We start from the raw sequence: 240,216 nt of genomic DNA, 5'->3' as shown, positions 1-240,216 counted from the left end.
GCCAAAGAGTATTATTCAGCCGCCTCCACAGGCAGTGCTTGGGGAGAACCTGTAGTAGTCAGTGCTTGTTGAGATGTGCTAGTGAAGAGTGCTTGGCGAGAGGTCGTGGTGGAGAGTTCTTGTTGAGATGTGGTAGTAGAGAGTCGGTGTGGAGATATATTGTAATGATTAGAGTGATTTTCGTCAATACATGAAGGTAAAAGAAAAAAAAATTTTCCTTTTCTTTTTATTATATCAATGTCTTAAATAATGCGTCAGTACAGGTTCAGTCAACAAAGCATCTGGCTTGTGTTCTTGTATTAGAGTGTAATTCTGCTTTCCTTACGCAATTATAGTATTTCTATTTTTTAATTACTTCAGTATAAATGATATTTAAAATTTCTTTCCTTATTGAAGAAGAACCGTGCCAGATGTGTACGTTGAGTCACACTCCGACACACAGAACAATTACACTTGTGCTTTGGTTTCGTAGGTTTTGTAGTTGCTGGGGACTTAATTAATTAATTGTGTTAACAGGAAATTTTCATTTCATTCTTTGTTGTTGTTCTATGCAGTCAGATTGCGTACTAAAACTAGTCAGGGCCACCGTTTACGAGACACAGCGTAATCGGACATACAGCTACCGAAAAATTAAAAATTATTTTCATATTTAATAATTAAGCCCCCATGCAATTTTTGTGGGGAGGTTACACACTATAATTCCAGAGGGCATCAAAATTACTTTGTTCTTGCTAGATCGATCCAGGCTGTTTTTGCGTGTTATGCACTGAATAGTTTTGCTGAAAAGTTTTAGGCGTGGAAGGACGTTTTACAGCCGTGAAACACTGCAGCATCTATTTCCTCCATAACTGCTCTGTCGCCGGCGCTTCAGTCTGGAACCGTGTGACCGCTGCGGTCGCAGGTTCCAATCCTCCCTCGGGCATGGATGTGTGTGATGTCCTTACGTTAGTTAGGTTTAAGTAGTTCTAAGTTCTAGGGGACTGATGAGCACAGATGTTAAGTCCCATAGTGGTCAGAGCCATTTGAACCATTTTGACTACTCTGTCACAAACATACACATCATCATTATTATTTTAAAAAAATGATTTGAGTGACATTTATGAAATTAATAAATCTTTTGGTTAAAAATAGACAGGACACAGAATAACGACAGATTATTTTCCTGAGACGTTTGTAACAGCATATAGGACACTAATCACACAGAAACACCCACGATTCTTTATAACCTCGTTCATAATGCACAGGTATGGCATTGGAAGAATTTACAAATTAAAATTCACCCATTACCCAAGCAAATACTAACGAAATATGTCATATAAGCAAATATCTACTGCTTTGATTAGGCATATCTACTTTATGGCATTCATATATTGTTTAATTTTCATGAGCTGCTATGAAGGCCTACACAAACAAAACGACTTTCACTTATTTCCATATAACGTTGACTTTAGACAACAGAGTTAGTCGACTGCATCCGTGGCTTTACTACCGACATGACAGGTTCAAGACCTTTGTTTCCGCATTGTGTGTTTGCTCTGTCGTTTCCCTTAAATAAACGTATTATAGTAAGTGAATTAGTTATGAAAATTTGTCCTTATTGCCCTTTAAAAAACATCACTTTATTTATTGTTTTCTATTGCTGGCGATGCTTTCAATTCTCTATAAATATTTTTATTTCTTTAATAATGCAAATTCATATTATATTACTATCCAGAAAAACTTAAATTTCTTATTATTACTGAATTTCATCGCAGTGTAACATGTGTTGGACTGTGACGACAGTCCGCAGCTCGTGGTCGTGCGGTAGCGTTCTCGCTTCCTACGCCCGGGTTCCCGGGTTCGATTCCCGGCGGGGTCAGGGATTTTCTCTGCCTCGTGATGACTGGGTGTTGTGTTATGTCCTTAGGTTAGTTAGGTTTAAGTAGTTCTAAGTTCTAGTGAACTGATGACCATAGATTTTAAGTCCCATAGTGCTCAGAGCCATTTGAACCATTTTTTTTGTGACGATAACAACTTTGATGTAGCTTCCAGTTTGCGGAACTGGTGGCTGTTTAGGAGAGGGCCTGACACTATGTATAGGCGTGGAGGCGGGCGAATGGGCGGGACTTGTTCCGGGTGAAATCCTAGCGCTAAGGGCACGTCGCAGTTTGGCGGCAGCAAGATCGGGAGATTCGGGACTCTGGTGTCGGCGGTGGTGCTTAGGCGGACGCTGAGGGTCTGCTCCGGAAGAGCTCTCACAGGGGAGAGGCGGCGTCACGCTGGTGCCTGGCACCACTGCCGTAATGTTGTTTACATTGTTCATATTATTTTAAAAAAGCGTTAACAACTGTATACCAATAAGACTGTAACAATGAGAAGTCTTTGCTATTAGATTCAGAAGCATCCGACCCACCTCACATTTCAAGGCGGTGGGTTACTCTGTACTGTTAATGACATAAATAAATAAATGAATGTCGTAATCTACTTGCTGAATTATGGTGATATTAGAGCAAACAGCTGGGAAGGTAGGGCACTGAAACTGAAATTGCGTACGCGTTCCCATATCTCTTTGCTTGAGCTGGCTGGCTCTGAACACTATGGGACTTAACATCTATGGTCATCAGTCCCCTTTGCTTGAGCTCTCAGATTCTGTATCCCTCTAGGTGGAACTTCAGTAAAACCACTTGCGTGGCCAGTATTAACCTACGTAAGTTAGGGAAAGGGACGATTAGGGATAGAGTCTCCATTGTGCCAATGGTAGGATAGTTACTTTAGGGAATTAATTTGATTGTAATGTTTTAGGTTAGGAATATTGCTCATCCTGTCTTTAATGAATAAATCTAAGATTTAATAACAAATTCTGTGTCGATCTATTGTGATTTCGAGAATGACAAATACGTTCCTGAGACCATAAAGCTCCCTGCTCTAGCCTGGACCCTTCTCACGATTGTTGCAGGGTGTTTGCTTTCAGACGCTCCACGCTTTACACACCAACGGCCAACTGTCCGTTGGAACATAAAACGTGACTCACGTGGAAGGGATACGTGTCGCCACACAGTGGATGTCCAGTTGCGGTTCTGGAGTGCAAATTGCAGGCTTCGTCGCCGATGAAAAGCAGTCAGCATGGGTGCATGAACCAGGAGCCTGCTGCGGAGGACCGTAAGCACCAACGTTCGCTGAACTGTCGTTGAGGAGACACAGTTGGTGGCCCATTAGTCCACATGGGCGGTTGGATGCACGTCTATGCGCCCGTAAACATCTCTGCAACAGTATTTCACCCCTGTCATCTATAACCTGTCATGCACTACAGGTCAGTGCCGGTTTTAGATAGCGCTGTTTTGCCATGCACGGTATGCTATAACCGTTTCGGAAATGCTTCCACCCTGCCAGTGGTCATGCCCTTTTGGACGTCAGCTAAATCTCCTCTGTTTCCGCATTACGACTGCGACTGCACTGTTTCCCGCGTCCCTCCGACGCGCTTTGTATACCATCCACTGCTAGTGCTGCCACCTTCCGTCTGTGAGTGATTATTGCACGTTAACGTCGAACATGGACCATTGTCGCATTGAAGCGAATGGACCGTGTACGTGCCGCTGAAATAGGTACATATAATGAAAACTAAATTTTAACGTTTCATCCAAGAGCATAAGAGATATGTCGATTACAAAGGTGTAGTTGTGAAAGAACGCTGCGATGTGGCTATCGCTGAGGCAGAGTACGTGTAACAAAGAGCTTAAGTTAGCTTGCGCAGTGGTAGGCAGTTGTTGCTTAGGAGTACTAGGATAGCACGCCAGAGGCTGGCAGTGACAGTTGCGGTGCTCCGGAGTGGCCAGTTGCCTAGTATTAAATATTCAGTGTAGTAATTTCAGTGTTGTGTATTAATGGGTTATGTAAGAAAGTAGATTTGAAGTAAAAATCTTTCTTTCTTTTGCTTACGCCATAGCCCCGCAGCGATCGCAGGGTCGGCGGGGTTAGAACGCATTTGGCTGGATGCCCTTCCTACCGCCACTCCTTACCCCCAGGGATGGAATCAGTGTACCCCGGCTGTCTGCATCTAGTGTAAATCGTGAAAGAGTGCGAACGTGTTTCAAATATCTGTGATGCGTGTAACTGAGGTGGAACGTAGGAACCCGCCCGGTATTCACCTAGCGGGATGTGGAAAACCGCCTAAAAACCACATCCAGGCTGGCCGGCACACCGGCCAGCGTCGTTAAACCGCCGGGCGGATTCGATGAGGGGCCAGTGCGCCTACCCGAGTCCAGGAAGCAGCGCGTTAGCGCTCTCGGCTACCCTGGCGGGTATAAGATTTGAAGTAAAAATATTACAATGAAATTCTGATGAGTCTTTCTACATATTGTTAAATCGATCTACAATAAGGTAATGATTATTCATGTATATACGCGCTTTTGCTGTAGAACGAATTTGAATGAGACCAGCTTTGTATGTAACCCCAATTTTTTTATTGTATTTTTTTGTAAAGATCATTCGTTTGGGTAAATGTTATTTTCATGATATGGCTTAAAAATTGCAAGTCAGTTTCACAATACAGTAAGATTTTCAACGAAAAAAAAAAAAAACAAGGAATAGGTGTATCGTTCATGTCTAAAGTAAGGCGTAATGTTTATGTCTAACAAACAACAGTTATGGAAAGTGATGTTCTGACTGCGTATCTGTCACGTGTATCTGTATATTTACCTGACCCTGTTGTAAACACTCTGTGCCGCGCAGGGTAGCCGATCGGTCACGCGCCTTGTCACGCTTCGCGCGGCTTCCCCCGTCGGAGGTTCGAGTCCTCTCTCGGGCATGGGTGTGTGTTGTCATTAGTGTAAATTGGATTAAGAAGTGTGTAAGCTTAAGGAGCGATGACCTTAGCAGTTTAGTCCCATAAGACATTACCACAAAATTCCAAAAATTTTTCCAAACAGTCTGTCTACTAGCAAGAAAGCAATACCAGTAAACCCAAACTAATTAAAACCTGTGCGCGATAATGAAAAATTAGAGGTGAATACATTCAGATCTACTAGATCTTACTAAGGCCCTGTAAATCTGAATTACTACGAAAGTGGTCCCTGTGCGAAAATCCATAAACTGTGTGAAATTGAAGCTTTCCTGGCAGATTAAAACTGTGTACCGGACCGAGACTCGAACTCGGGACCTTTGCCTTTCGCGGGCAAGTGCTCTAGGGCACTTGCCCGCGAAAGGCAAAGGTCCCGAGTTCGAGTCTCAGTCCGGCACACAGTTTTAATCTGCCAGGAAAGTTTCATATCAGCGCACACTCCGCTGTAGAGTGAAAATTTCATTCTAGTTGTGTGAAATTAATTTCTTATCTCGTATTGCTGTCGCCTTGATAAGGCGTTGTTCTGCTCTCAGCGCTACTAAACTAACAACAGTTACAAAAGCCAAAATGCAAGATATTTGACTGAGACACATTAAGAATTTTTTAAATAAAAACGACTCGAATTGGGAGGCGGAACGTGACTGAGGAGAGTGACTGTGAAATCTTACTTTAAAATCTGTCTATATTGTGAAACTGACTTGCAATTGTTAAGCCATACCATAAAAATTACATTTACGCAAACAAATGATCCTTACAAAGAAAAAAAAAAGAAAAAACCTGGGATTACATACAAAGGTGGTCTCATTCAGATTCGTTATACATCAAAAGCGCAACAAATACATGAATATTCATTACTTTACTGTAAATCGATATAACAATACGAGGGGTGTTTGAAAAGTCCGTGCAAAGTCCGAGAGATGGCACCACAGGCGTGTATCGAGGTCATGTTTAGTTAGTAGCATCATTGGAAAGAACGCACACCAAGTTTCAGCCATATAGGTCTATTTCTTTGTGTTTGGCTTTCGTGTGAATCAAGGAAGTCGAGTGATTGTCAAAATATGGACGAAGAAGAATTTCCTGTGGTGATTGAACATTACTTTATGAAAGGCAAAACGCCTCAAGAGACTATAGAGAAGCTTGATAAACATTACGGTGACTCTGCACCTCCGATTAGAACAGTATATAAGTGGTTCCAAAATTTTCAAAGTGACCATATAGGCACAAGTGATGCTGAAAGTTCTGGACGCCCTTTGGAGGTTATGACTCCAGAAATCATTGATAAAATCTATGATATGGTGATGGATGAGAGAAGAGATAAGCTGCGTGAGATTGCTAATGCTGTGAGCATCTCGAATGAACGTATACATAATATTTTGCACAAACATTTGGACATGAGAAAGCTATCCGCAAGATGGGTTCCGCGATTGCTCACGCTTGACCAAAACGGAATCGTGTGAAGTGTTGCAAGGATGGTTTGCAGATGTTCAGGGAGAATCCGCAGGACTTCAAGCGTCGTTTCGTTACTGTGGATGAAAGATGGGTACATTACTATACTCCTGAGACCAAACAACAATCTAAACAATGTGTTACCAAGGGAGGATCTGCACCCCAAAAGGCGAAGACCAGTACTTCGGCCGGAAAGGTTATGGCGACTGTCTTTTGGGATTCGCAAGGGATAATCCTCATCGACTATCTGGAAAACGGTAAAACTATTACATGTGAATATTATTCATCGTTACTGGAACGTTTGAAAACCGAGCAGCAAGAAAAACGCCGGCGATTGGACCGCAGAAAAGTCCTTTTCCATCACGACACTGCACCAGCACACACCTCAGCAGTTGTGGTCGCAAAATTAATCGAAGTAGGATTCCAACGGGTTTCACATCCCCCCTATTCTCCAGACTTGGCTTCCTCGGACTACTATTTGTTCCCTAATAGCTATTTTGCAGACTTGGACAATTCCTGTTATTCGGAAGGGATCAACAAATTACAAAAGCGTTGGACGAAGTGTATAAGTCTAAAAGGAGGCTATGTCCAAAAATATCAGAGGTTTACCCCAAACCCGGCAGTAGTTTTTATTTTTGCACGGACTTTTCAAATGTCCCTCGTATGTAGAAAGATTCTTCATCAAAATTTCATAACAATATATGCAGCATTTTAGTAATCGATTTTACTTCAAATCTTATTTCTTCCGTAAATCATTAATACATAACACTGAAATTATTACACTGAATATTTAATAATATAGTCCGTGAGACGAGTGATTGGTACTGACAGTTCCGGCGGGCAGACGGCGCTGTTGCCGAACGTGGCTCACAGCACGCGGCGCCCTGTCTGCTACACGCATTCTCTAGCAGCAGGAATAAAAGCGAGACAAAATACAAGTCGTATTGGTACGCGTGAATTTATTTAAAGTTGATGCTTGAAATATATTAACTCGAAAACTGAAAAGAGCTATTTAGTACAAGTATCTAAGATGCTGAAACATAATAAAGTTATTTGTTAAACTTCACAACTGAAATGAAAACTATTTTCGCAAGTTGTTGAACATTAACAGTTTTGGTTTCGATTGTTAAGTATTAGCATTATTAATTTGTTCTACTACAAGCTACAGAATAATTGGTCAGTGTATTAAGAGTTATAATCTGAAGAAAGTACTCACAATATGATGATCTGGTTGTAGATCGATAGCAAACTCCCTCCTTACATTCCTGAATACGTTGTAGTTACTGTAACGGAAAAACACCACTCACATCACTGTCAGAATCTGATTTGACATTGTATTCCTCAGCACTACTCGAACTATCACTGCTCTCTCCCAGATGTATAATTAAATTTTCGATGCATTCTTCCACAACCCCTTCGGTTTTGGCCGCCTCTCTGATGGCACTTGCAGTGCTGTTTACAATTTTAGCCCACTTCTCGCTTGTCACTTTATTGATAGCTGCTGGAAGGAGAGTTTCCACTTCAGAGATCGTGAATTTTTTATTGTTTGCTGCAATGTAATTTTTTATCTGCTCCCACACTCCTTCAATTGCATTGAAGTGACAGTGGTATGGAGGAAGCCGAACGATTTTATGCCCGTGCCTTTTAGCAATCTCGTCAATTACATATGTTGGCAATTGGGGTTTCTTTTGTGCCACAATTTCGAGCAGTTCCGCCTTCCTTAAATCTTCTCTGAAATCTACTTTTCGCCGTTTCAACCACTGAATGATATCGTCTTTTTTTGTTGCCAAGGTTGGTGCCTTATCGTGAACAACGGAATGATAAGGCGCATTGTCCATAACAATCACTGATGGACTTGTCAGATTCGTCGTAAGCGATGTCTCGAACCATTCTTGAAATACTACACTGTTCATTTCTTCATGGTAATCTCCCGTCTTTTTTGACCGAAACATTTTCAAGCAGTTTGGCACAAAACCTTTCGATGTTCCTGCATGTAAGACAATAATACGCCCTCCTTTGCCAACAGGCACTGCCATTGTCCCCTCGGGCGTTCCATCATTCCAGCCTCTACGTAAAGAATGGCTGGCATTGACCCAAGTTTCATCTAACCACACTATACTTTCGAATTCCACACCCATGATCCTGCGCAGAAATCAGTAATACTTAGGGCGACTTGCTTAATGAGAAAGTAAATGGCTAGTCTTAAATTTGCTACCTGTTGGTTCCACCAAAGTTCGACTCATGAGCCACCCAGTACGAATAAAAAGTTACATAAAGCAAGAAAAACACTGTTCTTAGGGCTCCCCAATGCGTGTTTGGATTTTAAATATTGCCTTCGTCCCTGTCCAGGGGCCAACCAACGCATCCATCGCATTTATTCGTAAATGAATGCAGCCACAAGTTTATTAAAACTGCATGCAGAAATTTACGGTGAAATGTAAGTAGGCTGTTTAGGTTTTTTTATTGGTAACGCCACCTCTGTATGAAAATCACTGGCTGTGCTGTGTGCAGTCCGTGGCTGCTTTGCATTGTTGTAATACTCGCCATTGTAGTGTTAGGCAGCTGGATGTGAACAGCGCGTAGCGTTGCACAGTTGGAGGTGAGCCGCCAGCAGTGGTGGATGTGGGGAGAGAGATGACGGAGTTTTGTAATTTGTCATGAACTGCTATATTTATATATGATGATATCAAGGTAAATACATTGTTTGTTCTCTATTAATATCTTTCATTTGCTAACTATTCCTATCAGTAGTTAGTGCCTTCCATAGTATGAATCTTTTATTTAGCTGGCAGTAGTGGCGCTCGCTGTATTGCAGTAGCTTGAGCAGCGAAGATTTTTGTGAGGTAAGTGATTTGTGAAAGGTATAGTTTAATGTTAGTCAGGGCCATTCTTTTGTAGGGAATTTTGAAAGTCAGATTGCGTTGCGCTAACAAAATATTGTGTGTCAGTTTAAGCACAGTCCTGTATAATTGTTTAAAAGGGGACGTTTCAGAAATAATAATCGCTTCTCACTTTTCACAAATTTAATCTATTCTAGAGAAAAACAAACGAAATATCCTTACACATTATTCACAACAGTTTACTGTTAAATTAATACTTCTCAGTGCGAGAAGCTAAGTAGTCGACCGGCATCACGTATTTGCTTAACCTTTAGCAAAGCCACTAAAATTACTCATGTTCTTCAGCATAACTCTAAGTTGAGGTTCTGTAATAGCGAACTAAGGGTATTTTTCATTGCTGATTATCATTAAAGTCAACTGCAGAGCAGTTCATAGTTCTTTAGACAAAGTCGCTTAACCCAGTTTATTCAGAGTCCAAACATCGAGCAATGTTCGAAACTCTTTTCGATCGACACTAGTGAAATATTTATGAGTCCCAAAGATCCGTCCACGCGGCGTGAATTTCTTCTGAGTACGAAAAAGCTAAAATTACTTCAGAGTTCCTTGCGAATGTCTCAGGTGAAACTCTTACAAGACCCGACCGAAAACTTATAAAATATTTCTGTTATGTAGACGAGGCGCCTTCGAGCCGCGCACAGAACTGTGTATTCCCGAGCTCCGCTCCAGCTGAGCGCGCTAATCTAAGTGTCGTGCGAAGATGGCCGCCTATACTTATAGGCTCGTATTGAACGTGAGTCAAACTCAGGTACTTCTGACTTTCGAAAACATACATAAACTGTAAATTTACTGTTGTATAGATATATTACACACGAATTTAGACTAAGATTGCAGCCACTTTTCTATGATGCTCTTAATTTTTGTATCCTATCACCGATAATTATTAAACAATTAAACTGATGACTCATACAATCCTAATTACCTATGTTTATTAATGCTGCCGCTGCTTTTACTGTTACATGTTTTATTTGCCAGAAAATTAATTTTTCATGCGTGGAAAATACATTCCGGTCTATACTGTGAATTAATAAATATTCACAGGAAATATATTAAAACAGCTCGATAGGGCTGTCTGAATGGCCAAGGGTGTTTGCGAGTTATTAATTTTTAAAAATCATTTTATATCCAAAAGTTTAACAGTTAATACCTTTTCAAATCCAGTCTCGTAGCGGGGGCGCGTCTTCACTCACGTATTCGTCTAATTTCTGTCTTTAAAATCATTTTATTGGCTTATCTGTCACTGATTCCGTTAAGTTTATATTTAGAGTTTCCCTTATTTCGTATTTTCTTTTTTCAGTTAGTTTTGCCTTGACGACTACCTTCGCTGAACATCTCAAACGGTCGCGAATACCCATTGCATGTTCACAGCCTCATGACGTCTGACCTGAAGTCAGGCTTTCTCATACTTCTAGTTCCGACACTCATCGCTTGTCAGAGGTGCTGCCATGTACTGACCACGCCGCAAAGCTCGTCCGGCCTAGCATGGACCACAGCTGTCAATCCACTAGAGATGGGTCGAACTCGTTCATTCCCGTGAACTACTTCATTCATTTCACTCTTTGCCGTGAAACGTTCAAATGAAGTAGTTCATTCATGAAGTACGGAAGCCTGGCGAAGTTGCCCAGTTCGCCGCTAAGCCGCGGCTGCGCTCGCTTCGCCTCGCTCGTACAATAAAGCTTCGTAATACTTCATGATTTTACCAACAGATGACAGAACTATGCAGTAACGTGCACGCAACCTTTCTACGCTCTTACAGCGTCTGGGTTAACTTAAATAGAGCATGGTCGAAGGGGACAAAGGAAAGATAAACAGAGAAGCCTGTCACATATAAAGAAGGTATTACATTTAATCTTGCTAGACATTTTCTCATGAAGCGCCCAAAAAAGACTTTCTCTGCCAAATGAAACATTATTTGTTGTATTCATGGACTGAAAACTAGGGCTACCAACGAAATGCAGTCCAATTTTATGTTCCTTTTAAAATTTAATTCAAAATAGAATGAGTATGTTTACCACTGTCACAAAGTCTATAAACCTATGTTAAGTAATTATTCAGAAGTTTTCCTGTAGATTTTATTTTTGTTGAGGATAATAACCCTCCAGATTCAAAACATAAACTGTCACCTGTAGTCATTGGTACGATTTCAGATAAAATCCCTCTTTCAGTGTTATTAACAAACCTTTTATTTTCATGTTGGCTGTGCATGCTCACTCAGCCAGCCTCTTCGTTTGCATCTTTTAATATTCATTTGTCTGCAAGCGGTGCCAACGGTAGGCTACCCGTAGACGCGAAGTTTAACTGCACAAATAGTCACGGGTAATGTCGGCACTGAAGGAAGCAGCTGACGCTGCATTCCCCTCGCCCTTCACCTCCCCAACCCCCCTTAAACCTATCGTTACCTACAAACACCGCGCGATTCGTCGACAGGCAGTAGAGGGAGGACTGAAGTGAAGGGAGGATGAGTGACGTAGCGCCGATGTAATGGGAGAGGGAGAGGGGAAGAGAGTGAGTGAACTAGAAAAAAGTGTGGAGTGTGCTATCTGTGAAGAGTTTGAAGTACCAGTTCGTTGAAACTGAGTGGTTAGTTCACACTTCACTGGAGTGAAGCGTTCATTTGAACGACTCATTCACGAGCTCCCCATCACTACAATCCACGCACTTCTACCCGTCACAACGCCTGCCCAAGCGGCTGCAAGTGTTTTGACACAGCGCGCGCGCACGGAGGCGCCTGTTGTCAGTTTTTCATAGACATTTTCGGTATGTTCCGTCTCAGATACGTGTTCTGAGACATAATTTGTGGCCGTGATATATTTATATGCAAAGAAATTGTACGTTTTACCCCCTACAGGAAGAGCACGAGCTATTTCAAAAGATAGAATTTAAACAATGCAATGCAGCAAAATAACTCATTAGAACATCATAGACCTATTACAAAGAACTTTAAAGAAAAAAAAATCGTCATCGAGGAGATTCGATCCTACGTTAATTTGAACGAGAGACCGATGAGTTATTTCATCGCTACACATAGACGGTGGAAGTAACTGTTCTATAAATGTGTACCGGCATTGTCGAAACAATTACAACCAACGTCGCGATGGATACGCGTGGAGAAGTGGATATCAGCGATATGTGGGTAGAAAGGGCGAAGAAGAAAGCTGCCGGGAATAGATTCAGGACGAATTTGCGTACTTAAATAGTTTGTACGAGGAAACCGAACGTTATAGAATGTACAGTTACTGGATTACGGGAACCGAGATAAGGAGCGAAGTTTGTTGGCTGAAATGGCCACAATTTTTAACACCTACAGAGAAGAAATTTACCAGAATATCCACAACTAGCTGAGTGCTTACTGCTCCGCTCGCGCAGATTGTATGCTGTGTACAGAATTTTGTTTTTTTGTCTTTAATCGAATTTTTGTGTTGTTCACAAATTGCAACACTTTCTAAATTTTTCACGCTAATTAACGCCATAGAAGCATGGTCCTTTCCGAATAAATTCTGACCAAAAAGCGGTTCTGGTAGCTGGAATTCAAGGTTTTTGTTAATCATGCCTTTTGCGTTCTTGTGATATTTCCATAGAAACTTTATTCTCCCTAATACATATTTCTTCATATTTAACAGAGAACTGAAATACCAGTTATCATAGATTTAGCTGTAAAAACTTTTTTCCTTAAAATTCTCATCCCCTTCAGGGTTGAATTTCCAGAAACAATGAAAAACGTAGTTTTTTATTTCCAACCGACAATCCAATTATAAATTTTTATAGATTTAGCTTTGTAAATGCTTTCATAATGAAATAATTTCATAATACTTTTCATGCCCTATTTCACTCCACTATGGCGCTGAAGTTCCAAAAACACTCAAACTTATGTTTTTCTATTTCTGGGAAGTCAAATGCCGATTTTCATAGATGGAGCTTTAAAAATGCCTTATTAAAAGAAATAGCCACCATTTTTAGCCATCTTAAATACTGAATTTCCAAAAATGCCGAAATACGTATTTCTTTCTGACTGAGTGACCAAATACCAATTTCAGTAGTTCAAAATTGCCCTAATGGCGACATATTTCCCAATAGCCTCTTACTAAGCGATGCCTACAGTATAAGATCAATACCTTCACCAATTTCGAAGTTTCTATCCTTGGCGGTTTGGGCGGGCGATGATGAGTCAGTGAAGGGGTTGAATTTCTAGAAATCATGAAACACGTATTTTTTTTTAAACTTATGACCAGGAAGTCAAATATCAGTTTTCATATATGTAGCTTTAAAAATACTTCAATTATTCTTTAGTAATGATTTATTTTCAAAGAAACTTTCACCCACTATTTCACTCCCATAGGAGCCAAATTTCCGAAAATACTGAAACACGTTTTTGTTTATTTATGACCAAGAAACTAAACACCACTTTTCACCGCTCCAGCTTCAAAATCTCCTTAATAGCGACCTATTTTCAAAAGACCTTTCATCCCCTATTTCACCACCTTAGGGGTGGAATTCCGAAAACTCCCTTCTTAAACGACGCCCACAGTATAAGATCGAACACCTTCTCCAAATTTCAGATTTCTATCCTTAATGGCTTGGACCAGGCGTTGATGAGTCAGCCAGTCAAGGCTTTGCTTTGCCTTGTATACACATAGATTTAAGGAATCAGGCAAAGTAGTTTTATGACACGGATTAATTAATATAGAGAAACAATTGAGTTTACGTTTGAAATAATCAGTCTTTTGGATCTCGTAAAATTGTCATTTAACTACAAGTAATGCAATTACATGTATAATTTTTATGACGTGGTGTTTATTGATTATATTATTATATTAGGTGCCGAGAAAAAGACCTTGAGAAATTTACGAGTGGTTCCGTAAGTCAATACAAGTAAAAACGTTCACATAATGTATGTCCGGAAATGCTTCGTTAATTAGATATCCACCCTATTTCGCTGTTGTATCAAGATGAAGTGAGGTGTTACGTTATTTTATCGTAACTGTTATTTTACAAAATATTTCTTCCATCTCTATCCGTGGTGGCCGAGCGGTTCTAGGCGCTACAGTCTGGAACCGCGCGACCGCTAAGGTCGTAGGTTCGAATCCTGCCTCGGGCATGGATGTGTGTGACGTCCTTAGGTTAGTTAGGTTTAAGTAGTTCTAAGTTCTAGGGGACTGATGACCTCAGCAGTTGTCCCATAGTGCTCAGAGCCATTTGAACCATCTCTATCCCTGTCATTCTCATAAAATTTCGATATTCTTACGGATCTTCTGCTACAATCACTGCAGTGAGTTTCTTACATGCTCCAAAACCATCCGGCCGCCTAATCTACTCTCTTATCCAACACGACTGAGGTCGTTCATGCTTTTTCTTTTGTCACTAAAGCTATTAAAAGTACAGCTGCAGACCGACGCTCTCCCGTCGCAAACTCTTCCTTCACGTACAGAACTACGACTGATAGTCTGCTCTAATGGACACTCTCGTCCCGCTGTGTGTAAACGCTTCCGACATCTGCTCCAGCAAGACTCACAAGCACTTACAGAAGGTACTCGCAAGTAACTTCTGTTTTCAGTCATCAGTCTTCTGACTGGTTTGATGCGGTCGCCACTAATTCCTTTCCTGTACCAACCTCTTCACCTCAAAGTAACTCTTGCAACCTACGCTCTCAATTATTTGCTGGATGTATTCCAATCTCTGTCTTCTTCTACTGTTTTAGCCCCCTACTGCTCCCTCTACCACCAAGGAAGTTATTGCCTGTTGTCTTAACAGATGTCCTATCATCCTTCCGTTCTTGTTTTCAGTGTTTCCACAAATTCCTCTCCTCTCCTCATTCCTTACCTTATCAGTCCACCTAATTTGCGACATTCTTCCGTAGCACCACGTCCCAAATTCGTCGATTCTCTTAAGCACTGGTTTTCCCACAGTCTATGCCTTACAGCCATACAATGCTGTGCTCCAACCGTACATTCTCAGAAATTTATTCCTCAAATTAAGACTTATGTTTGATGCTAGTAGACTTCTCTTGGCCTGGAATGCCCTTTTTGCCGGCGCCAGTCTCCTTTTGATGTCCTCCTTGCTCCGTGCCTCATTGTTTATTTTACACTACTGACCATTAAAATTGCTACACCAAGAAGAAATGCAGATGATAAACGGGTATTCATTGGACAAATATAATATGCTAGAACTGACATGTGATTACATTTTCACGCAATTAGGGTGCATAGATCCTGAGAAATCAGTACCCAGAACAACCACCTCTGGCCGTAATAAAGGCCTTAATATGCCTGGGCATTGAGTCAACCAGAGGTTGGATGGTGTGTACAGGTACAGCTGCCCATGTAGCTTCAACACGATACCACAGCACGTATTGTGACGAGCGAGATGCTCGGCCACCATTGACCACGCGTTTTCAGTTGGTGAGAGATCTGTAGAATGTGCTGGCCAGGGCAGCAGTCGAACATTTCTGTATCCAGAAAGGCCCGTACAGAACCTGCAACATGCGGTCGTGCATTATCCTACTGAAATGTAGGGTTTCGCAGGGGTAGAATGAAGGGTAGAGCCACGGGTCGTAACACATCTGAAATGTAACGTCCACTGTGTAAAGTGCCGTCAATGCGAACAAGAGGTGACCGAGACGTGTAACCAATGGCACCCCATACCAACACGCCAGGTGACACGCCAGTATGGCGATGACGAATACACGCTTCCAATGTGCGTTCACCGCGAGTCGCCAAACACGGATGCGACCATCATGATGCTGTAAACAGAACCTGGATTCATCAGAAAAAATGACGTTTTGCCATTCGTGCACCCAGGTTCGTCGTTGAGTACACCATTGCAGGCGCTCCTGTCTGTGATGCAGCATCAAGGATAACCGCAGCCACGGTCTCCTAGCTGAAAGTCCATGCTGCTGCAAACGTCGTCGAACTGTTCGTGCAGATGGTTGTTGTCTTGCAAACGTCCCCATCTGTTGACTCAGGGATCGAGACGTGGCTGCACGATCCGTTACAGCCATGCGGATAAGATGCCTGTCATCTCGACTGCTGGTGATACGAGGCCGTTGGGATCCAGCACGGCGTTCTGTATTACCCTCCTGAACCCACCGTTTCCATATTCTGCTAACAGTCCTTGAATCTCGACCAACGCGAGCAGCAATGTCGCGATACGATAAACCGCAATCGCGATAGGCTACAGTCCGACCTTTATCAAAGTCGGAAACGTGATGGTATGCATTTCTCCTCCTTACACGAGGCATGACAACAACGTTTCACCAGGCAACGCCGGTCAACTGGTGTTTGTGTATGAGAAATCGGCTGGAAACTTTCCTCATGTCAGCACGTTGTAGGTGTCGCCACCGACGCCAACCTTGTGTGAATGCTGTGAAAAGCTAATCGTTTGCATATCACAGCATCTTCTTCCTGTCGGTTAAATTTTGCGTCTGTAGCACGTCATCTTCGTGGTGTAGTAATTTTAATGGCCAGTAGTGTACTTCCTAGGTGGCAGAATTCCTTAACTTCATCTACTTTGTGACTGTCAATTCTGATGTTAAAGTTAGCGCTGGTCTTATTCCTACTACTTCTCGTTACCTTCGTCTTTCTTCAAAAAAAAAAAAAAAAAAAAAAAAAATGGTTCAAATGGCTCTGAGCACTATGGGACTCAACTGCTGTGGTCATAAGTCCACTAGAACTTAGAACTACTTAAACCTAACTAATCTAAGGACATCACACACATCCATGCCCGAGGCAGGATTCGAACCTGCGACGGTAGCAGTCCCGTGGTTCCGGACTGCAGCACCTAGAACCGCACGGCCACCGCGGCCGGCCGTCTATCTTCGATTTACTCTTAATCCATATTCTGTACTCATTAGACTGTCCATTCTGTTCAGCAGGTCATGTAATTCTTCTTCCCTTTCATTCAGGGTAGCCATGTCATCAAAAAAATGGTTCAAATGGCTCTGAGCACTATGGGACTTAACATCTATGGTCATCAGTCCCCTAGAACTTAGAACTACTTAAACCTAACTAACCTAAGGACAGCCCACAACACCCAGCCATCACGAGGCAGAGAAAATCCCTGACCCCGCCGGGAATCGAACCCGGGAACCCGGGCGTGGGAAGCGAGAACGCTACCGCACGACCACGAGATGCGGGCGGCCATGTCATCAGCGAATCGGATCATTGATATCCTTTCACCTTGGATTCTAATTCAACGCCTGAACCTTCCTTTTATTTGCATCATCGCTGCTTCGATGTACAGATTAAACTGTTGCAATGAAACACTACGTTCCTGTCTGACACTCTTTTTAATCCGAACACTTCGTTCTTAGTCATCCACTCTTATTTTTCCCTCTTGGATCATGTACATGTTTTATATTACCCGACTCTCCCTTTAGTTTACCCTTATTTTTCTCAGAATTTCGAACATCTTGTACCATTTTACGTTGTTGAACACACTTTCCAGGTCGAGAAATCCTATGAAAGTGCCTTGATTTTTCTTTAGCCTTGCTTCCGTTATCAGCAGCAACGTCAGAATAGCCTCTCTGGTGCCTTTACCTTTCCTAAAACCTAACTGATCGTCATATAACACCCCATCAATTTCCTTTTCCATTCTTCTTTATATTATTCTTTTCAGCAACTTGGATACATGAGCTGTTAAGCTGACTGTGCGATGATTCTCGCACTTCTCAGCTCTTGTAGTCTTCGGAATTGCGTGGATGATATTTTTTTTGGAAGTCAGAAGGTACAGTGCCTTATACATTCTACACACTAACGTGAATAGTCGTTTTTGTTGCCACTTCACCCAATGATTTTAGAAATTCTGATGGAATGTTATCTATCCCTTCTGCCTTATCTGATCTCAAGTGCTCCAAAACTCTCTTAAATTCTATACTGGAATCCCTATCTCTTCTAAACGACTCCTGTTTCTTCTTCTGTCACATCAGACAAATCTTCCACCTCACAGAGGCCTTCAATGTACTTTTCCCACCTACCCGCTCTCTCCTTTGCATTTAATAGTGGAATTCCCGTTAATGTTACCATCCTTGCTTTTAATTTCACCGACGGTTGTTTTGACTCTCCAGTACGCTGAGTCAGTCCTTCCAACAATCATTTCTTTTTCGATTTCTTCATATTTTTCATGCAGCCATTTCGTCTTAGCTTCCCTCCAAGTAACTATTAGCAAAAAATTCGCCCCGAATGTAAACGATTCTGCGAGTGCTATGTCTCTATCTTTCTGAGCCTTGTCCCGCAGTTATGCAGGGTCGGCCACGGTTAATCGGATGTGGCATGCTAAGTTTAAGGGGTGGCCTGATACCCTTGCTGTCGCCACCCTGTACCCCCCGGGAAGGTAGTAGTGTACCCCAGCTGTCTGCAACTAGTGTCCATGGAATAGAGTGAACATGTAGCAAATGTCTGCGAGGCGTGTAACTGAGACGGAACGTGGGGACCAGCCCAGTATTCACCTTGGGGGATGTGGAAAACCGCTTAAAAACCACATCCAGGCTGGCCAGCACACGGGCCCTTCGTCGTTAAGCCGCCGGGCGGATTCGATCCGGGGCCAGCGCGCCTACCCGACTCCAGGAAGCAGCGCGTAAGCGCTCTCTGCTATCCTGGCGGTTTTTTCTGCAAGTACTATATGACAGTTCAAAAATGTCTGAGAATAAAAAGATCTCACGTGTGTCCCAGCCATAGAGTATAGATAACATAGACTGCACATTACGTCATTTTACTGAAACCAACATCTTAGTCACGTGACTCGAGGCACGAAGCCGAGCATGTAATTACGCATTGAAAGTGGATAATTTACGGCATTTTTGTTGCAGAGCAAATGTTGTGCTTTCTACTAGATGCAGAAGACCCTCACATGTGCTCGTGTTGGTATTGTTTTGTATCCTACAGATTAGGAAAAGTGCGGAAAATCTCAGATGTGTAAGCGAATTACTTTAAAATACTTGCAGAGGTATTTCCACAAGTTGAAAGTTTGGATAGCTGTTGGTCCTTGGACATAAAACTTAGTGAATGACTAAGATTTTGAGACGACGTATCGTTAATATCTAGCTCACTACATCAATGTAGTCAACGGTTTGTAATATATTACGCTTCCTATCTTGATGTCGTTTCGATATCTGTAGTGGATTAAGCAAAATTCAGAAAACATACGTGCTTACCTCGCACTATGCACATGAATGGATTTCCTTTCTTACAAAAGCTTACTAAAATATTTCACACATATTCTTGTGGAGTCGTTAGTAAACTAATGCTACGGTCGAAATTGTTATTTTGTCTTACACCTCTCTGGAAGCGGTGAACTACAAGAATTCGAAGTGAAAAAAAAAAAAAACAGCAAGTATTCGCTAAAGATCTGTCGCTTGTTAAAAGAGCTGTTAATACGTTTCAACTTGATCACATGTAAAAATGATAACCACTGTTTTGTTATCAGGAATTTCGGAGAAACTAGGTTAACTGCACGACTACATGTGTAAGAGTAGAATTACATTTCGTTGAATTCTTAAAATCAGTGCCTGATTTCAGCTATAAATGAGAGAAACTGTAACTGTCAGCTCCATTCAGTTGACCGGCGTTGTCTGGTGAAACGTTGTTGTGATGCCTCGTGTAAGGAGGAGAAATGCGTACCATTTCGTTTCCAACTTTGATAAAGATCGGATTGTAGCCTATCGCGATTGCGGTTTATCGTATCGCGACATTGCTGCCCGCGTTGGTCGAGATCCAATGACTTTTAGCAGAATATGGAATCGGTGGGTTCAGGAGGGTAATAAGGAACGTCGTGCTGGATCCCAACGGCCTAGTATCACTAGCAGTCGAGATGACAGGCATCTTATCCGCATGGCTGTAACGGATCTTGCAGCTACGTCTCGATCCCTGAGTCAACAGATGGGGACGTTTGCAAGACAACAACCATCTTCACGAACAGTTCGACGACGTTTGCAGCAGCATGGACTATTTGCTCGTAGACCATGGCTGCGGTCACGCTTGACGCTGCATCACACACACCAGCGCCTGCGATGGTGTACTCAACGACGAACCTGGGTGCACGAATGGCAAAACGTCATTTTTTCGGATGAATCCAGGTTCTGTTTACAGCATCATGAGGGTCGCATCCGTGTTTGGCGACATCGCGGTGGACGCACATTGGAACCTGTATTCGTCATCGCCATACTGGCGTATCACCCAGCGTGATGGTATGGGGTATCATTGGTTACACGTCTCGGTCACCTCTTGTTCGCATTGACGGCACTTTGAACAGTGGACGTTACATTTCAGAGATCTTACGACCCGCGGCTCTACCCTTCATTCTATCCCTCCGAAACCCCACATTTCAGCAGGATAATGCACGACCGCGTGTTTCAGGTCCTGTACGGGCCTCTCTGGATACAGAAAATGTTCGACTGCTGCCCTGGCCAGCACATTCTGCAGATCTCTCACCAACTGAAAACGTGTGGTCAATGGTGGCCGAGCAACTGGCTCGTCGCAATACGCCAGTGACTACTCTTGATGAACTGTGGTATCGTGTTGAAGCTGCATAGGCAGCTGTACCTGTACACGCCATCCGAGCTCTGTTTGAGTCAATGCCCAGGCGTATCAAGGCCGTTATTACGGCCAGAGGTGGTTGTTCTTTTCTCAGGATCTATGCAACCAAATTGCGTGAAAATGTGATCACATGTCAGTTCTAGTATAATATATTTGTCCAATGAATACCCGTCCATCATCTGCATTTCTTCTTGGTGTAGCAGTTTTAATGGCCAGTAGTGTATATCGTCTATGGTCCCAGCCGTAGACCACTGTCGTTTTGTCTCCCTGTGTAGATCAGATGAAATAAAACGGCACAAACTCAACATTTCGTGATGCTCCGTCCGTTTCCTCACGTTCCGGGAAGAACAGGAGATCGCCATCGAGGACGTGCCAGAAGGCCGTCGCCGTGTCGTTCGCCGAAGGCGGCCGCCGCTAATTCGGAGACGGCTCGCATGTGAGTCAGCGGGGACGGGACAGGTTGTGTGTGACCGCCGCTGAATGAAGGACCGCCTTTGTCTCTGGCTGCAGCCGGCGAGATGTGACTCAGCGCGCGGAGGGTCTTGACCCCGCCGAGCCGGCAGGAGAATGCCTAACGGGAGATGGTCTCGGCGCAAAAGCGTTCCCCTTCCTCTATAATCAACGTCGGCCGCATGCGGCGGCTGCGCTCTGCATATAGCGCGGAACGCTGCTTCGCAAAGATGAGCGCGCCTTGCGTACAGAGGCGGCAACCTATCCAACAGGAGCCCGCGGCGTGAGTGTTCACCTCAACACGGGCGGTCTCTGCAGCTACGTGACAAGCAGCAACAGAAGCGAGAAGCACTTAAGGGGGGTAGGACGCCGAACGGGGCGACTCGGAGCAGGAGAGGCGCAACAGGACATTTTAATTTACACTGTCTACAGTTTTACAGATAAATTCATCACGGCCTTATCACTTTAGGACACGGTGTAGAAAAGATCTGAGAATGGTCGTTACTGACTGAAACCGCTCATCGTCAAAAGAATTGATATTGTCATCAAAGACTGGAATAAAAAACGTTTGACAGTATTGGCTGTTCAAATACGCGACTAGGTCGCAGCTGGTGAACTTCGTAAAACTTTGTCAGCATGACCAGGAAGGATTCAGGATTCGCACTCATAGCAGTGGACGTTAAAAAGAAACAACAAAATAATTTTTTTACATTTGTAATTTCACCTTTTTTTCACTTACTATTGGCTGGGTTTGCTGCTATAGGTACACTTCTCTTCATAAGTAAGAGAGTGTAATATTTTGTATTCTACTAATTATCCCTGCAGAATTCTACGAGTGAAGTACGTTTCCTACTTGACCATTTACAAACTCGCAGAATCGATGCGCAAAGTACTGCAGTACTATTACTATTCCATGAGCGCATAATTACTCTTTGTAATATTCTCTCTGGTGTGTTGAGAGGACTTCTAGGATCTTCTCCGTGCCGAATAGCCACATTGAATAATTGTAATTTTGCTATCGAGAGTACTGGAAGAAAGAAATTGAAAATATATTGTATGCTACTCAAGAAAATATATACTGAGCATTTACATCAAAGGTGTGTAAGGAATTTCATTATATATGTATTCTCTAACTGGAAATTTGCACGGAGGTGGCGTTTCGTTGGTAATCAGAAGGGAACTTCTGATGAATTGGAAACGAACCTGCAATTATTAGATCCAAGAGCTCCATTATTTCATCGGGTGATTAAACTCTATCAAAGCAAACTTTCCGCTTGATCGGAGTTTTGCCGACTGACTACGCAACGCAAGAAAACCAAGACATTTTATTTACACAGGACTGCAGACCGCTTCGAATCATCGAGACTGCGGACAAGGAGAGTCATCGTCCGATTCTGATTAAACAAGTAAAGCTTAATTATAACTTTCCTGAGCGACTGTGATACGGCTGCTTATGAATGAGATCATTAATAAAATACTAATAACTAACTTTCCTCCTCACCAGCAACCAGTATAAACACAATATTAATTAAAATTATATTGGCGCCAGTGTGACAGGACTCTCTTGGATTGTTCTATAATACATGTATTTTCTGTTTCATGATAAACTACGAGAACGAGCTGGAACTAAACTGTAGAGATATCCTGTGCTGACAGTAAAGGTTGCCGACAGGAAAGGTTTCATCTACTAGACAAGAACAGCACTCCAGATAAAGGCCAGAACAAACCAATTTTTAATTTTGTAGTTAAAATAGAATTTGAAGTATCTTGGAAAGAAGTTTTTCAGAGAGTAGTTAGCTTGTAGAATTTTAATGTTGTGTGGTTATTATTTCGTGTGTGAGCATTTAACTTGACTACCTCAGTGAATTAATCTGAACGTTAAACTTGGTTAAGACATTAATTTTGAAACAATATCCAGTGATTTATAAACTGTGATAGATAATTATTTCATGGTATTAACTAGAGCTGCATATCAAATGTCCATGCATCAGCAACAAGACGTGCAACAGCCTTCAGCTGTTTGCGCCCAAGCAGAGGCCACAGAGAGCAATTCTGAGACTGTTGTGGATAGCGGTAGCGATATAGAAACCCCCGCTGGTTCAGACAATGTTCGCACGACACCAGATCAAAATGTTGTGGACCCGTTAATTGTGATTATGCAGCAGCTATCCTTCTTAGCAGAAAATGTGACCAATCTTGCTAAGGCACAAACAGAAGTCAAACGAGACTTATCAGCTGTACAGGCTGACCTGCATAATAAGTTAAGTGAAAATCGAACCGAATTACAGAATAAATTACGAGAAAGCTTTAATGAACTAGATCACAGCTTAAATACCAAGACACAGGAAATAAAAGAACAGGCAGAAAGAACCGAACAAAATCTCATTGCTCAAATTGAGCAGGTCCGTCAGCAACGTCAAGAAACTACGAGTAAATTAAAGGCAGAACTAACCGGATATGTATCTGTCAAGATAGACACGATACAAAAACTAGTCGAACTTGTTCCACAATTAATACAACGACAGATCGCAGCGATTCGTCGCATGCGATATTGATGCAATCGGACGTTCGCCTCGATTCCGCCACAGAAGTTAAGCGGACGTTATTGAAACGTCCCCTTATAAAAATTATACACGACTGTCCTTAAACTGATACACAATATTTTTTTAGCGCAACGCAATCTGACTTTCAAAAATCCCTACAAAAGAATGGCCCTGACTAACATTAACCTATAAGTTTCACAAATCACTTACCTCACAAAAATCTTCGCTACTCAAGCTACTGCAATACAGCGAGCGCCACTACTGTCAGCTAAATAAAAGATTCAAAGTACTGAAGGCACTAACTACTGATAGGCATAGTTAGCAAATGAAAGATTTTGATAGAGAACAACCAATGTATTTACCTCAATAGTCATAATATATATAGCAGTTAATGACAAATTTCAAAACTCCGCCATCTCTCTCCCCACATCCACCACTGCTGGCGGCTCACCTCCAACTGCGCAACACTACGCGCTGTTCACAGCCAGCTGCCTAACACTACAATGGCGAGTATTACAACAATGTAAAGCAGCCACAGACTGCACACAGCACAGCCAGTGATTTTCATACAGAGGTGGCGTTACCAATAAAAAAACCTAAACAGCCTACTTACAGTATATATTAGGAAGGCGGGAGAAGAGCGGTGCGGGGGAATGAGCTCCGCCTTCCTCTCCAAGAGCTGCCATCTTACGTCCGCCTTCTGTGCTTCCACGAAAGCAGTCTTGAAATAACGGTCATAGCGATTGCAGATTCTTTTTGTTGCGTTGAGAGTCTCATTCGAATCCCTTTAGACACCAAGATTAGTCTCCCTACTCATTTCAAAATTAAAAATAAAGCAATGTACAACGCGTAGCAAATTGTAGTTCACAAGGCATTTGTTAGTGGCTACAGCGCAGTTGTTTGCTGCGGTAGGCAGTGGTAGTTCGGGCCCGGCCCCTACCGATATCTTACGCAACCATAGTTCAAAACACTCCTCACTTAAAACTGGCACTATAGCGGGTTCAGCAGGTGCTGGCCCGCCAAGCACAAGCACTAGAACTTTTCAGAACATGTTACACTTTTCACTTACATCAAGTGCGTTGTGTACATCGTTCTAGTGTGCTAATACAATTCTTTTTTCGTTTACTGATCCTCAATTTCTTTTTATTCATTATTCTTATTGTGTAATTTGAAGTAGCCACACTACTTTTACACAATTTGATTTGCAATCTCGATGTGTCCATCGAAATGTTGTAAATAACAGCATTAGTGATTATCAGAACTCTTATTATAAATTAATAGGCTGAGAGTTTATCCTACAAAGTGACACAGGACTTGAGTATAACTGTAGATTTCCCCTGAACATTTAAATTAAAATGTCCACATGATATTACGGAACCTGCACGCAGTTCTTTAAGTGTTTCATAAATTATTTAATACCATGAGATGAAGGCCGCTGTATCGTGACTACTACTAACTACTACTACTATAAACTTCCCATCAATTCTGTCTGAAAGAACAGACACCACTGATGACCTCCAGCCGTCTAGAATGAAATTAGATTTATATAGTAATACCTTCAGCTGCTGACGGGCGTTGATGTGTATCAACGGGGACAGGTGAAAATGTGTGCCCCGACCGTGACTCGATCCCGGGATATCATGCTTACATGGCAGACGCTCTATCCATCTGAGCAACCGAGGGCACAGAGGGTAGTGCGACTGCAGGGACTATCTCGCGCACGCCTCCCGCGAGACCCACATCCTCACCTTATATGTCCACATACTACTTTCGTAGTGTCCCTACCGAACACACTCATTACTCGTGGAAGACATTCTTACCAAGTCCCGTAAGAGTTCGGGTAATATGCGTGCATCCGCACAGAAGAAGAAGGTCATGGCCGGTATTGCCAGAACTATATACTTAAATGGATATGGTGTCTGTTCTTTCGGACACGAGTAATGAGTGTGTTGGTTAGGGACACTTCGAAAGTAGTGTGTGGACATATAAGGTGAGAATGTGGGTCTTGCGGGAGGCGTGCGCGAGATAGTCCCTGCAGTCGCACTATCCTCTGTGCCCTCGGTGACTCAGATGGATAGAGCGTCTGCCATGTAAGCAGGAGATCCCGGGTTCGAGTCCCAGTCGGGGCACACATTTTCACCTGCCCCCCTTGATATATATCAACGCCCGTCAGCAGCTGAAGGTATTTATATATAATTATAACTTCTCAGAGTAGTTCGTGGCCCCTGAATTACTACTAATTCTAACGGAAAGGTGTCACTCAACGTGGGTAAACCGAAAAGGAACTGCACAACCAGACTTAATGACAAGAGAAACAAGTCACCATCGTATTGTCACACACCTCTGCTAACAAGCCAGGCAGCCGTATTAGGTTTCCTGGGATCTGAGGTTTCTATGCGATCAGCAACCTATCGTTGCAGTTTGCCCACAAACGTGCGATGTAGGAGGCGGTCGGTCGCTCGTGTGTAAAGTAACTATCGTCCAACCGATCACGAAGAAAGTTCAACACATATTTGAAACTCACGGGGAAATGGCAACAAAAGATCTTTAAAAACTCTTAAGAAATGTTATTAAAAATCCGTGCACATCGTTCGCCTATGTTCCGTTGCGACCTGATGTTGGTAACGATTCACGTGATGAATGATGGTAAAGGAACAGTGCAGATCATGAACTGGATTTGGATAACCAATCTCATTGCTGGTTCGCAATTAGCTACGCTTCTTAACTAAGTTAACTTTTTGCTGTTGGTTAGCAAGTTAATCACATCCTCGGAAACTGCAGCAAATTCAGAAATAAAACGCACAAGTAGGTGACTGCAACGACGACGGAAACATTGAGCTTCGCTGTGCATCAGTATGTTACCACAACCATTTTTTATTGTTCACATTAGTGGACTTCGACAACTCACAACCAGTTTATCACATTACAACGTAGCCTATACCTCTAACTACGCTGGTCATAGGCCTGTTACCGCCATCATTTTCTGATGTTCACATTCGTTGGCTTCACCAACTCAAAAAAAGGTTACCAAATTCCTATTTAACCTAGACCTCGGGCTGCGCTACCAGTGACTGCGTTATCACAATTATTGTTTGATATTCACATTTGTTGGCTTCGCCAATTCACAACAGCTAGTCACATTCAAACCAAACGAAGATCTCGAGCTACGTTACTGCGCAATCTGCCACCATAACCAAATGATACGAAAATCAGAAACCAACTTCGAAATCTGTAATTGACAGATCAATAACAGTTAATCTCGCGCTCTTCATACCGAAAACAAAAGCAATTCGTATCGTCCGCCAAAAGAAATCATGGGATTCAGCAATTCTTATTACACTACTGGCCAATAAAATTGCTACACCAAGAAGAAATGCAGATGATAAACGGGTATTAAATGGATAAATATATTATACTACAACTGACATGTGATTACATTTTCACACAATTTGGGTGCATAGATCCTGAGAAATCAGTACCCAGAACAACCACCTCTGGCCGTAATAATGGCCTTGATATGCTTGGGCATTGAGTCAAACAGAGCTTGGATGGCGTGTACAGGTACAGCTGCCCATGCAGCTTCAATACGATACCACAGTTCATCAAGAGTAGTGACTGGCGTATTGTGACGAGCCAGTTGCTCGGCCACCATTGACCACACGTTTTCAATTGGTGAGAGATCTGGAGAATGTGCTGGCCAGGGCAGCAGTCGAACATTTTCTGTATCCAGAAAGGCCCATACAGAACCTGCAACATGCGGTCGTGCATTATCCTGCTGCCCGCATCTCGTGGTCGTGCGGTAGCGTTCTCGCTTCCCACGCCCGGGTTTCCGGGTTCGATTCCCGGCGGGGTCAGAGATTTTCTCTGCCTCGTGATGGCTGGGTGTTGTGTGCTGTCCTTAGGTTAGTTAGGTTTAACTAGTTCTAAGTTCTAGGGGACTTATGACCACAGCAGTTGAGTCCCATAGTGCTCAGAGCCATTTGAACCATTATCCTGCTGAAATGTAGGGTTTCGCAGGGGTAGAATGAAGGGTAGAGCCACGGGTCGTAACACATCTAAAATGTAACGTCCACTGTGCAAAGTGCCGTCAATGCGAACAAGAGGTGACAGAGACGTGTAACCAATGGCACCCCATACCAACACGCCGGGTGACACGCCTGTATGGCGATGACGAATACACGCTTCTAATGTGCATTTACCGCGATGTCGCCAAACACGGATGCGACCATCATGATGCTGTAAACAGAACCTGGATTCATCAGAAAAAATGACGTTTTGCCATTCGTGCACCCAGGTTCGTCGTTGAGTACACCATCGCAGGCGCTCCTGTCTGTGATGCAGGATCAAGGATAACCGCAGCCTCGGTCTCCTAGCTGAAAGTCCATGCTGCTGCAAACGTCGTCGAACTGTTCGTGAAGATGGTTCTTGTCTTGCAAACGTCCCCATCTGTTGACTCAGGGATCGAGACGTGGCTCCACGATCTGTTACAGCCATACGGATAAGATGCCTGCCATCTCGACTGCTAGTGATACGAGGCCGTTGGGATCTAGCACGGCGTTCCGTATTACCCTCCTGAACCCACCGATTCCATATTCTGCTAACAGTCATTGGATCTCGACCAACGCGAGCAGCAATGTCGCGATATGATAAGCCACAATCGCGATAGGCTACAATCCGACCTTTATCAAAGTCGGAAATGTGATGGTATGCATTTATCCTCCTTACACGAGGCATCGCAACAACGTTTCACCAGGCAACGCCGGTCAGCTGCTGTTTGTGTATGAGAAATCGGTTAGAAACTTTCCTCATGTCAGCACGTTGTAGATGTCGCCACCGTCGGCAACCTTGTATGAATGCTCTGTAAAGCTAATCAATAGCATATCACAGCATCTTCTTCCTGTCGGTTAAATTTCGCGTCTGTAGCACGTCATCTTCGTGATGTATGAATTTTAATGGCCAGTAGTGTAGCTACCATACACAGGGTGTCCGCGCAGGATACGGTGGCCAATGTGCAGGGACCAATTTTCACCCAAAGGGCCGGCGAGTTCATTCGTTTGCCCAGAAGGGGTGGCCGACGGTGTGTGTCTGCCACCTTCCGGCTGGTTGGCGATGACAGAACAAAGGTGCACGCCCTGGAATATAGCCCTAAAGCCGTCGGCACACGGACCGTGCTGTCAAAGTTAACGTTGAGCGTGCCAAGTTCAACGTGTTGCTGAACGCTCAGGAACGATGCGACTTGTGCATACGGTACGTGGGCCTCAACGTGGTATACGCGATCGCAACGCACTCCAGCGGCATTTGAAGGATGTTTCTAGTTCGTAAATCACACTGTTTACTCAACGGGCGCGCGTAAAATTCCCACGTTAGCTCTATTAAAACGCACATTTCCTCCATCGTCCACGAAAAGGAAAGTACCTTGTCCAATTGAAACGTCCCCTTTGAACAATTATACATGAATGTGCTTAAACTGACATACAATATTTTTAGCGCAACGCAATCTGACTTTCAAAAATCCCTACAAATGAATGGCCCTGACTAACATTTACCTATATGTTTCACAAATCACTTACCTCACAAAAATCTTGGTTACTCGAACTACTGCAATACAGCGAGCACCACTACTGCCAGCTAAATAAAAGATTCAAACTACGGAAGGCACTAACTACTGATAGGGATAGTTTGCAAATGAAAGATATTAATAGAGAACAAACAATGTATTTACCTTAATATCATCAAAAGTCATAATATATGTAGGAGTTCATAACATCCATTCTTACAAATATCAAAACTCCGCCATTTCTCTCTCCACATCCACCACTGCTGGCGGCTCACCTCCAACTGCGCAACGCTATGCGCTGTTCACATCCTGCTGCCGCTGCCCAACACTACAATGGCAGACAACAATGCAAACTAGACACAGACTGCACACAGCACAGCCAGTGATTTTTATACAGAGGTGGCGTTACCAATAAAAAAACCTAAACAGCCTACTTACACAATCAATAAGGACACAGGCTTATAAAATTTCCATTACAAACAGTGTGGTACAAATTTAGAATACTTCTCCGCCCAAGATAAACATTATTTCATCATTCCCACATTTTAGTAAAACCCCAAGGTCAGTCTTTCTTGATCACTGTTCCTACCCAGTAGCAGAATCTTTGCAACATGTGAATTACGAAGTGTAAAGGAAAAAGGAGCAAAATATCTTTATACAAGTATCGCAAGCTGTCCTGTAGATTAAGCCAATCGAACACAAGCACCCCTCAAAAAAAGGTAAACTTTTATTTACATAACATCAAATATTATAGTATATACTAATATTAAACTAATGAAAAAGTATCAGAACCTAATAAAAACGCGAATGTTAGGAAAAAAAAAAATTGGAAGTGCCAAGACGCGAACCACCACCCAAACAAACAACTCAACAGCGACCAGTCACGCTAGTTTTTTTTTTTTTTTTTTAATCTTATTATGTTCGGTATTGTTCATTGCGTTTGTTCGGGGCGGATGTCCCATAACTCCCACTGAAGTTCATCGTTGATCCATTTACTCAGTTTTTTTATTACAGAGGGCAGCTAACCCTGACCGAACACGCTGAGCTACCGTGCCAGCTTTGTTCGTTTTTCGTTCGTTGCTTCTGCTCGGGGCAGCCCTCGTAAGACATCCGTTTTAAGTTCGTCGTTGATCCATTAACTCAGTTTTTTTATTACAGAGCGCAGCTAACCTTCTGACCGAACACAATTTTCATGGTTCGTTTCGTTTGGTGTGGGCGGACGTCACATGACATCTGTTCAAGTTGATCGTTGATTCCTTCACTCATTTTTTTTATTACAGAAGACAATCGGCCCTCTGACCAAACACGCTGAGCTACCGTGCCGGCCGCTAGTCAGTACGCTACACTACCAATGTACCAGCTTAATCTAATCATAGTGTCTTAGCCATTGCTAAAAACCTTAATCGTAGATATGTTACTAATTGAAATTTAATTATAACAAACGGTACCAAGAGGAATGCGTTTTGGGTGGATCTTCAGTGTGTCTCTGCTTTCAAATAGCCTACTCTCATAATACGCAAGTTACAATAATTCTTTCGCCACGAATATGATGTTTCTCATTATTTACTGGAACGAATCACACAGTCAACACCGGGTTTTCCAGTGATTCTCAATTTGCTGGTGCTCAGAAACGGCATATATACATATAGGCTTGAAATGAATGTCAATATGGCGCTTCACAACTCTGTACTCAAGGGAGACGGCGTGCGTGTGACGTAGGTGGCGTTGTGCCATCTCATTGGTCAACGCTCAGACGCACGCTCTGACATGCCGGATATTGCTCTGCACATTCGGAAAGACTACCGAACGTGCTATTCCACGCTATGACGTCAGAAACTCGGCACACAAAACGCTCAACGTTCGGATGCACGGTCAGTGTTCCGACTGCTTTCGATTTTACAGGAACTATTTGGTAGAAAAATTTCATATTTTCGTTACTTGTGGCTTTATATGACAGGTTCATGTTGATGTGCCTGTCGTTTCGTTAATTCTCATAGTTATTGTGATATTTACATGGAAATAACACACTGCGCGAAATTCGAAAAAGATTGCAATGAAAAATAGGGGTTGCTATGATTTTGTGTTTGTTGCATATTCCATAATATGTACTGCGTATAAAATTTTGTTAACGTAACAAATTTTTCTTGAGACTTGGGTGGAGGCCTCTATGTCACTAATCGCGAGAAGATTCATCTGATGTTGCACGTTCATATGCGATCGAGCCGCGCCAGTGATAAAGCCAGAGTGAAATACCCAAAATATTGCTGATATTTCGTAAACAGTTTTAGATATCGAAATGAGATTTTGGTAAATGATAGCACACAAAGAGGAGAGTATTTTAGCATACTATTATTATGTAAAACTTCATTATCTACCGTGTTATTCCAATAACTACAGACTTTTTCGGTGAAAGAATGTAGTTTTTAGTGCCATCGATTGCTGGTGTAACGACAAATGATGTGGGTTTTGGAACAGTGTAAGTGAAGACACTACACGTTTATTTTGTACCGTGAATATGCTTTTTCAGAAGCTGCTGGCCCTACTTTTCGTCAGTTCCTCACTTAATAAACTTAACAAACCACAGTTCCGGAATTTTGTAGAGTTGGCGTGCGCATCATGCAGAGACTGAGATCAACTGTTACAATTTTATGTTGACAAGAGCCTCTACCTGTAGGCATTTGCTAGTGAGCATTCATTCTGAAGTACTATACATGTAATCTGGCTGTTAGCTAAAGCCATGGCTTGAGATAATTCTTGTTTTGTCAATTTTATATATGACAAGAGCCGCTCGGCTTCATCTAATCTAACGAACCATCATGTGATGTAACAAGAAGGCCCACTCCTTCTGAAGAGGATTTTTTAGTAATATCTAAACATAGGTCAAGAGCTAATAAACCTTTGTTTTGCAACTGGTTGGCTGATTTTTCAACCTCTTCACTTTTAATGAACATATCGGTATTCCGATTTCATCGACAAACTGGCCATAGTATAAGGAGGGACGATTCTGCCCATCCTAAGAGTCAACAAGGTACGAAAACGCCTCCTTTTTATTTTTTCAAAGTACAGTCGCAAAAATTGGTCCAGAAACTGGTGATAGGTTTCTTTTGTGAGCTTTCTACTGTAGATATTGTGGCAGCTGCGTGCACATTCTGATGTCGTTCCATACTTACTTTACGTCTTGACCGACTCGAGGACTAAATTCGTTACGAATTTCTTATCAAGAAACGAAAACTTGTGTTAGAAAATTTTCTGGAAGCTGTTACTCTGTGTCAGCCGTGATGGTAAAACTGTTTTTCGTAGGATTTGAAATCCTTATTTCTTTTGCCATTAATTCTATTTGTATCACGATGTCATAAAAAAATATTGATGTCACATACTTCCGCGATAAAAAAAAGGCAACATAAGATTGTACTTTAACACGGGGCGTAAAATTTTGATATTATGGTCTTAACCACTGCGCTACCAACCCACTTGATTTTCTGACGAGCAAGGAGTCTGATGAAATCGCGTTGAAACTTTGACCGCCATTTTCTTGGATGCTATTGCATGCTGGAACCTAAGCCGAAATAGGTGTCCCTTTATTTTCACCTTTCTTTCACCCTGCCAAGTTTCGACTGCGTCAGAGTGTGACTTATGACGAGTTTCTCCTTGTCGAATTTATCACGGGAAAAGTGAATTACTTGATTATCTTAGATTTTGTGCACAATGAGCCTAGCAGAAAATTTCCTTTCTGTTTCCTATTATTTTTCGTCTAATGTTTTCTTTTTGCTCAATGTAGGTGTAAAATTGTACTAGCACTGCTCCTTGCTCTTTTTCGTGCAAGTTCACATTTTTTTTCCTACGGTTGGTCGTAAAAGCAATCTCTGTTTACGTATGGAGAAGTTGTTGGTATTGTGTGCGCTAATAAGCGCTCGTAATAGACGTGACCGCAGTGCACTTTAAACATTAAACGGAGAATGATATCGAGACTAGCCAGACGTGAGGGCAACAAAAACTTGTGACCTAACCCGATAAGCGAACTGCGCGTTCCTGGGACGAAAGGGAGTCTCCCATTTGGGAGTCTACCAGCGCTTATTTGAACGGCCACATTTGGTCAGGGTCACTGACACTACAGGTCACAGCGTTGGACAACGATGCTCTTTCCCTATTAATCGTGCACACGGCTTTTCTGGCAGGTACGGGCCCGGATATGTGATTATGCTTTTACCAGACTGCGCTCGATGTACAGTTAGATCCTGTCACTGGGTGCAATATGATCTCCCATAGACATGGATTTGACAAGTTACACCAAAGGAGTTTTTTTAATGCGTTAACTAGTAACAGGTTAAACCAAGTGCTAGTACTATGTGGCTATGTACCCTGGAGCGCCAAAGAAACTGGTGTAGGCAAGCGTCGGCAACGGCTATATAAGACAAGTGTCTCGCACAGTTGTTAGATCGGTTACTGCTGCTACAGTGACCGGTTATCAAGATTTAAGTGAGTTTGAACGTGGTGTTATAGTCGGCGTTTGGGCGATGGACACACCGAGGTAGCGATGAAGTGGGTACTTTCCCGTACGAGCATTTCACAAGCGTACAGCGAATATCGGGAATCCGGCAAAACATCAAATCTCCGACATCGCTGCGGAATAGGATCCTGCAAGAACGGGACCAACGACAACTAAAGAGAATCGTTTGACGTGACACAAGTGCAAACCTTCCGCAGATTGCCGCAGACTTCAACGCTGGGCCATCAACAAGTGTCAGCGTGCGAACCATTCAATGAAACATCATCGATATGGAGTATTGGAGCCGGCCGGAGTGGCCAAGCGGTTCTAGGCGCTACAGTCTGGCCCGCCGACCGCTACGGTCGCAGGTTCGAATCCTGCCTCGGGCATGGATGTGTGTGATGTCCTTAGGTTAATTAGGTTTAATTAGTTCTAAGTCTAGGGGACTAATGACCTCAGCTGTTAAGTCCCATAGTGCTTAGCGCCATTTGAACCATATGAACAGGTTAAAAAAATTCTGTGATGTACTGTAAAACATTGCGTTCGTCTCATTAAGGCCATACTGTGCTGCTTGTTTGCATTGTTTCAGGGTAGAGAAACTGTTTTACTTGTTTCCATGGCAGAAATTCCTCCTACTTTAATGAACCACAGTGTGGTCTTTGCACTTATGAGATACGTCACGATAATAAATGGATGTGACAAAAAAAGGAACTGGGATTAGTTGTTAAATATATTCAAGTCCCATTTTTGCCTATTTTTAAACCGAGCGAGGTGGCGCAGTGGTAGCACACTGGACTCGCATTCGGGAGGACGACTGTTCAATCCCGCGTCCGACCATCCTGATTTAGGTTTTCCGTGATTTCCCTAAATCGCTCCAGGCAAATGCTGGGATGGTTCCTTTGAAAGGGCACGGCCGACTTCCTTCCCCATTTTCCCTAATCCGATGAGACCGATGACGTCGCTGTTTGGTCTCTTCCTCCAAACAACCCAACCCAGCCCCTTATTTTTAAGTAGAAAGATAGATTAAGATCACTAATTTACCGTCAAACCACTTGATACTACTACGCATTAAAACACAGCCGACGCCTCATAATGTCTTTTCCTTCCAGTTTTTATTTCCATTCTATACACCAATTTTTATTGTTATTACTTCTCTGTTGTTATTACTAGTTTGTTTTGTAATTTTAGGGACAAGGTACTTATTGTGGGACGTTTTAATAGGTAAGTTGGTGATAACTTATACCTAGTCGTTAGAAGAAATACGTGGGAAGCAAATCTAACTGGCAGAAGGGAACTAGGTAATAACTGTATACTAGGCACGTCGAGAAATCGCAATAAATATATTTTACTGCAGCTTTGTTGTACAAATTGGTTCAAAAACGTAATATAAAAGGACCTGATCCATTTAGTTAGCTCGGTGATGTACCATCAATAAAAATAAATAACTGTGAAAAAAATGTTCGTACATGACGTAGTTGTGTACATCGAGGTTACAGAGTTAGAAAAATCTTACGAAATATAGAGAGACTTGCGGACAATGTGCGTAAAGATTGACAGCTGATGCTGAAGATAAACGAATGTGTTGTGAATTGCGTAAACAAACGAAATGATTTAATACTGTCTGAATACGCTATGGGCCACTACAACCACATAAGTTCGCCATGTATCTAGGAGTATGAGTGGAGATTTAACGTGCAACGAGCACATAAATCTGTCACTAGGAGGAAGAAGACTTCAGGCCCATTTTTATTAGAAGAACCCCAAGAGGTATGGTTCACAGACCCAAGCACTCACGTTCGTGAAATTCTTGAGATTTGCTTGTAAGTCTCGGACGATTACTGTCTTGGATTGACGGAACAGATAGAAAATTTTCGATGAGAAGCTATGCGACTGGTCACAATTTGTTCAGTCGACGTGTGAGTGGAATGACACGGGAATGTTCAACAAACTGCAATGGGAGACGTCACAAGAAAGGCTTTTTGCATGTTGGAGATCCTCACACATTCCAAAACTGGCGGGTACACGACGACAACAACACTGGCCTCGACTCCTCGCTGTCTCATTCTGCCTGTTTGAGAGTTCAGCTAATGTTTTGAGCATCAGGTAATGAAATTAGTGCCAGCCGGAGTGGCCGAGCGGTTCTAGGTGCTACAGTCGCAGGTTCGAATCCTGCCTCGGGCATGGATGTGTGTGATGACCTTAAGTTAGTTAGGTTTAAGTAGTTCTAAGTTCTAGGGGACTGTGACCTCAGAAGTTGAGTCCCATAGTGCTCAGAGGCAATGAATTTAGTGGACTACGATATAAGGACGGAGACAGTGTGACATACGGAAGTTTAAGTCGACCCATTGAGCGTGCACGGATAGCCGAAGTAGTTGAGGTGAGAAATCCGTGTTCGAGTCCCGGTCCCACACCAATTTTCATATGTTACTGTTCGTTAGTATATCTATACATAATACAGAGAACATTCTGAGCACCGACCTACTATCGATCACGTAACTAATGAGGAGGTGCTGAATAGAACTGGGGAGAAGAGGAATTTGTGGCAGAACATGACTAGGAGAAGGGATCGGTTGAAAGGACACTTTTTGAGCCATCAAGAGATCACCAATTTGGTACTGGAAGGACCAGTCCAGGCGACAGCAGCATCACCTGGCGAGGAATGACTGCTAGTCAGACACTCACGCGGTGCATGTAGTATCAGTGAGCGCGACGTACGCGTGCTGAAAGGGGAAGGCGCGCCATCTATCTGAATTGGGCCGAGGGCAGATTGTGATGGAGCAGAGAATGCACGAGCATTTCGGAGACTGCACAACTTGTCGAGTGTTCGAAGAGTGCTGTGGTGAGTGCCCTCAGCACGTGGCGAAGCCAAGGTGAAACCACGCCCAGACGTCGTGGGGTTGGGCGGCCACTCCTCATAACAGATGGACGTCGTAGGCTGGGCAGACTGGTAAAGCAGGACAGGCGGTGAACTGTGGCGGAACTAACATCAGAGTTTAATGCTGGGCACAGTACAAGTGTGTCTGAACACATAGAGCACCGAACGCAGCCAAAACCTCTCAGACAAACAGAAGCTAAACGATGTCAAACTTAGCGTAAGGAAGGCTATGCGTGAAGCGTTCAGTGAATTCGAAAGTAAAATTCTACGTACTGACTTGACAGAAAATCCTAGGAAGTTCTGCTGTTACGTTAAATCAGTAAGTGGCTCGAAACAGCATATCCAGACACTCCGGGATGATGATGACATTGAAACAGAGGATGACACGCGTATAGCTGAAATACTAAACACCTTTTTCCAAAGCTGTTTCACAGAGGAAGACCGCACTGCAGTTCCTTCTCTAAATCCTCGCACAAACTAAAAAATGGCTGATATCGAAATAAGTGTCCAAGGAATAGAAAAAAAAATGGTTCAAATGGCTCTGAGCACTATGGGACTCAACTGCTGAGGTCATTAGTCCCCTAGAACTTAGAACTAGTTAAACCTTACTAACCTAAGGACATCACACACATCCATGCCCGAGGCAGGATTCGAACCTGCGACCGTAGCGGTCTCGCGGTTCCAGACTGCAGCGCCAGAACCGCGCGGCCACTTCGGCCGGCAAGGAATAGAAAAGCAACTGGAATCACTCAACAGAGGAAAGTCTACTGGACGGGACGGGATACCAATTCGATTCTACACAGAGTACGCGAAAGAACTTGCCCCCCTTCTAACAGCCGTGTACCGCAAGTCTCTAGAGGAACGGAAGGTTCCAAATGATTGGAAAAGAGCACAGGTAGTCCCAGTCTTCAAGAAGGGTCGTCGAGCAGATGCGCAAAACTATAGACCTATATCTCTGACATCGATCTGTTGTAGAATTTTGGAACATGTTTTTTGCTCGAGTATCATGTCGTTTTTGGAAACCCAGAATCTACTCTGTAGGAATCAACATGGATTCCGAAAACAGCGATCGTGTGAGACCCAACTCGCTTTATTTGTTCATGAGACCCAGAAAATATTAGATACAGGCTCCCAGGTAGATGCTATTTTCCTTGACTTCCGGAAGGCGTCGATACAGTTCCGCACTGTCGCCTGATAAATAAAGTAAGAGCATACGGAATATCAGACCAGCTGTGTGGCTGGATTGAAGAATTTTTAGCAAACAGAACACAGCATGTTGTTATCAGTGGAGAGACGTCTACAGACGTTAAAGTAACCTCTGGCGTGCCACAGTGGAGTGTTATGGGACCATTACTTTTCACAATGTACATAAATGACCTAGTAGATAGTGTCGGAAGTTCCATGCGGCTTTTCGCGGATGATGCTGTAGTATACAGAGGAATTGTAGCATTAGAAAATTGTAGCGAAATGCAGGAAGATCTGCAGCGGATAGGCACTTGGTGCAGGGAGTGGCAACTGACCCTTAACATAGACAAATGTAATGTATTGCGAATACATAGAAAGAAGGATCCTTTATTGTATGATTATATGATAGCGGAACAAACACTGGTAGCAGTTACTTCTGTAAAATATCTGGGAGTATGCGTGCGGAACGATTTGAAGTGGAATGATCATATAAAATTAATTGTCGGTAAGGCGGGTGCCAGGTTGAGATTCATTGGGAGAGTCCTTAGAAAATGTAGTCCATCAACAAAGCAGGTGGCTTACAAAACACTCGTTCGACCTATACTTGAATATTGCTCATGAGTGTGGGATCCGTACCAGATCGGGTTGACAGAGGAGATAGAGAAGATCCAAAGAAGAGCGGTGCGTTTCGTCACAGGGTTATTTGGTAACCGTGATAGTGTTACGGAGATGTTTAACAAACTCAAGTGGCAGACTCTGCAAGAGAGGCGCTCTGCATCGCGGTGTAGCTTGCTCGCCAGGTTTGGAGAGGGTGCGTTTCTGGATGAGGTATCGAATATATTGCTTCCCCCTACTTATACCTCCCGAGGAGATCACGAATGTAAAATTAGAGAGATTAGAGCGCGCACGGAGGCTTTTAGACAGTCGTTCTTCCCGCGAACCATACACGACTGGAACAGAAAAGGGAGGTAATGACAGAGGCACGTAAAGTGTCCTCCGCCACACACCGTTGGGTGGCTTGCGGAGTATAAATGTAGATGTAGATGTAGAACATTCCTAATGATGGGCCTCTCTAGCCGACGACCCAGGCATGTGACAATGTTGACACCGCGATTTCGGCAGCTACGACTGAAATAGGCACTTGACCATCGGCACTGGAAGTTGGCGCAGTGGCAAAGTGTTGCACGGTCTGATGAATCCCGATACGTTCATGATCGTGCCTATGGGAGGGCACGAGTTCATCGGAGGTGAGGGTATCATCTGGAGTGCGCCAGGGAAGTGTGGTAGGTCCGCTGTTGTTTTCTATCTACATAAGTGATCTTTTGGATAGGATGGATAGCAATGTGCGACTGTTTGCTGATGATTCTGTGGTGTACGGGAAGGTGTCGTAGTCGAGTGACTGTAGGAGGATGCAAGATGACTTTGACATGATTTGTGATTTGTGTAAAGAATGGCAACTCTAAATATAGATAAATGTAAATTAATGCAGATGAATATGAAAAAGAATCCTGTAATGTTTGAATACTCCATTAGTAGTGTAGTGCTTGACGCAGTCACGTCGATTAAATATTTGGGCGTAACGTCGCAGAGCGATATGAAGTCGGACAAGAAGGTAATGGCAGTTGTGGGGAAGGCGGATAGTCGTCTTCGGTTCATTGGTAGAATTTTGGGAAGATGTGGTTCATCTGTAAAGGATACCGCTTATAAAACACTAGTACGACCTATTCATGAGTACTGCTCGAGCGTTTGGGATCCCTATCAGGTCGGATTGAGGGAGGACATAGAAGCAATTCAGAGGCGGGCTGCTAGATTTGTTACTGGTAGGTTTGATCATCACGCGAGTGTTACGGAAATGCGTCAGGAACTCGGGTGGGAGTCTCTGGAGGAAAGGAGGCGTTCTTTTCGTGAATCGCTACTGAGGAAATTTAGAGAACCAGCATTTGAGGCTGACTGCAGTACAATTTTACTGCCGCCAACTTATATTTCGCGGAAAGACCACAAAGATAAGATAAGAGAGATTAGGGCTCGTACAGAGGCATATAGGCAGTCATTTTTCCCTCGTTCTGTTTGGGAGTGGAACAGGGAGAGAAGATGCTAGTTGTGGTACGAGTTACCCTCCGCCACGCACCGTATGGTGGATTGCGGAGTATGTATGTAGATGTAGATGTAGATGTCTTTCTGCGGAAGAGCTCCTTGACACCTTTACTGCGCGACGGAGACAAGCTGGCGGCGGCTTCACTATGCTCTGGAGAACATTCACATGGGCATCCGTGGGTTCAGTGGAGCCCATACGAGGCAGCATGACAGCCAGGGAGTATCGTACACTGGTTTCAGGCCACGTACACCCCTTCACGACTATCATGTTTCCCGATAGCAGTAGCATTTTTCGACAAGATAATGCACGCGTCACAAGACCAGATGTGTGATGGTGTGGTTCGAGGAACACAGTGGCGAGTTCCAATTGACGTGCTGGCCTGACAATTCGCCAGATCCAAACCCGATCGAACACATCTGGGATGTGATTGGACGTGGCGTCAGAGCTCATCGCTCCCCTTCCCGGAATTTATGGCAATCAGGTGACTTATGTGTGCAGATGTGGTGCCAACTCCCTCCAGCAACCTACTAAAGTATCGTTGGTTCCATGCTACGACGCGTCGCCGCTGTTATCCGTGCCAAATGTGGACATACTGGCTATTAAGTAGTGGTCATAACGTTCTGGCTGATCAATGTAAGTACACTACAACTATAATCAATAAGTTGCGGATAACAGAAATTTGGAATATTGATGACATTGTAGGTTCACTACATCTGAACGGTTTCAAATGATTCAAACGACTCTGAGCACTATGCGACATCTGAGGTCATCAGTCCCCAAGAACTTAAAACTGCTTAAACCTAACTAACGTGAGGACATCACACACATCCATGCCCGAGGCAGGATTCGAACCCGCGACCGTAGCGGTTCCGGAATGAAGCGCCTAGAACCGCTTGGGCACACCGGCCGGCTCTGAACCGTTTGTACTGATAGCTTCTCACATCGCTGCATGTTCATCCCCATCTTTATTCCCATAGATCCATTGATCTCACTTTCTGGAAGAGAATGGGCATGTACTGAAGGGGTGTTGATATTCTTCCAAAGAACCGTGTGCGAATGGACAGCAAGGGGGTGGGGCAGACGAAATGATTCATGGTTCTCACATGTTATGCACTCTCCAGCACACAATTTAAAGTGAGTTGTGGAGTACACATATGGATGTCGTCAACAGAGTGCAAGCATTTTTAAACGTCTCCATGGACATGAAAGGGAAGCTGCAGTTAAGAAGGGAGTGAGATAAAATTGTAAACTATCCTTGATGTTATTCAAGCTGTGCCTTGAGCAAGCAGTAAAGGAAACAAGGAGAAATTTGGATAAAGAATTAAAATTTATGAAGAAATAATAAAAAATTAAAGTTTACCTATGTCGTTGTAAAGCTGTCAGAGACGTCAAAGGAGTTGGAAGAACATTTGAAATGTACTCTCTTGAAAAGCGATTATACGATGAATAGCAACAAAAGCAAAACGAGGATAATGGACCGTAGTAGAATCAAATCAGATGATTCTGAGGGAATTGGATTAGGAACTGAGGCACTTAAAGTAGTAGATGTTTTGCCATTTGGGAAGCCAGATAACTGATGATGGTCGAAGTAGGGAGGATATAAAATGTAGACTAGCAATGGAAAGAAAAGCGGTTCTGAAGAAGAGAAATTTGTTAACATCGAGTATAGATTTAAGTGTCAGGAACTTCTTTCTGAAAGTATTTGTGTGGATTGTAGCCATGTATGGAAGTGAAACATGGACGATAAGCAGAAGAGCACAGAAGCTTTTGAGATGCGGTTTGACAGAAGAATGCTGAAGATTAGGTGAGTGCATCACGTAACTAATAAAGAGGTACTGATTAGAATTGGGGAGAAGAGAAATTTGTGGCACAACATGACTAGAAGAAGGGATCGGTTGTTAGGACGCATCCTGAGGGAGACCAGGAGATGAATACAGTGAGCAGATTCAGAGGGATTTAGGTTTCAGTAGTTACTCGGAGATGAAGAGGTTTGCACGAGATAGATTAACATGGAGAGTTACATCAGACCCGTCTTCGAACTGAAGGCCATAACAACTTACTCTACTGTACGTGCTGTCGCCAAGTGTTGTTATTTGCTTCGCCACGCCCCATGACCAGACTATTGTTTCATGCACTCTCCTGTACGTTCTTCCACGACTTCTGATCGATATTGTGTGATCTGGAAAGTTCCGGACACCAAGTCTTACGTGAACTGCTTATGAAGGGGCGCTGAGTATAAACAGCCGAAGATGGTTACGAAAAGCTGTCACGACCTTGAAAGGGTACAGTACCGCCCGACATTGAAAATAGGTACAACATACTTCATTATTTTTGTCAGAACAACACATTTTTTTGTAAAATAACTCAGTTTCAATTAATACAGCGAAGCCGGATAACAGTGTGGGAAAGAATGACAATTTATTTATTTAATTGATCACATGTGCACTCCCTCAAAATAAATCCCTACATCCAGTTTTGTGAGATCTGTGAAATGAATGAATGTATGGTCGTCTGCTAACCGCAGATAGTGAATGTGAATATATGATCATCTTTGAGACGATCCTTTGGCCACCTTTGGTGGAACCAAAGAGATGAAATTTACCTGAGCTTTGAGCGCCTGAAATGTGGCTGACCAATACGGTAGCAAGGTGCTCCCCCACTTCAACAGAGGTGCAAGAGAACCTGAAGAACGGCCATGTTTCAGCACTCTGCCGCTGGATCTTGTGCTGTTAAGACCTGTCTTGGGTGTGCTCCGTAAAGACAAAAGAGTGGAGACATGGTATGCATGTGGAATATTTAAGAGTAGTTTGAAATAATAATTTCTCTATTTCAGGAACTTTTGTGGGGAGAATTAAATATCAGGCAGGTAATATTAATGGGATCGTAGTAATCTTCGGAAGTGACCAACGGTCACAATGAAACCACGTGTAGCAATAAGTTGAAATACTTCTGTGTGCTTAAGTTAAGCTGAATTACTAGCGTGTGTACAATAAGTTGAAATATTTAAGAAATAGCGTGTGTACTATAAGTTGAAATATTTAAGAAATAGTGTGTGCAGGACTTGAAATTAGAGGCGAGTACTTCCACGTGGTGAGTACTGTGTGTCTCAATCTGTGTATGAGACAAAGGATAAAGAGAAGTACTCGTCCATGGTATCAGTTGAGGACTCGTGTGTGTGATGAATATGTTCTTAATATTACTTTGCGAGATATGTTTCCGTGTGACACTTGATTCAAACTATAATACTCTGAGAGAGAAGCAAGGTGAGTCAGCCGTCTATCCAGCAACGCCACATGGCTTGCATTGCACAGGAAGACGTGCTTATATCTCCAGAGTTCATAGTAGGAAATTAGAATTACGAAGTGGGGCAGTGTCGTGTGAATCTGGGATAGATACTAATTGAAGTAGGAAAGCTGAAAGTGATAGTGTTGTGACTATTTATTGTATTGTATTCCATGTTGTAGTGTGGTGTATGTCATGTAATTTGGGTATGTGTGGTTTGCATGGGAGAGTAGCAAGGTAGTTTCAAAAGATTAGTGGGTTATGCTTGTTCCTTCTGTACCGCTCGATCTGGAGGAAAGTTTCGTGATGATGATTGTGAGAGTCGAAGTGTGAGATATAATAAAAGATCCACCATCCTATCCAGAAAGTGCACTGTAGCGTTAAACAATTACGAGACCATAAGGTAGAGAATCACCAATGTAAAGCCATGCCCACTGGGGCGGAATTTCTCATGTGTTATTGTTGTAGGTTATAGAATTTGTGTGTTTAGGTTTAGAATTTATCGGAATAAATAAGATAGTGAAAAGAAAAAGATTGGTGGACTTTTCCTTCGAATTGTATGTTGTCATGATGTCCCGAATTTATAATGTGTGCGCCATTCATATTCAGAGCGGTGGCCACGTGTTGATAAAAGCCGTTAAATAAAAGTCAAAAAGAAAATGTGGTATTGCCAGTGCGTAGTGAACAGTCAGGGTTCTGTAAATTACTGATAGTCAGGTATGCGTTTCCGTTGCGTATTATTCATACAGGAGGATAATTTGTAACTTAATTGAGAGTACGAGAGTTCATGTTACTCGATAAATAAGAATGAATCCAGCTGGCCGGTGTGGCCGAGCGGTTCTAGGCGCGTCAGTCTGGAACCGCGCGGCCGCTACGGTCGCAGGTTCGAATCCTGCCTCGGGCATGGATGTTTGTGATGTCCTTAGGTTAGTTAGGCTTAACTAGTTCTAAGTTATAGGGGACTAATGACCTCAGCAGTTGAGTCCCATAGTGCTCAGAGCCATTTGAACCATTTAAGAATGAATCCACTAGCTTGGCAGATCACTCATCTTGCAGGCCTGACTGTTTGATGCCACAGTATGAGCAAGGCACGTGGGTGCCTCTCAACCTTACTACTGAAAACAGCGGATAAGTGGCCCCTTGTTTACTACGAGCGGTACAGTGACCCTGCGAAGCGAGCGGAATCGGTCAAGTCGGCATATTTCGTATCAGCGCGGGACGGGTGGCGTTTTCTCAATGCGCCGATAAATGTGACAACGCGGACCGCTTGAGTCGGCAGTTCCACTGAATGGCTATGACGCTAACATGCGATATTTGTGACGGACAGCCGACCGAAATGTTAAACATCTGACTCACGCGTAACGTGTTGAAAGTTTCTTGCTGCGCACTGATAAAAATTTACAACGGCTACAGCATACTACACTCCCTCTTCCGCGCTTACTGACCGCCAGTCCATGTCAGATCATTCTGACATAGGCTTTCCTTCATGGTTCGGGCACTAGAGAGCCTCAGGCGATTATATCTGCCATCAGTGTCTCTCGATACGTCCTAATGTCCTCGGTGTTGAAGGGGCGTTTCGTCTTTAACTTTTTTGTAAAAAAAAAAAAGAAATGTGCAACCGTTCGCTCGACGAAAGATCCGTACACAAAGACTGGAAAGTTGCACAGGTCACACCAATATTCAAGAAAGGTAGCAGGAGTAATCCACTAAATTACAGGCCCATATCGTTAACGTCGATATGCAGCAGGATTTTAGAACATTATTGTGTTCGAACATTATGAATTACCTCAAAGGAAACGGTCTATTGACACACAGTCAACATGGGTTTAGAAAACATCGTTTCTGTGAAACACAACTAGCTATTTATTCACATGAAGTGCTGAGTGCTATTGACAAGGGATTTCAGATCGATTCCGTAGTCCTGGATTTCAAGAAGGCTTTTGACACTGCACCACACAAGCGGCTCGTAGTAAAATTGCGTGCTTATGGAATATCGTCTCAGTTTTGTGACTGGATTTGCGATTTCCTGTCAGAGAGGCCACAGTTCGTAGTAACTGACGGAAAGTCATCCAGTAAAACAGAAATGATTTCTGGCGTTCCCCAAGGTAGTGTTATAGGCCCTTTCCTGCTCCTTATCTATATAAACGATTGGGGAGACAATCTGAGCAGCCGTCTTCGGTTGTTTGCAGATGACACTGTCGTTTATTGACTAATAAAGCCATCAAAAGATAAAAAAACTGCAAAACGATTAATAAAAATATGTGAATGGTGCGAAAAGTGGCAGTTGACCCTAAATAACGAAAAGTGTCAGGTCATCCACATGAGTGCTAAAAGGAAATCGTTAAACTTCAGTTACACGATAAATCAGTCTAATCAAAAAGCCGTTATTTCAACTAAATACCTAGGTATTACAGTTACGAACAACTTAAATTGGAAAGAACACATAGAAAATGTTGAGGGGAAGACTAACCAAAGGCTGCGTTTTATTGGCAGGACACTTAGAAAATGTAACAGGTCTACTAAGGTCGGCCGGAGTGGCCCAGCGGTTCTAGGCGCTACAGTCTGGGACCGCGAGACCGCTAAGGTCGCAGGTTCGAATCCTGCCTCGGACATGGATGTGTGTGATGTCCTTAGGTTAGTTAGGTTTAAGTAGTTCTAAATCCTAGGGGACTGATGACCACAGCAGTTAAGTCCCATAGTACTCAGAGCCATTTGAACCATTTTTAGACCTACTAAAGAGACTGCCTACACTAGGCTTGTCCGTCCTCTTTTGGAATACTGCTGCGCGGTGTGGGATCCTTACCAGGTAGGACTGACGGAGTACATCGAAAAAGTTCAAAGACAGGTAGCACGTTTTGTATTATCGCGAAATATGGGAAAGGGCGTCACAGAAATGATACAGGATTTAGGCTGGAAATCATTAAAAGAAAGGCGTTTTTAGTTGCGACGGAATCTTCTCACGAAATTCCAATCACCAACTTTCTCCTCCAAATGCGAAAACATTTTGTTGACACCGACCTACATAGGGCGGAACGATCACCACGATAAAATAAGGGAAATAAGAGTTCGTACGGAAAGATATAGGTGTTCAGTCTTTCCGCACGCTATACGAGATTGGAATAATAGAGAATTGTGAAGGTGGTTCGATGAACCCTCTGCCAGGCACTTAAATGTGATTTGCAGAGTATCGATGTAGATGTAGATGAAAAAGACTGCTACTGCATTGAGCACCTTTCTTAAACCGATTTCGAAGCCATGCACACTTCACCAAAGAATAGCCTTTTTCCATATTACAGCCACCGTTTCTGCCTACCTACATCTACTTACGCACTCCGCAATCCACCTAGAGCGCGAGGTGGAGGGTACTTCATGCGCTTTTTCATTCACGTTCCGAAGGATTTAAATGACTCCCTCAATGCCTTCGTACGCGCCCTAAGCTCTGTTATCTTATTCTCATAATCCCTACGATAGGTGCGCGGTGGTGACAGCTTAAATGTTGTACAGTTACCGAATAGTTATTTGCGAAAATGACATCGCCCTTCCTCCAAAGATTCCCAAAGAGCTTACACCGAGCATTTTTGTTACACTTTCGTATGGGATATACCGCCATGTTACGACTCTTGCAACGCGTTTCTATTCTTCAATGTGGGCTATCATGCGTTCTTCATAAGGGTTACAAACACTGGAGAAATATTTACTGGTCGCACTCACGTCCGCTATGTTTTTCCTTTTTCCTTCGCAGATGTACCACACTCTCCCAGAATCCTTACAACAAATCTGCGTCTTCCATTAACCTTCACCATCATCGATTTTACGTACTCGTGTCATTTCATATCGTTTCATATCGCTACTTACAAGGGAACCTCCCCATCGCACCCCCTTCAGATTTAGTTATAAGTTGGCACAGTGGATAGGCCTTGAAAAACTGAACATAGATCAATCGAGAAAACAGGGAGAAGTTGTGTGGAACTATGAAAAAAATTAGTAAAATATACAAACTGAGTAGTCCATTCAAAGATAGGCAACATCAAGGAGACTGGGAGTCAAGGAGCGCCGTGGTCTGTGGTTAGCGAGAGCAGCTACGGAACGAGAGGTCCTAGGTTCAAGTCTTCCCTCGAGTGAAAAGTTGAATTTTGATTTTCAGTTTATGTGGCAAACTCTTATGTTTTCATCACTTTTTTTGGGAGTGATTATCACATCCACAAGAAAACCTAAATCGGGCAAGGTAGAAGAATCTTTTTACCCATTCGCTAAGTGTACAAGTTAGGTGGGCCGACAACATATTCCTGTCATGTGACGCACATGCCGTCACCAGTGTCGTATAGAATATATCAGACGTGTTTTCCTGTGGAGGAATCGGTTGACCTATGACCTTGCGATCAAATGTTTTCGGTTCCCATTGGAGAGGCACGTCCCTTCGTCTACTAATCGCACGGTTTTGCGGTGCGGTCGCAAAACACAGACACTAAACTTATTACAGTGAACAGAGACGTCAATGAACGAACGGACAGATCATAACTTTGCGAAAATAAAGAAAGTAAAAGGTTCAGTCAGGGGAAGACTTGAACCAAGGACCTCTCGCTCCGCAGCTACTTACGCTAACCACGGGACCAGGACGCTGCTGAGCTCAGATTCTCCTGAATGTTGCCTATGTTGCGCATGGACTACTCAGTTTGTATATTTTATTAATTTTTTTCATCGTTCCATAAAACTTCTTCCTGTTTTCTCGATTGATCTGTGTTCAGTTTTTCAAGGCCTATCCACTGTGCCAACTTATAACTAAGTCTGAAGGGTGTGCGATGGGGAGGTTCCCTTGTTAGTATAAACCCCTAAATATTTAAACGATACGATGTGCTTCACCTATATGCCACTAACGTTTTTAATCACATTCTGTCGCTTTCTATCTCTTTGTTAAGTAATTAATTGACTTCTTTACCGTGCCCATATTAGGACAATCAGGCCCTCTCTTACATCGAGCCTGGCATTCTGTAGTGTGTACACCACGGAAACGTAAGTCAAGTCGAGACGAATAATTTTATACAGGACACTAGCGGTCTATCAAGCCGGGAAACAGACACAAATTTGCCTAAAAAAGACTCGCAAGCTACAGTGCATGCCCGCCGCGCAATTGCATTTCTTTTTCTCGCCAAAAACGTCCTCGAATATCACTTGTCTTCTTGCTGTTGTGGTCTTCAGTCCAAAGACTGGTTCGATGCAGCTCTCCGTGCTATACTGTGCAAGCCTCTTCATCTCCGAGTAACTACTGCAACCTACATCCTTCTGAATCTGCTTACTGTATCCATCTCTTGGTCTACCTCTACGACTTTTGCCCCACACGCTTCCTTCCAGTACCACATTGGTGATCTCTTGATGCCTCAAAAAGTGTCCTTACAACCGATCCCTTCTCCTAGTCATGTTGTGCCACAAATTCCTCTTCTCCCCAGTTCTATTCAGCACCTCTTCATTAGTTACGTGATCTACCCATCTAATCTTCAGCATTCTTCTGTAGCACCACATTTCGAAAGCTTCTATTCTCTTATTGTCTAAACTATTTACCGTCGATGTTTCACATCCATATAGGACTACACTCGATACAAATACTTTCAAAAAGACTTGCTGACAATTGAGTGTATACTCGATGTTAACAAATTTCTCTTCTTCAGAAACGCTTTCCTTGCCATTGCCAATCTACATTTTACGTCCTCTCTACTTCGAACATCATCAGTTATTTTGCTCCCTAAATAGCAAAACTCATTTACTACTGTAAGTGTCTCATTTCCTGGTGTAATTCCCTCAGCATCACCTGATTTAGTTTAACTACATTCCATTTTTCTTGTTTTGCTTTTGTTGATGTTCATATTATATTCTCCTTTCATGACACTGTCCATTTCGTTCAGCTGCTCTTCCCGGTCCTTTGCTCTCTCTGACGGAATATAATGTCGTCGCAAACCTGAAAGTTTTTATTTCTTATCCATGGACTTTAATTCTTACTCCACATTTTTCTTTTGTTTCCTTTCCTGCTCGCTCAATATAGACATTGAATAACATCGGGGATAGGCTAAACCTTGTCTCACTCCCTTCCCAACCACTGCTTTCCTTTCATGCCCCTCGAATTTTATAACTCCTATCTGGTTTCTGTACAAATTGTAAATAGTCTTTCGTTCCCTGTATATGACCTCTGCCACCTTCAGAATTTGAAAGAGAGTATTCCAGTCAACATCATCAAAAGCTTTCTCTAAATCTACAAATGCTAGAATCGTAGTTTTGCTTTTCCTTAATCTATCTTCTAACATAAGTCATAGGGCCAGTATTGCCTCGCGTGTTCCAACATTTCTACGGAATCCAAACTGATCCTCCTCGAGATTAGCTTCTACCAGTTTTTCCATTCGTCTTAAAAGAAGTCGTCTCAGTATTTTGCAGCCATGGCTTATTAAACTGACAGTTTTGTAATTTTCACACCTGTCTACTCCTGCTTTCTTTGGGATTGGAATTATTATATTCTTCTTGAAGTCTTAGGGAATTTCGCCTGACTCACACATCTTGCTCACCAGATGGCAGTGTTGTCGTGGCTGCCTCTCCCAAGGCTATCAGCAGTTCTAATGGAATGTTGTCTACTTCTGGCGCCTTGTTTCGACTTAGATCTTTCAATGCCCTGTCAAATTCTTGACGCAGTATAATATCCCCCATTTCCTCTTCATCTAGGTCCTCTTCCATTACCATAATATTGCCCTTACGTACATCGCCCTTGTCTAGATCCTCTATATACTCCTTCCATCTTTCTGCTTTCTCCTCTTTGCTTAGGACTGGCTTTCCTACTGAGCTCTTGATATTCATGCAGGTTGTTCTCTTTTCTCCAAAGGTCTCTTTAATTTTCCTGTAGGCAGTATCTATCTTAGCCCTAGTGATATATGCCTCTTCCTCCTTACATTTGTCCTCTAGCAGTCCTTGCTTAGCAATTTTGTCGATCTCATTTTTGAGACGTTTGTATTCCTTCTCGCCTGCTTCACTTACTGCATTTTTATATTTTCTCCTTTATCAATTAAGTTCAATTCTGTTCTGTTACCCAATGACTTCTACTAGACCTCGTCTTTTTACCTACTTGATCCTCTGCGGCCTTCACCATTTCATCTCTCAAAGCTACCCATCTTCTTCTACTCTATTTCTTTCACCCGTATTTGTAAATCGTTCCCTAATGCTGTCTCTGAAACTCTCTACAACCTCTGGTTCTTTCAGTTTATTCAGGTCCCATCTCCTTAAATTACTACGTTTCAGCAGTTTCTTCAGTTTTAATCTACAGTTCATAGCCAATACATTGTGATCAGAGTTCACATCTGCCCCTGGAAATGTGTTAAAATTTAAAACCTGGTTCCTAAATATTTGCCTCACAATTACATAATCTATCTGAAGTCTTCCAGTGTCTCCAGGCCTCTTCGACGTATATAACCTTCTTTCATGATTCTTAAGCCAAGTGTTAGCTATTATTATGTTATGCTCTGCTCAGAATTCTACCAGGCGGTTTCCTCTTTCATTCTTTACCCCCAGTCCATATTCTACTATTACTTTTCCTTCTCTTCTTTTCACTACTGCCGGCCGGAGTGGCCGAGCGGTTCTAGGTGCTGCAGTCTGGAGCCGCGCGACCGCTACGGTCGCAGGTTCCAAACCTGCCTCGAGCATGGATGTGTGTGATGTCCTTAGGTTAGGTTTAAGTAGTTCTAAGTTCTAGAGGACTGATGACCTCAGACGTTAAGTCCCAAAGTGCTCAGAGCCATTTGAACCTTTTGAACCTTTCACTACTATCGAATTCCAGTCCCTCATGACCATTACATTTTCGTCTCCCTTAATTATCTGAATAATTTCTTTTATCGCATCATACGTTTCTTCAGTCTCTTCGTCATCTGCTGAGCTAGTTGGCATATAAGCTTGTACTACTTTGTTAGGCGTGCGGTTCGTGTCTATTTTGGTTACAATACTGCGTTCACTATGCTGTTCGTAGTAGCTTTTTTGCGCTCCTATTTTTTTATTCATTATTAAACCTACTTCTGCATTACCCCTATTCGATTTTGTATTTATAACCCTGTATTCATCTGAGTAGAAGTCTTGTTCCTCCTGACACCGAACTACACTAATTCCCAGTATATCTAACTTTAACCTATCTATTTCCCTTTTCAAGTTTCCTAACCTACCTGCCCGATTAAGCGATCTGATATTCCACGCTCCGATCCGTAGAACGCGAGTTTTGTGTCTCCTGATAACGACGTCCTCCTGAGTAGTCCCCGCCTCGAGAGCGGAATGGGGGACTATTTTACCTCCGGAATATTTTACCCAAGAGGACGCCATCATCATTTAACCATACGGTAAAGCTGCAAGCCCCCCGGAAAAATTACGGCCATAGTTTCCCCTTGCTTTTAGCAGTTCGCAGTACCAGCACAGCAAGGTCATTTTGGTTAATGTTACAAGGCCAGATCAGTCAATCATCCAGACTGTTGCCCCTGCCACTACTGAAAAGGCTGCTGCCCCTCTTCAGGAACCACACGTCTGTTTGTCCTCTCAACAGATACCCCTCCGTTGTGGTTGCACCTACGGTACAGGTATTTCTATTATTTAGGCACGCAGGCCTCTCCACCAACGGCGAGGTCCATGGTTCATGGGGGGGCTATTACTGTAACATAAATAGCGGAAAGGTGTAGTAACTATAGGAAAAAAAACAGAGTTTATGGCGCTGTGTTGCGTTTAGTGATATTCACCATTCAGTACATCAAATGGAAATTTTATCGCAGTATTTCTGTATTTCCTGCTTATCTTTCAACGGTGATACTTCCCTGCAGTCGGCAGTAGCCTCAACGAAAAAACTGATAGTAATATCGATCTTACCTGATAAATCGATGACGGGGTATGAGAGAATTAGAAGTCCTGTCATGCTATTAATTTTTAATGTCATTGGGAAACGACAGCCATCGTATTTGACAGTATCATATAGTCAGTCTAGACAGCAACAATTATTTATTTGTGTAGTCAATATTTACCTATCATTTAATAAATAAGTAAATAATTGTAGCTATCTAGACTGACTGTTTCTGTTATCCTTTTACTCTTCGCTGGAGCACAACCGATTTTCCTTTAGTTACTGTTGAAGATTCCCCGTCCAGTATAGCGTATTGCCTTTTATCAGACAACCAATCTCAGATCCGTGAAGTACCTAGTATGATGGAATTTTGGTTGCTAGCCGACCAAGAGGAAATCTAGGAAACGGGATTATCCCCGTTTTCCTGGATCTACTGTGCGCGCGACATGGTGCATGAGCAAAGCGAGCTACGTTTCACAGGAGTCTTGACACGGAATTTTCGTGAGAAGCTGGAACTATGACTTTTGTGTAGTACTACATAGTAATATGGAGCATTCTGCTTGGAAGAAAAATGATTTCAAACAACGTACATTCTGCTTAATATTCTTAATTTCTTCATTTTTTACTTGTGAGTGAGTACCTTGTCCGTAGACTTATCAGTTCTGTAGGGTAATAAGCACAGGGCATCTGGTTATCTTATCGTGGCCAGTCTATAAAGTGTTCTACTTTGCGCATACGCTTTACGCTGACGTCCTAGTTCTGTTATTGCGTCAGCAGTGATTCTTATTAGCCGACCGCAGTATTATTGTATCTGGAAGTGAGGGCGCTTTGGTCAGCTTGCCGAGAATTTTTGTCACAATATTTCACGAGGACACCCTGAACGTCTTCATAGTTCTGAAGAGCCAAAGAAACTGGTACAACTGCCTAATATCATGTAGGCCCCCCCTAACATGCAGAAGCACCGCAACACGACGTGTCATGGACTGGACTAATGTCTGAAGTAGTGCTGGAGGGAATTCAGACCAGGAATCCAGCAGGGCTGTCCATAAATCAGCAAGAGTATGAGGGAGTGGAGATCTCTTCTGAACAGCACGTTGAAAGGCATCCCAGAAATGCTCAGTAATGTTCATGTCTGGGGAATTTGGTGGCCAGCGGAACTATTTAAACTCAGAAGAGTGTTCCTGGAGCCCTTGTGTAGCAATTCTGTTCGTGTGGTTGGTTGGTTTGTTTAAAGATGAAAGGGACCAAACTGCAAACGTCATCGGTCCCCTGTACGTGTGGTGTGTCGCATTGTCCTGCTGGAAGTCCTCAACTTCGTCGGAATGCACAATGGATATGAATGGATGCAGTTGACCAGACAGGATGCTTACGTACGTGTCTGCTGTCACAGTCGAATGTAGACGTATCAGGCGTCACGTACCACTTCAAGTGCACACGCCCCACACCATTACGGAGTCTCCACCAGCTTGAACACCCCCCTGCTGACATGCAGGGTCCATGGATTCATCAGGTTGTCTCCATACCTGTACACGTCTATCCACTCGATACAATTTGAAACGAGATTCGTCAAGCCGGCAACTTGATACCAGTCGTCAACATCAGAATGTCAGTGTTGACGGCCCAGGCGAGGCCTAAAGCTTTCTGTCGTGTATTGATCAAGGGTACACGAGTGGGCCTTCGGCCCCGAAATCCCATATCAATGATATTTCGTTGAATGGCCCGCACCCTGACACTTGTTGATGTCGCAGCATTGAAATCTGCAACAATTTCTGGAAGTGTTGTACTTCCGTCACATTAAACGATTCTTTTCAGTCGTTAGTCCCGTCCTTGCAGGATCTTTTTCCAGCAGCAGGTATGTCGGATATTTGATGTTTTAACCGGATTTCTGATATTCACGGTACACTCGTGAAAGGGTCGTACGGGAAAATCCACACCACTTCGCTACCTCGGAGATGCCATGTCCCATCGCCCATGCGCAACTGTAGCACCACATTCAAACTCACTTAAACCTTGATAACCTGCCATTGTAGCAGCAGTAACCGATCTAACAACTGCGCCAGACACTTGTTGTCATATATAGGAATCGCCGACTGCAGCGCCGTATTCTGCCTGTTTACATATCTCTCTATTTGAATACGCATGCCTGCACAAGGTTATTTGGCGCTGCAGTATAAATGCACGACTGTCTTGAAAGCATTCACGATGTGATGTGTTTTCCTTAGTCACCGCTGCCGCTGTACTTTTCTACTGCAACGTCACTCTGTATTTCTGATAGCGACCACGGGAGGCCAAGTGCAGTTATGTCGTGGTCACGTAGTATTCATGTGTGAAAATTTCTTTCCATAAAAAGGGGAGCGCAGATCAGCGCTGAGCAATATATGGTAAATGAAGTACGGTCCACACAGAATAGAAACTTGTAATACATTCAGCCGAAATTCAGACTGTGCTCGAAGCATATAGTGACCGTGTACCGGATCATAACAGGCAATTGTATCGATTGTGCATGATGGGTACCATTGTATACAATCAGCAAGTGGGCATGCTTGCATCCATTCGTTCAACTGTTTCTAGTCAGTAATGTTCTGGTCAGTAGAGTCTTCTACTTTTGGTAGGTTGCATCTGAGCAACCAATGAGATGCTCCTAGACACCGAAAACGGGGAGAATGTTTAACAAGCCAATGTGTGCTTCTTCGACTGGCATTGTAATTAATAGCGCTCGTCAGCCAGAGCAATATTCAAATATGGTTCAAATGGCTCTGAGCATTATGGGACTTAACTTCTGAGGTCATCAGTCCCCTAGAATATAGTACTTAAACCTAACTAACCTAAGGACATCACACACATCCATGCCCGAGGCAGGATTCGAACCTACGATCGTAGCGGTCGCGCAGTTCCAGACTGAAGCGCCTAGAACCGCGTGGCCACACTGGCCGGCGAGCAATATTCCTCTCTCGGTGCGACACAGTTTCATTCTGATGTGTTCGCTTCGTATTTTCGAGCCCCATTCACTTGCGCCGAAGCTGGCTGTAGCTGTCAACATTGCATCGTGACATAATTCAGTTGCAAACTTCGGTAGGCAATGTTCGTTTGTAAATGTTGTCAGAATTTTCTGTAGAACTTTTGTAGTCCTCTGTTAAGTTTCCGTGATATTGGCTAAGGACTTCCATTTACTTGCTGAAGAATGACACTGAAATATCTACATGTCTTAGTTCTTCAGATAAAGACACCGTCCAGCTTTAAACGAAGATTTCTCACCAGTTTGCCTGTGGAGACAGCAGCGGTAACTTTATCGAATGAAGGTCAAGGTGTTCTTCTGACGAAGTTGGGGAAACCATCTAGTGACCAGAAAGGAAATAGAAGTTGGCCGCTCCCATGTTCCCAGGTGCAACTGATTTAGAACAGAGGAAGGCTTAATATTACTGACTTTTAGATTATGAATTATGGTTTACATGCTATTTTGTTACAATTACTGAGCAGTTTCTAGGAAGGTATGAACATATTTATGGAATTTAGTATTGCTATTGTATACACAGGAGACATGTGAAAAAAGTAACTGATTCACAGTCTAGTTTCTCATTGAGAATTTTTTCCCCTTATTTTCTGTCACGTACAGAAATTAGAGTATTAAAAAAAAATGGCCGCGCGGGATTAGCCGAGCGGTCTAGCCGCTGCAGTCATGGACTGTGTGGCTGGTCCCGGCGGAGGTTCGAGTCCTCCCTCGGGCATGGGTATTTGTGTTTGTCCTTAGAATAATTTAGGTTAAGTAGTGTGTAAGCTTAGGGACTGATGACCGTAGCAGTTAAGTCCCATAAGATTTCACACAAATTTGAAATTTGAAAAAAAAAAAAAAATGTTCAAATGGCTCTGAGCACTACGGGACTTAACATCTGAGGTCATCAGTCCCATAGACTTAGAACTACTTAAACCTAACTAACCTAAGGACATCAGACACATCCATGCCCGAGACAGGAATCGAACCTGTGACCGTAGCAGCAGCGCGGTTCCAGACTGAAGCGCCTAGAACCGCTCGGATACAACGGCCGGCTAGAGTATTTTAAGATCTTCTTCTGTGTTTCTGAATGAGTGTCCAGTGCTGTTCATGTTTGTTGCTATTGCTGATTTCGTGAAGTGATTATGTTGTAACAGCTGTTGTGTTCACTGTATACTGTACTAACGTTTCTGCCAGTCTGTCCTTACTTGAGTAAATTTTTCATGTGATTTTCTATATTCCCGAGTCTGAGAATTTTTGTTGTTGTTGTTTAAAATGGGCACCAATTTCTGTTGTAGTTTGTTGTTTGTGGGCAAAGCTACATTTACTTTATGTTACCTAATCACTTTCGTAAACAAGATTGCAACTGTCATTATCTTATAAAATTTCAGTCTTGTTTCTTTCGTCGTTTTGTTTTTTCAAAAATATGTTTATTCTTCGCACGTGTTCTCTAACTTTGCCAGCTTCTTCCCTATGTCTTCTTCATACTCATATGTGACCTCGAAACCTAAATAGCTAACATGTTTGACCTGTTCTATTCAAATGTTATAAATGGCTCTGAGCACTATGGGACTTAATTGCTAAGGTCATCAGTCCCCTAGAACTTAGAACTAATTAGACCTAACTAACATAAGGGCATCACACACATCCATGCCCGAAGCAGGATTCGAACCTGCGACCGTAGCGGTCGCGCGGTTCCAGACTGTAGCGCCTAGAACCGCTCGGCCACCCCGGCCGGCACCTATTCTATTAGCTTGTTGCATAAGTTCGGAACATTTCTGTTTTGATTTGATCTTGCACTCTGTGATTATTACCTTTTCCGCTTTGGGTCGAACAATCTTCAAGGAACTTCCTTTCCGGATGAAAATGCTCTCCCAACATGGCTCGAAGATATCCTCGCCTCATAGTCAAATGATTTTTGCAGTCACTGAATCGAAAAGTTACCACGGAGCTCGCAGACTGTTGTAAAAAGCGAAGTAGAATATATTATTAATGAGTATAGACATTGTTATGTGTATCTGTTCCGTTTATTAAAATTATGGAAATACGCTACCAACTTATGTACCAATCATATATTATTCCATTGCTAATCGTAATTTTTTTCGGGCAGGGTTTTTGTAAGCCATTGATTTTGTCTTCTTTTCTGCTATCGTCCTTATGAAAATGAAAAGGGGCCAGCTGGTGACCATAATGTGCACGTAAATACACTCCTGGAAATGGAAAAAAGAACACATTGACACCGGTGTGTCAGACCCACCATACTTGCTCCGGACACTGCGAGAGGGCTGTACAAGCAATGATCACACGCACGGCACAGCGGACACACCAGGAACCGCGGTGTTGGCCGTCGAATGGCGCTAGCTGCGCAGCATTTGTGCACCGCCGCCGTCAGTGTCAGCCAGTTTGCCGTGGCATACGGAGCTCCATCGAAGTCTTTAACACTGGTAGCATGCCGCGACAGCGTGGACGTGAACCGTATGTGCAGTTGACGGACTTTGAGCGAGGGCGTATAGTGGGCATGCGGGAGGCCGGGTGGACGTACCGCCGAATTGCTCAACACGTGGGGCGTGAGGTCTCCACAGTACATCGATGTTGTCGCCAGTGGTCGGCGGAAGGTGCACGTGCCCGTCGACCTGGGACCGGACCGCAGCGACGCACGGATGCACGCCAAGACCGTAGGATCCTACGCAGTGCCGTAGGGGACCGCACCGCCACTTCCCAGCAAATTAGGGACACTGTTGCTCCTGGGGTATCGGCGAGGACCATTCGCAACCGTCTCCATGAAGCTGGGCTACGGTCCCGCACACCGTTAGGCCGTCTTCCGCTCACGCCCCAACATCGTGCAGCCCGCCTCCAGTGGTGTCGCGACAGGCGTGAATGGAGGGACGAATGGAGACTTGTCGTCTTCAGCGATGAGAGTCGCTTCTGCCTTGGTGCCAATGATGGTCGTATGCGTGTTTGGCGCCGTGCAGGTGAGCGCCACAATCAGGACTGCATACGACCGAGGCACACAGGGCCAACACCCGGCATCGTGGTGTGGGGAGCGATCTCCTACACTGGCCGTACACCACTGGTGATCGTCGAGGGGACACTGAATAGTGCACGGTACATCCAAACCGTCATCGAACCCATCGTTCAACCATTCCTAGACCGGCAAGGGAACTTGCTGTTCCAACAGGACAATGCACGTCCGCATGTATCCCGTGCCACCCAACGTGCTCTAGAAGGTGTAAGTCAACTACCCTGGCCAGCAAGATCTCCGGATCTGTCCCCCATTGAGCATGTTTGGGACTGGATGAAGCGTCGTCTCACGCGGTCTGCACGTCCAGCACGAACGCTGGTCCAACTGAGGCGCCAGGTGGAAATGGCATGGCAAGCCGTTCCACAGGACTACATCCAGCATCTCTACGATCGTCTCCATGGGAGAATAGCAGCCTGCATTGCTGCGAAAGGTGGATATACACTGTACTAGCGCCGACATTGTGCATGCTCTGTTGCCTGTGTCTATGTGCCTGTGGTTCTGTCAGTGTGATCATGTGATGTATCTGACCCCAGGAATGTGTCAATAAAGGTTCCCCTTCCTGGGACAATGAATTCACGGTGTTCTTATTTCAATTTCCAGGAGTGTATAAAGAAGACTGAGGTGATGGTTGGGTACCAGGTGAAAGTACTCAAAAATGTGTGTGAAATCTTATGGGACTTAACTGCTAAGGTCATCAGTCCCTAAGCTTACACACTACTTAACCTAAATTATCCTAATGACAAACACACTCACCCATGCCCGAGGGAGGGCTCGAACCTCCGCCGGGACCAGCCGCACAGTCCATGACTGCAGTGCCTTAGACCGTTCGGCTAACCCCGCACGGCATGTGAAAGTGCTGTATAGAAAAATGTTGTAAGAGAGATCTGCTATTTTTTGCAAAATGTTGCTTACATAAGGTACGCTAACCAAACCTGCCGCCGGCTGGAATGGCCGTGCGGTTGTAGGCGCTTCAGTCTGGAGCCGAGCGACCGCTACGATCGCAGGTTCGAATCCTGCCTCGGGCATGGATGTGTGTGATGTCCTTAGGTTAGTTAGGTTTAATTAGTTCTAAGTTCTAGGCGACTGATGACCTCAGAAGTCAAGTCACATAGTGCTCAGAGCCAGTTGAACCATTTTGAAGCAAACATGCCAATGGTGAGACAAGAATACTAATTCTAACATTAGCGTGAAAAAAACCCAAGATTTATTTCGCTCGGTTTTCCGACTGCAGTATAACCTCAAAAAGAAGACTAGAGTACAAGAGAGACAGGATGATACACTTGGGAACGTCGCACAAAGCAGTCACATAAATATTTTCACTTGACAGTGAAAATAAAGTCTCGAAACGCGTCGTGCTAAGCATGAAGACTAGTTAAAAGGTGCAGTAGTTGAGTATTTGAATGATTCATGCATAGTGCTGGCTCGGAGCTGAAGCGGATGGGGCCGATTGTGGACCTGTCGTGTCGACAGGTGGATGCCTGCTATCGCGGGATCTGGTGGACTCATACACGCTAAGGCGTCTACTTCCATTCCACACCCGCATCTACCTCCACATATGCGTTTAGCAGGGAGTGTTTTTAATTACGTCACACTTTAGGGTTCCTTTCCGTTCCACAAACGGTTGCAGCTTGGGACAAATGTTTTCGTGTAAGCCTTTCAGTTAGCTGATATTTGCCTAATTTGACCTGCGCTGTTTAAGGGGCACGTACTTCGGAGGAACTTCTGGCCTGAAATTCCCTAAACAGGTTCTCACAACATTTATGGTGCCTTCTTTCGAATATCTTCCAGTTAAGATTTTCGTGCCCCTCTATTAGACTCTCTCACAAGTCGGACGAGCATCGCGAGCATTCGCTCTGCCATTATTTGTATACGCTCGTAGTGTCCTGTTAGACGGAGACGAAATAATGTATATCCCATACACACTCACAGCATTCGATTATGGCTGCGTAACTAGTCTTGCATGCAATCTCTTGTTCAATAAAATTGCGGTCTTCCTCAGACCTTTACCTCCCAGAATAAAATTTTCACTATGCAGCGGAGTGTGCGCTGATATGTAACTTCCTAGCAGATTAAAACTTTGTGCCGGCCCCAGACTCGAACTCGGGACCTTTGCTTTTCGCGGGCAAGTACTCTAACATCTTTTTTTTTTGCGTTTTGTTCGTTGTTGATCGTAGTGTTTGGTCGTTGCGGACGTCACATGATATCCATTCAAGTTCTTTTTTGATCTTTCACTCAGTTTTTTATTACAGAGGCCAACCAGCTCTCTGACCAAACACACTGAGCTACCGTGCCGGCACCATCTGAACTACCCAAGCACGACTCACGACACCTTCTCACCCCTTCACTTCCGCCAGTACCTCGTCTCCTACCTTCCAAACTTCTGCAGTTTTAATCTGCCAGCAAGTTTCAATGTACCTCCGATTGAGTCTTCGCGGCCCTTCTACTTTAAATCTTCTTCTTCATTGCCTTGCCCCGTTTCCCCACAGGGTCGGCACTGTTATAGGCGTTTTGGCAGTATCAGTGGCAGGTGGTGGCCTAATGCCGTACCTGAGGTCACCATTTCCCTGGGGAAGGAACTTTATGTAGCCCTTCTGCCCGCATCTACAATAAGCCTCGTGTTCAGGTGTGAGCACGTTTTTCAAAATGTCTGCGTAGCTTGCATCTAACAAGAGGTACCACGCGGTATTTACCTAGTCGCATGTGGGAAACCACCTGAAAACCACATCCAGGCTGCCTATCTCACGAGCCCACGTCATCAGTTTGCGAGGTGGGTTCGGTCCTAGGCTGGCTCGCCTCCCGGCATCCCAGAAGCTCGTGTTAACGCGCACAGCTATCTGGGGAGTGGGGGACGATCGTTCCACTTCACGCCTGTAGACATTATTACTGCCATGTATTTCAATGAGATGACTAAATGTGGTTGTTCCATTTTCAAGTTTTATAGTCCTGTCGTCCTTAGTTGCGTATATTTACGGTATGTCGATATTTTTATTTTAGGACTGTCTAATTACAACTGAATGAGACACAACTTTTGTGCCATACGCGTTTCGCTTTCATTGTTTGCAGCGTATCTTTAGTGGCAGATCTTGTGGATTTTGACCTACATATTATGCTTTTTTTCCCTTTTTTATCTCTGTTCCGATTCTTATAACTGCTATTTGAAATTTTTTTTTCGGAGTTCACAAGACTAGGAACTGAACACTCGTTTTGATGTTTTCTTTTTAGTTCTTCATTGTCGACATTCTGTAGATGTAGTTGTTATTCATTACTCCTGTAGTCAGAGTATCCAACGCCTTTACATTAACGGAAGTGTAGAACCTTGAGTTTTTCCATATATTTACATCCACATAGATTCTCCGGCAGCCACCGTAAGGTGTGTGGCAGAGGGTACCCTGTAGCACTACTTGACATTTCCCCTCCTGTTCCACTCGCAAATAGAGCGAGGGAAAAACGACTGGCTGTACGCCTCCGTATGAGCCCTAATTTCTCGTATGTTATCTTCGTGGTCCGTCCGCGCAATGTATGTTGGCGGGAGCATAATCGTTCGTCAGTCAGCTTGATGTCCGTTCTCTAAATGTTCTCAGTAGTGCTTCTCTAAAATAACGCTGCCTTCGCTCCAGGAATTCCCATTTGAGTTCCCGAAGCATCTCCGTAACACATAAGTTTTGTTCGAGCCTACCGGTAACAAATCTAGTAGCCCTCCTCTGAATTGTTTCGATGTATTCCTTCAATCCGGACTTGTACGGACCCCATAAACTCGAGCAGTACTCATGAATAGGGAGCTGCAGCGTCCTATATGCGGTCCCTTCAAAAGGGGAACCTCTCCTACCTAAAATTCTCCCAATAATCCGAAGCCGCCCATTTACCTTCCCTACCACAGTTTTCACATGCTCTTTCCACCTAATGTCGCATGAATAGATAGTTGTCAGCTTTTTCAATGGTTCAATCGGTTATGAGCACTATGGGACTTAACAGCTATGGTCATCAGTCCCATAGAACTTAGAACTACTTAAACCTAACTAACCTAAGGACATCACACAACACCCAGTCATCACGAGGCAGAGAAAATCCCTGACCCCGCCGGGAATCGAACCCGGGACCCGGGCGCGAGAAGCGAGAACGCTACCGCACGACCACGAGCTGCGGACTCAGCTTTTTCACTAGGTTGATATTTTATTGAGATGTAACCAGAGGTTACTGGAGTGTTCACCCTATGGTCCTTATACACTACTGGCCATTAAAATTGCTACACCAAGAAGAAATGCAGATGATAAACGGGTATTCATTGGACAAATATATTTGACTAGAACTGACATGTGGTCACATTTTCACGCAGTTTGGGTGCATAGATCCTGAGAAATCAGTACCCAGATCAACCACCTCTGGCCGTAATAAGGCCCTTGGTACGCCTGGGCATTGAGTCAAACATAGCTTGGATGGCGTGTACAGGTACAGCTGCCTATGCAGCCTCAACACGATACCACAGTTCATCAAGAGTAGTGACTGGCATATTGTGACGAGGCAGTTGCTCGGCCACCATTGACCAGACGTTTTCAATTGGTGAGAGATCTGGAGAATGTGCTGGCCACGGCAGCAGTCGAACATTTTCTGTATCCAGAAAGGCCCGTACAGGACCTGCAACATGCGGTCGTGCATTATCCTGCTGAAATGTAGGGTTTCGAAGGGTTCGAATGAAGGGTAGAGCCACGGGTCGTAACACATCTGAAATGTAACGTCCACTGTTCAAAGTGCCGTCAGTGCGAACACGAGGTGGCCGACACATGTAACCAGTGGCACCCCATACCACACGCCAGGTGATACGCCAGTATGGCGATGACGAATACACGCTTCCAATGTGCGTTCACCGCGATGTAGCCAAACACGGATGTGACCATCATGATGCTGTAAACAGAACCTGGATTCATCCGAAAAAATGAAGTTTTGCAATTCGTGCACCCAGGTTCGTCGTGGAGTACACCATCGCAGACGTACGTGTGTGTGATGCAGCGTCAGGGGTAACCGCAACCACGGTCTCCGAGCTGAAAGTCCGTGCTGCTGCAAACGTCGTCGAACTGTTCGTGCAGATGGTTGTTGTCATGCTAATGTCCCCATCTGTTGACTCAGGGATCGAGACGTGGCTGCACGATCCGTTACAGCCATGCGGGTAAGATGCCTGTCACCTCGACTGATAGTGATACGAGGCCATTGGGATCCTGCACGGCGTTCCGTATTACTGTCCTGAACCCACCGATTCCATTTTCTGGTAACAGCCATTGGATCTCGACCAACTCGAGCAGCAATGTCGCGATACGATAAACCGCAATCGCGATAGGCTACAATCCGACCTTTATCAAAGTCGGAAACGTGATGGTACTCATTTCTCCTCCTTACACGAGGCATCACAACGTTTCGCACAGGCAACGCCGGTCAACTGCTGTTTGTGTATGAGGAATCGGTTGGAAACTTCCCTCATGTCAGCACGTTGTAGGTGTCGCCACCGGCGCCAACCTTGTATGAATCGTCTGAAAAGCTAATCATTCGCATATCACAGCATCTTCTTCCTGTCGGTTAAATTTCGCGACTGTAGCACGTCATCTTCGTGGTGTAGCAATTTTAATGGCCAGTAGTGTAGATAACTGCATTACCTGTGACAGAAGATGGGGGGTCAAATAGTACTGTCCGCTGAGTCATTAGTGTATAACATGAACAGCGTTAGGTCTCAATGTATTGCCCAGGGGATCATCAGATGTTGCTTTAGTGTGTGAAGACGACTGTCCATCCACGGCAACATGCAGCGTTCTTGTTACGAGACGAGATTAATGGCGCAGCGAAGGAGATAGCACGCCCAGAATTCCCGAACAAACGCTGACGTCAATCCGCAGAAGTCGTTAGGAGAGCCGTCGCAATGGACGGAGACGTCTCGCAACCGCCGCTGCGACGACTCGAGCGGGATGAAGAATTTGCGGGGGCGGACAGCTGGGAGGAGTGTGAGGACGCCGGCAGCGGGACAGAGGTGAGGCGGGAACGAGAGGTCCAGTCACGAGCGCGCATTGCTCAGCTGTGCACAAAGAGAGCTTCTAATTGGACTCTCGTCGAAGCTAGACGAATGTGTGTGAAGTCTTATGGGACTTAACTGCTAAGGTCATCAGTCCCTAAGCTTACACACTACTTAACCTAAATTATCCTAAGGGCAAACACACACACCCATGCCCGAGTGAGGACTCGAACCTCCGCCGGTATCAGCAGCACCGTCCATGACTGCAGCTCGGCTAATCCCGCGCGGCACCGAATCCTTTGAGACGTGCAAGACGGTGCTGTAAACACTCCACACGGCTTTTAGTAGCTGTTTCCTGTCACACACAAACTGTGTGGGTTATAGGAGAGGTACAAAGGTAACGTGTCTGGATGCCTTTCCACAGCATATATTGGGTGTGCTGTGTTCATTGTCACTGTTTCTTTCTGCCCTTAGTCAATAATGGTTCAAATGGCTCTGAGCACTATGGGACTTAACTGCTGAGGTCATCAGTCCCCTAGAACTTAGAACTTCTTAAACCTAACAAACCTATGGACATCACACACATCCATGCCCGATGCAGGATTCGAACCTGCGACCGTAGCGGTCGCGCGGTTCCAGACTGAAGCGACTAGAACCGCTCGGCCACTCCGGCCGGCTCTGCCCTTAGTCCTCTTATTTACCACATTTTAAATGCCTCTTACTGTCACATTTTATCGGTCTAGTACTCGTTCTTCTTTTAAATTCTTTTTACTTTTTTATTTTCAAGCAATTCAGATACATATATTCCTTCAGTTAATATTACCGCCAGTAATATAGTAAATACATATCTGGCAAGCTGAGAATATACCCAAGGACTGGAAAACTGCCCTAATTCACCCATTGCATAAAAAAGGGGATAGAAACGATGTTAATAATTACCGAGGAATCTCTCTTCTCCCAGTCACATACGACAATGTCTCTCGGTGTTTATTTGATAGAGTCCAAGAACAGTTAGAACCCAAAACTGGTGAACAACAGGCAGGTTTTGGACCAAACACATCCTGTCCGGAACAAATTCTTAATTTAAAATTAGTCCTTAGGCGCATAATGATTTATAGTAGTAATTTTGTACGTACATTTCTGGATTGTAAAAGGCCTACAACTGAGTTGATCGCCAATCTGTTTTCCAAATTTTAAAGGAACGAGCGTTGGGTAATAAAACTCTGACACCGATTAAGGAAACGTTAATCGACACTAGCTCTAAAGTTAAATTCGTAGGAGAAATTTCTGAACCATTTGATATAAAGACTGCTGGTAGACAGGGGGATGGACTCTCCCCACTATTGTGTAACTGTGTTTTGGTAAAGGTATGGCGAGAGCAAAATTCGAGTCAAAATATAAATCAATCCATAATATAAATCAAGCAATCAAGTTCGGTAGAAGTAGTATTAGAGTAGATTGCGTCGCCTTTGCAGCTGATCTGGCAATTTTAACTAGGGATATTACAAAAGTTCAAAAACAAATTGAAATTCTTAAAGAAGTTGCGGAAAAAGTAGGACCACAAATATCATTCGAAAAAAACGGAACATACGAAGTACAACAAACAAGCACCGAAGTTTTTGAACAAGAAATATGGTAAAATGAAAACGGTTTCTCAGTTTGAATACTTCGGGGAAATCATACAAGAAAACGGTCTGGAAAAAGCTACAAACTAAGTCGAAGTTCGCTGTCAAAAAATAGCAACTGCATTGATGTTAACACAAAATATTTATAATAAAAAATCGCTTTCTAAAGTCACTAAACTTAGGCATTACAGCACTGCAATCAAACCTGAATGTCTTCATGGAGCAGAAACTTTAATTTTAAATGAAAGAGGGGTATTTAAGAAAAAGAAAAAAAAGAAAGATTATTAGGAAAATATTAGGCTCCAAAATTACTGATGGGAAAACTTATAGGCTGAGAAGTAATGAGGAAATAGAAGAATACACAGACTTACATGGTGACATGAAAAAACGAAGACTTAAATTTTATGGGCACATTAAAAAAATGGTACCCACTAGGTTGACAAAACAAATAGTAGAATTATAGGAAAACAGAAGTGTTGCCGAAACTGTGCCAATGAAATGGATCGCTGCGATGAAGGAGGCTCTTAAAGTGGCCGGTATAGCTCAGGCAGACGTTACAGACAGAAAAAAATTTAGACAAAAGGTATGTGATTGGAAAGTTGATCAGAGGGAAACTAGAAAATGGATGGTTCAAATGACTCTGAGCACTATGAGACTTAACTTCTGAGGTCATAAGTCCCCTAGAACTTAGAACTACTTAAACCTACCTAACCTAAGGACATCACACACATGCATGCCCGAGGCAGGATTCGAACCTGCGACCGTAGCAGCAGCGCAGTTCCGCACTGAAGCGCCTAAAACCGCCCGGCCACAGCGGCCGTCCCTATATCAAAGACAAGGTGTACAGCGAAAACCTCAAAACCATTGCTGAGCTGAAGACAGCCATCCAGGAGGTCATGGACAGCAACGATGTTCCGACACTTCAGCGGGTCATGCAGAATTTCGCTATTCGTCTGCGCCGCATCATCGCTAATGGTGACAGGCATATGGAACATGTCATAATCTAAATCCAAATATCTTTAGTGACGTTTACATGATGAATAATGTGTCTGCACACCGTAGTTTCTAAGTATTTTACGATTTTTTCATGTTGTTGTGGTCTTCATTCCTGAGTCTGGTTTGATGCAGCTCTCCATGCTACCGTATCCTGTGCAAGCTGCTTCATCTCCCAGTACGTACTGCAGCCTACATCCTTCTGATCTGTTTAGTGTATTCATCTCTTGGTCTCCCCCTACGATTTTTACCCTCCACGCTGCCCTCCAGTACTAAACTGGTGATTCCTTGATGCCTCACAACATGTCCTACCAACCCATCCCTTCTTCTAGTCAAGTTGTGCCACAAACTCCTCCCCAATTCTGTTCAATACCTCCTTATTAGTTATGTGATCTACTCATCTAATCTTCAGCATTCTTCTGTACCACCACTTTTCGAAAGCTTCTATTCTCTTCTTGTCCAAACTATTTATCGTCCATGTTTCACTTCCATTCATGACCACATTCCGTACAAATACTTTCACAAACGACTTCCTGACACTTAAATCTATACTCGATGTTAACAAATTTCTCTTCTTGAGAAACTCTTTCCTTGCCATTGCCAGTCTGCATTTTATATCCTCTCTACTTCGACCATCATCAGTTATTTTGCTCCCCAAATAGCAGAACTCCTTTACTACTTTAAGTGTCTCATTTCCTAATCTAATACCATTTGCATCACCCGATTTAATTCGACTACATTCCATTATCCTCGTTTTTTCCATATAGTTCAATAATTGGCTCCCTGTATGTGCGGTCGTGCACGAGCTGTCCCCGCTAGCACACGTGCTCGCGGCACGCCGCACGTGCACGCGCGTGGCTCGGCCCCACCGGGCAGCTGGGAACTGACGTGGTGTGCCGCCTGCTCCCGTTTTCCCACCCAAACAGCGCCAGCTGCGCCGGTGATAAGTGTGGCGTATGGCAAAGGCCGCTCGTCTGGCGGCCGGACCACTTCCGACCCACTTAGCGGCCACCACGGCGATCGCCGTCCCGCGCCTGGCCTGACCGTTGCGACATTCATCTGTCTGTATCTGTGTCTGCGCGTCCGTCTGTCTGACCGGCCGACGGTCGGTGGCGGACGACTCACTCGCCCGCTGGACAGGCAGTTCAGACGGGCGGCCGCCGGCTACTGCCCACTGCAGCACGTGCTGTCCACGTGCGAGCGGCCAGTGTAGGCCCGCCTCTGTCATCCGACGGCGGCATCAATCTTTGGCCAGTATTACACTATCAAATTTCTTTGTCCAATATCTTTGTCAAAGATATTTGACGGTGTAATAGGGAACTTTGTCAAATGTCGTCCAATATTTGATCAAATCTAGGGCCTCGCTGTAGATTTTATCAAAGAAGTCGCTTGTCTTCTGCTGACTTCAATGTGACATGTTTCCACATGGAGCGCTAGCATCGCTGCAGCAGTTTTTATAAACATTGCCGATAAATACAATTGGTGTGTGCCGACAACTACAAAATTAATAGAGATGTATGAAGCTGACGAGGCCCGCCTCTGTCGTCCAAAGGCGGCATCATTCTTTGGCCGGTATTACACCATCAAATTTCTTTGTCAAATATCTTTGTCCAATATCTTTGTCAAAGATATTTTATGGTGTAATAGGGAACTTTGTCAAATGTCGTCCAATATTTGATCAAATCGAGGGTCTCACTGTAGATTTGATCAAAGAAGTCGCTTGTCTTCTGTTCACTGCAATGTGACATGTTACCACATGGAGCGCTAGAATCGCCGCAGCAGTTTTTATAAACATTGCCGGTAAATACAATTGGTGTGTGCCGACAACTACAAAATTAATAGAGATGTATGAAGCTGATGAGGCGCTTTACAACGTGAGGCACGCTGAATACAAAAATAGATTAAGAAGTTTGGAGACCTGACCTGACCTGACCTAACCTAACCTAACCCTCTCCTGTAGCAAGGAATCGGAGTGTTACAGTGAGCCTGTCTTCTGCAGATGTAGAAGTTCTTAAGTGAATATTGTGCTTTGTGATTGAGGATATACTTCATTGAGCACATACAGAAATGTATGCTCATCCATTCTTAAGTAATTGATGTACGACTTGACGTCCTCCACTACAAGCTCACGTAACATGTTTTGTTGAATGCTTTTATCGTGTCGTCGTAAAACCCACGGCTTCACCCAGGTATGTTTCCTTTTTTTCCCCCCGCTTCTCTTCCACATATGCACACAGTGCAATTGTGGTACATGCAACTGCTGCGGTTAATAACAAGTTGTTGTTGTCAGCCATCTTGAACATTGACGAAAAATATGATGACAGTGTAATACCCCTTCTAGCGCTACGTCAAAGATCTTTGTCAAATATATTTGACGGAATATTTGATCACATCTTTGATCAAATCTCTGACAAAGAAATTTGATAGTGTAATACCGGCCTTTCCAAAGGCGAATTACTTAGGCTTCAACGTAGTCCCCTTTTACACTGAAGCGCCAAGGTAACTGGTATAGGCATGCGTATTCAAATACAAATATACAGGGTGAAAAGTATTTAAACCAACAAACTCTGGGGGGTTGTTGGGGACATCAAAACAAATATTTTTGCCTAATGTCATTTTTTCCTATGAGGAGTATTTAAACCGGTAGAGGAAGATTTCTCTGGCGACGAATTAACTAAACCAACAAACACTTTTCCATTTTTTTTATGACCGAGAGACAATAGCTAGGTAGCAGATAAGGCCCAATTAAACAGTCTCCAACAACACCGCCCCACACACTAACGAAGAACCGCACTTGATGAGCGCTAGTAACTGTGGCATGTGGGTTATCCTCACTCCAAACTTGCGAACTGTACATGTTGAAGACTCCATCACGCCCGAACGTTGCTTCATCGGTAAACAACACAGAGGAAGGAAATGTAGGATGCATTTCACACTGTTCCAGGTACCACTGCGAAAACTGTGCTCTGGGTGGATAATCAACTGGTTCCAGGTTGTGGACACGCTGTAAGTGAAATGGACGTAACAGTTGCTCTCGAAGGACTGTTCTTACATTCGTCTGATTCGTCCCCATGTTACGTGCAATTGCACGAGTGCTGATTGAAGGATCCCGCTCCACATGGTGCGAGACAACTTCCTCAAATAGCAGCGTTGTTACCGTGCGACGGCGTCCCAGTCCAGGTAACCTGCTAAATGGCCCGGTCTCACGCAGACGTTGGTACACTTTTCCATTTTTTTATGACCGAGAGACAACAACTAGGTAGCAGATAAGGCCCAGTTAAACAGTCTCCAACAACACCGACCCACACATTAACGAAGAACCGCACTTGATGAGCGCTAATAACTGTGGCATGTGGGTTATCCTCACTCCAAACATGCGAATTGTGCATGTTGAATACTCCATCACGCCCGAACGTTGCTTCATCGGTAAACAACACAGAGGATGGAAATGTAGGATGCATTTCATACTGTTCCAGGTACCACTGCGGGATACGGCGATTAGGATATTGTTGTTGATATACCCGCTGTGCAGCTCTTCCGTTGAGTGCGCTACGTAGTATGCACCAACCATATCAGTGTACTCACTCCAGGTGTATCGTTCCATTAGTAAACAGAGACAATGCAGTACTACACAGCCGGCCGAAGTGGCCGTGCGGTTAAAGGCGCTGCAGTCTGAAACCGCAAGACCGCTACGGTCGCAGGTTCGAATCCTGCCTCGGGCATGGAAGTTTGTGATGACCTTAGGTTAGTTAGGTTTAACTAGTTCTAAGTTCTAGGGGACTAATGACCTCAGCAGTTGAGTCCCATAGTGCTCAGAGCCATTTTTAGTACTACACTGGTGGACAGCTGTTGCCTACAACCGAAGAGCGTAATACGGCCTCCAACGGTTTAAATAATCCTCGTAGGAAAAAATGACACTAGGGAAAAATATTTGTTTTTATGTCCCCTACAACCTCCCAGAGTTGGTCGGTTTAAATACTTTTCACCCTGTATGTAAACAAGCGGAATAGGGTGCTGCGGTCGGCAATGCCTATGTAAAACAACAAGTTTCTGGAGCAGTTGTTAGATCGGTTACTGCTGCTACAATGGCAGGTTATCACGATGTAAGTGAGTTTGAACGAGGTGTTATAGCCGGCGCACGAGCGATGGGACACACCATCTCCGAGATAGTGATGAAGTTAGGGTTTTCCCGTTGGACTGATAATGACTGTTGCCTGGTCGGACGAGTCTCGTTTCAAATTGTATCGAGCGGACGGCCGTGTACGGGCATGGAGACAACCTCTTGAGTCCACGGACCCTGTATGTCGGCAGGGGACTGTTCAAGCTGATGGAGGCTTGCAAGATGCCCTCGCTTCTAAACTGATACTGTTATTACTCAGCTTAGCCGCGAGTCCGTAGAGGGCGGTATATCTTACGTACAGAATGACTGGTCAGCATTTCCACCCGGAATTTGCGAGTGTAAGTCGGACCCTCCTTGATCCGCCTTGGTGGATCGTGTCGTCGGATTTCCTCCTACCTGTGCGCGGTGCAGCTCTCGTAAATGTCGTCCCGTGCAGATTCTTCATTGGCGCATTGGATGTCTCTGTCGGTGGAAGCTAATTATCTGAAATTGCTGTCGATCAACTTTGGGGTAGCTGTTTACTCGAAATTAACATTCAGAATGCCGTAGTATCACTTTCATTCCTATTAGACCAATAATGAAACACTCATGTCACAAACTACTCGTAACCGAGAGCATGGCTACCATCGAACAAGACAGGAAGAGTTCTTAACTCTGGCGCGAAATCCGTATCTCTTACTAGTTTCGTCAGAGTTCGTGGATTTCCGACCAAGTTCGTACTTACTAAGATATGCATTTGTTAATGAACGGGTGTGAATTTTAACGAGGCAAAATTATGATAAATAGTTTTAAACATCCAGAGGCTCCTCCTACTATTCATGTTGTCATAAATGACTTTAATTATTATTATTATTATTATTATTAGTCGTAAAGCTCCCAACATGGAAGACGCTAAGTAAAGATGGTTCACTTCTGGGGCTTCTTATTCTTCTTGTTTGCCCACCAGGTCTTCATTCTTTGCGAGAATTCAGCTTTTCTTTCTTCGCTCCATTTTGTTCCAGTTCTCGGCGCTTTTGTCTCTGGTTTGACCTCCCATTTGTCAACTTTAAGTTTGAAATTGTTTCTTTTGTTCATGTCTTCAGTAGTAATGTTGGCTAATTCCAGATCTTTCTTTACATTTTTGATCCATTCTCCTCCATTAACAAGGGATGCTACGTATCTTACTATTTTTTTTGTAAGCCATTATGTGGCCATAGAATTTTAGACGTCTCTTCCTCATGTCTATCTCTGTGTTAGAATATTCTTCAATTTTAGAATTTTTCTGTAATCTATACCCCTTTTTGGTCCATCTTGGTCCCAGAATTTTCCTAATGATTTTCCTTTCCTCTTTCTTCAGGTTTTCCATATCTGTTTTCCTTTTAAGTGTCAAGGTTTCGCTGGCATATAGCATTATTGGTTTAATTACCGACTTATAATGTTTAATTTTCGTATTTACAGATAGACATTTTTTATTGTAAATGTTTTGGACCAGCCCTAGACCCCTACGAGCTTTTAATATTCTTTCTTGTTGTGAGTATTTTTCAGAAATTATCTCTCCTAAATATTTAAACATAAATAAACAAATTCGGTGACTTTGGAGCCAAGATGGCGGTACTTCCCGTCATGTATATTTCCCAGGCTAACGCTTGTTGCTACGGTCCAGCGCCGGGCCCCACCCCACTACGCGCGACATACGGTCGCTTCGTCATCTAGTCTAGCCAGCGTGGGAAATGCTCTCCGACTCATGGCCGGCTACGAACTACAGCATTTCCTAACTATCGTGAACACATCAATAAGAGAGAATAATTGATTAAAACCGGTTAAAAACGTTTTCCTCACGTAACAGGCACCTTACAGGCTCTGTAATGGTGTGGGGCGTGTGCAGTTGGTGTGATATGGGACCCCTGATACGTCTAGATACGACTCTAACAGGTGGCACGTATATAAGCACCCTGTCCGATCACCTGCATCCATTCATGTCCATTGTGCATTCCGACGGACTTGGGCAATTCCAGCAGGACAATTCGACACCCCACACATTCAGAATTGCTACAGAGTGGCTCCAGGAACACTCTTCGAGTTTAAACACTTCCACTGCCCACGGAACTCCTCAGACTAGAACGTTATTGAGCATATCTGGGATGCCTTGCAACGTGCTGTTCAGAAGAGATCTCCACCCCTCGTTCTCTTATGGATTTATGGACAGCCCTGTAGGATTCATGGTGTCAGTTCCCTCCAGCACTACTTCAGCCATTGGTCGAGTCCATGCTAGGTCGTGTTGCGGCACTTCTGCATGCTCGCGGGACCCCTACACGATATTAGGCAGGTGTACCAGTTTCTTTGGCTCGTCAGTGTAGTTGGATTCTCTCCTCAATGGCCATTTTCTTAACCCCTCCGAAAACTGCAATTTGTTATTCTCTCAAACATCCAAACCTCCGGATGTCACAGACTCAGATAGGTACCAAACGGTGTATGTCGATTCATTATCGACCAAAACACCGACGCAGTTCAAATGGTTCAAATGGCTCAGCACTATGGGACTTAACAGGTGAGGTCATCAGTCCCCTAGAACTTAGAACTACTTAAACATAACTAACATAAGGACATCACACACATCCATGCCCGAGGCAGGATTCGAACCTACGACCGTAGCGGTCTCACCGCTCGGCTAATCCCGCGCGGCTCAAGTGATGACAATTCGTTTTAAATGTTTACGTGTGAAACTGTTATACAGGAGAACATTTTCCCAACAGGTAAAAGGACTTTTCGGAGTTTGTAGCAATGTTCTTTTGGCAGTCTGCTATCGCTTCGTTTGTCGAAAGCAGCAGACCTATAGAGTACATTTGTCTAGATAGATGTGGTATTTTGTCGGACATGTGCGACAGAACAGACACCACTCGTGGTGAAGCAGCTGGTGCATTTGCAGTTTCACTGAATAAGCATAAACAATCGGAAGAGTAGAATACAGAAACAACTTCGTCACACGTGTGGAAGGATTAACAGCCCCAGATAACACTCTCACGCACAATACAGTAAAAAATTGTAATCATTGGGGTATGAACCCTGGACCCTTGGTACCACGAGCTAGCGCTCTATCAACTTTCCCGCGGAAGTTATAATTATCAGGTAATCACTGTTAAAATTTTCCTGTGCTCCGTAGTTCTGGTGTTACTTTTTAATTAACGTTTACGCCCGTTCTCCTAGACGACAGCACATAGTACGAACTAAATCGGAGTTTTGGTTGACACTCTATCGACGTACAACGTTTGGGACATACCTGAATGTCAGACATCTGGAGGTTTGGGTGTAAGACATGCCTCTCTCTCGAAGTTGACCATTTCGTTCGAGGAGAATTTTGCACTACTTCTATTTCTTCTTCTTCTTTTCCTTCTCCTGCAGTTTATAACTTTCCAAAGTTACCTTCGACTGCTAGCAGATAGCATCCCAGAGACTCTGGGAAATTTCAGAGGTATTAGTTGCGCTCGTCAGTTGGTCGCACTGGAATTCTGAGCTCTTACGCCGTCGTCACACGGTACGAGGCAGCTAAAGTTGCCCCGGACGCGGGCGGGCGCCGTCGGCACAGGGGACTAAATAGTTAACGTTATCTTGCGCTCTCAGGGCTCTTCAAAGACACTTGTCGGCTGTATTTGGTTCGTGAACCACACAGATTGTTGACGCGCGTAAAATCTATGCGGTAGCTCTATTAAAACACAAATATCCTTGCCCATATGCCAGTCACGTTGCTGTGTCTGTGATGTAAACAAAAAAACAAAAAAAAATAATCAGTATCAGTGATCACGTAACAAGACAGAAAGGAAAGATTCATGTCCAATTTGTAAGGACATCAGGTTATAACAATTCACAAAATCAAACAAATGCGTCGTTTCAGTAATATTAGTAACAAGTGTCTTTGCAGTATATACAGGACGTTTCAGAAGTGATGGTCAATAATTCACACGTCGAAAATACAGGCCAAAAGTAGCTCAAAAGCTCCAATAAACATGGGACCGAAAATCAATCGTTGCGCGAGGTATCGCATTAATTCGAATTGCGAACCAACTGTAAACGCCCCTGGATAACGCATTGTTTACGTTGGTATCACAAGGTTTGGGATAGACTGTTTGTTTGCGCATGCGCAACTACACTATCAGCCATTAAAATTGCTACACCAAGAAGAAATGCAGATGATAAACGGGTATTTATTGGACAAATATATTATACTAGGACTGACATGTGATTACATTTTCACGCAATTTGGGTGCATGGATCCTGAGAAATCAGTACCCAGAACAACCACCTCTGGCCGTAATAAAGGCCTTGATACGCCTGGGCATTGAGTCAAACAGAACTTGGGTGGCGTGTACAGGTACAGCTGCCCCTGCAGCTTCAACACGATACCACAGTTCATCAAGAGTAGTGACTGGCGTATTGTGACGCGCCAGTTGCGCGGCCACCATTGACCAGACGTTTTCAATTGGTGAGAGATCTGGAGAATGTGCTGGCCAGGGCAGCAGTCGAACATTTTTTGTATCCAGAAAGGCCCGTACAGGACCTGCAACATGCGGTCGTGCATTATCCTGCTGAAATGTAGGGTTTCGCAGGGATCGAATGAAGGGTAGAGCCACGGTTCGTAACACATCTGGAATGTAACGTCCACTGTTTAAAGTGCCGTCAATGCGAACAAAAGGTGAACGAGACGTGTAACCAATGACACCCCATACTATCACGCCGGGTGATACGCCAGTATGGCGATGACGAATACACGCTTCCATAAAATATGTTCAAATACGTGTGAAATCTTATGAGACTTAACTGCTAAGGTCATCAGTCCCTAAGCTTACACACTACTTAACCTAAATTATCCTAAGGACAAACACGCACACCCATGCCCGAGGGAGGACTCGATCCTCCGCCGAGACCAGCCGCACAGTCTATGACTGCTGCGCCGATGACCGCTTTTTTTTCTTTTTTTTAAGAGAAGCAACAAAATGCGAATTTCTGGTACCGGGAATCGAACCCGGGTCCTCCTGGGTGAGAGCCAGGTATCCTAGCCACTTTTTTTTTTTTTAAATTGGTTATGTCAGGACGCGAACCACCGCCTCAACAAATAAACTTTCTACAGGACAGTGACGCTATTCATTACGCTTTTTTTTTAACCTGAACCGCTTTTTTTTTTAATACAAATACATAAATAAGATTTAAATACAAGTTAAATGAAAGTGAAAATAAAAAAAAAAATAAAAATTCGTATTCCAAGCGGTTTTTTTTATCTTTTTTTTGGGAGCAGGAAGGCAGGGTAAACAAACAATCTTTATTCGTACAATTGTACTATCTTAGGGATAAGAAAAGGATCGAGACAGCAAAACAAAGCAAAAACAATTTGGAAACCAGAAAATCAACGTAAAGGCGGACCTTTTTTTTTTTTGTGGAACATGAATAAAGTAAATGACAATCCTAGTCACGGGCGGGAGTGAAAATGAAGTTATCATCTGCATTACAATCCCTGCAGCACGCGGTGTCGCATCATAAATCTGGCAGACAGCCATATAATCTTGACCATTTCTGCCTTTGTGGGCGGCATATATTTATGTATTTCTCCTGCGTCGACCATGTAGGGGCCAGTTTTCTTCTCAGTGTGCTGTATGCCAATATAACTGAACCGCGCAGTATTGTCTCTAGTCGTTCTGCTGCAGGAGTCTTCTCAGTTCTGGGACACCCCAGCTGTCGGGCGGATTGTGAAAAACACTTCCTAAAAAATTGGAAAAGTATGTCCTGTATTTCGTATGACGCCGTATGAGCTCGTGTTGTTCTTGTAAATACATCCAATAATCCATCACGGACTTAATAGCGTACGAATACAAATATTCCGTCGCATGTCCAGCGATCCAATTGACCGCATACGTCTTTTGTTTGGGAAAAAAGGTCTTGTCCGGTAGAAAAAGTACATCCGATGTGATTTCTGTGTAGTTAGTGCGCCGAAGGAAGGCCAATATTCGACGCGTCAGCATCCAGACGTCCCTCGCTGCGCCACACACTAAACCATGTTCTTCCGTTGCTAACAGGCCACAGTTTGTGCAAAGAGGAGAATCGACCATATGAATTGTATGTAATCGACTCCTGGTCACAAGTTTACGGTTTATAAGAATGTACCACATCGATCTCGCTGATGTTGACGGTAATGGAGTATGCACTGCACACCAAATGTAGTTCCACGTTCTCGACGGGTATTTGAATTCCATTATGTTGCGGCAATGGTGATCCATCAAGCATCTATAGATCTCCCGAGTCGTGGGTATTCTCGTCGAAGGTACTTTCAGACGAACATAACTGTAATCAACAAGAAATGAGGCAATGTGTGCAAGAGAAGGCGAAATATTGCCCACCGCAATAGGGGGTTCGTACGAAGGCGGAACAAGTACTTCTATCAGAGCTGACGTTATGGTGTGCTTTCGTTGTTGCCAATTTCGTATCATCGCTCGCATGTAAAGCGCCAGAGCTTTGTTTCGCACGTTTGTGAGGTTGAGGTCACCGTTCCGGAATTGTAGCGTTAACGTGTCATATGTGATCTTAAATAACATCCCAGTACTAATATAGTAACCAAAGGCAGCCATGAGGCGGTCTGCAATACCCTTCGGTATTGGTAGGATCTGCGCTAAATGGGGCAGTCGTGACGCTATGTGAACGTTAGTGTATGCCACACGCTGGATCATGTCAAAGGCTCTCAGTGAGTTGTTCCGTATCGCCAGACGAACATTTTGCAGAAGCCGCCGAGAACTCGCCGCCGCTGACCGCCGTAGTGAACGGGTAAATGTGATCCCCAGACATCTCAGCGATTCCACCGTCTGAAACGGTCCCGGTATGTCTTCCAGACCCCGTCCAATGTGCATAATTTTCGATTTCGTCATGTTAATGACACTGCCTGCTGCCGTCCCGTAAGAGTCTAGATACTCAACAGCCTGATGCACTTCATGACCTGATCTGACAAGAAGGATCAGGTCGTCCGCATATGCGCGACAAACGAAAGAGTTCTCATTAAGCGCTATCCCAGTAAGTGAGCGCCTCATAACACACAACAGCGGCTCAAGCGCTATCGCAAACAGCATCATGGAGAGTGGGCACCCTTGTCGGACGGAGCTATTAATATGAACCGAGCCCGCTTCCCGACCGTTTACAATCACCTTCGATGTAGCCCCTCGTATTAGCCTCATAATGATGGAGATGAAAACAGGTGGAATCTCCATTCGGCTCATGACTGACGCCAAGAAGTCATGGTTTATCCTGTCGAACGCACGATCGAAGTCCACAGATATCATCGCCGCTCGCATTTTACAAGTTTCCGCAAGGGCGATAACGTCACGGTATTCACTTAACTCCGAGGAGATGTTGCTTCGCACCCCTAGGCAAGCCTTATCAGGGGATATTGTCCTGGATATCGCCAGCTTGAGACGAGACGCTAGTAGTCGTGCAAAAATTTTATAATCGGTGTTTAGCATAGTGAGAGGCCGATATTGATTAACACTGCGACTCCCCGCCATCTTTGGGATGGGAAGAAGAAAGCCCGTCACAAAATCCGACGGTAGGCGCATGGTTCAAATGGCTCTGAGCACTATGGGACTCAACTGCTGAGGTCATTAGTCCCCTAGAACTTAGAACTAGTTAAACCTAACTAACCTAAAGACATCACAAACATCCATGCCCGAGGCAGGATTCGAACCTGCGACCGTAGCGGTCTTGCGGTTCCAGACTGCAGCGCCTTTAACCGCACGGCCACTTCGGCCGGCGGTAGGCGCATGTTCGGACTCATCGCCTCATTGTACATCGACACCAACTGTGGCATCATCATGTCCACGAATTCTCGATAAAACTCTAGCGTAATCCCATCTGGCCCCGGTGATTTATGGGCCGCTCCTTTTGTGAGTGCCACCTTTATATCGTCTTCTGTGAGTGGCTCCATAAGTGCTGCCTTATCCGTCTCTGTCAGTGTCGTTTGCAGATGTTGCAGTATCTCTTCCCCCACCAGACGGTCCGTCGGTGTACCGGCATAGAGATGGCGGAAATGCTCTAAAAATTCATTTGCAATGTCCTGTTGTGTTGTCAGTTGACGGCCATCTAAACCGTGGAGCACTGTTACCAATGCCCGGCGGTAACGCTTATGTTCCCGCGACACATGGTGCATCGAGGTATGTTCCCCAGTGATGGTGTCAAGACATCTCGCCCGTATTGGGATGCCACCTAGTCGTCGTCGCGTGATCGATAGGATTTGTGCCTAGACACGATGAACTTCCGCATGATGTTCTGCAGACGGCACCTGGAAGGACAGCTCACGAAGCATGGTGTAATAATAATCAAGAGTGTCTCTTTGCCATCTCGTCTTATCCCGACCATACTGTATGAGAGTTCTTCTTATTGCCGGCTTAGTACATTCGAGCCACCATTGAAGCACGGAGGTATATGTTGGTAGACGGCGTTGACATGTGGCCCATACCTCCTCGACTCTCTGACGACATTCGGGGTCCGCCAAAAGGGACGAATTGAGCTTCCATGTCCCGCGGCTTCTCCACACACTTTGCCTAGGGAGTGACATGGTACAAATGTAAGCCAGATGATCAGTAAATGCCGCAGGCCATCGTTCCGCGTCGACCACCTTATCCTGTAGGCCAACCGAAACATATATTCGATCGAGTCTGCTCGCCGAGTGACTGGTAAAAAAAGTATATCCCTCACGGTTCCTATGAATCATGTCCCAGGTGTCGCTTAACTCCAGATCCCGGCATAGCACATGCAATTCACGACAGGTATTGTAATGTGGTGTCTGGTCTTTTCGGGCTAAAACACAATTGAAGTCACCACCTATAATGAAATGATCGAATCTGCCGGTGAATAAGGGCACAATCTCTTCCGAATAAAATCTCGCACGCGCCCGTCTGTTGTCTGTGTCGGAAGGGGCATAAACACTGAGAATGCGAATTCCATTAACAGTTATCGCCAGTCCTCGTGCCGAAGGTAGATAAGCCAGGTCTCGGACCGGAATCCCGTCCCGGACCAATATCGCCGTTCCACTGTCGTTGTTCGAGTGCGGCGAGGTGTAGGAGATGTATCCATGTACTTCCTGGAACTCAGGAATGTAAATTTCCTGCACCATCAGTATATCCACATCCGACGCGTATGTCATGTCCCTAAACAACTGCTGTTTCACGGGCGATCTAATGGTATTTACATTCACTGTCACTATTCTGTATGCCTGGGGTCGAGTAGCTGTCATCTCCACATGATGTTAAAATGACAAAGTTTCACCGTGTCGATAGTCCCTTTGCACATCCGCCGAGGGTCGCCCGAGGAACGTGTCCCTGCGGCATTAGGTTTCTTGAGATGCGGACGGATGCAAGGTCCCACCAATAGAATGGTCCGCATCGGTGATGTCGTCTTCCTGCTCATACCAGCTGATACTATTGGTGTGCTCCAAATTTTCCTGTGCGGCATTGATGTGTGACATCCGTTGTTCTCTCGCAGCTGTAGACTCCACCGCCGAAGGGGTAGCAGGCCCCTGAGCGGATGCGTCGTCTGAACGATATGACATCATTTCACTGTCCGAATTCATATGATCTGCAACATCCGAAGCTTGTGGTTCCATGTCAGACAGGTCCATTGTGTTAGACTCGTCTGGGCTCCCTAGAAGAGACGGGAGCGTCTCCGCAGAGTTCAGTCGGCGCTTCTTGCGGCGCTTTGGCGAGCGTTGTTTGCGGGCCCTAACCTCGGCCTCTGGTGTTGGCGCATCTTGCATCTCCTGCGTTCCCGCCGCCGCCACAATGCCCTGGGGCCGTTCCACTTCAGCTTCCATGCCCACTGGGATGCTGTCATCCTCTTTCTGCGCCACCTGTAGTGTCTGAGATTGGAGGTTGGTCGGAGCCATTCCTTTCTCAGTGGTGTCCGAAGGCGCCTCAATCAACTGCGGCGTCGGTTCGATGGTGCGCTCCGACCTCGGCGTCACCTCCCCGCGAAGTGCCGTCACGTAAGTCATCGGCAGTGACGTTGCTGTAGTCGGATTCTGGAAGTCTCCGCTGGGGAGTTGCACGAGTCTCCTCTGCATACACGCTGATCGAAGATGTCCTTCACTACCACACCCGGAGCATGTCCGGGGCTGTCCATCATAGATGACAATAGCTCTACAGCCGCCGATGTTTATGTACGATGGCACATGTTTCGTAAGGGCAATTCGCACCTGTCGGACACCATTGAGCACTGGATACGTGCTAAAACTTGCCCAGCGTTCGGCCGTATGAGTAATAACTCTGCCATATGGCTGGAGTGATTCAGTGACCAATGATTCGGGTACCTCGAAAGGCAGCTCGAAGATTCGAATCGTACGCACGCCCAGGCCCGAATGAGCGACTAAAACTTCGCCAATATGACCATCGGAGTGTCGGAACTGGAGTCCTCGTTTGGCGGCTTCAATGATCCTATCGCATGCTGCGTCGTCAATCATCTTTACGTAAAGAGTGCTGCTCACGACTGATAAATGAATTCCAATAATCTCCGTGTAATTAAGATGCACTTCGTCCCTCAAGAAACGTTCGATTTCGAAAGCCTTCGGTCTTGCATACTCGTTACAGAACGTGAACTGTATCGTGGTTTTTCGGAAATTGTGTGCCATTGCGTTCGATTCAAACAGTAACACAAGCGAGTGACGACGGTGTAAACACCGCTTCTTCCGCGACCGTTCGCAGCCGAGACGTAAACAAGTCCGAGCTGCTCCGCGGCGAAAGGCGGACTGCCGCTCGGCTAATCCCGCGCGGCGAATACACGCTTCCAATGTGCGCTCACCGTGATGTCGCCCAACATTGATGCGACCATCATGATGCTGTAAACAGAACATGGATTCATGCGAAAAAATGACGTTTTGCCATTCGTGCACCCAGATTCGTCGTTTAGTACACCATCGCAGGCGCTCCTGTCTGTGACGCAGCGTCAAGGGTAACCGCAGCCATGGTCTCCGAGCTGATAGCCCATGCTGCTGCAAACGTCGTCGAACTGTTCGTGCAGGTGGTTGTTGTCTTGCAAACGTCCCCATCTGTTGCCTCAGGGATCGAGACGGGCTGCACGATCCGTTACAGCCATACAGATAAGATGCCTGTCATCTCGACTGCTAGTGATACGAGGCCGTTGGGATCCAGCACGGAGTTCCGTATTACCCTCCTGAACCCACCGATTCCATATTCTACTAACAGTTATTGGATCTCGACCAACGCGAGCAGCAATGTCGCGATACGATAAACAGCAATCGCGATAGGCTGCAATCCGACCTTTATCAAAGTCGGAAACGTGATGATACGCATTTCTCCTCCTTACACGAGGCATCACAAGAACGTTTCACCAGGCAACGCCGGTCAACTGGTGTTTGTGTATGAGAAATCGGTTGGAAACTTTCGTCATGTCAGCACGTTGTAGGTGTTGCCACCGGCGCGAACTACGTGTGAATGCTCTGAAAAGCTAATCATTTGCATATCGCAGCATCTTCTTCCTGTCGGTTAAATTTCGCGTCTGTAGCACGTCATCTTCGTGGTGTAGCTATTTTAATGGCCAGGTGTGTACTCCCATTTCCCCTTCGTGCATTGTGCCGTACCGGCTTCGCTATCAATAACGAACGTGAAATCACCATGGACAGTGGTTACACCAATGTAGAGTACGCGACATGCACTTTTTGTATGGCAAAGAGAATGGCAGTGCCCTTGAGACTGCAGGGTTATGTGAAGAAGCTTTTCCTCTCCGCAGGCAGCCCGACAGGCGTGCATTTAGCGGGTTACGTCAGCGCCTTAGAGTTTCGCACACCATGAGAAGGTCGACCCGGACCCATAATACCCGATGTTGTGGAAAGATTATTACGCACAGTACGCGAACGTCCGAGTACTTCAACAAGGAGGATTGTTACCAAAGAGCGTGTCCTGAGTCACAGCAGCATGCGGTGGATTCTACATCGGCAAGTACTCTATCCATATCGCTTCTCCAGCGACTGAAAGGCCTCAATAATGCAGACTTCCCTCTTAGACAGAATTTCTGCCCATTGGTGCAACAACAGTGTACCCTGAATCCCCTGTTTGTAAGCAGTATTCTGTTCACGGATGAAGCTGTATTTACCCTTGGAGGTATTTTTAACTACCGTAACCGTCACATTTGGGCCGATGTCAATCCTAATGAAACACACGTATCACGACATCAGCAACGTTATTCGTTGAACGTCTGGACAGGATTGCTCCCAAACCGCATAACTGGACCACACTTCCTACCACAGAGACTAACCGGACAGCATTACATGCGGTTTCTGCGGACTGTACTTGCAGATGTACATGATGTTGTCCCACTGAACCAACGCCTGAACATGTGGTTCATGCATGACGGTGCTCCAGCACATTTTCATTTACGAGTGCGCCGGCTTCTAACTCGGACTTACGGTCAACATTGGATAGGTAGAGGAGGGCCTGTGCCATGGCCTCCAAGGTCTCCGGATTTAAATCCCATGGAGTTATGTCTGTGGGGTCATGTCAAAAGCCTGATATACGCTACCGAGGTCAACTTTCTTGAGGAATTACGCTCGGCGATTGTAGCAGCCTTCCAGCATTTACAGAATTCCCCAGGACTGCCTGAGAGGATTCGCAACTCATTTCACAGACGAGTTCAATGTTGCATTCAGCCTCATGGACAACTTTCGAACACCTAATTTAACGTTTAGCGATGCCATGTGTTCCTATAAAGTGATGACCGCAACAGAATATGTGTTGTACCTCGCCATCGGTTGATTTGTGGACCCAAGTTTGTTTGATCTTGTTACCTATTTTTGGCCTGTACTTTCCATGTGTGATTATTGACCATCACTTCTGAAACACCCTGTATATTAAATGGATCAAATGGCTCTGAGCACTATTGGACTTAACTGCTGAGGTCATAAGTCCCTTAGAACTACTTAAACCTAACTAACCAAAGAACATCACACACATCCATGCCCGAGGCAGGATTCGAACCTGCGACCGCAGCAGCAGCGCGGTTCCGGACTGAAGCACCTAGAACCGCTCGGCCACAGCGGCCGGCGCTCTAGCATCGCCAGGAAGTGTCTGCGAACATTTTGTCTCTAACAAAAGTCATTCTTAATGGGTAGTATTAAACTGTTCCGGCAGTGCTTGCCGTAGTGCACGGCAATACAGTGTTATTCAAAAAATGGCTCTAAGCGCTATGGGACTTAACATCTGACTTCATCAGTCCCCTATACTTCGAACTACTTAAACCTAAGGACATAACACACGTCCATGCCCGAGGCAGGATTCGAACCTGCGACCGTAGCTGTCGCGCCGTTCCAGACTGAAGCGCCTGGAATCGCTCGGTCACACAGGCCAGCCCCTGTATATTATTTCATAAAAATCTTACAGTACCGTAGCAGTCCTAAAATAACATCCGTGTAACACGGATGAATTACCGCTGCATGCGTTTTAGCGAATCATGATGTAATGCAAAAACAGTCAGTGCAAAGTGGCAAAGCACTGGTTATTAAAGAATCCGTCAGAGAGCTAAAGTAAACTGTAGTTTTACATGAACAATTCGCTGACAGCAGTGTTAGTTAGGTGTATAACTTCAAGTTTCAGAGCTGTGCCGGATACGCTGCTCACCTCTTCACACACTTCTTCCACTTGTCGGACTTTGTGAGAATATTCTATCGCATCATCGACACGGAGGTCGCCGAGCGTGGCGTCAACTCAAAAGATGTGCAACTCTGCGGCCGGATTTCCCCAGGTGGGGACTCCCGGCCATCAGTGCTATACAATCATTTCATTTCATTTCTGCTATTTAACTTAGAAGGTAAATTTCTTTTTATGTTTATTGCCATGGCCATCTTCCGCAGCAGCTGTTTTGAAACCTGCACCACTTATTTTTGGTTTTTCGGTATTAAGCTTACTACAAATAATGAAAGAATGAATTTTCGCTTGGCAGCGGAGTGTGCGCCGATATGAAACTATCTAGCACACTACAGTGTGTGCTGGACCGAGACTCGAACTCGAGACCATTGCCTTTCTCTGGCATGTGCCCTACCAGCAGAACTACCTAAGCACGACTCACAACTCGTCCTCACACCTTTACTTCCGCCAATACCTCGTCTCCTACCCTCCAAACTTCACAGAAAGTCTCCTGCGAAAGTTGCAGAACTAGCACTCCTGGAAGAGAGATGCCGCGCGGAATTAGCCGAGCGGTCCAAGGCACTGCAGTCATGGACTGTGCGGCTGATCCCGGCAGAGGTTCGAGTCCTCCCTCGGGCATGGGTGTGTGTGTTTGTCTTTAGGTTAATTTAGGTTAAGTAGTGTGTAAGCTTAGGGACTGATGACCTTAGCAGTTAAGTCCCATAAGATTTCACACACACTGGAACATTTGAAGAGAGGATGTTGTGGCGTCATGGCTTAGCCACAGCCTGGGAGGGTTCCAGAATGAAATTTTCACTCTGCAGCGGGATGTGCGCGGATGTGAAACTTTCTGGAAGCATTTGTCCGTGAAAGACAAGGGTCCCGCATTCGAGTCTTAGTCCAGCACACGGTTTCAGTCTACCAGGAAGTCTCACTTGCAAAGTATTTTTCACCAGATGCGTTTCGTTTTTATTTATAAAGCATCTTTTGTGGTTATTCTGGAAATAAGGATATGTAAAAGTCTCTAAATATGGTATTTGTACGGGTTGTCGCAGGAAGAATGGTCAATATTCAGGTAAAAATGGAAATGAGCGTATAGCATCGTTAGCCGAGAGGCCCTATTCATGGAAGTTCGGCCGCCAAGTGCAAGTCATATTTCATTCGACGCCACATTGGGTGACTTGCGCGCCGGTGATGAGGATGAAATGATGATGAAGACAACACAACACCCAGTCCCAGAGCGGTAAAAATCTCCAACCCGGCCGGGAATCGAATCCGGCCCGCTTGCGTGGGGGGCAAGTATGTTACCACCTTTTTTTATTTTACTCTCATTTTGTTCGTTTTAGTTCGTTGTATCTGCTCGGGGCGGACATTCCAAGACACCCGTTTCAGTTCGTCGTTGATCTATTAACTCAGTTTTTTTTTATTAGAGAGGGTAGCTAAATCTGACCGAACCGGCCACCCAGCTAAGCAGGCGGACAATATTCAGGTTTGTGACAGAGACGCTCATCTGAAGCAAATACTTTCATATGGACATATGCCCCGTTTCGAATGGTCTCCGGGATAGAACATATTAAAAATGTGTTGTGTGCGTACTGTAAGACCTTCGGTACACACACCATCAGATTATTTGACTTGTCGCTCTAACGAAGTAAGCGAGTGTCAGCAATATGCCTCGTGGTCTAATCGTGGAGTGTCTATCTTCTGCCATTAGGTCAGATGGTAGAAATGCCACTTGCACGCTTAGAGTAGCAGATTGACGGTGACCAACTTTAGACAGAAATTGATTAATTTTCACACACATTTATTAAAATAATAAAAAGCATAGATATTACGTAACTTGATTCTGGATGCTGTTTACAATTGACAATCTGAAGTTCCTTTGGTACTGGTATGTTAATCTTATTCTCACATATCTCTGAAACTTGACAAAGTGACAAACTGCCAATTGGCTTCTGTCTCGGGTTCTTCAGCCGATGTTCATCTAATGATTTTTCTGACGTTTCGCCAGCACGAGTGGCTGGCATTGTCAAAGCTTCACCCTCCATTTCCTCCACTGGCAATGGAGTGTGAAGCTTTCACAGTGCCAGCCACTCGTGCTGGTGAAACATCAGAAAAATCATTAGATGAACATCGGCCGAAGAACTCGAGACAGAAGCCAATTGGCAGTTTGTCAACAAGTGGCCACGAAAGCCTTAACAATTTTGTACTTGACAAAGTGTCTATTCATTTATCTTCATGGAATATGGTAATCTTACTAGGCGCAGACTGAAACTTGACTATAGACTGTTACAGACTAATGTAGACTGGTACAGACAGGTGCAGATAAATGTGGACTAATGCAGACTGACTAACTGGAGGTCTGTACACTCGTTATAATACCTTGCGCAGTCAAGTATCAGTGCGTGAGTGTGATCCGTGAGGAGAAAAGGTTCTACGTTAGCAGCGATCTCATTGGCTGCGTTACATATTAATACATGGATCGGCAGAAGCAGAATTTGGTCCGTCTCTAAGGCAGCGCCATCTCCTAGTGTGGAGACGGACGAGTGCTGCGCCTGCGCTGTTGTGCTTAGCGGGGCGCGCTCTAGTGAGGAAGTTGCGTACGCGCTGACTACACGGAACAATAATATGTTAGGGCCAGCCATTTTATAAGAGAGCATAATGGGACAGAGCTACTTTCTTTTTTTGGAAAACTCGTTTGTTGAATGCATTGAGAACATTCCTTTGGCGACATGCACTGCTGCGTATTCTAGCATCACGGAGACCCTCGTCATTTTACCAGAAGTGTGGGGGAAAATCACAACCGCACTTACCCCAGTCGCTGGGTGGGTGATGGCAGTACTGTCAACTGGCCACCAGCATCGCCAGACCTTAGACCATTAGACTTTTGTTTACGCGGCAGTATGAAGTCCGGGGTGTACAAGTGAAAGGTGAAGACGTGAGATGAACTGCTCTGTCACACCATGGACGCTGATGCCTCAAGAGGGAACGAACAGAGGCACTCAGACAAGCAACACGATGTATTCTGCCAAGTGGACTGAAGTTGGCGGTGTGATATCTGAACATTTATTGTAACGTGGAAACAGCTGTAATGTGAATGTGTACGATAATAGCTGTAATGTGAATGTGTACGATAATACTTAGAGGTGAATGTATGCGTGTTTTTCAATTGACACTATGGAAAACGCATCTACATCTATATCTACATCTACATGATTACTCTGCAATTCACATTTAAGTGCTTGGCAGAGGGTTCATCGAACCACAATTGTACTATCTCTCTACCATTCCACTCCCGAACAGCGCGCGGGAAAAACGAACATCTAAACCTTTCTGCTCGAGCTCTGATTTCTCTTATTTTATTTTGATGATCATTCCTACCTATGTAGGTTGGGCTCAACAAAATATTTTCGCATTCGGAAGAGAAAGCTGGTGACTGAAATTTCGTAAATAGATCTCGCCGCGACGAAAAACTGCTTTGCTTTAATGACTTCCATCGCAACTCGCGTATCATATCTGCCACACTCTCCCCCCTATTACGTGATAATACAAAACGAGCTGCCCTTTTTTGCACCCTTTCGATGTCCTCCATCAATCCCACCTTGTAAGGATCCAACACCGCACAGCAATATTCTAACAGAGGACGAACGAGTGTAGTGTAAGCTGTCTTTTTAGTGGACTTGTTGCATTTTCTAAGTGTCTTGCCAATGAAACGCAACCTTTGGCTCGCCTTCCCAACAATATTATCTATGTGGTCTTTCCAACTGAAGTTGTTCGTAATTTTAACACCCAGGTACTTAGTTGAATTGACAGCCTTGAGAATTGTACTATTTATCGAGTAATCGAATTCCAGCGGATTTCTTTTGGAACTCATGTGGATCACCTCACACTTTTCGTTATTTAGCGTCAACTGCCACCTGCCACATTATACAGCAATCTTTTCTAAATCGCTTTGCAACGGATACTGGTCTTCGGATGACCTTAGTAGACGGTAAATTACAGCATCAACTGCGAACAACCTAAGAGAAGTGCTCAGATTGTCACCCACGTCATTTATATAGATCAGGAACAGTAGAGGTCCCAGGACGCTTCCCTGAGGAATACCTGATATCACTTCAGTTTTACTCTATGATTTGCCGTCTATTACTACGAACTGCGACCTTCCTGACAGGAAATCACGAACCCAGTCGCACAACTGAGACGATACCCCATAGGCCCGCAGCTTGATTAGAAGTCGCTTGTGAGAAACGGTATCAAAAGCTTTCCGGAAATCTGGAAATACGGAATCAACTTGAGATTCCCTGTCGATAGCGGCCATTACTTCGTGTGTTGCACAAGAACGATGTTTTCTGAAACCATGCTGATTACGTATCAATAGATCGTTCCCTTCGAGGTGATTCATAATGTTTGAATACAGTATATGCTCCAGAACCCTACTGCAAACCGACGTCAATGATATAGGTCTGTAGTTCGACGGATTACTCCTACTACCCTTCTTAAACACTGGTGCGACCTGCGCAATTTTCCAATCTGTAGGTACAGATATATCAGTGAGCGAGCGGTTGTATATGATTGCTAACAAGGGAACCAACCCATCGCACCGCCCTCAGATTTAGCTATAAGTTGGCACAGTGGATAGGTCTTGAAAAACTGAACACAGATCTATCGAGAAAACAGGAAGAAATTGTGTGGAACTATGAAAAAAAAGCAAAATATACAAACTGAGTATCCATGTGCAAGATAAGCAACATCAAGGAGGGCGCGAGAGCAGGAGCTCCATGGTCCCGTGGTCAGCGTGAGCTACTGCGGAGTGAGAGGTCATTGGTTCGAATCTTCCCTCGAGTGAAAATTTTAATTTCTTTATTTTCGCACAGTTATGATCTGTCCGTTCGTTCATTGACGTCTCTGTTCGCTGTAGTAAGTTTAGTGTCTGTGTGTTGCGACCGCACCGCAAAACGGTGCGATTAGTAGACGAATGGACGTGCCTCTCCAAGTGGAACCGGAAACATTTGATCCCAAGGTCATAGGTCAACCGATACCTCCACAGGAAAACACGTCTGATATATTCTATACGACACTGGTGACAGATAATAATTGTCTGAAAATAAAAAATTAAATTCTTCACTCTCGTTCCACAGCTGCTCACGCTAACCACGGGACCATAGCGTTCCTCAACTCATACTTTCCTTGATGTTGCCTATCTTGCACATGGACTACTCAGTTTGTATATTTTGCTTATTTTTTTCATAGTTCCACAAAACTTCTTCCTGTTTTCTCGATAGATCTGTGTTCAGTTTTTCAAGGCCTATCCACTGTGCCAACTTATAACTAAATGTGAGGGGGGTGCGATGGGGAAGTTCCCTCGTAAGTAGGGAGCTATTGTATCAGCGTAATCTGAACGGAACCTAATCGGTATACAATCTGGACCTGAAGACTTGCCCGTATCAAGCGATTTGAGTTGCTTCGCAACCCCTAAGGTATCTGCTTCTAAGAAACTCATGCTAGCAGCTGTTCGTGTTTCAAATTCTGGAATATTCCATTCGTCTTCCCTGGTGAAGGAATTTCGGAAAACTGCGTTCAATACCTCCGCTTTAGCAGCACAGTCGTCGGTAACAGTACCATCGGCACTGCGCAGTGGAGGTATTGACTGCGTCTTGCCGCTTGTGTACTTTACATACGACCAGAATTTCTTCGGATTTTCTACCAAATTTCGAGACAATGTTTCGTTGTGAAACCTATTAAAGGCATCTCGCATTGAAATCCGTGCCAAATTTCGCGCTTCTGTAAATTTTAGCCAATCTTCGGGATTTCGCGTTCTTCTGAACTTCGTATGCTTTTTCTGTTGCCTCTGCAACAGCGTTCGGACCTGTTTTGTGCACCATGGGGGATCAGTTCCATCTCCTACCAATTTATGAGGTATGAATCTCTCAATTGCTGTTGCTACTATATCTTTGAATTTGAGCCACATCTCGTCTACATTTGCATACTCAGTTCGGAAGGAATGGTGATTGTCTCTTAGGAAGGCTTCTAGTGACACTTTATCCGCTTTTTTAAATAAAATTATTTAGCGTTTGTTTCTGGTGGATTTGGAAGAAACGGTATTGAGCCTAGCTACAACGACCTTGTGATCACTAATCCCTGTATCAGTCATGATGCTCTCTATTAGCTCTGGATTGTTTGTGGCTAAGAGGTCTAGTGTGTTTTCGCAACCATTTACAATTCGCGTGGGTTCGTGGACTATCTGCTCGAAATAATTTTCGGAGAAAGCATTTAGGACAATCTCGGAAGATGTTTTCTGCCTACCACCGGTTTTGAACAAGTATTTTTGCCAACGTATCGAGGGAAGGTTGAAGTCCCCACCAACTATAACCGTATGAGTGGGGTATTTATTTGTTACGAGACTCAGATTTTCTCTGAACCGTTCAGCAACTATATCATCGGAGTCTGGGGGTCGGTAGAAGGAGCCAATTATTAACTTATTCGGCTGTTAAGTATAGCCTCCACCCATACCAATTCGCACGGAGTATCTACTTCGACTTCATTACAAGATAAACCACTACTGACAGACACAAACACTCCACCGCCAATTCTGCCTAATCTATCTTTCCTGAACACCGTCTGAGACTTCGTAAAAATTTCTGCAGAACTTATTTCAGGCTTTAGCCATCTTTCTGTACCTATAACTATTTTAGCTTCTGTGCTTTCTATTAGCGCTTGAAGCACAGGGACTTTCCCAGCACAACTAAAACAATTTACAACTACAATTTCGACTGTTCCTTGATCCAAGCACGTCCTGTATTTGTCATGCACCATTTGAGATTGTAGGCATGTTGAAATGTCTACTAACTGTTGTACGTGTTTTCATGCGTAAACCTGACAATGCATTGAATAATACAGAAAAATAAATAACAATCTAAGTTAAATGAGTTCTGTCTCGGAACTCTTTCCATTTTACGTCTTGATTACATATTTTGCAAACGACTACCTTTGCTTTATTGTTGGCGGAAGTTGAAAGAAACTGGTCTGCACATTCACCAAAGCAGCTTTAGAAAAAGTGGATTAAAAAAAGGCGAGTAAGAGCCAAAAGTAAAGTGACTGATACCAAAATATCAGTGGAGTTTGTGTTAAGACTGTACAACACTGATTCTTAAGTTTCATCTTAAACGTAGGATCTGACAAAGGCAGCAGCTGAAAAATGCTGTAAATCAAAATGAAAATTGCGATGTGTAATACAGAGCTGTACTACTTTACTGTTTTTTTTATGAAAGACGATCGTTTTAGGTCATGACTCTGACAACCTTCGGGTCACGAAAATGAAAATACATTAATCGACGTCGACTGCATTATTCCAAAAAATTTATAATGATTACCGACTCAATTAAGGAATTTGAGGGTGTTATAAATGATATGTGATTGTATAAAAATTAATGTTATGTATTTAAGTTCGAAGTAACTCGTGTCTAATCGTCGTTTCGGTCAGCCAAGCGAGGCGGTGCAGTAGTTAGCACATTGGATTCGCGTTCGGGAGGACGATGGTTCAAACCCTGGTCCGGCCATCCTGATTTAGATTTTCCTTAGTTTCCCTAAGATGCTTCAGGCAAATGCCGGGCTGGTTCCTTTGTGAGGGCACCGCCGAGTTCTTTCCTCATCCTTCCCCCATCCAATGGGGCGATGACCTCCCTATTTGGTCCTCTCACCCGAATCAACCAACCAACCAATCATTTTGGACGAAAAAGATTTTTGATGCATCCCTTCGGTTACCTTAAATGAAAGAAATCTACATTACTGGCCATTAAAATTGCTACAGCACGAAGATGACGTGCAATAGACGCGAAATTAACCGACAGGAAGAAGATGCTGTGATATGCAAATGTTTAGCTTTTCAGAGCATTCACACAAGGTTGGCGCCGATGGCGACACATACAACGTGCTGACATGAGGAAAGTTTACAACCGATTTCTCATACACGAACAGCAGATGACCGGCGTTGCCTGATGAAACGTTGATGTGATGCCTCGTGTAAGGAGCAGAAATGCGTACTATCACGTTTCCGACTTTGATAAAGGTCGGATTGTAGTCTATCGCGATTGCGGTTTATCGTATCGCGACATTGCTGCTCGCGTTGGTCGAGATCCAATGACTGTTAGCAGAATATGGAATCGGTGGGTTCAGGAGGGTAATACGGAACGCCGTGCTGGATCCCAACGGCCTCGTATCACTAGCAGTCGAGATGACAGGCATCTTATCTGGATGGTTGTAACGGATCGTACAGCCACGTCTCGATCCCTGAGTCAACAGATGCGGACGTTTGCATGACAACAACCATCTGCACGAACAGTTGGACGACGTTTGCAGCAGCATGGACTATCAGATCGGAGACCATGGTTGCGGTTACACTCGACGCTGCATCGCAGACAGGAGCGCCTGCGATGGTGTACTCAACGACGAACCTGGGTGCACAAATGGCAAAACGTCATTTTTTCGGATGAATCCAGGTTCTGTTTAGAGCAGCATGATGGTCGCATCCGTATTTGGCGACATCGCGGTGAACGAACATTGGAAGCGTTTATTCGTCATCGCCATACTGGCGTATCACCCGGCGTAATGGTATGGGGTGCTATTGGTTACACGTCTAGGTCACCTCTTGTTCGCATTGACGGCACATTGAATAGTGGACGTTACATTTCAGATGTGTTACGACTCGAGGCCTCTACCCTTCATTCGATCCCTGCGAAACCCTACATTTCAACAGGATAATGCACGACCGCATGTTGCAGGTCCTGTACGGGCCTTTCTAGATACAGAAAATGTTCGGCTGTGCCCTGGCCAGCACATTTTCCAGAACTCTCACCAATTGAAAATGTCTGGTCAATAGTGGCCGTGCAGCTGGCTCGTCACGATACGCCGGTCACTACTCTCGATGAACTGTGGTATCGTTTTGAAGCTGCATGGACAGCTGTACCTGTACACGCCATCCAAGCTGTGTTTGACTCAATGCCCAGGCGTATCAAGGCCGTTATTAAGGCCAGAGGTGGTTGTTCTGGGCACTGATTGCTCAGGATCTATGCACCTAAATTGCAGTAATCCCATGTCAGTTCAATTATAATATATTTGTCCAATGACTACCCGTTTACATCTGCATTTGTTCTTTGTGTAGCAATTTTAATGACCAATAGTGAATTTTCCAATCACAAACGCAATAATATTCTCAGTGAAAATGTATCATTATATGGCACCCGTAGTGTCTTCTCTATCTTTCGTCAAGGGCACGCCTCCTGTGCTTTGTCATCATGAAACACTCATTCGGAACGCACTTACTCGGCATCTTTAGGTCGGTTAAGTGAAAGCCACCTCCTTCTCCTCCGGACGGCCTTCGATTTTCTCGATGTGTTCTGCGATAGTACCGCATGCGACAGTGGGCAACTCGACAGTCGGAAACTCGGACTTTCATGTCTGTGTGCAGACCGTCCGACGGAGAGATGCAAAGCGCCGTCTTTACAGGTGCGAGCCCAGTGTCTTATCACTTAGCGCACGTGACTCCTGCCATCTTCAAAAATGGTTCAAATGCCTCTGAGCACTATGGGCCTTAACATCTGAGGTCATCAGTCCCCTAGAACTCTGAACTACTTAAACCTAACTAACCAAAGGACATCACACACATCCATGCCCGAGGCATGATTCGAACCTGCGACCGTAGCGGTCGCGCGGTTCCAGACTGTAGCGCCTAGAACGACTCGGCCACTCGGGCCGGCAGCCGTCTTCTGCAGTAACAGTGGATGACCGAGTGTTGGGTCAGTTTCCGAAGACTAGGGAGACCTTGGACAGGAGCTACCTGCAATGGAAATGCGGACTGCTGAGGGCACGCCAAATTCTGCGCAGCGCCTGTTCCCGCTGCGGGAATACGAAGCGACGCATTCCAGCTCGTGCTGCCGTGTCTCCGCATGCCAGGAGTTCCGCTGACGAGGCTCCTGCCGCCACCTCCGCATGGAAGCAGGCTCGGCTGGAAAGCAGCTCTCACAGGCAGAGCGTCTGTACGTACAGAGGGTGAGAGGAAGATTGGGGGGGGGGGGGGAGAGGCCAGACGAATTTCTGGAGTACGTCACGCTATTGTTATTGGTGTGACCAGCGTCCGATACGGTTTTGTTTACGAGAAGTGAGGAATATTCCGCTCCCAGTCAGACGAAAACAAAGTGTTGTGCGCCAGACGTAACTTTTCGTGGGGTCATCCGCGCGTCGCGCGTCGGTCGAGTGACCCCTCAGAGCTTAATGGATCCGTCTGTCTGCTGCCGAAGCCCATTTGCGAGATTGTCGGGGCAGTCGTGAATGAGAAGAGGGCACCGAGGACCTCTAGAGGGCCCCCTCACACTACCGACCCGTCACGGCGTTCTGTCCGTCGATCCCACGCGAGTGTGGGCCAATCGCAGGTTCGGAAGTTCCGATACCGGATTCGATAAGATATTTAGTATCGATACAAGTACCTGTAACTGCATGTGGACCAGCAGAACGGTTTACGCACGGATAGATCGAGTGCTTTTCCTCTTGAAACAGGTAGTCGTGAAAAACAGAGAGTGGAACAAAAAAAAAGGTTCAAATGGCTCTGAGCACTATGGGACTCAACTGCTGTGGTCATAAGTCCCCTAGAACTTAGAACTACTTAAACCTAACTAACCTAAGGACAGCACACAACACCCAGCCATCACGAGGCAGAGAAAATCCCTGACCCCGCCAGAGAGTGGAACAGTAGCATGCACATTGTACTTACAATAGACTATGTCAAAGCCTTTAACATAGCACTCAGGAACCAAGCATGGGGCGTAATATACTGCATGTAAAAACCCGTATTGTTATCATTGTTATTGTTACACACGCTTAGGCCGCTTCAGAACCACGTGAAGAGTCTTCTCGATGTGAGATTTTTCTCCCCCCTCCTTCTTTGTTCCATCTATTATCCACACTAAAAAATGGCCAGTCCAAGTAATAAATAAGCAAATTCTTTTATGAAGATTTGAGAGGAGCGACGATTACAGTGAAATGGAAGTGTTTGCTTAGCTTGTCATGTTGAGATGGCTCCAGTTCTTCTTGTCTAGGGGTCTGATTCTTGAAGCTGAAAGTCTGACATCAGGTCCTCACGGTTGGCTTTAAACTAAATAAATTGGAAGATTGTTGTTGCAGAATTTTTTACGTAAATTTATTTTACACTTATTTTCTCACATTTTGGTATATCATACAGTATTGTATTTTTCACATTAACAAAGCCTTAATTACGTTGTTCGCACCTATTCTACAAAAATACGTCCCGTCACATCAGAGACAAGCTTACGACTCTCACACTCTGCGGAAATAACAATATTCTAAAGGGCTTACAATTTTTTTAACAAATGAATTCCTGATAGTTTTGTTACATTATTAATTTTGATTATTATTTCATAAGTGAGTCAAGAAATAAACATAGTAAACAGTACAGGACTGCATAATAAGTAATATAAATTTTAAGTGTGCAAATAATTCGTAATTTCAAATGTTTCTAAAAAAATTAACTGTACATTCAGAACTAGTACTTATCGATTACGACATCGAAACTAAAATATTTTATAAAGTAATCCCTTTTCATAAATTTTAACTTGACATAGTGTGTACAAAATTATATGAAAGTTTTCAGAAGATCAACTAAGATAATATTGACCTGTCCAAAACTCGAAAAATAATACTGCAATAGATTGAAAAAAGGTTTGCAACTATTTGGCTGATTTTTTTCAATATGTTCTGAATTACACAGTTGCTGTTTCGCAGTTATGTTTATGATTTTGAAATAGTACTGGTCTCAAGAACTGCTGTACTATTAGAGTAGAATGTCCCGTTAAATGCCACACTTTTCATCTTTTCACTATGCATTTTCTTCCTTTCTTCCGACCATGTTCTTACTGCTTTCAATTTCTTGACATCTTGGTTCACTATTCGCTTGAGTACTTTGTGGCTGAATGTTTGTCTGTCTTGTATATCTGAGTCTGTTATGACAACATCATTCAGGTTTTACCTGACTTCGGGGAGCCGCTCCACGTTCTAGTCTATTCTAGAACTGCCTAGTTTGTTGGCTGGCCATTTTTTCTCATTATATGCCCGTAAAATTTCAATCGACGTTTCTTTGAGTCAAGTACTGTGTTAGATATCTGTTCGGTCTCCTGTCTATCCTGCTGTTGGTAGCCTCCTCATGTCTTACTCGACCTCAAGATTTTCCTGATGATTTTCCTCTCTAGTTTCTTAATATTTTCTAATCCATTTTTTCCCTCCAAGATCAACGTTTCTGAAGCGTGTAAGGTTTCTGGCTTGATGTCAGTGTTGTAATGTGTTTGTTTCTCGAGCCACGTTCCGTAGCCACCTTTGACGTTATCGTCAGGACTTTTCACTGCCCGTATATGTGAAACAACTTTGAACGATCAGTTGACTGACCAGAAAGTGAGGCGAAGGGGCGGATCGGCTGTGATTGCAAAGCCACGCAGCGTTCGCTTCAACACTGGTTTCGCCAATAACGTTGTGTAAAAAAATTGGACGTATTCCCGGCGTCTGACGCAGCCAGTGGAGAGACGAGCACGATATCTCACCGCTGTCCCCGTGCAGGCATCGTGACAACAAGATATCAGAAATTAGGACTCCCTCACTATAGCGGCCCGTTTTCCCGAACAGTCGGTACGATAGCAATTCGATAAGCAGCTGTTTTGCCCGGTTACGAAAGTTATGTCGTGATGCGGCGAGCCTGGGGCCTACGTGTGTTGTGGCGTCCTTAGATGCGAAGTAAGGGAAATCGATACTTTTTGCGATGTAACTCAGCCTTTCTTCTCTGTGGTTATTACGAGAAGAGAGGCGTTACTGGTCCACAGTGCAGAAGAGAGCAGAGTCCAGATTGACACGAATATTCTTGAATTGCAGAAAACCTTCAGTAGAGTTCTCACCGTCGCCTAGAAAAGAAAACATGCGCATACCGAATATGTGAACATATAGGCGGCTAGACAGAAGACTCCCTAACAGGCAGAACTCAGTGCGACGACCTTAACGGAGGGTCATCGCAGGCAGTGTCTGGCGTCCCTCAACGCACTGTGATAGGTCCACTCCTGTTCACGACATATACTGGGTGTCTCACAGTTCTTATTACAGGCTTCTACGGGTTGTACAGAGGTCTTGGTGGATAAGGTTTTGACGAGGAACACACACCCGGAACTGTACTGTTTGGATGTGAAACAAGTTTGGAGATTGGATCACTTTCAAATCTTCCGTCGTTGCGGCTGATACAGCAACCAGTGTAAGATTTGAAATAAATATACAGTTTTGAGGAGGTTTTTATTTTCAAATTTCAGTGATGAGTTTCGCCTGTGGTGCCGGCCGAAGTGGCCGTGCGGTTAAAGGCGCTGCAGTCTGGAACCGCAAGACCGCTACGGTCGCAGGTCCGAATCCTGCCTCGGGCATGGATGTTTGTGATGTCCTTAGGTTAGTTAGGTTTAACTAGTTCTAAGTTCTAGGGGACTAATGACCTCAGCAGTTGAGTCCCATAGTGCTCAGAGCCATTTTTTTTTCGCCTGTGGTAGGCATCTTCAGATTGTAGAAACTGGTCGCGGCGCTTGCTGTCCATAAAAATGAATACACCATACGAAGTGCGATTAGAATGTTAAAACGTTGAAAATACCCAATGGGCCTCAAGTGGGTTCCCAACTCGTTGCCACGCGTCATGTGCAATCTTCAGCATCGAGGTACAGTACGTAATGATACAGCTGCAAAAGAATGCATCGAGAAAGTTTCGGGAGATTTGAAAATGATCTGAACCTGAAACTTATTTTACATTCTAACTGTAGATTTCCGGACGTAGATCCCTTCTCAAAACTCTTCTTAATAAATACACTCCTGGAAATGGAAAAAAGAACACATTGACACCGGTGTGTCAGACCCACCATACTTGCTCCGGACACTGCGAGAGGGCTGTACAAGCAATGATCACACGCACGGCACAGCGGACACACCAGGAACCGCGGTGTTGGCTGTCGAATGGCGCTAGCTGCGCAGCATTTGTGCACCGCCGCCGTCAGTGTCAGCCAGTTTGCCGTGGCATACGGAGCTCCATCGCAGTCTTTAACACTGGTAGCATGCCGCGACAGCGTGGACGTGAACCGTATGTGCAGTTGACGGACTTTGAGCGAGGGCGTATAGTGGGCATGCGGGAGGCCGGGTGGACGTACCGCCGAATTGCTCAACACGTGGGGCGTGAGGTCTCCACAGTACATCGATGTTGTCGCCAGTGGTCGGCGGAAGGTGCACGTGCCCGTCGACCTGGGACCGGACCGCAGCGACGCACGGATGCACGCCAAGACCGTAGGATCCTACGCAGTGCCGTAGGGGACCGCACCGCCACTTCCCAGCAAATTAGGGACACTGTTGCTCCTGGGGTATCGGCGAGGACCATTCGCAACCGTCTCCATGAAGCTGGGCTACGGTCCCGCACACCGTTAGGCCGTCTTCCGCTCACGCCCCAACATCGTGCAGCCCGCCTCCAGTGGTGTCGCGACAGGCGTGAATGGAGGGACGAATGGAGACGTGTCGTCTTCAGCGATGAGAGTCGCTTCTGCCTTGGTGCCAATGATGGTCGTATGCGTGTTTGGCGCCGTGCAGGTGAGCGCCACAATCAGGACTGCATACGACCGAGGCACACAGGGCCAACACCCGGCATCATGGTGTGGGGAGCGATCTCCTACACTGGCCGTACACCACTGGTGATCGTCGAGGGGACACTGAATATTGCACGGTACATCCAAACCGTCATCGAACCCATCGTTCTACCATTCCTAGACCGGCAAGGGAACTTGCTGTTCCAACAGCACAATGCACGTCCGCATGTATCCCGTGCCACCCAACGTGCTCTAGAAGGTGTAAGTCAACTGCCCTGGCCAGCAAGATCTCCGGATCTGTCCCCCATTGAGCATGTTTGGGACTGGATGAAGCGTCGTCTCACGCGGTCTGCACGTCCAGCACGAACGCTGGTCCAACTGAGGCGCCAGGTGGAAATGGCATGGCAAGCCGTTCCACAGGACTACATCCAGCATCTCTACGATCGTCTCCATGGGAGAATAGTAGCCTGCATTGCTGCGAAAGGTGGATATACACTGTACTAGTGCCGACAATGTGCATGCACTGTTGCCTGTGTCTATGTGCCTGTGGTTCTGTCAGTGTGATCATGTGATGTATCTGACCCCAGGAATGTGTCAATAAAGTTTCCCCTTCCTGGGACAATGAATTCACGGTGTTCTTATTTCAATTTCCAGGAGTGTATCTTATACAACCCGTAGGAGCTTGCCACAGTATAGTCGTAAATACCATGCAGTTCACATTGGCTTGCAGAGTATGCAGATAGGTGTGGAAGTCAGCAGGATTTATAAAGGCAAAAGGCAGTCAAAACAGGTGAGAACATGCCTGTACTTGGTACAGCTTTTGTTGTTCGTAATAAGGTTGTCAGCTCAATCGCGGAGTTCTTCAGCCCTTCTGAGAGACTTTCTATCCTAACTCTCAGCTATGGTAGCAAAGGAAGCACACTGTAAAGGAAACACAATGTAACAATCTCTTGGAGTGCAATTAAGGGAATAATGAATGTTAAACTACAGAGAGGTGTTCAGTTTGACTCGTATCATTACCTCTTCAAGATCAAAATGAATAAGGCCATGAAAACCGGAAATAAAATTCATAAATATGACGTTGCGAAGCTCAAAATCAATCAAAACGTATTGGAACAATACCACCAAAAATTGACATTTGAATCACATAAATGGACGGACCCTGCCCCCATGAACCATGGACCTTGCCGTTGGTGGGGAGGCTTGCGTGCCTCAGCGATACAGATGGCCCTACCGTAGGTGCAACCACAACGGAGGGGTATCTGTTGAGAGGCCAGACAAATGTGTGGTTCCTGAAGCCTTTTCAGTAGTTGCAGGGCAACAGTCTGGATGATTGAGTGATCTGGCCTTGTAACACTAACCAAAACGGCCTTGCTGTTGTGGTACTGCGAACGGCTGAAAGCAAGGGGAAACTACAGCCGTAATTTTTCCCGAGGGCATGCAGCTTTACTGTATGGTTAAATGATGATGGCGTCCTCTTGGGTAAAATATTCCGGAGGTAAAATAGTCCCCCATTCGGATCTCCGGGCGGGGATTACTCAAAAGGACGTTGTTATCAGGAGAAAGAAAACTGGCGTTCTACGGATCGTAGTGTGGAATGTCAGATCCCTTAATCGAGCAGGTAGGTTAGAAAATTTAAAAAGGGAAATAGATAGGTTAAAGTTAGATATAGTGGGAGTAGATTAAAACTGAAGAAACTGCAAAAAGGTGATGGGACCTGGATAAACTGAAAGAACCAGAGGTTGTACAGAGTCTCAGGGAGAGCATAAGGGAACAATTGACAGGAATGGAGGAAAGAAATACAGTAGGAGAAGAATGGGCAGCTTTGAGGGATGAAGTAGTGAAGGCAGCAGAGGATCAAGTAGGTAAAAAGACGAGGTCTAGTAGAAATCCTTGGGTAACAGAAGAAATATTGAATTTAATTGATGAAAGGAGAAAATATAAAAATGCAGTAAATGAAGCAGGCGAAAAGGAATACAAACGTCTCAAAAATGAGATCGACAGTAAGTGCAAAATGGCTAAGCAGGGATGGCTAGAGGACAAATGTAAGGGTCTAGAGGTTTATCTCACTAGGGGTAAGATAGATACTGCCTACAGGAAAATTAAAGAGACCTTTGGAGATAAGAGAACCACTTGTATGAACATCAAGAGCTCAGATGGAAACCCAGTTATAAGCAAAGAGGGGAAAGTAGAAAGGTGGAAGGAGTATATAGAGGGTCTATACAAGGGTGATGTACTTGCGGACAATATTATGGAAATGGAAGAGGATGTAGATGAAGATGAAGTGGGAGATACGATACTGCGTGAAGAGTTTGACAGAGTACTGAAAGACCTGAGTCGAAACAAGGCCCCCGGAGTAGACAACATTCCATTGGAACTACTGACGGCCTTGGGAGAGCCAGTCCTGACAAAACTCTACCATCTGGTGAGCAAGATGTATGAAACAGGCGAAATACCCTCAGACTTCAAGAAGAATATAATAATTCCAATCCCAAAGAGAGAAGGTGTTGACAGATGTGAAAATTACCGAAGTATCAGATAAATAAGTCACAGCTGCAAAATACTAACGCGAATTCTTTACAGACGAATGGAAAAACTAGTAGAAGCCGAACTCGGGGAAGATCAGTTTGGATTCCGTAGAAATGTTGGAACACGTGAGGCAATACTGACCCTACGACTTATCTTAGAAGCTAGATTAAGGAAGGGCAAACCTACGTTTCTAGCATTTGTAGACTTAGAGAAAGCTTTTGACAATGTTGACTGGAATACTCTCTTTCAAATTCTGAAGGTGGCAGGGGTAAAATACAGGGAGCGAAAGGCTATTTATAATTTGTACAGAAACCAGATGGCAGTTATAAGAGTCGAGGGACATGAAAGGGAAGCAGTGGTTGGGAAGGGAGTGAGACAGGGTTGTAGCCTCTCCCCGATGTTATTCAATCTGTATATTGAGCAAGCAGCAAAGGAAACAAAAGAAAAATTTGGAGTAGGTATTAAAATCCAGGGAGAAGAAATATAAACTTTGAGGTTCGCCGATGACATTGTAATTCTGTCAGAGACAGCAAAGGACTTGGAAGAGCAGTTGAACGGAATGGACAGTGTCTTGAAAGAAGGATATAATTGAACATCAACAAAAGCAAAACGAGGATAATGGAATGTAGTCGAATTAAGTCGGGTGATGCTGAGAGAACTAGATTAGGAAATGAGACACTTAAAGTAGTAAAGGAGTTTTGCTATTTGGGGAGCAAAATAACTGATGATGGTCGAAGTAGAGAGGATATAAAATGTAGACTGACAATGGAAAGGAAAGCGTTTCTGAAGAAGAGAAATTTGTTAACATCGAGTATAGATTTAAGTGTCAGGAAGTCATTTCTGAAAGTATTTGTATGGAGTGTAGCCATGTATGGAAGTGAAACATGGACGATAAATAGTTTGGACAAGAAGAGAATAGAAGCTTTCGAAATGAGGTGCTACAGAAGAATGCTGAAGATTAGATGGGTAGATCACATAACTAATGTGGAAGTATTGAACAGGATTGGGGAGAAGAGAAGTTTGTGGCACAACTTGACCAGAAGAAGGGATCGGTTGGTAGGACATGTTCTGAGGCATTCAGGGACCACCAATTTAGTATTGGAGGGCAGTGTGGAGGGTAAAAATCGTAGAGGGAGACCAAGAGATGAATACACTAAGCAGATTCAGAAGGATGTAGGTTGCAGTAGGTACTGGGAGATGAAGAAGCTTGCACAGGATAGAGTAGCATGGAGAGCTGCATCAAACCAGTCTTAGAACTGAAGACCATAACAACAACAGCAAATGGTCGGACATCGCTTCCAAGATCCAACAAGCAGCTAATACTGCAATCCCGACAGCTAAAAAGAGAAAGCATAGATGATGGAATGTGATTTGTGATGAGGTGGTGGCCCAAAGAACAAATGCCTGGAAGAATTGGAACACGACCAGGAGCCCTGAAGATTTGAATGTATTCCGTGAAGTTCGAAAATATGCAGCCAGAACTTTACGAAGGGCTAAGCGATTGTATGAGAAACAGCAGTTAGAACAGATCGATCAGGATTTCCGGAAAAACAAATCCAAAGACTTCTATCAGACGTTCAAGTCGAATTTGAATGGGTATCAAGCCCCTTGTCTTTTTTTAGAGACGAAAATTTAAGGCTCGGCCTGACCAACGAAGAAAACTGCGCGATCATCTCTCGTTATTTTGAAAACCTACTTAATGGTGTAGAACCGAAAGGAAGATTCCCTGTATGTGCCCCGATCCACAAACTACCCAACTCATCTACACCTGGTAAAGAGGAGATCAAAGAAATTATCAACAACCTTAAGAATAATAAGGCAGCTGGAGAGGATTCAATAGTAGCAGAACTACTGAAGCTGGCAAATAATGAAACTCTAGATGTACTAGTCCAACTTTTTGAGGAATCTGGAGAACTTGGACGATACCAACTAAATGGTAGTCAGCTTTAATCCATCCTCTACACAAAAAAGGCGATAAAAATAATGTCAATAACGATAGGGGCATCTCAAAAGTTGGACTCCAGATCTCTATCCAAAAGACAAAATATATGACGAATATCTGTGATGGTCCTGAAAGGACGATCACCAGTCTGGGAAAAATCGGACAAATTAATAATTTCAGGTATCTCTGTGAAGTCATCCAGATAAATGGATTAGAAGAAGAAGAATTTATCTCAGGATGAGGAAGTTAGACCAGGCATACCAACTGACAAAGTGTGGTGTCACCGCCAGACACCACACTTGCTAGGTGGTAGCCTTTAAATCGGCCGCGGTCCGTTAGTATACGTCGGACCCGCGTGTCGCCACTGTCAGTGATTGCAGACCGAGCGCCGCCACACGGCAGGTCTAGAGAGACTTCCTAGCACTCGCCCCAGTTGTACAGCCGACTTTGCTAGCGATGGTTCACTGACAAATTACGCTCTCAATTGCCGAGACGATAGTTAGCATAGCCTTCAGCTACGTCATTTGCTACGACCTAGCAAGGTGCCATTATCATTTGCTATTTATCTTGTGATGCATGTACCGTCAGACCGATGTTCACCAATTATGGATTAAAGTTAAGTATTCCAGAAGCTATGTACTATTTTTGCTACTATAAAGACCTTGTCCTGTTCCAGACCTCACGCCATCCTGCGTGAGCTTAAACGCGTGCCCTTCGGCCTCCCGTCCTAGTGGATTGGCTGTCTTTCCAGTCCACAAAACAAAAAATACCTGTAGCAAAAAGTGTATGACTTTAGGGGCAAAGATCCGACATCACACTACAGTTGTAAAACCTGAGGGCTTATATTCGTCCGAAACTTTGACCATGAATAGACAAGGTCAATCTGAGCGGCTGGAAAAGTAGGAGCGTAGGATATTAAAGAAAATCCTAGGTAATAGGTGGGTTGATGAACAATGGCAAATGAGAGCAAATGAGGACTTGTGCAGCAAGCCAGAACATATCACAGCATCCATTAAGAAGAGACGAATGTTATTTTACGGTCATCTCATGAGGATGGACGGTGACCGACTAACAAAAAGAATATGGAGTTTCATCCAATCTAAAAGAACAAGGCCGAGATGGTTCGAAGAATGTGGAAAAGATCTTAGGCAGATTCGTGTCTCAGAGAGAGAAATTCCTGAGAGGAACAAATTTGGAAGATTGGTGAACAACTACCAAGGTTAAAAAACTGTCATCAACGTCCAAAATACGAAGAGAACCTTTGTCTGAAGAGCATAAACAGGCACTTCTTGGTGGGCTCAGAAGATACTGGCAGGAAGTCAAAGCTGGAACAAGAACGAGACCTAGACACTAAAATGAAATTGGTTGTTACTACGCAGTCCATAGAGGCTCGACTTGAAATAAAAGAAAAGTTTACCTTACATTATATAATAGTATTTCCTTTGGTCGAGCAATCTTTCTGAATCATGTTCTTCGTCTGATTAGAATACCCAAAAGTAAATCGAAGATAGAGGCATATGCATCGTTTATTATTGGAGAAAACAACACTGAAATAATTCTATACTACTTCCTTGCGATCTGGTAGTAGAGAATGAAGCTCTCGATGATTATACATTTTGCCGTAGATATCGTTCACCAAAATCTTTGGTGTCCTCTTGTATTCTTCTTTTTCTCTTGATTAGACAGCACACGAACAAGAGTGTTTAATGCCGCGCCCCTCATTTATGCATTCTTAGACAGTAGTGTAGCAGTATATGGACTATATGGTTCTGCTGCAAACTATACGTGAAGGGGAGAAGACTGGTGCAGTATGGATGCTGATCAGTTAACATGCTTTTATAGTCTCCATAACGGAACTCGTGCAGGTCCTTTGGTGTGTAGTGAGCAGCTCGTCCTACTCAATGCTCAACTCTAAGCCCATTTTATGGGAGTGACTTTCTGGTGAAAATAAGTTGCTCGTGATCGATGCAGATGTTAAATAGCTCTAAATCTCGGAAGACAGCACACTCGTAGGAACTGGGGACCATGCCGTCGTAAGAATATGGAGTTTCATCCAATCTAAAAGAACAAGGACCATGCCGTCGTAACACACTGCGCTTTCTGTTGCGGAGTACACATTGTTGCTGAGTTGCTCTGCACTGTACTGCACGGACACCTGGACTAAACTGAGGGAACAGAGAAAAAAAAACAGCACTGGTGCAGTCTCAAGGTCAAGCAGACCTGCAAAGTGCTGGGGAGCCGAACTTGGAGAGTTGATGAATCAAACACCACAAACTAGAATAGTGTATGTCGCTATGTACAGATTCTAGGACACGTTGAAACTGGGGAGTTATTTTTCAAACACATGGTATTAAACAACAGCGGCTCTTCAGGTAAAGCAGAGAATATTAGACTAAACGTGTGAACCTAATTTCTCCAGTACACTTTGTATACAAGACTCATTAGTGTTTCTAATATGGACTGTGATACGTGCGGCGTACCTTTATAAGAACAGATGTATTGTCAACAGTTTGATGCTTTGCCTGCGATGTAATTCGCGCGACGAATAAAAAAGCAACTGGCGTCCCGAACTGAGACCTGGAAGATTATTTCGCAGAACTGAGAGCCTTAGCCGTCCCACTAGTGTCTTGCAGCCTAACCTCAAGAACAACAGATTCGCGATATGGGTAGGACGACATCAGGTTGGTGAATCACTGCAGAATCTCAGTGTGGTACCTCGATGCTGTGGAATACACGCGGAGCCCTCGCTTGTCCTGTGTTTCGAGTACAAATGGGAACAGTTACATATTGTCTGTGGCAATGCAGAGTACGGAGAGAATGAATGAAAGTGGAGGGGGCGTGTTACAGTAAACAGTGATAGCATTGTTCACATTTGGTTGTGATAATTCAATTTCGGTCACTCTGACTGCCTTACAGCCCTTTCATTTCATTTTTTCTGTAATTAACGCCATAAATCTTTAGCAATGAGTAGTCCGATGATACAAGGATGACGCTCGTTTGAAATTGGATTTATAGGACAGGCTCTGTGATAGTTTTAATTGTTGCATCAGAAAAATAAAGTTAGGTAATTAATGATTTGTTTGTTTAGAGGTACGCGTCTGCAGTCTTCGTACACAATGTGCCGTGGAACTTCAACTGCTCAGATTAAATATCTAAAACGAGTACAGAGTCACATTTATTAAAACATTAATATTACATTTATCTGGTACATTACCAATTCTCTTCTAACGAAACATTCGTAGAAAATATAATACAATTAGATTCCGGAGCAGGATCAGTTTATGGGCAACAAGCCTTTGTAGTAACACATTAAAGTCCATAATGCTTCAACTCCACTTAAATTCAAAAGCAGCACCGCATGGGATTTCTAGACATAAAGTTATCCCACATTTCATAGCGATAATAACAACTCCGTAATACTAACTGGGCACACATAGCTCCAAAACAAGCCCAGATCAGATTTTTGGGTGAATTCTTCATGTGCTCCCAGTCGTTGTACGTGCATACATGTCTGTATTATAATTTTCTACCGAGAAACTCCTGCACTCTTATTTGAAAATTTTTACTTAGTACCAGTAACAGCATTACTAAAATCCGAAACTCACAGTAGCGTTACTAAAATCAAAAACTGCAATCTAATTCACTTATTAATAAATTTAAGAGCACATTACTTTGGGACCTAAACATACAAAACAAACATTTACATAACTTGGCGAAGTAGCTCATGCAGTTTCATCTTTTGTCACCGGCGTGTTACATTTCTAAACATCTAACCGCCGGTACTCGTTTGGGGCTTTCCGTGTACTGTCCACACAGATAACTGGTAGTTATCGCATCGAAGCCTCGTCTGAAACAGAGATGCTACACGGTACAGCTTCTGCTGCCCAGCAAGGTACAGAAAAATTCACGTGAGATCCGATGACACAGTTAGTACTCCACAGTTAAGTAAAAATGATTTGATACAAAAATGCACTATAGCCCTATCCCCACATCGCGTTGCTGTTGACTTTATACTCGCACCACAGTATACGCACTAATCCGATAGTCAAACAATCACCAATAACGCCTGTTCCGTTATATCAGTTCTATGATGCTTAAAGGCCCGCAAGGCAAAGAGCAAATATTCCGCCCGCGAGTTTTGCGCCAAAACACAGTGACAACAAATAATGAATGGCAGTCAGTGTCAATGAAATTCACTAACATCCGTGTATCTTAACATGTTACTTTATTTTATTTTGAAGGCTACCATTCTCAGCATTTCACTATGCCATCTTCAAGCCCCACATGTACCTCCCCAAACAAACTAAAATGTCGTACAGAGCCATAAATCTCTGGATGTCGTGAATTCAACCGTTGCAGCCCAAGAACGTGATCAGAGATAGTCCCCTTTCTTGGGGGACTGTCTTCGACCACATTCTTGGACTGCAGGTGTGCTCAGCTGCTATCAGGTCGTCGAATGAAGTACTAGTGTAACGGTTTAATTCACGACATCCAGCGATTTATGGCTCTATATGACATTTTCGTTTATTTGGGCCTGAAGATGGCATAGTGAAATTCTGAAACTGGTAGCCTACGAAATAAAACAAAATAACATCTCAAATACACGGCAGTTGGTGAATTTCATTGACCAGCCGATGTCCCCTATCCATGATGGACCAACAGAGAGCAATGAATGACGTCAGTTCAGACAAGCAAATTCCCTTCAATAAATTACTCTGAAGGCTTATCACGTAACAGTCCCTTAAACCAACCCATTCGTGCTAAGGAACAGGAAGCTGCTCCCATCTGTCACGTTCCATCAAAAGCGACTTACCATTAAGTCCGTTCTATACGGGCCTCGATCCTCTCTGGAGGCGGTGACTCAAAGTTTCCACAAACTTAAGCACAGTAATCACAGCAGACTGCCACATCTTTTGCAGAACACCGACTGCCGTAGCTCCACTTATTACACACACGTTCCGTTACGTCCCGGTCCACATACAAGGCGCACTTGCTTGTTGTCGCTCCGCTGTCCCGCACTAACAACCGTTCTCGCTCCTGCAGCCGCACTCCCAGCGACGCACGACCCAGTAGCCTATCGACCGCCACAAACCTATCGATAGGGAAAGACGTGCCAACCGGCACAACACTGAAATTAACTCGTCACAGTTCCCTATCACGCCGGTAGACGAGCCGAAACAACATCGCCCGTTCCCGTGATAAGACTGTATATACGAGGGTTGCCCAGAAAGTAATGCAGCGCATTTTTTTTCTCAGTCGAAAACAGTGCTACGAATGCGAAACGTTAACGTACGTATTATTTGAAGTCTCCTGAGTGAGCGGGCCAAGTTTCCGTCACTTCCGACAGATAGCGTAGCTGCAAGACAGTTTCAAAATGGCGTGTGTAGCTGACGTACGTTACAAGCAGCCTGCCGGCATTCAACTTCTCACTGCAAAGAAATAAACTGTGGGGAATATTCACAAAAGGACAGTTAGTCGCAGGATGTCGCTGGGCACGGAGGGTGAGGTCATCATAACGCGGCTCGGCGGAGGTCCACGATTTGCAGCGGTTGGGGAGAGATGTGTGAGATCTTATGGGACTTAACTGCTAAGGTCATCAGTCCCTAAGCTCACACACTACTTAACTTAAATTATCCTAAGGACAACCACACACACCCATGCCCGAGGGAGGACTCGAACCTCCGCCGGGACCAGCCGCACAGTCGATGACTGCAGCGCGAGAGACCGCTCGGCTAATCCCGCACGGCGGGACACAGCTTCTCCGAGGTAGTGATGAAGGGGGGATTTTCCCGTACGACCATTTCACGAGTGTACAGTGAATATCAGGAATCCGGTAAAACTTCAAATCTCTGACATCGTTGCGGACGGAAAAAGATCCTGCAAGAACGGGACCAACGACGACTGAAGGGGATCGTTCAACATGACATAAGCGCAATCTTTCCGCAAATTGCTGCAGATTTCAATGCTGGGCCATCAACAAGTGTCAGCGTGCGAACCATACAACGAAACATCCTCGATACGGGCTTTCGGAGCCGAAGACCCACTCATGTACCCTTGATGACTGTACGACACAAAGCTTTACGCTTCACCTGGGCCCGTTAACACCGACGTTGGACTGTTGATGACTGGGAACATGCTGCCTAGTCGGACCAGTTTCATTTCAAATTGTATCGAGCAGATGGATGTGTTCGGGTATGGAGGCAACCTCATGAACCCATGGATCCTGTCTGGTCATCTGCATCCATTCATGTCCGTTGTGCCTTCCGACGTACTTGGACAATTCCAGAAGGACAATGCGACACCCCACACATCCAGAATTGATACAGAGTGGCTCCAGGAACACATTTCTATGTTAAAACACGTCCGCTCGCCACCAAACTCCCCAGACATTAACATTATTGAGCACACCTGGGATGCCGTGCTACGTGCTGTTGAGAAGAGATCTCCGCCCCCTCGTACTCTTACGGATTTATGGACAGCCCTGCAAGATTCATGGTGTCCAGCACAACTTCAGACACTAGTCGAGTCCATGCCACGTCGTGTTGCGGCATCCCTGCGTGCTCGCGGGGGTCCTGCACGATATTAGGCAAGTGTACCACTTTCTTTGGCCCTTCAGTGTTGATTAAAGGAGTGCCATTGCCGCGTGGATACTGCCTCGCGGCTTTTGTCGCTACAGCCGCCGCACCGGAATCGCACATTAATGGTGCGGATTTCTAGAGATCTTATGGGACTTAAATGCTAAGGTCATTAATCTCTAAGCTTATACACTACTTAACCTAAATTATCCGAAGGACAAATACACACACCCATGTCCGAGGGAGGACTCGAACCTCCGCCGGGACCAGCCGCATAGTCCATGACTGGAGCGTCCCAGACCGCTCGACTAATCCCGCGCGGCGGTTGGGGAGACCATCAACGGCTGTCACACCTGACAGCCATGACCTAGCCCCCTCGGACTCCCACTTGTTTTGGCAATTAAAGGATGCCATTCGTGGAAGACGTTTTGAGGACAAATCGAAGGTGGTTCACACAGTGAAGCACTGGCTCCGCCACCAGGACAAGGATTGGTACCGATGGGACATAACGCCCTTGTATCGCTGTGGAGGAAGCCCATTGAACGATATGGAGAATGCGAGGAAAAATAGGGTCTGTAGACAAATCACTACTCTTTCGCGTGTAAAATTCTCATTATTTTCAATAAAGAACTGTTGAAAAAAAAACAACGGTTTGTTAATTTCTTGGCAACCCTCGTAACTGCGCGAAATTTGTTTCGGCTCCTCTGTCGTCGTGGTAGGGAATTGGGACGCGTCAGTTTCATTGTGTACCATGACGATGGACTCGTACTTGCAAAGAAACGAAACGTCAGCTACGTAGCTTTGTTTTTTCGAAGTGAAAGTTAAAAACTGTGTGACTACTCCCTGGCTGGGTAGGCAGAAGCAGTCGGACGGAGGCCTACCTGCTAGAAGAGCTTGCGGCCGGCGGTGGTGGGCGGCCGGCGGCGCTCGGGAAGCCAGCAGGTGATGTCGACGCCGCCGTAGTGGTCGGAGGCGGCGTCGCCGTTGGGGGCGCCCAGCAGCGGCGTCTCGGCGGCCACCAGCGACGCGGCGGCTGCGGCGCGCGTCAGCGTCGCCGTGCGCCCCACCGTGGCCGTGCGCAGCGGCACCTCCGCCCCCGGCGCCGCCCCCGCGCCGCCCCCGCCCACACCACCGCTGGCCTTGTTGAGCGCCTCCAGGCTGTCCGCGGCGCGCGACATCGCCTCCAGACGCTCCAGCCGCGACCTCAGAGACCTGTGGATCGGACAGCGCGCTGTACGCCTCCAATATGTACTACACTACTGGCCATTAAACTTGGTACACTAAGAAGAAATACAGATGATAAACGGGTGTTCATTGGACAAATACACTCCTGGAAATTGAAATAAGAACACCGTGAATTCATTGTCCCAGGAAGGGGAAACTTTATTGACACATTCCTGGGGTCAGATACATCACATGGTCACACTGACAGAACCACAGGCACATAGACACAGGCAACAGAGCATGCACAATGTCGGCACTAGTACAGTGTATATCCACCTTTCGCAGCAATGCAGGCTGCTATTCTCCCATGGAGACGATCGTAGAGATGCTGGATGTAGTCCTGTGGAACGGCTTGCCATGCCATTTCCACCTGGCGCCTCTGTTGGACCAGCGTTCGTGCTGGACGTGCAGACCGCGTGAGACGACGCTTCATCCAGTCCCAAACATGCTCAATGGGGGACAGATCCGGAGATCATGCTGGCCAGGGTAGTTGACTTACACCGTCTAGAGCACGTTGGGTGGCACGGGATACATGCGGACGTGCATTGTCCTGTTGGAACAGCAAGTTCCCTTGCCGGTCTAGGAATGGTAGAACGATGGGTTCGATGACGGTATGGATGTACCGTGCACTATTCAGTGTCCCCTCGACGATCACCAGTGGTGTACGGCCAGTGTAGGAGATCGCTCCCCACACCATGATGCCGGGTGTTGGCCCTGTGTGCCTCGGTCGTATGCAGTCCTGATTGTGGCGCTCACCTGCACGGCGCCAAACACGCATACGACCATCATTGGCACCAAGGCAGAAGCGACTCTCATCGCTGAAGACGACACGTCTCCATTCGTCCTTCCATTCACGCCTGTCGCGACACCACTGGAGGCGGGCTGCACGATGTTGGGGCGTGAGCGGAAGACGGCCTAACGGTGTGCGGGACCGTAGCCCAGCTTCATGGAGACGGTTGCGAATGGTCCTCGCCGATACCCCAGGAGCAACAGTGTCCCTAATTTGCTGGGAAGTGGCGGTGCGGTCCCCTACGGCACTGCGTAGGATCCTACGATCTTGGCGTGCATCCGTGCGTCGCTGCGGTCCGGTCCCAGGTCGACGGGCACGTGCACCTTCCGCCGACCACTGGCGACAACATCAATGTACTGTGGAGACCTCACGCCCCACGTGTTGAGCAATTCGGCGGTACGTCCACCCGGCCTCCCGCATGCCCACTATACGCCCTCGCTCAAAGTCCGTCAACTGCACATACGGTTCACGTCCACGCTGTCGCGGCATGCTACCAGTGTTAAAGACTGCGATGGAGCTCCGTATGCCACGGCAAACTGGCTGACACTGACGGCGGCGGTGCACAAATGTTGCGCAGCTAGCGCCATTCGACGGCCAACACCGCGGTTCCTGGTGTGTCCGCTGTGCCGTGCGTGTGATCATTGCTTGTACAGCCCTCTCGCAGTGTCCGGAGCAAGTATGGTGGGTCTGACACACCGGTGTCAATGTGTTCTTTTTTCCATTTCCAGGAGTGTATATTATACTAGAACTGACATGTGATTACATTTTCACGCAATTTGGGTGCATACATCCTGAAAAATCAGTACCCAGAACAACCACGTCAGGCCGAAATAACGGCGTTGATACGCCTGGGCATTGAGTGAAACAGAGCTTGCATTACGTGTACGGGTACAGCTGCCCATGCAGCTTCAACACGATACCACAGCTCATCAAGAGTAGTGACTAGTGTATTGTGACGAGCCAGTTGCTCGACCACCATTGACCACACGTTTTCAATTAGTGAGAGATCTGGAGAATGTGCTGGCCAGGGCAGCAGTCGAACATTTTCTGTATCCAGAAACGCCCGTACAGGATCTGCAACATGCGGTCGTGCATTATCATGCTGAAATGTAGGGTTTCGCAGGGATAGAATAAATGGTAGAGCCACGGGTCGTACCACATCTGAAATGTAACGTCCACTGTTCAATTTGCCGCCAGTGCGAACGAGAGGTGACCGAGACGTGTAACCAATGGCACCCCATACCATCTCGCCGGATGATACGCCAGTACGGCGATGACGAATACACGTTTCCAATGTGCGTTCACCGCGATGTCGACAAACACGGATGCGACCGTCATGATGCTGTAAACAGAACCTGGATTCATCCGAAAAAATGACGTTTTGCCATTCGTGCACCCAGGTTCGTCGTTGAGTACACCTTCGCAGGCGCTCATGTCTGTGATGCAGCGTCAAGGGTAACCGCAGCCAAGGTCTCCGAGCTGATAGTCCATGTTGCTGCGAACGTCGTCGAACTGTTCGTGCAGATGGTTGTTGTCTTGCAAACGTACCCATCTGTTGAGTCAGGGATCGAGTCGTGGCTGCACGATCCGTTACAGCCATGCGGATAAGATGCCTGTCATCTCGACTGCTAGTGATACGAGGCCGTTGGGATCCAGCACGGCGTTCCGTATTACCCTCCTGAACGCACCGATTCCATATTCTGTAACAGTCATTGGATCTCGACCAACGAGAGTAGCAACGTCGCGATACGATAAATCACAATCGCGATAGGCTACAATCCGACCTTTATCGAAGTTGGAAACGTGATGGTACGCATTTCTCCTCCTTACACGAGGCATCACAACAACGTTTCACTAGGCAACGCCGGTCAACTGCTGTTTGTGTAAGAGAAATCGGTTGCAAACTTTCCTCATGTCAGCAAGTTGCAGGCGTCGGTTAAATTTCGCGTCTGTAGCACGTCATCTTCGTTGTGTAACTATTTTAATGGCCAGTAGTGTATAATCCGTTCATCATAAGAATAAACCTGATGTAAACAATGCACTTTGTATTCATCCGCGTTTGCTGGAACCTCATTGGATTTCAGTTTCACGTGGGACCGCAGCCAAGCTGTCGCGAGTACTGTCAAGTACAACATAAGGGTACGTTTTGAGCTAACCTCCCGCCGGAGCTTCGAGTCCCCCCTCGGGCATGGGTGTGTGTGTGTTGTTCTTAGCGTAAGTTTGTTTAGGTAGTGTGTAAGTGTAGGGACCGAAAACCTCAGTAATTTTGTCCCTTAGGAATTCACACACATTCTGAACAATAGCAGTCAGGGTAAACCCTAACCTAAAATGTTCGCATTTGAAATAGAATTTTTTTTTTACAAATCGCTGTCAACTCGGCATAAAGAACGATCATTAATTACAAAATTTCGCTTGTTTATATACACCGGTGTGGGAAACTTAAGGACAGAAGTAACTTCGCCACGACGTATCACTGCCAAGTAACACAGCTCGATGGAACTTGGACCATAGACAGAAACAACTGCCACAGTATGGAGCAGAAGGCAACTGAAAAATGCGCTATGAGACGAATATAGTAGTTTGACTAAAGTCCTCACGATTTGCCATGGTCTTCTGGAGCAGCTCCACCTGTGCTGTTCGTTGTCGTCCAGTTTCAACGTCACCGCTCGTTAACTGGGATTCAGTCATTTTACTTGCAATTAATGTGAAATGCAATTTCGGGTTGTGAACTATTTTTATATTAAAATGAAATGCAATGGTGATGTCGTTAAAAGAAACAGGGGCCTTTTTCATAAATGACTGACTTAATTCAGAACTTTTACCAAAGTTAATGCAGTTTCTTCCGAAAGTAACAACGCCCCACAGTTTTGGCTTGGAGAGCAAATCTTACGGTAAAATTAGTTACTGACCGTGAATTTAAATATGTTTTCTTGCCGAAATTAGTATTGAACGGATTGTCGGACTGCGCAGTATTAAAATGATTGCAGTTTCTGTCGTATTTCACAAACAAAAGACTACCGCGCATGAAATGGCGTATGCAAACTGTAATAAACAAAAGAAGTGCTTCCGTATTTAAGAATATCTGTAAAGGGAAGACAGGTTTACAAATGAGATATGGTTAAACTTTAACAGTATATTGTAAAGAAATAAAAGTGAACGTACACTATTCCACACAGCTTAATATTTAAAACAAAACATCCTCTACGTGAAACGCGTATTATGCAAACGCACGCACCTCGATATTCTGATTTCTAATAACAGCTCCAGTTGCAAATAATTAAGTAGCAGTCCAAGAAAGATCTAGTACGAGGAATTCATCGAATCCGCAAAATTAATTGAGTAACGCTGAGAGACAAGCATAATGGCAAAAAGAAGAGAGCAAAAGAGGAGCGCAAAAAAGAAAAGTGAGAGGTGCCCTTGTTTTTCGACTGTTTATGCTAATTACGCGTTATGGTCTTTGTATGATTTTCGATATATTATCCAGAGGTGTCTGGCACAATTACATTACTTTGGGTAAATTTCGTGTAAAAGTTGGGGACGCTATTGTGTATATTGGAAAGAATGAAGTCACGGCAGAGTGCATCCCTGAAAAGACCCACACGGGGAAGGAGTACATTGTTAGAATGATATTGACCAGCATGTGTACCTTGTTCAAAGATTTAATCGGTACACCCTCGCAGCGTTATGCCTCCAAACAACCTAACTACTGGACCACCAAGACGACCATATTCGACAATGTTTCCGGGTACATTACGCCTCCCCACCTCTCACCATAAGAGAGTACGTTGAGAATCAACCACTACTCATACCAAATCTCCCCCTCCTCCACCTGAGAACGCACATGACTCAATTACTCGTTGGTCCAGTCGCTGCGGCCTTAGCGCCATTGCAAAAGTCTGTTGCGCAATGTGGCGATCATTTGCTGCCGTAACTGGTCGTGGTGGATCACCTCTCCTTCGGGCAGCAATGGCTGTGGTTCGCAGTACTATACACGCACGTGAAACAAGACTGTGAGCAATACCTAACTCCTGGTCTACACTCGTCACAATTTATTTAACTGAAGAAGTAATTGTTTATTTTTATCGTGAAGTAATTATGCTCTTATGAAGCAGTAACTATTTATGTTTATCGCAATTTCTCTATTTGATGACCAGTCAGAAACAGACATAGTGGTTGTAAAGTATGAGATCATTGAAGTAAGTGTCTGGGGTTCAATCCCTGGTTAGTCCGACGAGTTTTATATGTCATATTTCACTTCTTTTATCTCCGGCAAAGTTTTTCAATGTGAAAAATATCAAGTTGCACCGGGGTTCTGAGTGCACGCTCAACTATACCTCCACTTATAAATGGCTGCGTGAGTCAGTTCAAAGGTCAGAGGGGGGCCTCCAATAGCGCCATGCCTAGTATGGCGCAGTAGCGTTCAGTCCAACCACCCGTTTGACGACAGGCTGACAGTACAAATTTTATGGTACATTAGACACTGTCTAGAAAGTAAAAGTGTTCTCTAGAGAAATCATTGTCTGAGTGCAAGAAAAGTGGGAACATGGGTGTCTTCATGCAGTTGAGTCAACTATCTTCAAGCCCTTCTCCAAGACTTCTGCGATTATTAAGGCTGTGATGAATGATTTAATGCACACACATAAAATCAACATTTCTAAAATGAGCAGATGTCAAAGATTTTTATGAGTCTGTATTCGTGAACTAGGTCGTTTGTGAGATTTTCTGGGACACAGGTGGCGATTTCAACCGAGCGTCCACTGTGGTGAACAGCGGTGACTGATTTTAAAATGTTCGATTCAGAAGTACAAGTTTCCGCCGCTTAAGCGATTTTAACCTGACTGTCGAGATCTTGTCGAGTAACCTTTGGCAAGTTGGGTAACGTAGTGGACTAGTACTTTTTATGTTCGGGTACACAGCCCACAGTCGCATTAAATTTCTTAAGGGAAGTCATTTCCCAGCATAATACTTTCTTTTATTTTGAAATAAAGAGGTTATGTTCGATTATATAACGATTAGTTAATTTCATACTACGAAATGGAATGAAATGATCGTGTGTCATCGTTAGCTGGGAGGCCAGTCCGGGGAAGTTCGGCCGCCGTGTGCTGCAAGTTTTATTGCAGGAGGCGCCATACTGGGCGACTTGCGCATCGGTGATGGTGAGCTGACGAGGAGGACGGTACAAGCCCAGTCCACAGGCGGAGAAAATCTCCAGCCTGGCTGGGAATCAAAATGGTTCACTATGGGACTCAACTTCGGAGATCATCAGTCCCCTAGAACTTAGAACTACTTAGACCTATCTAACCTAAGGACATCATACACATCCATGCCCGAGGCAGGATTCGAACCTGCGACCGTAGCAGTCGCGCGGTTCCTGACTGTAGCGCCTAGAACCGCTCGGCACCGCGGCCGGCCGGCCGGGAATCGAAGCCGGGCCAGCGACATGGTAGGCAAGCACGTTACCACTCAGCTAAGCTGGCTGACGCACAGTACTAAGCTATATGACAATAAAAATTTTGATGCTTTCACAACGCTATCATCTACCGCTTGGCTCAAAACAGTTAGTCACAGAAATGACTCTTCGGAGAGAACCAGAGTGCGAAGAAAAATTACGCTACTAAAACTAAGAAAAAAAGAATTGTTTGATGTATGTTTCCATTTACGCAGTTACGCTAACGTACTTTAATGTACATAAAATGCCTTCGCAGTAGCGAATATGAACAGCTGTCAGCTGCGTAAGGGAATGACAACAGTGAAAATTTGTGGCGGACAGGGATTCGAACCCGGATTTCCCCTTTAACGCGAGACGTCGGCTTAACCACTTTTGGCTATCCAGGCAGGACTCACGGCAAGACCCAGACTTTAAAATTTCGTCATTCCTGCCACAAAACCTACAGTCGTAAACAGATTATTTAATTCTCGAACAGGGCAGCACATTTTACACTACTGTCTATTAAAATTACTACACCACGAAAATGACGTGCTACAGACGTGAAATTTAACCGACAGAAAGAAGATGCTGTGATATGCAAATGATTAGCTTTTCAGAGCATTCACACAAGGTTGGCGCCGGTGGCGACACCTACAGCGTGCTGACATGAGGCAAGTTTCCAACCGATTTCTCATACACAAACAGCAGTTGATCGGCTTTGCCTGTGAAACGTTGTTGTGATGCCTCGTGTAAGGAGGAGAAATGCGTACCATCACGTTTCTGACATTGATAAAGTTCAGATTGTAGCCTATCGAGACTGCGGTTTATCGCATCGCGACATTGCTGCTCGCGTTGGTCGAGATCCAATGACTGTTAGGAGAATGTGGAATCGGTGGATGCCGGAGGGTAATACGGAATGCCGTGCTGGATCCCAACGGGCTCCTATCACTAGCAGTCGAGATAACAGGCATCGTATCCGCATGGCTGTAACGGATCGTGCAGCCACGTCTCGATCCCTGAGTCGACAGATGGGGACGTTTGCAATGCAAGAACCATCTGCACGAACAGTTCGACGACGTTTGCAGCAGCATGGACTATCAGCTCGGAGACTATGGCTGCGATTACCCTTGACGCTGCATCACAGACAGGAGCGCCTGCGATGGTGTACTCAACGACGAACCTGGGTGTACGAATGGCAAAACGTCATTTTTTCGGATGAATCCAGGTTCTATTTACAGCATCATGATGGTCGCATCCGTGTTTGGCGACATCGCGGTGAACGCACAGTGGAAGCGTGTATTAGTCGTCGCCATACTGGCGTATCACCCGGCGTGATGGTATGGGATGCCATTGGTTACATGTCTCGGTCACCTCTTGTTCGCATTGACGGCACTTTGAACAATGGACGTTACATTTCAGATGTGTTACGACCCGTGGCTCTACCCTTCATTCGATCCCTGCGAAACCCCACGTTTCAGCCGGATAATGCAAGATCGCATGTTGCAGGTGCTGTACGTGCCTTTCTGGATACAGAAAATGTTCGACTGTTGCTCTGGCTAGCATATTCTCCAGACTTCTCACCAACTGAAAACGTCTGGTCAATGGTGGCCGAGCAACTGTTTCGTCACAATACGCCAGACACTACTCTTGATGAACTGTGGTATCGTGTTGAAGCTACATGGGCAGCTGTACCTGTACACGCCATCCAAGCTCTGTTTGACTCAGTGCCCAGGTGTATCAAGGCCGTTATTACGGCCAGAGGTGGTTCTTCTGGGTACTGATTTCTCAGGATCTATGCACCCAAATTGCGTGATAATGTAATCAAATATCAGTTCTAGTATAATATATTTTTCCAATGAATATCCGTTTATCATCAGCTTTTCTTCTTGCTGTAGCAATTTTAATGGCCAGTAGTGTATATTCTTCCACCCATTAGGAACCTCAGGAACGACAATTTCTGTCTCAACTGCACCACCGTGAGCCAAGTTCCGGCTCGTGTTCCTCTGCATCAGCGCCAGCGTCAGCAACGGAGGCACAAGAGTGCATCTGTGTTGAAGCACAGCGGTTAGGGCGGGCCGGCTTGGGCTTCCGAAGCCTGGAAAGCTGCACGGGACCCGTTCTGCCTGCTGCACCCGACGACAGGTTGCGCTGTCAGTCCAACATGACAAGTCTGCGTAGGTAGTTTCAGTGCAGTTCACTCATCATAATGGTGGCAGCAGCAAAATGAACAAACCGAACTTAAAGGAGACTGGGCGGAAATAAAGAACTGGGGACTGTATACCAGTCAAGAAACGGAGCCCAAGTCCAGCGTGAGGAACGTTTTCTCGTGTTCATGAGGCAGCTTCAAATAGAACGGTAGGTCTCTCGCAACGCAAATTGTGTAAAAAGTTACTAAACACTCATTCGGTAACCTCGAGTATGTTAAGACGTGCCGGCCTGTGTGGCCGAGCGGTTCTAGGCGCTTCAGTCTAGAACCTCGCGACCGCTACGGTCGCAGGTTCGACTCCGGCCTCGGGCATGGATGTGTGTGATGTCCTTAGGTTAGTTAGGTTTAAGTAGTTCTAGGGGACTGATGACCTCAGATGTCAAGTCCCTCAGAGCTCAGAGCCATTTGAACCACTTTTGTTACGACATGTTTGTAAATTTCACCAGCTGTTTACTCACGACAAAGACGTAGTTACTGACAAGGTGTGGAAATGTGTGCTAAGGACTTGAGCCCATTTAGCAGTTATAGGCTTGCTAAATTTGGGGCAAACTTTCGATGAAATACGAAAAGTATGTGACTCGTAACAAAAAAATGGCTCTGAGCACTATGGGACTTAACTTCTGAGGTCGTCAGTCCCCTAGAACTTAGAACTACTTAAACCTAACTAACCTAAGGACATCACACACACCCATGCCCGAAGCAGGATTCGAACCTGCGACCGTAGCGGTCGCGCGGTTCCAGACGGTAGCTCCTAGAACGGCTCGGCCACACCGGCCGGCTGACTCGTAGACATTAAAACCATATTTAGTGGTATGCAACATAGTGCCAAGAAAACTAGGTACGAAAGAAGAGTTCCCTCTTTCAAACATGTACTTTTTAGACTAAACAAAATTTAAGTTTGCTAAAATGCTTTTAGGGAATTTAGACTCAACTGTTCTGGGCTCTTAAAATGAATTCAGCGAACCCGCAATACCAATCCTGGAAAAAGTAATTAAAATTGTTATAACTAGGTTCATATTTAGCTGAAACACACTAAGAAACTAGACAGCAAAACGTTACTTTAGTTGGCTTTGCTGTATAATAGAAATCTTCAGGTGCCTAAATGCAAATGATCTCAACTTTCAGATGTGGTTCTGCTTTCTACAGGAAACGTGTATTAGAGGTGACCTGATGATTGTTCGAACTGAGAATACCCAGTGCTAGTAGAAAGGGGGTGAAGTTGCAGGGAAAACACTAATATCGAATGAAATAAAGAAGCCCAAAATACACCGAGAAGGAAAAACAGGAGAAGTAAAATCCACAATTTTCTGGGATGCAATTACCCAGTATATTACGAAAGTTAACAGTAGGAGTTAAAAATGCGAGGGTGGAGGGGGGGGGCGGTAGATGGGAAGTAATAAATTGATGCTGCATAGGTGGGTTTAAGTGAGGGATATTGATGGGGGGCTGGATAAAATGACAGCAGCGATATGAGTGAAAATTTGATTAAATGTTAACTTCAAAGGACCTACATATAGGCCAGTGGTTAAAGGCTCCAAAATGGAGGGAGGGGGTAACAAGAGACTTGTGATATATACCGACAAACAAAGCATTAATTAATGAGGGAGGCGTGGCGGCTGGGTGGGGAAGAGTGGTAACGCGTTAGATTAGGTTGGTACAATAATGCTGGCAGAGTGGACGACTAGGGATAAGGGAATGGGAGAGAGGCCAGTAGAGACGGGGGGAGGGGTGGCGAGGGGGTTCAAGGTGGATAGAAAGCATGAGACTGCAGTCACAGTGCAATATTTATGAAATATAGTAAAAGTAGGAAAATATTAGTATTCATTCTGTGCTTATGGAAATGTACATTACCTTGTAGGAGGAAATAAAAATAAGATGCCTTACGGTCAACATACTCGCACCTTCAGCAAAGTGCGCAATGAAACCTTACAAGTGGCAGTTTTTTTTTTATATAGCGCGCTTTGCCATAGTTAGTGTACTACGTGGGTGCGTGTGAGCTTCTGCGACGCATCTCCGCCGTCCGAATGTCATCTGATAGATGCGCCGATTCTGGTGCCGGAAAAATCCAGTTTCGCCGTTTCGTCTCCGCAGCGCAAGGACACGAGGGCCGGTGTGATGAAATGCCTGACAGAGGAAGAAGCGGCTAAGATGAAAGGCGGGGGGCGGGAGGAAAGTGGGGGAGGGGGGGACTGCCAGCGTCCGGAGGTGACAAACAGGCCGGCCGCGAGGTCGCTGCGACCAGATAGCGCCGGCGGCGGCCGTTTTACGTCAGTCGGGGGGCACGGTGGGGGTCCGCGCGATCTCAGGGGGGCAGGGGGTCCGTCCCTCGTCACTCGCTGCCTGCTGGCCCCGCCCGTGTCTCTTTCTCCCTCCGTCTGTCCAGTTCAGCGGGACGATGGTCCGCCGACTCCGGCCTCCAGGAAAACTCTCTCAGCGAGAGTCCCAGGAAGTCAACAGAGTGCCGGCTGTTTCTCTACTGCGGCAACAAGTCCCAGAATTCCAATGTGAAACGGCTGCATCTCACCGGGAAATCAGTGACGTGATCTGGGAAAAACTGCGCCGAGTGTGACGTCACATCCGACTATTTCGCCAATCTCGAAACGAGCAGCTCATTCCAGATACTGAAGTCTTGTTTTCTATTCCATTTCTTAAAGGAAGTCTTTTTCGTGCGACGGTATTGTTTTTTATTTTTTTCGAAACAAGCACTGTTACATAATTTATCAGTCACCTAATTTCGCCCATTGGGGATTATCAATCTACACCGTATTCCGAAGTATGTTGTTCCACTTAAAAGTGTCATGTGGAAGCAACATATGATTGCGTCCCTAATAGGAGATTCACCCTACCAAAGTCGCTACAGGCACAGCTATCAAAGATATGAAGTCCATAAGTAAAATTAAAACAAATGCAACCCTTATGGCGACCGCTCACGGTCACAAGTTCGAATCCTGCGACGGGCATGGATGTGTGTCACGTCCTTAGGTTAGTTAGATTTAAGTAGTTCTAAGTTCTAGGGGACTGATGACCTCAGATGTTACGCCCCATAGTGCACAGAGCCATTTGAACCATTTGCAATTCTTACGCCGGTTTTGTCACCGCGCCAGCGCACGTAACACGATAAAATACGATATTGCAGTGCCTGTGATGTTAAGGCGAAAGACGCAGTGATCCTTCGGACATGTATGCACCTTCGAAGAAACATTGCATCGTTGTCCTTAGCACCACAGGCACTGCAATATCGTATTTATCCGCCGGCACCCGACAGTGGCCTGCAATTACACTACTGACCATTAAAATTGCTACACCAAGAAGAAATGCAGATGATAAACGTGTGTCCACTGGACAAATATATTATACTAAAACAGACATGTAATTACATTTTCACGCAATTTGGGTGCACAGATCCTGAGAAATCAGTACCCAGAACAACCACCACTAGCCGTTATAACGGCCTTCATACGCCTGGGCATTGAGTCAAACAGAGCTTGGATGGCGTGTACGGGTACAGCTGCCCATGCAGCTTCAACACGATACCACAGTTCATCAAGAGTAGTGACTGGCGTGTTGTGACGAACCAGTTGTCGGCCACCATTGACCAGACGTTTTCAGTTGGTGAGAGATCTGGAGAATGTGTTGGCCAGGGCAGCAGTCGAACATTTTCTGTATCCAGAAAGGCCCGTACAGGACCTGCAACATGCGGTCGTGCATTATCCTGCTGAAATGTAGGGTGTCGCAGGGATCGAATGAAGCGTAGAGCCACGGGTCGTAACGCATCTGAAATGTAACGTCCACTGTTCAAAGTGCCGTCAATGCGAACAAGAGGTGACAGAGACCTGTAACCAAAGGCATCCCATACCATCATTCCGGGTGATACACCAGTATAGCGATGTCGCCAAACACGGGTGCAACCATCATGATGCTGTAAACAGAACCTGGATTCATCCGAAAAAATGACGTTTTGCCATTAGTGCACCCAGGTTCGTCGTTGAGTACACCATCGCAGGCGCTCCTGTCTGTGATTCAGCGTCAAGGGTAAACGCAGCCATCGTCTCCGAGCTGGTAGTCCATGGTGCTGCAAACGTCGTCGAACTGTTCGTGCAGATGGTTGTTGTCTTGCAAACGTCCCCATCTGTTGACTCAGGGATCGAGACGTGGCTGCACGATCCGTTACAGCCATGCGAATAAGATGCCTCTTATCTCGACTGCTAGTGAAACGAGGCCGTTGGGATCCAGCGCGGCGTTCCGTATTACTCTCCTGAACCCACCGATTTTAGATATTCTGCTAAGAGTCATTGGATCTCGACCAGCGCGAGCAGCAATGTCGCGATACGATAAACCGCAATCGCGATAGGCTACAATCCGACCTTTATCAATCGGTTGGAAACTTTCCTCGTGTCAGCACGTTGTAGGTGTCGCCACCGGCGCCAGCCCTGCGTGAATGCTCTGAAAAGCTAATCATTTGCATATCACAGCATCTTCTACCTGTCGGTTAAATTTCGCCTCTGTAGCACGTCATCTTCGTGGTGTAGCAATTTTAATGGCCAGTATTGTATATTACCTTTCTTCTTGATTCGTTCTTGCTATTGGGTACCTGTAAAAAAGGAGGTAAACACTCTGCTGGGGGATTAGTAAGAGCCGGCCGGGGTGGCCGAGCGGTTCTAGGCGCTTCAGTCCGGAACCGAGCGACTGCTACGCTCACAGAATCGGATCTTGCCTCGGGCATGGATGTCTCCGTCGCGGCAGACTGAGCTGCTTTTATGGTTGCGGCGGAGACGGGGGCAGGCAGGCAGGCTGGAAGGAGAATTTGTACACGCCTGGTAATGGAGGAGGCTGGCGTCGCAGATCGATCCGCGCCTTGTGTCGAATCGGACCAGCGCGGAACTTTACGCACTATTCGATAACGGTGGTTTTCGACAGACTTGCTGCCCCATCCACATTTTTGTATGGGGTGTCTACCGGTGTTTATCCCTCGGCAGTCACGAAAAGAATAACAGCATGTTGGCCCTGTTTTCGGTAATAACGTAGCCATAGTTCACGCTTCCGCATTTACCGCACGCAGTCGGAAAGACACCTAAGCTCTACTAATCCCTTGCCTACTGGTCGGTGCTTATATATCCGCTTCGGAGTCGCGCTACGTTACGTATATGCTGCAGCAACGCTCTCAAACGGAAACTTTTTGATCGCCTCTTACGTATCAAGTTCGTTGTAACACAGAGCTTTTATTTCAAGAGTATACTTGAGTAATAATGTTGGAATATGATGATTTATTTACCAATATACAGAGCAATGCAAGATATACATTGACTCGAAGAATATTACTTGAACTGGGAAAGAACTAGTTATTGAGCGTAATTGGTAGATGTTCTGTGACTTTAAAAGTTTAATAAGAAGAATTTCGTATTGAAGGCAGTGTAAGATGGCTATTTTTTGATGATGTTATTGGATGTGTTAATGTTTGTAAAGGAAAGTGGTATATTTTAAGAACTGTGGTCAGAGAAACAGTTGTTAGGCAACAGTATCTGTGTCTGCGATGACAGCACTGTGGAGTCGTAGGATCTTTGACAGTCAGTAGTGGAAAGGTGCGGTGTGCAGCAGGCGCGGGTTTGTTGAGTGTTCAGTGTAATGCATGGACGCATTTTTCTATTCCATGGACGAGTTTCTGTTTCACAACTGGTAAAAAAAAGTTGTACCTCTAAATGTAGTTGCATGGGTAGAACTAAAAATTTCAGTAATATTAATATTAGCGCTGTTCATGTGTGGATATATATTTTGTAACCTGATTTGTTCCACATCATATGGACAGAATAATCGGGAAAGTAATCTACAGAACATGACATAACTAAAACTAACTATGTGAGTTGCAGATTTATTACAGGGAGGAATGATCACTGGGAACAATTATTGGATACATACGTACATAAAAAAGGACTTGAAATGAAGAACAAGGTATTATTTACTTTTGAATGCATTACGGGAACAGCAGTGATCAATGTCTTATAAATATTTACTTTTAAAAACAGTCTTGATCACGATTTATTTATCAAGGTGACCGGTTTCGACCACTACTGTGGTCATCTTCAGACCATTGAGTAGGAACCTCTTTCTGTTGGAGAATCACTACTCCAACAGTGATTCTCCAACAGAAAGAGGTCCCTACTCAATGGTCTGAAGATGACCACAGTAGTGGTCGAAACCGGTCACCTTGATAAATAAATCGTGATCAAGACTGTTTTTAATAGTAAAGAAAGTATTATTTGATGAGCTAAAAGAGTTTATTTTTATTTTTGGTTGGTTGGATTGCGGAGCAAAAGGACCAAACTACGGGGTTATCAGTTTAATTTTGTAGACTTGTGTTGTTGGTCCACTTCAACCTCGTCGCAGTCGAGTTTCTGATAATTATTCTATTGATTGATCTTCTCATTTAATTTGCTGTACCATGGAAGTTATTAGAGTAAATGAGTTTTGATATTAGAGTCTTTAATTGTTTTCTTTGATAAGTTCCTTCCTAATTGAAATTTTAGTACTTTAAGGTTGAGTCATGTGTTTCTTTGGCATTCTGTATCGAGATTATGTACCCAATTTCCGTGGACGAACAGTAGTTACTTTTTAGCAGTATTTTTTATAGCTGTTGCGGACTCTTGATGCGTTGCTGTTTCTACCAGTACTTCATTTTGCAGGTGAGATTCACAATACCCGATTGTTTCGTTTCCTTTGCGCAATGTAGGTTCATTCAGTTTCTTTATTTTACCACTGCCGAATGTCAATGCAGAAATTTTCGTGTGTTTCAGGTTACATTCTTATACAGGTCGACATACAGTTTGCTTTCCTTATATACAGTTACATTTTTATCGAACAATTCGCACTGACCAAGTCTACAGCCGGCCGCGGTGGCCAAGCGGTTCTAGGCGCTTCAGTCGCGTGACTGCTACGGTCGCAGGTTCGAATCCTGCATCGAGCATGGATGTGTGTGATGTCCTTAGGTTAGTTAGGTTTAAGTAGTTCTTAGTTCTAATGGACTGATGACCTCAGATGTTAAGTCCCATAGTGCTCAGAGCCATTTGAACCATTTTTTAAACCAAGTCTACGGAGCGTGAAATCATTGGTTTTCTTATTTATTTGTTTATGAATGAGATCGGTTTTTCACAGACACAGCATTTTTTTCATTTTCATGTAAGTGATGTGGCTTTGAGCTTAGTACCACATTTAAATTGTCAGTTCACTTTCCCAGGTTTGTATTTACGATAACACACACTAGTAACGCCTATTCACTTACAGCAATCAAATGAACACCTTCGGCCAGACATACAGTGTTAATTAATTATCCTTCGCGCGTTATGGGGGATTTTGTGTATTAGGCCCCTATGTGATAGACGTTTCACCTGAGCGAGCGCTATGTTACCAATGAATCGCTGAGGACAGGGAGTTTGGGACAGTCAGAAATTCAGTGAACTGTGTTCACTTCCGTTACAGGAGGGAAACGCTACACTTCCATCGGGCAGTCCACGTTTATGAAAAACGAGGATACGTACATTGCAGTGGTAAATTTGGAAAAGGATTTTGGTAATGTGGGATGGAGAAAACTTTTCTGTTTATGTGAAAGAGATTGTATTAATGAAATGGTACATAGGTCGCAATAAGGAAAAGTGTAAGTTAGTGATGCTTATTGTCACCGCAGTTAGGAAATTTTTGCATAGGGGAGACAATGAGGGAAGTGGAGGACCGTCGCAATACATGAGTTGATCGACACGGTTAGAAAATCGGGACAGTACGTTTCTCTCATGCCACAACAAAAAGAAGGCTAGAATAATTCTGTGCACTGCATTTGGTCATCCAGAATGGTTAAATGTAAAAGCAGGACAAGGAGCCCTAGAAAAAGTGGATTAGTAATTACACCTAGAAATTTATGTAGATGACCGCGTCTGAAACTAGGTGGTCAGAGCGACTCACTGGCATGCAGGGGACCCGGATTTGATTCCGGAGGAAGAGACCAAACAGCGAGGTTATCGGTGTCATAGGGTTAGGGAAGGATGGGGAAGGAAGTCGGCCGTGCCCTTTCAAAGGAACCATCCCGGCATTTGCCTGGAGCGATTTAGGGAAATCACGGAAAACCTAAGTCAGGATGGCCGGACGCGGGATTGAACCGTCGTCCTTCCGAATGCGAGTCCAGTGTGCTAACCACTGCGCCACCTCGCTCGGTGCTATCAGGGATTGTTCCCCTGTGGGAGGACTGCAACGGGGTGCACTCGGCCTTGTGAAGCCAACTGAGGCGCTGCTCGACTGATTAGTAGCGACAAGGACCGGCTGAGCAGTGTCCAGTGACGTCACTGGAAGAGGGTGACAGGGCGGTCAGTCGGACCCGATTAGTCCATCTAGGGTGAAGACGAGCAAAAATTTTCTTACTTTTTAAAAATTAGAGTAGATATACAAGTTTAGGGTTGAGCTCTGGGTGGGGGCACAGTTTTTTACTCCCCCCTGTCCTTCCCTCTCTAGTTATATTGTGATCCTTAGCTTTAACCAGTCACAGGTGCCTAAAGTTTTACGAATAATAGCAAAATATTATTATTGTTGTTGTTGTCGTTGTTGTTGTTGTTCTGCAAACCATTTAGTATAATTTGGTTACAACCGTGCTTAGTTCAGCAGTTCAGTAAAATTTCTAACAAATTGAAATTCACGTAAATACAGCGTCTGAAAAGCATTAGTCTAAGAAATTGAGATGTACCTGTCTCGTGTAATAGCTTTACAAACAGTAACAGCGACAAACTATAACTTTAATAATTTACATGAATGGTTGGTGTCCGTTGTTTCGGACAAGGCCGGAAGAACAGACACTACACATTCATATAATGTGATTGGCCTGCCTGGGCAATAGATTCGTCTTCTTCAGTGTGGCTGTACAAGTACGTCCGACTGGGGGGTTCTCAGCGGGCGAACGTGGAGGAAATGGGCACGAATTGCGGATAGTCGGCGCTAGATTTGAATGTGAATCGGCCGTGTGGCGTGCCGAGATGTTCTGCGCAGTTGCGATAACGCTGTGTGGCGGATGGCGCTGTGGTCAACGCAACTGCCTTGTAAGCGGCAGTTATCGGGTTCGAATACCGGTCCGATACACATATTCACTCGTCGCCGCTGATTCCGAGTAACGATACAGCTGACGGCAGTGATCCACTGCCTTTTCTTTCCTTTGGTCTTCTCTCCACCTTCAATTTACATATAAAGCTTTATTAAATTCGTAATTTATTCGGTATAAAATCGAAATGTGCAGTCAGCATCATCAGTGGTCGACTAAGACTGTAAATACAGGACTATGGCTGTTCGAGTATGTAAGTGGGGGGGGGGGGGGGAGGGGGGGGGGGTTGTACGGTGTATCTTTGTGTCGTTCCGACCTGCGTTCAGGAAAGTCATCCTTTCTGTTAGTCAGGAACGGTGCCACGCCTGTTGCTGGCAGCAGACTGCGAATGAGCGGCTTTCCCTAACTCCAGTATGCAGCTAGTCAGGCAGGAAACCAATCCAGCGGGCACGGGTAACGCCTGCAGGGGGGAACAGCGACCGTCGGATACTAAAACTGTGGAGCAGCCAGAAGTGGCACGGAAATTTATTTTATGGCATTTTTCACTTCCTAGACGTGAGCGTCTTCAGAACTGTGGAAATACAATGTGGCACAGCACCACAAAAATAAGTCTACTTAGAAATGAAAAAAGTTGTGATAAATTGCAGTCGAGCAAGGAAAATATTTGTTGTTGTTCGTGAGTTCCACTCCCCATGTAATAATTGAAATTCGGCTGGAAAGAAGCAGGGGAGAATGTTGCAACTTGAGACAATTTTCAGACTTCCGCCTCAAGCGAGCCTTGCAATACAAGCTTGATGCATTTTTTAAAATCCGATTTAAACAATGCGCGGCCGCTGTGGCCGAGCGGTTCTAGCCGCTTGAGTCCGGAACCGCGCTGCTGCTACGGTCGCAGATTCGAATCCTGCATCGGACATGGATGTGTGTGATGTCCCTAGGTTAGTTAGGTTTAAGTCGTGCTAAGTCTAGGGGAATGATGACCTCATAAATTAAGTCCCATAGTGCTTAGAGCCATTTGAACCATTTTTAAAAGATTGATTCACTTTTTATATGCCTTAGTCTTTTTCTAAAATTACAAAAATTACTCCAGTAAATTAAGATTTTCCAAATTTGAAAACATGTTCCAAGACAGAACGTGCCCATGTACCTAGGAACAAATATTCGATTCAAATTTAAAAGCGTTCCAGTCGAGACAGTCTTTTCAGTGGTGTGTTTAATAGTCTACATAGTTACTACATTACACACCAATAATCAGTAAGTGAAATAGATTTAAGCTGAAGTAGACTGCGGGGAAAAAAATAGTACACCCTTTCAGCGGTTTACAAGTCACTCAAGATTTAATCTGGCAACAGTGCATATAGAGTACATGAAATGATTACATTTACAGTTGAATAGCGCAAGCGGTTCCGAGGTAGCGCATATCGACAGATGCTGAAACACCCATGTTAGTACGTGGGGTAGCCTCCACAGGCGGCAATGCAGGTGCTGACTCTGGCCTCCAGTCGCTTGTACAGACAGCGAATACCGTCCTGGGATACATTATGCCACGCCTGCTCGACATGTTTACGTAGTTCTGTAAGAGTCGCACGAGTCACTTCTCGTCCCATCATATCGCAGACGTTTTCGACTGGATACAAGTGTAGAGATCGCGCTGGCCGGGGAATTTGCTGCATACGTTGCAGAGCGCGTTGGGTTTCACGGGAAATGTATGGGCGAGCACTATGCTGTTGGAACAGTACATCACCTTGCTGCCGCAAGAATGGCGAAAGAATGGGTCTAGCAACATTCTGCATGTACCGAGCGCTTGTTAGCGTCCCCTCTAAACATACCAAAGGTGAATGAGATTAGCAGCACCGGCCGCGGTGGCCGAGCGGTTCTAGGCACTTCTACATCTACATCTACATCTACATCCACACTCCGCAAGCCATCTGACGGTGCGTGGCGGAGGGCACCTTGAGTACCTCTATCGGTTCTACCTTCTATTCCAGTCTCCTATTGTTTGTGGAAAGAAGGATTCTTGGTATGCCTCTGTGTGGGCTCTGATTTTATACTCATGGTCTCTTCGTGAGATATACGTAGGAGGGAGCAATATACTGCTTGACTCCTCGGTGAAGTTATGTTCTCGAAACTTCAACAAAAGCCCGAACCGAGATACTGAGCGTCTCTCCTGCAGAGTCTTCCACTGGAGTTTATCTATCATCTCCGTAACTCTTTCACGATTACTAAATGACCATTTAACGAAGCGCGCTGCTCTCCGTTGGATCTTCTCCATCTTTTCTATCAACCCTACATGGTACGGAGCCCACACTGGTGAGCAGTATTGAAGCAGTGGGCGAACAAGTGTACTGTAACCTACTTCCTTAGTTTTCGGATTGCATTTCCTTAGGATTCTTCCAATGAATCTCAGTCTGGCATCTGCTTTACGGACGATCAACTTCATATGGTCATTCCATTTTAAATCACTCCTAATGCGTACTGCCAGATAATTTATGGAATTAACTGCTTCCAGTTGCTGACCTGCTATATTGTAGCTAAATGATAAGGTATATTTCTTTCTACGTATTCGCAGCACATTACACTTGTCTACATTGAGATTCAATTGCCATTCCCTGCACCATGCGTCAGTTCGCTGCAGATCATCCTGCATTTCAGTACAATTTTCTATTGTTACAACCTCTCGATATACCACAGCATCATCCGCAAAAAGCCTCAGTGAACTTCGGATGTTATCCACAAGGTTATTTATGTACACTCCTGGAAATTGAAATAAGAACACCGTGAATTCATTGTCCCAGGAAGGGGAAACTTTATTGACACATTCCTGGGGTCAGATACATCACATGATCACACTGACAGAACCACAGGCACATAGACACAGGCAACAGAGCATGCACAATGTCGGCACTAGTACAGTGTATATCCACCTTTCGCAGCAATGCAGGCTGCTATTCTCCCATGGAGACGATCGTAGAGATGCTGGATGTAGTCCTGTGGAACGGCTTGCCATGCCATTTCCACCTGGCGCCTCAGTTGGACCAGCGTTCGTGCTGGACGTGCAGACCGCGTGAGACGACGCTTCATCCAGTCCCAAACATGCTCAATGGGGGACAGATCCGGAGATCTTGCTGGCCAGAGTAGTTGACTTACACCTTCTAGAGCACGTTGGGTGGCACGGGATACATGCGGACGTGCATTGTCCTGTTGGAACAGCAAGTTCCCTTGCCGGTCTAGGAATGGTAGAACGATGGGTTCGATGACGGTTTGGATGCACCGTGCACTATTCAGTGTCCCCTCGACGATCACCAGTGGTGTACGGCCAGTGTAGGAGAACGCTTCCCACACCATGATGCCGGGTGTTGGCCTTGTGTGCCTCGGTCGTATGCAGTCCTGATTGTGGCGCTCACCTGCACGGCGCCAAACACGCATACGGCCATCATTGGCACCAAGGCAGAAGCGACTCTCATCGCTGAAGACGACACGTCTCCAATCCTTCCCTCCATTCACGCCTGTCGCGACACCACTGGAGGCAGGCTGGACGATGTTGGGGCGTGAGCGGAAGACGGCCTAACGGTGTGCGGGACCGTAGCCCAGCTTCATGGAGACGGTTGCGAATGGTCCTCGCCGATACCCCAGGAGCAACAGTGTCCCTAATTTGCTGGGAAGTGGCGGTGCGGTCCCCTACGGCACTGCGTAGGATCCTACGGTCTTGGCGTGCATTCGTGCGTCGCTGCAGTCCGGTCCCAGGTCGACGGGCACGTGCACCTTCCGCCGACCACTGGCGACAACCTCGATGTACTGTGGAGACCTCACGCCCCACGTGTTGAGCAATTCGGCGGTACGTCCACCCGGCCTCCCGCATGCCCACTATACGCCCTCGCTCAAAGTCCGTCAACTGCACATACGGTTCACGTCCACGCTGTCGCGGCATGCTACCAGTGTTAAAGACTGCGATGGAGCTCCGTATGCCACGGCAAACTGGCTGACACTGACGGCGGCGGTGCACAAATGCTGCGCAGCTAGCGCCATTCGACGGCCAACACCGCGGTTCCTGGTGTGTCCGCTGTGCCGTGCGTGTGATCATTGCTTGTACTGCCGTCTCGCAGTGTCCAGAGCAAGTATGGTGGGTCTGACACACCGGTGTCATTGTGTTCTTTTTTCCATTTCCCCTGCGGCACACCTGAAATCACTCTTACTTCAGAAGACTTCTCTCCATTGAGGGTGACATGCTGAGTTCTGTTATCTAGGAACTCTTCAATCCAATCACACAATTGGTCTGATAGTCCATATGCTCTTACTTTGTTCATTAAACGACTGTGGGGAACTGTATCGAACGCCTTGCGGAAGTCAAGAAACACGGTACCTACCTGCGATCCCTTGTCTATGGCCCTCTGAGTCTCGTGGACGAAGAGCGCGAGCTGGGTTTCACATGATCGTCTCTTTCGAAACCCATGCTCAGTCTGGAACCGCGCGACTGCTACGCTCTTAGGTTCGAATCCTGCCACGGACATGGATGTGTGTGATGTCATTAGGTTAGTTAGGTTTATGTAGTTCTAAGTTTGATGACCTCAGATGCTAAGTCCCACAATGCTCAGAGCCATTTGAACCATTTGAGATTTGCAGCTACTAGGACCCCAGACGAAAAGGCCTAAGATGGGGTCAGTGTATGTTGGACGAATGCACTCCAAGAGAGACAGCATTCATAAAGTCTGCATTGTATGGGCAAATGACCATCACTTGCTTGAGGGTAGAACATTCTTCATCGCTTAAGACCACGCCGTCCCATTCGTCTTCCAAGTGATCCTCTGACGGCACCAGTCGATGCCGTGGCGTGAGTGGAAGACGGGCTAGAGGTGTGCGTGCCCGTAGTCCCACCGGTTCGCAACAGTTCATTCTGACACGTCTTGGCCCGCAAGCCCTCTTACTTGTCTGTGGTAGCTGTACGATGTGCCACTGCTGCCCTTACAATGCGACGGTCCTGGCAGGCGTCTGTGCTGCTTGCTTGGACGTCCAGAACCTCGTCTACGCGTGTGGGAATGTTCACGTGACTAATAATGTCAGCACTGATTCACAGCTGACGCAGTAGGTCCAACTTGTGTGGCAGTCCTCCGAAAGGTCCACCCGTTTCAAACCCGCTCAGTTGGCTGCAGGAAGCACGAGTGCGTCTCCGTGGCATGTCTGCCTGCTTGCGTCACACTGAGCCTTCTGATTATTAAAGGGTCGACGCAGATAGCGCTCTGGTAGCTACGCCACTACACTATCTGTTGGTGGACGACGTTGAAACCATTATCAGTACATTTACTATCCCGCAGGTGGGATATGCCGTCATTGGAACAACATCGACGTCGCCTTTTCAGGTGTACTAATTTTTTTCTGGTAGTGTATTCCAAAAAATTACATTCTGAAATAGAAGCTACTAGAATTTAACAAACATTTCCATTTTTAAGATAGGTAAAACGCTCAAGACATTAACAAAGAAACTCAGTCCATTTGCAAATATCGCATGTTCCGTAGTAACAGACCTTCTTTTTCAGGGTACAAGACTGTACACTATCGACGAAGTATGGCTTAACTATCCACATCTTATATGAATAGCGCTAAAAATACATTGAACTCACCATAAAATTCTGTACTTGAGGAATTAACAATATATTCCAAATAGTTATAATACACTACTGGCCATTAAAATTGCTACACCTAGAAGAAAAGCAGATGATAAACGGATATTCATTGGAAAAATATATTATACTAGAACTGACATTTGATTGCATTTTCACGCAATTTGGGTGCATAGATCCTGAGAAATCGGTACACAGAACAACCACCTATGGCCGTAATAACGGCTTTGATACGCCTCGGCATTGACTCAAACAGAGCTTCGATGGCGTGTACGGGTACAGCTGCCCATTCAGCTTCAACACGATACCACAGTTCATCAAGAGTAGTGACTGGAGTATTGTGACGAGCCAGTTGCTCGGTCACCATTGACCAGACGTTTTCAATTCGTGAGAGGTTTGGAGAATGTGCTGGCCAGGGCAGCAGTCGAACATTTTCTGTATGCAGAAAGGCCCGTACTGGACCTGCAACATGCGGTCTTGCATTATCCTGCTGAAATGTGGGGTTTCGCAGGGATCGAATGAAGGGTAGAGCCACGGGTCGTAACGCATCTGAAATGTAACGTCCACTGTTCAAAGTGCCGTCAATGCGAATAACAGGTGACCGAGACGTGTAACCAATGGCATCCCATACCATCACGCCGGGTGATACGCCAGTATGGCGATGACGAATACACGCTTCCAATGTGCGTTCACCGCGATGTCGCCAAACACGGATGCGACCATCATGATGCTGTAAACAGAACCTGGGTTCATCCGAAAAAATGTCGTTTTACCATTCGTGCACCCAGGTTCGTCGTTGAGTACACCATCACAGGCGCTCCTGTCTGTGATGCAGCGTCAAGGGTAACCGCAGCCATGGTCTCCGAACTGATAGTCCATGTTGCTGCGAATGTCGTCGAACTGTTCGTGCAGATGGTTGTTGTCTTGCTAACGTCCCCATCTGTCGACTCAGAGATCGAGACGTGGCTGCACGATCCGTTACAGCCATGCGGATAAGATGCCTGTCATCTCGACTGCTGGTGATACGAGGCCGTTGGGATCCAGCACCGCTTTCCGTATTACCCTCCTAAACCCACCGATTCCATATTCTGCTAACAGTCATTGGATCTCGACCAACGCAAGCAGCAATGTCGCGATATGATAAACCGCAATCGCGATAGGCTACAATCCGAGTTTTTATCAAAGTCGGGAACGTAATGGTACGCATTTCTCCTCCTTACAGAAGGCATCACTACAACTTTTCACCAGCCAACGCCGGTCAACTGCTGTTTGTGTATGAGAAATCGGTTGGAAACTTTCCTCATGTCAGCACGTTGTTGGTGTCGCCACCGTCGCCAAGCTTGTGTGAATGCTCTGAAAAGCTAATCATTTGCATGTCACAGCATCTTCTTTCTGTCGATTAAATTTCGCGTCTGTAGCACATCATCTTCGTGGTGTAGCAATTTTAATGGCCAGTAGTGTATGATATGCAGCAGTTAAATATGTAAAAAGCGAAATATTTGCAAATGCTGGTAAAACGTAGTCTTATGTCTAACAACAAAAACTGTAGAAAATGGCGCAAGCTGATTATGGCTGTGTTTAGTCCACATTCGTTTCTAACATGTTGGGTAGATGTTATACAACGATGTTGCAAGGTCTCTCTCCACTCCAAGAAGTTAACGAAGTATTTATTCTGTTTACTGGTAATTTGGCGACAATGACGGGTTAGATTAAGAACTGTGACTGTTAATGAATCACCAACTATGCGGTTTATCATAGAAATTATTATTCATTTCAAACACTTTTTAAAGGTACTCGGCTTTAGCAATAATCAGCATGCTATCATACTACGTTTATCATTTCACACCGAAACCTTAAAGCGAACTGAATACGGCGCGAATAATTATACTGGAAGCAAATTAGCAAGTTCGTTCATGATGTGCCGACACGCTCCTTGTGTGCTCGTCTATAGCACGGCCTCGGGTGCCATCCTAACGACCCACCACCCTCCGGTACACAAGCAAACAGTTTGTGAAACTGTACTGTGTTTGACAAATATTTGACCGCGTAAAGAGCTGTTTGACGTGTTTGTCAAACATAGAGAGTATTTGACGTGTTCGCCAGAAATTTCGATTCACGGAAAATTTGATAAGGAGGCAGACGTTGTGTACGTCAACGTTCCGACGCACATATTTAATGAAAAATATTTTTATTACAATTTATCTCACAGCTCCGTCAAGGAAACTACCGTCAAGGAAAATAGCACTGGTAGTTACCAAAATGGCAGCGGTGTTGCATCTTTCCCAGACATATATTAGGCAGGATGAGCTTGGGAAAAATATCAATATTCTACGCAAAACATAGAAGCGGGAGTGCAATATAATAAAGACGGGTGTGAGCTATATGTTGCCACGTTGTGGTAATTTAATTAACTATCATACTGGAGCTTTGAGCTAAGTTCTGGTGCTTGCAGAAAAATAATAATGAATTAAGGATGGGTTCGGATCAGAAACGTAAATCCGTGCAGGGAAACGTGTGTCCAAACCACAGCAGTATAACAGGACGCAGTATTTTCAAACAAAGAGGCGGAATCGGGAGTAAAAGCTATCAAAATACGAAATATAATCTGTGAATAACAAATTACACGAAATCATTCGACACATCTAAGCTTCACAAAACTTTTAACGATCCGTAGGCCCATCTCAGCTACACAAAACACGTGAGGTACATAAAAACACACTTGTCACAGCTAAGGACTAGCAAAAGACTACAATGGCAAGGACAAAAACGGGTATATGCCACGAATTTTACCAGAACAAACGTTTTAAATGTTGGATAATAAACAAAAAATGAATGCAAACGATTCTGTAACATCCTTTCACGAAAGTGAAAAAAAGAGAGCTACCCTATTGGGCACATATTAGGACGTGAATCGTAACTGAAAGCTGTAGCTGAAAGAATGGTCGATGGGAACATTCGCTGAGGTAAGTCTACAAGACATGAGTAAAAAAAGCAGATCGTCGATCGTTTGGGACCAAAACATTCATGCTGAAGTGGAGTGACGAGTTGACACGTTAGTGGAATGTGGAACTCCATCAACGCAAAACTGAGAATGGTGGTCTTTTCTACCACGTGTTTTCTAAATTCGAAAAAAAAGTGCGATTAATGATCTCATGTTTATAGCATCCAACTTTGGCAAACCATGTTTTTAAAAACTATATATGGTGCTTTGCTTTCGTGTGCAAATGTGAATAAGTTTTGTGGTTGCCCAAGACACTTGTAAGGTTGTGCCTCTGCGAAAAACAATTATTTTACACTCACTCCGCAACTTTGGAATGATTCCCCTTGCGCTTCATTGATAGTCGCACTGTCCGATAATCTTACCGGAATCTGGAGCCTCATAAAGCTGAATGCCAAGTTAGATGTCTTGCCTTTTTCTTTTGCAATTAATGATTCCACTGCTAATTGATAAATTAGTGCATCACCTTGAACTGTACCCAAATTCTTTAGGAAGCAGAACTGGCAAGAGCTATTTCGCTAATTTTTTTGCAGGCGCTCGACAGCCTCAATTCACTGTGATGGATTCCGCTAGGGTACCGTAGTTAGAAGGCCAAAGTACTTCGGTAAGTCCAAATAACTTACGATAATGCAGCCGGATGACGTCCTTGAGTATTCAACATAAGCGTCACAGCATCACAGACCCTTACAATAGCCAATCAAATCTGCTACTGGAGAACATTGCCTAGGCACCGGTCATCCTATAGAATATAGCAACGCGGAGATTATGGCGTGCACTTTCAACTGTTGCGATAGTGTTGGTAAGGAAGTTGTTGAGATTAAATAACAAGCGACACTGTAAATAGAGATGGAGGTTTTTGCTGAAATTCTGCATGGAAACCTGCCCTGCTTGTTTTATGTTTCCGGATACGCTCTGCACACCGTGGTTTTTATGTTTCCTTGCACAGCGGCTTGTTGCATTTGTGTCTTGAAAATGACAGGGTGTCCCCGTGTCAAAATAATGGCGGTTGTCGAAGACGACACCCGTCTTCATTTCCATAAGTTATCTGCGCGTAGTATAGACCGGTAGAGACTCAAGTTACACTCTCTGGTATAACTTACTTTGCAGGAAATACTGAATGGATGTATGCTGCGTGGAGTGGCCGCGAGGTTTGAGGCGTCATGTCGCAGACTGCGCGGCCCCTTCCGCCAGAGAATGTGTGTGTTGTTCTTAGCATAGGTTACTTTAAGTTAGCTTAAGTAGTGTGTAAGTCTAGGGACCGATGACCTAAGCAGTTTGGTCCCTTAGGAATTAACACACATTTGAACATTTGATGTTTGCAAGAACACGAACCTCTACACCAGTTTTCTATTTTGGCTAATTTTAAGTATTGGGAGGTGCTACAATTGCTACAATGTTCTATTGCTACCCAATGCCGACAGGAGCAACCCGAGAACATAGCCGATACGGAGTGCAGTTAATACTGCATACTATCAGCGTCTGACCACGCAGCGCTAGTCTTACTGGGAAGGTGCGCAAAATTTAAAGGCGGTCCGTAAGCGGGTAGATATGTCCCAAATCAGTCCAGTCCTCAAGAGGCACTGCCTTCTGAGTCCCACACAGGGTCAGTGGACGAAGCCTACAGACCAGTCGGCGCGTGGTGGTGATGTGCTCTACTTCACCTAGTAGAATGTCCATGTGCCGACCTACTGTTTGTCTCAACGAAATAGCTGGCAACCAGCTAAGTGAGAGAATTATTAATGCAATGAAGATATCACTACTTTCTCATTAAGAAAACGATTCTATCAGTTTCGTAAGAAGAACTGTATGGGCTGATTACAATCAGTGTAGCTATGATCTGAAAACATACATATTTTCTGGAAATAAAAGCAGTTAAGACATATGGAACCTGAGTTTTCCCCGCCGCATACAGTGTTCAAATAACTTAGGGAATGCTGCCGGGTGACGTCTTCGACAACCGCTGATATTTCGACACACTGTAAACACTAGCGCTACCACAAAAGCAAAGATGACGGACGTCAGAAGTTATCGATAGTGAGAATTATTAACCAACAGGTGAGGTAGCATTAACTCTGGCCCTCTGTTTTCTGCGTATCGCAGGATCTGTGGAGACCCCATAAAAAGTGTTAAGAGAAAGAGTAACAGCGTCCCGGAGAAAAGTTCCTTGTCGCCTGAGACTGTCAGGAGTCTTAACTCGTATTGTGCTCTCCACCTTAGGTTATATGGCCTTCGGAATCCCCATAAGGAACGGGTTCCCCTTAGGCCGGTTGTGAGTAGCATTGGTCCTCCGATGCAGCGTGTAGCAAAACATCTCACTATTGCTTTGATCCCACTAGTACGCCTTTGTGTGCATCACATTAAGAACTCGGCGTATTTATTACGTTGATTACAGGGAAAGCGTTTAAATCACTCTGATATTCTGGCAAGTTTTCACGTGGTCTCTCTCTTCACTCGCGTTCCTCTGTGTGGTTCGATACGGTTGGTTGAGGTGAGGTTTGGTGCTGAATTAACGAACCTGCTTCGACCTGTGTTGACTTACACTTACGTTTTATTAAATTATCAGCACTACGAGCAGGAAGATTGAATTGCGATTAGCCGGCTGCTGTGACCGAGCGGTTCTAGGCGCTTCAGTCCGGAATAGCGCTGCTGCTACGGTCGCAGGTTCGAATCCTGCCTCGGGCATGGATGTGTGTGATTTCCTTAGGTTAGTTAGGTTTAAGTGGTTCTAAGTATAGGGAAATGATGACCTCCAATAGTTCAAATGGCTCTGAGCACTATGGGACTTAACTTCTGAGGTCATCAGTCCCCTAAGTCCCATAGTGCTTAGAGCCATTTTGCGATGAGAAGTCCCTTGTCACCTATTGTTGCTAATTTGTTTATGGAAGACTTCGAGGTTCGTGATTTGGAGTGGGCGGCTTTGAAACCTGTGTATTTTCTATATTTACATCTACATCAGACATGTAGACAATACTTTTGTTGTTTGGCCCTGTGACAGTGAGAATTTTTACGATCTTATACAACACTTGATTTCAGTCCACCCGAATATCCGTTTCACTATGAATGTGGAAAAGGATGGCTGCCTTCCATTTCTTGATGTGCTGGTCATGGGGAAGGTTGATAGAACGTTGGGAAATGCCGTTTATTTGAAACCTACTCACAATGACTTAAATCTACTGGCTCATATCTGTCAACATCCAGCTCAGCGTGGAGGGATACTTCGCATCTTGGATCACAAGGCCGACGTCATCTCAGACGCTGAGAGTTTGTCAGTTGAGTTAGCCCATCTCGAGGTCACCTTTCTTCGGAATGGCTACAGTCAAAGTCAGATAAGACGTGTGTTGTGGTACCGATCGACCGTGGACTCTGTGAGTGATGATAATACCCAGAAGTCACCAAAGTTTACAGTCTTTCCGCCTTACCCAGAGAGCACTTACAACAGGATTGTTCGTATTTTTCCGAAATGTGGTGTGGAATGTGTTTTTCGACCACCACCTGATATTAGGGTCGTTTTAAGTTCCGTAAAGGATGATCTTGGTTCGCATAAGGGGGTGCCAGTCATATTCCTTGGAACTGTGGCGTGTCGTATATTTGTCAAACTATCAGGGCTGTGGAGAACCGAAGCACCGAGCGTCACACATGCATACAACACCCGAGGAAATCTGCTATTGCGGCACGTTGATCTTGGCACCGTCATCCAATGGAAAACACTGAAGAGCCAAAGAAACTGGTACCCCTGCCTAATATCGTGTAGACCCCCCGCGAGCACGCAGATGTATCGCAAGACGACCTGGCATGGACTCGACTAATGTCTGGGGCAGTGCTGGAGGGAACTGACACCTTGAATTCTACAGGACTGTCCATAAATCCGTAAGAGTACGGAGTGGAGATCTCCTGGGGAGTTTGGTGGTCAGCGGATATGTTTAAACTCAGAAGAGTGTTCCTGGAGCCAGTCTGTAGTAATGCTAGACATGTGGGGTGTCGCATTGTCCTGCTGGAATTGCCCAAGCCAGTCGGAATGCACAATGGACATGAATGGATGCAGGTGATCAGACAGGATGCTTACGTACGTGCCACCTGTCAGAGTCGTATCTAGACGTATCAGGGGGTCCCACATCACTCCAACTGCACAAGCCCGCACCATTACAGAGCCTTCACCAGCCATAACAGTCCCTTACTGACATGCAGGGTCCGTTGATTCATGGGGTTGTCTCCATACCCGATACAGTTTTCATCAAGGGTTCACGAGTAGCCCTTCGGTTCCGAAAGGCCATATCGATGATGTTTCGTCGAATGGTTTGCATGCTGACACTTACTGATGGCCCAGCGTTTAAATCTGCAACAATTTGCGGAAGGCTGGCTCTGATCACTATGGGACTTAACTTCTAAAGTCATCAGTCCCCTAGAACTTAGAACTACTTAAACCTAACTAACCTAAGGACATCACACACACCCATGCCCGAGGCAGGATTCGAACCTACTACCGTAGCGGTCGCGCGGTTCCAGACTGAAGCGCGTAGAACCGCTCGGCCACTACGGTCGGCTCTGTGGAAGGATTTGCACTTGTGTCGTAGTTGGTCCCGTTCTTGCAGGATCTTTCTCCGGCCGCTGCGATGTGGGAGATTTGATGATTTACCAGATTCCTGATATTCATTTACTGTCTTATACAGGCTTTGCTGACTGCAGCCCCGTATTCTGCCTCTTTACATGTCTTTGTATTTGAATACGCATGCCTGTACCAGTTTCTTCGGCGCTTCAGTGTATAACAACACGGAGATTTTGTTGTTGAAATTAAATTAGCAAGTCACCTGATAATTAGAGATGGTGGTTTTTGCTTAAATTCGGCGTGGAATCCTACTTTCTCCCTTGTCAAAGGAAGAGGGGCAGAGGTAATGATACCTTACCTATTGTTTATTAATTTTCACTATTGATAACTTCCGATATCGCTCGTCTTTGATTGTCAGCTGACGCTAGTGTTTACAGTGTGTGTGTGTGTGTGTGTGTGTGTGTCTGTGTGTGTGTGTGTGTGTGTGTCTGTGTGTTATGTTTCCGGGATTGCTCTGCAAACTGAGGTTTTAAGTTCCCGTGTCCAGCTCTTATTTGCTGCATTTTGCCTTGAAAATGACAGGGTGTGCAGCTGTCGAAATATCGGCGGTTGTCGACGATGTCACTCGGCTGCACTCCCGAAAATTATTTCAACAGTTGTAAATACATTAATAATATTCCTGCAGCTGGTGCTCCTAACTCTTTTATTCGGTATTGACTGCAAGATGCTGCCCTCTAGTCTAAATGTTTACAGCTAATAAACATGACTGCTACATATTTGGTTACCAAATTGAATAACTTACGATAAACCCATCACCTCCTGATAATTTCATTTAACGTGGGTCGTATCTAATTGAGAAAAACATACAATAACGGCCCAATATTTGACTAATAATAAAAACAAAACGACATATATTAGAATTCCAACGTGGGGTTAACTGCAACAACATCTGTCACTACATAAACCGCTCATCAACGTGGCTCTAGCAAAGTGCTTCCTACAAGCCGTCCTCCATAAGCAAGATCAGTTCTTTTAAACGCCTTGGTCCAGGGCGCGTACATCGGCATGCGTTATGTCACGAGAGTAACAACAAACACGGAGGAGCGGGAGGGAGGAAGGGAGGGACGACCTCTGCTCGCGCGCCAGTAAAGGATGTGAAGTCCGGGTAGCGGCAAAAACTCACTATCTCCACCTCCGTTTCAAAACACCCGCATTTTTCCGTCTGGCCGCTCCGCCTCTTATCGTCTGCTGCCTCCCAACCGACTACTGTTACTATCTCTATTATTGCACGGGGCTATCGGAGTCTTTCTCCGCGGGTCGCTTACCAGATACAGAGGCGGTGGAAATTAATTACCACTCAGTACTGGCGAGGTACACGCTTCTTGTCGTGGAGACTCTGCCAGAGGATTATGTTCAAAATGTTCAGCTGTGTGTGAATTCCTAAAAACCAAACCGCTGAGGTCATCGGGCCCTACACTTACACACTACTTAAACAAACTTATGCTAAGAACAACACACACACCTATGCCCGAGGGAGGAGTCGAACCTCCGTCGGGAGGGGCCGCGCAGTGCGTGACATGGCGCCTCAAACCGCGCGGCCACCCCGCGTGGCAGAGGATTATGAAAATGTAAACAGAGGCCTAAATCTGTGGACGTCCCTACGCCGGAAACCCCCATGCAGTGGAGGCAGAGGGTACTTTGAGCAAACAAATACCAGCGACATTCTCTCCTATTGTGTTCAGGTATTGAGCAATGGAGAAATGACAACTTGAATTAAATCTCTTACCCTATTACCATGGTGGCTTCCGGAGATACACTATCGCAGTGGTAGTCAACCTGGTCCACGACGTCCGCTTGTGCGCGTTTTCCAGCTTTCACGGTGGATGGTAGGCAGTAAATCGTTATAAAAACATTTTCATAAGCTTTTCATATAGTACCCCTTGTTGTTGTTGTTGTTGTTGTGGTCTTCAGTCCTGAGACTGGTTTGATGCAGCTCTCCATGCTACTCTATTCTGTGCAAGCTTCTTCATCTCCCAGTACTTACTCCAACCTACATCCTTCTGAATCTGCTTAGTGTATTCATCTCTTGGTCTCCCTCTACAATTTTTACCCTCCACGCTGCCCTCCAAAGCTAAATTTGTGATCCCTTGATGCCTCAGAACACGTCCTACCAACCGGTCTATTCTTCTTGTCAAGTTGTGCCACAAATTCCTCTTCTCCCCAATTCTATTCAATACCTCCTCATCAGCTATGTGACCTATCCATCTAATCTTCAGCATTCTTCTGTAGCACCACATTTCGAAAGCTTCTATTCTCTTCTTGTCCAAACTATTTATCGTCCATGTTTCACTTCCATACATGGCTACACTCCATACAAATACTTTCAGAAACGACTTCCTGACACTTAAATCTATACTCGATGTTAACAAATTTCTCTTCTTCAGAATCGCTTTCCTTGCCATTGTCAGTCTACATTTTATATCCTCTCTACTTCCGCCATCATCAGTTATTTTGCTCCCCAAATAGCTGGACAATTTAAATTTTGGAATATATGCTGTTTGTTTCACACGCGCTTATGTTTAGTCCATGTTATGTAAGTGAGACTAAATGGTGCTATACAGGGTATATCAAAAAGAACCATCCGATTTGGCACGTCTGTATTTCTGAAACTAATAAACATATACAACGAATCTTGTTTTTGTGATGAATGAGAAACTCAGGTTTTTTTTTCATGCCTTTTCTTAGGTGTACGATATGCCCCCCCTTGAGGTGCGCGGCATATGTCAACGCAGTATTCAAATTGTCCCCACACTGCAACGAGCAGCTTCCACAGCTGCTGTTATACGTTGTCTCAGTTCATTCAGTATTGTTGGTAACGGAGGCACACAAACAGAGTCTTTTATAAACCCCCACAAGAAATAATCACATATAGTCAGGTCTGGTGACCTTGGAGGCCAGTAATGTAAGGCTGAATCATTTGGTCCAGTGCGCCCGATCCATCGTTCACTAATCCTTTGATTTAAAAATTCTCACACATCCAGATGCCAGTGTGGCGGTGACCCATCCTGTTGGTAAATGAAGCCGTTCAAACCAGTCTCCAACTGTGGGAAAACAAAGTTCTCAAAAAAAAAAAAAAAAAAAAAAAAAAAAAAAAAAAAAAAAAAAAAAAAAAAAAAATGGTTCAAATGGCTTTGAGCACTATACGACTGGACTTCTGATGTCATCAGTCCCCTAGAACTTAGAACTACTCAAACCTAACTAACCTAAGGACATCACACACATCCATGCCCGAGGGAGGATCGAACCTGCGACCGTAGTGGTCGCACGGTTCCAAACCGTAGCGCCTAGAACCGCTCGGCCACCCCGGCCGGCGAAGCTCTCAAGCTCAAGATATGTGCTTCCTGTTATAACAGTGTTCTCGGCAAAGAAAAATGGACCACACACCTTTTCCATGAAACTGCACAAAACACATTAAATTTTGGAGAGTCCCTCTCATGTTTTATAATTTCATGTGGTTGTTCCGCACTCCATATTCTCACAGTATGATGGCTCATCTTTCCATTTAAGGGGAGACGGAAGACAAGTGGGCTTCAAAATTCGATTTTTAGATTTTAGCATATTTGAAATGCCTGGCCTTTCCTGCGTGAAACAGTTTTTGTTTTATATAAATACGACAACTTTTTCGTGAGATAAGATGGTTTCCCTGACGCTCTGTGCAATCTGGCATTTAAACGCCACGCCTTCCTTTCTGCGCCATGCAGAGATAATGCACAGCATTCTTTTACTCCTTGTATATTATTTCATGCTTCTATTGTTTTATCGCTTCAATGTTTCCTACCCTGTATCTTCTATCGATATACTTGTCTGTTAGCACTCACAACTTTACGCAAACGTCGCTGCTCTTGATCTTAGATAAGTGCAGTTCGCCGGCCACTGCGTTGTCCTGGTGAGAGGTAACGCCTGAAACTTGGTATCTTCGGCTTGGCCATAAGAAGATAGGAAGGGAATTTAGAAAACGTAAAAAGAGCTGTATGGGCTATCCTTTTCCATAAGCTTTCCACAAATGAAAATCCAGTGCACGGTCTTTGCCCGAATGATCCTGGCATTTGGTGCAAGTACAGGAGAAGTGCCAGATTTGATCATAAACATTCTTTACCAGCGTCAGTAATGAATGAAATTAAACTCATACTTAGAGACCTTTGTAAAGACACCATGTTGAAGAAATGTCTTCATGGGAAAAAAAATGGTTCAAATGGCTCTGAGCACTATGGGACTCAACTGCTGAGGTCATTAGTCCCCTAGAACTTAGAACTAGTTAAACCTAACTAACCTAAGGACATCACACACATCCATGCCCGAGGCAGGATTCGAACCTGCGACCGTATCGGTCTTGCGGTTCCAGACTGCAGCGCCTTTAACCGCACGGCCACTTCGGCCGGCTCTTCATGGGAAAATCCAAAATTTAAATGACTGTGTAAATTCTGTCCTCTGGAACCGGTTACCGAAAACTGTATTTGTTCAGCTTACAAGCCTCAAATTTTTTGTTTATGATGCTATTTTTTGCTTCAATGATAGTGTAATTAGAAAACTGGATGTTTTGGAATTATTGGGCATAAAATCTAGTGGAAATACTGCAAAATACTTGGTGCAAATAGATAAAGAGAGAATCCACAAAGCAGATATTGCTAATTTAAAATGCACAAAAGAAGCCAGACAGAAAAGAAGAGAGACCAAGAGAAGAAAAGAAGATCAGTATGATTCAGATGATGCTCAGTATGGTGCAGGAAAATATTAGTGGTAAGTAATTCTCATCAATAACTATACTAGAATTGCGATATTAAACTTTAAATGGATTTTTCTCAAAACTACATTTTTTTTTACTTTCAGGTACCATTATTTGATAAACTAATGGGGTTAGAAACATGAAATTTGATCAATTTGTACTGCAGATAGTAATAAATTATTACAAGTAAATTGAGACCAACCAAATAATCAGAAACTGTTGTATAATAATTAATGTACAAAAAAAGTTAAATTTTATTAGTGAAAGAATAAATATTTTTTTCTTCAAAACCATAAGAGATATTATGTTCATTTTACTTTTAAACCGAAGCACATATGTTTTATACATATATGCAGCAAAAATTTCATTCTTTTATCACTTCTAGTTCTTTTGAAAAGTGTACGTATTCAAGGGGTAAAATAGCATTGGCAGAATAGGGATAAAAATTGCCTTCCGTCTCCCCTTAAATGGAATGTTGCCTCATTACTGAACACTGAGTGTGGAAGAAAACTGTCAGCCTCCATCTTGCCAAGAACGAAATTACAGAACTCACAAGCTGTTGTTTGTCAGCTTCACGAAGGCCTTGCAGTACTGAATTTTGTACGGTTTCATGGGTAAACGTCGACGCAACATACACCAGACAGACATCGGGGGCATGTTGAGCTGTCGAGCTGCAAGGCGAACGGATTTCTGCGGATTCTTTGCGAAACTGTGGCGGATGTTTTCCACGCTTGTGTCAGAAACTCGGAGGCAGCACAGCCTTTGCACAAACAACCTGTTTCTCGGAATTGTTCATGCCATCGTCTAATGCACAGGAGCATCCACACCATAACTAGTACGAAAGTCACGCTGAACAGTTATTACTGACCCGCACTGCGCAAAACACAGAACACAAAACGGCGTCTGTTGTCCCGGCGCCACTTTTACTATAACTGAAGTGGGCGCACACTGCTGCTACCTAGTGGGAAGCATGTAAAACCCGATAGTTTGCTCTTTACTACAGCACATACACTCCTGGAAATGGAAAAAAGAAGCAATGATCACACGCACGGCACAGCGGACACACCAGGAACAGCGGTGTTGGCCGTCGAATGGCGCTAGCTGCGCAGCATTTGTGCACCGCCGCCGTCAGTGTCAGCCAGTTTGCCGTGGCATACGGAGCTCCATAGCAGTCTTTAACACTGGTAGCATGCCGCGACAGCGTGGACGTGAACCGTATGTGCAGTTGACGGACTTTGAGCGAGGGCGTATAGTGGGCATGCGGGAGGCCGGGTGGACGTACCGCCGAATTGCTCAACACGTGGGGCGTGAGGTCTCCACAGTACATCGATGTTGTCGCCAGTGGTCGGCGGAAGGTGCACGTGCCCGTCGACCTGGGACCGGACCGCAGCGACGCACGGATGCACGCCAAGACCGTAGGATCCTACGCAGTGCCGTACGGGACCGCACCGCCACTTCCCAGAAAATTAGGGACACTGTTGCTCCTGGGGTATCGGCGAGGACCATTCGCAACCGTCTCCATGAAGCTGGGCTACGGTCGCGCACACCGTTAGGCCGTCTTCCGCTCACGCCCCAACATCGTGCAGCCCGCCTCCAGTGGTGTCGCGACAGGCGTGAATGGAACGACGAATGGAGACGTGTCGTCTTCAGCGATGAGAGTCGCTTCTCCCTTGGTGCCAATGATGGTCGTATGCGTGTTTGGCGCCGTGCAGGTGAGCGCCACAATCAGGACTGCATACGACCGAGGCACACAGGGCCAACACCCGGCATCATGGTGTGGGGAGCGATCTCCTACACTGGCCGTACACCACTGGTGATCGTCGAGGGGACACTGAATAGTGCACGGTACATCCAAACCGTCATCGAACCCATCGTTCTACCATTCCTAGACCGGCAAGGGAACTTGCTGTTCCAACAGGACAATGCACGTCCGCATGTATCCCGTGCCACCCAACGTGCTCTAGAAGGTGTAAGTCAACTACCCTGGCCAGCAAGATCTCCGGATCTGTCCCCCATTGAGCATGTTTGGGACTGGATGAAGCGTCGTCTCGCGCGGTCTGCACGTCCAGCACGAACGCTGGTCCAGCTGAGGCGCCAGGTGGAAATGGCATGGCAAGCCGTTCCACAGGACTACATCCAGCATCTCTACGATCGTCTCCATGGGAGAATAGCAGCCTGCATTGCTGCGAAAGGTGGATATACACTGTACTAGTGCCGACATTGTGCATGCTCTGTTGCCTGTGTCTATGTGCCTGTGGTTCTGTCAGTGTGATCATGTGATGTATCTGTCCCCAGGAATGTGTCAATAAAGTTTCCCCTTCCTGGGACAATGAATTCACGGTGTTCTTATTTCAATTTCCAGGAGTGTAGTTGATGCATATACCTCAAATAACATAAGAGAAATGATTCTCTTAAATCGGATAATTATTTTTCATACATCCTGTAGTATGACCCGAAACTAAGGCACTACGTCCTAGAACAGCTCGCGCACTCCCCCTCCCCCAACCCCCTCCGGCATCCCAAACCACCATCAAACGGTAGCAGACAATTTGCACTCATTCACGGCGCCAACCACACTACGAACCCAGTCCGTGATGTGCGAGAGGCATGCGCAGCAGTCGGCACACGACACACGCTCTTTTGTTTGTGGATGGGCTCATGTCTCAAGAAAAATAAACACGTTCGTGGCTAGTTGCCAGAGTATCTGAAAATGGGTTTTATAGATTCGGTTGTAAGTGAACAACAAATCTATTGCGAGAACGCTTTTCTACAAAGCATCAACATAATAATGGCAAGCCCATTGAATAGTATCGGTAAATCTATAAAACACTTCAAAAAAGTTCAGCAACCGTTGCATCATTTAAGAAAGAACACGCAGTGAACGAAGGTCGATCAGTTGCCACTTATCGTAATCCGAAATAATTCCAAAAAGTGGTAAAGGCTATGATACTGCAGAAACGGTAATAATAACCTGAGGTGCCAAAGAAACTGGAATAGGCATGCGTATTCAAATACAAAAATATGTAAACAGAATACGGCGCTGCGGTCGACAATGTCTATATAAGACAACAAGTGTTTGGTGCAGTTGTTAGATGGGTCACTGCCGCTACAATGGCAGGTTATCAAGATTAAAGTGAGTTTGAACGTGGTGTTATAGTCGGCGCTCGAGAGCGAGGGGTAGCTATGAAGTAGGGATTCTCCCGTTCGATCATTTCACGAGTGTGAGTGTACCGTGAATATCAGGTATCTGGTAAAACTTCAAATCTCCGACATCGCTGCGGCCGGAAAAAGATTGTCTAAGAATGGTATCAACGACGACTGAACAGAATCGCTCAACGTGACAGAAGTGCATCCCTTCCAGAAATTGCTGCAGATTACAATGCTGGGCCATCAGAAAGTGTCAGCGTGCGAACCACTCCACAAAACGTGAAGGCTCACTCGCGTACCCTTCATGAGTGCACGACACAAAGCTTTACGCCTCGCCTGGGATCGTTAACACGAACACTGAACTGTTGATGAGTGGAAACATGGTGTCTGGTCGGGCGAGTCATGTTTCAAATTGTATCGAGGCGATGGATGTGTATGGGTATGGTGACAACCTCATGAATCCAAGAACCCTGCATGTCAGCAGGGCACTGTTCAAGCTGGTGGGATGTGTCCAGTTAGAGTGATATGGGGTCCCTGATATGTCTAGATACGACTCTGACAGTTGACACGTATGTAAGCATCCTGTCTGATCACCTGCATCCATTCATGTCCATTGTGCATTCCGACAGAGCTGGGCAAATCCAGCAGGACAGTGTGACACCCCATACGTCCAGAATTGCCACTACAGAGTTTCTCCAGGGACACTCTTATGAGTTTAAACACTTCTGCGGACCACGAAACGCCCCAAACATGAACATTATTGAGCATATCAGGGATACCTTGCAACGTGCTGTTCAGAAGAGACCTCCATCCTCTCGTACGCTTACGGATTTATGGACGGCCCTGCAGGGTTCATAGTGTCAGTTCCCTCCAGCATTACTTCAGACGTTAGTCGAGTCCATGCCACGTCGTGTTGCGGCGGATTCGTTACTCGGCGGATTCGTTACTCGGGTGACAGCCAAACACAAAGTCCACGTTCGAAGTCACTGAGTTGTCCTGACCGACCCATTGTTGTGTTGCTGCTCCTCTACCGACAACTCAGTACCCCCAACCTTCTATTGTAGTGACACGTCCGCCTCTGGCGACATATGGTCTGAATTACGTAGGGATGTCCGGAAAGCATCCCTGATAAGCTCAATAATGTTCATGTATGGTAGCCAGTGGAAGTGTTTAAACCCAGAAGAGTGTTTCTGGAGCCAGTCTGGGGGGGGGGGGGGGGGGGTGTCGCATTGTCCTATTGAAATTGCCCAAGTCTGTCGGAATGCACAATGGACATGAATGGATACAGGTAATCAGACAGGATGCTTACGTACGTGTCCTCTGTCAGACCCGTATCTAGACGTATCAGGGGTTCATATTGCTCCATCTCCACACGCCCTACAAGATTACAGAGCCTCCATCCCCTTGAACAGTCCCTTGCTGATATGCAAGGCCCTTGGATTCATGAGGTTGTCTCCGTGCGCATACACGTCCATCCACTTTATACAATTTGAAACGAGACTCGTCCGACCAGATAACATGTCTCCAGTCATCAACAGTCATTGTCGGTGTTGAAGGGCCCAGGCGAGGCGTAAAGATTTGCCTCGTGCAGTCATCAAGGGTACACGAGTAGGCCTTCGGTTCCAAAACACCACATCGATGATGTTTCGTTGAATGGTTCTCATGCTGACACTTGTTGATGAGCGAGTATCGAAATTTGCAGCAACTTGAGGAAGGGTTGCACTTCTGTCACACTGAACGATTCTCTTCAGTCGTCGTTGCTCCCGTTCTTGCAGTATCTTTTTCCAGTCGCAGAAATGTCAGAGATTTGAAGTTTTACCGGATTCCTAATATTCACGGTACACTCGTGAAATAGTCGTACGTGAAAATCCCCACTTCATCGCTACCTCGGAGATGATGTGTCCCACCGCTCGTGCGCCGACTATAACACCACGTTCAAACCCACTTAAATCTTGATGACTGCCATTGTAGCAGCAGTAACCGATCTAACAACTGCGCCAGACACTTGTCTTCTACAGGCGTTGCCGACTGCAGCGCCATATTCTGCCTGTTCGCATACATCTGTATTTGAATACGCCTGCCTATACCAGTTTCTTCGGCGCTTCAGTGTAAAACCATCTCAAGCTGCCCAAGCCAACCCTCTATGATGTGTTTGTGAAGTGCAAACGCGAAGGAAGAAATAGAGCTAAACCAAATACGGGTCAGACCTGATGCACTGCCGGACAGGGACCGTCGAGCGTTGGAGACAGTGTTGTAAGAACTCGCATGAAATCAGCAGAAAAAATCGTTCGTGACTTCCAAAGTATTACCAGCACGCCCGCCCGGTTAGCCGATCGGTCTAACGCATGGCTTTCCGGAGCGGGAAGGAGCGTTTGGTCCCCGGCATGAATCCGTCCGACGGACTTGTGTCGAGGTCTGGAGAGCCGGCCAGTCTGTGGATGGTTTTTAGGCGCTCTTCCATCTGCCTCGGCGAATGCGGGCTGGTTCCCCTTATTCCGCTTCAGCTACATTATGTCGGCGATTGCTGTGCAAAAAAGTTCTCTATGTATGCGTACACCACCATTACTCTACCACGCAAAAACTCGTCTGGTGTGAGACGTTCCCTGGGAGGGGGGGGGGGGGGGGGAATCGGGTCCACCGGGGGCCGAACCGCACAATAACCCTGAGTTCGGTGTGTGGCGGCGGAGGGATGAAGTGGACTGCGGTAGTCGTCGTGGAGTTGTGGACCACTGCTGCTGCGGCGGGGACGGAGCCTCTCCGTCGTTTCTAGGTCGCCGTTTAACATACTATACAATACAATTACCAGCACTCGAGCTAGCACAACAACTGTACGAAGGGAGTTGAAAGGAATGGCGTGCAATGTTCGAGCAGCTCGTCACAAGCCGCATATTTTTGAAGTCAGTGCGAAGCGACCTTTAGAGCGATGCCACCGGACAGTGGTGGATGACAGGAAACGAGTGTTTTGCAGTGTTGAATCACGCTATGCCCTCCGGGAATCCGATGGAACGGTTTGCGTTTGACGAATGCCTGGAAAACGTTAGCTGCTATTGTATGTAGTGCCAGCAAACTCGCTAGGCAACCGAAAGGCGCTGTTGCCTACACCCACTAGCTCATCTCAGGCTAGCAACATTAACACAAAACAAAACGCAAACACAGCTGTGGCGAACAACAACAAAGCACACAAAGCCACAGCAGTGCCCACACAACACAAGACTGGTTTCCCCCCAGTTATTATACAAAACTACGGGAACCTTAGTGCCCTTAACACTGCATTCGCGGAGAGGCACATAAACAGCACATTACATGCAAAGTACTCGGGGGATAGGGCCTCACTGTACGTTGCCACAGACAACGAATATAAAGATCTTCTGACTTTCCTCAAAGATCGGAAGATCGAACATTACACGTACAGAACGCTGGACGCGAGAACCCAGCAGTACGTGATCAAGGGAGTGGACCCCAGCACCCCCAACGAGACAGTACATGCGGCCCTTTGTTATCTGGGATTCGACTGCAAAAGTGCCTCCCGGATGACAGGGTTCCGTACACACGCACCGTTACCACACTACATGGTTGAGTTAGCTGACACGGCTGATTCCCGCGCCATCCTGCAGATAAAGAGCTTTCTGCGGATGGACGTACGTGTAGAACTTTACGAACCACCCAACGTCCCCCAACAATGCAACAATTGCCAGCGGTTCGGCCACTCGGCCCTCCGCTGCGGCCTGGCAACTCGCTGCCGCGGATGCGCTGGCAACCACAGATCCAACACTTGCACACAAACACAACCAAACCAGCGACGCTGTGCCAACTGCGGTGGGCCCCATGCGGCAAACTTCAGACAGTGCAACTCATACAAACAGGCGCTGAAGCGAAAACAAGACATAAGTAGGGTACTGTACGACATACCACGTCCAAGGCCAGCGCCGAACCCAGTAAGGAACGGCGTAACGTTTGCCACGGTTGCACGCCCTGGCGGAACGGCACAGGCTGCGGAACCTCAACGCCCTACACACACACGTGAAACAACCGCTGCAACAGCCACACAACAACCACTGGCAACACCTGAAACCCAGCAAGCATCGGTACCAACACCTATGCCCCCAAACAACACGACCCCACTCCGGAAATCACGTACTGCGAAGAAACGCACCATATACAGGAAAACACACCCACACAAGAACCCCCCGAACCCCTAGCCCAGAGGAGGAATAGACGCACACGCAAACACAGGGCGGGGAACACGAAATCACCACAACAGGCCACACAACAACAACGGAACAACAACACACAGGAAAACAGTCAACAAGACACCGAGACTGTAACTCACACTACCATCCCCCTCACCACAGAAGTAACACAGGCGCCACAGCCACTGCCACAAAGCACAAATGCCGCTCCTAACAACACACCAATACCCGCACAAGCGGCCGCTAACTCCACAACAGCACCTCAGGCTGCCACACGCAACACCAACACACCACCTGGGGGAATACTGGAAACACTATTCCCCCGGCACACGACCGTTCAAATCCTTACGAAGGTGCTGATGGCCGTCACTACACTCATCACCCAGCTCATGAGCGCCGAACCCGGGCAATACTGGGCTGTCATACACACTGCCATCACAACACTATTTCACACTCTTACATGAATAATACACCACACCCGGCCCATAACGCAGACCCGCATACACTATCACGGATCCTGTTCTGGAATGCAGACTCGATCCACAACAAAAGGGCAGAATTTGCCGCGTTCATGGAGCGCAAGGGAATCCTTGTCGCACTACTGAGCGAGACCAAACTTAAACCGCACAAACAATTAAACTTTCCTAGCTATTGTGTCTATCGTACCGACCTACCGGGCGACGCCGTGGCAGGTGGAACTGCAATCGTCATACACAAAGACATTGAGCACACAAACATAGAGCTCCCTGAACTGGAAAAAATCGAGGCTACGGCCGTCAGAGTCAAGTTCAACGGAGCCTATACCACACTGATATCGGTATACAACAGCCCTGTAGGCATCTCAACACGTGATATCAGCACATTACTCAACATTTCACCGCGAGTAATAGTCGCTGGAGATCTGAACGCAAAACACCCAGAATGGAACTCACGCAGACGAAATCCCAACGGCAAAAAACTGTACGAACACTCGCTAGGTAGAAACTACATTATACTAGCGCCGACTGAACCGACGCACATTACCTATCAGAGGGGACACGGGCCAGACGTGATAGACATGGCCCTCATCAAGGGCATTACAGCGACACTCAACGTTGCCGTTGAAAACGATCTGCCCTCAAACCACCAACCTGTAATACTATACATTGAGGAAACACTGCAGCACACGGAACAACGCAAGATGTTGGACTACGGGCGTGCGAATTGGACATTGTTCAAGCAAACGCTCGATAGCCACATCCCACCTATACACGAAATTAACGAAACAGGATAAATTGACGAGGCAGTAGAAACCCTCACTAACGCCGTCTGGGACGCAATGGCAGGCACCATACCTGATCGCACCTCACAACAACGCAGTGCGGCCCTGCCCCAGGAAATCCTGGGCCTAATCTCAATGAGGAATCGCCTCAGGAGACAATGGCAGCGCACCAGGCGTCCGTACTTCAAACGGCACATTAACAGACTACAGGGCATCATACACGATCAAATACAAACACATAAAACACAACAGTGGAATCAAAAACTCAAAGGGCTGGACACCGCACGACCTGGCGTGTGGCAGCTAGCCCGACACTTCACCAGGGAGAAAATATACACCCCAACGCTTCAAGGGCCTGACGGACCTGCATACTCAGCGGAAGAGAAAGCAGAACTAATGGCTCGAACACTCGCAGCGTCATTCACACCGAACCTGGTACCATCAGATCCAGTGTTCACACTTGCTACTGACCAAGAGGTTACACGCATTCTAGCCCAACCATCGCGCGACGACATTCGACATGCTAGCACAGCCGAAGTCTCCTGGGCTATAATGCATTCCGCTGCTAGGAAAGCTCCTGGTCATGATGGCATTCAAAACCGTGTCCTCCAGGAGTTCACGGATAAAGCAACTGAGTACCTAACACACATAACGAATGCCATACTAAAACACCAACACTTCCCCGCCTTTTGGAAGACGGCCAAGGTCCTGATGTTCAGGAAGCCGGGGAAAGACCACAGCCTCCCACAAAATTACCGACCCATCAGCCTTCTGAGTTCGCTCAGTAAGATTGTTGAGAAGGTGATTCTCAAACGCATCACAAGGCACTGCATAACAAATGACATCCTGAGACCGGAGCAATTCGCCTTCAGGAATCACCACTCCACAACACAACAACTCCTACGGTTCGTTGAACATATAACACATGGCTTCAACATAAACAAAGCTACAGGGGCAGTGTTCCTGGACATCGAAAAGGCTTTCGACCGTCTATGGCACAACGGCCTCATCCGCAAACTCAGCGACGCGGGATTCCCTGACGGGCTGCTGCGTCTAATACACTCATACCTCACAGACAGGAGTTTCAACACTGACGTGCAGGGAAAACAATCAACACAACACGGTATATACGCGGGAGTACCCCAGGGAAGCATCCTAGGGCCCCTACTGTTTAACCTCTACATAAACGATCTCCCAACCACACACAACACAATGATGGCAATCTACGCGGATGACACAGCCATCCTTGCGCGAGATTGGAAACCATCAAACATTACGTCACGCCTACAGACAGCACTCAGAGTGGCCGAGCCTTGGTTGGAGAAATGGCGTGTTAGAGTAAACGTCGACAAGTGCGAAGCCGTTCTGTTCACTAGAAGACCGAAGCAACTGCGCAAACACCGCTACTGCAGACCAATAACTCTACATGCACGCCCAATACGTTTCCGTGAGAAAGTCAAATACCTCGGTGTCTGACTGGACCGGAAATTACTCTGGGGGGACCACATACAACACATGACCAACCGAGCTAGCGCGAGGCTCAAACAGCTCTATCCTATGCTCAACAGGCGTAGCACACTGAACAGAAGGGTGTCGAGGTCCATGTACATGATACTTATCCGACCCCTGATGACGTACGCAGCTCCTGTCTGGGGATACGCTGCGCCTACACGCCTGCGCCGTCTGCAGCTCATACAAAACAAAGTACTCAAAATCATAAGCAATGCTCCACGATACACAAGCATCGCGGACCTTCACCGGGAATACCGACTTGAGACTCTCACGGAGGTAATCCACAAACTCACCACAAGACTATACAGAAACTCCAGACATTCGCAGAACCCGGTTATTCTGAATCTGGGGAACTACGACCACAACCATAGATGGAAACATAAAAGACCAAAAGACATACTTGTAAGGACCTAACATCTATGGCCAAGCATACGCAAACATAACGGCACAGCCGAGCCCCTGTTAATCAGACGCCATTACTGGATATCCAGCTGGAATACACTGCCGAATAACTGGCACCACACAGGGAAGCCGTACCGTACACTGCATGCAAACAAGCTCCACACATCCCCCACACAGTGAGATGATCTATGGCCGATCTTCCACTACTGTATAACGATCTTGATTGTTCCAGGAATGCAGCAGCAGCAGCAACTGGGACACATCGCCATCGCTTGTCATGGTAATGATGTATGATACCTATACTAACAAATCCAACCTTGCATGAACTATCGCAGCTAGTAAGCCACTACTGCTCTTACTACCCATCCCACTGTCGCAGAGGTTTTTTTTTCCCACGGCACGAGCCATGGCACTTTTTTTCCTGTGCTCTTCAAATCGCTACCCTCACTCGCGTTTCGTCCACTATCTATCACCTGATGGACCGTGTTAATGCGTAGTCTTACCCAGACGCACGGACAACATCACAGCCCAGCATCCTGTGATCCACTTACTAGACATGTTTACGGAGGTGACAGTAGAACTTTTGGTTTGGTCACCACGTTGGTGCGGGCGTGGAGGGGCCCCATCTCTATTTTTTTTTTTTTTAGGTGGAGGAGGTGGTACAATGTGGTGGTGTTTCTGTGTTCACAGTGTGTTCTCCTTATCGTGGTTACAAAAGTGATAAATGTGGAATAAAATGAATACATTTTGCAGCATTGCGTCCTGCGTACAGTAGAAGAACAGGTCGGATACTGTGATAGTTTGTATCAGCATGACAACGCACCCTCTCGGAAGCAGCAGGTAGACAGTAATGTTCGTGAAATGGAGAGTCCCGATCTGAACCCTATGGAACAACTTTGGGATGCTTTGGAACGCCGACTTCGCTCCAGGGCCTACCGTCCAACATCCTCCACCTTCTCTGGTTTCGGGTCTTGACGATGAAAGGGCTGCAATTCCTCCTACGAGATTCGGTCACGTCACTGAAAGTTTCCTAAGCACAGTTCAAGCCGCAATAATGGTTAAGGACGTCCACACTCCACATTAATGTCTGGATATTCTATTCGTTTTTGAGTGTTGAAGCTGCTCAGCTGTCTAAATTTCAGAAGCGGTTATTACTCTTAAAGGTAGAATGTAATATTTTCATACTACACTTAATATTCAATTAGTGTAATGTAGATTGCATCGTGATACTGAACGCCACTCGCTCAAGACAGTGTGCGTTTCCGCCATGTTTCACTGAGGACTGATGTCAGTCAGGTAATATGGGCCACACCAAAAGTCGTCTGGTATGGGCCATTTTCTTGGTTTTAGGGGGAGGTTACCATGAGAAAAAGATTGAATAATCAACGCTAGGATAACGTTCTACGAGTGGAGGGGGGAGGGGGGGAGAACGTCAGAAGCTTGAACGTGGTAGGGAAACTAGAAAATCCGAAAAAGGAAATGCAAAGGCTCAGTCTAAATATAGTAGGGATCAGTGAAGTGAAGTGGAAAGAAGACAAGGCTTTCTCGTTAGATGAGTATAGGATAATATCAACAGCAATAGAAAATGATGTAAAGGGAGTAGAATTCGTCATGAATAGAAAGGTGCGGCAAAGTGTGTGTTTCTGTGAACAACACTGACAACTATCGTTCAGGTATACATGGCGATATCGCAAGCTGAAGCTGAAGAGATAGAGAAAGTGTATGAGGATATTGAAAGGGTAATACAGTATGTACAGGGTGATGAAAATCTAATAGTCATTAGGGACTGGAACACAGTTGCAGGGGAAGGAGTAGAAGAAAAGGTTACTGGAGAATATGGGCTTGGGACAAGGAATGAGAGAGGAATGAGAGGAGAAAGACTAATTGAGTTCTGTAACAAGTTTCAGCTAGTAATAGCTAATACCCTGTTCAACAATCACAAGAGGACGAGGTATACTTGGAAAAGGCCGGGTGATACGGAAAGATTTCAGTTAGATTACATCATGGTCAGACAGAGGTTACGAAATCAGATGCCGGATTGTAAAGCGTACCCAGGAGCAGATATAGACTCAGATCACAATATAGTAGTGATGAAGAATAGCCTGACGTTTAAGACATTAGTCAAGAAGAATCGATACACAAAGAAGTGGGATACGGAAGTACTAAGAAACGACGAGATACGCTTGAATTTCTCTAATGCTATTGTTATAGCAATAAGGAATAGCTCAGTAGGCAGTACAGGTGAAGAGGAAAAAAAGGGCCATCACAGAAGATGGGAAGGAAAACATAGGTACAAAGAAGGTAACTGTGAAGAAACCATGGGTAACATAAGAAACACTTCAATTGATCGATGAAAGGAGGAAGTACAAAAATGTTCCGGGAAACGCAGGAATAAAGGAATGAAATAAATAGGAAGTGCTGGCTGGGTAGCTAAGACGAAATGGCTGCAGGAAAAATGTGAAGACATCGAAAAAGAAATGATTGTCAGAAGGACAGACTAAGTATACAGGAAAGTCAAAACAACCTTCGGTGACATTAAAAGCAGGGTGGTAACATTAAGAGTGCAACGGAATTCCACTGTTAAATGCAGAGGAGAGAGCGGATAGATGGAAAGAATACATTGAAAGCCTCTATGAGGGGGAAGATTTGTCTGATATGATAGAAGAAGAAACAGGAGTCGATTAAGAAAAATAGGGTATCCAGTATTAGAATCAGAATTTAAAAGAGCTTTGGAGGACTTAAGGTCAAATAAGGCAGAAGGGACAGATAACATTCCATCAGAATTTCTGAAATCATTGGGGGAAGTGGTAAAAAGAAAAGACTACTCACGTTGGTGTGTAGAATGTATGAGTGTGGCGACATACCATATGACTTTCGGAAAAGCATCATTCACACAATTCTGAAAACGGCAAGAGCTGACAAGTGCGATAATTATCGCAGAATCAGCTTAACAGCTCATGCATCCAAGTTGCTTACAATAATAATATACCGAAGAATGAAAAACAAAATTGAGGATGTGCTAGGTGACGATCGGTTTGGCTTTAGGAAAAGTAAAGACACGAAAGAGGCAATTCTGACGTTACGGTTAATAATGGAAGTAAGACTAAAGAAAAATCAAGACACGTTCATAGGATGTGCCGACCTGGTAAAAGCGTTCGCCAGTGTAAAATGGTCCAAGATGTTCGAAATTCTGAAAAAAGTAGGGGTAAGCTATAGGGAGAGACAGGTCATATACAATATGTACAACAGCCAAGAGGGAATAATAAGAGTGGACGACCAAGAACGAGCTATTAAAAAGGGTGTAAGACAAGGAAGTAGCCTTTCGCCGGTACTGTTCAATGTGTACATCGAGGAAGCAATGATGGAAATAAAAGAAAGTTTGAGGAGTGGAATTAAAATTCAAGATGAAGGGATATCAATGATACGATTCGCTGATTGACATTGCTATCCTGAGTGAAAGTGAAGAAGAATTACATGATCTGCTGAACGGAATGAACAGTCTGATGAGTACAAAACATGGACTGAGAGTAAATCGAAGAAAGTCCAAGGTAATGAGAAGTAGTAGAAATGAGAAACTTAACATCAGGATTGATGGACACGAAGTAGATAAAGTTAAGGAATTTTGCTACCTAGGCTGTAAAAAACCAATGGCGGACGGAGCAAGGAGGACATCAAAAGCAGTGGTAAAACAGACATTCCTGGCCAGGAGAACTCTACTAATGTCAAATATCGGCCTTAATTTTTGGAAGAAAGTTCTGAGAATGTACGTACGTCTGGAGTACAGCATTGTATGGTGGTGAAATATCAACTGTGGGAAAACCGAAACAGAAGAGATTAGAAGCATTTGAGATGTGGTGCTACAGACGAATGTTGAAAATTAGGTGGACTGATAAGGTAAGGAATGATGAGGTTCTACGCAGAATCTGAGAGGAAAGAAATATGTGGAAACACTGATAAGGAGAAGGTACAGGATGATAGGACATTTGTTAAGACATGAGGGAATGATTTCCATGGTACTAGAGAGAGTTGCAGGGGGCAAAAACTGTAGAGGAAGACAGGGATTGGAATACATCCAGCAAATAATTGAGGACATAGGTTGCAAGTGCTACTCTGAGATGAAGAGGTTAGCACAGGAGAGGAATTCGTTTCGGGCCGCATCAAACCAGTCGGCAGACTGAAGACGAAAAAAAAGTAATCAGTTTCAAGTGTTTTGGTGGGCGAAATGCTCGAAAGGGTTGCTGTCGATCGTTTTAATGTTCCTATAACTACACTGCAAAGTTCCGAGTGTAAGGAATCAGAAGACATCTGTAACACACCTGAGATGGGGTTTCCGGATCAACATTGTTTGTGGGGAATATTTCGAAGAAAACTGAATCCAGTATGAAAGATGTGACGATTGGGCACATGAACTTTTTACAGACATTGGCGATTTCATTTATTATTCTTTTTTTTACTTTCAACTTTGATAATCAGACAGGTATTATTTATCTAAACTTCATCGTGCAGAAGAACTAGAATTTTATTTTACATGTTAAAATTTACGTTTGTGTTGTGTTTTTATTTTAATTATTTAATTACATTTATTTTTGATATATAAATAAATTATACTTGTTTTTGAACCATAAAAACAGCTTTTTTTATTTAAAAATCTGTATTTTGTTGTATGTACTAACATGTCCGAAAAAATATTTTCTTGCTGTGTGTCTTTCTTATGAGAAATCTCTTTTTCACCATTTACACAAAACAAGTGTTCAAGTAAAGATTATGTGCAGGTATCCCTCTCATTTCAATATACCAACAAAGGTTTTATGCCAATTTTGGCTAAATTAACACATACTTGCCGCTTTTTCCATACCTTAACGATGTGCTATGCCGCGCATATTTACAATTAATGTTGCTATCGGATGCTATGGCAGCCTTGTTGATAAAACATCTTCTAGGTAAAAACCTCAGCCATTCTGATCTTAGGGTGTAGATCATTAATCAGGTGTCATTAGGGAATGATTAAGGAACTGGTTAAGATATAGTGAATAAAATTAAGGGCAAAAGAGCTGTGTGGCAGAACTTGATTTTTAAAAGAAGGGATAGGTTGACAAAGCACATTTTGAAGAGATAAGTAATACTTCAATTCTAAATGAGGGGGAGAAAGTGAGGTTTGAATACAGTAAGTAAGTACAAATTGTCAGAAGTTACAGCAGTCAGGTAGATGTGCTCAAATTTGCAGAACGAGATCTGCTCGAACGAGTCTTCCGACTTATGACGACGACGACAACAACAATAAAAACAACAACAAAAACAGCAGCGACTTCGCGTTGCTCTTCGCTGCTGTTTGCTTCAAAGTCTGTAATAGAAGCTGTAGCCTCAGAAAGTTTATTAGAAAAAGGAACGAAGGAGGGAAAATAATTAACGATGTGACTTATTAATGGAAAATGAATTTGCAGCAACAGGTAATCTCATTGAAAATTAACCTGTCAACAAAGGTCTTTCGCGAAACGTTTCAGCATTCGGTACACCCGTGCGCCACTTCTAGCTTTGTTCTGGTGTTCGGTGCGAAACACGCACCAAGCGCTTGATATCAGTACTGGAAGAAATGGGGCGGGGGGCTTCTTTGCTCCTCTTTCCACAGGAGTCTGCTGATAGGAGTTTCCTTCCTGCACTTCCTCCAGCCACTTCTATAATCGATCAGGAAAGGTTCTACAGACAATAGGTGATTTGCTAAATTCTGTTTACTGCTTTGCAGTATCGCGTTCTAAAGAGATTAAATCGTATCATACGAGGAAATGCCGCATTGTCTGCAACATGATGAAAAAATCATTGCGGCACAATCCATAAACCTGTCTGAGCATGTTCGTTGGTGATATGAACTATTATGAAATTACGACCAACAGATAGCTATTAGTCATCGGAAAGCAAAGAATTATTTGCGTCAACTAGAGATAAGAGGGTAAATAGACAAGTAAAATATAAAAAGAATAGCAGCGAAGAATGTCTACGAAAGAGTAGCGAAACTTTTACGCGGCATCGTTTCCATTTCCTCCGATTGGTTCAGAACAGATGTTTCACTAAAGGTGCAAAGTTCACAACCTCTGTTACTCTTTCAGAAATAAAAATTTCCCTGCGGACCAGGATTCCGCCTAAAGATATGACTTGACGTTTAAGTTACCGAACAGTTGAGCAACACAACGGAAGATTATGCTGGTCATTTCGAAAGCTGTGAACAAGTGTGTCTCTTGCAGAATGAATCACTCCTGACGATGAGTCATCTACACAGCACATATCCCGCAAGCTACTCTACAGTGAACTGTGGTGGATACTTCGTGCCGGTATTATCGGATTTCTGTGTAGCAACTTCAAAAAGTAAGTTACAAATGTTCTTCCACGCTAAGACTATTGTTGCAACAAGAGTGGGACATTGTCAGAAGACTGTGCCTGTTCAGGGTTTCCAGGAGACACAATTCTGCTGCAGTACAGATAACAGGTGTGTCAGACTGTGCGATCGAAGTGGAGCAGCAAACGGTAACGAATTTCATAGCTGAAGAACATAGAACAGTGAGATTCTCGTGGGCAAAACGTCTAATTTGCACACAGATCCATCGTGAATTTCTGGCGATATACACGCCACATACGGTGTCCTGTCCAGCCGTAGTGAACCATTTCCAACAATTTGACCAAGGCCGCACAGAAGCGGGTGGTGATGACTGGGAAGGAAGGGGGTCGACATCGCCCACAGACGACAGTGTCGAGGATGAATATCTGTGGGGAAAGAGGTTTTTCTACGGGGAAGGCCGTTCACACATCGGTTCTAGAATGGGTGACCAAGTAGCTGATTTCTGTCTTGGAGAAATTGAAGGATTGATAGAACGCTGCATCCATTGTTTACAGAGAGTGAGTGACTAAGCTGAAAAATAGTGGCATGTATCTGTATATTAAGGGGAAGTACCCATTACTACTGTTTACACAACTAGCAATAGATCACTGTAATCTGTATCATCAGCAGAATATGATATGGACCATGACGGACGACCTGTAATGGAATGGTTACATAACACACATATAGGAAAAGCCAGTAATAGACTGAGACTCATTGGAAGAAACTCAAGTAGTTGTAACTCACTGACGAAAAACGTGGCTTACTTGTTCTAACAGCCGGCCGGAGTGGCCGAGCGGTTCTAGGCACTACAGTCTGGAACCGCGCGGCCGCTACGGTTGCTGGTTCGAATCCTGCCTCCGGCATGGATGTGTGTGGTGTCCTTAGGTTAGTTAGGTTTAAGTAGTTCTAAGTTCTAGGGGACTGATGATCTCAGAAGTTGAGTCCCATAGTGCTCAGAGCCATTTGAACCATTTTTGTTCTAACAGTTCTGAGAGCATTGGCAGTCTATGACCGTTACCAGGCTGAATTAACACAGGATAACAGAAGATCCAAAGAAGAGCAGCCCATCTCGTCACTGTATGCAGTATAATCCGTGCAGAACTCTGTAGCCGGTAAATACACAGACTGTAGGGCACGAGTGGGGAGAGTGGTAGTGGTGGGGGTAACGGGTAGGCATTGTAGGGGAAACGTCGAGCGCTGGAGGGAAAGTGCCGCTCCAAACTGAAGCCTACACTCACATTTTTTGTAAATATTATGTGGGACTCTCCATGTGTACACCTGCATGGTGACCATTCAAAAGGATTTACTGTCATCTCTGTTTTCGTTAGTATCTAAATGGAATTCCGTCGAAAATGCAGCTATATATTTTCACCTGACTTGTTAACCATTTCAAACTTTCAGAGTGGAGAATTTTGTGTAAAACCTACACATTTCTCTTGTTGCCATGTTAAAATTTACTCTGTCTCACCTCACTAACATGCTGTACAGACACAGTTGCGAGAGAATTTTGAAACAGCGGTTTTTCAGTTTATTAAGTGAGGAACTGAGTAAAAGCAAAGTCAGTAGCTTATGAAAGAGGATATCCTCAGTACAAAAAATGTGTCATGTCATCACAAATCTTCCAAAACCCATAGCATTTCCGTTTCACCAGATATTGATGACCCTTAGAAATCACATTCTTTCAACGAAAAAGTCTTTAGCTGCTGGAATAACATCGTAGATAATGAAGTTTTACATAATATAGTACGGTAAAATTCTCTTTTGTTCGCGTGATATCATTTGGCAGAGTCTCGCTTCGGAATCTGAAACCATTTATGAAATCTGAGGAATGTTGGGGATATTTCACTCTGGCTTTATCGCTGGCACGGCGCGATCGCAAATGAGCGTGCTACATCAGATCAGTTTTCTCGACATTGGTGACAGATAGATACCTCTTCCCAAGTCTACAGAAAAATTCCGTATGTTAGCTAAATATGATCCAAACGCAAAATCGTAACGACCTCTCTTTTTCATTGCATACTTTACCGAATTTCGCGCAGTGTCTTACTTTCACGTAAATGTCACAATAACTATGGCCATTAACGAGATGATGGGCACATCATCACGAACCTGGCATATAAAAGAAAGAACTTGCCCCCCTTTTAACAGCCGTGTACCGGAAGTCTGTAGAGGAACGGAAGATTCCAAATGATTGGAAGAGAGTACAGGTAGCTCCAGTTTTCAAGAAGGGTCGTCGAGCAGATGCGCAAAACTATAGGCCTATATCTCTGACATCGATCTGTTGTAGAATTTTAGAACATGTTTTTTGCTCGCTTATCATGTCATTTCTGGAAACCCAGAATCTACTCTGTAAGAACCAACATGGATTCCGGAAACAGCGATCGTGTGAGACCCAACTCGCTTTATTTGTTCATGAGACCCAGAAAATATTAAATACAGGCTCCCAGGTAGATGCTATTTTCCTAGACTTCCGGAGGGCGTTCGATTCAGTTCCGCACTGTCGCCTGATAAAGTAAGAGCCCACGGAATATCAGACCAGCTGTGTGGCTGGATTGAAGAGTTTTTAGCAAACAGAACACAGACGTTAAAGTAACCACCGGCGTGCCACAGGGGAGTGTTAGGGGACCATTTCTTTTCACAATATATGTAAATGACCTAGTAGATAATGTTGGAAGTTCCATGCAGGTTTTTGCGGATGATGCTGTAGTACATAGAGAAAATTGCAGCGAAATTCAGGAAGATCTGCAACGGATAGGCACTTGGTGCAGGGAGTGGCAACTGACCCTTAACATAGACAAATTTAATGTATTGCGAATACATAGAAAGAAGGATCCTTTATTGTATGATTATATGATAGCGGAACAAACACTGGTAGCAGTTACTTCTGTAAAATATCTGGGGGTATGCGTACGGAACGATTTGAAGTGGAATGATCATATAAAATTAATTGTTGGTAAGGCGGGTGCCAGGTTGAGATTCATTGGGAGAGTCCTTGGAAAATATAGTCTACCAACAAAGGAGGTGGCTTACAAAACACTCGTTCGACCTATACTTGAGTATTGCTCATCAGTGTGGGATCCGTACCAGGTCGGGTTGACAGAGGAGATAGAGAAGATCCAAATAAGAGCGGCCCGTTTCGTCACAGGGTTATTTGGTAAGCGTGATAGCGTTACGGAGATGTTTAGCAAATTCAAGTGGCAGACTCTGCAAGAGAGGCGCTTTGCATCGCGGTGTAGCTTGCTGTCCAGGTTTCGAGAGGGATGAGGTATCGAATATATTGCTTCCCCCGACTTACACCTCCCGAGGAGATCACGAATGTAAAATTAGAGAGATTCGAGCGCGCACGGAGGCTTTCCGGCAGTCGTTCTTACCGCGAACCATACGCGACTGGAACAGGAAAGGGAGGACATGACAGTTGCACGTAAAGTGCCTTCCGCCACACACCGTTGAGTGCCTTGAGGAGTATAAATGTAGATGTAGATAAAGGTGTAAGTAAAGGAAAAATCAAATTTTATCGAATAGTTTCTGTAAAATCGGTTGTGAAAGATTGCAGGACGTCTGCCTCGATTCTATGAGTGCCGACCGGTCGAAAGGTGACAAACTCTTGTCGTCATCCCCTTCCGAACAAACGAATGAACTCGCCCAGCGCCTTGGACGAAAACTGGTCACTGTGCATCGGCCACCTGCGAGGGGCTGTACTGGCATGCGGGGAGTGAGGTGGGGCTGGTTACCTGCGGCTGTAGGCGGCGAGCAGCCGCTCCTCGCTGCGACGCCGGTGCCGCCTCCTGACGGCGAGGAAGGCGGCGAGCGCCGCGGTGGCCGCCAGGCACGCCAGGATGGTGGACGCCGCCCCCGCGTACGCCGCCGTCACCGCCGCCTCCACGCGCGCCGCCCGCGCCGCCGCCTCCGCCTCCACCGCCGCCTCCGCCTCCGCCTCCGCCTCCACCTCCGCCACCGACACCGCCTCCCGGGCGCTGCCATCAGCTGGCCACGACGTCCCCATCGTCGACGTCCTCGGGACCCAGCCGGGAGAAAACTTGACCAGCAGCCTGAAGTGCACATGAACCAAAGCAGCCGGTCAGTAGCGCCTGCTGCAGCCGGCACGGTAGCTCAGCGTGTTCGGTCAGAGAGCCGGCTGGCCTCTGTAATAAAAAACTGAGTAGAAGGATCAACCACCGAACTTGAACAGGATGTCTTGCGACGTCTGCAACGACCAAACACAACGATCAATAACAAACAACATGCAAAAGAAAAAAAAAAAAATAGAAGTGGTCTTGCGGTAGCGTTCTCGCTTCCCGCGCACAGGGTCCCGGGTTCGATTCCCGGCGGGGTGAGGCATTTTCTCTGCCTCGAGATGACTGGGTGTTATGTGTCTTTCATCCTCATTCACTCGCAAGTCGCCGTAGTTAAAGAACTTGTGGAGCGGCGGCCGAACCGTTCGCCCCGCGAGGCGTTTCCCGGCCACCAATGCCATACGCTCATACAGGGTGTTACAAAAAGGTACGGCCAAACTTTCAGGAAACATTCCTCACACACAAATAAAGAAATGATGTTATGTGGACATGTGTCCGGAAACGCTTACTTTCCATGTTAGAGCTCATTTTTTTACTTCTCTTCAAATCACATTAATCATGGAATGGAAACAAGTAGCAACAGAACGTACCAGCGTGACTTCAAACACTTACAGGAAATGTTCAAAATGTCCTCCGTTAGCGAGGATACATGCATCCACCCTCCGTCGCATGGAATCCCTGATGCGCTGATGCAGCCCTGGAGAATGGCGTATTGTATCACAGCCGTCCACAATACGAGCACGAAGAGTCTCTACATTTGGTACCGGGGTTCCGTAGACAAGAGCTTTCAAATGCCAGCATAAATGAAAGTCAACAGGGTTGAGGTCAGGAGAGCATGGAGGCCATGTAATTGGTCCGCCTCTACCAATCCATCGGTCACCGAATCTGTTGTTGAGAAGCGTACGAACACTTCGACTGAAATGTGCAGGAGCTCCATCGTGCATGAACCACATGTTGTGTCGTACTTGTAAAGGCACATGTTCTAGCAGCACAGGTAGAGTACCCCGTATGAAATCATGATAACGTCCTCCATTGACCGTAGGTGACTGACGAAACTAAAATGAGCTCTAACATGGAAATTAAGCGTTTCCGGACACACGTCCACATAACATCTTTTCTTTATTTGTGTGTGAGGAATGTTTCCTGAAAGTTTGGCCGTACCTTTTTGCAACACCCTGTATATATATATGCTTAAACACTCAACGTGCGCCTAACGTAAAATCACGGCGCTGGCGGGAGAAGGCAGTGTGCGCCAAAGAAACTGGTATAGGCATGCGTGCTCAAATACAGAGATACGTAACTAGGTATAACACGTCGCTGCGGCAGGAACCACCACCGTAAGACAACAAGTGTCTGGCGCAGTTATTAGATCGGTTACTGCAGCTACAATGGCAGTTACCAAGGTTCAAGCGACTTTGAAAGTGGTGTTAAGTCGGCGCACGAGCGATGGGACACACCATCTCTGAGGTAGCGATGAAGTGGCGATCTTCCCGCACGACCTTTTCACTGTGAATATAAAACACCAAATGTGAGACAGTGAAGCGGCCGGAAAAGATCTTGCAAGAATTGGACCAATGACGACCGACGTGACAGAAGTGCAACCCTTCCATGTATTGCTGCAGATTTCCATGCTGGGCCGTCAACCTGTCTCAGCGTGTGAACCTTTCAACGAAACATCATCGATATGGGCTTTCGGAGCCGAAGGTCCGCTCATGTACCCTTGATGACTGCACGACACAAAGCCTTACGCCTCGCCTGGACCCGTCAACATCGACATTGGACTGTTGATGGCTGGAAACATATTACCTGGACGAGTCTAGTTTCAAATTGTATGAGTGGATGGGCGTGTACGGGTATGGAGACAACCTCATGAATCCACGGACCCTTTATGTCAGCTGGGGACTGTTCAAGCAGGTGGAGGCTCTGTAATGGTGTGGGACATGTGCAGTTGGAGTGATATGGGACCCCTGACCTCTGACAGGTGACACGTATGTAAGCATCATGTCTGATTTATTGTGGTAGAGGGTAGGCCCCTTTCACTTCTAACGAGGCATCCTACGCATTTTACATTGTATTCACTAGGACGCACAAGTTTTAGGAGATCTTACACCTAGTCTGGAATCAAACACTTAGAAATAACCTAGTTATAAATACGATAATAGCTTTAGCAGAAAAGAAACACAATTTATATTTGCACATGAAAAGTAGAACAAAAAAATTAAAAATACAGGCAGGCAGATTTAAAGTGAATAGACTAATAGACTAGCAAGAGTGAATGTGAGAGCAGGAGTAGGATAGGAAGAGATAAAGGAGCATGACAGGATACTAGTCAAGAAGAGATCGTGGAAAGAAAGGGAGTTGATCGATTAAGAAATGAAATGAGAAACAAGCTTAAGTACGAGAAGATGGGAGCAATTGCTTAGCTTTCTGACAGAGAGAACAGCTCATATACTGTACGTTAATTTTGTAAGGAAAATTATGAAGTAGACAAACCAAAGTGCTGCAGCCTTTTATTAAATGCAACAAGGCATTAAACTGTGCACAGAGTGCAGAACAACTCGTTCCGGATGCCTACACTACCAATAGAAAAGGAGTTTGCGAAAGCCATTGCTCTAAGGATGATTGCAGTCACCATACGAGGTAAAGGACATGTTGAGTTACTGTTGTTATGCGATGACTAGTAATTGATCTCCGATGCAAGGTGCTCCAGTGTATGCACACTGAAGAGCCAGTGATGTGGAGATAGCATACGTTAGTTACGTAACTTGTCTTGCTCCACCCACTGTTAACTGCTCGCCTTAGGTACTTGCTGATGGACATCATGTAATAAATCATTGAATAAACTGAAACTCAGGTTCACGTATTATACCGGCAACTGAGCTTTTTATAGTCCAAAAATGTTTCGGCTCACTTCTATCATCATCAGTGGGTACTTTCATTCATGTCATTCTCTAGAATACTATATTATTTACGTTAATGTATGTCTCGCCACAGGTTTCCTCATGATTCCTGTCCTCTTATGCTTTCCTCGAAAAAAAGTGGCCATTGATAACAACTTAATCGTGTTAGTATTTCCTGAAGGATGTTTATAAACATTAATTTTATAGATTGTAGCACCTTTCTCTTGCTGCAGTGTATTATTTACATCCATTCTAGATGCGTCTCACTATTTATATTGCAGGCAAGTCGGGGAATATTTTAGAATAATACCTGTGTCCAGATTAGAGAACATACAGATTCTGACAAGACAGGTGAGTAATTGGTAATAACATGCAAAATTTATGGTCAGAGATGGTTCGAATATATAAGTGCCAGATGTAAAAACAAAACTATATTTTTCCTAAAAAATCCTCTGAAAAATGGCTTTAATATACAGGGCGACAATTATTGAACTATATGAAATAAAATCGTCATAACTTCTGAACGGTTTGCGTTGGATTTTCAAACTGTACGGTTGGCCGCGGGGTATGATAGAAGTTAATATGCGCATGCGCCTTGTTATTGTTGGCCACTTTCATTTGGATGAGTTAGTCAGTAAGAAAAATTTGCGCATTTGGGGACTGAGGATCCGCATTACGCCATCGAGAAGTCTCTTCACCCTCAACGGGTGACTGTGTTGTGTGCAATGTCTAGTGACGGAAAGAATGGGTGCGATATTCCTTAGAGCACAGTGGCTACTGAACTGTATGTGAAAGTTTTGGAAGATGATTTCATTCCCATGATCCAAAGTGACCCTCATTTCGACAAGATGTGGTTCATGGAAGAGGGAGCTCGACTCCATCGAAGCAGGAGGGTTTTTGATATCCTGAAGGAGCACTTTAGGGTACCCAGAGGCCACTGACTTGGTCCTCGGTTGGCCGTCATGTTCTTCGGATCTGACCACATGCGACTCCTTTTGGTAGGGCTACATTAAAGCCAAGGTGTACAGCAGTAACCCCAAAACCATAGCTGAGCTGAATACAGCCATTCAGGGGGTTATAGACAGCATCGATGTTCCGACACTTCTGCAGGTCAGGAAGAATTTGTCTATTCGTCTGCGCCACATCATCGCCAAAGGATGTCAGGCATACCGAAAATGTCATAACCTAAATCCGAATATCTGTAGTGATGTTCGCACGTTGAATAAAATGTGTGCACACCGTAGTTTCTATCTTATTTACGTTTTTTTCATACAGTTCAATAATTGTCAATCTGTATGTTGGCCTTTATTCACTCCACCGTCTCGCTCCTATCATAGTTCATGCGACCACCTCAGTGGATGGTGGTGGTGGTGAGGATAGCGGTGTCCATCTATGAAGTCTGGCCTCCAGTATCTGCACTATAGCTGTCGGTTGCACTGTTCGGAAACTCTTTCTCATTTTCTAGGGTCAGTGTAGGGCTCCACACCTGAGTTCTACGCCGCTTTTATCAACTAGACCATCTTAGCAGATGGCAAACTGGGACAGAATGTGTACCATAGAAAACATGCACACACTGATCTGTATCTGCCTGCCTCCAGTTGTCACTACAGCTCCCAAAGTGAAGGCATTTAACGCATACTTGTTCATACGGCGCGATCCATCTGCGACAAAGACATTTATTCCAAATCAGCTGAAGCACCTGGAGACGACATTCCGAAGAAATGAGTACAGCAGCAATAGGACAGGACGTGCGTTTAGACAGGCTGTACCGAGACAACAGCAGGAAGAAAAAGAAGAGCACAAATCACTAGCATGTATCCCCTTTGTCGTCAATACTTCCAGAAAAATCAGTAAATTCTTGAAGTGACATAATGTTAAATGTCTATTTCGTTCAACCCTTAAAACTTTGGCACTACTAAGCTCAGTTAAGGACGTTCCAGCACATCGAAAACTAGGTTCAAAAATGGTTCAAATGGCTCTGAGCACTATGGGACTTAACATCTATGGTCATCAGTCCCCTAGAACTTAGAACTACTTAAACCTAACTAACCTAAGGACGTCATACAACACCCAGTCATCACGAGGCACAGAAAATCCCTGACCCCGCCGGGAATCGAACCCGGGAACCCGGGCGCGGGAAGCGAGAACGCTACCGCACGACCACGAGCTACGGACTCGAAAACTGGGAATCTACCAAATCCTCAGCCACTGCAGCATAGCGACGTGAGGAAATTATATGCATGGGAGAAAAAGGTGCCTTTGAACATAGAGGCCACACAGTGTACGATCGTGGTACCACGAGTAAATCGACGAGCCGCCAGCACCAGCCATAGGGGCCAAAAATTTGGAAGTTGACTTTAATGTAAACCAAAACCGGTAAATAAACAAATATTATTGCGATCTCGGCTGTTGGTTTCACCTAAATATAGCACCAGGTCGATGTATTCCATTGACAATGTTGTCTGTCCGCAGCTCGTGGTCGTGCAGTAGCGTTCTCGCTTCCCACGCCCGGGTTCCCGGGTTCGATTCCCGGCGGGGTCAGGGATTTTCTCTGCCTCGTGATGACTGGGTGTTGTGTGATGTCCTTAGGTTAGTTAGGTTTAAGTAGTTCTAAGTTCTAGGGGACTGATGACCATAGATGTTAAGTCCCATAGTGCTCAGAGCCATTTGAACCATTTTTTTTTTTTTTTGACAATGTTGTCTAAATTTGTGAATTACGCCAGACCACCAAATCAGCCATAGCTTATCATAGTATAAAACTGGCCATGCTATGGATACAATAACACCAGATGCTTAGCCAGTCTTCCTCGTTCTGGGATTGCATGATTACAGAGGCCATTAAATCAGGATTGTGTGACTAACGAAGGAAAATACACACAAAAGAATCAGGAGTGGAGCCCTGCACTGAGCCAAGGAAAAGAATAGTGTTCCCGTACAGTGAAGTCTACAACCGACAGCAATAATGTGTACAGACGAGATCAGCGTCCAAAGCCAGACACTCCTACCCCTATCATCACTACCATCCATTGCGGTGGCTCCATGGGTAGCGATATGAGTTGAGTGATGGAGGTGGTAATGCCCAAGATATACACGATGCTGCTAGGATCTGAGCAACAATTAGCACACGTCACCTGAAGATGGCAATGTGTCTGTGTGTTCAAATGTAATGGAATAATGATAATGTGACCAATCAAGACACCAGAGTATTGTGCATGATCAATAGTTGTCTCATAACAGGTGAACAAGAATCCTCTAATTTCTCTTGAGTGCTGACTAAGTTAATAGCTGTGTCGTAATAGGCAAACCAGAATCCTCTGATTTCATGATCCAAGAGGGTGTGACTAGTGAAGCAGGTGACCTACAACTGCATCAAGAGTGGAGCCCGGCACTGAGCCAAGGAAAGGAATAGTGTTCCTGTACAGTGAAGTCTACAACCAATAGCGATGATGTGGACACTGCAGATCAGTGTACAGAGCTGGACACTCTTACCCCTGCCACCACTACCATCCACCGTCGTGGCTGCGTGGATAGCGATATGAGTGGAGTGATGCAGGTGGTAATACTCAAGGTATACAGTATGCCACCAGGATCTGAGTCCACAGCTCATGGTCTAGTGGCTAGCATTGCTGCCTCCTTTGGATCACAGGGTCCCAGGTTTGATTCCCAGCTGGGTCGGCGATTTTCTCTGCCTGAGGACTGAGTGTTCGTGGTGTCCTCATCATTTCATCCTCATCATCATCATTCGTGACAGATACTAGACTGGTCTGTGTAAAAACTGGGCTGCATAAAAATTGGGACTTTGTCTAGGCATTGATTACCATGCAGCTGAGTGCCCCACAAACGAAGCATCATCATAACCAGGCTCTGAGCAACAATCAGCACACAACACCTGAATATGGCAATGCATCTGTATGTCCAAATATCATGGAGTAATTGTGTCGTGACCCAGTCTGACACCTAAGAATGCTGCAAGATCAATAGTTGTCTCATAATAGGCGATCCAGAATCCCCTATTACCCTCTGCAAACTTTGTTGCTGAACAAGTTTTAAATCCAAATTATGATGAGGGGACGATTTAGACGTGTCGCACGGGGAAGCCGTGCGGTCTCGGAAGCCTCATCACCGTTCACACAGCTTTCCCCTTTGGAGGTTCGAGTCCTCCCCCGGGCATGGGTGTGTGTGTTGTCCTTATCGTATGTTAGCTTAAGTTAGATTAAATAGTGTGTAAGTCTAGGGACCAATGACCTCAGCAGTTTGGTCTACATCTACATCTACATCCATACTCCGCAAGCGAGTACCGCTATCGGTACCTTGAGTACCTCTATCAGTTCTCCCTTCTATTCCACTCTCGTATTGTTCATGGAAAGAAGGATTGTCGGTATGCCTCTGTGTGGGCTCTAATATCGTTGATTTTATCCTCATGGTCTGTTCCCGAGATATATGTAGGAGGGAGCAATATACTGCTTGACTCCTCGGTGAAGGTATGTTCTCAGAACTTCAACAAAAGCCCGTACCGAGCTACTGTGCGTCTCTCCTGCAGAGTCTTCCACTGGAGTTTATCTATCATCTCCGTAACGCTTTCGCAATTACTAAATGATCCTGTAACGAAGCACGCTGCTCTCCGTTGGATCTCCTCTATCTCCTCTATCAATCCTATTTGGTACAGATCCCACATTGCTGAGCAGTATTCAAGCAGTGGACGAACAAGCGTACTGTAACCTACTACCTTTGTTTTCGGATTGCATTTCCTTAGGATTCTTCCAATGAATCTCAGTCTGGCATCTGCTTTACCGACGATCAACTTTATATGGTCATTCCATTTTAAATCGCTCCTAATGCGTATTCCCAGATAATTTATGGAATTAACTGCTTTCAGTTGCTGACCTGCTATATTGTAGCTAAATGATAAGGGATCTTTCTTTCTATGTATTCGCAGCACATTACACTTGTCTACATTGAGACTCAATTGCCATTCTTTGCACCATGCATCAATTTGTTGCAGATCCTCCTGCATTTCAGTACAATTTTCCATTGTTACAACCTCTCAATATACCACAGCATCATCCACAAAAAGCCTCAGTGAACTTCCGATGTCATCCACAAGGTCATTTATGTATATTGTGAATAGCAACGGTCCTTCGACACTCACCTGCGGCGCACCTAATATCACTCTTACTTTGGAAGACTTCTCTCCATTGAGAATGACATGCTGCGTTCTGCTGTCTAGGAACTCTTCAATCCAATCACACAATTGGTCTGATAGTCCATATGCTCTTACTTTGTTCATTAAACGACTGTGGGGAACCGTATCGAACGCTTTGCAGAAGTCAAGAAACACGGCATCTACCTGTGAACCCGTGTCTATGGCCCTCTGAGTCTCGTGGACGAACAGCACGAGCTGGGTTTCACACGACCGTCTTTTTCGAAACCCGTGCTCTTCCTACAGAGTAGATTTCTAGTCTCCAGAAAAGTCATTATACTCGAACATAATACGTGTTCCAAAATTCTACAACTGATAGTCGTTAGAGATATAGGTCTATAGTTCTGCACATCTGTTCGACGTCCCTTCTTGAAAACAGGGATGACCTGTCCCATAGGAACTTACCACAAATTTCCGATTGTTCCGTACGAACTTACCTGCGAGTGCAGTTGCCTGCTAGTGCAGCCGCAGCGGCGGTCCTCGGAGGCGTGGAGACGCGACAACCACTGACACAGAAGGCCGTCGGCCTGACGGCGGGGTCGCAGGCGGCGGGGTTGCCGCCCAGGTTGGCGCAGGCGAGCGCGGGGTACGGTGGGAAGGGCAGCAGGTCGGCGAGCCGCAGGCGGTTCCAGCTGAGGTCGAGGTAGCGCAGCCGCGGCAGCGCCTGCGCAGGCGGCGGGCCCGCCCAGCGTCGGATGGCGTTCTTACGCAGCGTCAGGTTGTGCAGCCCCTGGAGGCCAGCGAACGTGCGCTCGCCCACGGCGCTCACGCGGTTGTCCTCGAGGTCGAGCATCAGCAGCGAGCTCGCGTTCAGGAACGGCTCGTCGGCACTCAGCGCCACGCGGTTGTGGCGCACGAACAGCCACTCGAGCTGCAGGTTCTCGGCGAAGACGTCCGCGGGCAGCGAGCTCAGCAGGTTGTGGTCCAGGTAGAGGTGACGCAGGTCCGTCAGCTCCCGGAACAGCTGCGGCGGGAGCTGCCGCAGCCCGTTGCCGCACAGGTGCAGGTACAGAAGCTCGGTGACTCCCGCGAAGGCGTCGGCGGGCAGCGAGGTGGCGTTGCACGAGTTGAGGAAGAGCACCCCCAGGGAGTCCGAGCGCAGCCAGCTGCCGAGGCCGGCCACCTCCAGCGGGTTGCCGCTCAGGTTGAGGATGAACAGCTGCGGGTTCCACGAGAACGCGACCGGCGCCAGCTGCTGCACCTGGTTGTAGCTCAGGTCGAGCACCTTCAGGTCCGGGAGGTCCGCGAACGCGTCCTCAGACACGAAAGTGATGCGGTTGTGGTCTGCGAAAAGTTTCTGCAGTGACTTCAGCCCGGTGAAAGTCTCTCTCGTCAGATTCTTAATACGGTTGAACGATAGGACGAGCTCCTCGATGTATGTCAACTTTGGGGAGGCGTTAAAAGTTTCCAGCCTCAGACGAGAACAGTTCAGAACTCCGAGACGCTGACGGCATTTGGGACGGCCTGTTGCCGTGTCGAGTGCGGGTGGGGCCGGTTGGCTGTGCGTAGTAACTGAGTCTTCTGATGCCGAGGTGCTGGCTCTCGAGACACTCGGAACGGTTGCAGGTGCACCGTAGATTTCTTGAGACACTGCGCTGTCTGAGATAGATCCAGACCTGTCAATAATAGATTTTATTGGTAAAATCATTTCCAGAAATGTTTGCGAAAGTAAAACTTCACTCCCCCTCCACACTGCACATCTTTGGGAGTACTACAGTGTGTGTCATGTTGGAAGATGGTCCAGTTCTTGAACCATTCTGCACGTCTTCCGCTACCAGCTCACATCAGCCAATGAAACATACTCTTCCTCAGAGAAAATCACTGTGAACAATCTTGTACAGTGACAGACACTCTCCTCGAAACTGTGATGTGACCATATTTGAAGAGAATGCAATAATATGCCATATTGTCTGCAGCAACTCTTTGCATGGCTTGCCATTATCAAAGTGTCTGCCCCTCCTGCTAGGCATAAGCAAATCTCACCTCTCCACACTTCCCCATATACTTTTTCTCTGTGCAGAGACATGATGGACACAGTAATGCACTCATTGCAGTATGAATGGGTTTATAGAGTGTCCCCTTTTTTGTTATTGATCAGTCAGACACAATTTTTTGGAATTCTGTCTTACTATTGGATTTCTCATGTAAATTTATTTTCTCCTGCGACAGTTAATTTAATTTTCATACAGAAAGACTTTATTAGTTCTGAAGCTCATTCGTCCATGAAAAATACTGTACAGGGTGAATCAAAAAGAATCATCCGATTTCAAACAATCATAACTGCTATGTTATTTGATATATGTGCGTGAACAATGTACTGTTGGAAAGAGGAAACTCTCGAGTTTCACATGGTTCCCGCTAGGTAACAGCAGTGAGTGCCCACTTCAGTTCTAGTAAAAGTGGTGTCAGACAAGAGAAAGCATACTGTGTTCTACGTTTTGCACAGTGCGGGTCAGTAATAACTGTTAAGCATGACTTCCGTACTAGGTATGGATGATAGGATCCAAAGCATTAGACGATAGCATGAACATTTCCGAGAAAAAGGTTGTTTATGTAAAGGCAAATCGCCGGGCCGTCCACGAGTGTCTGACAGAGACATCGAACGCATCCACCATAGTTTGTGCAGCTCGACAGGTCAACATACCCCCAATGTCCGACTGGCATATGTTGCTTCGACGTTTAGACGTGAAGCCATAGAAAATTCAACTACTGCAAGCTCTTCATGAAGGTGGCAAACAACAACTTGTGGAGTTCTGTTTTTTCGTTCTCAGCAAGATGGAGGTTGACAATTTTCCTCCAGGCTTAGGTGTTTAGTGACGAGGCAACATTCCATTTAAATGGAATGGTGCATGGTCATAATGTGAGAATATGGGATACGGAACAACTACATGAAATTGTGCAACATGACAGGGACTCTCCAAAATTAATATGTTTCGTGCAGTTTCACGGGAAAAGGTGAATGTGTCCGTTTTCCTTTGTAGACAACACCGGTGAAAAGTTGTGAAAAAATTCATTGTATACGTTTATTAGTTTCAGAAATATAGACGTGCCAATTAGGATGATTCTTTTTGATACAGCCTGTATTTATGGGTGGTAGCAACATAGTATCTGAGCACGCCAAATCCAAATAACAATAACCATTTCTGTTCAGAGTTCCATTCCGCCAAATTCCCTACATTAATACGAACATTGATTATTAGATATTACCAGTCTGTGTACCTAGATACATGTCCAAGGTATGTGAAGATGAAAATCGCAATATTTTACCAAAGTAACTGACATTATTTAGATTTAAGTTAGTAACTAACGAACAGGTTTTGTCCTGCTTGAGGTAAACTCAGTTATCTTAAGTATCTTTAATACTGTACTCATAGTGATTCACGTATTTTTATATGAGTATTTTTGTGCGCCTGCTCTGCGTTTTGCCCAGAAAATTCATTTATCGCCATCCAAACATGTTTCGTTACTGGAGTGGCGTTGCAAGTGAAGTGCTTGCCGTAAGATAGTGTACAAAATATATATTAGAAATCACTGAAGGTGCTACAACGGTGCGAAATGTGTGCGAACATAGGTTTCCACAGCTACTGCCATTTTCAATGAAGCATTTCTGGGCATGTGACCATGTTGTCATGTTGTGCTACAGTCCCAGATTTTATTCTTAGTCGGAATTGCCCTTCATGGAGGCAGTCTGTTTACCAGTGAGCACTTGATGAAGTGCACTTCAAAGAATGCCTAAGCCATTGCCAATGTAATAACGTGACAATGCTGTCTAGTAGAAGGAAATTTTTATAGAAGCGTCAAACATATTTTGGTGAACACAAGGAAACTGTATGTAGGGCAGACTGGATTTCCAAAAAACATTAATGAAAATAATGAAGATATTTGTACTAGATTATTGAACGAATGCAATACGAAGAAATTCTCCTAATTCTCATAATTAAAAAAAAAACAGTTCAGTCATTTTTCCACTAACCTTTCTCGTGCACATGAATCATCTTCCATTGTGCTCATGTTGACCAGACGTAGACACATTTTCAGATGAAATGGATACTCTAAATAATCTTAATAGGCAGAAGTAGGCAAACGAAAAAAATACCTTTAAAATAACTTCTTCCTAATTTCCAGTGAATGTTTTCTTTCCTGATTTGAAAAGATACGAGAATTTTCGCTTTTACATGACAATGGCCACAACATCAAACAGATAAACGTACCAGCTACAGAAGAATTATTTGATGTTTCTTTTGGTGTTAACGTAAATAAAGGCATTTCTGGATCCTTTTAATGATTTCTACGCAGCCAGATCGTGATATTGCAAGTATCAGAGAGAAACTAATCTGGAAGATAATGTAGTTTGCTCATTCTAAACAATTATTATTATTATTATTATTCTGTTGTTGTTCGAATGACTGACTTCTAGGAAAGTATCTTCCATAGTGTAAGAGTAATACATTGTGATCACTGAAGATCATGTTCACTGACTGACTATTTCAATAGCTGTTAAAGTTATTATCGCTAAGTCTAATTTCGACTGCTTCCCGAATCACAGTTTTATCCTGAATTGACGCAGCATGTACACCGAGAGACTTTTATTCAAGAAATACGTCGCGAATGACTTCGTAGCCATGGAAGATATGGACGGGGGCTGTGGATAGGTGGCGCTGGAGAGGAGCGTGGGTCGTGTGTGTGTGTGTGTGTGTGTGTGTGTGTGTGTGTGTGTGTGTGTGAGGGGGGCGGGGGGGATGCCGAGATAGTGCGCGCGCTTACGACGATAAACATTGTGTCCGGGCACTGCAGTGGTTAACCCAATTGCTTAGGAAGCAGGAGATCCTGGGTTCAAGTCCCAGTACAGTACACATTTTCGCTCGTTGATGCTGATTCCTCAAAAAGTCTCAATGCAGCTGATACCATTAGTTCCTTCCTTTCCTCCCCCGCCCCCCTCCACCTTCAATTTACATAACTGTATTGTTATTCGTATTTTGCAACTTAATTTTATGTTCGTCTTTGACGGAACATGTTTCTCCTAGTTGATGAAATATCTTGAATGGCGAGAAAGTAATTATTATTTTGCTTCACTATCCGTATTTTATTTTGAGATAATAATGTTTCATAGCAGCTCTTTTATGGTAACTTAATTGCTGTAAGTATCTTAAATGTCGAGAAAGTAATTAATATTTTGATTCACTATCCATATTTTATTTTGAGATAATAATGTTTCATAGTAGCTCTTTTATGGTAACTTACCGTTGACAATATTTACAAGTCAAGGGAGTGGACTGAACACTTACTTTTATGTCTCCGAGTCTGAAGTACGCACATTGACTCTACTGTGAGCACTTCTGGACTAAAAGTTTATTGAATGGCAGCTCTCACTGAATTGCAAATGAAAACCTGCTCGAACTGCACTTGACTTTACTGCGATGATAATCTGTGACTCATGGTAACTTGAGAGGCTGACCAGTGGAGGGGAATGTTGGGGGTGGAAGGGGGAGGGGGTGGTAGAGGTATGGTGAGTGGTGCGGTAGGGGAATACTCTTGTGATATTTGCGTGTACATATTTATTTCGTTTTAGGTTTACATCTTTCCAGGATTTTTTATTGCATGGTAACTAGCCAGTGGATACATCGTTTTTTTCGTGCATTTTTTATCAGTTACCGTAAAATAGGACGAAATTGAGACATCAAGGATACATTCTAGGTACGGTATACCTCTCTTGTGAAATTGAATTTCAAAAATGTTGGATATACAGGGTGTTTCAAAAAGAATGACCTGATTTGAAAACTCCATATTTATTGATAAAAACATACTACCAATATGGGATAAATTGCAAAACACAAAATCTTAAGGGTTTAACTACACTATTAGAAACGCTCTGTGACCCACCAGCAGCAGCATGAACAACATCTAGACGGTAGCTAAATTCGCCATAAACTTTACACAGTGTATCTGCTTTTACAAAAGTTGTGGCAACTGTTATTTTGTTCGCTTCTTCCGTGTCACCAGCTAAAGGGAGGATGAACACACTTTCCTTTACATATCCCCTCAAGACAAAATTTCATGGGAACATGTTTGGTGATCCTGTAGCCAAGAACGCAGGGCAGTGTCTTGGGGTCCCATGTACACTAACTAGTTTTGAGGCAGAGTATCGTTGATAAACTGACGTACGTTGTTACGCCACTGTCGAAATAAAGTCATCGGAGTCATCCTGAAGTTGTGCAAGAAGCCAGTTCTGCATCATTTGAAGATATTTCATTACAGTCATCGTTTTCTTCTCAAAAAAGAAGGGATCATACACTTTTTCACGTGAAATGGCACAAAAAAGTTAATCGCAGGTGAGTCTTTTTCGTGCTTATTAATACCAGAAGGGGTTTGGAGTCGCAATATGATCATGTTATATCGGTTTACATTGCCGCTAACCCGAAATGTTGCTTCATGTTGTGTACATAGTTCCGTGTAGTCAGTGTGTACACAACTTTCCCACTAGAGCGCGCTCCACTAAGCAAAACAGCGCAGGCGCAGCGCTCGTCCATCTCTGCACTACGAGATGGCGCTGCCTTAGAGACGGACCAAATTCTGCTTCTGCTGATCCTCATATTAATATGTAACGCAGCCAATGAGATTGCTGCTAACGTAGAACCTTTTCTCCTCGCGGATCACACTTACGCAGTGATATCTGAATGTGCGAGGTATTATAACGAGTGTACAGACCTCCGATTAGTCAGTCTGCATTTGCCTGCGTCAGTCTGCATTTGTCTGTACCAGTCTATAGTCAAGTTTCAGTCTGCGCCTAATAAGATTAACATATTCCTGTACATAGCCATGAAGATAAATGTATAGACACTTTGTCAAGTATCAGAGATATGTGAGAATAAGATTAACATACCAAGACCAAAGGAACTTCAGATTGTCAATTGTAAACAGCATCCAGAATCCAGTTACGTAAGATCTATGCTTTTTATTATTTTAATAAATGTGTGTGAAAATTAATCAAGTTCTGTTTAAAGTTGGTCACCATCAATCTGCTACTCTAAGCGTGCAAGTGGCATTTCTATCGTATGACCTAACGGCAGAAGATAAACACGTCACGATACGACCACGAGACAAATTGCTGACACTCGCCTATTTCGTTAGAGCGACGAGTCCAATAATCTGATGGTGTGTGTACCGAAGGTCTTACAGTACCCACACCACACCTCATCACTGAAAATTAACAGTGGTAAAAATGTATCGTCTTGCATGTCCTCTAGAAGAGCATTGCTGAAGTCGTTTCCTTCCATCACTGAACCGCAGAGCTTGCACTAATTGTAGTGTGTATGGTTTTCAAACCAAACAATGCCTTAACACCCAACAGACAACTGTATCAGGCATTACCAGTTCTCTGCTTACGCGGTGAGTAGACTTTCGTGGATTCCGCTGAAACGTTTGCCGAATTCTTTCCACCACATCATGAGAAGTGCGAGGTTGACCTGGACTCTTCCTTTGTACAAGCATGCTGTCTCTTCAGGTTGGCCATACCAACGACGAATGTTTTAGTTGCAGGCGGATCAATGCCAAATGGCGACGAAGAGCACGCTGGACTCATATCACTGATTCACTCTTCGCAAACTGCAGAACAAAAAACGCCCTCTGTTGAGCTGACGCCATCTCATTTCTGACTGCCTGCAAACTGAAAAGATGCGCTGACTGGCATCTAAAAGCGATTTTCTGAAACTCTAGGCCACGCTCATTCAAAGAATAAAGATTTGCTTACCGGCACGTCCCATGGTGCGTAATTATCTCAGTCCAAAATCAGGTGATTCTTTTTAAAACATGCTGTACTTGAACCAATCACATAAAAGTACAGTATTCTCTGGTATTTTACAAATTAACCTATGTCCTACCTAAATGGGAAATTAAGTAGTGTGGAAGTAAAGTACTTCACAAATTGTATATTGAGTGCAGGCATATTTTGTGTGTTATAGATTAAGTCATTATTCAGAAACATAAGGGCACTAAGAAGTAGGCGATACACATATCATTCCATATTTGCTTTAAATGATACAATGAGGAAAGTAAAAAAGGAAGGGGGATTAGGGTTTAAGGTCTCGCCGACATCAAGGTCTTTAGAGACGGAGCACAAGTTCGGAATGTTTCAGGGATGGGGAAGGAAATCGGCAGCGCCCTTACAAAGGAGCTATCGCGGCATTTGTCTGGAGCGATTTACGGAAATCACGGAAAACCTCATTCTGGATCACTGGACGTGGGTTTGACCCCTCGTCCTCCAGAATTCGAGTCCAGAGTGCTAACATTAGAACAATACCTTGATAAGAAGGGGACTACTCTCAGTAAGTAAACTGCAACCACGCATTCAAAGAAATTTTCAGTCTGGTTTTAGGGGAGCTGGCATTGTTCTTTTGAACCAGAAGAAATTCCGAAACGTCGACCAGGCTCAACAAAGCAAGTAGGCTCAGGAGTGTCTGATTCATTCGAAAATCATTTCAGAAAAGTGTGCTTTGTATCTCGAAGCCCAAAGAGAAGCAGTAGGTGGTTCAATGGTGAATCTGGCGAAAGTTTGGGGAAAAATGTTTCCACACAAGAAAGGTCTCTGATTCAGCGTCAGAAAATACTGTGACTCAAAATTTTGGTGACAGTATAGATATTAATGAGGGTACAGTCTACCTGCTAAAAATAGCAGAGATTTGGAAGCTGGAGATTTTATTTTGAGAACAGTAAGGTTTTCAGTTCCGTCAAAGAAAGCGATGAATGAATTTTATATTGTACACAAAGAATTTATGAATGGTAATTATATCTGTCAGCTAATGAGAAAAAGTGCCAATTTAAAAGGCCATTTGTGCTGAATGCAGCTTCAAAAAGAAAAACTTAATGGAGGTGTTTTAAGCTCTGTTTCTTGTCAGAGGAAGACGTCAACTCCATCATATACCACTACTTGTTTACATTGTAGTACTTTAACTAAATCACGCATCAGTTCTGTAGCTCTTTTTTTTATTTATTCTTGTCTGATATAACTGAAATAAAATTATGATAACGAAAAAATTTCCTCCAAGATTTGCAAAAATTGAACAAAATGTCATATATACACTGAAGAGCGAAAGAGACTGTGCACCTACCTAATATCATGTAGGGCCCCCGCGAGCACGCAGACGAGTCGCAATACGACTTGGTGTGGACTCGATTAATATCTAAAGTAGTGCTGGAGGGAACTGACACCACGAATCCTGCAGGGATGCCCATAAAGCCGTAAGAGTACGAGGGGGTGGAGATCTCTTCTGAACAGCACGTTGCAAGGCATCCCAGAGATGCTAAATAATGTTCATGTCTGCGGAATTTGGTGGCCAATGGAAGTGTTTAAACTCACAAGAGTGTTCCCGGAGCCACTCTGCATCAATTCTGGACGTGTTGGGTGTCTCGTTGCCCTGCTGGAATTGCCCAAGTCCGTCGGAATGCATCAGGGGTCCCATATCTCTCCAACTGCACTCTCCCCACACCATTACAGAGCCTCCACCAGCTTGAACCATCCCCTGCTGACATGCAGTGTCCGTGGATTCATGAAGTTGTCTCCATACCCGTACATGTCCATCAGCTCGATACAATTTGAAACGATATTCGTCCCACCAGGCAACATGTTTCCAGTCATCAGGAGTCCAATGTCGGTGTTGACGGACCCAGGCGAGGTGTAAAGCTATGTGTCGTGGAGTGATCAAGGGGACACGAGTGGGCCTTCTGCTCCGAAAGCCCGTATCGATGATGTTCCGGTGAATGGTTCGCACACTTACGCTTGTTGACGGCCCAGCATTGAAATCTGCAGCAAATCCAAGGAAATGTTGCACTTCTGTCACGTTGAACGTCTCTCTTCAGTCGTCGTTGTTCCCGTTCTTGCATGACTTTTTCCGGCCACAGCGATGTCGGAGATTTTATGTTTTACCGGATTCCTCATATTCACAATACACTCGTGAAATAGTCGTACGGGAAAATCTCCTCTTCATCGCTACCTTGGAGATGCTGTGTCCCATCACTCGTGCGCCGATTATAACACCACGTTAAAAATAACTTAAATCTTGATAACCTGCCATTGTAGCACGGGTAAGCGATCTAACAAGTGCGCCAGGCACTTTTTGTCGTAAGTACGTTCAAAATGGCTCTAAGCACTATGGGACTTAACATCTGAGGTCATCAATCCCCTAGACTTAGAACTACATCACACACATACATGCCCGAGGCAGGATTCGAACCTGCGACCGCAGCAGCTGCGCTGTTCCGGACTGAAGCGCCTAGAACCGCCACAGCGGCCGGCTCTTTTATAGGCGTTGGCGACCACAGAGCCGTATTCTGCCTGTTTACATATCTCTGTATCTGAATACGCGTGCCTATACCAGTTTCTTTGGCGGTTCAGTGTAGAAATATATGCTTGTATTTTAAAGCATAATCTATTTATTCAGTATTTTTATGTCTCTAGTAACTCTATGTAAAGTCTGATTTGAGGCACCCAACTATTTTAAGTGAATGGCTCAACTGCATCCATCTCCTGAGTAAATTGAACCGATAAGAAAACAATTCATGAAAATAGCAATAATTAAAGTCCAGTAAAGCTTCCCGGTGATTAGCACATAAGACGACTAATCATATGATATATAAGTGGAAATTTGTCAGCGTACAGTTTCTCAGTGACAATATTTGAAACCTTTTAAGTAGCTGAAGTTACCGCTATGGTGGTCGGATATGTTTTTCCTACATGGTCATCCGTATACCTGCATCATTTACCTTAAAATAACGTGAATATTTAGGTCACTGTTGTAAAACAGTATGCATCTTGAAACAAAATACACTGCCGACCGCACTAAATGCAACACCTTGAAGGAAGCACCAGATCAAGCTACATTTTCAGCATGCGTTTGCGGCGACGATAGAGGCAAGTGATTGGCATCTCAGCGCAGGTGCACATCACTGGCGCCAGTAGTAAGACCTGCAAGCGCTACATAAAGTGGGAACTGGCGGCCGTATGGACGTACCGGAATTGTTCTTTCTGTTCTGGCGTAACAACAAGCGCCACAACGAAGAGGAAGAACTCAAGACCAGAGAAAACGTTTGAGGCGACGTCAGCCGATAGCCCACTGTCAAGAACCGCGCCGTGACAGGAGCGACCTCTGGAAGAAGTGAATATAAGCGCTGATTTGGGAGAGCGGACCAAACAGCGAGATCATCGGTCCCATTGGATTAGGGAAGAATGGGGAGAGAAGTCGGCCGTGCCCTTTCAAGCGAACCATCCTGGCATTTGCCTGTAGCGATTTAGGGCAACCACAGAGAACCTTAATCAGGATGGCCGGACGTGGGTTCGAACTGTTGTCCTCCCGGATGCGAGTCCAGTGTGCAAACCACTGCGCCACCTTGCTCGGTGTCGTGACAGGCCTACTGTGGCAGTGGTGAATGACTCTGCCGAATCACGAACAAATTTCGTCTGTTGCGCAACCAGCAGTGTCCGCGCGTACCATTCAACGTCATTTTCGATGGAGTGGTGTGTCTGCAAGGCGTCCTTTGCTGAGTTTACCACTGAATCAACGCCACCGGCGTTTCACCTGCAATGGTTCAGTGAACGACGGACGTGGACAACCGAATGGACCGACATTGCTTTTACCGACGAATCCCGACTCTGCCTGCACCATCGCGATAGTAAATTGATTAGAATCTGTAGACACTGTGGTGAGAGGCAATTGAACTGTTGCCTTACGGCATCGCCATATTGGTTCTGCTCCCGGTATTATGGTTTGTGGTAGTTTTGGATTCCGCTCTCTCACCCCCCTGGTATGCATTGCCAGTACACTAGCCAGCCAGCGTTACATCTCTGAAGTGTTGGAGCTTGTTTTCTCCCCGTTCCTTCAGAGCTTGCCAATGGTCACATTTCAACAGGATAATTCGCGACCACACGTAGTATGCAATGTTCAAGACTTCTCCATCACACATCGGATTGCACTGCTACCTTGTCCTCCCTGTTTTGCAGATCTCTGGCCTATCGAAAATATCTGGTCGATGACTGTAGAACGACTGGCCTTCGATACACCACCCGTTGCTACACCAGGTCAACTTTGGCAATATGTGGAAGCAGCGTCGACTGCCACATCCAACAACACACCCAGAGCCTCTCTGATTCAACGCTGAGGCGTGTAGCGGCGGTTATAGCCATAAATGGCGGCAATACTCAGTACTGACTTCATCATCTTCCTCACTTTACATGGGGCTGTATTTTCAATCGTTTGATCTTTGTACAAAGCGTTGTCTCCCAAATCAGTTTGTCAGTCACGCCTGGGGTCCTTCCTAGTGTTGCGTTTGGATGGATAGCAGTGTATGTATAGATAAGGAAACAATCATTTCTTTTATTTCTTTTGTAGACCACTGAGGTTAGAAAAACAATGAGGTGAAGCATATTTGATTAAAAACTAAAATAATAATTCCTTTTTGACAGACAACACGTAGTTATTCTTACCAACACGAAAAACACTATTGAACTGTAAACTGAGAAATGTTAGCTGCTAATATTAACTATGTAAAATGTAACTAACCCGCTGTGTTCAGGAAGTTCTGTAGACGTCCTGTCGCCAGATGTAACTGGTGGAGGAACTGCAGTTAATCCTTCTTCATTTAATACAGAGGCTGGACCATCCAAGGATCCTCCAGTTCCCTCCTCTCTGCTGCCGTTTAACGAATGGTTTCCCTCATTCGTTATAAGCTCATCTGGGAGGAGTTCGCCTTCAGTATTGTTCTCGCTTCCAGGAGGAGTACCTCCTGGAGGGCCGCCATCCACAGAAGATACTGGTACTCCCATGGCCCAGACATCTGGCGCGCCGAACGCCTGATGGACTCGGCCCTGTCCCGTGGCAGCGGGCGCTACGCCATTCCCGTGTCCTGGTGGAACACCTAGGGTCATTTGGGACTTCTCAACATCTGGTGCATCGGGCTCTTCCTCCCTCGACGCAAGGAAGCCGAATGCGTAAACGTCTTGACCGGCTGGCTGACTGTCTGCCGCCGACAGTGGTTCTTGGCTTCCCCCATCACGAAGAGCTTCTTCAAGGAGCGCAGACAGGGCTGATGACACCAGTGTTGTCAAGAGCAGCGCCTGTAACATAAAGAATCACATTACATCCAACAAATTTTGTCTGTTTTAATCACTGGAATACTCAATTTACATGTACAGAAAAACGAATTACTACACTTCCGGAAAAATTGGATGATTTATTTAAGACAAAGAGCTTCACAAATTGAGCAAGTCAATGACGCATTTGTCCACCCTTGGCACTTATGCGAGCAGTTATTCGGTTTGGCATTGATTGACAGAGTTGTTGGATGACCTCCAGAGTCTATCCAAATGAGGAGTCAAGATCTGCTTTTGGTTTCGAAAGGTCAAATTTTTTTAAGTAAACTTATCTTATTGCATGTATTGTATCATATGGATTCATGAGCGTAGTCTTGTCTTGTGTCTTCGTATAATTGGTAACTTTCAAGTAAACCTTACAATTTGTTGGTTACATTATAAAAATATGACCGACTATTTTATAGGGCCAATTTTTAATGTCTTTCGTGTTAGTTTTTTCACACATCCTCGGTCTGCGTAGTTCCGTTGTTCAATTAGTTACGAGAATTTTGTTTGGCAGTTAAAAGATGCAACTTTCAAATTTAGCAACACATTGTTTAAAAAGTAGTTGTATAATGAGATGAAGGCTTGGTTTTGGAAAGAACACACAGAAAATGTTGTGAGGAAAGCGAACCAAAGAATGCATTTTATAGGCAGAACACATAGAAGATGCAACCAGTCTACTAAAGAGACTGCCTACACTACGCTTGTCCGTCCATCCTCTTTTGGAGTACTGCTGCGCAGTGTGTGATCCTTACCAGATAAGATTAATGGAGTACATTGAGAAATTCAAAGAAAAATGGTTCAAATGGCTCTGAGCACTATGGGACTTAAAAATGTGAGGTCATCAGTCCCCTAGAACTTACAACTACTTAAACCGAACTAACCTAAGGACATCACACACACCCATGCCCGAGGCAGGATTCGAACCTGCGACCGTAGCAGTCACGCGGTTCCGGACTACAGCGCCAGAACCGCATGGCCACCGCGGCCGGCGAAATTCAAAGAAGAGCAGCACATTTTGTACTATCGAGAAATAGTGGAGAGAGTGTCATGTCAGTGGCATGATACAGGAATTGGGATGCACATCATTAAAACAAAGGCGTTTTTCTTTGCGGCGCAATCTTCTCATGAAATTTCACAATCTTCCTCCACCGAATGCGAAAATGTTTTGTTGACACTGACCTATATAGGGAGAAACGATCATAAAAAAAAGGGAAATCGGAGGTTGCACGGAAAGATAATGGTGTTAGTTTTTTCTGCGCATTGTTCGAGATTATAATAACAGGGAATTATTGTGAAAGTGGTTAATGAACCCTCTGCCAGGCACTTAAATATGATTTGCAGCTTATCTTTGTAGATTTAGAAGACAAAGAGCTGCTTGGAGAGCCCTGCCCAGAAAGCTCAAAATGTTCTCGACAGATCCAGCGACCTTGCTGATCAGGGTAGGGTTTGGCAAGCACGAAGGCAAGCGGTAGAAACTCTCGCCGTGTGCGGGCGGGCGTTATCTTGCTGAAATGTAAGCTCCGGATGGCTTTCCATGAAGGGCAACAAAAAGGTGCGTAGAATATCGCCGACGTACCGCTGTGCTGTAAGGGTCCCGCGGATGATAACAGAAGGGATCCTGCTATGAAAAGAAATGCCATCACGGACCAGCACTTCTGGCTGTTGGGCCGACGGGGAGGCGACAGTCAGGTTGGTATCCCATCACTGGCCGTGACGTCTGCACACTCGTAAAACTGTTTGAAATTTTAGCCCCGTAACTGACCATAGCAGATGCTACATTGTACGGGGGTGAGTCAAACGAAAACCTTAAATTTGTAACAACAAATCGAAATTTCGCGCCGTTATCCTGTAAGGTGGAAAGCGTGCTACAAACAGCGTCCAGAATGGCCTTTAGGTGGCAGCATAGTGCAGATGCACACATCCCGTTGCAGTATCAGTATAAAGATGGCCGCCCCACTTGCGACTTGCCCCAGGGAAGAACAGCGTTTTGTTATTCGGTTTTTGCGTAGTGAAGGTGTGAAACCTATTGAAATTCATCGACGAATGAAGGGTCAGTACGATGATGCATGTTTGTCACAGCAACAAGTCTACGAATGGAGTAGGAAGTTCGCAAATAGTGTGACTTCAGTGGAAGATGCTCCTCGTCCAAGTCAAGCACAAGTTGTGACTCCACAGAACATTGCAGCAGTTGAAGCCATAGTGAAGGAAAACCGCCGAGTGACACTGAAATTGCAGCGTGTTTTCAGATTAGTCACGGGTCAGTACACCACATTGTGCAGGATGTGCTCCAGTTTCAAAAAGTGTCAGAAAGATGGGTGCCACGGCAGCTGACTCCTGAAATGAGAGAACGGCATGTTGATGCTTGTGAAGAACTTCTTCGGCGCTTTGAACGAGAAGGTGACGGCTTCCTTGTAAGAATCGTTACTGGGGACGACACCTGGGTTCACTTGCAAAAAATGTTCAAATGTGTATGAAATCTTATGGGACTTAACTGCTAAGATCATCAGTCCCTAAGCTTACACACTACTTACCCTAAATTATCCTAAGGACAAACACACACACCCATGCCCGAGGGAGGACTCGAACCTCCGCTGGGGCCAGCCGCACAGTCAATGACTCCAGCGCCTAAGACCACTCGGCTAATCCCGCGCGGCGGTTCACTTCCACCAAATCGTTACTGGGGACGAAACGTGGGTTCACTTCCACCAACTGGAAACGGAGAGAGTGAGCAAGGAATGGCGCCATTCCTGATCACCATGAAAACCAAAGAAGTTTTGAACAGAACCATCAGCAGGGAAGGTTATACTGACTGTCTTTTTGGGGCGAAACAGTCGTCATTTTGGAGTATTACATGCCTAGATGGACAACTGTCACCAGTGCATCATACACAGAACTCCTAAAAAAACATCTGCGGCCTGCAATCAAATCAAAGCGACGTGGATTGCTGTCAGCAGGTGTCCTTTTGCAACATGACAATGCAAGGCCCCACACCGTCCTTACAACTGTTGCAACAATCACAGACCTGCATTCTGAGTGTCTTTATCCACCATACTCATCAGACCTTGCCAAAAATGATTTCCATATGTTTGGACTTCTCAAAGACGCAATGGGAGGAAAGAAGTTCCGTTCTGATGAAGAAAAAATGATTCAAATGGCTCTGAGCACTATGGGACTTAACTTCTGAAGTCATAAGTCCCCTAGAACTTAGAACTACTTAAACCTAACTAACCTAAGGACATCAGACACAACCATGCCTGAGGCAGGATTCGAACCTGCGACCACAGCGGTCGCGTGGTTCCAGACTGTAGCGCCTAGAACCGTCGAATGAAGAGGTACGCCACGTGGTGCATTAGTGGTTGTGCGGACTACCAACAGAATTTTTTTTCTAAAGGAACTTATGCACTTGTAAGAGCTGGAGGACTTGCATTGAGCGTGCGGGAGATTATGTTGAAAAGTGGTACAGCTTTGTAGCTTCGACTATAATTTGAAGTAATTCTTCCTTGATTTCACTCTAATTGTCAACAAAAGCGTGATATCTGCGTGACGGCGGTCAAGCGTTCATTCGATCTTCTTGTTAGGCGAGGAATCATCGGTCATACTTCGGCAACTCCCGCCAACGTTCGCGAAATGCAGTCTCTCTCTGTCACACGCCGCAGGCGCGTGCAGACCACACCGATATGCTCTGCGCTTGTGGAATCCTAGCCCACACAGGTGTGCCGACTAGAGAGCCTGCTCATGCTCAACAGCAAAGTGCTTGTTGCTACTTCGCAACGCCATACTGTAGCAGCATCTCAAAGGTCAACGAACGGATGCTGAATCAAGTAAGCCATTCCACCGGCTGAAGATAGGAACGAGACGCGATGGTGGAGGAAGTAAGAAAAAAAAGGTGGAGGTGATGCACGGGATGAACCAATATTCGCGCAGCTTGACGCCACAGAGCTATTAGTTGCTTACTAACAACACAAAAACGTCTACCAAAATTGCATCACGTGGATATTTTCTGTAGAAAATATACGTCAAACAGAGATAATTTAGCGACACCGTAATCACTTATTCGAGAAGTATATCGATTCGATACTACTCTACTGGCCATTAAAATTGCTACACCACGAAGATGCCGTGCTACAGACTCGAAAATTAACCGACAGGAAGAAGATGAGCGTTCACACTAAGTTGGCGCCGGTGGCGACACCTACAACGTGCTGACATGCGGAAAGTTTCCAATCGATTTCTCATGCACAAACAGCAGTTGACCGGCGTTGCCTGGTGAAATGTTGTTGTGATGCGTCGTGTAAGGAGGAGAAACGCGTACCATCACGTTTCCGACTTTGATAAGGGTCGGATTGTAGCCTATCGCGATTGCGGTTTAACGTATCGTGACATTGCTGCTCGCGTTGGTCGAGATCCAATGACTGTTAGTAGAATATGGATCGATGGGTTCAGGAGGGTAATACGGAACGCCGTGCTAGATCCCAACGGCCTCGTATCACTAGCAGTCGAGATGACAAGCAACTTATCCGCATGGCTGTAACGGATCGTGCAGCCACGTCTCGATCCCGGCCGCGGTGGTCTCGCGGTTCTAGGCGCGCAGTCCGGAACCGTGCGACTGCTACGGTCGCAGGTTCGAATCCTGCGTCGGGCATGGATGTGTGTGATGTCCTTAGGTTAGTTAGGTTTAAGTAGTTCTAAGTTCTAGGGGACTGATGACCACAGCAGTTGAGTCCCATAGTGCTCAGAGCCATTTGAACCAACCCTTGACACTGCATCACAGACAGGAGCGCCTGCGATGGTGTACGAATGACAAAACGTCATTTTTTCGGATGAATCCAGGTTCTGCTTACAGCATCATGATGGTCACATCCGTGTTTGGCGACATCGCGGTGAACGCACATTGGAAGCGTGTATTCGTCATCGCCATACTGGCGTATCACCCGGCGTGATGGTATGGGGTGCCACTGGTTACACGTCTCGGTTACCTCTTGTACGCATTGACAGCGCTTTGAACAGTGGACGTTACATTTCAGATGTGTTACGACCCGTGGCTCTACCCTTCATTCGATCCCTGCGAAACCCTACATTTCAGCAGGATAATGCACGACCGCAAGTTGCAGGCGCTGTAGGGCCCTTTCTGGATACAGAAAATGTTCGACTGCTGCCTTGGCCAGCACATTGTCCTGATCTCTTACCAACTGAAAACGTGTGGTCAATGGTGGCCTAGCAACTGGCTCATCACAATACGCCAGTCACTACTCTTGATGTACTGTGGTATCGTGTTGAAGCTGCATGGGCAGCTGTACCTGTACACGCCATGCAAGCTCTGTTTGACTCAATGCCCAGGGGTATCAAGACCGTTATTACGGCGAGAGGTGGTTGTTCTGGGAACTGATTTCTCAGGATCTATGCACCCAAATTGCGTGAAAATGTAATCACATGCCAGTTCTAGTATAATATATTTGTCCAATGAATACCCGTTTATCATCTGCTTTTCTTCTTGGTGTAGTAATTTTAATGACCAGTAGTGTATCATTCAGTGCTGCGCAGTAAATACAGTGGGTAGACCTTCGTTTTCGAGACTCTGGTTCCGAGTCTGTATAATTTTATTTTATTTCCAAATTTTAGACAGCATATTATTGTATTTAGTTTCATATTCGTTGTACAGCAGTTACTCTACGTCGTATGAAAAACACGTGTACTTAAATAACAAACGAAAACTAAACTCCGTCCGAATAGGCCATGAAGGCCCAACTGTACCAACCGGCCGCCGTGTCATCCTCTGCCCACAGGCATCACTGGATGAGGATAAGGAGGGGCACGTGGTCAGCACACCTCTCTCACGGCCGTATGTCGGCGTACGAGTCGGGAGCCGCTACTTCTCAGCCAAATAGCTCCTCAGTTTTGCCTCACAAGGGCTGAGTGCACTTACATGATACTCACACATAAATGAGAGCAGAATGAAGGACATACTGGCTCTGATAATGGATTTTAATTATTACAACTGACAGTTCTTACTCAACATAGTATGTAAGTTTCATAAATTTTGCAGTTATTTCTGTCCTATGACAGGTAAATTGGTTTTCACTGATTATCAATCACTCTTCATGAATATTTCGATACCTCTGATAAATATTTTTTATTTTCAGACTTAAAATAACAGTCGTTGTAGGACATTTGTCGTTTATGAAACAGTATATGGCTCAGCTTTAATGGGCAAATCAAAATTAGAAGGTAAAAGTTACACCTAGACCTGGAATGGAACTCACGAACATGTGTATTGTAGCCCAGAACTATACACACCGCTTTAACATTTTTTGTTTGTTCTAATCAAAGCCCTGTAATATACACGGCGTTAGTTATAACTGCGCAGCACCGCTGTATAGTATTGAATAAAGGTACTCATCGGACACGTGATTACAGTGTCGCCAAATTAGCTCTCTTTGACATACATTTTCGATCAAAAATATTCATATGACGAAATTTTGTTACAGGCGTTGTTGTATAAGTAGTTTTACTATGCGAGCAATCATGCTGTGGCGTCTGAGCATTATTTACATTCCCCTCCAGCCCGTATTTTTGCTGCTCCCAAGTACCAGTTGGTACGACCTGCTGTGTAAATGCAAGCCAGTTGAAAATTAAGGCTTCTGCAGGCGATTTATAATATTACTGCAGGAATCAAGCGTCTTTTTATTAAGCCTACTTGAAAAATTATTTGGTAACTCTGTACAGAGAAGAAACTGAACAAGTGCGAGCAGGAATCACGCTTTGAGAGTTCCGTACAAAGTTAATTATGTATATAGCTAATAATAATAATAATAATTTCGTGTGGCTCAAAGGATGGGTGCAAGTCATTCTACTGGACGCCATTTCGGCGACTTGCGTGTCCTAACCTGCCACAGTTATCCAATCTGAGAAAGACGACATACAGTTTAATGTGGAATCCAAACCACATCTCGTTCCTGGCCATTCCTCACATTGTTCAGAGTCTAAAACAATGACTGAAAAGACCGCGGTTCGAACGAGATTCGATCCTGCGATTTGTCGAGTTCCAGGCACACGCTTTACCGCTAGACCATCGGGCCTGGCATGCATCTAATTACGCAGAAGAGCTAAAGACACTCGTACACCTGCCTAATATCGTAAATGGCCACGTGAGCGCGCAGAAGTGCCCCAACACGACTGACATGGTCTCGATTAATTTCTAAAGGTTTGCTGGAGGGAACTGAACCATGAATTCTGCAGGGCTGTCCACAAAACCGTGAGAGTACGAGGGGGTGGAGATCTCTTCTGAACAACACGTTGCAAGACGTCCCAGACATGCTCAATAATATTCATGTCTGGGGAGTTTGGTGGCCAGTGGATGTGTTTAAACTCGGAAGAGTATTCCTGGAGCCACTCTGTAGCAATTCTGGAGGTGTGGGGTGCCGCATTGTCCTGCTGGAATCGCCCAAGTCCGTCGGAATGCACAATGGACACGAATGAATGCAGGTGATCTGACAAGATGCTTACGTACGTGTCACCCGTCAGAGTCGTATCTATATGTATCAGGGCTCAATTATAATTGCAACTGCACAGGCCCGCACCATTACATGACCTCCACCAGCTTGAACAGTCCCCTGCTGACATGCAGGTGCCATGGATTCATGAGGTTGTCTCCATACATGTACACGTCCATCCACTCGCTACAAATGAGACTTGTCCGACCAAGTAACATGTTTCCAGTTATCAATAGTATAATGTCGGCGCTGCCGGGCCCTGGCGAGGTGTAAAGCTTTGTGTCATGCAGTGATCAAGGGTAGACGCGTGGGCCTTCGGCTCCGAAAGCCATTTTGTTGAATGGTTCGCACGCTGATACTTGCTGATGGCCCAGCACTTAAGTCTGCCGAAATTTGCGAAAGGGTTGCGCTTCTCTCACCCTGAGCGATTCTCTTCAGTCGTCTTTGGTTCCGTTCTTGCTGGATCTTTTTCCGGCCGCAGCGATGTCGGAGATTTGATGTTTTACCGGATTCCTGATATTCACGGTATACTCGTGAAATGGTCGCACGGGAAAACCCTACTTCATCGCTACCATGGAGATGCTGTGCCCCATCGCTCGTGCGCCGACTATAACACCACATTCAAACTCAATTAAATCTTGGTAACTTGCCTTTGTAGCAGCAGTATCCGATCTAACAACGGTGCCAGACACTTTTTGTACATCGACGTTGCCGACCGCAGCGTCGTATTCTGCCTGTTTACATATCTCTGTATTTGAATAAGTATTCCTATACCAGTTCCTTTTGCGCTTCAGTGTAGTTTACCTATACGTCTCGATATGTTACTTTGCGAGTATCGCGCAGGATGATTATTGCTAACGTTTAAACCTTCCCGAAGCGACTTAGATGGCGCTGAGACTGAGGGGTTGCAAATGTCGGGAAATATCCCCAAGTGGATGACAAATGTTGAACTTGTGACATCACCAGATGACGCACTTCACCGCAAGTGTAAGAGACCATACGAGAAAAACAGGCTGCGGTGCGTACGTCACAACACGTGATACTGTAGGGCCTACGAGGGCCAGCAGCGTCTCTGGAGGGGACCCAGTCACTATTCCAAACGAGTTTAATAATTCTTTTTACTGCTTGTTTAAATACATGTAAGCTCTCGATAGCACACGATAAAATTAAGACCTTTATCGGGTATTTTTTCAATTAAATATTGATTGCCGATGGATCCTGCACGGAGACAGGCTTTAGCGACGTATAGCGGACAGACAAGTAGTGTGACGTCACAACTTTGTAACAGGGCCCATACATCTCGTTGAGCTTGACCTGCAGCTGCAGGAGTTGTCGGTCCTACCCTCACCGGCAGCGTGCAGTTCTACACATTACTTCGGTAGTGTACTCTGTATTCGTTCTTGTGTAATCTGACGTGATACGGTAGCGGTAATCCAATACTTGGATGAATCGGTTTACACTTACCGATACTCAGTAGCCAGCGGAGTGACATGTGGCACTGCCTCCTCCCAGCGAGAATAGGACGACAAGCCCAGCCACTGCACGTGCAGTGATGTACGTCAGCTGGTGACATCACATGTTCAACATTTGTCATCCACTTTTGGGTTCACCGGCCGGGGTGGCCGAGCGGTTCTAGGCACTACAGTCTAGGACCGCGCGACCGCTACGGTCGCAGGTTCGAATCCTGCCTCGGGCAAGGGTGTGTGTGATGTTCCTAGGGTAGTTAGGTTTAAGCACTTCTAAGTTTTAGGGGAATGATGACCTTAGAAGTGAAGTCCCATTGTGCTCTGAGCCATTTGAACCATTATTGGACTTTTGGGTTTATTTTTCCCGACATTTGCGATTCCATGTATCTCACATTAAATTACTTGTCTCAGTGTCATTTAAGTAGCACCGGGGTCTTAAAACGTTAATAAGAATGAGCCTGAATATGGCAATATCTACATCTACAGGGTGGTCCATTGATCGTGACCGGCAAAATATCTCACGAAATAAGCGTCAGATGAAAAAAAACTACAAAGAACGAAACTCATCTAGCTTGAAGGGGGCTATGGTTGCCCTCTGCCAGACACTTAATTGTCATTCGCAGTGTATGCACGTACATATACAGGGTGGTCCATTGTTAGTGATCGGGCCAAATATCTCATGAAATAAGTATCAAACGAAAAAACTACAAAGAACGAAACTCGTCTAGCTTGAAGGGGGAAACCAGATGGCGCTATGGTTGCCCCCCTAGATGGCGCTACCATAGGTCAAACCGATATCAACTGCGTTTTTTTAAATAGGAACCCCCATATTTTATTACATATTCGTGTAGTACGTGAGGAAATATGAATGTTTTAGTTGGATCACTTTTTTCGCTTTGTGATAGATGGCGCTGTAATAGTCACCAACATATTGCTCACAATTTTAGACGAACAGTTGGTAACAGGTAGATTTTTTAGATTAAAGTACAGAACGTAGGTACGTTTGAACGATTTATTTCTGTTGTTCCAATGTGATACATGTACCTTTGTGAACTTATCATTTCTGAGAACGCATGCTGTTACAGCGTGATTACCTGTAAATACCACATTAATGTAACAAATGCTCAAAATGATGTCCGTCAACCTCAAAGCGTTTGGCAATACGTGTAACGACATTCCTCTCAACAGCAAGTAATTCCGTAATGTTCGCACATGCATTGACAATGCGCTGACGCATGTTGTCAGGCGTTGTCGGTGGATCACGATAGCAAATATCCTTCAACTTTCCCCACAGAAAGAAATCCGGGGACGTCAGATCCGGTGAACGTGCGGGCCATGGTATGGTGCTTCGACGACCAATCCACCTGTCTTGAAATACGCTATTCAATACCGCTTCAACCGCGCGCGAGCTATGTGCCGGACATCCATCATGTTGGAAGTACATCGCCATTCTGTCATGCAGTGAAACATCTTCTAGTAACATAGGTAGAACATTACGTAGGAAATCAGCATACATTGCACCATTTAGATTGCCATCGATAAATGGGGGCCAATTATCCTTCCTCCCATAATGCCGCACCATACATTAACCCGCCAAGGTCGCTGATGTTCCACTTGTCGCAGCCATCGTGGATTTTCCGTTGCCCAGTAGTGCATATTATGCCGGCTTACGTCTGTTGGTGAATGATGCTTCGTCGCGTTCGTCGCTTAATAGAACGCGTGCAAAAAAATCTGTCATCGTCCCGTAATTTCTCTTGTGCCTAGTGGCAGAACTGTACACGACGTTCAAAGTCGTCGCCATGTAATTCCTGGTGCATAGAAATATGGTACGGGAGCAATCGATGTTCATGTAGCATTCTCAACACCGACGTTTTCGAGATTCCCGATCCCCGAGCAATTTGTCTGCTACTGATGTGCGGATTAGCCGCGACAGCAGCTAAAACACCTACTTTGGCATCATCATTTGTTGCAGGTCGTGGTTGACGTTTCACATGTGGCTGAACACTTTCTGTTTCCTTAAATAACATAACTAACCGGCGACCGGTCCGGCCACTTGGATGATGTCGTCCAGGATACCGAGCAGCGTACATAGCACACGCCCGTTGGGCATTTTGATCACAATAGCCATACATCAACACGATATCGACTATTTTCGCAATTGGTAATCGGTCCATTTTCACACGGGTAGTGTATCACGAAGTAAATATCGTCCGCACTGGCGGAATGTTATGTAATACCACGTACTTATATGTTTGTGACTATTACAGCGCCATGTATCACAAAGCGAAAAAAGTGGTCCAACCAAAACATTCATATTTCTTTATGTACTACACGAATATGTAACATAAAGTTGGAGGTTCCTATTTAAAAAAAAAAAAACCAGTTGATATCCGTTTGACCTTTGGCAGCACCATCTAGCGGACCAACCATAGCGCCATCTGGTTTCCCCCTTCAAGCTAGACAAGTTTCGTTCTTTGTAGTTTTTTCGTTTGATGCTTATTTCGTGAGATATTTGGCCCGATCACTAACAATGGACCACCCTGTATATGTACGTGCATACACTGCGAATGACAATTAAGTGTCTGGCAGAGGGTTCAATGAACCACCTTCACAACAATTATTATTCTACTCTAGAGCAGCACGAAGAAAAAACCGAACATCTATATCTTTCCGTGGGAGCTGCGATTTCCCTTATTTCCTTTATGATCGTTTCTCACTATGTAGGTTGGAGTCAACAAAGGACAGGATGTATGAGAAAGAATCATCCGATTTGGCACGCCTATGTTTCCGAAACTAATTATACATATGCAATGAATTTTGTTCTTTGATGAACGGGAAACTCAAAAAGTTTTTTCACACTTTTTAATAAGTGTTCAGTATACCCCCCTTGAGATGCACGTGATAAATGAACGAGGTATTCAAATTTTTCCCACACAGCAGCGAGCATGTCTTCAGTTACAGCTTCCATAGCTGCTGTTTTGCTACGTCTTCATTCACTCACTGTTGTCGGTAATGGAGGGACATAAACAGGGCCTTTTATAACCCTCACAAGAAATAATCACATACACGCAGGTCTGGTGACCTTGGAGGCCGGTAATGTAAGGCTGAATCATTTGGTCCAGTGCGACCGATCCATCGCTAAGTACTCCTTTGATTTAAAAATTCCCGCGCTTCCAGATCCCAGTGTGCCGGTGCCGCATCCTGTTGCTAAATGAAGTCATTCGAATCACTCATCAGCTGTGGGAAAAGAAAGTTCTCAAGCATGTCTAGATATTTGCGTCGTGGAACAGTGTTCTCGGCAAACAATAGCTTTTCCCGTCAAACTGCACAAAGCACATTTAATTTGAGAGAGTCCCTCTCATGTTGTACAACTTCATGTGGTTGTTACGTACCCCATATTGTCACATTATAACGGTTCACCTTTCCGTTTAAATGGAATGTTGCCTCGTCACTAAACACTAAGCTTGGAAGAAAACTGTTGTCGCCAAGAGCGAAATTACAGAACTCCACACATTGTTGTGTGTCATCTTCATAAAGAGCTTGCAGTAGCTGAATTTTGTATGGTTTTATGTGTAAACGTTGACGTAACACATGCCAGACGGACGTCGGGGGCGTGTTGAGCTATCGAGCTGCACCGCGAACGGATTTCTGCGGACTCCTTGTGAAACTATCTCGGATGCGTTCGACGTCTGTTTCAGACACTCGGGGACGGCCCGGCGATTTGCCTTTAACACAATCAACCTGTTTCTCGGAATAGTTCACGCCATCGTCTAATGCTTTGTGCTGTATGTGGATCCACACCATACCTAGTACGAAAGTCACGCTGAGCAGTTATTTACTGACCCGCACCGCGCAAAACGTAGAACACAAAATGCTCTCTGTTGCCGCGATACCATTCTTACTAGAACTGAAGTGGGCACACACTGCGGCAATCATGTAAACCTGGAGTGTTTGCTGTTTCCAACGTATTGTTCACGCACGTATCTCAAATAACATATATACATTTTTTACAATCGGATGATTCTTTTTTATACACCCTGTATTTTCGCATTCGGGGAAGAAAGTTAATGATTGAAATTTCGTGACAAGATCCCGCCGCAACGAGAAACGCCTTTGTTTTAATGACGCACACCTAAAATCCTATATCATGTCCGTGGTACTCTCTCCATTATTACTTGATAATATAAAACGTGCTACCCTTCTTTGAACTTCGTCGACGTAATCCTGTCTGATAAGGATCCCACGGCGCGCAGGAGTGCTCCAAAAGAGGACGGACATGCGTAGTGTAGGCAGTCTCTTTTAGTTGATCCGTTTCATCTTCTAGGTGTTCTGCTAATAAATCACAGTCTTTGGTTCGGCTTCCCTTCACCACAGCATTTTCTGTGTGTTGTTTCTAATTTCAGTTGGCTAAAAAGCTTAAGTCATTTACGTCGCCAAGGGACTGTAGACTCTGGTATTTGGAACTAATTTCAGCTTGATACCTTCACCTGTTCCTGAGAAAAAGATGTGTTGATAGATGGTCTTTCTTCATTCGCGTCAGAGGTACACTAAAATATACACATATACAATACATACAAAGAAAACTCTACAGTATTCACCCAGGATTGGGCAACTTTGATAGCATTGGGTGCTGCAGACGTTAAGTCCTTCATACTACAGCTGGTTGGGCATGAGTTACATTTGAAGAGATGCCGGGTTGTCTGCAATTCACCGCATTCGCACAGTTTTGCTCGGCAGTTGGCAGTTGGAAGTTCCATTTAAGGAGATAGTCCTTCGACCTTGCGACTTCGGTCCGTAGTCTGTTCAGGGACTTCCAGATGACCCACTTCTCCATGTGTCCAGGCGGCAGGAATTCTTGCCGTGTCATCCAGATGACAGATGGTGAGACAGACTCTAACGAAATGTGTAAGTAGCCTGTTTGTATGTTGGCAGCACTGTAGACTGTGTTAATATCATTGACAGCGTTCTGCGCCCTCGGCAGGAGATTCTGTGGTTGGACGGACTAGAAGTTAGTAAATGGATAGAGAGGCGTATGGACATGTTTATTTATTAGTGAAGACTCTGTATCAGTAGGTCATGCATTGTAAAGTGAGACGCAAGAAAATGAGAATGCATGTTGTTGGTAACGTGTGGGTTGTGGAGTTATTGACAACTATATAATTTTTGCAACTGGTTGTCACATGAATAAGGTAAAATTTTCTAAATACATTGTTTGCTCTTCAACAAAAACTTTCTTTTGCTAACCATATGCCTTCTAGTAGTTAGAATCTATAGCAGTAGAATTTTTTTATTTAGCTGGCTGTAGTTGCTGCTTGCTGTAATTTCTGTAGTTTGTGTTGTGAAGATTTTCTGTGAGGTAAATGACTTATAAAAAATAGGGGGGGGGGGGGGGTTCTTGATTGAAATGAGTTTACGCAATTAATAGAGTTGGAGGTAGTTTCATATTTCATAAATTTCATATTTTTTGGACTTTCAGTATTGTTAGGATTTATTGCAATTCAGGGCCATTCTTTTGTATTAATTATTGGAAGTCATGTTGTCACTGTGCAAGTATAGCAGTCAGATTGCGTTGGGCTTGTATAATGTGGGTAATAAATGAATAGGTTAAGCTTGAGGTGTCTTTGTCAGGGAAAATTTTGTAGGTCAGTATTTAAATGATAAAAATAATTAAAGACATCAGTTTCAAGTGCTCCTTTAAAAAGCGTTCCGTTTTTACGAATGAGGTACAGAACCATAAAAATTACACAAACGTACTTTTATAGCGTTTGGGTTTTTGGTGGAAGTAACTGCAGCAGATCAGCAGTGAACATTGTTCCCTATCAGATCACTCACTTGAGGATCTTCTGTCCTAGGCGACGGACTTCGGCTCTTCTAGAGGTGTTTCGTAGCCTAGTACGAAATTGGTATACAAAAGGGACAGTAGGCACGCCACAGACAATGAAAGTCTTAGTAATCTGGCGAAACATATGTTCGGAAATGAACAGGTAGGCCTGTCACAAGTAGATACATTGTTACACACGAAATGTAGCCGCCGGGCGCGCATACTTGCTGTAGGACAAGTTGAAAGCAGACAAGATCACTCACAAACCAGTCTTCAGTACGAAGACCAGTCCCCAGAGAGAGCAGGGAAATGGAATAGCGGGTATCACTATAGGCAGAGAAACTAACCATGCCCGGCCGCTGTGGTCGAGCGGTTGTAGGCCCTCCAGCCTGGGGCCGCGCGACCGCTACAGTCGCAGGTTCGAATCCTGCCTCGGGCATAGATGTGTGTGATGTCCTTAGGTTAGTTAGGTTTAAGTAGTTCTAAGTTATAGGGACTGATGACTTCAGATGTTAAGTCCCATAGTGCTCAGAGCCATTTGAAGCATTTGAACAAACAGCAACAGGGGGCGGCCGAAACGGCTTACTACGCTACATGCCAGTCTTCAGCGCTAGTATTTGCGATAGAGACGTAGTACCAACGCAGTAGTACCCATCCCAATCGCCGGGTACTTCAGAAACATCACGTGTGCATCCCAGATAACTAAATGTTCCCAGAGTAATGGGAAGCACTAGACATTAAATGGCAGTAACTGCGGTACATTGCACTTTGCGATGTTGACTCCTCTAGAAACTGCAACGCAATAGGGCTGGCAGAGCTGCTCTCCATGTTTCTTAAAAGCTCTTTCGATGACCGTTCAAATCCGCGTCCGGTCATCCTGATTTAGGTTTTCCGTGATTTCTCTAAATCGCTTGAGGCAGATGCCGGGCTGGTTCCTTTAAAGGGTACGAGGGGTCCACTTGTGCATGTCGCCCGCTTTTGTCAACGGTTGTCGAACGTAGAAGAGACTGTATCTTTTAAGCCACTGAACCAAAGACGTTACCTGAGTGGCAGAATCGATTGTGAGTAGGAGCGCGCGGAGCGCATTAGCAGTTGTCGTTGCACTGTGTCATAGGTACATTATGTGATCAAAAGTATCCGGACACCTCCAAAAACATATGTTTTTCATATTGGGTGCATTGTGCTGCCACCTACCGCCAGGTACTCCATATCAGCGACCTCAGTACTCGTTAGACATCGTGAGAGAGCAGAATCGGGTGCTCCGCTGAACTCACGGACCTCGAACGTTGTCAGATGATTGGGTGTCATACGTCTGTACACGACATTTCCTCTCTCCTAAACATCCCTAGCTCTACTGTTTCGGATATGGTAGTGAAGTAGAAACGTGAAGGGACACGTACAGCACAAAAGCGTACAGGCCGACCTCATCTGTTGACTGACAGAGACCGCCGATAGTTGAACAAGGTCGTAATTTGTTACAGGTAGGCATCTATCCAGACCATCACACAGGAATTCCGAACTACATCAGGATCGACCGCATGTACTATGATAGTTATGCGGGAGGTGAGAAAACTTGGATTTCATGGTCGAGCGGCGGCTCATAAGCCACACATCACTCCGATAAATGCCAAACGACGCCTCGCTTGGTGTAAGGAGCGTAAACATTGGACGATTGAACAGTGGAAAAACGTTTTGTGGAGTGACGAATCACGGTAAACAATGCAGGGATCCGATGGCAGGGTGTGGGTATGGCGAATGCCCGGTGAACGTCATGTACCAGCATGTGTAGTGCACTCTGCCATCAGGCCACAAGTGGCCCATCGGGACCATCCGACCGCCGGGTCATCCTCAGCTGAGGATGCGGATAGGAGGGGCGTGTGGTCAGCACACCGCTCTCCCGGTCGTTAGGATGGTTTTCTTTGAACGGAGCCGCTACTATTCGGTCGAGTAGCTCCTCAATTGGCATCACGAGGCTGAGCGCACCCCGAAAAATGGCAACAGCATATGGCGGCCCGGATGGTCACCCATCCAAGTGCCGGCCACGCCCGACAGCGCTTAACTTCGGTGATCTGACGGGAACCAGTGTAGCCACTGCGTCAAGACCGTTGCCAGCATGTGTAGTGCCAACAGTAAAATTCGGAGGCGGTGGTGTTATTGTGTGGTCGTGTTTTTCATGGAGGGGGCTTGCACCCCTTGTTGTTTTGCGTGACACTATCACAGCACAGGACTACATTGATGTTTTAAGCACCTTCTTGCTTCCCACAGTTGAAGAGCAATTCGGGGATGGCGATTGCATCTTTCAACACAATAGAACAGCTGTTCATAATTCACGGCCTGTGGCAGAGTGGTTACATGACAATAACATCCCTGTAATCGACTGGCCTGCCCAATGTCCTGACTTGAATCCCATAGAACACCTTTGGGATGTTTTGGGACGCCGACTTCGTGCCAGATCTCACCGACCGACATAGATACCTCTCCTCAACGCAGCACTCCGTGAAGAATGGGACTGCAATTCCCCAAGAAACCTTCTAGCACCTGACTGAACATGTGCCTGCGAGAGTGGAAGCTGCCATCAAGGCTAAGGGTGGCCGGACACCATATTGAATTCCAGCATTACCGATGGAGGGCGCCACGAACTTGTAAGTCGTTTTCAGCCAGGTGTCTGGATATTTTTGAACACATAGTGTATGTATACTAAGTTTAAAAGCAACAGGAACAAATTTGTAAGGCAATGAAATTTTGTATATTTAACCTTAAGTATGCAGCAATGCGATATCTGGAATTGTCTGAATTTTACAATACTTAACCTTGAATGTAGGAACTAAGTATTCTCCATCAGATTTAATGTATAAGTTGATTAGGTAGAGTCCCGGCGGAGGTTTGAGTCCTCCCTCGGGCAGATGACCTTAGCAGTTAAGTCCCGTAAGATTTCACACACATTTTTGGTTAGGTAGATCCGATTTGTAATATTTTGTGTATTTTGTACTCGTGATACAGAGAAGTTCAGTTTTAGAATCTATTTCGCCAAACGACGTCAGACTTTTTCTTGTGTAACGGTCCAAGTGTTTTTAATTACGACAGTACACGAGAATTGTAGAACAGTTAAGAAGTTCACTGATTTTTAAGTTAATGTAAAATATTTCATATCCCCTTATCAGTACGTCATCCTCTTCCATGTCATGTTTATTTAAATCCAATGAATATTTTTCTAAAGGAAATCATTCTTCAATCAGAATCAGAAAAAGTATTAATGTGCCAGATTCAGAAAAGTATTAATGTTTGTAACAGTTTCAATGCGGGCAGCATTGCACAGCGCTGAGCTAATATTCATTATTTTCACTGAACATTTGCAAGGTTGTTCATTTATCAGTCAATGTAGTGATATCACCTTATGAAGCTATTTTAAAGTCAGCATTGCACCTCGCTGTGCCAAGACTGAATATTTTCTATGCCTACTGTGGACAGAAGAGACTACTAAGATTACATCCGTAGCAAACTAAGGAAAATTTACGTTATTGATTATTTGAACAGTGAATTTTGTCAGTTTATTGCGCAGGGCGCTCACGAGACTGGGTAAATTAATCCCTCTGTAATTTCATTGTGGGCATTTCGCATTGGCTGTCCAGATTCAGTTGTTTAATATTTTTGGGTAACAGTAAAACTGATTAAGCACACACTTTGCTCAACAACACACAGCAATGAATGATATTTTCACTCTGCAGCAGAGTGTGCGCTCGTATGAAACTTCCTGGCAGATTAAAACCGTGTGCCGGGCCAACTCGAACTCAGGATCTCAGTCTTTCGCGAGCAAGTGCTCTACCAACTGAGCTACCCAACACGACTCACGACCCGTCCTCACAGCTTCAATTCTGCCAGTACCTCGCAGGAGAGCTTCTGTGAAGTTCGGAAGGTAGAAGACGAGGTACTGGCAGAACTGAAGCTGTGAGGAGGGGTCGTGAGTCGAGCTTGGGTAGCTCAGTTGGTAGAGCACTTATCTGCAAAAGGCAAAGGTCCCGATTTCGAGTCGCGGTCCGGCAGACAGTTTTAATCTGCTAGGAAATTTCATACCAGCGCACACTCCGCTGCAGAGTGAAAATCTCATTCTGGAAACATACCCGAGGCTGTGGCTAAGCCATGTCTCCGCAATATACTTTCAACACACGGTAAATTTGCAGAACAGAAACATTACGCTTTTCATAAGCAGTGGCAAACAAACACATAAATTTTTTAGGAATGTTACACTTTTATAAAAAACGTTACAAAGGGTAACGCCGATTTTCTTCCCTAGCCTTTCCTAATCCAAGCTTCTGTTCAGTCTCTAACGACTTTGTTATCGATGGGAAGTTAAACACTAATCTCCTGTTCCTTTTCTGTCGATGAGCTACAGTGCACCCCCGCGGTACGCGAAAAAGTCCTGGTAGCCAAACTAACTGGCATGATAAGTGGAACCGTTCCTGCTGTTCTGGCCATCTGCCGTGGTAGAGTTCCACCCCTCACGTTGAGTGCCCTAAACTGGCGAGAATTCGCCGAAGACGGGAGAACAGTGCGTGCCTCCGCCATCGCGTCAATCTGAAATAACGGTCAGAACAGCAATCTAGATTTCGCCATCTTGGACTTTTTCTGTATTAATTAATGCTAAAATTGACCTGCCCCCTTTAACCGAGGGTTCTCTATGTAGACAGAGCCTCGGTACTGTCTATGGATATGGGAAGATTAATTTAGTGGTCTTAATTCAATGATACAGTTCCCCACAGTCGTTTAATGAACAAAGTAAGAGCATATGGTTTATCAGACCAATTGTGTGATTGGATTGAAGAGTTCCTAGATAACAGAACGCAGCATGTATTCTCAATGGATAGACGTCTTCCGAAGTAAGAGTGATTTCAGATGTGCCGCAGGGGAGTGTCGTAGGACCGTTGCTATTCACAATATACATAAATGACATTGTGGATAATATTGAAATTCACTGAGGCTTTTTGCGGATGATGCTGTACTATATCGAGAGATTGTAACAATGGAAAATTGTACTGAAATGCAGGAGGATCTGCAACGAATTGACGCATGGTGCAAAGAATGACAACTGAATCTCAATTTAGACAAGTGTAATGTGTTGCGAATACACAGAAAGAAAGATCCTTTATCATTTAGCTACAATATAGCAGGTCAGCAACTGAAGCAGTCAACTCTATAAATTATCTGGGAGTACGCATTAGGAGTGATCTAAAATGGAATGACCATATAAAATTAATCGCCGGTAAAGCAGATGCCAGACTGAGATTCACTGGAAGAATCCTAAGGAAATGCAATCCGAAAACAAAGGAAGTAGGTTACAGTACACTTGTTCGCCCACTGCTTGAATATTGCTCACTGGTGTCGGATCCGTACCAAATAGATTGATAGAAGAGACAGAGAAGATCCAACGGAGAGAAGAGCGCTTCGTTACAGGATCATTTAGAAATCGCGAAAGCGTTACGGAGATGATAGATAAACTCCAGCGGAAGACTCTGCAGGAGAGACGCTCAGTAGCTCGGTACGGGCTTTTGTTGAGGTTTCGAGAACATACCTTCACTGAGGATTCAAGCAGTATATTGCTCCCTCTTACGTATATCTCGCGAAGAGACCATGAGGATAAAATCAGTGAGATTAGAGCCCACACTGAGGCATACCCACAATCTTTCTTTCCACAAACAATACGAGACTGGAATAGAAGGAAGAACCGATAGAGGGTCTCAAAGTACCCTCCGCCACACACCGTCAGGTGGCTTGCGGAGTATGGATGTAGACGTATATGTAGATCACGTTTGATGCACTGTTAAATAGTTTTCGACTGCTCGGAGTTAGGTATCAGTTTATTCGGAATTTTATATGGAATTCTAATCTGTAATCAGAAGTAATGGAATAACTTTATTTCTCTCTCTTCCGTTGTGGTGAGGACTAGTCTGGGCAGATGGTATGGCCTTGGCAAGTGCTTGGAAAAGTCACTGCGTTGCAGTTTTGAAGGGGTTGGGGGGACACAGGCAGATGGCAGGGTCGTACTGTGTTGGCAGTTCCACAAGGGTTGCAGGATCGCCCAGTTATGGCTCTGTCCTAATGATGACGTCGTCGCCACAGAGACTTTGGGCTGCAGTCTTCCCTCCATTTTCCGCTCCTCGGTTGTGCACTGAAGCGCCAAAGAAACTGGTATAGGAATGCGTATCCAAATACAGAGATCGTAAACAGGCAGAATACGGCAACGCCTATGTAAGACAATAAGGGTTTGGTGCAGTTAGACCGGTTACTGCTGCTATGATGGCACATTATAAAGGTTCAAATGGCTCTGAGCACTATAGGACTTAACATCTGAGGTCTTCAGTCCCCTAGAACTTAGAACTACTTAAACCTAACTAACCTAAGGACATCACACACATCCATGCCCGAGGCAGGATTCGAACCTGCGACAGTAGCCGTCGCGCGGTTCCAGACTGAAGCTCCTAGAACCGCTCGGTCACTGCGGCCGGCCGTTATCAAGGTTTAAGTGGATTTGAACGCGGTGCGAGTGATGGGACACAACATTTGAGAGGTAACGATGAAGTGGGATATACCCGTACGACCATTTCACGAGTACATCGTGAACATCAGAAATCCAATAAAACATCAAATTTCCGACATCGTTGCGTCTGGAAAAAGTCCTGCAAGAATGAGATCAACGACGACAGAAGAGAATCGTTCAACGTGACAGAAGTGCAACCTTCGGCAAATTGCTGCGGATTTCAATTCTGGTCTGTCAACAGGTATCAGTGTGCGAACCATTCGGCGAAACATCATCGATATGGGCTTTAGGAGCCAAAGGCCGACTCCTGTAGCCTAGATGACTGTGTGACAACAGAGCTTTACGCTCACCTGGGCCCGTCAACACCGACATTGGACTGTTAATGACTGGAATCACGTTACCTGGTCGGACTAGTCTTGTTTCAATTTGTATCGAGTGAGTGGAAGTGGCACAGGTATGGAGACTGTTGTGTCTAGACAAGACAGCCTAGACACAATGAGAGGAAGCCGAAAGGCACGCGCTTAAACTCACGCCGGCTGGCGTGAGGTCTGAAACAGGATACGTAATGAATGCTATAAAGAAAAGTACGTTGCTTCTGGAATACTTAACTTTAATCCATAATTGTGGAACATCGCTCTTGATGATACATGCTTCATATAATAAATATCAATTGAATACGGCGCCTTGCTAGGTCGTAGCAATTGACTTAGCTGAAGGCTATGCTAACTATCTTCTCGGCAAATGAGAGAGTCTTCGTCAGTGTAGCATCGCTAGCAAAGTCGGCTGTACAACTGGGGCGAGTGCTAGTACGTCTCTCTAGACCTGCCGTGTGGTGACGCTCGGTCTGCGATCACTGACAGTGGCGACACGCGGGTCCGGCGTATACTAATGGACCGCGGCCGATTTAAAGGCTACCACCTAGCAAGTGTGGTGTCTGGCGGTGACACCACAGAGACAACTTCACGAAGCCATGGATCCTGCATGTCAAATGGTTCAAATGGGTCTGAGCACTATGGGACTTAACATCTATGGTCATCAGTACCCTAGAACTTAGAACTACTTAAACCTAAGTAACCTAAGGACGTCACACAACACCTTGCATGTCAACAGGGGACTGTTCAAGCTGGTGGAGGCTGTGTAATGGTGTGGGGCGTGTGCAATTGGAGTTATATGGGACTCCTGACACGTCTAGATACGACCTTGCAGGTGTCACCTACGTTAAGCATCCTGTCTGATCACCTGCAAGCTGGCCACTGTGGCCGAGCGGTTCTAGACGCTTCAGTCCGGAACCGCGCTGCTGCTACCGTCGCAGGTTCGAATCCTGCCTCGGGCATGGATGTGTGTGATGTCCTTAGGTTAGTTAGGTTTAAGTAGTTCTAAGTCTAGAGGACTGATGACCTCAGATGTTATGTCCCATAGTGCTTAGAACCATTTTTTTTATCACCTGCACCCATTCATGTCCATTGTGCATTCCGACGGACTATGGCAATTACAGCACAACAATGTGACACCCCACAGTTGCAGAATTGCTACAGAGTGGCTTCAGAAACTCTCTTCTTAGTTTAAACATTTCCGATAGCGACCAAACTCTCTAGACATGAAAATTATTGAGCATATGTGGGATGCCTGGCAACGTGCTGTTCAGAAGAGATCTCCACCCCCTCGTACTCTTACGGATTTACAGACATCCCTGCAGGATTCATGGTGTCAGTTCCCTCCAGCACTACTTCAGACATTAGTCATGCCATTTCGTGTTGCGGCACTTCTACGTGCTCGCGGGGGCCCTCCACGACATTAGGCAGGTGTACGAGTTTCTTTGGCTCTTCGGTGTAGTCTAAACGGCGTTGCGGCTGGAAGCGGTGAGTGACCCGTCGGTTCGCGCAGTAAGCCGCGCCACCAGTCAGTGCTGACGTGGGGGCGGCAGTCTGCTGCGGAAAGGAGGCAGGCAGGCGGGCGGGGATTGCGGCGCCGCCCACGCAGCTGGCTGCGTTTGCTCCGGCGCGACGGCGACCTCGTCAGCGTCCAGACGAGCGGCGCGTGGCGTGCGTGCGTGCGTGCGTGTGCGTGCCGCGTCTGTCGCCGAACTGCGCTGTGGCGCGGTTGGCGCAGGCCCGCCCTGTCCTCGCTGTGTTGTCAAACAGCCCGCCCGCTTCTGGCCGCTGGCGCCTATTTTTGACCTTCACGGATAGGCCAACTAACGACCACGTGCGTCTTCTTTTGTTCCAGTGCTCTTTCATCTGTTCACTGTTGTTATCTCTACTGCTTTGACAGAGCGAGGCGGCGGACTGGACTCGCATTTGGAAGGACGGCGGTTCAAACCCGCGTCGTGCCATGCTGATTTAGGTTTTCCGTGATCTCTATAAGTCGAGCCAGGCAAATGCCTGATTGTTCGTTTGAAAGGACACGGCCGACTTCCTTCCCTAATCCGGTGGGATCGATAAACCTCGCTGTTTGGTACCTTCCCCCAAATCAACCAACCATTCTTCTGACCACTTCACATCTGTTTTTTCCACTCTCCTACTTTGCCATCTTTCATATTCGATATTTCTGTGTGTCAGTTGTTTCTTCAGCTTTTATATTACTTTTTGCTACATCAGTTTTACTACATGGATAGAACTTCAGCCTCAACGTTAACTACACTACTGGCCATTAAAATTGCTACAGCAAGAAGAAAGATGATAAACGGGTATCCATTGGACAAATATATTATACTAGAACTGACTCGTGATTACATTTTCACGCAGTTTGGGTGTATAGATCCTGAGAAATCAGTACCCAGAACAACCACCTCTGGCCGTAATAACGGCCTTGATACGCCTGGGCATAGAGTCAAACAGAGCTTGGATGGTGTGTACAGGTACAGCTGCCCATGCAGCTTCAATACGATACCACAGTTCATCAAGAGTAGTGACTGGCGTATTGCGACGAGCCAGTTGCTCGGCCACCATTGACCAGACGGTTTCAATTGGTGAGAGATCTGGAGAATGTGCTGGCTAGGGCAGCAGTCGAGCATTTTCTGTATCCAGAAAGGCCCGTGCAGGACCTGCAACATGCGGTCGTGCATTATCCTGCTGACAGGTAGGGTTTCGCAGGGATCGAATAAAGGGTAGAGCCACGGGTCGTAACACATCTGAAATGTAACGTCCACTGTTCAAAGTACCGTCAATGCGAACAAGAGGTGACCGAGACGTGTAACCAATGGCACCCCATACCATCATGCCGGACGATACGCCAGTATGGCGATGACGAATACACGCTTCCAATGTGCGTTCACCGCGATGTCACCAAACACGGATGCGACCATCATGATGCTGTAAACAGAATCTCGATTCATCCGAAAAAATGACGTTTTGCTACTCGTGCACCCAGGTTTGTCGTTGGGTACACCATCGCAGGCGCTCCTGCAGTGATGCACCGTCAAGGGTAACAGCAGCCATGGTCTCCGAACTGATAGTCCATGGTGTTGGAGACGTCGTCGAACTGTTCGTGCAGATGGTTGTTTACTTGTAAACGTCCCCATCTGTTGACTCAGGGATCGAGACGTGGCTGCACGTTCCGTTACAACCATGCGGATAAGATGCCTGTCATCTCGACTGCTAGTGATACGAGGCCGTTGGGGTCCAGCACGGCGTTCCGTATTACGCTCCTGAACCCACCGATTCCATATTCTGCTAACAGTCATTGGATCTCGACCAACGCGAGCAGCAATGTCGCGATACGGTATACCGCAATCGCGATAGGCTACAATCCGACCTTTATCAAAGTCGGAAATGTGATGGCACGCATTTCTCCTCCTTACACGAGGCATCACAACAATGTTTCACCAGGTAACGACGGTCAACTGGTGTTTGTGTATGAGAAATCGGTTGGAAACTTTCCTCGTTATGGGTGTCGCCACCGGCGCCAACCTCGTGTGAATGCTTTGAAAAACTAATAATTTGCATATCACAGCATCTTCTTCCTGTCGGTTAAATTTCGCGTCTGTAGCACGTCATCTTCGTGGTGTAGGAATTTTAATGGCCAATAGTGTACATGTACGTCTACATCTATACTCTGCAAACCAACGTGAGGTGCATGGCAGAGGATACGTCCAATTGTATGGAGACGAGGTACCGACGGAAGTAAAGCCATAAGGACGGGTCGTGAGTCGTGCTTGAGTAGCTCAGATGGTAGAGAACTTGTCCGCGAAATGCAAAGGTCCCGAGTTCGAATCTCTGTCCCGCACGCAGTTTTAATCTGCCAGGAAGTTTGATATGGATCTTGTAGGGATATTTGAGAATAGTTCGAAGCACCTTCTATACAGTGGACCAAGCGATGTTCAACCGTCGTGACACAGCACGCGCACTACCGGACGATCGGGAATTGCGCGCAGCGTTGTCTTCCATAGCAACAACGATTTCACCAGCGACCTGTGGTGCAACCGGTCGTCGGCCTCTTCCCAGAGCGACGCCGAGCTCTCCAGCTGATTCGAACTTTTCGTCAACCTCCGCACAGCAGGTGGAGAAAGAGGACCCTTCCATAATCCTTTCAGCCGGCGATATTCTCGAAGTGCAGCTGCAGCATTACTGTTGTTTTGATAATAGAGCTTCGCCAATAATGCCCAGTTCCTTCCGTCCAAGCTGATGTTGACACGTCAACAAGTGCACTGAAACTCATCAGGTGTGTGGCTCTGTGAATCACGATGGCTGATCACGACACCTGGTGGCCATAGTTGGTACTGGACTGTGGCGCTGTGACAGATGGAAATCATGCACCACATACTCTCGACATTAATGCTACCAAGTTTCGTACTCTTACGGCAATTAGTTTCCGTATTATAAAGTGTTAAATGAGGAAAGTTTAAGTATAGCCACCGGTACATTCAATATTCCCTGTTAGTCCTATCTGGTATAGGTCCCATACGCTTGAGCAGTATTCTAGAACATGAGTGATTTGTAAGCAATCTCTTTTGCAGACTGATTGCACTTCCCTAGTATTTTACCAATAAACCGAAGTCTACCAACTGCTTTACCCAGACTGTACCTATGTCATCATTCCATGTCATATCCCTACAAAATGTTACACCCAGTTATTTGTATGAGTTGGTCAATTCCAACAGTGAGTCATTCATATTATAGTCATAGGATACTACAGGCGTGTTTTTTTTAAGTAAGTACCGTTTTGAAATTTAAAAAAGACGTGCTAAGATATCTCAAAAATTTTATTTTTACATGAAATGCTGTACCTTAATCTACGCACTGACGCCATTACAGTCTGATTTTTCCTTGTTTACGTTGTGTACTATTTAAGATGCCTCCGATAATTCTGAGTCCCGTCGACTGTGAAGTACGGGCTGTTATAAGATTTCTTACTGCTAAAGGCCTAAAAGCGATCGATATTCATCGTGAGATCTGTGCAGTTTACGGAGAAAACATTATGGGTGATGGAATGGTAAGAAAGTGGGTGAGAGCATTTAAAGATGGCCGCACAAATGTGCATGATGAACAACGGAATGGGCGTCCTTCGGTCGTTAATGAAAGTTTGGTGCAGGAAGTGGACAATAAGGTGAGAGAAAACAGACGCTTTACGATTTCCTCCTTGCGGGATGACTTTCCAAATGTTTCTCGTAGTGTTTTATATGGCATTGTGACCGAGCACTTGGATTACCGAAAATTGAGAACCGAAAATGTTGACGGTTGTGCACAAAACCAAACGTTTAGACAGTCCACTGACTTTCCTTGAGCGGCTCGACAACGACGGTGATGATTTCTTAAGCCAAATTGCTACGGGCGATGAAACACGGGTGGCCTTCGTCACACCAGAATCAAAGCAACAGTCCATGGAAGTTGAGCTAGGGCATCGTTTTGCTGGGAGACAATGCCCGTCCGCATGTGGCGAATCAGACCAAATATCTCATCACATCTTTTCGATGGGAAACTCTAGATCATCCTCCGTACAGCCCCGATCTCGCGCCCAGTGACTACCATCTGTTCCTGCACTTGAAGAAACAGTTGGGCGGTCAGCGTCTTCAAGACGATGACAAAGTCGGAACAGTGGTTATGCAGTGGTTAACAAGTCACGCGGCAGACTTCTATGAGGAGGATATTCAAAAACTGGTACAACGCTATGACAAGTGCCTCAATATTGACGGAAATTATGTAGAAAAGTAGATTAAGGTACAGGCTTTCATGTACAAATAAAATTATTGAGATATCTTAGCATGTCTTTTTTAATTTCAAAACGGTACTTACTTAAAAAAACACGCCTCGTACATTTTTTTCGTTTTGTGAAGTGCAAAATTTTATATTTCCGAACATTTAGAGCAAATTCCCAGTCTCTGCACCACGTTGAAATCTTATCCAGATCTGACTGAATATTTATGTAGCTTCTCTCAGATAGTACTTCATTGTAGATAACTGCATCACCTGCAAAAAGCCTGATTTCACTATTAATATTGTTTACAAGGTCATTAATATACAACATGAACAGAAAGGGTCCCAATACAAAAAATGGTTCAAATGGCTCTGAGCACTATGGGACTCAACTGCTGAGGTCATTAGTCCCCTAGAACTTAGAACTAGTTAAACCTAACTAACCTAAAGACATCACAAACATCCATGCCCGAGGCAGGATTCGAACCTGCGACCGTAGCGGTCTCGCGGTTCCAGACTGCAGCGCCTTTAACCGCACGGCCACTTCGGCCGGCGGTCCCAATACACTTCCCTGGGGTACACCCGAAGTGACTTCTACACCTGACGAGGACTCTTCGTCCAAGATAACGTATTGTGTCCTCCCTACTAAAAGTCCTCAGTCCAGTCACAAATTTCACGTGATACCCCATACGATCGTACTTTTCACAATCAGCGTAGGTGTGGTACAGTTTCAAATGCTTTTCGCAAATCAAGAAACACTTCATCTACCTCGTTTCCTTGATCCAAAGCGTTATATGACTGTACTCGTCTTGTCAAGTGATTTCGGATATCATCAGAAAATTATCATTCTATTTCAAAGGAACATATTTGCTTTAATATCTTGACAGATACAAGAGTTAAGACTTTTTATGACATATAAAAGTACATATCCCTTAGCGTACTATCATGTGGTGAAAACGTACATATATATCCAGAGATCCAGAGCGAGTTGTTTATAGTTATTTAGGCCATTTCACGCAACTTCGCATCTTAAAGTTGTCTTCTCTGTCATTTTGTCATTTCCCAGGGCTGCCCTCCACACAAACAAATTGTTTTTATTATTGACTCAGGTAACATTTTTTCCTCTTTTTCTTAATATTTCTGACCAAAGGATGGAATTTAGCTTATTGATTGCTATTTAGGCTTTTGTTGTCCTCTGCCTTATTTCTTGTTCACTGGAGCCGTGATGTGAGATTATAACTTCGACATTTTACTCTTTTCATATGCCTCAAGTGATTAGTAATTCCTCCTAAGATCCAATCCAATCTTATGATGAAGGGGTATTCAAACCGGAATGACAAAAAGCAATGACATGTTTTTAGAAATTAGTGATTGGTAGCCCCTTCAAAGCTCATTCTATACTTAACCCCCTGCCCTTGAGGCAAGTTTTTCTGCAGCATGAAATACTGTGGGATTCTAAGCGCCACAACTTCTTATTTCGCCTCTCGTCTTCTTGTAATTTTATTGTTCCTGTTTATTGTGCCTCAGAAGGTCCAACGGTACCGACCGACCGCCGTGTGATCCATGGCTGGTAGGCGTCACTGAGTGCAGATGGTGAGTGTTCATCGGAGGTGAGGGTACCATCTGGAGTGCCCCAGGGAAGTGTGGTAGGTCAGGTGTTGTTTTCTATCTACATATATGATCTTTTGGATAGGGTGGATAGCAATGTGCGGCTGTTTGCTGATGATGCTGTGGTGTACGGGAAGGTGTCGTCGTTGAGTGACTGTAGGAGGATACAAGATGACTTGGACAGGGTTTGTGATTGGTGTAAAGAATGGCAGCTAACTGTAAATATAGATAAATGTAAATTAATGCAGATGAATAGGAAAAAGAATCCCGTAATGTTTGAATACTCCATTAGTAGGGTAGCGCTTGACACAGTCACGTCGAAAAATATTTGGGCGTAACATTGCAGAGCGATATGAAGTGGGACAAGCATGTAATAGCAGTTGTGGGGATGGCGGATAGTCGTCTTCGGTTCATTGGTAGAATTTTGGGAAGATGTGGTTTATCTGTAAAGGAGACCGCTTATAAAACACTAATACGACCTATTCTCGAGTACTGCTCGAGCGTTTGGGATCCCTATCAGGTCGGAATGAGGGAGGACATAGAAGTAATTCAGAGGCGGGCTGTTAGATTGGTTACTGGTAGGTTTGATCATCACGCGAGTGTTACGGAAATGCTTCAGGAACTCGGGTGGGAGTCTCTAGAGGAAAGGAGGCGTTCTTTTCGTGAATCGCTACTGAGGAAATTTAGAGAACCAGCAGTTGAGGTTGACTGCAGTACAATTTTACTGCCGCCAACTTATATTTCGCGGAAAGACCACAAAGATAAGATAAGAGAGATTAGGGCTCGTACAGAGGCATATAGGCAGTCATTTTTCCCTCGTTCTGTTTGGGAGTGGAACAGGGAGAGAAGATGCTAGTTGTGGTACGAGGTACCCTCCGCCACGCACCGTATCGTATGTATGTAGATGTAGGTATAAAGGGGCACGAGGTCAACACACCGCTCTCCTGACCGTTGTCTGTTTGCGTGACTGGAAACTTGTCAGTCAAGTAGCTCCTCAACCCGCTTGGCAACTGTGCAGTAATAAGTAAGTGCTAGCCAAGCCCGGGAGCGCTTAACTTCGCTGACCTGATGGGTACCTGTGTTACCACTGCGGCAAGGCCGTTGGTCTTCATTGTTGCTGTTGCAACTTTTATTCCCTCAACCTAACTTTCCCTTGACCTCCCTCATTTCCCTCTCTTCACAGGGATCCATTTCCAAGTTTTTTGTTACCGACACTCCCCCTGTAATCTCACCATGCGATCATATCATCACAGCTGCTTTTCCTCCATAACATCAAAAAATCATTTTTTTTTTTTTTTGATTTAGTATTCGCCTCGTAATTTCTTTCGTTCTCATTTCATGTCACAAGAGCAAGCCACAGTACCCTCTTTCTTTAAAAAAAAAAAAAAAAAAAAGGCTTATCTACAGTGCTAATGGTTGATTTTAACTTTTTATAAAAGGTACAGTACTCTCCACATATGCGCAAATGACTTGAACATGTGGATCATTGTCTTTACCCTCATGTTAGTAATGGCAATTTTAGCTGTGTAGTTACGGCTCTAGCTAGTCCTACCTGTTGATCAATTCCCTGAGTAGTAACAGTGAACCCCATGCATCCAAAAACTGACTTTTTTATTTTCAGTCATCAACTCTTATAACACGCCAAAAAAATTTTATTTTATTTTTCAATTATTATTTTTAAACATGCGTTGTGTGTTCAGTAATAAGTTTCTTCACCATATGCGAGTATTTGTATATTCTCGTATTCTGTTAGGACAACCTGGTCGTCAGCAAACAGTAAATTATAAAATTTTCACCTCGGTGGACACCCATTTGATTACGAATTCTGTATCAGCGTTTAAACGTTCCATCAGTGCATATTTCGAATAATGTCGTTGAAAGATGACAGTTTTGTCTGACACAGCTATTTACAGTGAAGTGATATGAAAACGAGACGTCTGTCTTAATTATTCTCATGTTTATTTAAACTTTTGGGAACATTACTATAATTTTCTTCATGTATCTATATTGCTGTCAACAATTTAGCTGTCGGTACAATATCATACACTTATTTTAGGTCGATGAACGTTAAAGGTATCTCTTTTATATATATCCACAGGTCTTTTCTGACAGTTGTTTAATGATAAATAAACAGAATATCTACAAAAATCCCCTCTGTCCCAAAAATGTGGTGAACTTTAAGTTCTCTCAGTTGTACAATTCCTCCCCTCGAAATCGTCCCAAACAATGCAGACAGCGAAACACTTAAACTTGGTGCGCTGTCAGTGACAGACAAAAAAGATTACGAAATTCATAACAGCCAGCAACTAACCCGCAAACAAAGCAGATCTTAATGATTTTCCATCTATTGTAGTTTTCACACTCCCTAAAAACTGGAGGACACTGCGTTTACATCTAAAACCGTACTGAAGAACCCCTATGAAGTACATGGCAGAGGATACTTATTACTGTACCATCATTCAGGTATGGAGCCGGACAATAATAATTGTTCACATGCCTCTACGCGTGCCGTAATTAACGTAATTTTTTTGTTCGAGTTCCCTATGAGAGCGATTCGAAGGCTTCTGTAGCATGTTCCTAAATTCTCCACTTAATATTGTGTCTAGAAACTTTGAAAGTAGGTTTTACGAGATAGTTGGCGCCTGCTTTCAAGTGTTAACATATTCACGTTTTCTTCGTGCCGCTCAATCTTGGGTCGCACAAACTCATGGCCATTCGTGCTTTCCTTTTCTGTATACATCCAATACCACCTGTTAGTCCTACCTGGTATGCGTCCCGCACACTTGAGAAATATTCTATGGTATGTGTTTTTTAAGCAGCCTCCTTTACAGAATCGCTGCATTTTTCCGACATGATACTAATGAACCGAAATCTCCCACCTCTTTTACCATCAACTGAGCCTAAGTAATCATTCTATTTGGTTGTTGTTGTTATGGCCTTGCGGGCTTTCCCATAAATAATAAATGAAATGAGGTGGGCCTGAACTACGTACCCTCTGACACAAAGTTGAAATTTTTAAGTTTTGGCTAGTTTCGTTGTCTATGGGCTGGGATACGTAGTTGCCGCATTACAGGCCAAATACTGCTGAGTCTACAGTATACGATAAGAATGCACTCATGAATCGAATGGTCGAAGGTTTCTATCACACGGCAATTGCGAATTATGAAAGTGACATACAAATTTATAAATGAAAATTGCAATTAAACTGTGCAGGCACTATCTTAACGACTTTACATGATGAGTACGATAGTAGAAGTACTTTTGAGAATGCGGTATATTTATGCAAAACACTTACTGGTGTCGATGGTCCAGCAATTAAATAAAATATAAGTTGAATAAGATGGAAACAATAGATTTCTACTTGACGTAATTAGCTCGCGAGATATTCACTCCTGAATGCATACTACGACTTCACGGCAGAAACCACGGAAACCACAGTACAGCACAGGTCGGCACACCGGAATATTTCTATCCACCGTGACCGCGTGCAAATTCTCCACTAAGTCTTTCCGTCGCGCCTTCACGTCCAGCAGTTTCCATGTCCTGTCCAGTACTCCCCAGAACTGCCGCACCGCCAGAACTCCCCATGTCCTCCTCTCCCGAACTCGCTTCCATCCAGTCTCCCCATTCATGAGCGCTGTGATTGGCTAGAGCGCTCCCGCCATGTTTTCAATCCAACGTACACTCACAAACATCTAAATCTACATCTACATGATTACTCTGCAATTCACATTCAAGTGCTTGGCATGGGGGTCATCGACCCACAATCATTTTATCTCTCCACCATTCCACTCCCGAACAGCGCGCGGTAAAAGGAACACCTAAACCTTTCTGTTCGAACTCTGATTTGTCTTATTTTATTTTGATGATCATACCTACCTATGTAGGTTGGGCTCAACAAAATATTTTCGCATTCGGAAGAGAAAGTTGGTGACTGAACTTTCGTAAATAGATCTCGCCGCGACGACAAACGTCTTTGCTTTAATGACTTCCGCCCCAACTCGCGTATCATATCTGCCACACTCTCTCCCCTATTACGTGATAATACAAAACGAGCTGCCCTTCTTTGCACCCTTTCGATGTCCTCCGTCAATCCCACCTGGTAAGGATCCCACACCGCGCAGCAATATTCTAACAGAGGACGAACGAGTGTAGTGTAAGCTGTCTCTTTAGTGGACTTGTTGCATCTTCTAAGTGTCCTGCCAATGAAACGCAACCTTTGGCTCGCCTTCCCCACAATATTATCTATGTGGTCTTTCCAACTGAAGTTGTTCGTAATTTTAACACCCAGGTACTTAGTTGAATTGACAGCCTTGAGAATTGTACTATTTATCGAGTAATCGAATTCCAACGGATTTCTTTTGGAACTCATGTGGATCACCTCACACTTTTCGTTATTTAGCGTCGCCTGCCACACCATACAGCAATCTTTTCTAAATCGCTTTGCAACTGACACTGGTCTTCGGATGACCTTACTAGACGGTAAATTACAGCATCATCTGCGAACAACCTAAGAGAACTGCTCAGATTGTCACCCAGGTCATTTATATAGATCAGGAACAGCAGAGGTCCCAGGACGCTTCCCTGGGGAACAACTGATATCACTTCAGTTTTACTCGATGATTTGCCGTCTATTACTACGAACTGCGACCTTCCTGACAGGGAATCACGAATCCAGTCGCACAACTGAGACAACACCCCATAGGCCCGCAGCTTGATTAGAAGCGCTTGTGAGGAACGGTGTCAAAAGCCTTCCGGAAATCGAGAAATACGGAATCAACTTGGGATCTCCTGTCGATAGCGGCCATTACTTCGTGCGAATAAAGAGCTAGCTGCGTTGCACAAGAACGATGTTTTCTGAAACCGTGCTTGATTACGTATCAATAGATCATTCCCTTCGAGGTGATTCGTAATGTTTGAATACAGTATATGCTCCAAAACCCTACTGCAAACCGACGTCAATGATATAGATCTGTAGTTCGATGGATTACTCCTACTACCCTTCTTAAACACTGGTGCGACTTGCGCAATTTTCCAATCTGTAGGTACAGATCTGTCGGTGAGCGAGCAGTTGTATATGATTGCTAAGTAGGGAGCTATTGTATCAGCGTAATCTAAAAGGAACCTAATCGGTATACAATCTGGACCTGAAGACTTGCCCGTATCAAGCGATATTCAAACACATACGAAATACTGGAGTCACATTGAAATAACTTGAAATTAAATAAATATTCCTACGGCTGGACCATAAACACGCTCTAACACACATTATTAGATACATAAACAAATTAAATAAAAATATATCAAAGGAATAGAACAAAAGGTAGGCCAGTAGCCTAAAGTCTCCTTGCTTTCCAAAACACAGTAAATATTTAACCAATTTCTTCACGAATAGTATATATCGGATATAAACAAAGACACAGATGAATAAATATATTTATAAGCATGCTGCTACCGTTTTCTCGTGTTACTGTAGAGTACTTATGGCCTGACGCGATCGATAGTAATCGGCCACTTTGACCTCCAGTAACTCATGTACTATTCAAGTCACATGCCTGTAATTCATACCAATTTAGGTTTACACTAATAGATTTCTAAAGACACATCTACCGACAAAATCGGATGAAGCGTTTATATTTTGGAAATTCGTTGCTGCGTGTTACTTGTATCATTTAAAGTCAGATACTAAATTTTAAACTAATAAGGATATTGAAAATCTAATTACACCATTAGAACCGTCGTGCAAATAATGGGAATGTATATGTTTCTTTTTGAGGTATCATGATTCATCTGGCTACTATTAAATTCTATACGAACTGTGAACTGCCTGCCACTAAGGTTTCACAAAGTCCGCCATCTTTGGCACCCCGGCGTGTCTTCATCGACACAGCGTCGCAATGGAATTCCCAGCCACGCGGCTGGACCATGCGCTGGAGCTACCCCCCTCGTCCGGCTAACGTTCGCCTCCACGTGTTCGCTGCCGGGCCCCGGCTGGCCGAGCGGCTCGTGCGGCCGCGCCAACTTAGAATGTTTCCAGGGAGCCACAACTCGACCGTTACCTCACAGCCTTCACTCCAAAGGCTCGTTTGATGCATCTCTCCAAGCTTCTCTATACTATGCAAGTCCCTTCCCCTCCGAATAACTACTGCAGGCCACATCCTATTAATGTGCATACTGTATTCACCTCTTGATCTCCCTCTACGGTTTTTATCCTCCCCCCCACACCCCTCCCCAACCCCCCGTCCCCACGCACTTCCCTCCAATACTGAAATGGTGAACCTTAAAGTCTCAGAATGTGTTCTATCAACCCATCTTATCTTTTATTCAAATTGTGCCACAAATTTCTTGTCTCCCCAATTCTATTCGGTTCCTCCTAATTAGTTACATGATCTACGAATCTAATCTTCATCATTCATCTATAGCACGACATTTCAAAAGCTTCAATTTTCTTCTTGTGTAAATTGTTTACCGACCATGTTTCACTTTCATACTTGGCTACACTCCAGACAGATACCTTCAGAAAATACTTCCAAACGCTTAAGTCTATGTTCGATATGAACAAGTTTCTCTTCCTTAGAAACGCTTTTCTTGCCATTGCCAGTGTACATTTTACATCCTCTCTAGTTCAGCCACCATCAGTTATTTTGCTGCCCAAATAACAAAACTCATCTATTATCTTAAGTGTCTCGTTTCCTAATCTAATTCCCTCAGCACCACCTGATTTAATTCGACTACATTTCATTATCCTTGTTTTGCTTCTGTTGAAGTTCATCTTATAACCTTCATTCAAGGCTTCATTCCGTTCAACTGCTCTCCTAAATCCTTTGCTGTCTGTGACAGAATTACAATATCATCGGCAAACCTCAAAGTTTTTATTTCTTCTCCCTGCTCAACATTTTTCTTTTGTTTCCTTTCGCTCGTTGTATTTTACCCCTGCTACCTTGAGAATTTCAAAGAGAATGTTCCAGCACGTTGTCAAAAGCTTTCTCTAAGCCTACAAATGCTATAAACGTAGATGTCTTTCCCTAACCTTTCTTCTAATAGAAGTCGTAGGGTCAGCATTGCTTTGCGTGTTCCTGCATTTCTCCGCAATGTAAAGCGATCTTCGTCTTCTACCAGCTATTCCATTCGTCTGTAAGAAATTCGTTTTAGTATTTTGCAACTTTGTCTTACTAAATTGATAGTTCGGTAATTTTCACGCCTGTCAGCATCTGCTCTCTTTGGCATTGGAATTATGACATTCATCTTGAAGTCTGAGGATATTTCGCCTGTCTCATATATATTGCACACCAGATGAAAGCGATTTATCATGGCTGGCTCTCTCAAGGCTATAAGAAGTTCTGACCGAATGTCGTCTACTGCCGGGGCCTTGTTTCGACTTAGGTCTTTCATTGCTCTGTCAAATTCTACTCGCACTATCACATCTCCCATCTATGTCTTCTTCCATTTCTATCACATCGCCTTTAAGTTCATCTTTTATGTACAGACCCTCTAAATACTCCTTCCACCTTTCTGCTTTCCCTTCTTTGCATAGGACTGGTTTTCCATCTGACCTCTTGATATTCGTTCAGCTGCTACTCTTTTCTCCAAAAGCCTCTTTAATTTTCCTGTAGGCTGTATCTATCTTTCCCCAGCGAAATATGTTTTTAGATCCTTACATTTGCCTTTAATTGTGGCACCATACACAATCATTAACCCAGCTCCAGGGGGGTAGGGTCCCCTTCCCTATTCCTCCACTGGGGTAATTCCTGTCTGGCGCGTCCACGTCGCGGGGGTGGGTATCCTACACTTCAGTAGGCCGGAGTGCTAGGATGGCTGAGTTCAGGCAGGGACCCAATCCAGTGGGGTTTAACACGTAACCCATGCCCAGGGTTACGGGTGAAGACCTTAATGGCAGCGACGACGGAGAAGGAAGACTTCAGAACGGCGTAGCTGGAAGATGAGGCAACCCTCCTTTCTGGGGATTAAATGAGAAGGGAACCACTGCCTTGTGGTGGAGGAGAAACTCCAAAGGCTAAGAGAGACAACCCCAACAGAAAATCCTTTCTTGCGTTAGGGCTAGCAAGCCAGTAGGAAAGTCTTCATATATTGCTTTCAAAACACAGACGAGCCTCGGAACGAACCACTCAGGATTTGACCCCACTGCTTCTTCAAGTACTGGTGCGAATGATGGAAGACCTGATGATATTCATCAGTACAAGAAGATGAAAACAACTGGACTAAAAATAACCTAAATATTGGCATCCTTAATATATTAACCCTCAATGGAAAAATGGAAGAAATGACAGATGTACTAACAGAGAGAGAGTTAGATATATTGGGATTAAGCGAAACAAAGTGGAAGGGAAAAGGTGAGAAGAATTTGAGAGGAGGAGGAAAACTGTACTGGAGTGGGAATAACAGGCCTGGAAGAAATGGCGTGGCAGTGATGGTGAATAAGAACGTACAGAGTTGTATTGAAAGTATGAGATATATTTCAGACAGGATCATAATCTTAAACCTGAGATTCCAAAAAGAAACACTAAAAGTAATCCAGATTTATGCACCTCAAGTGGGATGTAGCGAAGAAGAGAAGATGGACTTTGAAAATGTGTTAGAAAACCATATAGAGAGTGCTAATATAGTGATGGGAGATTTTAATGCACAGGTAGGCAAAGACAGAAAGGGATTTGAGCAAGTATTGGGATCCAGAATGAGATTTTCACTCTGCAGCGGAGTGTGCAGGTGGGAGACGAGATACTGGCAGAAGTAAAGCTGTGAGTACCGGGCGTGAGTCGTGCTTCGGTAGCTCAGATGGTAGAGCACTTGCCCGCGAAAGGCAAAGGTCCCGAGTTCGAGTCTCGGTCGGGCACACAGTTTTAATCTGCCAGGAAGTTTCAAGTATTGGGATGTTTTGGATATGGAGGCAGAAATAAAGAAGGGGAATGACTCCTGGATTTGTGCCAGAGGAATGGAATGAAAATAGCAAACAGCTGGTTTATGAAGAGAGAAAGTCATGTTATCACCAGATACAGTTGGGATGGAAGAATCAAGAGTGTAATTGATTATATTCTAGTAGATAGGGAATGGGGAGAGAAAGTAACAAATGTGAGGGTAATTCCAAATGTGAGTGCAGATGGAGACCAAAAATTACTGGTGGGACAATGGAAAATGAATCAGTGTGTGAAAAATAGAAAACAGAAGAAAGTGATGAGGATACGGGATTGGGAAATGAAGGAGAGTGAATGTGCTGAGAAGTACAGAGAATTAATCACACAAAAATTTCCATAAGAAGTTTTCTGCGATGTAGAAAAAGAATGGAGTTTATTCAAAGACACTTTAGTCGAAGTAGCACAAAAAGTATGTGGTAGAACATCTGGAAAGGAAAAAGTAAGACATACAAGTTGGTGGGATGATACCACAATCCAAGCAGTTAGAAGAAAAAATGGAGCATGGAGAAAGTGATGGAAAACTAAAAATGACGAAGACCCTAAAAGATATATAGAGTAAAAGAAGAAGTGCTAAGAAATAGTGGAAACAGCAAAGAAAAAGGCATGGAAAGAGCTTACAAAAAACTTGAAGAAGATGTGAAGAGCAATAAGAAAATGTTCTATAAAATGATGAAAAATAAAAGGAAGGCTTCTGAAGTACCAGTAAAGATGGAAACAGAGGACGGTACCGTGATTGAAGATCCAGGGTATATAAAAGATCTCTGGAAAGAACGTTTTAGGAAACTGTTAAATGCTGAGGAGCAGGTACGTGAAGAAACAACAAATAATGGAGAAATTGAGAGAAGTTGGGAAGCACAATTAGGACAAATTACACGGGAAGAAATGGAAAAAGCTGTGAAGAAGATGAATGGAGGGAAACCCCCAGGACCTGATGAAATATCAGTGGACATGATAAGAGCAGCAGGTCCGGTGGGAATGCAGTGGCTGTATAGAGTACTATCAAGCATGTGGAGAAATAGTACAATACCTGACGATTGGAGAACAGGAGACATTGTTCCTATCTTCAAGAAAGGCAATAAAAGACTTTGTAAAAACTACAGAGGAATAACCATTATGAGTCATACAGCCAAGATTTTTGAAAGAATTTTACTAAATCGAATAAGTGAAAAGATAGAAAAGGAGCCGAGTGAAGAACAGCATAGGTTTAGGGAAAGAAGAAGCACGATCGACCTGATATTTTCTGTCCGTCAACTGATGGAAAAAAGTTGGGAGTATAACAAGAGGGTGATAATGGTTTTTATAGACACAGAAAAGTCATATGACTCAGTTAACAGGGAAAGACTCTGGGAAGAAACGAAGAGGATAGATATAGAAGATGGTTACATTAATGTAATAAAGAAAATGTACAGAGGACACAATTGTAGAATTAGAACACCATTGGGGAACTCTGAATGCTTCGAAATAAGACAAGGACTTAAGCAAGGAAGTATTCTATCTCGTGCACTTTTTAATGTTGTGATGGAGGGAATGAACAGGGCAGTTAAAGATATAGTAAAAGAAAAAGACCAAAAAAAAAAAATGATTTTTGCAGATGATCTGGTAGTATGGGGTGATAAAGAGGTAGATGTACAGTTACAGCTTGATGCGTGGAAGGAAATAATGAAAAGGTATGGATTAAAAATAAATAAAGATAAGAGTGAAGTAATGGTATTTGGAAGAGAGAAAGGGATCAACGGAAATATTACCTTGAATGGAGAACCCCTCAAAGTGTTAGAAAGTTTCACTTATTTAGGAAGTGAAATATCTAGGGTTGGAAGAATAACTAACGAAATTAATAGGAGGTTACAGAAGGGAGGCAATTTCTACCAAACAATAAAACACCTGATTTGGAATACAGAAGTTTCAGAAAAAGCAAAACTCCTTATGTATAATAATTATGACTTCCGTATTGTCACCTATAGTGGAGAAACATGGACAGTGACAGAAAGGGACTGGAGCAGACTGCAAGTAGGGGAAATGAAATTTCTCAGAGCAGTGAAGGGAAAAACAAGAATGGACAGAGTAAGGAATGTAGAGATTAGAAAGGACGTTAAACAAGAAAGTATGAGAGAAGAAACTGAAAAAAAGAGATTAAGATGGTATGGGCATGTTAAAAAGATGCATGGGTAGAGACTCCCCAAAATTATGGAAGAATTAAAGATGGATGGGAAAAGACCTAGAGGGCGCCCAAGAACACGGTGGAAAATGGGAGTGAGAATATCTGTAGAAAGGAGAGGTGTGACCTGGCAGCAAGTGGAGGAAGAAAAGTGGTGGGAGGACCGAGCCAAATGGAGAGAACTCGTCAGCACCCAGACCCGGCAGTAGCTGGAGCGGAATTCGGATATAGATAGATAGACATTTGTCCTCTAGCCATTTCTGCTTAGCCATTTTGCGCTTCCCGCCTGCTTAGTTTCTGCATTTTTAAATTTTCTCGTTTCATCAATCAAATTCAATATTTCCAGTGTTATCAAGAATTTCTAATAGGCCTTGTCTTTTTATCTGTTTGATCCTCTGCTGCCTTCACTGTATGATCTCTTAAAGAAATCCATTCGACTGTTACTGTGCTCGTATTCCTTTCCTTTGCTCTTGTCAACCGTTGTCTAATGCTCCCTCTGTAACTGTCAACACCCTCTGGTTCTTTGAGCTTATCCAAGTCCCAGCTCTTTATTTTCCTATCTTTTTGCAATTTCTTCAGTTTTAATCTACAGTTAATAACCAATAAATTGTGGTCAGAGTCCACATATGGCTCTGAAAATGTCTTACAATTTAAAACCTGACTCTGAAATTTTTGTCTTACCATTATATAATCAATCCGAAACCTTCCAGTGTCTCCAGGTCTCTCCCACATATACAACCTTGTTTCAAGACTCTTAACCAAGGATCAGCGGTGATTAATTTATGCTCTGTGCAAAATTCTACCAGACGGCTTCCTCTTTCATTCCGTTCCCGCAGTCTATTTGGTATGCCTTTAAATTGTTGCACCCAGTTATCGGTATGAATCGGCACCATTCGTGAATTACTGCTGTGTTGGGCGTAGCATATTATTTTTTGCGCTTTGTGAGGTGCCCAGCTTGACATTTCTGTACATTTAAGGCAAGTGGCCAATATTTGCACCAATTTGTAATCTTATCAAGTATGACAATATTTCCGCAGCATTTTACAGATACTACTTCGTTATAGATAACTGCATCATCTGTGCAAAGTATGAGGCTACTATTAACATTCTCTGCTAGGTCGTTAACATACAACATGGATAGCAGCGATCCCTCCTGGAGGCACATCTGCGGCTGTCGATGACTGTCCACCTAAGACAACATGCTGCGTCATTCTTACCAAGAAATTCTCAGTCCAGACATAAATTTCACCTAATACCCCATATGATCATACTTTCATTAATGAAGACAATTGTTGTACCGAGTGAAGTGGTTTTCAGAAGTCAAGGATCGATCTGACTGCATTCTCACGGCTTTCAAGATGTCATGTGAGAAAAGTCCTAATTAGTTTTCGCACTGCGGTTCAGTGTTTTCGGAATCCATGCTGCAAGGCATGGAAGACGCCGTACTGTTTTACAATTTCTTGTTGTTAAATGGTTAACGCTGTTCATCTTGCAATCGCAAGCTGCGGGTTGCCTACCTAACGGCTTCTAGGGGCGACAAAAATTCATTTTATACAGTTCCTGCAATTATTGACCGATTTTAAAAATGTAAAGTGCTGTCGTAATCTAGTCATTCATAAGTATAATTCTATGTTAAAGTTTTAGCACAGTAAGGCAAATATTACATTTAGAAACAGCTTTGTGTATTTCTTGAAGCAACAACACTCGCGGCGCGCGAATTAACAGTATATATTCAACCACGATTTGAGAACCAGAGCATAGCAACTTGCAACAAACTTTACGTATAGTCTAAAATCTCTACAAAATAATGAAAGGAACAGTGTTCATGGTTTACTACATTTTCACCGTTCACGCAGTGAAACTTCAACATAAGGTAAGACACTACTACTAACTCTATTCGCAATACAGTTTTGGGACATCCAGACGTAGCGATAAATGTGCCTACAAAATTATTTCACTGTACGACTCTAGTTCAGGGGATACTATTTCATAGACATTAAGATGCTTGAAAAAGTAGCTTTTGCGTCAGACGCAGAGCACATTACCCAGACTATACTCATCCACTGTTCGATAGTGAGAAAAGTTCGCGATATCCAACGGACTCTGAACACTGTTTCATCATGTTTTCAAGAAACACACCGCCATGTGAACGTTTTATTGTTTATCTAAGTACAACACAGGTTTCGGTCTTTTATGCCATTTTAAGGTATTTGATTTTATGTCTTTAACATATAATGCAGGATACTTAACATGCCAGGTTCAAAGTTGGCGATAAATTAAGAAAAATATTGGCTCCCCACGAAATGCCAAATGTAAAATCAGCTTCTACATTTGCCACTTCCTGGGGGGACGGGAGGGGGGCAATATTTTTCTTAATTTATGGCCAACTTTGAGCTTGACAACATGTTAAGGGTTAAAGACATACTTGTGTGAGAATATAGCTCTCGAACTTTCTTTTGTGATAAAACATAGTCGTGCTTCAATCTCTAGTACCTACGAAACGAATAATGCTTACATAGTGGTTGAGCCGACAACTGATGGGTCTTATTTGTACGTGTCTGTCACGCAGTATTTGTTTGGCGTATGACGTCATCATACCAGCGTAGGCGTATGCACATGGTTGTTACGAATTAGCTGTGTGTAAAGTTATAAATTGGCGCCGGCCGCGGTGGTGTAGCGGTTCTAGGCGCGCAGTCCGGAACCGCGCGACTGCTACGGTCGCAGGTTCGAATCCTGCCTCGGGCATGGATGTGTGTGATGTCCTTAGGTTAGTTAGGTTTAAGTAGTTCTAAGTTCTAGGGGACTGATGACCACAGATGTTGAGTCCCATAGTGCTCAGAGCCATTTATTAATTGGTGCACCGTGGAAATGCCTTTAGGTAGAACATAGAATCGCGTGGCATTCTGAAGAGCTGGCAAAACATTACTACAACGCCAAAGTGAGGCAATAAAAATATTCGTCGCACTTCAAGTGAAAACTGGCATTAAACTGGGAATTACAGAATGATGGGAGATGTCTCATCTGGCTCGGAAATATGCTCAAAATTGCAGAAAACGCAAGTCAGAGGGGAAAAAAATGGTTCAAATGGCTCTGAGCACTATCGGACTTAGCATCTGAAGTCGTCAGTCCCCTAGACTTAGAACTACTTAAACCTAACCAACCTAAGGACATCACACACATCCATGCCCGAGGCAGGCAATAGTAGCAGCAGCGCGGATCCGGACTGAAGCGCCTAGAACAGCTCGGCCACAACGGCCGGCAGTCAGAGGGGAGCTCGCTTCGAAAGGAGTCCAAAAGCCTGGAAAGCAGTGCCGAGCGTACGCGAGGTAAGAAAATGAAAAAACAGTGCAGGGCGAATACGTAGCAGAGATACAGCTGCGAGCAGCAGTAACCGTTCTGCTGTATTTAAGAGAGTGACAGCCAAATGAGGTATTAATACGAAATACTTGTCCTCATTTAATCCTGACGTTTTCGTGAAAAATCTGCGGCGCGGACCCGAACTGCGCACAGAGAAATTTTTCTCGGAGCGACGTTTCTCGTAAACTGGGCTATTCCGCGTTATCGGCGACTGGTTGCCACCTGGCGGAAAGATTCGCCGGCCGGAAGTGATAGCGATAGCTGTTTAGTCAGACTCTGGCAGGTCACGTACGCCGGATCTGCCTGTATAGCGGGGCAGCAAGCAGCAGCCGCAGCCCCCTTTGTACGCTGATCAGCCAGAACATTATGACCATCTACCTAACAGCCGATATGTCCGCCTTTGGCACGGATAACAGCGGTGATGCGTCGTGGTACGGAAGCAATGAAGCCTTGGTAGATCGCTGGAGAGAGTTGGCACCACATCTGCGCACACAAGTCGTCTACTTTCCGTAAATTCCGGGGAGGGGGCGATGAGCTCTGACGTCACGTTCAATCACATCCTAGATGTGTTCGGCTGGGTTCAGGTCTGGCCAGTTGGGGGGACAGCACATCAATTGGAACTCGCCACTGTGCTCCTCGAACATCTCCACCACAGTTCTGGCCTTGTGACATAGCACATTATCTTGTTGAAAGATGCCACTGACGTCAGGAAACATGATCGTCATGAAGGGGTGTACGTAGCCTGCAACCAACGTACAATACTCCTTGGCCGTCATGGTGCTTTGCACGAGCCCCACAGGACCCATGGATGCCCACGATAATGTTCCCCAGAGTGTAACGGAACCGCCGCCAGCTTGTCTCCGTCCCACAGTACAGGTGTCAAGGAGCTGTTCCCCTGGAAGACGACGGATTCGCGGCCTGCCATTGGCATGATTTAGAAGGTACTAAGATTCATCAGATCATGCAACGCTCCGCCACTGCGGTGACGTCCAGCGCCATGGTCACGTGCCCATTTCAGTTACAGTTGCTGATTTCGTGGTGTTAACATTGGAACATGCATGGGTCGTCGGCTGCGGTGACCCATCGTTAGGAATGTTCACTGCACTGTGTGTTCAGACACACTTGTATACTGCCCATCATTAAAGTCTGATGTTAGTTCCGCCAAAGTTCGCCGCCTGTCCTGTTTTGCCAGTCTGCCCAGCCTACGACGTCCGACACCTGTAATGAGGTGTGGCCGCCCAACACCAAGACTTCTGGACGTGGTTTCACCTTGAGTTCGCCACGTGTCGAAAACACTCACCACGGCACTCCTCGAACACTCGACAAATCCAACGGTTTCCGAAATACTCGTGCCGAGTCTCCGGACCATTACAGTCTGCCCTCGGTCAAACTCATTCTACACACAGACAGCACGCTCACAGATACTACATGCACCGTGCGTGTGTCAGACTAGCAGTCATTCCTCGCCAGGCGACGCTGCTATCGCCTGCACGCGTTCATATCGATACTAGGTCTGTGGTCATACTGTTCTGGCTGATCAGCATACATTCAGTACACTGCTGGGCTGTACGGACATCATACTGTCCCGTGCAGTCTTTCTTGTGCAGCCTCCGGCACTGGCCGGGTTCGCTTAACACCACGCGACCCAGCTATGGTACCAGCCAAGCAGCGTCTAAAGGCACGAGTTCTCCTCCCAGCGGACTACGAGCGACAGGCATAGGCGTCCGCAAGTAAGGCAGTCGCCCGACCTGGGATCTGGGCTGCAGACTGTCCAGTCATTACAGAATTCTCACGCGTTTCTAGGTATGGTTAAATTCCCCATTTGCACTGCAGTAGTGTCCTCGGTTATTAGACAAACCGTAACAGCGCGGAAGCGCTGTAATCCATATGTAGGAAAAGGCCGCGCACAGAGCTGCTGTTTGGGCAAGGGGGTGGGGACCCCATTTGGGCTAGGAACATGGGGTAAAAAGTTTTTAGATTAGCCCAGACCGGCGGCCATTTGTATAGCCATTCTAACACCCATTTTACCGTCGCTGCGTTACAGTACATTAACCATGGTTTGAACGACGAACCGGAGCTGGTGCCCAGGAAAATCATGCGAATCGACTAATTACTTTTGAAAAAGACTTTAATAGGGCTGAAATTAATGCTCAGCTAATGGCACCATGGATGAGATGAATACAGTAAGCAGATTCTGAAGGAGGTAGGCTGGATTAGCTACTCGGAGATGAGGCTCGCACAGGATAGAGTAGCATGGAGAGCTGCATCAAACCAGTCTTCGGACTAAAAGGCCACGACAACAATGGCACCATCTGTATGTGCAGCGTTCGGATTTGGGGTGAAAAAACAATCACCCTTAAATAACTCCGAACTGGAAGCAGACTGATGGTTCAAATATGATCCCCCGGTGTATCGGACCTTGGTCCGTAACACAAGTTTTAACACTTTGAAAAAAATCTTGATTCGTTGTGATTTTACGTCCAAAGAGCACTTTTTCTGGGAGGCTTTTTAAGCGCACCCCTTCTATACTTTCAGCTCTAGAATCGGTTCCAACTTTGCACGAAGAGAGATAAAAGAATAAAGTCAAAACTATTTTTTTTCCTAGAATCTTTATCTGCTGTCGAGATACGATGGTTTAAACTCGAACTAAATGCGGCAATTGAAACTCGTTCTTACGTGGACAGAATGCGCGGAAACGGTTCAAAGTGAATCAGATAAATAAAAAAAGCCTTCTTACGATGAACTTTAAAATTCTCTTTCAAAAATCGAGCTTCATTCGCATTTTGCGTGGAGAAAACACGATTTATGTGAGGTTTTTTTCGCCACTTCTGTGTTTCAAACTTACGTGAATCTGTTCAAATTTTGAAAGAAGATTGACACATCAATGTAAATAGTAATCGTCCTGTTGTTTTGTGAAAGGTTTCTCTGTCGCCACGATATAAACAACATGGTTCGAAAAGACAAATCTACATCGGTTGGCAAGCAGTAACCGTCTAATGTCAAGATTATGGTACAGCAAAAGTTGGGAACCAGAGTGAAAAGTGCCTCTATCATAGAACAAAGAAGGGAACTACCTTTTCAACTTATCTACCAGCTTCAAAGACATTTAAATCAAAACTTCTTGACATATTCGCGCTTTTTTACGAGTTAACCCTACTTCCTCTGCCCAGTGAGCTCTCTTAGCTGCCAGGTTTTGGCACAGCTGCATCTTGCAGTTTATAGACTTAAGTGCCTCATGGTTCAAATGATTCAATTGGCTCTGAGCACCATGGGACTTAACATCTGAGGTCTTCAGTCCCCTAGACTTAGAACTACTTAAACCTAACCAACCTAAGGACATCACACACATCCATGCCCGAGGCAGGATTCGAACCTGCGACCGTAGCGGTCACGCGATTCCAGACTGAAGCGCCTAGAACCGCACGGCCACAACGGCCCGCACTAAAGTCCGTGACCCTGTGCCCAAAATCCAGAAGTTTCGCCAACCATGCTAAACAATATGAAACATCAAATGACTGAAGAGCATACATGCAATATCTAACTTTTTCCTCTCGAAGATGAAATTTCTTGTAGTGGATTTGTTCCTGAGGGTAGGGAGACGGAAGGGGGGGGGGGGAGGGGGAGGGAGAGGGGAGGCACTAAAACAATTTTTTGTTTATTTCTGGGTGGGTGGCGCAGGTTAATTCCCCCCCCCCCCCCCCCCCCCCCACCCGTTACATGTATCATGAAGAATTTAAGAACAAATAGATGCAAATTTGAGTGATTCTGGACATTTGAATGTATCTACAATAGGAAGTATTTGAGGGTGCGGGTGCATCCATAACAGGAACTACCCCAGAATGGGGATACATTCATACTAAACCTTAATGACACGTTATGTTATATCGGACGACATGAGAAGTACGATATTGGATGACATGGTAGCACGTGTCATGTTATATGTCAGGACATCATGTATCATGTCGCTTTATTTGGCACAATGCATTATATTACATGACATCGGTACTAATACTAACAAGTAAAAAAGCAAGAATATATCAAGGTGTTTTGATTGATATGTCTTTGAAAGTGGCAGATAAATCGGAAATCTAGTTACCTTCTGTTACATCCCTGACTGTGTCCAGGAGATATTCGCCTTTTTTGTACTACGATAGGAGCATTTTTCATTGTGGTCTTAAAGACATTTGAAATCCGTCTTTGCAGCTACTAAAAATGCGTATTTATTTCGCTACCAGTGGCCTTCCACCCACGACTCATTGAGGAATCGAACTCCCGTGACGTCTGATTGCTTTATGAATTAATTAACGTATTAAATGCTTGACGTTAAGCATGTGAAACGTTGATAGTTGAAGACGGAAAATGCTAACTATGTTGATTTATTAGTTTCATGTCACTTCAGAGGTAGACTAAATGACAAAGTCAAAACCGAAACTGGTATGAGATTATGGTTAAAGTTTGTTGCAAATCGTTAAGTGCTCTCATTATCAAACAATGGAGGACTATAATGTATGTAATTTCCGCTCAGTTTTCAAAAAAGCTCGGGTTTCTCACATCCCATTGTTTTTGACGTCATGTCTCTTGACCCATGTGTTGTTCAGTGAGATAATTTTGCAGATACATTCAACGGTATACGTGGATAATGTGGGGAAAATGTGTTGTGAATGGCGCCTGTAGAAAAACGCCATGCCTGACGCTGGAATTTGCATTGTATGAACAGCAAAACTGTTGTTAACGATCAACTTTTTCCTTTCATCGTTGTGTGCGGAGTGTCAGCGATAAAAAGCTTCTAAAAGATTTGAAATTGTATTCAAAGTTTCTTGCAAGTCGCTAAGTGTTCCCTTTATTAATAAGTGGATAAATTGCGCGCTGTGAATTACGCTGCTTCCACACACATAAATACTTCTAAGTTTAATACTGGACCTATTGTTGCGAAACTTTCAGTGTAAGATTATACTTCTTAATGAGTAAATTATGATACCATTTTATAATTTTAGGCCGGCCGGTGTGGCCGTGCGGTTCTAGACGCTTCACTTTGGAACCGCGTGACCGCTACGGTCGCAGGTTCGAATCCTGCCTCGGGCGTGGCTGTGTGTGATGTTCGTAGGTTACTTAGGTTTAAGTAGTTCTAAGTTCTAGGGGACTGATGACCTCAGAATTAAAGTCCCATAGTGCTCAGAGCCATTTGAACCAAGCCATACAATTTTAAATTTGGTCAATAATTATGTGAGATATTGAAAATCAAGTTTTTGTTGCCCCTATAAGCTGTTATATAGGCAACTTGCAACTGCGATAGGTATCCGGGTGAATTTTTTAGACGTTTGGCGATACGCAAACGCGTTACGTTATATTCGTGTCAGGCGTCGTCAGTGAACCAGAATGAAACGTATTTACAAATTTCGTTTGTCCACTGGATGTAAAAACATTCCGCTTCAAAAGGTATCAAAGAGTGTGATTCTTTACTTACACCACTTTTTCCGCGATTTCCGCTTAAATGTGTTAGCGCAGTCTGCAAGCAGATTTTCCTGATATTTCTGTGTTTGGCACTGATGGTTTTGGCCTCTTTTCACGTTGCCTAGTAGCCTTAACATTTAACATGACGAGATACAGCATAACTAGTGTTTATCCATGTTCTCTTGCCTAAGCATATGTACGTGAGTTTTGTGTGTTGTGGTGCAGTTGCTAGAGCTCCCCACTCCACCTACAGCAGCGATTCGTAAACATGGCTTCACACACCTTGTCAACATCCGTTCAAAAATCACGCACGGACACGCCCTTCTCGTGTCAAATGGCTCTGAGCACTATGGGACTTAACTTCTGAGGTCATCAGTCCCCTAGAACATAGAACTACTTAAACCTAACTAACGTAAGGATATCACACACATCCATGCCCGAGGCAGGATTCGAACCTGCGACCGTAGCGGTCACGCGATTCCAGACTGAAGCGCCTAGAACCGCACGGCCACACCCTCCTCGTGTCGCTCCACTTAATCGCTGTGTTAGTTACCTTCCGTCCGTGACGGCTTGCTAGGACTACGTTCAGTTTTATATGGCAGAGAAATTGTAGCAGATCCTGAAACAAATTGCGATATTCTACTGTAGTTGCTCTCAGCTACAAAGCGAGGTGGCGCAGTGGTTAGCACACTGGACTCGCATCCGGGAGCACGACTGTTCAAACCCGCGTCCGGCTATCCTGATTTAGGTTTTCCGTGATTTCCCTATATCACTTCAAGCAAATGACGGTATGGTTCCTTTGAAAGGATAGGGCCGACTTCCTTGCCTAATCCAATGGGACCGATGACCTCGCTGTTTGGTACCCTCCCCCGAATTTGTCCGCAGCTCGTGGTCGTGTGGTGGTAGCGTTCTCGCTTCCCACGCCTGGGTTCCCGGGTTCGATTCCCGGCGGGGTCAGGGATTTTCTCTGCCTCGTGATGACTGGGTGTTGTGTGCTGTCCTTAGGTTAGTTAGGTTTAAGTAGTTCTAAGTTCTAGGGGAATGATGACCATAGATGTTAAGTCAAATAGTGCTCAGAGCAATTTGAATTTGAACCTCCCCCGAATCAACCAACCAACCTTTTCTGAACGGTTTCATTTCTGGACCCAAATACAGACCTTCAAATTCAGAAAGATTAAGAACCACTCTCTGCGTCAGAAAAGGGAAGAAAAAAAGGAGTGAAACTTCAAGGTCAGGAAGATGTCCTCTCCAGAAGTGCAAAACCTTGATATCTAAAGAGCGGAACACAGTGCAATATGCAGTCGTAATACGTCAGGTGGCAAATCATGTGCTTTCAGCCTCCTCCCACTTCTTCTTCTCTGATATTTGTAATATGAAAATTGTATTAATTACTCAAGCGACGTGTATAGTATAAAATTTAGTGTCGAAGTGCCGCGGAGTGGATGCGCGATAGTATGAGAAGTTCATTTCATTGCACTTTCCTAAGTTCTTACACGCCTGCGTAAGTGCAGTGCATGTTCTCACAAATTCAAGTGCGCGCTGGTGTCGCTTTCTCTATGTGGGATAACGGGAACCGTCAGTGTTGTAACACTGACATGACTGCAGTTGTGCATGCATCTTAAAATTGGTTCCCAGAATTATTTACTTATTTCATTGTCCTCTATTGCTCGCCCATATATATATACACACACACATAAAAAAGTGTTGCATCACCACGGTTCCGAGAGTTTCGGAACCTGTACAGAAAATTGGAATAGAGATCAACATAAACATCAATTCCGCCGTTTTTATTGCTCATGAAAAACACATATTGCATGTTGTATCACCATACAGTGAGATCTTCAGAGGTGGTGGTCCAGACTGTTGTACTTTTATTGATGCATTCCTGTATTCGTCGTGGCATATCGTCCACAAGTTCATCAACGCACTGTTGGTCCAGGTTGTCCCACTACTCAACGACTATTCGGCGTAGATCCCTCTGTGTGTTTGGTGGGTCACGTCGTCCATAAACAGCCCTTTTCAATCTATCCCAGGCATATTCAACATAATTCATGTCTGGAGCACATGCTGGCTACTCTAGTCGAGCGATGTCGTTATCCTGAAGAAAGTCATTCGTTATTCACAAGATGTGCACGATAGGGGAGCGAATTGTCGTCCATGAAGACGAATGCCTCGCCAGTATGCTGCCGATATGGTTGCACTATCGGTCGGAGGATGGCATTCACGTAACGTACAGCCGCTACGGCGCCTTCCATGACCACCAGTGGCATACGTCGGCCCCACATAATGCCACCCCAAAACAGCAGGGAACCTCCACCTTGCTACACTCGCTGGACAATGTGTGTAAAGCGTTCAGCCAGACTGGGTTGCCTCCA

General features: G+C 44.9%; 1 protein-coding gene across 1 annotated transcript; it reads right to left on the bottom strand.

Annotated features, from left to right (window-relative positions):
* Nucleotides 1–110,955: 110,955 nt before the first annotated feature.
* LOC124606471 (leucine-rich repeat protein SHOC-2-like) lies at nt 110,956–219,539 on the bottom strand. The gene is made up of 4 exons (XM_047138452.1): nt 219,501–219,539; nt 188,326–188,879; nt 176,215–177,393; nt 110,956–111,283 (listed from the first exon to the last, which is right to left on the bottom strand). The coding sequence occupies exons 1-4, from the start codon at nt 219,537–219,539 to the stop codon at nt 110,956–110,958; spliced, it is 2,100 nt and encodes a 699-aa protein (XP_046994408.1).
* Between the last annotated feature and the right edge of the window lie 20,677 nt (nt 219,540–240,216).

The sequence above is a fragment of the Schistocerca americana genome, chromosome 3, assembly GCF_021461395.2.
Source record: "Schistocerca americana isolate TAMUIC-IGC-003095 chromosome 3, iqSchAmer2.1, whole genome shotgun sequence".
NCBI lineage: Eukaryota > Metazoa > Arthropoda > Insecta > Orthoptera > Acrididae > Schistocerca > Schistocerca americana.
Note: the sequence above shows the minus strand (reverse complement) of the source record. Positions and strands in the feature narration are given on the sequence as shown.

Coding starts and splice junctions, on each gene's coding strand:
- LOC124606471 (XM_047138452.1), bottom strand. CDS start 219,539: ATGGGGTTCACTGTTACTACTCAGGGAATTGATCAACAG. Junction 188,880..219,500: donor CTCAGGGAATTGATCAACAG/GTAGGACTAGCT, acceptor TTTATGTTACAG/GCGCTGCTCTTGACAACACT. Junction 177,394..188,325: donor GAACTTCCTGAACACAGCGG/GTTAGTTACATT, acceptor TATTATTGACAG/GTCTGGATCTATCTCAGACA.